Source organism: Takifugu flavidus, chromosome 18, assembly GCF_003711565.1.
Source record: "Takifugu flavidus isolate HTHZ2018 chromosome 18, ASM371156v2, whole genome shotgun sequence".
Lineage (NCBI taxonomy): Eukaryota > Metazoa > Chordata > Actinopteri > Tetraodontiformes > Tetraodontidae > Takifugu > Takifugu flavidus.
This window is the reverse complement of record NC_079537.1, coordinates 10,847,527-11,115,326: the sequence shown is the minus strand read 5'-3', so window position 1 is coordinate 11,115,326 and position 267,800 is coordinate 10,847,527. Positions and strand designations below refer to the sequence as shown.

General features: G+C 49.6%; 20 protein-coding genes, 3 long non-coding RNA genes, 10 other non-coding genes and 1 pseudogene across 60 annotated transcripts; 13 read left to right on the top strand and 21 right to left on the bottom strand.

Moving 5' to 3' along the window:
* Positions 1-8,725: 8,725 nt before the first annotated feature.
* Positions 8,726-16,268, bottom strand: znf281a (zinc finger protein 281a). 2 transcript variants are annotated; one of them, XM_057014540.1, is made up of 7 exons: positions 16,091-16,268; positions 14,274-14,726; positions 13,567-13,668; positions 13,353-13,476; positions 12,647-12,730; positions 12,436-12,554; positions 8,726-12,339 (listed from the first exon to the last, which is right to left on the bottom strand). In XM_057014540.1, the coding sequence occupies exons 2-7, from the start codon at positions 14,676-14,678 to the stop codon at positions 10,759-10,761; spliced, it is 2,415 nt and encodes an 804-aa protein (XP_056870520.1). In that variant the 5' UTR covers positions 14,679-14,726; positions 16,091-16,268; the 3' UTR covers positions 8,726-10,758. The 2 variants fall into 2 exon arrangements, with proteins under 2 accessions (XP_056870520.1, XP_056870521.1); XM_057014541.1 differs by lacking the exon at positions 16,091-16,268 and adding an exon at positions 15,823-16,084.
* A 1,576-nt stretch (positions 16,269-17,844) lies between these two features.
* On the top strand, positions 17,845-26,070 carry kcnj19a (potassium inwardly rectifying channel subfamily J member 19a). Its single transcript, XM_057014543.1, has 3 exons — positions 17,845-18,883; positions 22,848-23,064; positions 25,086-26,070. The coding sequence occupies exons 1-3, from the start codon at positions 18,218-18,220 to the stop codon at positions 25,748-25,750; spliced, it is 1,548 nt and encodes a 515-aa protein (XP_056870523.1). The 5' UTR covers positions 17,845-18,217; the 3' UTR covers positions 25,751-26,070.
* A 19,725-nt stretch (positions 26,071-45,795) lies between these two features.
* LOC130515037 (uncharacterized) lies at positions 45,796-49,457 on the bottom strand. Its single transcript, XR_008947122.1, has 3 exons — positions 49,319-49,457; positions 49,169-49,251; positions 45,796-46,075 (listed from the first exon to the last, which is right to left on the bottom strand). It is a non-coding gene; the product is annotated as an uncharacterized LOC130515037 (long non-coding RNA).
* Positions 49,458-51,823: 2,366 nt separating this feature from the next.
* LOC130515201 (uncharacterized) lies at positions 51,824-54,407 on the bottom strand. Its single transcript, XR_008947168.1, has 3 exons — positions 53,698-54,407; positions 53,421-53,613; positions 51,824-52,325 (listed from the first exon to the last, which is right to left on the bottom strand). It is a non-coding gene; the product is annotated as an uncharacterized LOC130515201 (long non-coding RNA).
* tmem98 (transmembrane protein 98) lies at positions 54,392-58,092 on the top strand. Of its 2 annotated transcripts, XM_057015338.1 has the most exons (7): positions 54,396-54,499; positions 55,191-55,418; positions 55,499-55,630; positions 55,717-55,750; positions 56,007-56,122; positions 56,200-56,259; positions 56,470-58,092. In XM_057015338.1, the coding sequence occupies exons 2-7, from the start codon at positions 55,288-55,290 to the stop codon at positions 56,669-56,671; spliced, it is 675 nt and encodes a 224-aa protein (XP_056871318.1). In that variant the 5' UTR covers positions 54,396-54,499; positions 55,191-55,287; the 3' UTR covers positions 56,672-58,092. The 2 variants fall into 2 exon arrangements, with proteins under 2 accessions (XP_056871319.1, XP_056871318.1); XM_057015339.1 differs by lacking the exon at positions 56,200-56,259 and having other exon boundaries at positions 54,392-54,499.
* Positions 57,580-68,666, bottom strand: svilc (supervillin c). Of its 12 annotated transcripts, none has more exons than XM_057015317.1 (31): positions 68,510-68,666; positions 66,594-66,969; positions 65,993-66,169; positions 65,737-65,904; positions 65,633-65,664; positions 65,475-65,536; positions 64,620-64,765; positions 64,306-64,534; positions 63,727-64,235; positions 63,473-63,572; positions 63,086-63,124; positions 62,934-62,996; positions 62,524-62,589; positions 62,405-62,462; positions 62,167-62,335; positions 61,940-62,094; positions 61,759-61,857; positions 61,547-61,683; positions 61,295-61,442; positions 61,073-61,218; positions 60,789-60,964; positions 60,442-60,586; positions 60,056-60,374; positions 59,869-59,981; positions 59,573-59,672; positions 59,163-59,504; positions 58,929-59,087; positions 58,699-58,824; positions 58,517-58,629; positions 58,115-58,270; positions 57,580-58,011 (listed from the first exon to the last, which is right to left on the bottom strand). In XM_057015317.1, exons 2-31 carry the CDS (start codon positions 66,839-66,841, stop codon positions 57,922-57,924), a joined length of 4,590 nt encoding a protein of 1,529 aa, XP_056871297.1. In that variant the 5' UTR covers positions 66,842-66,969; positions 68,510-68,666; the 3' UTR covers positions 57,580-57,921. The 12 variants fall into 12 exon arrangements, with proteins under 12 accessions (XP_056871297.1, XP_056871305.1, XP_056871306.1 ...); XM_057015325.1 differs by having other exon boundaries at positions 59,163-59,501; XM_057015326.1 differs by having other exon boundaries at positions 62,533-62,589.
* A 448-nt stretch (positions 68,667-69,114) lies between these two features.
* cdk21 (cyclin-dependent kinase 21) lies at positions 69,115-71,802 on the bottom strand. 2 transcript variants are annotated; one of them, XM_057015336.1, is made up of 8 exons: positions 71,668-71,802; positions 71,173-71,440; positions 70,958-71,090; positions 70,681-70,848; positions 70,499-70,608; positions 70,387-70,437; positions 70,151-70,283; positions 69,115-69,697 (listed from the first exon to the last, which is right to left on the bottom strand). In XM_057015336.1, the coding sequence occupies exons 2-8, from the start codon at positions 71,400-71,402 to the stop codon at positions 69,620-69,622; spliced, it is 903 nt and encodes a 300-aa protein (XP_056871316.1). In that variant the 5' UTR covers positions 71,403-71,440; positions 71,668-71,802; the 3' UTR covers positions 69,115-69,619. The 2 variants fall into 2 exon arrangements, with proteins under 2 accessions (XP_056871316.1, XP_056871315.1); XM_057015335.1 differs by having other exon boundaries at positions 70,499-70,848.
* A 275-nt stretch (positions 71,803-72,077) lies between these two features.
* retsat.2 (retinol saturase, tandem duplicate 2) lies at positions 72,078-75,379 on the bottom strand. Its single transcript, XM_057015332.1, is given in 12 exon segments — positions 72,078-72,352; positions 72,355-72,384; positions 72,476-72,635; positions 72,714-72,883; positions 72,948-73,057; positions 73,142-73,280; positions 73,349-73,468; positions 73,539-73,736; positions 73,818-74,019; positions 74,403-74,644; positions 74,733-74,915; positions 75,156-75,379. Coding segments are annotated over 12 exon segments (1,830 nt in total). The 5' UTR covers positions 75,316-75,379; the 3' UTR covers positions 72,078-72,236.
* Positions 75,380-75,783: 404 nt separating this feature from the next.
* Positions 75,784-80,992, bottom strand: nmt1a (N-myristoyltransferase 1a). The gene is made up of 12 exons (XM_057015333.1): positions 80,833-80,992; positions 79,192-79,291; positions 78,929-79,073; positions 78,721-78,839; positions 78,478-78,569; positions 78,283-78,399; positions 77,982-78,152; positions 77,808-77,916; positions 77,563-77,733; positions 77,317-77,481; positions 77,053-77,190; positions 75,784-76,979 (listed from the first exon to the last, which is right to left on the bottom strand). The coding sequence occupies exons 1-12, from the start codon at positions 80,934-80,936 to the stop codon at positions 76,959-76,961; spliced, it is 1,452 nt and encodes a 483-aa protein (XP_056871313.1). The 5' UTR covers positions 80,937-80,992; the 3' UTR covers positions 75,784-76,958.
* Positions 80,993-81,548: 556 nt separating this feature from the next.
* Positions 81,549-93,081, bottom strand: plcd3a (phospholipase C, delta 3a). The gene is given in 16 exon segments (XM_057015331.1): positions 81,549-82,298; positions 82,381-82,530; positions 82,755-82,890; positions 83,271-83,449; positions 83,609-83,725; positions 83,875-84,025; positions 84,101-84,253; positions 84,325-84,477; positions 84,671-84,815; positions 84,892-85,093; positions 85,210-85,435; positions 85,687-85,816; positions 86,356-86,410; positions 86,413-86,583; positions 89,175-89,339; positions 92,752-93,081. Coding segments are annotated over 16 exon segments (2,352 nt in total). The 5' UTR covers positions 92,828-93,081; the 3' UTR covers positions 81,549-82,155.
* Positions 93,082-96,220: 3,139 nt separating this feature from the next.
* hexim1 (HEXIM P-TEFb complex subunit 1) lies at positions 96,221-98,081 on the top strand. The gene has a single exon (XM_057015334.1). The coding sequence runs from the start codon at positions 96,568-96,570 to the stop codon at positions 97,666-97,668; it is 1,101 nt and encodes a 366-aa protein (XP_056871314.1). The 5' UTR covers positions 96,221-96,567; the 3' UTR covers positions 97,669-98,081.
* Positions 98,082-98,443: 362 nt separating this feature from the next.
* Positions 98,444-119,964, bottom strand: arhgap23a (Rho GTPase activating protein 23a). Its single transcript, XM_057015316.1, is given in 27 exon segments — positions 98,444-100,324; positions 100,327-101,079; positions 101,082-101,351; positions 101,354-101,453; positions 101,612-101,643; positions 102,864-102,957; positions 103,264-103,305; positions 103,379-103,504; positions 103,595-103,684; positions 103,764-103,837; positions 103,938-104,016; positions 104,097-104,249; positions 104,334-104,452; positions 104,844-104,962; positions 105,042-105,103; positions 105,182-105,490; positions 105,571-105,708; positions 105,796-105,835; positions 105,910-106,021; positions 106,628-106,783; positions 109,562-111,173; positions 112,458-112,512; positions 112,901-112,979; positions 113,247-113,339; positions 113,611-113,635; positions 115,184-115,387; positions 118,632-119,964. Coding segments are annotated over 27 exon segments (5,463 nt in total). The 5' UTR covers positions 118,875-119,964; the 3' UTR covers positions 98,444-100,040.
* Positions 119,965-141,234: 21,270 nt separating this feature from the next.
* Positions 141,235-158,509, bottom strand: LOC130515376 (LIM and SH3 domain protein 1-like). The gene is made up of 8 exons (XM_057015564.1): positions 158,202-158,509; positions 153,699-153,793; positions 150,155-150,239; positions 147,308-147,412; positions 146,094-146,163; positions 145,516-145,646; positions 142,050-145,408; positions 141,235-141,896 (listed from the first exon to the last, which is right to left on the bottom strand). The coding sequence occupies exons 1-7, from the start codon at positions 158,268-158,270 to the stop codon at positions 145,235-145,237; spliced, it is 729 nt and encodes a 242-aa protein (XP_056871544.1). The 5' UTR covers positions 158,271-158,509; the 3' UTR covers positions 141,235-141,896; positions 142,050-145,234.
* On the top strand, positions 155,925-156,953 carry LOC130515385 (uncharacterized). The gene is made up of 3 exons (XR_008947184.1): positions 155,925-156,019; positions 156,192-156,298; positions 156,613-156,953. It is a non-coding gene; the product is annotated as an uncharacterized LOC130515385 (long non-coding RNA).
* Positions 158,510-159,067: 558 nt separating the features above from the next.
* On the bottom strand, positions 159,068-166,139 carry LOC130515367 (plexin domain-containing protein 1-like). Of its 2 annotated transcripts, none has more exons than XM_057015553.1 (13): positions 165,878-166,139; positions 161,784-161,950; positions 161,518-161,661; positions 161,179-161,248; positions 160,968-161,090; positions 160,773-160,891; positions 160,597-160,690; positions 160,423-160,518; positions 160,267-160,348; positions 160,126-160,186; positions 159,960-160,044; positions 159,586-159,743; positions 159,068-159,482 (listed from the first exon to the last, which is right to left on the bottom strand). In XM_057015553.1, the coding sequence occupies exons 1-13, from the start codon at positions 165,948-165,950 to the stop codon at positions 159,372-159,374; spliced, it is 1,383 nt and encodes a 460-aa protein (XP_056871533.1). In that variant the 5' UTR covers positions 165,951-166,139; the 3' UTR covers positions 159,068-159,371. The 2 variants fall into 2 exon arrangements, with proteins under 2 accessions (XP_056871533.1, XP_056871534.1); XM_057015554.1 differs by lacking the exon at positions 165,878-166,139 and adding an exon at positions 163,620-164,474.
* trnac-gca (transfer RNA cysteine (anticodon GCA)) lies at positions 161,415-161,486 on the bottom strand. Its single transcript has one exon. It is a non-coding gene; the product is annotated as a tRNA-Cys (tRNA).
* A 1,748-nt stretch (positions 166,140-167,887) lies between the features above and the next one.
* Positions 167,888-167,959, top strand: trnac-gca (transfer RNA cysteine (anticodon GCA)). The gene has a single exon. It is a non-coding gene; the product is annotated as a tRNA-Cys (tRNA).
* A 214-nt stretch (positions 167,960-168,173) lies between these two features.
* Positions 168,174-171,271, bottom strand: arl5c (ADP-ribosylation factor-like 5C). The gene is made up of 6 exons (XM_057015575.1): positions 170,503-171,271; positions 170,124-170,184; positions 169,899-170,046; positions 169,696-169,779; positions 168,987-169,138; positions 168,174-168,894 (listed from the first exon to the last, which is right to left on the bottom strand). Exons 1-6 carry the CDS (start codon positions 170,546-170,548, stop codon positions 168,846-168,848), a joined length of 540 nt encoding a protein of 179 aa, XP_056871555.1. The 5' UTR covers positions 170,549-171,271; the 3' UTR covers positions 168,174-168,845.
* An 801-nt stretch (positions 171,272-172,072) lies between these two features.
* On the bottom strand, positions 172,073-190,897 carry cacnb1 (calcium channel, voltage-dependent, beta 1 subunit). 3 transcript variants are annotated; one of them, XM_057015530.1, is made up of 14 exons: positions 190,632-190,897; positions 187,976-188,062; positions 181,540-181,659; positions 181,343-181,465; positions 181,131-181,267; positions 180,819-180,886; positions 179,704-179,864; positions 177,988-178,068; positions 177,859-177,917; positions 177,669-177,778; positions 175,891-176,042; positions 175,654-175,749; positions 174,988-175,173; positions 172,073-173,904 (listed from the first exon to the last, which is right to left on the bottom strand). In XM_057015530.1, exons 1-14 carry the CDS (start codon positions 190,719-190,721, stop codon positions 173,374-173,376), a joined length of 2,001 nt encoding a protein of 666 aa, XP_056871510.1. In that variant the 5' UTR covers positions 190,722-190,897; the 3' UTR covers positions 172,073-173,373. The 3 variants fall into 3 exon arrangements, with proteins under 3 accessions (XP_056871510.1, XP_056871511.1, XP_056871512.1); XM_057015531.1 differs by lacking the exon at positions 179,704-179,864 and adding an exon at positions 179,181-179,209; XM_057015532.1 differs by lacking the exons at positions 172,073-173,904; positions 179,704-179,864 and adding an exon at positions 179,181-179,209 and having other exon boundaries at positions 174,743-175,173.
* On the top strand, positions 188,375-188,446 carry trnac-gca (transfer RNA cysteine (anticodon GCA)). Its single transcript has one exon. It is a non-coding gene; the product is annotated as a tRNA-Cys (tRNA).
* A 2,266-nt stretch (positions 190,898-193,163) lies between the features above and the next one.
* Positions 193,164-194,882, top strand: rpl19 (ribosomal protein L19). The gene is made up of 6 exons (XM_057015566.1): positions 193,164-193,212; positions 193,585-193,691; positions 193,995-194,117; positions 194,200-194,320; positions 194,479-194,589; positions 194,704-194,882. Exons 1-6 carry the CDS (start codon positions 193,208-193,210, stop codon positions 194,828-194,830), a joined length of 594 nt encoding a protein of 197 aa, XP_056871546.1. The 5' UTR covers positions 193,164-193,207; the 3' UTR covers positions 194,831-194,882.
* A 2,484-nt stretch (positions 194,883-197,366) lies between these two features.
* On the top strand, positions 197,367-200,799 carry LOC130515373 (alpha-2,8-sialyltransferase 8F-like). Its single transcript, XM_057015560.1, is given in 8 exon segments — positions 197,367-197,938; positions 198,520-198,588; positions 198,653-198,727; positions 198,880-199,024; positions 199,184-199,296; positions 199,381-199,473; positions 199,570-199,714; positions 199,717-200,799. Coding segments are annotated over 8 exon segments (1,110 nt in total). The 5' UTR covers positions 197,367-197,837; the 3' UTR covers positions 200,086-200,799.
* On the bottom strand, positions 199,076-199,147 carry trnac-gca (transfer RNA cysteine (anticodon GCA)). Its single transcript has one exon. It is a non-coding gene; the product is annotated as a tRNA-Cys (tRNA).
* A 141-nt stretch (positions 200,800-200,940) lies between the features above and the next one.
* LOC130515368 (alpha-2,8-sialyltransferase 8F-like) lies at positions 200,941-207,087 on the top strand (annotated as a pseudogene).
* trnac-gca (transfer RNA cysteine (anticodon GCA)) lies at positions 205,506-205,578 on the bottom strand. Its single transcript has one exon. It is a non-coding gene; the product is annotated as a tRNA-Cys (tRNA).
* Positions 207,088-207,409: 322 nt separating the features above from the next.
* LOC130515370 (alpha-2,8-sialyltransferase 8F-like) lies at positions 207,410-216,207 on the top strand. Its single transcript, XM_057015557.1, has 9 exons — positions 207,410-207,553; positions 208,995-209,063; positions 209,128-209,198; positions 214,692-214,764; positions 214,829-214,903; positions 215,056-215,200; positions 215,381-215,493; positions 215,577-215,669; positions 215,784-216,207. Exons 1-9 carry the CDS (start codon positions 207,453-207,455, stop codon positions 216,190-216,192), a joined length of 1,149 nt encoding a protein of 382 aa, XP_056871537.1. The 5' UTR covers positions 207,410-207,452; the 3' UTR covers positions 216,193-216,207.
* Positions 215,284-215,356, bottom strand: trnac-gca (transfer RNA cysteine (anticodon GCA)). The gene has a single exon. It is a non-coding gene; the product is annotated as a tRNA-Cys (tRNA).
* A 117-nt stretch (positions 216,208-216,324) lies between the features above and the next one.
* Positions 216,325-228,462, top strand: LOC130515362 (alpha-2,8-sialyltransferase 8E-like). Of its 9 annotated transcripts, XM_057015533.1 has the most exons (13): positions 216,327-217,312; positions 218,754-218,822; positions 218,887-218,957; positions 221,095-221,167; positions 221,232-221,306; positions 225,141-225,209; positions 225,274-225,348; positions 226,393-226,461; positions 226,526-226,600; positions 226,753-226,897; positions 227,052-227,164; positions 227,249-227,341; positions 227,436-228,462. In XM_057015533.1, the coding sequence occupies exons 1-13, from the start codon at positions 217,212-217,214 to the stop codon at positions 227,947-227,949; spliced, it is 1,542 nt and encodes a 513-aa protein (XP_056871513.1). In that variant the 5' UTR covers positions 216,327-217,211; the 3' UTR covers positions 227,950-228,462. The 9 variants fall into 9 exon arrangements, with proteins under 9 accessions (XP_056871517.1, XP_056871516.1, XP_056871515.1 ...); XM_057015537.1 differs by lacking the exons at positions 225,274-225,348; positions 226,393-226,461 and having other exon boundaries at positions 216,325-217,312; XM_057015536.1 differs by lacking the exons at positions 218,754-218,822; positions 218,887-218,957 and having other exon boundaries at positions 216,326-217,312; positions 221,099-221,167.
* On the bottom strand, positions 221,687-221,759 carry trnac-gca (transfer RNA cysteine (anticodon GCA)). Its single transcript has one exon. It is a non-coding gene; the product is annotated as a tRNA-Cys (tRNA).
* trnac-gca (transfer RNA cysteine (anticodon GCA)) lies at positions 226,965-227,036 on the bottom strand. The gene has a single exon. It is a non-coding gene; the product is annotated as a tRNA-Cys (tRNA).
* Positions 228,463-229,753: 1,291 nt separating the features above from the next.
* Positions 229,754-255,471, bottom strand: gjc1 (gap junction protein gamma 1). Of its 3 annotated transcripts, none has more exons than XM_057015543.1 (2): positions 254,664-255,471; positions 229,754-234,273 (listed from the first exon to the last, which is right to left on the bottom strand). In XM_057015543.1, exon 2 carries the CDS (start codon positions 234,217-234,219, stop codon positions 232,762-232,764), a length of 1,458 nt encoding a protein of 485 aa, XP_056871523.1. In that variant the 5' UTR covers positions 234,220-234,273; positions 254,664-255,471; the 3' UTR covers positions 229,754-232,761. The 3 variants fall into 3 exon arrangements, with proteins under 3 accessions (XP_056871523.1, XP_056871524.1, XP_056871525.1); XM_057015544.1 differs by lacking the exon at positions 254,664-255,471 and adding an exon at positions 238,894-239,178; XM_057015545.1 differs by lacking the exon at positions 254,664-255,471 and adding an exon at positions 238,412-238,669.
* Positions 240,528-240,599, top strand: trnac-gca (transfer RNA cysteine (anticodon GCA)). Its single transcript has one exon. It is a non-coding gene; the product is annotated as a tRNA-Cys (tRNA).
* trnac-gca (transfer RNA cysteine (anticodon GCA)) lies at positions 245,470-245,541 on the top strand. Its single transcript has one exon. It is a non-coding gene; the product is annotated as a tRNA-Cys (tRNA).
* Positions 255,472-257,710: 2,239 nt separating the features above from the next.
* eftud2 (elongation factor Tu GTP binding domain containing 2) lies at positions 257,711-267,204 on the bottom strand. Its single transcript, XM_057015522.1, has 28 exons — positions 267,047-267,204; positions 266,295-266,418; positions 266,055-266,217; positions 265,890-265,968; positions 265,688-265,763; positions 265,427-265,492; positions 265,299-265,334; positions 265,045-265,135; positions 264,884-264,966; positions 264,498-264,664; positions 264,288-264,412; positions 264,063-264,126; positions 263,880-263,970; positions 263,664-263,799; positions 263,332-263,459; positions 262,877-263,070; positions 262,670-262,781; positions 262,455-262,595; positions 262,263-262,364; positions 261,953-262,035; positions 261,709-261,795; positions 260,724-260,850; positions 260,249-260,336; positions 260,038-260,156; positions 259,712-259,806; positions 259,480-259,633; positions 258,143-258,250; positions 257,711-258,058 (listed from the first exon to the last, which is right to left on the bottom strand). Exons 2-28 carry the CDS (start codon positions 266,397-266,399, stop codon positions 257,963-257,965), a joined length of 2,916 nt encoding a protein of 971 aa, XP_056871502.1. The 5' UTR covers positions 266,400-266,418; positions 267,047-267,204; the 3' UTR covers positions 257,711-257,962.
* Between the last annotated feature and the right edge of the window lie 596 nt (positions 267,205-267,800).

Sequence of the window (267,800 nt, the reverse complement as noted above, 5' to 3'; positions counted from 1 at the left end):
TGTTGTTACTGGAGCCTCTGTTGTTACTGGACCTTCGGTTGTTACTGGAGCCTCTGTTGTTACTGGACCTTCGGTTGTTATTGGAGCCTCGGTTGTTACCGGAGCCTCTGTTGTTACTGGAGCCTCTGTTGTTACTGGAGCCTCTGTTGTTACTGGAGCTTCGGTTGTTACTGGAGCCTCGGTTGTTACTGGAGCCTCTGTTGTTACTGGAGCCTCGGTTGTTACTGGACCCTCTGTTGTTACTGGACCTTCGGTTGTTACTGGAGCCTCTGTTGTTACTGGAGCTTCAGTCGTTACCGGAGCCTCTGTTGTTACCGGAGCCTCGGTTGTTACTGGAGCCTCTGTTGTTACTGGACCTTCGGTTGTTACTGGAGCCTCGGTTGTTACTGGACTTCCGGTTGTTACTGGAGCCTCGGTTGTTACTGGAGCCTCTGTTGTTACTGGGGCTTCGGTTGTTACTGGAGCCTCGGTTGTTACTGGAGCCTCTGTTGTTACTGGACCTTCGGTTGTTACTGGAGCCCTGTTGTTACTGGAGCCTCGGTTGTTACCGGAGCCTCGGTTGTTACTGGAGCTTCGGTTGTTACTGGAGCCTCTGTTGTTACTGGAGCCTCTGTTGTTACTGGACCTTCGGTTGTTACTGGAGCCTCGGTTGTCACTGGAGCCTCTGTTGTTACTGGACCTTCGGTCGTTACTGGAGCCTCGGTCGTTACTGGAGCCTCGGTCGTTACTGGAGCCTCGGTTGTTACTGGAGCCTCTGTTGTTACTGGAGCTTCGGTAGTTACTGGAGCATCGGTTGTTACTGGAGCCTCGGTTGTTACTGGAGCCTCTGTTGTTACTGGAGCCTCGGTTGTTACTGGACCCTCTGTTGTTACTGGACCTTCGGTTGTTACTGGAGCCTCTGTTGTTACTGGAGCTTCAGTCGTTACCGGAGCCTCTGTTGTTACCGGAGCCTCGGTTGTTACTGGAGCCTCTGTTGTTACTGGACCTTCGGTTGTTACTGGAGCCTCGGTTGTTACTGGACTTCCGGTTGTTACTGGAGCCTCGGTTGTTACTGGAGCCTCTGTTGTTACTGGGGCTTCGGTTGTTACTGGAGCCTCGGTTGTTACTGGAGCCTCTGTTGTTACTGGACCTTCGGTTGTTACTGGAGCCTCTGTTGTTACTGGACCTTCGGTTGTTACTGGAGCCTCTGTTGTTACTGGAGCTTCGGTTGTTACCGGAGCCTCTGTTGTTACTGGAGCCTCGGTTGTTACTGGAGCCTCGGTTGTTACTGGAGCCTCTGTTGTTACTGGGGCTTCGGTTGTTACTGGAGCCTCGGTTGTTACTGGAGCCTCTGTTGTTACTGGACCTTCGGTTGTTACTGGAGCCTCTGTTGTTACTGGACCTTCGGTTGTTACTGGAGCCTCTGTTGTTACTGGAGCTTCGGTTGTTACCGGAGCCTCTGTTGTTACTGGAGCCTCTGTTGTTACTGGAGCCTCCGTTGTGATTGGAGCCTCTGTTGTTACCGGAGCCTCAGTTGTTACTGGAGCCTCGGTTGTTACTGGAGCCTCTGTTGTTACTGGACCTTCGGTTGTTACTGGAGCCTCTGTTGTTACTGGACCTTCGGTTGTTACTGGAGCCTCGGTTGTTACCGGAGCCTCGGTTGTTACTGGAGCTTCGGTTGTTACTGGAGCCTCTGTTGTTACTGGAGCCTCTGTTGTTACTGGACCTTCGGTTGTTACTGGAGCCTCGGTTGTCACTGGAGCCTTTGTTGTTACTGGACCTTCGGTCGTTACTGGAGCCTCGGTCGTTACTGGAGCCTCGGTCGTTACTGGAGCCTCGGTCGTTACTGGAGCCTCTGTTGTTACTGGAGCTTCGGTAGTTACTGGAGCATCGGTTGTTACTGGAGCCTCGGTCGTTACTGGAGCCTCGGTCGTTACTGGAGCCTCGGTCGTTACTGGAGCCTCTGTTGTTACTGGAGCTTCGGTTGTTACTGGAGCCTCTGTTGTTACTGGACCTTCGGTTGTTACTGGAGCCTCGGTTGTTACTGGAGCCTCTGTTGTTACTGGAGCCTCTGTTGTTACTGGAGCCTCGGTTGTTAGTGGAGCCTCGGTTGTTAGTGGAGCCTCTGTTGTTACTGGACCTTCGGTTGTTACTGGAGCCTCTGTTGTTACTGGAGCTTCGGTGTTACTGGAGCCTCTGTTGTTACTGGAGCTTCGGTTGTTACTGGAGCCTCTGTTGTTACCGGAGCCTCTGTTGTTACTGGAGCTTCGGTAGTTACTGGAGCATCGGTTGTTACTGGAGCCTCGGTCGTTACTGGAGCCTCGGTCGTTACTGGAGCCTCGGTCGTTACTGGAGCCTCTGTTGTTACTGGAGCTTCGGTTGTTACTGGACCTTCGGTTGTTACTGGAGCCTCGGTTGTTACTGGAGCCTCGGTTGTTACTGGAGCCTCTGTTGTTACTGGAGCCTCTGTTGTTACTGGACCTTCGGTTGTTACTGGAGGCCTCTGTTGTTACTGGAGCCCTGTTGTTACTGGAGCCTCTGTTGTTACTGGAGCCTCTGTTGTTACTGGAGCCTCGGTTGTTACTGGAGCCGGGTGTTACTGGAGCCTCTGTTCTTTAGTGCTTACTGGACCTTCGGTTGTTTCTGGAGCCTCTGTTGTTACTGGAGCTTCGGTGTTTATTGGAGCCTCGGTTGTTACTGGAGCCTCTGTTGTTACTGGAGCCTCTGTTGTTACTGGAGCCTCTGTTGTTACCGGAGCTCTGTTGTTACCGGAGCCTCTGTTGTTCCGGAGCCTCGGTTGTTACCGGAGCCTCGGTTGTACTGGAGCCTCTGTTGTTACTGTGACCTTCGGTTGTTACTGGAGCCTCGGTTGTTACTGGAGCCTCTGTTGTTACTGGAGCTTCGGTTGTTACTGGAGCCTCGGTTGTTACTGGAGCCTCTGTTGTTACTGGAGCCTCTGTTGTTACCGGAGCCTCTGTTGTTACCGGAGCCTCGGTTGTTACTGGAGCCTCGGTTGTTATTGAAGCCTCAGTTGTGACTGGAGCTTCGGTTGTTACTGGAGCTCGGTTGTTACTGGAGCCTCTGTTGTTACTGGAGCTTGGTTGTTACTGGAGCCTCTGTTGTTACTGGAGCCTCTGTTGTTATGTTGGACCTTCGGTTGTTACTGGAGCCTCTGTGGTTACTGGAGCCTCGGTTGTTACTGGACCTTCGGTGTTACTGGAGCCTCTGTTGTTACTGGAGCTTCGGTTGTTACCGGAGCCTCAGTTGTTACTGGAGCCTCTGTTGTTACTGGAGCCTCGGTTGTTACTGGAGCCTCGTTGTTACCGGAGCCTCTGTTGTTACTGGAGCCTCTGTTGTTACTGGACCTTCGGTTGTTACTGGAGCCTCCGTTGTTACTGGAGCCTCTGTTGTTACTGGACCTTCGGTTGTTATGGAGCCTCTGTTGTTACTGGAGCTTCGGTTGTTATTGGAGCCTCGGTTGTACTGGAGCCTCTGTTGTTACTGAGCCTCCGTTGTTACTGGAGCCTCTGTTGTTACCGGAGCCTCTGTTGTTACCAGAGCCTCTGTTGTTACCGGAGCCTCGGTTGTTACTGGAGCCTCTGTTGTTACTGGACCTTCGGTGGTTACTGGAGCCTCTGTTGTTAGTGGAGCCTCTGTTGTTACTGGACCTTCGGTTGTTACTGGAGCCTCTGTTGTTACTGGAGCTTCGGTTGTTATTGGAGCCTCGGTTGTTACTGGAGCCTCGGTTGTTACTGGAGCTCGGTTGTTACTGGAGCTTCGGTTGTTACTGGAGCCTCTGTTGTTACTTGAGCCTCGGTCGTTACTGGACCTTCTGTTGTTATTGGACCCTCTGTTGTTACTGGACCCTCTGTTGTTACCGGAGCTTCGGTTGTTACCGGAGCCTCTGTTGTTACCGGAGCCTCGGTTGTTACTGGAGCCTCTGTTGTTACCGGAGCTTCGGTTGTTACCGGAGCCTCTGTTGTTACCGGAGCTTCGGTTGTTTCCGGAGCCTCTGTTGTTACTGGAGCTTCGGTTGTTATTGGAGCCTCTGTTGTTACTGGAGCTGTAACAGTCCAAGGAAAGACTCAAAAATGTTGTTTTTTCTTTTTAAATACTAAAATTGTCCATCCATTTAACATTTATGCCTGAACAGAGTGGAATCATTTACATGATTGTTTTTCTTTTCAAGTTGCACTATAATCATTTTGAAAATGTGATCAAAAAATAAACATATTTTATTGGCATTTTTTCTTAATCTATCCAGTTTGTGCTGTTGTACGATAAGCTTAGCAGATGTACATGTTGCTGACATCGATTAAAGGTTAAAACACGACAACATTGATGTAGAACAATTATTCTTTTTAAAATTACTCTTATAACAGGATGGTTGGAACTTCATGAACCTATCAATGAAGACACACCAGAGGCCTAAACGTGGAACTGCAGCTGAAACACTGTCTGGTGTGTTTGGAGTGCACAGTCAGTAGAATGCATGGGGATGACCCTAACCCAGGCATGGGCAAACTAAGGCCCGGGGGCCACACGCGGCCCGTTAAACGTTTTAATCCGGCCCGCCAAACTTGAAAAATTAAATGAATAAACCTTGTTAATGTTATATTTTCACTGCAATTCTGGTGTTTTCCCACTAGAAAAAAGACAGTCAGGAGGAGAGTGATGGTGATATCCTGAAGGATAATAGAACTTTCAGTGCTTTAAAATAGAAATGGTTATTAATTTTTTTTTAAAAGGCACATTTTATTCATTTGATTTTAAGTGTTTTAAGACTCATTCCAAAGTCAGATATTTTGTTGTAATGCTTCTCTTCATTTTCATTTGAAATTAAAGCACATGTTTTCTCCATATCCCAAGATGTGTATTTTTTCTCCAATGAGGTGAGGTTACCAAAGCACTCCATCCATCCATCTGCTCCTGGTCCGGCCCCTTTGTCAAATGTTAGAACCCATTGTGGGCCACGCATCAAAATGTTTGCCCACCCCTGCCCTAACCCACACCCTGGCCCTAACCCAACAGGCACCCACACATGAAAAGATAAGGAAGCCAGCCAGGTTGCACACTCAAAACTCTGGCATGTTCCCAGGAAGTCTAATAGGGAGCTTTGTCCCAGAGGATTTAATCCACAACCAATAATCTCCCGCAGGCGTAAAAGGAATGGATGGATCTTCGGTGGGGAAGACTCAGGATTCTGTGGCCATGGAGGTTCGGCCCAACCTTTAGAACTACACCGTCACCATCACTGGGTCACCCTTGGTATCAGCATTTATTGGTTCCCAAGGAGACCGCTGACCTGAGCAGTCAGATCTTCACCTCAAAGCAAAGAAAAACAGCGCCAGTGTTTGGCCTGCACAATTGCACTTGTGTGAAGCGCCTGCTCGTGACCTGACTGTCAGATCCAGTTTCCCCAGCACACATCATCAACCGCTGGAGAATACAACTCCAACTGTTTGTATGTGGCACAACTGTAGGAATCCAGAAACTGACACCCAATTTCTCTGCCTTGACAATTTGTTTTGGTTTTTGGTCTTTTATTTCCTCGTATGGCAGCCGAGATGACGGACCAGATTAGGGAACAGGAAGAACTTGAGGCAGAAGAGCAGCACCTCATTAGAAGAGAGCAGAGTCGTGTGGGGCGCTGACCTTCAGAGGCATGCGCACGCACGCGCACGCATGCGTGTTTTATTCAGTGAGGTATCAGAGAGAACACAATATATCAAAGATGCCAGAGGCCAGAAATTGACAGCTTTATGACATCTTGGAATTTATTTGTCCACACACACACACACACACAACACACACACACACACCACACACACACACACACACACACACAAACCACACCTGAAGCCTCCGAGTTCAAAGTCAAAGAGCTGAGATTACATTTTCTCTGTCCTGCTGGGGTCAACGGGGCCTGACGACAGCACCTCAACAATTACTGCAATATCATTAATCAGACATGTACAAAATCAACATTTTGCAACTTTTATGGGAGCTTGGGGTGTTTGTAGATTTACTACACTGTTATTACATGGTAAAACACACTATAAATTAGTTTATTTTATATTTAAGAGCTGTCATTTACCAAAGGAGCTCAGGGACTGTGAGTAGAGTCCTGGGGGTGACAGATGGTTCCCTGGGGTAGGAGCCAAATCTCAGGGACTCTGCATTTTTCATATCCAATTAAATCTCTGCCTGCATATGGTTACCAAATATTGTCGAGATTTACGGCCCCAGATCTGCACACCTGCAACACCGGCGCCAGGTGAGAGCGCTCCCAACGAGGGCGAAGACGATCGGTAATAAATGGCCCCCACAGAAGAACAGAGGAGGAACTCGGCGGGGCTGAGAGGAACCTCTCTAAATGAACAACAGTAAACAGCTGAGATGTTTCCTCCTTTGGCTCAACAGCAGCTTTGTTTTACTGAAAATGGAGCAACGGTGACGGCCAGAGGAGGACCGCGCACCCCAGGAGGCTTTTATAAATGTAGAGTTTTAACTTTAAAAAAGACTGGATCACGCTTGTCGAGGCCCCCCCCATCCCCGACCTTCAGCAGGACGGGCGTGGGGCACCGCCAACCAACGTTATGGTCCCTGACGTGCAAGTGCACATGAGACACCCATAGAGCCCAACAACACACCACTCTCCACAGCAAGCTTACACAAAAATCATAATAAATAAATATAACATCACATTTCTATGACTGACGTCTCGATAACAGCACAGTAGTCTGGTAATAAAACACTGAACAGCAGTAATAAAGAATAATTTCTCACCTGCATGTAAGAGGCAGAGTACCAGCGCTACAAACACAGACCTCTGCATGATTCAAATATCTGCCGTCACTTCAAAAAAGAAAATACGAGGATGACCATCCAAAAAAGAATTCCCTTGTGACTGGTGCAGCATGTGGTGTCATAACGGTCCACGCTGCTCAGTACAGGTGCTGCGGGCTGAAGGTTCTGACAGGCTTAAATAGACCTCCTCTTCCTCTCACCTGATTGGTCCGCTCGGCTGTCACTCTTCCTGAGCGGGGCTCCACCCTCAGACCTGATCCCGTGAACTCAACGTGAAGGATCACAGATATCGTTCACATAACCGCTTGTCACACCCCAGATCATGTCAGAGGGCTCCTTCAAGGACACATCTGATTATCTGACTCATCATTATGGTCCCAGCCTATTTATAGCCGACATTTGGACATGTGAAATTATTCCGTGAATAGGTTTCATTTTTCTGACAAGGTTTGCAAACGCAGTTCTGACCAGTCATTCCTCAGGTGGGGTCCAGCCAAATCAGGGCTGACTAATCCAGCGTTCCAGGTGAGACATCGAGGCGTTTCTTCAGACGCAAAACAATGATATCGCAGGTGAATCACAAAGTAAGAATGCAGAAGTGGCAAGAGTGGGTCCCTGTGGTGCCCCCCCCCCGAATCAGCGGGAATAATGATTGAATGGTTCCTGCTTTTGTTTCAAACTCAAATTAAAAGCAGCCAACCGTGGTCAAGAGAGGTTTGGCTTATTTCCATGGCAGCACGTTGAACTGCCACATACGAGCAGCCAGGAGCCACAGAGGAACTGTTCAGCATCTTTGAATCATTAACTTCCCCTTTAATCACAGAATATGACATTTGAAATAATAAAATATATGTGCCTCTCCGTTCAGACACGTGTGTTATTCTGGCGCCCTTTCAACAGGTGGCTCATCACGTCCCTGCTGTCATTCACTCCGTCAGTGTTGGAAACATTCTGCTGTGTTTGCTGAGAGGCAACTTTACTCAGGTCATAACAAATATCTGCCCCGCGCAAATATCCGCCCCTTATCTCATGCAAATAGCCGGGACATTGAGACTTTCCCTGTCGGCCTGGTGACCGGCAGAACTCAGCCGGGAGACTTTTCTGTGTCAGGAATGTCTAAAATTAAAAATTAATGTCTGAATAGAAGTGCACGTTTTATTTGTTGGATCACCATGAATTATAAGTCACTGATGCAAAATATCAGTGAGATATTTACAGAGTTTTATTGCGGGTGTCACAACATTTTCCTCTTTATGGTCACTGTGATGACTTCTGCTGGGCTCTATCTGGTAGTGGATTGCTTTATGCTGTCACAAAAAAGAAGAAAAACTCTTTTGCCGCAACTAGAATTTTCATTCTCATTTTCAAAGAAATGGGAGCCACAAAAGGCGGCGTTTGACTCATAAGAGCTCATTGCCCAAGTCTCATACAGCACAGTATTACCACTGATGCCCCACCCGGGCCATCAGCTCAGGTGTTCTGGTGCAGGAGACCGAGGACGGGGAGGTTCACCGAGGGGCAGGTCCAACGGAGAGAAGAGGAGCAGGAAATGTCCCCGTTTTTCCATTAATAACCAGGGAGGCGGGGCTAACTGACTGCTGTAATCGACCTTTTTGTGTCGCGGGACGCTGATATTGTGGGAGCGACTCAATAGATAATCCCCGACTGACTATCGGGCCTGCCGACACCCTTCTCGGATAAGCACGCCAGACGTCACTTTCACCCTGGCAAACCTCTGGAACCGCCACTTTAAAGTCCAAAACGTGACGTCTACAGAAAATACGAAGGTTATGAATGCGAGTGTTACATCTCCGTGGTAACCTACCAGAACGACATCATGCCAGTTTTTGAAATGACTTACCACCTTTAACCCATCCAAAAAACTCAACATTATGAAATGTGTTGTAATCCAGTCCAATCCAGACCAGTCTCACGGTTCAATTCAATCAAGCTTTATTTGTCCCAGAGGGGCAGTTTAAGAAGTTCATGTTGACTCGTTACATTTTCCCTCATGAATTTTTTTTCTTTTTTCTTTAAATCATCGGGCTTGTGCAGCTCTCTCGGAACATATCCCAAGATCCCATAAGACCATAAAAATGGAAGATATGATTACATAATTTGGTAATGGCAATAAAATAGATGGGGTGGGGTGCAGTAAAATGAATTTGCACAATGGATCCGAATTCAGAGTTAGTGTTTTGTACATTTTTCGTAAACAACAAAAGGCAGAAATATTTAGATGCGGAAGAACCGAAGGATGTCAACACCGCTGGCATCACAAAGTTCCCGTCTGACCGAGTCTCAAACTCGATGCGGACAGCATTTTGGCTGCCGACGCTGAACCTTTGCCCCTGGTTTACTGTAATGTGAGGTATATGCACCGCTGCCTCGGTTGATGATTGCTCAAAAACAGGCGTTTAAAAAAGGAAACAAAAACAAAAAACAGGGCTTTTGGTCACCAAAAAAAAGTGACATCAGCTCCAGCACTCGCGGCAAAGTGTGGATACGGAAGACGGCACGAATATTCTCATCACAGTACAGCGTGAAAACATTTTAAAAAATCAGCAAGAAATCACGTCGCACATTTACTAGACATCGTCTCAGGATTAGGCACCCGGTCAGTAAGGGGACATCGTATGCTAGCTACCGCCAGCACACGTGAAAATAATCTAAATGCTCACTAAATTGTCTGGACAGTCACGGTTGCCTTGGTAACAGCTGAGAAATACTTGACCACTAACACATCAGTATATCAAATTCAACAGGAAGGCAAAGTTGCTACGACTCAAACTAAAACTATTGGGGGGGGGGTCTGAATTACATTTACATTATCCCAATTCAACCGATTTTTAAAAAAAAAAACACTCTCCCCGGAGGCTAACCCATTCCTAAAAATCAGGAGAAAGAAGATACAAATGATAAGAAAAAAAAAAAAAAAAAATCCAATTTCACACCTCAATCCCCCCCACCCCCAAACGAACAACGCTCCAGCCAGATTATGGTCGACCCACGTCTGCATATACTCAAACCACAGCACGGCTGCACTCGCAGGGACAAACCCGGCGGGAAACTTCACTCCACGTGAGAAAATGGCTCAAAGTGCTAATCGGAGAAAAGAGGAAAAATAAAAGACAACCGAGGAAGTCGAAGGCAGCGCGAGAGGGGCGACGCTCGTTCCGCCGCTGCCCAACAGCACCCCCTGCTGGCCGAAGCAAGCATCCTCCACGCACCCACAACCTCTACTTCAACGGGCAGTTCCCCAGGATGATTAAATCTGTCACTTTACATTAATATATATTCTTATAAATATATAAAGATATATTTATATATGGCCCTTATTGAAGAAAGCATGAGTTTCACATTGACATGAACGTACCATAATCTCTATTTCGCCAAGTAGAAAGTGTTTTCAGTGCCCAAGAGAGCTGGCAGCAGTCTGTTTATGTCACACTCATTCAACACTTAATAAAACACAAGAACATCTTTGAAAAGAGCGCCCGCGGCATCTCGCAGCCTTCTTTGTTTCCATTTTTTCCTGAGTAATACTTTCAAACTTGTAACAGACAGTTTTGTTTTTGCCATTTCGGTTCTGGGCGATTCCCTGCCACGGTGGTTACTGTTGTAAAAACGGTCAAATCTATCGCGCAGACGCCTCAGATCACTGGAAATCTGCCCGGCGCTGCTCCACACCAGAAAACCATCCTTCAGTTCACCTGATTCAACACCGGATCCAACTAGGCTATGACAATAATAAAATACATAACTTAAAAAATATCACCTTTTTTAAAAAAAAAAAGAAAAGAAAATTGCATTTGCAGCAAGCCTCGCAGGCCTTTTCGTGGGGAGAGGAGTGGGCACAGACGAAGTATCATTACAACAAAGACCATATTTTAAAAATATTAATAAAATAGAAGCATTAAGAATTGAAAAGACAAAGTCCAACGACAGAGTTCTCTCTCGCCCAGGCTCTCATCTGTAGCTTTGGCTTGTGGTAGTTTTGGGTCCTGAACTTGCTGTTTCATTGACATCGGATAACAAACTAGTAAACCCTGAGAATTCAGACACAGACGTCTGCAGTCTGTGATCCACCTCGCCGCCAGAGTCGGTGCCGTAAGACAAGCCGTGGCCGCCGTCCGACTTGAACTGGGAGCCGAAGGCTTGAGCAAAGTTTTCTATCTGGTAGGAGGACTTGGAGGAGTCCAGCGAGGCCAGGTCTGGGGTGGGCGCCAGCGGGTAGACCGCCGCGCCGGTCTTGCCCGGCGAGTGCCCCTTCTGACTGTTCAGGTCAGACGGGCTGAGCTGGTAGGAAGGAGGAGTGGAGGAGTGCTGCTTCTCCATCTGCTCGGTGAGCTCCTGAGATGGCGTGAGCTGCTGGTGGGGGGCGGCGTCCAGGCCGCCCAGGTGGAAGCTGTGCTGTGGCGAGGAGCCCGTCAGCATCACGAAGTGAGACTTTGGCACGGAGGAAGGCAGCGAAGGCGAGGGCACCGACTGGCCGTAGCCACACTCCAGCGGGGACGTGGTGTAGATGTTCTTGTCGGCGTACAGAGGGTTCCCGGAGCAGGAGCTGGTGAAAGGTTCTGAGGCAGGAGCCCCCGGGCCCACCGGGAATCCGGCACTGTGGCTGGTGCGCTCAAGAGCCTGCAGCAAGAAGCGAGAGTACTCGTGCATCATGACAGTTTTGTCTCCAGGTGGACTGGGGGTGCCCGAGGCGTGACCCATGTCGGCGCCGTTGGCCGAGGCGGCGTTCAGCTCCACGTGCTGCTCCGCCAAGTGGAAGTGGGCGTCCTGGTGCGAGCCGTCAGGTTTCTGCGCGTAGTGGTCGAGGATGCTTTGCAGCACCTCGTCGGGGATCCCTGATTTGTCGAGGCCGAGCGGCGCCTCGCTGTCCAGCACGCTGGAGATGGCGCCCTGAGCGACAGGTTGCTGGGCGGACATGTGACCCAAGCCCATGTCGTACTCGCCGCTCCCTCCCCCCATCACCACGGGCGCGGCCGCGCCGTTTGCTGCTTGGAGGTAGCGCCGCTTCTTCAGGAACTGCATGGCGTCGTCGTAGTTGCTGCTGGCGGGCGCCACTTTAGCGGCGGTGGCGTGCATGAGGCCGAGGTCGTCCATGCCGCCTCTCTGCTCCAACAGGTCTTCTTTGGCGTTGGCCAGACCTGCTTTGTGCGGATTCTTGCGGTTCGCCTTCTTGAAGGCGATCTTTGGAGCGTGGCCGTGGTGGTCCGGGTGCATGCTGGGTCCCGGCTCGGTGGAGGACGACACCTGATTCTCAACAGAGTATTCATGGACGCCGTAGCCCCCCGATGCGTTGTCATGGCCGTGCGATACCCTCACCGCTCCACCGTACCCCTTCTTCCTCCTCCGCTCGCCTCCCTCAGCAGAGTTTTTGGACCGCCCCCTCTTCCTCCCAGCGTTTCCCTGAGTGATTCCATAGCTGCCTTGTCCCATATCGATACAAGCCAGATCCATCATGCCGGGTTCCAGACCCCTTTTTATGGCTTCTCCACACGTCCGCTTGTGCTTCAGCAGTCGGTCTGTCCTCGAAAAATACTGAAGGGGGGGAAAGAAATGAAATGGCGGTTTCATTTCAGACCAGATCAACCGAAACCTCTTGATACATAAAACGTAAGGACACGCGTGACTCACCTGTTGGCAAGTCTCACATCTGTACGGCTTCTCGCCGCTGTGCGTCCTCTTGTGCCGCTCCATGTGGTACTTCTGAATGAAGCGCATGTTGCACTGATCACAGCTGAATGGCTTCTCTCCTGCCGCACGACAACTCAAGGTCAGCGTTTGTCTCGAGCGCCTCAATCGGGCCTGTTGCTAGCTCGGCGTCCGCGTTTTGAAAATCACTCACCACTGTGGATCTTCTCGTGTCGCTGAAGGAGGTATTTCTGAATAAAACTCATGTTGCACTGGCTGCATCTGAAGGGTCGTTCACCTGAGGAGAAACACAGTTGGAATGTTGCGACCTGCGGTCATGTCCTGGGATAAAATGACCTTCATTTACAAGACAAAGACAGATGGTTTTTATCTGATGTTGAACGTAACTAGCTCTAGGCATGATATGGCCTAGTTGATGCTCAACTTTGCCATCTTACCTTGTAGCAACACAAAGTCTTAAGCCCTGTCGTAATGGGAAGATGTAATCTGAGTATTCTGAATTCCAAATCAGCCACATATATATGTATAAAAGAAACGGTATCAGTAGTTTGTGGAACAAAGTGATGATTCTTTGATAAGACTGACCAACGGCGCAACGCAGCTGAGCCTTCAGCAGCAAATTCAAAGCAGAATCCCAACTGCAATCATCCCTCAACCGTGCACAACCTCACCGCTGACTCGAGGATTGCAATATTTTTAACACACCTATATTTAATTTTAGGACGCGGGAGCAGCATCTGATGTTACACTGTGCAGCGTCGTACCACTTTGGTGTAAACCTGAGGGTCTTTATGAGGGACAGAAGGTGCAAAGAGGGGTGTGGGTAAAGATTCCAGGTAAAGTTAACTGGTAAACTTTAACTAAAGACAAAGCCAAGGTGAGCAGCTTTATGACGATACCTGTGTGAATGAGAACATGTCTGCGCAGGTGATACGAGCTCCTGAACGATGCCGCGCAGTGCTCGCAGATGTGAGGTTTACTTCCTGGTGACAGGCCTCCATCTGCATCCAGCATTAATGATTGCTGCAGAACAATCAGAGAAATCCAGGAACGTTCAAAAACAATGATTCATTTCAACTCAGAACACACAAAGCTTTCATTCTGTAACGTTACCTTTGCTTCGCTTCTTCTCTTCCTGGGTTTTCCCTCCTGTCCATCACCATTCGACCTCCGACCTTTGCTCCCAGCGGGCTCCTTCCCGAACTGACTCGGCAGCTGCGAGGATGACAAAGGAAGCAGGAGCAGCCGTGAGCTGCAGCTCCGACAGTTCAAACAGCTCAGCTGCAGGTTAAAGGTCTCCGCTCCGTAACTATGCCTGCTAACCACGTCCAAGTCCAAGTCTGCCGCCGTCGCAAATCGTTGGTATTCCAAACATGGATGAAAATGATAATTTAGCTTCCACCTTGAGCACTTGTGACCTCTGATTCCAGCCTATTGTCAGTGTGTGTGTGGCCGTGTGTGTTTGTATTGGAGCGGGCACAAAGGCTGTTTGAAATGAAGTGCAAGCTCAAACAAGACAGCTGCCGTGACCATTTCATTCATGACCAGACTAGATGACATCACTCTTCTCTAAAGAAAAGAGAAGGGGGACCGGGGGGGGGGCTCTTTTATGATATGCATCTCAATCAATCGGCAGATTTAAGCCTCAGCTGGTGTCACGCGTGAGCAGTCTCCTGCAAACCTGCTCTTTTCTTTTAAAAAAAGACGTCCCAAAGCTGTTCAGTGTGCCGGCGGTGCAGGTCAACAGTCAAATAAACGGTCTAAACCCCCGAAGAGAGTCCAGACACCAAAATGCAAGACTGCGCGCCACTTCTACTTACTTGGCCCAGGTTGAGGTCGTGCATCAGCAGGTTCTGGTTGTTGCTCGCTGGCACCCCCAGCAGCCCGGCGGTCTTCCCCGTCGCTCCAGGGTAAACCAGCAGACAGCTGTCCTGCTCAGACAGATTCTCTTGCTTGATGCCCATGGTGTGAACATAGTTTCCCATAGACGCACAGCCCATGCGTCCACCCTGAGCGTCCATGCTGCAGTCCGGAGAATCTCGCTCCTTCTTCAGGATCACGTCTGCCGGCGGGAGGTCCTGCACGACGGAGTGGGCAGCCAGCCGGGTGAAGCTGGTCACTGGAGGAAGATGGCTGAACATTATCATGCCAGGGCCAAAACCGGAGTCCATGCTCCCGTTAGAGCGCAGGAATTCATTGCCTAGTTTGTCTTGAATGATGCTCATGGTGGTGCCGGCGGACAGGACGACTACAGGGTGGAGATAAATGACATCCTGCGAAAGAAGACAGCGGCAAGTTATGTCAAAACATCCCAGAATCGATCCACGACCCTCTGGAATCACCTCTCGATGAAAAACAACAAGAAGCAAAAACCTCGGCGCTTCATTTCACAAAATTCCCTTTAGCTACGTGTTGAATATGAGCCGAAAGGTCGCTGTGGCAGCGGAGGTAGACGCAACATAAGATGAGGAATGAGAGGATTAAAATAGTATGTTAATCTGTGTGATGGGGCTGCCTGACCCAGTCATCCTATTTGTGTGGGCTTATCTGCCAATGAGAGCTGGAGCAGCCGACATTAGAGGGACTGTTTGTGTGATTACGGGGCAGAAGCAGACATAAACATCAAGAGTCCTGGGAAGACTGAAAGTTTGATCCAGCGACCTGGGAGGTCGCTACAGGGAAGCTCTCGGAACCAACCGCACAGCGAAAACAGCGAGACGCGCGAATCGCTTGTTATTCCAACACAAATAACGACAGAGAACTGAGCACAACTCCAACTTTTGCAGAAGTTGAAACGTGCTGCGATGCCCAACGCCTTCATCCCTGTTAGCTGCTGCCCAGCTAACGCACCCATCAGTCAGCTTTGACAAAATAGGGAGCGCAGACGCGATCCAGCCCTGCTAACTTCACCTTCCTCCGGTGGGTTCAACCCAACAAAAACGGTGCACGGATGGATTCTGAGGTCGGCGTGCATTTATGCAAAGCGGCGGCTGGCCGTTTAGCCATTTAGCTTCCTGGCTAACCACTTGGCTAACCACCTTTACGGGGCCCTTTGTGATGCAGGATGGGGCAATAATTAATATGGCCATGCAATAACAGCAGCAGATGTGCACTGATGAACGCAAACGCCCGACGCGCCAATGTGGCCAGAAAACACCAAACTCCGGACAGAAAGGACAGGAGGGGTGTTTGGAGCTCACAAACCTTGGCACTTTTCTACTTTTTAAGTACAATTTGGGTCATTTCGTGGCCATGAAGGATGCACAATCGACGGGCAAGGCTGCCTAAATCAGCGAGGTGCAGAAAACCATTCGTACGCTGCTCTGCGACGCACAGATTAATCACAAAAATCGCAATTTACGCCCTTACTTCGATTTCCCCCCGTATTCGCTCACTTCTCGGCTTCTTTTCCCGGCTAGAAGACAGGCTGGTCGGCAGTGATGTAGCGGCAACACACGCGTAGCCCGTAAACAAACGGCCCGCACAAGTCTGCAGAACAATGATGCTCGTCCGATTAGCCCAGACGGCTAACTTAGCAGCTAACTAGCGGCGGTGCGCCGCGCTTTGTTGTCCCGACCAAGTTGCTCAACTATTCGCACAAGACTTCTACGAATAGCGCGGTGAGCGCGGTTCTTACCGGCCCGGGACCATGACCCGCTGCTTTGCCTCTTGCCCCGCTTTTGCCCCTCAGCTGCCCGTCTCGGTGTCTAGAGCCCAAACATTGTTCTCCTGCAGCTGCTGGGTTCTTCCATCTTTCTTCGGCGCAGAGGATTCTGGGACCTGGCAACGGCCACGAGCGGCCGCGAGGCAGTCAAACGCGAGCGGCGGGTGTTTCGGGTGAAACTGTTATTTAACCTTTAATGACCCCCAAAAAGGGAGGAAATAATGGCGTTGAAGAACGTTTGCACGATAAAGAGATTTTTTTAAAAAATTGTGTTCATTTAAAATGTGATGTTTTAAAGGTTTAATCCGAGATAAAGTGGCACAAATTCTGCAATATTAAACAATATCCACACACACAATATTAAAAAAATGAGGTAAAACAGAATAACAGATTCAGATGTTCACCCTAATAAAAAAAGATGTTTTTTTAAAAAAAAATGTCCATATTAAGTGTACACTTGTGAGCACACAAAAAATAACAAAAAAAATCTGACTAACGTTTTAATTTTAATAGTAACAGTCAAATGTTGTTGTTGACGTGAGGGATCTTTCAAAGATTTTAATGCAAACATGTAAAAGATGTATGTTCTCTTCTGGAATCTGTGTTGATTTATGGTTCTATGACAAAGGGGGTTATCTCAGCTCATAAATAATTAATTCTGTGCAGCAGTCTTTGCGCCCCCCCCCCCCACACACACACACACACACACATACACAGGGTAATTAGTCTGTGACTGCTAAATGAACTGAAAGCCTTTATAGATTTTCAGAGTTGATTTGGGTTCTTCTCACTGGGATGGAGATGTGACAGATGGTGATCTTGGCTCTTAACACTAGCTAACACTAGCTAACTAACACTAGCAGGATCCCAGTGCTGCTTCTTTTCAGGTATTCACATATTTTTGATAGAAACATGCCAACATTGGACACAATAACATCAGGAGATGCTGTGTATGAAGACATGTTATCATTTAACCCTTTGGTTTGTGGCATCATCCAGTATGAACCAACCAAATAAAAAAAGGATAAATAGCAGGTTTTCTCATAATTATGGGTAACATCTAACACAAACTTCTGGGTCAAAGACAAATGTGAGGTCTAAGTGGTCTGTGTGACTGGTACCGCGACAATCACGTTAATGGAACTGCACATTATGTGACTGAAACAAGGCCAGACATAAAGGAGAGGATGGAAGGTTCCGTTTTAGACTGACCTTCAGGAAAAAGAATCCAGGAAAACCTCCACTGAGATCATCATCCAAGGTCCAAATCAATACAAAGCCATCGACGGAAAGGGGAGAAGCTCAGACATCGAGTTATCATAGTGGATGAATTTTGGGGAAAAGAAGCTGTTGACAGAAGATCGATGCAAACACCTAAAACCACAATGACGGTAGCATTGTTACTATAATGATCAATGAGGGGTTTTGTTAGATCAACAGAAGCAATCACAGCAACATATCAGCCATTCACCTCATCTAATAATGTGCAGCTACCACCTTCTACCAATAGAGGGCAGGATTCCACAGGATGCGTAAAAATTCTCCATCAGCAACACTTATGAATTGATTACGGGATCAGCTGTAAAATGGAAATATACTGGGAAATATTTAGCGAATTTAAATCAATTTCAACATAAATCTAAAACTAGAATGCAGTCAGCTGATCGACCTCTCTCCCTCACTCCCCTTACACAAGCGCTGTCCGTCCAAGTCCATTGCTTCCCCATCTCTACCTCCCTCTCTCTCACACACACACGCACGCACACACGCACCTCAGTAGAAGCAGTGAATGGTACACAGCCCCTCGTATTTCGCTCCGCTGGTGAGCAACGCAGCAGTCACCCTGGAGCCAGTGGCCTCACGCCAAGCAACTGGACATTTGTCTTTACTTTCCAATACACGGATCGCATCAGTGAACCAACATTATTGTTTGTTATTTTATTTTATTTTATTTTTTTGCAAACTCGGGATTGAGAGCGCGCGTAAATGTGACCATGGCACAATTTACGCACTGCAGGACGGGGTTGTTTTGGAGACTCAGATAAACTAAAACATGGAGTGAAGAGCAGGCGATTTAGCGGTTACTTCAGGAGAGCTCAAATGGCTGCACTTCGTAGAAAATTTGGCGAAGACTACCAGGTGGTGAACACCAACCGTCCAACCTCTTTCTCCGCACCAGTCAAGAAGAAACGGCAGCGTTTCGTGGACAAGAACGGTCGATGCAACGTGCAACATGGGAACCTCGGCGGGGAGACCAGCAGGTATCTGTCCGACCTCTTCACCACTCTGGTGGACCTAAAGTGGCGGTGGAATCTTCTCATCTTCATCCTGACTTACACCATCGCCTGGCTGGTGATGGCTTCCATGTGGTGGATCATCGCTTATATCAGAGGAGACCTAAATCACGGCCACGAGCAGTCCTACACTCCCTGCGTGGCAAATGTTTATAACTTTCCCTCGGCGTTTCTGTTTTTTATCGAGACCGAAGCCACGATCGGCTACGGGCACCGGTACATCACGGAGAAGTGCCCGGAGGGTATCATCCTCTTCCTGTTCCAGTCGCTGCTGGGCTCCATCGTTGACGCTTTCCTCATCGGATGCATGTTCATTAAAATGTCCCAACCTAAGAAGCGCGCAGAGACGCTCATGTTCAGTCAGGATGCGGTGATTTCTCAGCGAGACGGCAAACTGTGCCTCATGTTCCGGGTGGGCAACCTGCGGAACAGCCACATGGTGTCCGCTCAGATCAGGTGTAAACTCATAAAGGTAAGACCGCGCATCAGATATGGAGAACAAAAGCAGAATATAAGATAGCAAAAGCACAATGGCAGCTGGCCAGCTGGAAATCTGCGCAGAAAATGGGAAAATGGGAATAAAAAAATCAATTTAATGTAAGCAGGTTCAATTAGACATGTTAAACAAACCCAAGTTAGTATTTATATAATCCCCAGCAGGCTGCTGAGGCACCCAGGTGCACCAAAGCCCTGAGATAAAGAGTGAGAGGACATTGTGCTGCTGTGCTGCAGTCCGGATGGGCCTGGCAGTGGTTTCCTCCCCGACAGGACACCTGATAGAACCAAGAGTTATTAACGGATGGACGGGAACCTGAGGAGATCTCAGTGAAGGAGCTCCTGGGAGAGTGTTTAAGGCTCGTTAAAGAAACCCCGCTGCTGTTTCTCTCTGCTACAGTATAAAAGGCAAAGCTCCACCGGGGTCATGTTGGTCAACTCAAAGGGAAATGAGAACCTTTAAAAACAAAACGGTGCTAATTACTACAAGCTAGTCAAGCCACGGGTTATTCCCCCCAATAGGGCTCCCCTCATCCACATCTATATCCAATGTGCAAAATGGGCCATAAAGGAGACAAACAGCCTCAGAGAGGTGCTTGGAGCTTGTTTATGTGTGTTCCCCCCTGCATGGTCACGATCAAGCACAGCAACAGCCAGCTTAATGATGCGTGCACGCACTCAGGCAGGCAGGCGGGCAGAGAGGAGGCAGGGATGACCGAGCTGTTTCCAGACGGGAGGAAGCAAACGGCCTCCTTCTAAATGCTCCGTGTGTTCCGCAGAACCCTTTATTTTAGCTCAGGCTTATTCCTGCACATCCAAGGTTCTCTGACTGACACCCTCTTACCAGCTCTGCTCCGGTCCCAAAACCATAAATAGTTGTATAACGCGTCGCTGTTGATGTTCTGACAGTTACACGGTGGTCTGAATGTGCAGTCCCCCTGCAGAGATGTTGGTGGTGCTGTTGAACTGCAGCCCCCTCAAAGTCACGCTTTGTTAAAAATGCCGAAGAGCGGCGATAAATGAGTGCGTGTGCGTGCAACGCTTCATCTGTCAGGCGTGGAAACGAGCTGATGCTCCTGATCAGCGGCTGAGTTCAGCTGCAGCCAAGGCTCTGCTCTTAACTGCAGAGCAGGTTTTGCCAACAGTGTGCAAGAGAATCCTCGCATGAAAGTCTAAATTTGCAGTTAAATGGACCAACACTCGCAGCTCGATTTGGTCTCTCTCCCAGAACTGTGGTTTTTGATCACAGGCGGTGGATGACATCATTTTACACAACGTTCTCACCCTTTTCCACCTTGTACGTGGCTGCGTCTCAGCTCGGATGCTGCTGGTTTTACCTGGTTTGGAGCTGGAGTGGCTGCTGAGGTCACAGTGTTGGCGGCAGGGTGACGAAGCTGCTGGAAGCTTCTGGTGAAACCACGACTGAGAAGAGAGAAGGGATTTGTCCCGCGGGGGCACTTGCTACGAAAGGTTAAAATTACACGCCACAGATGTCGGTATCTCCATTGTACCAGCGGTGACTTTTATTCCTGATATGTACAATCGGGTCTCAGATCTCCACACGCAGGAATCAGGAGGGCGAGGATTGATTTCCGTTTGTTTCCTAATAAGAATAGAGATGTAATTATGTTATCAGGCTGCTGGAGAAGCCCTGCAGTCACGGAGACAGAAACACTCTTAATCTCTGCACACGTCTGCTCCGCTTCATCTTCTGCTTTTGAATAATTCTGCCTGTTATAAATACAAAACAGATCTGTGCGGACCAGGAATCAGGGAAAGCCGTCCAAGGCCTCGTTACAGTATTGTCCCTTCGGAAGTGCGGACCACGGAGGCGGCACAGTCACAACAACGCGCGTTTTGGCTGAGAACATCGTTGCGCCGTCTCTGCCAGCAAAGCTGCCGTCGCACCGAGGAGTGAAGCACTTTCCAAAGAGGAGCGATGCAGCGGGAACAGGGGCCCAGAGAATATTCCCAGATTGTCCTGGAAGGGTCAGAAGACCTTCTAGAACTCTAACACAGATCTAGAAGGTCTGGTGTCGAAGGTTTGGTGGCATCCAGCATCTAGTGCAGATTAAAAGAGGGTCGACGGCCGATTCATCCCTGGGCAGGAAACGTCAGCCTGGTTTAAATTTCCCAGTGGGCAGAACGCGGTAGCCCGGTCGAACGGTCGGTTCTGCCGGTCGATCCGACCGCCTGCAGACCACTTTCTGGCTGCTGATTGATGAAGGTGCAGCACAGAGTGGAGTTGAGTGGCAAGACCTGGCCACTCCGGTTCTAATCAATTTTATTTATCACCTGTCTTCATCCATGAGCATCATTCACACTGAAACCTTCTTTTGTTAGCCTGAAACAAAACCACACAGCCTTTCTCATGCTAAGCAGCAGCTGACGGGTTCACCGGCCCGGCTCACAGCTCCTGTGGTTTTCAGTGCAGACCTGCTTTATTTTTTTGGTTCGCTCAACATCCCCAGAAGTGAAATTAATAAACAGCTACCAGGAGAAGAAGCTGTGTGGTAAATGTGGGAGAGCTCCAGGGCACCGAGTTATCTAAACGGACCAAGACAGAAGAGCAGAATCTCCAGTAACCCACCAGGAGGAAGGAGGCCAAATCACATCCAGCAGCACAAGAGACAGAAGAGTTCCAGGCATGAAAGTCCTCCAACACGACTCCACAATCCGCCTCATTGATATTCATAGACGGTAAAAATAGAAGGCGGTGTTTTCTGGCAATGCAAAGCCTGTTTACTCTCACTCCATTCACAGTTTGCGTCTCAGAAGGATAAACTATAAGCAGGAGTCTCTGCGAGGGCAGGATGAACTGGGAATGCTATTGGGAACGCTGACAGTCCCAAGGACAGAGACACCCAACTGACATTTGTCCCGGCGCCAGGCTGGCTGTCGTCGTTCTCCGTCCACCCCGAGGTGAAGCGTGAGGTCGCACACGCCCGTCAGCTGCGATTTAAGTTAACGTTTACCCAAAGCGTCAGCGACCTGCGGTGTTCTTCCTGCTGAGGAGGAAAACGTGCCTGTGAGGGAATACTGCGCTGATTATTTTAAGATCTACAGAAAGAACAAAAGACCTAGAAATGGGAAAAAAGGTTGTAGAAAGGGGGTGGCAGTGTGTGTGGGAGACAGTTACAAAGCTGTTTGTGTTTGAGGACTGTGGATGTGTGTGTGTGTGTGCGCGTGCGTGTGTGTGTGTGTGTGTGTGTGTCTGTGTGTGTGTGTGAGCGTGTGGGTGAGTGGCTGTTGCCTGACGCATTCCAATTATTGTTGGAGGTAAATCGGTATTTTTAAAAAAAGAGAAAGTAGTGGGGAAAACACGATGAAAAATCAATGTGGCAAGTTTTCTTGTTGATATATTATGGGATGCTTTAGAAGTGACGGTTCCAAAGTGTGTACTCTGGTGGTGATACCATATGAAGAAGCATTAACCTCCTTATGGGGTCAGATTCTTTCTCTTAAGTAAAAGAAATGTTTATCAAACATGAAACTGACCTCCACTGTTAATAATGTTGAAGTGATGAACTTCAGTTCTAAAACTGATGGAAAATCCAAAGAATAATCAAGCAAACAGGAGGAGAAAAGGTGAAGGGACGGGATGGAAGCGCTCTCACAATTAAAACGCTTCCACGCCAGTAAACACGGCGGGCAGGTCCAAAGACAGCTGTCGCCCGTCCGCCTGAAGGCTCCTGTAGAAAGAACCAGATGTGTCCAGGCTGTGGAAGCACACCTGGACATCCTTCTAAACCCTTTAAAGCAGAATTTAGTCCTGTCCAGCGTTTCACCAGCTCTTTTGGGAGGTTTTGAGCCAGAAATGTCCGACCCTGCTGCTTCCTGCTGTTTGTTGAAGTTGTATTTTATTTTATTTTGTTTGTCACTTTGCTTGCCTGGAGTTTGAACTCTGACTCAACTCCTTTCTCCTTCCGACTGTCTTTCAGTCCCGTCAGACACCCGAGGGGGAGTTCCTGCCTCTGGACCAGTGTGAACTGGATGTGGGTTTTGGGACGGGTGCCGATCAGCTCTTCCTGGTGTCCCCTCTGACCATCTGCCACGAGATCAATCCCAAGAGCCCCTTTTTCGACCTCTCCAAGCGCTCCCTTATGAACGAGCAGTTTGAGATCGTCGTTATCCTCGAGGGTATCGTGGAAACCACCGGTAAGCTCCGGAACTCCCTTTCACATTTTGTGCCGTTTCCTTCGGTTCAGGAGCTCTTAATCTAAATGAAAATTCCAAGTCATTTGAACCCACGCAGCACTTCTAACAAACACCATCTGACACAGGAGATCAGCAGCCTGGCTGATGTTTTATTACTGCAGCATCACTTTATGTTGACCTGTGTGTAATAAAAGCCCGTCATACATGTGCGTGTCATTCTGATGACAGAGCTGAGAGTTTCGCACAATTTTTTACACGACAGTCAAGAACTGGGGACATTTTCACACTGGAAGATGTTGTTTTACAGCATGGTCCCACTGGAGACCCAACCAGAAGCACAGAACTAAAAAAACACCCATTAAAATTTGGCTTTTAAGGGACTTTTTCCGCTCCTCTGCTGAAGATGAGAGGGAACGGCGAAGAGGCGAAGGAATCCCCATCGTGTCACCCTCCATCCATCTCACCCCGTTGACCCCGACACATTAAAAGCGCCCGCTGATGCTGACTCTGCTCTTCAGTGTCCGTCCAAATTGGTCGAGCCTCCACCGGAATTGGCAGATCACCGATACCAGTCAGCTTCGCTCCGTGTTCCAGAGGCGGCATCGATCCAGGAGAGAAGCAGAAAGATTTATGTTTTTTTTCTCTGGAAAACTGAAGGTTTTTCCGTCAGAACTTTAACGATTCATGAAACGGACAAAGAAACTGGGAACTATCCCTGGTATCATCTAAGCAGCGGTCTGGGCTTTAGAAAATCTGTTTTCACATGCTTGAAAAGTTTGGCTTAGAAATCCAGGCAGGACAGAGGAGCAGCGGCTGTGTCAGCGTGATTCCTCCAGTAACGAGCGACGCAAAACCCAAAAAGAAAAAGAGATGTTTTTGTCTCCAAAAGCATTATGAGACAGGTCGACCTGAACACGACACTGAGGAACAAGCTGAGGAAAGACAGGAGCAGAAGTAAAACAACCGTGGGGCCCCAGTGTGATGCCAGATCTTGAGTCTGGGTCCGGTCCAGGGATGGCGCCCAAGTCCGGAGTCACGGTTGCATTTAGGACCCAACCAATGAAACTATAGCTCCATTATTCTTGGAACAAAAGAGCAACTGATGAGCAGCATTTCTGGAGGCGGGACGACGTCTCGAGAAGTGTTTCTGTTTAAGTTTTTGCAGTTATCGGAACCTTTGATGCGCCGGTAGTTCCTCCTGAAATGGACCACGACGACAGGCAGGGGTGCAATAAATCACTCTGTAAACTGCCGGCGAAGGCTGCTGCCAGGACTTCTGCCGGGGGGTCGGCATATTCGTGCCGAGAGCGGTAAACGATAACCGGCTGGTTCTGAACCCCAAGGATGCCCGAACAATGAAACAAATCCGGCTCCCGTCCACGGCAGAGAAACGCTCCCGTCGGCGTCCCTCCAGTCGCGCACATGGACGGACTAATCCGGGCCAGGCGAGCGGTTGATTACGGATGACAATGACCTTCGTTTAATGTGGAACGACTGAAAACATTCAGAGGATGGAGAACACTGAGACATATCGGTCTCCCCGTGGCCAGAATCTGACTCTAACTTTAGGGCAACTGGATCACAACCAATCAAAGGTCTTTACTTTGATCTACTGATGCGGGAATGTCGACGGCTGATGACCGATTAGGACCATCGTTAGCTTTCTCGCTCAGATACCGCTGCCATTACGATCAGCACAAATCGCTATTCAGACTCGAATGTGTGGAAGAAAACCCAAAACAAAGGGAGAGGAGAACACGGAAAGCTTCTCTGCTAACAGAGACGATCTCTAATTCCAGAACAAAGAATGTGAAGGGACAGAAATGTTAAAAATAGTCTATGGTAATGGACCGTTAGGGAAAGGTTGGGCTCTTTCTGGAGGGAATTTAGCATTAAAACAGCATTTAAATCTTCATAATAATAAGTCCCTCCGCTAATAAAGCTTTACTAAGTTAACATTTTCTCTTCCTTTAGGGACGAAGCTTCCATTCATTGTGGTTTCTATGTTGTTTATGTCGTAGGTATGACCTGCCAGGCGCGGACATCATACACCGAGGACGAGGTTTTATGGGGCCATCGTTTCCTGCCGGTCATGTCCCTGGAGGAGGGCTTCTTCAGGGTGGACTACTCTCAGTTCCACAGCACCTTCGAGGTGCCAACACCGCCATACAGCGTCAAGGAACACGCAGAGAAGAACTCGCTGCCCTCGCCTCTGTCCACCCCCACCCCGGCATTAACCGAGGGCCATGGCAGCCGTCGGGACAGGGTGTTTTCCGTGGACTGTATCAGCACAGAGGAAGAAAGGGGCCACCAGGGAGTTGCGGGGGGTCGCCTGCCAAGCAAGCTGCAGAGGATGAGCTCATCTGGGAAGGAGGACCTGCAGAGGAAGGTGCTCCTGCTCAGCTCGCAGCACTCGGAGAAGGCCTGCAGCACGGGAGACCTGCCGCTGAAGCTCCAGCGCCTCAGCTCCTCGTCCGGGCCGGAGGCCGAGAACCGGCTGCAGCTGAAGTCCCTCAAGGTGGGCTTCGAACCCATGACTCAGTCTACCGGAGACCTGTACCAGCACAGTCTAGCGCCCACGCTGGCCCCTGCACCGGCCCCCATGCACAGCCCACTGCTCTCCGGTGCAGGGAGGCTGGAGGACAAGCTGCCCGCCAAACTACGGAAGATGAACGCCGACCGCTGAATCCCGCCGACCTCCGACCACCAGAGGAGGCGCCGAGCTGTCCTCAGCTGTGGCGGGTCCGGTTGAGAAATCACGATTCATCCACGATTGCTTTTGTTTTCTCGAGACAGGAACTCCTGGGATTCTGCGCTTGCAATAGCAGCGACGTTCACACAGGCTTTGCTGGACCGCTGAGGTCGTCACGGCGAATGCGAACGTGATCCTCACGCAAGAAGATGTGCATGTGTACACTCGATTCATTGTTTAATGTATGCCACACTAGTCACGCTTATCTAGCTAGAAATCACACTATGACAAAAATAAACGCAGTTTCAATCTTCCGGATGTGTTTTTATTGTCAAAGGTCCGATTGTGGCTAACTCCGGAGCGGGGGAAAGGTGCTGGGAAGTCAGATCTCCTTAGATCTGCAGCCACTGATCCCAGTTCTGTCTGATTCACGACTCTGAAAACGTTTAATTAATTGATAAAAATCATTCGCTTCATCAGTGGCGGCCAATAAAGCAGGTCAGGTGTTTGTCTTGCTAGCGGCGGCTACACAACAGGGCGCGGAGGGAGGGGACGCACCGCCACCGTGGGGCAGAACAGCGTCCCGGCCGCCACAACTCGGAAAATCACATCTTTAATGATCCAGTTAATCTACATCTTCATGTCAAGTGGCACCAGTGGAGAAAACAGTCGGGGAGAGTGTCTGATTGGTCGTCGGGGTAGTTTCACGACCTCATCCCACTTACATCAAAAGAAATTGGCCTCATATATAAGGTGTCAGCGCTCCTCGCCGCGGGATTAACGTCAGCCTTCTCGCCGTTACGGAGTTGCAGCTGCCGGCGTGTGACAGCAGGAATTATTCCTAGCTGTCCGGGTGCAGACGGCCGTTTTTCCGCCGGGGTGGGCTGAGCGGGCCGAGGCGGGAAGGAGACGGAACAAAAGCAATTTAGGTCCTAAGAAATCTCCCCCCTGAAAACCCAATTACGTTTCGGTGGTGGGGGGGGCAGGGCGATGAGGGTCGTTTCAGTCCTTCTAATGGAGCGACAGAACATCCGTCTGTAATGACGGGGTCCTTTTTATTCTCTCGCTCTCCCCCGAAACACACACAAGATGAAAAGTCCTTTCACAGAGTGTGATTAAAAAGTAAAAGAGAGTCTTTGGATGGATTTCAAATAACTTATCGGGAAAAGTTTCCTTTCTTTGCCGAAGCTTTGAAGTGAGGGGTGAAGAACAAAAGAGGAGGCTCTTGTGTGGACGGAGGTGTGTGTGTGTGTGTGTGTGTGTGTGTGCGCGCTCCGCTAGCATTTCATCTGAACGCACACGTGTGCGACAAGGCGCCGCGGTGATGTCAGGGATGAAAAACGACTCTTTTTTTTACCGATATCACCGTGGGAACGCACTCACACTCGGGTTCGAGACTGTTTAAAGTACCGACAGATTATCTGAGGTAGCGAGTTGAGGGTCAGAGTTTAGCGACAGCAGCGAGCCGCCTATTGATCAGTCCTGGGATCTTTAGCCTGGTCCCATTAGGCAGAGCAGGAAGAAGGGACGTCCCTGGAGGAGGAGCTGCTGGTACCAGGCCCCTGGGCCAACCGCAGACTCTGGCATTAAGAAGAACACACACAAACACACACAAACACAGACACACACAACCCCCTGGGGCAGGAATGATGATAATTTATGGCTGGACGAGAAGAGAATTCGATGCAGCCGTCGCCTCGGCTGTAAAACACACACATTGGGAATGTTCAAATGCTACGCAGGGACACAACCGCGGCCGGGATTTGCATGTTCGAGTCCCGCGGGATTACTTCACCACGGGTGAGGAGGAATAAATCACAAGCCTGCAGCTAACGCTCAGCTTGGATCAGCGGGGGAACTCAGGGCTGCCGCACAGACACACACTTAGAACTGAAGAGGGAGGAGAAAGGAACACACACACCAACCACGACTGCCAGTTTAAACGGCTAATGACGCCCCACGTTAGGAGGCGCTGACAGACGTCCCGACTGGCGGCGGCAGCGGTGGCGTCTGTGTCTCCAGACGTGTGTTCTTGTTCCTGCTGCACAGAGAACCAGAGGACCAGCATTTAGAGTTCGTGGGTCCGCGTATGTGCACGAAGGCGGTTCAGTCCCTTTTTGAGTTATTAGCCATTAGCTTGATTAGCCATTCGTTCACAGCTGGTGCGCCACAGCACAGACAGGCAGCTGTATCCAGACAATTGACCCATGTTCACCTGCAACTATTTTACACTCCTTTTAAAGCTGAATATAGACGTCACATTGAACTGGAGGACGGGACGAGAGGTGGAGGCTCCTCACCTGTGATTCATTATTGACGCTCCAGGGATTGTTACACTGCAGTGATGTCGTCATGAGCACAGGCGAGGTCTGAGGAGGTGATGGGGGGAGTAACACTGCTAAGATAGGAGATGGATCCATCCCTCCATGTGGCCCACCACAGCAGCTCCTGACTCAGAATGGTCCCACTGGACATCTGCCAGTCTGCCACCTCCCCAGTTCGCCCAGTAAAAGGAGCCCAGCAGCTTTTTAAACATTTCTCACCTGTTAATTAATTAAAGTGTCCCAGGGCTCCTGAGGACAAAGATCATCCTTTTCATGATCCTGAATTTGTCACCTCAGTAGACATATTTTTATCTCATTTACGTAATCTTTGACACGTCGTGCTGTTGTTGTTTATTTTGGTATTATCTCCATCGCCGACGGATTTAATTCCCTCTAATTACGCACTGATTACTTGCATGAACCGTTTCCAGGGGAAGACTTTCCAGCTGTGTGAGACAGGAACAAGAGACAAAACACGGTGCTGTTGGGACGCGTGCCAGACGCCGCTCTTCAAAGCGCTCCGGACTAACAAAGGAACGCCGCATCGACTTCCCAGTTTCAAATCAATCCACTGATCCAACCAATGTCCTTTGTATGCTAATCTTTCACGTCTTTGAATACTTTTCTGTCCAAAACGTCTCGTTCTAAACCTCCGATGGACACAAACGTCACGCTCGCCATCAGCGTGTCGGTCGGCCATGTTGGAATCTTTCTCATTATCCTCTTCTGCTCACTTCCTGTCCTGCTCATAGCAGAGTCAACCATGAAACACGGCTCCTTTTGTTCTCTCCACACTGTGCAGCATTTTTATTTTACCTCTTAACTCCGCTTTCATCTGGGTTGCCTGGCGCTGTTTGTGGGCGGAAAACAATAGTCTCTGTACACACAGTGCAGATTCCCTCAGGGGGGATTTTGCCCTCGTACGTTCCTCCTTATTATTAGCAGCGTTATGTATGAGATGTGATTATATAAATGAAACAGGCGGAGAAAGATGTGGCAAATACATTTCTACAGATGATCTTTCAGGACTCAAGGGACCTTTTTTTATAAGTTTTTAGCACAAATCAAACGAAAAAGACGGCAGCGTTTAATCACAGCAGCAAATTTGTTCATATTTCACCATTTGCTAACTGCGCTAATGTCCTCGTTAAGATTCAGCGCTAAAACCACTTAATTCAGAAAAGTATTTCAAGTTTACGATGAGCTCCGGTGGACGAATATCTGTTCCTTCTCGCAGCGTCTGCCCGGGACGGCTGCCAGATATTTGAATCTCAAAAGAATCAAGAAAAAAACAACCCGTGCACGGCGGCGTTGGGAATTAGCTCTTTCAAAATAAAAGAAAGGAGAGAAACTGGGTTCAGTTCCAAATGCAGATGGAACAGTGTCGAAATATCTGCTTTTGTTTCCACAAAGATGACCAGAAGATCTTTCCTGAAATAAACGCGAGCGCCCCCCCTTCTCTTTTTACTCCTGACTGAATGTTCTCCTCCTCGGCTCCTCATCCGTGTGGAATTCCTCCTATTTTCTGAGTGTTTGGAGGAGAAAGGAAGGTGGCGGTGAGGTGTGACCTCGCTCAGTAAAGCGCTTCTTTGTTTTTTCCTGGCGTCTTTAAACATAGAAGCAAACATTTGGCGCCTGACAGACGGACAGATGGCTCATCAGAGGATCCGCTCCTCCGCCAGACGTGGCCGACATTCACAGAGAGACGCAAACACACGCTCCTGATATATAATGAGCTCCTGGAAGACTTAATAAAGTGTGAAACAGGAAGAAGGACTGATCGTGAGCCATCTTTATTCAGCAAAAAAAAAACTGCTTTGCGCTCTTTCCCGCGGCGAGGTCCCTATTTTCCTGCTTATTCGCGCTCCGTCGCCTAAAAACTGAGTGTTCTTGTCAAAAGGATGGAGGCGCCGTGGCGAGGAATGTGGCTAAAGTGTGACGGAGGTCTGCTGCCCCTCTGAGAACCCCCCCCCCCTCTTGGATCACACAAAACTGGGTAATTAAAGGGCGCCGGTTTATTTAAGACCACGACGTCCTCTACGAACGTGACGGATGTCCCCCGTGTCTTTGATCGTTCCGCCTCTGTCGCTTCAATCTTGATCGCCAACACTGGAGAAAGTCCCATCTGGACGTCACCGCGGGACGCCGGAGGCCGTCAGAACGGATCACCGCACGTTAGCCGTAATCTGCGCGGCCGACGTGTTGACAGACTCTAATTCCCGATAAGTAGTTAATAATGAAGGAGTGCGACTGTGTCAGCTTATATTTGCTGAGGTTAATTGTTGCAGTTGGATTTCCGTCGGCTCCCGTAGCGACGCTAATGCGCCACGCGTCGCCCCGGCAACGATCAAGTGCCAAACTGACATGAGCTCAGCCATTTGGTGACAGCGACCATCAACCTTTCGAGGTCATGTGACGCCGGGAGGTTCTTCTATTCCGGCCACAGGAAGCTCTGTTGGGAATGTGTCCGGCTCATTAGAATTATTTCCTTCTTCTGCTACCTTGAAAAAGAGAAAGCAGCCACATTGTTTCCTCACTCTTGCTCACCTTTAATCGCACCTGTCGGCTCTGGAACCAGGTCTGGTTTGACGGAGTGCCAAACGGCCTAATTAAGGCAAACTGCTTGTTTATTTCCTCCTTTTCGGTTTAGCAGAACACCAGGGAACCCCTCGCTGACGGGCCGGGGCGGCTGTCAGGGCCTGTGCCGTTGCCCCGGCGAGCAGGCAACTTTCTCCAGAACCAACTCAGCCGTGATTTGTTTACGGCCTCCGAAGTGGCAGCCGTGAAGGAGCCGCCGCACGAAAACCAATTAAGCCGACGTACGAGCGAGCGCTTACATATTTCTCCTTTTAAATCTCATCCCGGAACGCTCCGTTCCCCCGCCGAAGACGCGGCGCTCCGTGTTCTACAGCAGAGAACAAAAGGATCCTCCGCTCTGACATGTAATAATGAAGAATTATTCACGTGGCTCCGGCTCTTGACACAGTTCAGCGTGCGAGTCTAAGCTCTGCAAGTCCGCCGTTCATTAACGTCTGACGGCTACAAACGAGGGGGGCGGAAGGCTCCGCGCACGTTTCGGACCACGGTAAAAGACCGCCGATATTAGGAATAAAGTGTGGGCATTGGTTTGTGTGGAGTGGGTGTGAGAGGGAGGGAAAAGCTCCTTTTTATAGCTTTTAGAGAAACATAGCCCCACAGAGACGCTCCTAAATCCCACTCTAGCACACTAAATCTGCCGTCTTCGTTTGTCCCACAAAAGGCTTTTCCTCCATTTTTAAAGGTCCAGCGAAACAGAAATGTGCTCACTAAAGTATGTTTAATAAAGAGTTGTTGCTTTTGATTCACGCGAGCCCAGAGGCAGAACTCTCGGAGGTCGGGTGAGGTCGGATCTGCTCAGCTGAAGCTCCAGTTCTCTTCCCCTTTCATTTGGGGATGTTTCCATGCTTAAGCTGTTTTCTTAATGAGGTTTTCTGACCATGTTTGCATGGCCAGATGATTACGTTGATTATATCAGACACGGTGGTGACTAACGAGTCCATTTCTAATGCAACAGTAGCAGGAGACTCGTGATTTCATCGTATCCCATGTTTGGCTGTGTGGGACCTTAGAGCCCATCCTGGGTGTCAATAAAGGTCCAACCCTGGCGCAAGTCCACATGTGCATATTTTCACGGCGTTCTGTCACAGACTCACGGACCCGTCCGCACCACTGAGAGTTCTAATCTGGTCAGTGATGACGGGGTGAGGACTGGAGGAGCGGCTCCAAGTGTTGATACAAGCAGATGCTCTGTCTAATTATGGCTCACACAGGTATCATAATCTGACCCGTGAGCTTCAGGGACTCTGGCCTATCTCCTGAATGCAGCTAGACACGAGCTGAAGATGCGTTAGTGTTAAACATCCTGCCTCACACACACACACACACTCACTCACACACACACACACGGTGCTAATTCCCGGCCTGTCGTTGGATCCCCCGGACATCATTTAAAACAATGCCTGACTGGCTGCGCACAAAGGAGCCTGGTTATAAATAAATCTTGCACATCTGTTTCAATCACTCACTTCCTGTCTGTGAGGGACAGTCACACAGGGACAAAGCTAACGTAGCCGCTTATGCTTGATGTGTCTCTGTGGAGGAGTCGGCCCTGTTTGGCTCCTCGCCTCAGACTCTCCAGAAAACCTGGAATGCAGTCGGCTTCAGACTGACACAACATGACCTGGCAGCTAATAATAGTGTCAGATGTTCCACTTGGAGAGAGAAGTGCCACTCGAGCGGTGCAGAAACCATTTGGTTGCTCAACCTCTCAGGTCCTTGAAGCTACTGTCACCACATGACGTCGCCCAGGTGGATCAGGCAGATCTTCCTTATGGACCATTTGATGTTGAATTGGATGGAGTGGGAGGTGAACGCACACCTTTCTCTAACCACCCGTGGTCGTGATGGATAATGGCACCTTCAGGCACTCCGTGTCCAGGCTGGGGATGCGGCACGTGATTGGCGATCGTAATCCAATCATCCGGGAGCGACGTCAACGGCAGGTGAAGTCACGGAACATCGTTTATCTGCAACGCTGCTGGAGGAGGACAGCCAGGATAATCGTCTGCCCGGAACGTCCGTCCAGCCTCCCTGACAGATGCAATCAGAGCACGCGGAGCTTCTCTGAGCGCCGCGCTCCCACGCAGGCGTCGGCTGTCATCACTCCTGCCCGCGACAGCTTTATAATACATGTGAGGAGCCTTAAAAGCAATCTCGCTCAGCGACACCTTCGAGAGGCAACAGATAGCGCCTCCGGTGTGGGGAGCGCGGGATAGTTTCCCTATCGGGACACCGAACAGAAGCGCTCGACTCCGTCCTGCAGCCAGGCTGATGTTGTAGCCGAACTAGGTCACATAGACGAGCTTGCACGCAACGCTACGCTATCGTGTTAGCTTCGATGGCGCTACGCCAGCTGCAGATGAACTCACAGCTGACTCCCAGGTAATCTCCAACAGGCCCAGTTGAGCTGGTCTCGGGAGAGACTGCAGAACACTTTCCCAGTGTTGGTTGTTGTTTTTTGTCTGACGATCACAACTTTAATTATGGCTTTGAGGCATGTTCGGAGCCGGTCGGACACCCTGGATGCATACTTTGTATATCTTCAGTCTGCTGCTCTCTGAAATTGCTTCTTTGTTTTTCCAAAACTTATATAATGTTCCTCCGGGCTGCTCCATTATAACGGCAGTTGGGCCACTCATTCGGTGGCGAGGTGGAATAACAGCAGCTAACAACACGAGTTTATATAAGCAGAGTCAAATGCTCTTCGCTTCAGAAACTTTTGATTGGAACAACAAACACAAAAAGGGTCTTAAACGAGGCGTAGCTCCCATTTTCTGTGCCCTTTCTCTCGCTAACATTGGCTTTAATAGAAAAAGCAAATTCACTTCTGCACTCGATGACCACGCCGGTGTTTTTTCTAATGTTGGGGGGCGCCAGGTGTTATTTTTCTTACTTTGGTGATGCCCTCGGACGGCACGGCGCTGTCAGGGAAAGAGAACCGTCGAGTGACAAATGGTTTTTCCGTATTTGTAGCTTCCACTGATGTGATGAAAGGCAAATGGAAAGAGGAGTGCGGCACCTCTTCACAGATTCACCTCCGCGTTCGAGGGCGCCCTGGATGTGTGTTGGCGCCGCAGCTCGCGGAACACTCGCCGTGGTGTCGGGACTCACACGTTCGTGAAGTGGTGCGTGCCATGTGGAGGAGGTGGCACATGAGCTCCCGGACATCCACCCTCCTCTGTACATCTGGACACACAAAAGCGCACTTTAATGAACAGCTAAAGGTCAGATTAGCACATTTTCGCCCGTCGGTGACCCCCACGGCGACAGCTGGCCGGGATGTTCCCAGCATGCCAAGCTGGCCGGTCTGCTCAGGCTCGGCGTCCCAATGGACTTTTTACGTCCCAGATGCGTCGTAGCATCCAGGTCTGTTCCTGATATTTTTGCAGAGGACCACAGGAAACTGGTCCGTCCGACCACGCTCCACTTTGGCGTCCCAGGACTAAACCCAGAGCTGCAGGGGAGGATGTGGGGCACGAAATCAATTTCCTGCGTGGCCTCGGCCCGACCGGCTGCTCCCGTGAAATCTAATCGTGCCGTGACTTCCCGGTTAGAGACAACTCCACAGTGCATCATCCCCCGCGTGTCTTCCATCCTCTCAAAGATTAGGCGTGAAAATGACTTCACCGTGACGGGAACAACATTTGTTTGAAAGGTGGAAGACGTCTCCCGGTAATTCAGTGCACGTTGTTACAAACCTGTTGTGCTTTTATGGTGGTTGAAAGAGTGTCCGCCGCACTAATAGAATGGAATCGCTGCAGGAACCGTCTTTAATTAAGGAAATATCGGAGCGGGAATTAGCGTAAAATAACTTTTTCTGCCTCCTTCTGAGCCAAACGGAACATTTTGGGGGGGGCGTTAGGGGGCCCCCCCAGGAGCGGTGGTGCTGATGAAAAGCGAAGCTGTGCGAGGAGAGAAGAGGAGGTGTAAATGAAATCCTGCCAGTAGCGTGAGCCCCCCCCCCCCCCCCGATCCTTCCCACGCGATTTATCACCCCTGACCCCTGCTCAGACACAGCAGACGATCGGAGGCTCGGTCACACGATACCTGTGGCGAGAATGAGACGGCAGTGAGAGCGAGGAGAAGAGGCCGATGACCCGGGAAATGGAAACAAAGGTGTGAAGACGGTGGGGAAAATAGTCTTTTGCCACCATTTCCAGTAATGTTCCCTGACCGGATGTCTAATCAGAGGACTCTTCATCTCCACGACATTTGTGCCGACCCCTTTTGGAAGGCGCGCAGCTCCGCGGCGCTCGGAGAATGAGTAATCCTCTTCCTGACCTTCTACACCTCCCTCTGTTTGAGCAGCCCCACCTCCCAGCCCCCGGTAAATGTTGCTATTAGCATTTTGGCATTTCCACCGTCCTGGTTGAGCTTTAGCTCAAACGTGTTCAAGCTCCGCCTGACTTTTTAATCAGCTGCTCCACAAATAAATGTATGAACAGGCAAAGGCTGGTTTCATTTTCGGGTCCTGTTCTTACACGGGGCAACTGGAGAAGATACCGAAGGTGACGTGGTGAAGACGGCGCTGTGAAGCCACAGTGAACAGCTACCCCGACGTAAACAAGCATTTTGGGGAGCTTCTTCCACAGGTGAGGAGCAGTGGAAATTCAGCGACGTCAGAGAGTAGCGAGTGGGAGTAGATATTCTCAACATGTCGGCTGCCCTTTCCAGGAGGTCAGGAGCTCACTTTTCACTGATCTCATTACAGACAATGGCATTTCATTAGCTGGGATCTATCATAAAGCACATTATCTCTCCATCTGATGGAGTCTGGTCTTCACAGCCTCCCAGGCCGGCTATAAATGATAGCTAATCTAATCCTGGAGCTCCGAGTGACGACAGGAAAGAAAAGGGAGGGATGGAAGGAGGGATGGAAGGAGAGCGATGACCAAGAAGGCAAAGTTTTTCTGTTGTTACGGAGGGTTTGAATGATTTTTGTCTCTAGAAGAACTGGACTATTCGAGCTAAACGAGGGGGGTAAATAAGTGTAATTAAAAGAAAAAGTTTTTTGTTTTAAATTAAACAGAAAAAGAAATCTTCAGCATCGAAGAGAAGAAATCTTTGTAGTCCAAGTTCTGCTTTAATTATGTGACTCACTCATGTGATACAGATTAGTGTATTTTCTCTCTCTCTCTCTCTCTCTCTCACACACACACACACACACACACACACGTGGAACCTCTTAGATTACCATGTATTCAATACATTCCGTTGAAGTGATGCTCTCCAGAGAGCTCCTTGACAGCAGAGCCGCCGTGCCCGACCTCTCAACCCTTTAGCCGTGTAGGAGGTGGGCGAACAGTCGATGTAGCGTCCCTAATTAACTCAATTAGAGCTCTCCCTCCCAATTACTCTCAGGGCCCTAGCGAACAATGGAAAACGTGATGCTGCCCTGATAATTTATTGCTCCTATCAGTCTCGTGTGCAGCATCGATGTCGTTTGCTGGTATCGAAGATCACACAGACGTGAGGAACATGGATCCCTCCTGTGGTCCCGTTTCAGGCCAGGATTCCTGTCAATGGACCGGAGCTTATTTAAACCTTTTGTATCACACAAGGGTGATGAATGATCCCCCTTCAGATCACCAGCAGCTGCTGGGATTTTCCCATAATCCCACTGCCCAGCTAGAGAAATAAGGTTAATAGCTTCAGGAGCTCCACCCACTCCTTCTTTAATAGTCCTGGATCTGACTTATGATATGATATCAGGAGGAGAACAATGCAATTAACATCTCATCTCATCTTTATTGAAGTGGAGTTTGCACACTTTGCTACATGCCAGGTGATACCGCAGCTCACATCCACCTGATAGTACTAAAATAAAACATGAGATGTGCACATTTAACTCATGTAAATCGGCCTTCCTGGAGTTATTTAACAGGGGGAAACTGCAAATGATGTCATTAAATCTGATGGATTATTAGTTGCCTGATGACCTAAAACAGCTAATAAAGCTGTCATTAAGATTTTGTATTAGCTTGCTGGGGGTTATCAGCTCTGGGGGGGTTCTGGGGTCAGGGAGGAGGCTGAGGAACCTCACTTGTATCTGTCCCCAGGTAGCACCCCCGACTTGTGTATTCTTCTTCCTCACTCTCTCCTCCCGCTTGCTCGGCAGGAAACAGAGAAGAGATTAAGATTTTCATTTTGAGGAGCGTCGACTGTGACTGAATTCAACACCCAGACAGGAGAGGAAGGAAACACCGCCGCCGCCGTTTCAGGCCGATTACATCACACGCCGTCTGGAGAATACACCAGCCGTAGCTGAAGATGTTCAAAGGGCTTTAAAGGGTAGAACCCAGAGGACAAATACACCTTTCTGAGACGTCCTCGTTGAAGTCTGGAGTCCATTTGTCTGTATCAGTCGGCTTTGTAGTCATTTAGAACGCCCTTAGCTCAGCGCTACCTCTGATTGCCAATTAGGGTTTCATGATGCTTCAGGGCTTCCAGCAGGAGCAGAAAAAAAAAAAGCCTGAGTCAAGGATACAAAAGAGGCTGGAGAGCGGAGAAAAAGGTAGAGCTGTTCCAGCGTCCGCAGCATCGGTACTGATGCTAATGATGGGAGCCATTCTCTCTGCCCGGACTGATTACTCGAGGGTCTGGGCGGCGCTGAAGCTGCTGCCGCGATGAATAAGGCAAGAGCCGTCGAGAGAGAGAGAGGAGAGAGAGAGAGAGCGAGAGAGAGAGAGAGAGAGAGAGAGAGAGAGAGAGAGAGACCCCCACGAGGATGGTAAACACTTTACAACCACCAAATCAGTAATCGTGCGTGACGCTGATCTACCGGTGCGTCGCTTGAAGGCCTTTTAAATGCCAAAGCGAACCCTGGAGTTTATCTTCTCCCTCAGAACATCGGAACACAGCGGTGATTCAGGTTTGTCCTCTACAGCGGCGATAAAACGTCTCATTCAACATTCACGAGGCCTCACCAGCTCCGGCGCCGCCTGTTCGGAGCCACGCCGGAGCCCAGAAGCAGTGATTCATGCAGAACGATCCACCGTGGGCAGCGTAATACATCAGCAGGTGAGCGCAGCAGCCCGCTGACCAATGGAAGCACAATCAAGATCAGCGGCCTGAAGGGAGGAAGGAGGCGCTCCGCGTCCCCGACCCCGAGGAGACACAACACCTACTCGACCTTCTGAGTCGTCGTGGAAACGCCACAATGTATAACCTGTTAACCCAACGGCAATCTCGCGTTTCACCTCATTCAGACGGCAGACTGCAGAGCCAAGTCACGTTCCGCTGAAGCTCGGCGCTTCAATATTGGAAATATCGATATTTCCAGATCACGCTGTTTAAGGCTGCGCTGGTCTCTTCAGCTCCAGCTCAAACACGCCGGCAGCCAGATGTCGCGGCTTCTGTTTCGATCGACGCGAAAAGAAAAATAACCCGTGAGGAGGGCGTGAATGACGGCCACGGCTGATGAGGGAGGGCGAGAAAAGACCGACCACGATGGCCAGATGTGCGAACGGGGCCTGAATGTTTCGGTGCAGACGCCGTGGCGCATTAGCCTAGCTAGCCTAGCTAGCCTACTTTTGCAGCACGTCCTGCACCGCGAGTGTTAAATGACACCTTGTCCACGCGCACATACTGAACACGCAGCACTCAGGACATCGTGCTGCTTATCGGCGATCCATTTTTTTGCACTAATAAATAATTAATGCTAATAAAGGTCACAGGCAGTGACGGCGCTGCTGATTTGGATGCTGATTTTAACTGCTGTCGCTCTGCGCCGCAGCCTCATTCCACTGATATTCAAATCAGGCTTCTTTTATTATTGTGTCGTCTCGGTTCTGCCAATAGCTCAGAACACATTTAGTGAGGAACAGCTTTCCCCCACAGTAACGAGGGAGGTGGCAGATCCCACTGGGATCTGGAAGAGAAAGAGCCAATTGGGTTCACCGGGAGGCCAGGACGTAAACACACACAGAAACGCTGCCAGTGGCGGCAGAAGCGTTTGGAAACAGAGGCAGAGTATTAGCATAAAGTCAATTAGGCTTTTTCTTAATTTCACACAAGGTTGCCGTCTTTAATAAACCCGTTCGCCGCTGACAGCTCTTACTCACGTATGTGACACGTTAAGTAATCGCTGTATTACAGCGAGCTGGCGAGGGGAGGGAAGCTGGAATGTTACCCGATTGGTATTTACATTCCACCTGGGAGGACCAGGAACACACGTCTGTGCCAGTGTTCCCTCCACGTTCATCCATCTTCTGCGCAAGAAAAGGGAGCAAAATAGGACACGGACCAGTTCTCCTCCGGGGTTTACTGGTTAAAATGGTAACAAAGCCCGGCTAATTGAGTCGTGTTGCGTGTGGACAGTTGAGCAGGAGTGCTCGGACCGTGCGGTACCGGACCGTGCGGTACCGGACTGGAGAGTTGGTGGGAAACGTAGCTGATGACGGCTGGAGCGGCGCAGGACAGAAAACCCGGCTGGACTTCAGCTCTCCAGGACTGGATTTGTTATAAATACCTTTCAATTTCCTTTCATAAGAATTTATTTTGGGATCCAGTCTGGAGTCGCTCAGACAAGGTGGGGACGCCGTCGCTCTGCTCTTATCTCCATCCATCGCGTAGGGAGGTGGTCACATGATTCTCCGGGCGACTTGGGCGAGACCGCCACTCGCCTCAGCTGCGCGCCGCGACAGGAACGAGACCGTTCGGCTGCGTCTGTTTGCTTTTTTCCAGCTGGGGGGGGGGCTGCTGAAAGCAAACATCTCCCGTCCTGTGAAACTTGAGCCGTGTTTGTTGGGGACGTGGTGTCCCTGGTGATGGAGAGCTCCATATGTTCCATGTTGACGTGGTCATTAAAGGCCTCTCCAGCCGCTTTGACCCCCCCCACCCCCCACACCAGCAGCTACAAGGTAAAGCTGGCGCGCAGGAAATTAGAAGTGTGACGAGATAAAGGCCCGCCGTTAATCTGATACCGTTACCTGGCAACCAGACACGGCAGCAGATGATGGGCAAAAACACAACATACACGAGGAAAAAGGTACGAGAGCGGCGACGTTCCGGCCCCATGAGAGGTGGTCAGAGTCACCTGCTCGTACAGGCACGGGCTCTTATTATTAAGAAAGACGATGTATTATTTATCGGTGAGACGCCCGCGGGGCAGCGGGATAATTCGCCATCACTCTCTGGAACCCTGACAGGTGGACGTGAGACTGCGGGCCTATCTCACCTGCAGCTTTATGGGGTTTTCATCAGCGCGTGCTGATAAAGTCTTATTGCCGCCGCCCGTTTGGACGAGCGAGACGAAAACTCATAAAACTAAAAAACTCCTGCAGTTACACACAATCTCAGATAACACAAAGTTCCAAGATAAAACAAGTTTGGCTGCAGGCGGGCGGATTCATATTAACGGATGACATCGCTCGCTGTGGGCGGAGCCTCCATTCACATCTGTCGCCCGGATCTGTTGAATTACACAAGAACTGCGGCTCCTGTGAGGCGTACACACACACACACACACACACACACACACACGTGGCCGAGCCATCAATCTCCTCTAAAATACAGCTCAGGGATCAGCGGTGCTTTGATCCTGGGGGGTCACCTGCTCCATTAGAGTGGAGGTCAGATCGGGTGTGTGCAGCTTTAGTGGCATCATTCCAGGTGTAATTCACTGGTTTCCAGCCTCTCCTGCCCAGAATTACCTGGGGAACCTTGTTAAGAGACCATTTCAGTTTGGAGAGCAGCTTCAGGAACGTGAGTAGCTGCACTTACGCACGGCTGCACGATTAAAACAAAAGGTCACAGCTAGTTTTCTGGGACTGGAAGTACGAAGGGTTGAAGCAGAATCGTTAGCACCTGATGTCAGACCCTGTCTGGTTATTTGAGGTTCCAAACACAGGCCAAATGTTTGGACAGCGGATGTGGTCACTTCCTGCAACCGACCATCGGATCCGGAGCGAGCTGTTGTCTCCACGGCGTGTTCAGCCCAGTTAGCTGACAGGCTACCAGAACCGCATCTGCAGCGCGTGTGGAAAATCTATGCTAGGTGTCACTTTTAATTACAGAACAGCGGGAGCGCTCTGTCTCACAGGCAGCTGAGGATTCTCCTCCTGGAGAAGAGCGTCGGCTCACGTGCACGCCGCCACAAATTAGCCTGTCTGCTGAGGAAAATGGGACAGGAAGGCCTCAACGCGGGGCGTCCGCGCGACAAATACCACATTAATAACAGAGGACAAGCGTCCACCTGCTCTCCTGAATGCGGCCTGAAACTTCTCTTCTTCTTCTAACCTTTCCTCCGAAGACATGAAAAACGATCCTGACAAACGGCGGCGCAGCCGCGGAAAAAAAGGAGGCGATTTCCGAAAAAGGACAACAGTTACTGAAAATAGACGACAGCGCTTCTTCAAAGTGAAACAGACGACTGTGACCTTCGGCGCTCCGCCCCGGAGGAAACTACATTTTCTCCCGGCGTTCCGACGACAGCGGGAACGTTGTACGACGACCACATTCCGCCGTCCGTCACAGTGGGGGTTCAAACTGCCGCCTGCTGGACGGATTAACTGGAGGGTCTCCTCATTACAGTCAGACACGAAGAGATGAAGCAGATTTTAAAAAGTCTAATTCTTCCACATTTCCCACCCAAACAATATCCGAGCGTTTCATGTTTCTTCCCTTTAATCCTGATGCCCAGCAGGGGGTCCGGGTCCACTTCCTGTTTCTCTCACCTCTACGCAAAAATGCGGCCTAATTTGGAGCGCCCACATTAATCAGTCGCGTGGTGCGTGTTTCCATGTGACCTCTGACCTCTACGTTGCGTGAAAGTCAGTCTCTTTAGCCGCGTGTCCGCAGGGACAGACGGGCTGTCAGCTCCCATCAGCCGCTGTTCAGCTGTGAGTCAGCAGCTGGATGTGGATCCGGGGGGTAAGAAGCCGGTGCAAGCGGGGGACGCTCCGTTGTCACTCACCCAGAGCTCTTCGCGGGCCTCCCACCAGGCCCACCAGGCTCTGCTGGTGCACAGGGCGTCGGGGCGGCGGTGACAGGGCGACAAGGAGACACGACATGGCAGGTTAACGGGAGCTCCTGATTTAGACGAGTCACCTCCCCGTCGGACCCTGCTGACTTTAGCAAAACTCATCACCTCCTCATTATGTCTTTTGAGGCCATGGGGGGGGATTTTTATCCATTTGGTTCTTTGTTTTAATGCTGACTAATGACTTCTTCCTGCACTGCATTTGTCTTAGCCAAAGGACAAATAATCATAAAAAAAAGAATAATGGCCCAGATCACAAAGTCAGACTGAATCATAAACTAATTCGATCCAATTATCAGACTACGACAGCGGAGAGGGCGAAGAGCCTGACCTTTAGGTTATTAACACACACACACACACACACACACACGCACACGCACACACGTGAGGATGCCTCGGGATTGCCTCTGATCTGATAATGGGGGGGACGTCACATCGTTATGAGACGCTGACGCTCATCTAATCGCAGCAGCGGCCGTCAGTAGTTGATCCTCGGAAGGTCGCGTTTCCGTCTCTTCTTCTATCCCTGACGCGTCTCCGCCGCGCACAAAGATCTTTTTTTTTAGCTCCTCGTGTTGAGTGGCACATGCTAACTGTGTGAATTTGGACGAGAGGGAATCCCTAATGAGGAAAAGCACTTTAATACTTGACACATCCCCCCCTCTTTTGTTGCCCCTCTAAACGAGCGGCGGGGCTGCATTAATTAATACTCTCACATCAGCAGAGGATGTAATTAGCGCTTCTGCTGTGAGGCCCAGACGCAGCCGTTCAAACCGCAGATGAGATCGCGGCGAAGCAGAGCGTGACCGAGCACTTCCACGGGCCTCACATCCCGACGCCGTTGTTGTTGCCACCTGAATATCAAGCGCGTTTCTTCAGAATCGAGAACCCACAGGGGTTCAGAGGTGACGCGCCGGGCTTTTTTTTCCAGCCCGTCTTACACAACGCGGCTCTGTAAAAGCCTCCATAAAAGAGGCCATTAAACTCCTTAACGTCTGAGGTCAGCCGGCAGTGCAAGCGCTTCTTATTCCACAAACAGTGGGGAACATTAACACCATCCCAAGCGGACACGGCTGCTTCTCGCTCTCTCTCCTCCTGCCAGTTTAATTACAGAGACCCGGCAGATTATTTGAGCCAAAAAGAAAATTTCAGCGTCAGCAGGGAGCCTGACAGAGGCTTCCATAAGTTTCCTTTTTACAAACTTTTCCGATTATTTTTCACCTTGTGACTCCCAACCCGGATGCAGGCTCAAGCATCCGGCTGAAACGGAGAAACAGAATTAACAAGGATCCTCACGTGTGACGGAGGAACACCCGTGTGTCGCACCCATTAACGCGCGTTCATCACGTCCCGCCGGGCTGCGTGACGGAGATTTGAATATTTGCTTTGAGACAGCGCTTCAACACGTCTCCAGGTGTAATCGGGAGGTGTTCCATCTGCAGGGTGACGAGAGGAGGACGAAAAGCTGACGCTTCTAACGCGCCCGACGTTCCCCCCGGACTGTCATCACGGGACATCGCTTAAACATTCGGTGACCTCACACTCAAGTCCGGCACGAGTTCACCGAGGGAGCGTGGTGAAAATAAACCCAGGCCGACAACGACCTGAGCGGGCATCGCCCAGCACGCCCTGACGGGGCGGGAAAAGGTCAGCGGCCCTGATTACTCTCACACACTCCACGCGCGCAGGTGCGCTTGTTCCTAAACACACATTTACAACTACAGGCCGAAATCTCCTCCAACGCCAAGTGGATGAATTCAAAGAGCTCTGTTATAAAAGCTTCCGCAATCCATCAACACTCGACGCTGGCGGGGGGAGGGGGGAAATGAAACGCCGCCCCGTCCCACAGCCCAGGGACGTATTTGTGCGAGCGAAGGTGTTGTTTGTTTGAGTCCCTCGGGGTCGGGAATGTGTTAGAATCCCACGTGAGACGGCCGCCTCGTTGCAGAGCCGAGGAGACGCCGTGTTCCGTCACGTCCCCAGAACACGGCGTCTCCTGTGGCTCTTCAGGCTGATGAGAGGAAGCTGAATACATCAACATGGTTTAGATGTGATTTCCTGAAGGACGGATGGGGCAACTCCGAGGGTTAAACCCTCTCCGGTCAAAAAAAGGGTGGAAGAAACCGACAAATCTGTGTTTTCGTAGTGAGGATTAAACTCAGAGATGAAGGAGATGAAGCGTGCGACACTGTTCGGGGGGATGTTGACGGATTATATCCAGATCTGCCGGTGAACAAAAGGGAATATCCGGCTTGAAACTGTGATGCTGATATTTGTCCTCCGACCTCAGGCGAGCTTTTCCCTGACGCGTGCTTGTTAGCAGGAGCAGCAACATCCCGCAGAGGTTGATTTGAGCCACAGCTGGATGGGGGGACGTCTCCTACCTCCTGGCCTGAGGCGGTTATTGTGTATCAGGCTTAGGGAAGTATCTGTGGTTCAGTCAACCAAACAGGTCCAAATTCTGAGCATCAACCTGAACAGGAAGTGACTAGCTAACGTGTTTATTCCTGTCATCTTTGAGGGACAGAAGTCATCTGTCTGTGGACGAAGCTGTGTCCCGGTCCTCACCCGGGCACAGTTGGCAGTGCTGCAAGTTGGACACTGTCCACTGGGAATCTTCATCCACGACTCGCTCCGTTATGCTCCGTCCTCAGTTACCTTCATTTCAAAAACAATTCTCTCCATTTCCCATGAGTCTTTGGGCTCAGCTTGCTTGTGTGCACTCGGTTTAGGAGCAGGAATCCCCTGAGAACGCTCCTAACCGGAACGTTCTGCAAACACAAACGCTTTCTTTCCAGGTCAGATGATCCTTAAATACCCCACAATGCAGCAGGCGGCTCTCTGAAACTCTGCACACGGCGCTTCCAACCAAAATAAAGAGGAAGACAGTAAAGTACAGCTCTGATTGGACGCTGAAACAGCTCAGTGAGGCTCCGTTCCTGCACGTACGTGCTGCTGTGCTGTAGCTTCCAGGCTTAATGCTGCTCTGGTTTTCAGTAAAAACACACGTACAGTCGGAGCAACGAGCACCTGATGAGAGATGGGCCTTCTGGGGGGGGGTTCTGTGATGTTCTGCTGATTAGCGGCGAGCACGAGCCACCAGGAGCAGCTCTGATCACGTCTGAGAGAGGAAACAGCGCGAAGGGGGGGAGGCCGCCAGTGTTTATTGATTTTGTTTTTAGCTAATCATAATCAATGAATAAAATCGGTTCCAATCTCTTCTCCACGTCAGCCGCTGCAGAAATCAGGACCAAACTCGACGGACGGGGGAAGCAAAATGATTCCGTTGTTGGCGGCTGATGGAGGTAAACATTTAGCCCAGAAAGGAGAGAGAATTAAAGAAAATGAGCACGTCACCCCAAAGATGGCTCCCAAATTGTTCCGAGGGTGGAATTTAGGGACGCTGAGTATAAACAAAACTGGAGAAAAAGAGGCTGAAATGGGCTAAATTGAATCAACTAATGTGCAAAACACATCTCAGGAGGAGAGAAGCTAAACACAAATGGAACACTAAGAGGTTTGTTTTTTCTTATTTTTTTCATGTTTTCAGCAGCAAACATGCGGCGCCGCCGTCACGGCTCTGATGACTGACGTTAAAGTGCGACGCTCAGAGGAAATGTTCCCGTCTGACATTTCCCCCTCCCCCGTCTGCGTGTCACTCACGGCTACCTGCACCAAATGCGACCGATTCAGGACCCCCAGACGGCGCCTCTTCTGTTCCAATGATGTCGGTAATTACGCCCAACCTTATTTCCGCGGCGATGCTATCGTTTCACAGGCATCAGAGGAAATCGAGGTAGCGTCGGGCCTTCTACGATAACCGCAGTCATTTAGCCAGCCAGGATTCTGTATGCTAAACATCGGCCACGACGCGCCGCCGCACAAGGTCAGATCTTCCTTTTGGGGCCTTTTCCAGGAAGGACGGGCGATGACTGCTCGATCGCAATCAAAGGCACCAAATAACCCTTAAACAAGGATTATCTTCGTCTTAATTAGGGATTAACAATAAAATCGACTGATGGGAAAAGAAGGAAGACGGTCTACGCACAACTGTCCGTTTAACGAGGAAAAGGTGAAGATGTGCGTCATTATCAACCGTCCCGGATTAAACGGGTCCGCTGGGCCTCCGGGGCTCCGCTCATGTCTCACTCAGGGAACAGTGGAAGCACTGGGAGGGCTTCTTTTTTTAATTATCCAGCTGAGCGCGCAGCACAACAGACAGCGTTACACAATCACCGCCACCAACACAAAGCAATTCGTCTTCAGCTTAGCGTCTCCTGCTGCCTGCAGGAGCGTAAATGTTGTTTTGGTCACATGGTTTTACAGCAAAAGAGTCACACGGCCGTGGAAAGGAAGCATCCGTCATCCTGTCGCCACAGGTTTGCTAGCGCTCCAGCCAGAGGCCCCCCAACACGGCTGTGGACAGGAAACGCACCTGAATTAGACAGAGGATTGAGTGACGTCTGCATTTAAACGGCTTAACGCTTAAATACACAAAAGTAAAACACAGTAAAACACGCGTGATAAACAAGGCTTTCACTTCTGGTCTCGGATAATTCAGTTTGATTCACCTTCGACTGGACGGAACCATTTTTGCTGCTCATTTCTGGTGTTTTGGACGCTGGCTGGTGCATTAACGCGCAGCAGAAGGCGGCTCACCTGTTAGCACCAGCGCTTCCCACCCTTTATTGATTAGAGATTCAACGCACGGCGCCGCCATTAGAGAGTTCAGGCACATTTAACTCTCACGGGTTTACACAAGGCTGGGGGCTCCGCCCCCCTCCTGTGACTTCCTTTATCGTGAGAAAAGATGATTATTTGTTTTTTAATCGTCTTTTGTGGTGACGAGTGTTTGCTTCACAATTAATGTGACACCACAGGCGGGTGTTTGTGGTAATTGAGGCGTTCTGGCCCAGGGAGCTCTGCAGTATGATAATTAAGTCATGGGTTTAAGACCACCAACCACAAGCAGAGGAGGAAGGACCCTTAAAGTCCCAGCAGCCTCCCCTGGGCCGCTACTGGAGATACTAGGTGACGTTTAGCGGGTGTCAGGTTGGAAGAGAGAGTGTTCCTGTTGCAAATGTGTCCAAATTTCACCACGGGCGACGATTCTATAGCAAAATGTGTGAAAACCACCTCGTGAACGTCACGTTTCCAGCAACAACAGGGAGGTGCCGGTCAGCAGCAGTTACATAAGCCTCTCTGGTGCTCCATCTGTTCACCTTCTCCGTGTAACGTGCAGGACTCACTCATGCGTGCGACTGGAAGGCAGCTACAGTCGCAGCCAAACAACACAGGAGGGGGGTTATGAGTTGGGGGGGGGGGGTCCGTTTTCTGCCTCTCCTCGGTCATTTCATCAGGTCTTTTCCTCCCCTCGCCTCGCCGCCACGCTCGGGTTCATGCGTCCAGAACAGACCTGATTTAAGGGGGCTGGTCTGTCCACCAGCCCACCAGCCCCGTCCTCCCCGTGGCAACGCCGACAACGGGAGCTCGAATCAGGCGGTGGTATCAGCGTTCCGAGCAAACTGAAACCAAACAAACGATCCCATTTTTCCCTACACTTTGGCTGCTTGCTTTGGCGTTTGGAGCCTTCTGCAATAAGATGCTCTGGGGTGGTTTGCCAAGACACTCAGGTTGGATAAACATTACAGACACGCACCAAAAGACCATTTTAGAGGTTGCAGCTGAGTGAGCTGGATGGTTTACAGCTTTACATTATGGCCTGTCACATAGGGAAAAGCTCCATTTCGCCTGTCAGGACTTGAACAGGGTTTTTTCTCACCCTGGTGTTGTGTGACAACAGATTTTAAGAGGCCAACAGTAACCTTTAGACCAGGAAACCAGACGATGCATTTAAAATAAAGGTGTGAACACAGTTCACCGGAGAGCAGTGAGGTTTTCTAATGAATGCGTGTGACTCAGAGGCAGCCGTGCACAGCAGCGCACATTCATTCTGCATGCTTTACATCACAAATATGCACAATTCTACACACACACTGAGAAACTGAAGAAAATCTGATTTCCACAAAGAGCTGACGCAGACAAAAGCAATTTAAAAATCTTTCAAATCCAGAAACAGAAGGACTGAAAGAGATATTTTATAAATAAGGAAGCATTAAAAGACAGCAGCTCTCTCGTCACATTTAAAGCGACAAAGAATCTAAATACAAGTTCCTCTGATGGTTCGGCTAGTTTCTGGAATCATCAGTTGAAGTTCAGCTCTTGTTTCAGGAGACGTGAGCCACCAGGAACAATCGCCTGTGTTTATTTGCCCATCAACACCTTCTGGACCAGCCAGAAGCTGGCGGGCAGCTGCGGACCCCTGGGACAGGGACCTAATTCATCAGAACATCCATCAGCACTCACAGGAGCAGAACGCTACGCCGCCATCATGTCATCAACCCCAGCAGCGGCGGACCGGTTCGCTGCCTGCGCGACCCCTGACAACATGACACGCCTGTTTTTATCTGCAGAGAAGGATCAGAGTGGGAAGTTGTTGCTGTTTCGTTTGCCTCCAGAACGACACTCTGAGGGTGATTGGGCTGAGTCATGGGGATGCTGTTAGCCTGCGGCGGCTACTAGCGTGTGACACAGACATAATGCACCAGTCGAACCAGCACAGTATGTCAGCAGAGTAACCGGACGGATACATCCGCTCTCCCCGAGCACGCAAACGGGAACAAAGCGTGGGTTTGAGTCTGTGCCGGCGGAGGCTGAGTGGACGTCTGAACTCTCCCCCTCTCATCGGCAGAGTGGGTGAGGAGCTCACACGAGCTCAGGCAGCGGCGCCTCACAAAGCCACCGACGGCCGAGGCGAACGCGGGCCGACCCCGGGATCCGCTGCGGGGGAGCCACGAGCGCAGACTGCGCGGGCCGGCCTTCTGTTCAGGCTCTGCTTTCGGAAGAGGAAGCAAGAGCGGCGTGGGCGTGCGTCTGCGGCGCTGGCTGAGCGCGACGTCGGCCTCCAGTGAGCCTAAAAGCAGCGGCGTCCTGAAGCCACTTGTCTTTCCCACCGCCGGCACGAGTGCACGGAGCGTGCACGTGGGCCGATCCGTTCTGCTCAGCTCACAGTCATCACAAAAACGTCATCTGTGTCGGGCTGATCTATTGTTCACCCCGCGGCCGGGGCCGGACCTGCCCAGAACCAAGACTAATTGAAGAACATGACTATAATTAACAAAACACCCTAATTGGCCCCTCCTAATGGCCCTTCATATTAAGTCGGGGGTGTTTTTCCACAGCGATGTTCTTCAGGGGATTAACTCTTCTCCTGCCTTTGCTGTCACTCCCCCGCACACTCGAGGATACATCGATCTATGGACCCCCCCCCCACAAACGGCTGGTCGCATTAACGAGCCGAGAGGATCAATACTCACGTGCTGACACAGACATACAGGATTGGACTGATATTTAGGTTCTGCGTGTCACTAATTTATTGAGGTGATGAAACATCGATGGCATCCGTGTGTGTTTTGGTTGTTTTTCTAGAAAAAAAAAGCACTTTTTTACCGTAAAGAGGAGGCGTTTCCATCTCAAACGTCGACGTGACTGAGCGAAACTCCCTCCACTCTCACATCCTCGAGCTGGTTCCCCTGCAGCAGAGCAGAGAATCAATATATGCAACTATTTACCATCTTTGATGTCACTTTAAATACCCACAAATCAGAAGAGAAGAAAACTTTAAAGGCGAGTATTGTTTATGACCGGGATTTACGACTCGGGCCTGATTGAGTCGCCGCGGCTCCTTGTTAGTGAATCTGCTAGAGAATCTGTAATAAGCTCGTAAAAAACAGAGGATAAAAACAATAACAAGAGACAGACGTGCGCCGGGGAGCCTGCAGAGTTTGGAGCTGCTGGTCTCTGCAGCGACAGCGTGAGTGGCTCGTGCTGCTGAATAAACGCTCGTGCTTGTGTAAACATAGACAAATGTGCCCTCCAGGAGGGCCTGCTGCCCCTGCAGCTCCCCCGCGCCTCAAACTAATGAATTTTTAAAGACGGCATCAATCAAACCGCAGGCCGGATCAATAGACCACAGTGGGTTTCATCAGCACCGCCGCGTGAGGGTCCCGGCTCCACGCCAGAGTCCACCACGGTGGGCCGGTCTGGGTCAAAGCTCATGTGTGTCCTCGATCGGGGTGTCTGATGGCCGCCGAGCAGCGAGGGTGTGTGTGGACACACGTGCCGAGATTTAAGAATTCAAACACACTGTCCTCAAACATCTCACTGCACGTGTGAATACGCATTGATTTAAAGGAAGCTCGTTACAATCACGCCGCAGGAGCGGAAGGATCCGAGACGTTGAAGGAGCCATTAATAATGAGCAGCGGTTTCAGCTGGAATTCTTAAATCCTTGACGGAAGGCTGGATCCTTCTGATACTGCGGAGTTGACTGGGAAACTGGGAAATCCACCCTGACAGTGGGCGGAGCCTCAGTCAGGCGAACTCTGGGTGCACAACCGGGGCTTTATTCTTAAATCCCAGCTTCACCACTGTCAGCAGTGTGTGTGTGTGTGTGTGAGAGAGAGAGAGGGGGGGGGGGGTTATCGATTCACCACATCATGGTTAATGTTGGCAGAACTTCTGCTCAGTTTTCTCAGGAGGAAGGCAACAGTCGCAGGTTAGATGTTCACCCCGCCTGTTCTGCCCATTGGTGTGAGGGGCGCCACCCCCCACCTGACCTGCCCTATGCATCATTTTAGTGCTACTCAGGAGGGGGGGGGGTCTATCAATTCACCTGCCACAAAGATAAAATTGGACCCACTTCTCACTCTTCCATCTGCTTTTGTGGAGCAAGAAATTGCTTAGAGGTTAGCCAGACAATCTAAGGAGGAAGCAATTTCTCAGCTCCACGGTGCGCCGATAAGAAACAGGGGCGGGTGTGAATCCCTGGATTCAAATTTGATTCAGTGGCATCAACTTGGAAATGTGGGTGGAAACATGGAAACTAGTTGATAAAGTTATTTCAATTTAACCTTTTTCCACCAGAGAACCAGAAGACGGTGATAATAACAGTTCCCAGGTGTATCTTTGCAGGCACCTTTTTTTAGAAGGTTTTTGTCTCGTTAGCCGTACCTACTAGCATCAATGCTAGTGTAGCGTACTGGCCTTCGCTGCTCTGTCCTCGGCAGCAAAAGCACAAGGAGAAATACATTTTTAGCGCTTCTGTTTGCCTGCCAAGAAAAGGATTTTGCCGAAGAGTCCGGGGCTCCTGGCTGAAAGCCGGCTTGGTTCTTTGAATTTCGAGGATGCTTCTCTGTCCTATCCTCCACCCAGTCCCACAACCTTTATCTGAGCCCTGGCAGCCACACTTAAAGAAAGCTTTCCACAATTCAACATTCTCAGCTGTTTATATAATAGAGGTCCTGGTAATCCCGCGGAGCCGCGGGGAGCGTCCCCGGGGTAACGCCGACAACATTCTGAGCATCGTTCCTACAGCAAAGACGCCTCTGAATCACGGCTCAGCAGAAATGAGCTGATCTCTAGAAGAAACCTTGAGAGCAAAACATCTCCCTGTTACACGAGAAGGTGTATTTAATTATGATGGGGGGGGGTGAAAGGTGATTGTTCCTCTGCGGCTGACGCGGCGTCGTGGATACAATTCATCTGTGTACAAAGGAGCCTCTCAGCTACACAGCCTTCACCTTCTGCATCCAGGAGATGTTTGCTCAAAGGTTACGGGACAAAGGCTGCCATTGTTGCCGCATTTTTCCCGCATTCGCCCATGAGAAGCGGCAGAGACCCTGGAAACGGCGAGAAGACGGTCGCCTTTCACAGACAGCCTTCTCCTCCGAGGCAAAACAGAAAGAGCCGGAGTTCTGGTGCAGAAGTCTCTGTTCCAGACTGGCTATTACACTGTCATGTTCCTATTTTTATTTTATGCAGCGTCCCACCTCCACACAGTTGGTCTCCCCATCAAAAGAGGGGACAGACAGGTATCACACACCAGGAGAACGGCGTTCCCAGCTCTCTGATGTCAGGATTCTCCTCCCAACGTTCCCATAAGAGCTCGCTGATGAATCGACCCAAACTGGGAGCCCACATCTGGTGTTTAAACCCAGACATGAGGGGATTAAATGATGCATCAGGTCTTCAGAAGAGTTTGAATCTATTTTTTTTTTTTTTTTAAGAGGTGGACAAGACAGGGGGGGGGGGGGGGGGGCTCGCGCACCTCCAGCTCCCTCCGGCAGGTTCTGATTACAGCGGCGGCCGTGTGAGAGCAAAAGCACTTAAATTCCAGCTCCACAGCATTCTGATACAGTCGGTTCGTCCGCCTGCAGCGTCAGACTGCTGACAAAATAGAGAATAAAGAAAACATTTGTATGTATCTGGGAGGCTTTTCCACCCCCACAAAGCACATAAGGGGGGCCTGGGGGGGGCTTCAAGACTGGCCAATATTTTCCAATTTGCTGTTGCAGTAGATGACGACAGCGTCTCCACCGTTAAACCAAATGTGCTCCTGACCGAACATGTGAGGGAACCAGACGGGAAAAAGCCTGAATTCCATCACAAACTCGTAGCCGCCTCATCACCGGCCGGTCGAACCTGAGCTTTGTCCCCCCCCCCACCCCCTCCCCAGCGGGGACGCCGCGAGAGACGCGTTGGATCCGATCCTCTGTCAACAACGGCGGCCAGCAGCCCTGCGGCGAGCGCTCCTTCCCGACTATTCCTGATTAAGGGAGAGAAATGATGCATAAATCATCAGAGTGCTGCTCCAGATACACAGATTGTCAGAGACCACCCTCAACCATCTGTTAAAGGAAGACCCCCCCCACACACACACACACACACACACGCGGGATGTCACGGGAGGCCACAGGGAACGTAAACAAACCCACTTCCTTTTAATGCATTGATCGGTTTAAGGGGCTTTACATGTCCCGGTAAAAACCTGGAGCTGGGAGCCACTTCGGTCGGGGTGTTTGGGACCAGAGTCCATCACTGCCACAACGGCGAGCAACACGTCAGCCACGATGACAAACGAAGTGACTCGGGGACTCAGCTGGGAAATCAGCTCGTTCGTCACGATACCATCAGCCAGATGTGATTAATGGAGGCGGGGCCAACAGCTGACCGCACGTGACCCATCATCACGCATCAGGAGGACCTCTGAGCTCCTTTAGCCTCATTCACTGCTCAAGCCGCTGACTTGAGTAACAGCGACATCTAGCGGAAGGATGAGGAAGTGACCGACATTTCTTCAATTTAATGAGGCCAAAACAACAATCAATCACGTTTAACTGTTGCGATCAGGAACTAATCACCCAGCCGATTGGCAGAAAGCATTAAGATCTAAATGAGGGGAAACTCGAGCTGATTTTATACTGGAAGAGTCGACTTGTCTGATATCAAGAGCTCAAAAGCTGTTTTTATGTGCAGGTTTGCTTTGCTGCATACCTGTTGTATACGGCGCCACTTCCTCTTTTAAAATTTAATCTATAACATAAATTGGCCCGGGGGAACGTAACTCTTGTGAAGAGCATTAAAATGGTTATATGGTTGATGGATTAGGGTAAATTGTGGGATATTCCTGTGCAGCTTCTGCACTGAGGACGGTTAGTTCAATTACAGCCTGACAGCTTTGCTCTGCGGAGGATTCAGCAGTTAGCAGCTGATTATCTGCCAAAAACACCCCTGCGTCCACATGAGGAGGATAAGGAAGGCATCCACGAGAGCGGGGCGGCTTTTCAGATGCCAAGTTAATTCCATTTACGTTGTTGTCATTAAAAAACAATGTGTAATTAATAAGCATTTTTAAATTCACCTCTCACTGGCGTTCATGCAAACGCCTAATGATGCATCGCCGTGACTGACAGGACGGCTCAGACACAAACAGCAATCGGCTGCTTTTTCGTCAACATAATGGATCCAGCGGAACAATAGATAACTGCCATTTTTACGGATCGGCTCCAGCGAAGCGGAACACGTGAATGTGCTGATTGGATGTCGGGCTGAAACTGAAAGATGGTGCAAAAATGTAAAAACAGGAAAACAATGGCTCTGACGCAGAGTTAATGGGATATAAGAAATGACGGCCTCACCTCTTATATTGGATATTGTCTTCCACGTGTGCTGGGAGGCCTCTTCAGCACTTCTGAGCACTGAACGTGCACTAACCCCACATTAATCTTACGCCACAATTTCATTAAAACTCCATCAAGCAAATGAATGATTGTGATGCAAAAACAATCAGGCCACCTTAAAATGATGACACTCGAGCCTGGGTGTAGAAGACTGGGCTCCTGCTAACTTTATTATGTCTCCAAATGATATATATATTGGTATTTTGTGCATGATTGTGAGATATTAAAAACTTTAAAAATTGCTGCCAAGATGGTTCCCAAACAATTCCATCAAGCAAATTGAGCTAGATCTCAAAATTCATGAATGCTTAACATTTAATGGCTAAAGTAGCCTCATTAAAACTTGTTTCTTTAAATATATCACAGCAGTAAGGAGTTGAAGTTAGCACTGCGCTAGTGGCGTTAGCAGGCTAAGTGTTAGCTGCGAGGCTAACGGGGTCAGACGTTTGACGTTTCAACAAACTTAAACTATTTAAACTAAATTAAACTACACAATCACGCCATCAGCGCTCCCTACATTTGCCGAAACAGCCAAATGGGGGGGAAATAATAAACAAGTGATTACCATCGGCATATTCGGCAGCTATGGTTAGCTTTAGCTCGCTAATTGGGAGCGGCAGCGAGCGTCGGAAACGCGCGCGCGCCTGGAAGTCTCGGATGCGCGTTCTCGGCGCATTTTGGAGATGTCGGCGCCGTCTCCGCGCTCCCGATGGATCCAGAAGTTTTTGTCTGCGCAGAGGAGCTCCAGGACAATGTGGAGGTGAGAAAATGCGATTTAAACGCGTTGGTTTATGATCCATCTGAAAACTGTTGATCTCTGCGCGCGTGAGAGAGCAACTGTGTCGTCATCATGAGGGAGAATAAAGCAAAACGCGCTTATGTTTGTTGGATCGCACTTTTTAACGCGCACAAGTGTAAATTCTCAATTTCATGTCACTTATTCGGACCAGGCGCGCTTGTTCGAGCAGTGAAACCTGTGTACGAATAAATACCAATAAATAAATTCCTTCCTCTACATCTTCACCTTTTTCCTGCGCATTTCTTTTAAACTTCTACTTTTCACACTTGCTGAAACATCTGAAAGGAAAATTAGCCAAAAAAAGGGGGGAAAAGTTAGAAAGAGGCGAAAGCTGTGTGTGATAAAGCAAGTGTAAGAGATTAATCAGATTAAAGAATTTCAGCATTCCACAGCAGAATCCCACATAATCGCAGAGGTGGCGGAAAATGTCGTAATGTTGGTAAACTGGTGGGAGTCCGTTTCTCTCCTGTTATTCTCCTCATTTTAACCCTGTACCCAGAAGTTTAGAGTCCTGGGGGAAATCAGATCACATCTGAGCTGTTTTCGAGGTTCCGACAGGACCGAAGTTTCCGTTTCTCAAGCAGAAATCAAGGAGATCCAACCCGGTGACGGTTCCCTTGGCTCGGCGTGATCCCGCTCTTTATCTCCACAGGTGAGCGGCCGTTGGTGGATGAGCTCAGACAATCGGACCCTGACCGGACCCTCCGCTCAAGCTGCCGCCTTCAGCCGCCGCGGGAGCCGGAGTCACCATGGAGACGGTGGTGATCGTGGCCATTGGGGTGTTGGCCACCATTTTCCTGGCGTCCTTTGTTGCCCTGGTGGTGGTGTGCAGACACCGCTACTGCCACCCCCACCACCTGCTGCACCACTTCGACTCCAAGTCGGTGACCTTTGTTCGCGCCTCCGGCAAAACCCGCAGCGGCTCATCAGACACCGGCGTGTTTCTCCTGTGTGTTTCAGACCCACGGTGGATCTGATCGGCGCCATGGAGACCCAGAGTGAGCCGTCGGAGCTGGAGCTGGACGATGTGGTCATCACCAACCCCCACATCGAGGCCATCCTGGAGAACGAGGACTGGATAGAGGACGCTTCGTAGGCCCTTTAGACCTTTGTTTCCTCTCTCGTGGCGTCATTTGGTCTGGAAAAGCTAAGCTAATGTCTGATTTTCCTCCCTCTAGTGGGCTGGTGTCGCACTGCATCTCGATCCTCAAGGTAGCTCAGCCGGTTCCGTCTCGATCATCAGCGAAATCCAGACAGATCGTATTTGTAGTAAAGTGACATGTTTGAAGGCCCTTTAGCTAATGTTGGCTCTATCAGTGTCTGTCTGAGGATAATGACATGAAGGGCATCAATACGTACGGGTATGCTAATGCTAATCAGCTATAGAATATGTTGTTTAAGCTTGAATTTCCTTTGGATTTTATTGCTCCCAGTAAATTTAAAATGACCCTTTTGCTTCCGCGCGCAGATTTGCCACACTCTCACTGAAAAACTGGTTGCCATGACGATGGGCTCGGGTGCGAAGGTCAAGGCTCCAGCCAGCCTGAGTGACATCATCACAGTGGCCAAACGCATCAGCCCCAGGTAAGAAAAAGCAGCGCGCCTGCAGCTCGGCGCCGCCCGGCCGACTAACGCCGCCGCTCGCTGTCCCCGTCTCGCAGGGTGGACGACGTGGTCAGGTCCATGTACCCTCCTCTGGATCCCATCCTCCTGGACGCCAGGTAATCGCATTTGTTGTTTCATCGTTTTTTAAAGGAGCTTTTGGACGTGCGGGGAAGCTCCAGGCTAACGGTCGGTGAGGTGATGGATGAGAGCCCGCGTTGGGCCGACCGCTCCGCTCGGTTTTATCTAATCATGTAATAACGGCGGAGACAGTGGAACAAATGCTCGAGTGCCACGGTGGGTTTGACGCCACCGCCTTTATTTCTCAGGGCTACCGCGCTCCTGCTGTCAGTCAGCCACCTGGTGCTGGTCACCCGCAACGCCTGTCACATGTCGGGCAGCCTGGACTGGATCGACCAGTCGCTCCACGCCGCCGAGGATCACATGGTGGTGCTGCGCGAGGCGGCTCTGGCCTCTGAACCAGAACGAAGCCTGCCTGGAGCCGATGCCCAGAGAGAACAGGCGATCTAGAACCAAAGAAAGACCTCTCCGTCATCAAGACGCGCAGCGTTCCGGATGATTTTAGCATCTTAAATGAGAGAATTGGTAGATTTGAGTCACCCAGAGGAAAGAGTTGGTCCGTTTGAAACCTTGTAAAAGTGAAAGACCTTTGCCAGTATCCTCCCGAGTGCAAAGAGTCTAAATCCAATGGTCGCACTGTCACATGGAGGCTTAGTCAGCTAATCCATTCAGAGGAAAACAGCACCCAGTTAACCAGTGAACCCAAAGTGGCTCCGACTCAGCAGGCCAATGGAAAGCCCTCTCACCCTCCTACAGAGTTCAGGGCTACAAATTTGTCATTCTTCCTGTTTTACTGCTGCTTTTAGCCATTGTGTTGAGAGATTTGGCCGCAGCAGCGAGGACTTACTTTAAATTCCACATTCACGTTAATCCCTGTCACAAATGTATACTATATCTACACTCTCCAAGCTAACGACAATCCCATTAGCCTGTACATAGTGATTAATGATAGTTAGAGGTAGGTAGCATGCTGATACAACAAATATAACAGAAATTAGCATTCTGTTAGCAGGAGAAGCTGTTAAAAAGCCTGTTTGTTTATTAGCACCACAATATTAGCTGATAATGCTGTTTTTCTTTAGCTTCGTAGCTCTACTAGCACAGTGGGCAGACGCTCAATGCTGTCGAGAGAACCCATTAAAGAGAAAGCTGTAAATGTAGTAATATCTGTACAAAATCTTCCACAGAATCCAACTTTGAAGCAGATGTAAAGCAGAATAAGCGTGTCATGTTCTCATACTTGCAGCAGCTAATAGTGACGATAAGCACCAGCTAGCATCCAACACTCCAAACGCTGTGAAGCTCCCTAGTCCAAAAAAAATCCTGATAATATGAATAAAAACATTACATTTAGAAAGTGGATTTCTTGTTTTCTCCCTGTTTATTAGCATTTATCTATTTTTTTTAACAAGCACTCGTTATTCCCCTCCATAATCCCACAGTTGTGTTACCGACGTCCATATTCCGCTCCCACACACTTTCTCTCTTCATCCATCCATCGATTTGTACAGACGTGACGGGAAAACGTGTTTTCTGTTTCTGCTCTACACAGCGGCAACAGAGAAATCTGCTGTCAGATAAACATTCCACAAACTCGTACTGGTTTGACATAAATAAAGGCGGACGTCTTCGCTCCGTCCGTGACGTTGGGAGCCGTCCTTGGCGCATCGATCCTCGGTGGAGGAGACTGGCTTCTCTGTCTAGCACAGCAGCCCTTTGCTCTTCTTCAGATCAATTTGCTCCCAGCTCGGGAGGGCGGCGTATTCATCCCTCTTCATCTCCAAAATAGTCTGAAATATAATTGTAGTCATTCCTTTGTGTGGGGGGAAACAATGCAAGACAATTCACCTAATAAACTTTTTTAAATCGAATCTACCGCTCTGTATTTATTACCTGGAAGTCTTGATCTGACAGGTAGACCTCCAGGTGCTGGGGGTCCACTCCTTGAGGTAGGGGGCTTCGCAGCAGCTCCTCCAGGGGGTACTGGGTCTTCATGAGCTGAGCCAGGGCGTCCTGCACCAAGGTCAGCTTCTGTCGGCCCGAATCCCCCTGAAACATCAAACATAAAAACATCTGCAACAGATCTCTTATCACTCTAATTAAAATCGGGACAAAATCCCAGTAAAGAGGATGATGAGACAGGATGAAGCTTCGTACGGCTGAAATTACAAACATCTCTGTCGCCCCCTGGTGGCGTAAACCAGGAAGTGAATAGACTCCGGTTTTTAATTGGTTAAACCCAGGTGGAAAATGTTGATTGACAGGTGAACTCTGCCTATTATTGGACTGAATTACCCGTGTCTGGGCTTCTGGGCTCCGCTCCCAACGGGGGAACACGTTGGTGAAGGTTAGGGGCTCTGACCCCTCACAGATGAGGTAGGCCCGGGGGGGGCGCCGCGGATTCATCTCTGGGAAACACAAGAATCGTCACATTATACCAACCATGGCAGCCGGCTTCGCCTTCCCCGCCGTCTCACCTGTGCAGTACTGCAGCGCGGTCTGCATGGCGCACCTCCTCTCGTCCTGCCAGGTGGGGGCGGAGCTCTCTGCCCCGCCCCTTTGCCACAGGTAGACTTCCAGACGGTTGTCCAGAAGGAAGAGCGCTGCGGGACAGATGATGTTCACCAGAAAGCAACCAGTAAAACTACAGGTAACGATGAGAAAAGGACGAATCGATCCAACTTTCATAAACCTGACTTCCTCTCACCGGGCTGCAGCGCTGTTGAGTATAAAGTCTCCTGGACAAATGGCATCGCCGTCACGATTCCCGGGAATCTGGATGGGCTCCGCAGTTCTTTGGCTCGGAAAACCCCGGAGGCAGCGCTCAGGTGGAAAAGGCGCGGTGTGAAGTTGTACTTCCCAGGATCTGACAGGAGAGGACGGACCTTTAAGTCCGGAGGGATGAGAGAAGCATTCCGGGTGCAGGCGGACATTCCGCTACCTTGCAGCATGCAGTCGTAGGCCTTCCTGTCCACCGGGCCCAGCGCGGCCCAGAACTCTGCAGGTTCGGAGCCCTCCTCCACCACCTGGACCTTCAGAGAGCTGCTCTGGTTCAGACCCAGCTCGGACGGGCGGCTCCGCGTCAGACGCTCCACCACCCTCCTCCCAACCTCCCTGGAGCTCGAAGCAGCTTTACAGCCGGTCCACAAAAACAGCGACCCCTGCAGGCCGCTGAGCAGAACCACGGCGCCTCTGGACCTCAACGATCCGCAGCAGCAGTCCACCTCCAGCAGAGACCCCTCCTCCGGGAGCTCCCCTCGCACCGCGAACAGACGCCACCCTGCTGGGACAGAGTGGTTCTCTTTGACCACGTCGCAGAAGCAGATGCAGGAGGATTCCTAAACGCTCTACCTGCTTTCGGGGCCTCGTCTCTTTTGCCTTTGTGGACGACCAGGCCGCCCCGGAAAAGCTGCAGGAAACTGGGGGGTTCTTGTCCCTGCAGGACCACCACCTCCAGGGACAACAGAAGAGACACAAAACAGCCTAATTCTGAATTCTGTAGCCAGGAACGGCTCAAAATAACAAAAGGTCTAAATATTAAAGACATCCTGTTGAAACAGACAGAAGATGCTGCTTAAATACAGTTTTATGATCATGTGTTAACATGTTTGGGGACTTTGAGGGGCTGCAGCAGTTTCCAGTCACACCTGGGACTCGTCGGGGCTGCTGGACTGGAGGACGCCACCATCCCGTCCACCTCGCCACAAGAACGCCGCGGTTCTGTTTGGTCCGCCGTCGTCTTTGGGATGCTCCGCCGTCTCTGCGGCGCACGGAAGCATCAGAGCTGAAGTTTAAGCCCTAAAGAATAAGAAATAAAAGTTCGGCCACACCCACCTTGAGTTTGAGGGCGGTACGACCAGCGGATGATGTAAGAATCTCCTTCGTGAAGCTGCCCGCCGCTCTCAGCGGGAAGCTCGCGCTCCTCAAACTCCAGGACGTGTCGTGTCTCCACGGAAACCGGCCTCATCTCCACTTGATGCCCATCCTCCAGCGTCACGGCGACGCGACCCCGTGGGACCTCGGCCCCCTCCGACATGTGCACCGAAGCCTCGCCGCCGGGCGCCCGACCCGACAGCAGAGCTTTGGCGTCACAGGCGGTCAGGAAGCGTGCTGGCGTTGACGGTTGGGACGGGGAGGACCGGACTGGGACCGACTGGGAACAGAGCAAAGAGGAAGTGCGGAGAAGTTCTGCGTCGCGCCTGGAAAAAACGGGGACGAACCTGAGCATCCTGGTTCTCTGGAGCAGCCTCGTCTCCGCCTGCAGCCCCGCGGGTCCAGTCCAGGAACTTCTCCCGGAACAGAACCGTCTCTTCATCCTCAGAAACGCAGCCCAGCAAGGCCCAGCCCGGACGACCCTCCCCCCTCCTGGAGACGCGTCAGAATCAGACCGTGTGTTCAAGAGTCGTGGCTAATCAACACTTTCAGCTGGAATAAACGCGTGTTTCGAACACAAGGTGTCCCAGAGGTGCTGCAGAGGGGTGGAATTACACCTCCGCCACGAGTGGTAAATACAGCCGCACGCCGCCACCACAACCGTAAACCGATCCCACCCGAGGAGTGGACTTACAGCGGCATGCTGGGATTGCACCGCATGGGGTCCAGGGGGCTGACTGGGCAGTTGCTGTAGTCGTAGGCTCCGGCCCAGACTTGGCGAGTCAGCTGGAGAGCGACGCTCCTCCTGCTGGGGGGGACGTCCCGCCCCTGCCACAGGTAGACCTCACTGCCGAAATCAAACAGCAGCACCTGCACACACACACACACACACACACACACACACACACACACACACACACGTATGAAGACCAAAATAAAACACGCTCGTTCAGCATCAGGCGAGAGGATCCACGAGACCTCCGAGGAGCCCAGCAGGGAGGCGCTGGGATCGGAGGCCCAGGCCTGCTCCTCAGGCACCAGCCGGTTCTCCTGCAGCCGGTACACACAGTTGGACTCCGCCAGCCCTCGCTCGTACACCTCGTCCTCCTCTCCCGCGCTGGCTCCTGCGAGACGACGCAGCACCCGACGTTACGGCTGGAAGAGCGCCACCTCAAACCTCACCTGGCGTCGACCTCTCACCCCTGTAGTGGCTCCTTCCTCCCAGGAGTCTCCAGAAGTCTTCCGCCGGGCCGCCGTCACAGTTAAGCCCCTCCTCCAGATGGACGACCTCTGGCGCCCGACAGCCGAGATCCCTCCGCCTCAGGATGGTCGCCGCCAGCTCACGTGCCTGACAGGCGACAACAGCATCCATCGTCTCTTCAGCTTTTGATGATTTAGCCACCAAACCTCCGTCTGCAGGTCCAGTGAGGACATTCTTCAGCCGTGGCTCACCTTGGCTCTCTCCTGGTCATTGGCGAACTCTCCCGTCCACAGGAAGCAGCGCTCCGGGGTGACCAGCAGGAAGCAGTCGCCACTGTTCAGCGACCGCGCCGACGGCTCCACCAGGCGCGCCTGCACACGCTGCCGGCCTGTCGCCACACACGCCAGCGGTTAGCACAGAACCGTGAGCTCAGATGGGCAGATGCAGGACGTTTTTAAACCACCTTTGACGTGGATGAGCATCAGGCTGCCAAACGGAGGGAAAGAGGAGGCCGAAGAGGAGACGGCGTCGTCCGAGGTGGCGGGATGCGAGTTTTTAGACTCTGAAAACAAGTATTGACATTGACAACGCTGGTGAACGCCAACCCCAAAGTTCACTCTTCACCCACAGAGTGTTGATCTCACTCTTCTGTGCCTGGATTCTCTCCTCGGAAGCGGCGCCCATGTAGTCTTGGGTGATGTCATCTCTGGCAGCCAGAGCCCTCAGAGGGTTCCTGGAGCCCTGAGTCCGACGAGACGGGCGCACCGACCGCCGGTGCTCCGCGACCGCCGAGGTCAGCCTGAAGAGGGGAGCACACGCCTGCGTGAACGACACGAGGGCGGGGCTTAAAACGGAGAGAATCGGGGCTCACATGGGTGTGTTGGTCCGGCAGAGGACGCCCAGGTCCTGCTGAGCGCCCAGGTCTCCGCAGGGTGGCGGCTGAGCGCAGGCAGGCGGAGGCGACTGATCGCCATAGAAACCTCCGTCATCCGCAGACGTCTCGGAGGGCAGAGTTCTGTCCAACTCTGCAGGTCTGAGGCCTGACGGAGGAGAGAGAGCAGCACGTTTATGTGCACGTGTGTGTGTGTGTGTGTCAGCCATAAACTCACCGCTCTCGTCTGCTGCCTCGACTTCATCTCTTTGAAAATCATAGACATCTGCTTTGATCTATGGAAAAAAAAGTTTAAAAAAGATGAATCCATCACCTAAAATGGCTTAATTGCGTCACCTTCATCACCTTCTGACTGTTCCTGGTGGGGGAGGAGACCTGTTGTGCTTCAAAGGTCTGCTTCATCTGCAGAGGAAACAGATTCATGTGTTTTCATAGTTCAGATCAATGGTAGAAAAAAAAAAAAACTAATTAAAAAAGGAAAGATTGACAAGAGATGAAAGCAAAAACACATTAAAATGTTAATTACAAACAGACAAAACGGATCAGGTCCATCTTTACTCGGAAGCACGTTTTCAGTTCTATTTTTAGGACGCGAGGGGGAACTGATCACCTTTAAAAAAAACATCTCTAAAGGTGTGATATGAACGCAGTGTAGAGAGAGCGAATCATGTCACACACACACACACACGTTGCCGGCAAAACGTCACCGTGACGACAGAAATCACCACAGACCGGAGGAGAGTTACCTGATTGAAACCCACGACATACTGGGGCGTACTGTTAGAATAGACGGAGGCAAAGACGGGCTCCTGGCAGGGAAGAAGCATTAGGGGACAGAAGGAAAGCGAAAGCTGATTTTAAAAAGAAGAAGAAGAAGATTTTAGCGGCGAGGACTTACCCAGCGCTGGGGGTGGGCGTCGGCCACAGGAAGCTCCTCCTACAGGACAGAGACGGGGACAGGAGACGAATGAAAACGTCTTCAGATACGCAAAATCCAAATGAGCAGAGCTGTACTGCACACAGACACACACGTCAGGGGGCATCAGAGGTCACGGGGTCACGCCGGGGTCATTTAAACACATAAATAATCCGTTTTGAGGCCAGCGCAGCAACACAATCTGCTCTGTAAACATTCCAGCCCAGCTGCTCGTTCCAGGTCATAAATCCCAGATTAGGATTAATCTGAAACAGGCGTCGTCCTTTGAGTGCGTTTACGTCCAGACGATCCAGCTCAGCCAGAGATTTTTCCTGAAACATCTGCCGGTCAACTGCGTTGCCTCCCTACCTGGCTCCGGCTGGCGCGGCTCTCCCGCGGATGAACGCCATCGTCCACCAGTGTGACCCGCACGCGTCCGTGCTCCGTCTCCTCCTGCTGCTGCTGATTTCTGGACAGAAATGAATGGAAAACTCATCAAATCCCTGATGCAGAGCAGCTGGAGACATGTCAGACGTCGCCTCCTGACTGATTAGAAGGTTCCCTACGGATGGAACCAGGTTAACTAAAGCCGGACTCGATGTCTAAAGAGGATTAAAACTCACTCAGAAGCTCTTTTGTGCTCCTCAGGGGGAACCAGCTGTTCCAGGGGTTTGTTCCTCCTGTCCTGAGGAGCCTCCTGCTCCTCTGAGCTTCTGACAGGCAGGCAAGCGATGGTTTCCCTCCTGGCCCGGCTCCTCTGCCTCCACGGGGCCACGGAGGGAGAGCCTCCCTCTCCTCCCGGTGCTGGACGTCTCTGCCTGCGTGGCGGGACAGGAAGGACCTGCCGCTCCTTCTTCTCCTCCACTGACATGTCTTCACCGCCGCCGCCGTTCTGGTCCTGACAGGCGTCCGTCCCCTCAGAGGCTCCAGAGCAGCTCTTCTTCAGGATCCCCCTCAAGGCCGGTTCAGAGTCACGGCGCTGGCTCGGGTCGCGGGGCTCAGCGCCGAGGTCGGATCTCTGCAGGGAGAGACGGACCTCGCTGGGTTTCAGGTTGACGGAGGAGTCCTGCTGTCTGTCCGCCAGCTGAGGGGACAGACAGAAGGCGGGAAGCTGCACGGGACCCTTCTGGAGCTGCGGAGAGCAAATCACAGATGAGGAACCCACCAGGATGGTGCGGGTCACATGACACGTGTCATCTCACCAGGCCGACCTCCTCCACGGTGATGGGCTGCGTGTGGTACCGGGCCCCCTTCTGCCTTCTCCTCTCCTGTGGTCCGTCGGCAGGACCGCCGCCGTGCTTCTCCGGCAGCGACAGGTTGTTGAAGAGCGCCAGCTTTTGGCTCACGCTCAGTTTGCAGCTCTCGTCGTCGACCTCCGCCGGCTCGGCCCGAGCGGGCGCGGGCCCAACTGGCGGTGCCGGCGTGGGCGAGCTGGGGGAACAACAGCCACAGCATCAGAACCAGAACCAGGCAGCGTGTTGGAAGGCCGGCTGGAGAACTTCTCGGGATGCCCCACCTGATGGCCACCATTTCCTCGCAGGTGATTGGCTGCGTCAGAAAGCGGTTGTCGTTGCCGCGGCGCCCCCTGCGCTCATGGAAGACGCCGCCCGAGCGAGGTTTCAGGTGGGCGGGGGCCTCCGGGGCGGCAGACTTCTCCAGCTCCTGAGGAGGAGGAGGGAGACGGTCACCAGGATGAAGACTCAACTCCTGGATCTTCTGAACAGGAGTCGGGAAATAACGCTGCTCGCGGATTTGAAATGGAGAAATTTGTCCAGCAGGTCACAGCGTAACCGGAGACGCGCAGCTTCGGTTACCACCTCGCCAGCCTCCGTGGTGAAAGCGGCTAATTATAACGCCTCCGCCGTGGTCGGGAGGGAGGACGCCGCGTTTTCACCTGGTGCTTTACGGCTAAATTCAGAAGTGGAGGCGGCATCTGAAGGTTCTGCACTTTCTAAATGTTCCTCCATCACACTAAAGAAAGAAAAGCTGACTGTGAGCGGCAGTGTGGACCAGGACCAGGACCAGGACCAGGACCAGGACCAGGACCAGGACCAGGACCAGGACCAGGACCAGGACCAGGACCAGGACCTGCCGGGTCAAACACGTGGAATCATCCTCAAATCATCCATTTCTGAATAGGGATCAAATACCTGGAACAAAGTCGCAGCACTCACAAGCAAGAATCATTTATCTTAAGCTAAAGCTAATATAGATAATATAATATTCAGCTGCGTTTGTTCCCCAAAACCTTAAACAGACATGTGGGAACACGCCCGGAGCTCGGGGGCGGAGCTGGGAATACGCAGCAGGTCGCGGGAGGCAATAAAAAGAAAAGGATCCCGTTCCAGAGTGGAGACAAACATAGACTCACTTTAAACAAAGACATCTTCGCCGCCACGCTCATTTTGGCTCTGGCGTCCGTTTTTACATCAGCTGTTTGGGGGAGGGGAGGAAAATGGCGGTCAGCTTCGACGTCAGAGGTCGCTGGCGAGCCTCAAATGTAACAGGAGACGTTCCCGTCAGATTTACCTTCGCCGTCGTCTTCTTCTGCCTCCATCCGTCTGGAAGAGAGAACAGAAGCGAGACCTGATCAGTCCGGTCTCGTCCCCTCACCTCTTCCCGCCTCCTCTTACCCGCTGCTCTCCTCCACCTCCTCAGCCGTGATCGGCTGCGTCCTGAAGCGCTCGCCGGTCTTGCGCCCTCCGGAGGGGAGGTACCGCCGGGCGCGGCGGCGCACGCCCTCGGGTCCCGGCTTCACGGCCAGATCCAGAGAGCACGCGGTTCGGCCCGTGTCCGGACAGCTAGCGGAGGAAATAAAGGTGAGGTTAAAGGTCATCGCACAGGTACGCAGGCCCATCAGGGGCCCCGTGCACGTGCAGGCGGGCGTACACTTTGTCGGGCAGCGCGCCGCTCGCCGTCTGCTGCAGGAGGGCACTTCTCAGCTGACCCACCGACACCCGGGTGTGGAGCTGCGGAGCGTCGAGTCCAGCAGGGACGGCGGCGGCGGCGGGGGCGGGGGCGGGGCCCTCCCCGCTCAGCATGCTGGCAGAGTCCTGGAAACCCTGCCTGGGGGGGGAGGGGGGGGGGGGGGAGGGGCAGAGGACCCGGATCTGAAACCTCCAGGCTCGGAACAAGAATTTTACACAAAGTTTCTACCGATTTCTTTGACTTGACAAGATGCCGAGAATGTTCCTACGTCGCCGTTGAGCGAGTGAAGTCGTTTACGCACGAGGCAACGCGCCGTCGCGCGTACGTGCACGTGCACGAGCTCCAGGTGCGACTACAGGAAATCCAGTTTCTCCACGGGAGAAATTACATGCAAACAAAAATCCAGCCTGCGCACATTAGCATTAGGAGAATAAAAGACAAACTGAATGAACCCTGTGTGTGTGTGTGGTGTGTGTGTGTGTGCTGATGGCGTGGACTCCACAACAGTTCAGACCACCTGCTGCAGGTCCGGCGCTGGTTCTGGGGGCTAATGTGGTCTCACCTTCCTGAGCAGGGCGCCTGTGTCGGAGGTTCCGCCTCTCCATTGGTGACTCCTCCTTTCCCGCCGTTCCCGGCCGTCCCCCTGTGGGCTCGGTTCTCCGGGTCCTCCTTCTCCCCCCTCCTCACCCACTTGGTCGGCCGCTCCTCCGCGTTGCCGTAGTGTTCAGCCTCTTCTCGCCTCCTCTCGGCTTTGTAGCGAGCGATCCGCTCCGCTCTGGGCTCCGGGACCGGGGTCTCCATGGCTTCCATACCCTTCAGACGGGCTCGGTCGATGCTGTGTTGGTGACGGTTCAGACCCAAACCTGAAGACTGACAGAATCCATTGACGGGACTTTCAAGGGAGGGAGGGAACAGGATTGTGTTGTCAAGTCAGACACCTGAAAGACAAAAGCGGGTCAGAACACGTATGCCGTCACAGGTGCCCCCAGCAGCCAGCGCACATCTCCCCAGAAAGGTCCATTTCCCCCAAAGCCGCTGCTGCCGCTCGGCGCCCCGTAAAACGAGCCGCCGGCCTGCAGGAATCTCCCGTTTCACTGAAACTCGACACCTCGGCAGCGCCGCTCCGGGTCCCCGCGGGTCCTCCGGACACAGCCGGAACAGCTGCAGAGCCGGGGTTGGCAGCTCAGTCCAGAACAGGAGGCCTCCGGGTGGGGATCAGACGAGGGTCCGACTAGCCCGGATGAGAGGGAACGACCCGAGCTGGAGGCCCAGAGAGTAAACACCCCACGACAGCCGTCCTCGGCCCACAGGTGCACGAAAACGCTGCCCGACTCACGAGCGCACGGCGCCGCGTGCTGACACAGAACGAGTGTCGGTGTGTCCGTGTACTGGGGGGGGGGGGGGGCTAAACCACAGCTGTCAGCATTCCTGATGAGGGAAGCACAATAGAGCCCAACAAAGAGGCGCAGATCTGCAGCACGGCTGAATGGTTCTGCTGGCACCGGAGCGGAGCTGCACCCCCAGAGATGTGCTGGTAAATGACATTAGCCTGAAGAGAGGGGGGGGGATTAATAAAGGTTCTGATTCTCCTCGGGCTGGCCGGTCCTGCTGCAGGATGGACCCCTCACCCCGGACCTGGTTTAGGCCCTGGGGAGGAACGGAACCCCCCCCAACCTTTATAGTGCCTCTGAGCGACCGCAAACGTCTTATTTACAGAGGTCGTGACCTGGTTAATTAAAACTGAGGCCCGAAAAACACCCGACAGAAACGCCTCCAGATGATCCCAAAATGCACACATGAAAATCACCATGACAACAAAGACTGGGTCTCCTCTAAATCTCCCAGAAAGCAGCGCCAGCAGCATCCTGAGAGGGGGGGGTCACTGGTCATTTATAGACTTCCTGGATGAGCACAAGAGTTGTTTAAAGAGCAAAAGTCACATGACCCTTGGCAGGACGCGGTCCGGCTTGAAGAGGCCCAGAAAAGACACCGAACGGGATCCACTCTGGATTCCCAGGCAGGTATAATTCCATCCCCTCCTCATAATCAGTGAATAACAACATTATTTGACCTCACACACGTGCTGAGAGTAAACAGGGTAAAGGTCAATAACAACTCGACCGTCTGACCTGCAGCACCGCAAATCCAGTCGATCTGCCCCGCAAACATGGCACCAGATGCACCACTGTTGCCCCGTCGTCCTCTCAGCCTGTTTAAATAAAGTCAACGCGCACGCCGGCGTGGACGGGTGCCGCGGGTCTGGGTCAGGTCAGCTCAGACAGGTTACTAAAGGCGACCATCGACTCTTCGTTTGCGTCACTGCTGCGCCAAACATTCGGCACCCAACACTGACCACCGCGTCGTGTTACGCGCAACGACCCCCCACGCACAAACCCAACGACCAGTGGTCCAACCACGTGGGATCAGACGGAAGAAGCAACCTCCGCGGCATTCTGAGCAAAAGTAAAACTTGTTCACCTGCAGAAGCGAAGGCGAACTCACACGCTCCGGGCCGAGTGGTGCCGCCGCCCTTCCTCCCCCTCGGTCCCCGCACCGTCGCTCCAAATGTGGACACACGCGCAGCTGTGCGGCGCTGTCCGTATTAAGAGGCAGAGTATAAATAGACGGATGGAGAAATTCTGAGCAGGAAAACGGCCCCGCAGTCGCTGCTCAGGGAGTTAAAAGCTTCCAATCTACCCTTAAAATGTTTTTTATTTTTTTTCAAAAACAACGTGCTGCCTAGTGCATGAAATTTCTATTCAATATCCGCCCAACACCCGCAATTCACATTAAAACTGAAATTGAACCAATTAACCAATATGCTTCATGCGTGTTTATAAAGGGCGACTAAAAATGAAATGAAATCCAACCTCTTTAAACTGAATTTACGATCTTTATCACTTCCTGGCGTGTTCCACACCTGCACATGCTTAAACAAACCCCGACTTTGTTTATTTTTTAACGGCGAAAGAGTTCGGAGGCCTAATAAACCGCAGGCGCGCCGCTGCTGCCGCCTGCTGGCCGCACTGCGCAACTGCCAATAAAAGATCGGAGGTCCTTCATCGACAAAACAAACACAGAGAAACGACGTAAAATTATTTATAAAAGCTTTCTGAACACTTAAACTCAAGTACAAATAGAATGAGTAAAAAAATGAGCAAAATACAAACATTAATACAGGTGTGGTCTGTTCCAGCACCATAAATGTCCGTCAATAACAAAAATAAAAGTCATTATTCTAATTTAAACAAGTAAAAATGCATTAAAGAAACAACGTAACCCAACCTACCATCACAGTACTCATGGTGGTGTCAATTTACAGCAACTCTAAAGTTTTTGTGCAAAAACTGCATGAATTTGAGAACAAAATTGTGTTGATTTTTTTCATAATGCTGATCAACCTTAACAGTGAGGACTGATCCTTCAGAAATGTCCCAGATTTTTTACAGTGGATCTGAACTTTAACACTCCAACCACACAAAAATGGGTTTCATTAAAAGGTCTTGGACATTTTAAAGATGTGATTTTGGCGTGTAGGACGGTGACGCTGAAAGAAGGCGGTTGTCTTATTCGGGTCCTTCTTCTTCGTCACTGCTTTGTGAAGAAAGGATGAGTCAGCGCTTTGGCGGCAGAGATGCGACTGCTCGGGCTGAACGCCAAACATTCCTGCAGGTGAAGAGGAGTCACACCTGAGTGCTGATGATATGCTTCACATACTGTATGTTCAAAAATAAGGGGGTGCAATGGCGCACGTCTAACAGCAGGGGGCAGTATAACCACGCTCACTGGCCACACGCCTAAAAACAAGAGTTGGATCACGTGATATTTACCTGACATCAAAATTTAATTCCATCCATAGAATTTTTGTATTATCTTTGCCACGCTACGAGACACATCTGGAATCATCACTGAGGTCGAAATCTAACGTTTCTATCCGCTATTAATAAACTGCTTTGTGCAAAAGCTGCCAGCCATTTTCCAATCACATCTCTCCCTGATGGCGTCTCACGGTCGCCGCGGCGATGCGTTGAGGTCCAATTATTTGACTTTAACGGCTACAAATGGTCACCCCTGATCCAAAGTGGTATGAAAGTGCGATGAAAGAGAAAAGTGGCTCACAGACAGGAGGTCCTGTTCATGCGGCCCCAGACTGGGCAGCACTTTGGTGCAGGCGGCTCCTGGCCTCAAGCTGTTGGAGTAGGAGATGGGGCTCTCCTTGGGCCAGTCCTCCTCCCTGGGAAAGCCAATCACCCTGCCAGAACAACCACCACGTGAGTCCAGCGCGTGTTAGCTGTGGGTTTTACCTTCGCACTCGGGCCGGGAGATTAGAAACGGTAAAGGAAAAAGAGCCTCACTCGAAGATTTTCTGCAGCTGCTGCACCTCCGTGTAGCCCTGGAAGAGCGGCCTGCGGGAGAACAGAGGTAAAGTAGCGGCAGAGAGCGTCGCCCGGAACGCACGCGTCTCACCTCAACAGGAAGAGCTCGGCGAAGATGCAGCCGACGCTCCACATGTCCACCGAGAACATGTAGACGGAGTTGAGCAGCACTTCGGGAGCTCGGTACCACAGCGTCACCACCTGAACACAGCGGGAGTAATCAGGGGACCCTCGGTGGCGCCGGGCAGGCGCGTCCGCCGCGGCCTCACTTACGCCCGGGGTCAGAGCGATGTTGAAGCTGTAGATGCGCGCCAGGCCGAAGTCCGCGATCTTCACCTCCCCGTGGCTGCTCACCAGGATGTTCTCCGGCTTCAGGTCGCGGTGCACCACCAGGTTTGTGTGCAGGAAGTCCAGCCCCCTCAGCAGCTGCTGCATTAAATCCTGCAACAACAGAGCCGCAACATCCCTGGAATTTCATTTACTAACAAAAACAATACAAACGCACGTCCAAATGTCTGTTTGAAGGTACAACAAGGTACAACAAAATCACCTTAATGGCATCACGGCTCAGTCCAGATGCCGGAACCTTGGACAGGTAGGTGGACAAGTCCTGGTCAACATACTCCAGAACCAGAGTGAGATCCAGGCTCCTGCCTGCTGGCACGACGGAAACATCCAACAACCTGGACAAAGAACAGCGTGAGGAGGTTGCTTCTGTGTTAGCGTCAAAGCTAGTTGGAGGTTCTCAAGTACTTCAAAGCTCACTTCACGATGTTGGGATGGTTGAAGTACTTCATTTTACGCATCAGCGCCGCCTCGCGGACCATGACGGCAGGTATCCCCACCTGGGACGCGTCTCCGCGGAAGTTGAACTTCTTCACCGCCAGGAGCCGCTGTTTCCCCCCTTCCTCTCGGGCTTTGTACACTTTCCCGTAAGAACCTTCTCCGATCTCGGCCAGCAGCTCGTAGCAGAGCGGAGACGAGCTCACTTCCATCGTTGATGAAAAAATTAATTGCAATAACCCAAATTAACCTGGAAGTCGCAGAGAAAGCTGGAGTCAAACATTTGCAACCATTACGCCTCTGACTCAGACCAGGCTGCAGATTAAACTAGCTAACAATGCTCATTACACTGGTAATTGCAGGTAAGCTAACAGGTATTACCACCTGTTAACAGCGTTTCGAAGCACAAATTGTTTATTTTTAAATAAAATGAAAAACACTTGGGATTTCCGGTTGTTTAAATGCTGTTTTTTTCACCTCTGGACGTTGGACGTGCTCTCCTCTTCATTCCTCCATCCGCTGCAAAACGAGGAAGAACAGGAGGCAGCAGCAGGAAAATATAGAATCTGCAAATCACACCCCTTTTGTTGGCCAACTAATCAGAACTCACACATTTTACATTTTCATGAGCCCACTTGGGCACAACGTGGCGCGTCCATGTGCGGCCCACGCATCCGCATATACACACAAAAGCACCTCAACACAAACAAATACACACATTTGTTTGGCACCTACAGCGTTGCAAGTCAACAGTTGATGTTGGAGATAAAGATACAGGTTGGACGAGTTTCCAGTTCAAAAACGTGGATTTCGCAGTGAAGCGGGTGAAAGCTGAAAGTTTCCCAACTGAAATGTTTAAAACATATTTGAATAAAGACGACAACGGAGCAGTTTGCATCCTTTAATACTAAGTACAAGCTGCAAACACACACAGGCACCAACGGCTGTTCAGTGATGATCAAACTCAAGGATCCGCCGTTAAACGTTAGAGGAAAAGGGCTCGTTAGCGTCGTGGGAGCGTTCCGATGCTCGTTTGTGCTCCCCTCTCAATCCCCCTTCAGCTTATCATTGACCCGTTTGGTTCTCTTCGCCAGGCCGATGGCGTCGAGGTGGAGGTTGCGGTTGAGAAGGACCGATCCGCAGGTGAGCGCTCCGGCCAGGCGCCGGCGAAGCCGCACAGGAACACGTCCTGACCTGCGGGACCACAGAACACAACGCGTCCCCACGGGGTCGCTTTAACCCGGCGGCCTTGGGGGCGGCGAGGAGGCATGGCGGCGCCACTGACCTGTCAGGTAGAGGTTCTTCAGCGGAGTCCGAGGTCTCACCGTGGCGTTCAGCTCGGGGCTGAACCGGGCGACGCCGTGGTCGGCGCCGTAGATCTCGCCTTTGGGCGCTCCGATGTAGTGCGTGTTGGTGACGGGGGTCCCTGCATCCACGTACTCGATCTACCAGACCAAACAGGAGAGGATGACGTCACACCTCGCCAGCCGCCTCCTTCCATACTGCGGGGGGACAAAGGTCACCTTCTCTCTGGTGATTTGGGGGAAAACGTCCATGACCACCTCCAGAATGGAGTCCAGGAAGGCCCGCTTCAGCTCTTTGTACTCGGCTCCTCTGTTGGTCACTTTGTCGTCCTTCCACTCCTCAAACCACTTGTAGTTGGCGAAGGTGACCAGACTCAGCGTGGACTTTCCTGAGGAAGACGACAGTAAAGAGGCGCTGCGGCGGACCCGGAGGTTAGGGTCCCGCCTCCTTACCTGGCGACCGTTCCTCCCAGGTCGGATCCTTGGCCGACGGAGAGGCGACGAAGAGGAGGGGCACGTTCCGGGCGGAGTCCTCCTTCTCTCCGCTCAGGTACTTCCCAACCCTGAGGAGCACAGGTGTTGGCTTAAATCCCACCCTGACCCCGATTCATCTAATCTGGAGTTTGAGCACACGGAAGAAAACTCACAGCTCATCGAAATTGTTCTCTGTGAAGATCCAGTAGTTGTCGGCCTTCAGGCCCAGCTCCTCTTTGGTTCCGCTCAGGCCCAGGAAAATGCTCAGGCCTCCTTCTCCGTTCTTCATTAAACTCAGCTGCTTCTGGATTTCTGTCGCACGGGAACATCGGTCAGCGATCAGGTGTGAATACGGACCGGCTGCGGGGCCCGGTTCTGACCTGGCAGGGCCTGGAGCTCTCTGGGCAGCAGCGTCTGGTAGGTGTTGAAGATCCCGGCATCCGAGATGACGACGGGGGCCCGGATGTGGACCTCTTCCTGTCCTTTCATGACGCTCACGCCTGGAAACAGCCACGCCGAAGCGGGTTTTTTTATCCAGCTCTCATTAAAAATAAAGAAATTCACACCCACCACAAGCTTCTCTGGCGTCGTTGAACAGGATGCGGTTAACCGGGGCTCGGACCAGAACCGCCCCTCCTGCCTTCTCAATGATGGGGATCATGTGATAGGCGATTTCAGTGGCGCCGCCTTTCGGGTACCAGGCGCCGTTGAGGTAGTGGCTGACCAGCAGGCTGTGCATGGAGAAGCTGGCGTCTTTGGGCATGTTGCCTGTGGATGGGAGAAAAACCCGAGGACGTCGGTCTGAGGAACCGACCCACAAACCGGGAGGGAGGAGGAGTTCTGTCCTACCGTAGGTGCCAAAGATGTAGGAGAAGACGGCCCTCAGGTCCTTGTTGTCCGTCAGCTCGTTCACCACCTCCGTCAGGCTGCGCGACGCCATTTTGAAGAAGAAGGACAGACGCTTGGCGAGGCCGGTGGAGACCAGCAACTTGGCCAGGGGGGCGGGGCAGATCTTCAGGACGGCGAGGAGCCAAATCCCCCGGCTGGCTTTCTGAAGACGGGAAATGCACAATGACGGCGGCGCGGAGATCGTTTCTATACATTACAATTGAAATAAATAAATAAATAATAAAAGGTCGGAGGATCAGAAATCAGGCGAACTAAATGGAATTCACACACAAAAGCAAAACACAGGTGGATGACGCAACGGCGCAATTATGTAATTTTATCTGGGCCCATCCGCCGACCTCTGCGCTGGCGAAAACTTTGATCCCTGAACATTATCCCAGACAAAGCTGCACGACAAAGCTCGTCTGTGTCAAAGTTCACTTCAGAAATCAGTTCAGCGGCCGACGAGGCGGCGCGATGTTGAATTTCTAAGCAGATGCGGAACAAAGAGAATATGGGAGGAGTTTTCCAGAAAGAAGCTCCCACCTTGACCAGTTTTAAGTACTCATCGATGGCCTTCTCCTCCCCGGGGAAGCACTTCTTCAGCTCTTCGGGGAAACGCGTCCTGCCGCTGTAGATGGGGTAGCGTCGGCGGTTCTCCGGAGGTCCGATCACCACCTGGTCAAAAGGGTTCTCCAGAGGCTCCCACTGCAGCTGACCATCCGTCATCTGGTCCAGCATGCAGCGGAACGGCTTGTGATCCAACAGATCCCCGATGTAGTGGATCCCTGAGGGTCAAGACAAACAGAGAGCAGTTTTAGAGGGGTTTAATCGGACCTGAGGCACATGAGAGTTACAGAGACGAGTCCACCGGACCGACGTCAAACTCGTAGCCCTTTTCACTGAACGTGTGGCAGCATCCCCCGGCCCGGTCGTGCTGCTCCAGAACCAGCACTTTCTTCCCCACTTTGGCCAGCAGAACCGCAAGGCCGAGCCCGCCGATCCCGCTGCCGATGACGATGGCATCCAGATCCTCAGGTACTTTACTGACCAGGAAACCTGCAGGAACAAACACCAGAATTTGTCTTTTTAAATATTCATATAAACCAGTTCAGTTGGCCACAGCTGACAGTTCCCACTATAAATAATCCAGTAAAGAATGGGAGGTGAACACAGGACATGTTTCCAATTGTACCCAATAAATATTTATTTTTCATGCATACATATTGCCTAAATGAATCCGAATCGTTAAGTTTTCTTACGTTTTTCAGGTTAAAACTAAGTGGCCTTTCAACTCACCTTGCTTCAGAACTTTATTTTTCTCTTTCCGATTGTGAACCATCGGCTTCAACGGCTCACGAGTATCCTTCTCAAACGGGTTGGGTCCGGAGCTTCCGAACACATACTTTAATACAAAAATGACCAACGCAACAGAAATAACTACAACGCTTAACAGCATTGCGACGGTGTGTGTGTGGACGTCAACTCCCACACCGTCCGCTGCAGCCACTTCCGTGTTCAGCTTCGTAAGTCCCGCCCACTGCTACGTGATCCACACTACACGTGACGGCTTTTGGCCAATAGACGACCAGATCGGAATCTGCACAACCAATCAGCGTGTGGCAAAATGAGACACTTCCTACTCTGATTTTTGCGAAAAGATCCGAAAAATATAGAAACTTCACACAAGTTTTTCGGAATTCGAAAGATTTACATATGTGACATACAAACGCGCTGATATGATTATGCTGCATTATTAGTAATTTCCCTTTTAAAATAAACAATCCTATGGCTCAATTAGCCACCAGATTCAGCAAAATATTTGAGTATCAATGCAATTATAATTTCAATTGAGCCTATTTTTTTTCCTCAGTTTAAAAGTCTATTTGGAAGTTATTGTTCTGCCTTTGACAAAAGCAAAGAAACGTCACAGCAACTCCGCTTTATTTGCTCCAAAAAAAGAAAAATCACCTGCATCTTCAGTCTTTTTCTGCTGCATCAACACCATGTGACCAATCCTTTTATGAAATACCGGTTCCAACATCCACCCCGAATGCTCAGACCTTAAATAATGCCGCCGACATGCGGATACAGTAAAATCAAAAAGGCAAAGCTCATAATTCATAACATTTGTAGTTGCGGTTGAAACCAGGCTGGACAGAAGCATATTTGAGGAGACATTTCAGGGCTGCAGCAAAGATTTAAACACAGCCTGAGCTCTGGTAGCCAGCTGCTGATGTTTGGCTGTTTGAGATGTTTCTCCGAGAACAGTCGAGTGGATGTTGAATCCGCGCCATGGCCTGCGGTCAGTCCAACCTCGACCACGATTCTGGTGTTTTCCCCCCCACCAAACTGCCATGATCCATTGTTCCGAGTGTGTTTTAGGACTACATCAGTTAGTGCAGTAAGCAGGAGGGAGGGTGGGAGTTAATACAGATGCAAACCCCAGGAAAAAAACAAAAACTGGCACCGGGAAGAAGCAGCTGAAACGCCATTTCTGATCAAAGATGTGTGATGAGAGGATTAAAAAAAAAACAACAAAGTCAGGGGAGTTAAATCTTAACAAAAGCCCTTATCTGGTGCCCACGTTGGGCATTTATTACCACACCTTTTTTTATCATTAAAATATTTCTTTTTTTTAATTTTAATGTCTAAAACTGATGTAATCTAATTTCAAAAGCACATTATTGGATAAATTGTTAGTCTGAGTGTGGTGACCCGCAGTGGTGACCGATATTATCGACACCTTTACGTTTGATCTCAGCCGCGAGCTTTTGGTTTTCAGTGATCTGTGCAAACTGGTCAGGTGCGTCTGTGGTTGGTACAATCAGAACAGCGATCAGATGAAATACAGATGGGAACTACAATGGCTTAAAGGTCCATGTGATGGAAGGAGGGGAGGGGGAGAGCCGGGGGACTCTCCCTGCCCCCCTCGCCTGGCAGCGGTAGTGCAGGTCAAAGTTTAAAGAGTCCAAAAAGTAAAAATGGGCGGTGGGATTTCCTGTCACCAAACAGGAAGTCATCGGTCTGTCTGGAGGTCGGCGTGATGGTGCTGCCCGTCCCGACTTGTAGGTGACAATGTGGGGGGGAAGGGGGGGGTCGTCACTGCAGCACCAACCCAACCTGAGATGAAGAAAGTACAGGTTTAGATGAGAGTTCTGCTGTTATAGTATATCATACAAAACAGATGATTCACCTTGTCAGCTCCCATGCTGGGACACTTCCAATTATACAGATAATACTGGAGATTCCCGTCGCCGATTCCAAACTTAAGCTTCTCCAAGAAAGTCTTGTTTTCCATTAGATCCAGTGCGTTGAAGACATCAAACCCTTTCTGCGTAGAGACAGGAGAGGGAGGAGGGGTTTGTCAGTAAGGTATTAAGAGAGAGAGAGTTTGGAGAACAAACACACACACCCACATACACACACACACACCAGGCCTGAGGAGGAAGATACACACCGATTTTGCCAGGATGAGAGCATCTTGCATCAGGTCGAGCAAAGGTGTGACTGTGTGCACGTTGTAGAAGGAATACGCTGCTTTTAGGCTGTGGTGCACAGGGTGGTTCATAATGGTGGAGGGCAGAGTGTAGAAACTCAGGAAGTCGGTCACCTTTCCATTGTTCTGGAAGACGCCAACACACAGATTTCACGGGGCTGCGTCAGAACCGTTTACTTTGCAGATGACCAATTGTGGGTTGTTTACCTCCACCAGGAAAGTGTCGATAATATTCTCCCGAGGCAGCAGCCAGTGTTCCACCTCTTCCTGGTTCATGGCGGGCACCAGGTTGAACTGGCTCAAGTATTCCCGGAGGAGGCGATGCACCACCGGCACATCTTTCTTGGTCATCGGCCGCAGACCTGAAGTCTTTGGAGCCTGAGGGAAAGAAGACGGGACTGGATGAGTCGTGTCGCGCCTTCTCCGTTAATCGTGCGTGCGCGCTCGCTGACCTCTGGGAGGCGGTACAATTTCATGGTGCGCTGCATAGTCATGTTCCTGCTCAAGTGGGAGAACTTGACCTCAATTAGCTTGCGTGGGTTCAAGGAACGGTGCCAGTACCTGTGCAAGGATGTTCCATTGGTAAAACTGAACATTCACAGGTATTTCTATTCCGTCCTACCCACCTGCAGGTGCCCACGGGCTTGGGCAGGACCACCCCAGCAGTGTACACCGCCTGGAAGATTCCCTGCAGGTTCACCCGTCTTGTGATTTCTCTTATCAGAACTGGAGCAACTCGTTTAGAGCGAAGCTTCTTGTGGACGCAGAGGAAATTGATCTCAACCATTCTCTTTTCTCTAAAAACACCAGAACAAATCAAACTACTTTCAAGGCTGTGAAATGCCACCATCTAAATACAGTCTAAAATCTGTATCGTCTTAAGTATGCATGGAGGAGTAGCAGCACTCCATGGTTGCGTTCACTTACACGTCGTAGATACGGATGGTGGCAGGAATGGCGCTGATGAAACCCACCAGCTTCTGGTTGGAGTTGACCCTCACTCCACAATGCCACTGAGGCAACCAACCAGGAGGTCGCAGGGCCCTAAAAAGGAGGTTAAAGAATTTATCATCTGGATGCTCTTTTATTTTCCTTGTAATCTGGGAGGATAGTTAAAGTTACCAGAGCAGGAATTCAGGGGAGTAGTCGAATCGGAACATGTTGTCATCGTCTTCAACGTAATTCTCGTTTAGAAGTGTGTAAAGCTCCTTCAGCTAGTTTGGAAGAGACAAACTTTGTCACACACTTTAATGTGTTTTCATACAGAATTCATTTTCAATGTTAAACAGTATATCATTTGCATAATGAGGTCAATTCCTTAATGCCATTCCTGCTGCGGGCGTGTGTATATACACACACACTCACCACAGCGGAGTTCCCCAGGTCCAGAGTGTCCCAGCTGAAGCCCTGCGGGAGGCTGTACGGCTCCTCGCGTATGCTGTCTTTGTCGGGTTCAATGCAGCCATGCGATGTCACCGTCTCTCCTGAAAGAGAAATATTATTCATGAAACACAAACACTGCTGGGGTCCCTTTGTGTTTTGGGTGTTACAGAAGCAGGACTGAACCTAGTACCTAGTTTGGGCACCGGCTGCGTGTCCCAGAACTGGTAGCTCCTCCGTGTTGCCTCCTCCATGGTTTTGGCGGGGCCTTGGCCTACAGAGAAGAGTTCGATGGCCTTTTGGATCTCCTGGAGTTTATCAGCTGGCAGTGAATTCACCTGTTTGCACACAGACGAATATACAGAACAGAATTACTTCACATTTATGCTGAATTTCTTTACATATTTGATCAAATCATCAGACAGAGCTTGATTAAATTAACACGTCCATTCGTGCCTTAGCAAGGGGGTCCTTGGCTGCATCTGTGGCACCTGTTTTCTTCTTCTTTTTCTGCTTCCTTTTCTTCTTCTTGGCACCGGTATCGTCACCCCTGTCACTGGAAGAGGATAAAAATGGCTAATTAATTACAGCTCTTTCATCGGTGAGGGTTGTTGGTTTAATGGACGATGACAGATTCTCATAAAAAAGTAGAAAAAGTAGAAACTAATCAAATAAAGAAAAACTACATTTCCACGTGACACCACATTGTTACTGTAATAAATTTAAGATCAAACACAGCAATAGAAGAACTGAGTAATACTATTTTCTGGCCTGAGAGAGGCTGCATACTTACAGAGGATAATCTCATTAGTGTCTAAGAGGAGACAGGGGCTGAGCACCGGCTCGTACTACAACTGCACAGATGGTGAATCACATGGCCTCTCAAAGATGAGTGCATGTTTCTACGCATGTGTACATGTATGTATGTGCAAGAGGTCATTGCCTGAGCGGGACAATAGACAACAAAACAATCAAAAGTTTGTTCCACTGGCTTCCATTTAAAACAGAGTAGAGAAGCGAGGCCCATTCTTTGTTTCAGCATGTGCATGCTTTACGTTTGTGTGTGTTTGTGTATGTGTGTGTGTGTGAGAGAGAGAGAGAGATTGTTGGACACAGGGATTACATCGCATGCTCAAAATGCTCATCAATTCAATTAACCAACATGGTCATCACTTTCCACTTAAAGCAGCAGTTGGTCATGTAGTAAATACACATTTACTACCTACAAATATATACATTTCAAGTTGATCTTTGAGATTTACAGGTTATAAAACCCCCAAATCACAACCAGAGTAAGATTTTCGATTATTAAAGAAAATAAAAATCAGGGCCATAAACAGTTCTGATGGATCTCAGAAAGTCTTTTAAAAACGGGGGGGTAAGCCACACAGCTTTTAAGCATGATAACGTTTAGTCCCTCTGCTTGCTGAACATTAACACATGAACCAACAATAGCCAAGCCAGCTTAAATGTTTACTACTTGTTTTGAGGCCGAGCAAACATGTCCACTGGGACACATTCTGCTGCATGTTCAACACCCTACAGGTTCAGCTCGTTTTGCTTTTGATACGGCTTCTTTCTGAACCGAGACGACAAACGGAAGAAGTTTGACAGGTATGTTAGCAAGCAAGCTAACTAGCCGAATATCAACTGGGGGGGACATAAATTGCGCAAGTGACAGGCAGCAAGAGAAGCCCTGCGAAAAATACATAGAAACTCAAATTTTATGACAGATTAGACTGGTTTTGTTGGTGCTACAGAACACGGCCGGGAGTGCAGCGCTTACTTATGACCCAGTTTTAAGCAGAATTGCCATTTATACTGCTTAAATACTACGCCTTGCTAACAGAGCTGAAGAGCAGCGGCATAAAGCCCGCCCACAAACGGAGTAGAGACCACTGTCAACCAATCAAAATCAAAAGCAGACAAGCCACAATAGGCTCAGCCAATCAGGTAAGGCTAAAGGGGCGGGCCAAATGCCCCTGATGGCCGTCTACCCAGGCTGCTCACGGTGGCTTTAGCCTGAACTTGCGACGCTCCTGTGTACAACACCATAGCATGTTTTACGCCGGTACGCTGCTGGGACTCCATTCTTACCCATCGTCAAGATGGTGCTCTTCATTTTCGCAGTCACTGCAGTGTCCATGGTCCTCTACATCTTCTTTCTCCGGCATCGGTGCTGTCTCATTCTCATCCGCCATCTTCAACCAGGAAGTGAGGAGCCACCGCGTGTCATCGATTGCTTTAAAGCAGCCGTTGTGATTGGCTCATGGTTCGACAGTTCCTCTGGGACGATGCGTTCATGAACCGGGATTAAGTGGGATATTAACCAAATTAATCTAAATTATACATTGAAGGAGGAAAATCTGCGTAAAATCTTAGCGATGAAGCAGCGACTGGTGGGCGGCCGGACCTGCTCTATGGCCTTTGAGTAGATTGTTGTTTGACAATGTTGGACTAAAGTGTGACTCACTACTAAATTTGGCACATTTAAAGGTTTTTGGATCATGCTAAATGTTAATTTCGCGGGAAGTAGTCGAGGCACGTGGCAGCGACCTCATCAATCGATTGCTAAGTGATTCAGAGATAGTTGGAATTCCTCAGCAACGATCCAACTATTCATTGACCTAACAATCCTTACTTTTACTACCCTTATCTATTATGACTGATGTTTCGAGTGAAAACACCAATGTGCATGAGTAATAAAACCATTGGGGTCTTCGGTTTTGTGCAGAATGTTAGTGAGATGCAACCCTAAACCCCTTCTCTGTTGTGACAGCACGTAGAAAAATGACACAACACTCACAGTAAAGTGTTATTAATGCTTCTCTTTAACAATATTCCAAAAATGCAACGTCATACTTCACTTATTTGATCATACTCATTGTAATTACACTAATTTAAAGGCAGGAGCTTTTATTAGTGCATTGTTCTATGTAGCTGTAGCCTACAATAATGGTGAAGTAATTGTAGTATTCAACCCTATCTTAACATCTAAATAAAATTAAATGCAACAGCTTCAAACACTTTGATACAGAACATCTGTAAACATTTATCTGCATGGTAACACTGTCAAGTCTTTTAAGAAGTGGAAACATGTAAAATCTTCCTAAGGGAAATGAAAAGTGCCTTGATTAAGTAATTAAAATGGATAAACGCTGATAGAGCTGGTGACAATCAATGAGCAATATCTCTATATTACATCATTAGTGCAAAAACAATCACTTCTAAATTAAAATTGATCAGTTTGAACATGCTTGTTTTTCTTCTTGCACACTTTCGGTTTCAGCCAAGGAAGTAAGTTTGTTCTTTAACTGCCATTATACTTCGAATTAAAATACATGGCACATCTTCAGAGTGATTAGCGCTTGGTGATTAGTGACCGTGCTTGTTCAAAAGGCCGCTGCTATCTCGCAGGTGTCAAGGCTTGGCTTTGGCCAAGGCCAAACGCTCAGACACCGTCTTGAGGGGGATTCCCTTGCGGGTCACTTTAACGTGGATGAAGAGGGTGGCGGGTGACAGACTGGAACCATCTGCCTTCAGCAAATGAACATGTCGGTAACCTGAGAAGAGAGAACAGAGGTTAGGAGGAGCGGTGTGAATTTTGAGGCGCTATGATGAGGAGAGCGAGCGTCTGTGCTGCACCTGTCCGCAAGCTCGTGAAAGGAAGCGTGAATTGGCCCACAAAGTCGTTTTTGGCTGTGTGGTCGTGGTCCTCAACCACAAACCTGACCAAGGCCAGCTCAGGGACCTGAAGCTGGAAGCCCAGGGTGCAGTCCCACCGCGGGTTAAAACCTGTAGGGGGCGCAAAAGGCTGTAAAAACACGGTGCACTTTTTCAGCCATGGACAGAAAAGAATAATTACACTTAACGCTGCCATCTGTTGGCTGAGAGATTCAAATTGTTCGTCAATCTTTAATTAAAAACAGCTCTCCTTTATTGTTAGGGGTAAAAAGCCCTCTGCTGAAACTATGCAGTTAACAAATCGGATTTGCTAATGGTGATGAAATCTGATTTACCGTTGTTGTCAATGCGGTGGGTTTTGCCCTTTGTGTTATCAATGGCCACCCCGTGAATTTCCACCCACACTTGGGGGTCAACAATGGAGCTAAACTTATCTGCGTTGATTTTGGGCAGCTGCTGTGCTGAGATTATCTGAAAGACAAAAAAAAGGGAGCATTGTTTTACACATTCTGATTTGTTGGACGTATAGCTAAAAAACATTTACACTGTCCCATGTTAAGGACCATTTTATACAATGGTTCCAACACTTATACTGATATATAACTAAAGAAGAGTTGTTATTTCACATCTGGGTTTCAGTTTGTCTAAAATAATAGCGAGAGGAAGGCGTGTTTCCACTGTCGGCCTCCAGGGGGCGTGATTGACTATCATCCATGACGTAAAATGTCAAAAAGGACAACAATGAGTTTTTATTGAAACCAAAAATGCACAATCAGCAAGCAGTAATCTGATATATAATCGGACTGGTGCAGAAATCGGAGGTGTAATCGGATTACTCTGCTGACACTCACTCGTATGGTCAGCTGGGTCGGGATGTGTCCGGGCCCTCCTCCTGTGTTCTCGGGGTTGAAGTTAGACGTGGGGCTGCACAAGAAGCTGGGTTTCAAGACGTATCCACAGCGACCGTTGGGGAGGAAGCGGCCCTGGTTCAGGTCCATCTGTTCGCCGGGTGTCTGGAAGTTCAGAGCCACTGTGGAAACAACGGAGTCAATAAGGCTGCCGGCTTGGTGACGCACGCCATAAAACATTGGAGACTCAGCGAAGCGGTAAGCAGCGGAATGAACGTGTTCTGGCATTTTTCAGCGGCACAGTCCGCGTTTGCCTCTCAGCTCCGGTTTGGAGTACTGACCCATCTGGCAGCCCCCGTTCCACATTTCCTGCGGATCATAGTTGGATGATTGGAGGCGCTGGCCAGAGGGGTAGATCCGGCTCAGCTGTCTGCTGTTGTGTCTCACAAAAAGCTTCCCTGCAAATGAAAAGATAAAGAAGCACACGCCGTGATCCACCGGAGGCTGACGGCACCAACCGCGGAATCAGCTGCTGCTGCGCTCTCCACAAAATCCTTTCGACTTTCCCCTACGCGGCGAGAACATGCAATTATTCCCACATTTGTACCAGAGTCCTTGATGAGCCTGAGGGCTTCGCTTTCAGAGAAGGAGGACATTTCATTGGGAGGGTTTTCAAACAGATTTTCGAAGCCTCGGAAGGGAACGCTCCTGCAGTACACCGCCAGCTCCGACAGCTCCGGGCTCAGTTTCAGGCTGACCTGCGAAGGACGAGAGAAATTGGTCTCTTATCTCAAACCTGCAGAGGACTCGCCGATGCCCGCGCCGCCACTGACCTTCGCAGGCTCCTTTTTCGGCGCGTTCTTGACGGCGTTCGCCACTTCTTCGTCGGAGCTGGAGGAGAAGCTGGCGCAGCTGCCGTTCTTTCCCAGCTGAGCCAGGTGAGGAGTGTGCTTCTTCCCCTTTATCAGGATGCGACCCCTCAGCTCCTGGAACCAAGGTCGTTTGGAAAATCAGAGGTGACAGGAGGCAGTTGGGGGGGGGGTTCAGTGTGTTGTACCTCAGGAGAGGGCAGATCCTTCAGCGGCTCAGAAGTGAGGGGCCTGGTGAGAAGTTTGCCTCCCAGGATGGTACGCAGGTTTTTGGCCATGACGGCCTGCTGCTCCACAGAGCAGTGATTTTCCAGAGACAGGATTAGAGGGTAAGGAGATGCCTACATGGAGAGACGCAGGGAAGTCCATTATAATGCAATTAACAGCATAAATACAACACAGGACCTAAAGCTTTAATCCCATAGAATCCCCAAAGTGGCAGGTAGTTGGATGCTGAGAAGGAAAACGTCCTGGAATGTTCTGGTTGCCGATTATGGCATCATTACAGGATTTATGGAGTCAGACAGTTCTTACCTTGAAGGCGTACTGGGCGATGGTTTCAATCACCTCCTTGAAGGGCACTTTGGAGGTGAGAGTGTGTCCGTGGTAGATGACCGGTTCTCCTCGGTCTCCATCCCAGCAGTCCAGCTCCACGCAGCGGCACCCCTGATTCAGCGCCCTGTTGGCGAGAGACATGTCATGACTCCTCCGGGGTGGAGCGGACGCGCGAGTCTGGTGGTGTTCCGGGTCATTACCTGATGTAAGGCTCAGTACTGCTGGCGCTGGTAACTTGGTCCTTGGTAAGGTAAGTGTTGTGTGACGAAGAGATGAAGTAATGGGCCAGGGGGTGGCTCATGTCCTGGTGGACCCTGCCGTGGTCAGGGTTAAACACGTCGTTCTCCTGGGACAGCATGTACATGGTGAACCCGTTCTGGGTCATGAGCTGGTTCTTCTGAGCTGCAGGGAATAACAACAAATGCCAAATCAACCGTTTAGCTTTGGTTCCGGCGGTGTTGGTTTGTAAACGTTGCTGGTTCCGGCTTTCGAGCGGTGGAGGACGGCGTGCGACCTACCCCACTCGTTGAGCTCATACGTGAGGATGAGGCTCTGGGCGTGCTTCAGCGAGGCGTCTTCTCCTTGGTCTCCCAGGAAGTCGCGCAGCTCTGCGGTGGCCAGCACGCAGCCGTTACTGGAATAGTGCCTGAATACGGCGTCGAGTTCAGGCCGCCGCAGCAGCTCCCTGCAGAACTCCTCGATCTCTATGTGGTCCAGACGATCGTCTCCGGATCGGTCGCACCTCTGGGATGCGTGGACGGGTTGGGGTGGGGAAAAAAAGACACACCTATCAAACAAAACGTGCTTTTGTCTAGAAATAATCATGCAAATCACATCCAGCTGTGATTTTTTGCATTAAAAGCCTGGTTCTCAGAGGAACCGGACCTAAAAACTGGGTCTTGGAGGAGTACCAATTTAATCTGGGGTACAGAAACGGGGGGTGGGGGGGGGGGGGGGGGGGAATGTTGTTACAGGTGCAATAACCCAACCCTGACCTTGAACAAACAGCGGGCGTACTGCTCGCTCAGGTCGATGTTGATCATCTGGAGTAACCGCTTCACCTCCTCGTAGCTCATTTTTCCGTCCTGGTTCTGGTCCGCTCTCCTCAGGTAGCCTCGGATCCAAGTTTACAGAGTTAAAGGAAAAGCAGCGGAGACTAGAAAACACACACAGACTTCAGAGCTCGGCTCCGTTCCTGGAGCAGCCAGCACTCATTGTTTAGCTTCCTTTTGTTCTCGCCTTCCCTCCTGAGCTCCTTTTCATGTCCTGTTGTGACAGCCTGATAGTCTCAACTCACCACTGCTGAGTTCACAGAGGAAGGCAAAGATGGCGGCCGTTACCAGGCTCTAAGGTAAACATCTGATGCAACGTAACTCGATAAAAGTGTTGACAGCAACGAGGATCTTGTTTTTACCAGCTGCCCGTTGCTCAGAATGCCCACGCAGATACACCGCTAAATTAAAATCACAACCTGAAAACTCATCTGGGGATCCGCTGGCTTCCTGTAAATGTGCTTCAAGTGACTGTGGGAGCAGATTTGGAGCTCTTCACTGAGCTGCCCCCAGCAGCGAGGCTCTGGGTGTAAGATGGGACGTCTGACAGCAGCGACAGTGATACTGGGAACACTGAGCTATATTTACTGGATTGTAAATTGGGCAGGATATTGGTCCAACTTTTCCTTCTGACTCATGTTGGCCACGTATTCCTTCAGCGTGCGGAGCCTCGGACCCAGCATTGGGCCTCAGCCTCGCTGGGGCACACCAGGTCCAGGCTCTTCCTGGCTCCTCTGAAGACCACGGTGAAGCACTGCTTGTCGTGCACGGACCTCGAGAGGCGCCTCAGCGCCTCAGACTGGCAGCCTTCGCGGATGCACTCCACCTCTGTGGCGGCGACTGTGAGAGGGAAGCAAAGGGTTGTGAAATAAAGAAGCATTGAGGGAAAAGGCCTTTTAGCTGTAATTCACAATAAAACCTCGTGATTCATTCAGACCAACAAAAGCAACCAGATTTCACAACAGGGCCATTTAAACCTGCGAATTTATGATGCTTTCAGGGGAAAAATGTACTTTCAACTCTGAGAAAGTGGCAACCAGCATACACTGTGGTAACGTAATGTTAAGCCTTTTAACTGAAGCTGTAATAACAGCCATAGAAAAGTACCTTCAGACTGATGCTAACATGCTAACACATGGACGTGAAGATAAAAAGAACATACAGATTTTCTTGCACAGCTCAAAATATCTGTGTTTCTGGAGTTTCTGTCTCCAATGAGCCCAAAGCAGAATCTCGGTGAGCCACAATCTTGTGATCTAAATGCTAACATCTGATATACGTGTGAGATCACCATGCCAACAACTAGTAGCACTCAGGCTAAAATAAATGTCACCAGTTGATGTGTGAGTTGGAACCAAATCTGAGCCGCTGGCTGATGATGCATTAACCACAGATTTCAGTGAATTTCTTCATTAAAAAAACCAAATCATTGCTCATTACAGTGAAGGTTATTTTTAGATTGGTTTTAAATTGTTTTAGTTTTAGTTGCAGCCATAAACAGGACGGTTCTATAGGAGTTGCTAGGATAAATTTATATATTTCACAAATAAAATGACAACCTTGAGCCCAACGGGACACTGAAAACATCAGATTTATCTTTCCGAGGCCGTGAATTTCATGGTACTTCATCCAGTATTTGTGGAGATACTTGACTCTGGGATCTGATGTGGCTAAAACATTTTTCTCGACTAGCAGCTCCGTCCTATGAGTAATGCCTGTCATGTGCACAAAGAGCTACGACCTTTCTTCTCGGCACGTGCAGCCGTGAGACTCCTCTTTCCGATGAATCCGGAGTGGTCGTATCTGAAGGGGGGAAGAGCCAAAAAAGGCTTTATTTGAGCTCTGTTTCGCTCATATTTGCCAAGTCCAAACAGAAAGTGGCTGCTGGAGCGGGGTAATAATGGCGGCCCCCCGACAAAAGCCCCATTCTCCTGCTGGAGGCTGTGAAGACACTGTTGTCCTACACTGCAATAATACCCCACATTCCTCCTTCATGGCCGTCCCAGAGATGGCAAAAGTGGCACGCATATGCGTGCATGTGACTCGGAGGTGTTGTATTTCATGCCAAGTGTTTTCCTAGCAGAAGACCGAGCACCGAGCTCCAGGCGTCAGATCGCACACCCGACCTGGAGGGGCGCCTGGAGCCTGGAAAAGAGGAGCCGGTCCAAGCCCTCATCCTGGATCCACACAAACAGCCACTTATAACAGACAAATATGGTCTTCGGCTCCGCAGCACAGCAGCGAGACGAGGCGTTATCTCTTGCAGCTCTCAGACTCACTCTGCTGCTCGGGGGTTTTTTTTTTACACGCTGGAATCTGACCGATGGGGGCTTATTTTTGGCTGAAGCACAATCAAGTCAGCCTTGACGCCCACCCCCCCTCAGGCCGCAGACAACAAGGTCGGGACGGCAAACACAGGACGTTGTTGTTAAAACACCTTCCTGCATGAAATACAGGCACAAAACACTCAGTATCCCTGCACTCTGACCTATTTCCCCATCAGATTTTCCAAGGCTGTGTCTAAAATAAAGAGAAAAAGGATTTCTCCAGAGGTTTAGAACTTCGGTGTAATTGCACGTGATTGACAGTCGCTCGTTTCGTCAGAAGTGTGACTGTAATTTAGTGACTGTAATTTAGCGGCTCTCGACTGTGATTTCCTGCCAGTTGGACTAAAACTGGTCATCTGTAAGGCTGGAGCCTGAATAATGCCGTGAATCTGACGCCGAGGGCTGAAAGGGTGGATTTCTAATCCTCTCTGGGACCACGTGTGTCTTTGGGAACATTCACACTCTGGTTTTAGCCCCGAACTTTTCGCATAATCATGCTCGCAAACGGACAAATACGCCCAAACAGGAACAAACATCAAGCTCATACTGAATTTTTCCTAAATAAAAGATTAAAAGTGTCTCCTTGGACGCAGTTTCTGTAAATTAGCACCTCCTGGATTCCTGCTGCCCCACACACACGCACACACACGCACACACACGCACACACCCCCACAATCAAAGCTAATCAGGGATATCTGCCGCGTCATCAGCGAGACGCCGTTGGCTTCACCCTTTGATCTGGACAGCTGGACAAAGCAGACATGATCCAGGCTACTGTATGCGCATCTGCCGAGCTTCAGACCCCCTAATTATTTGATCGCGTCTCCGGAGCCGCCAAACAAACAGCCTCTGTAATGAGGCAGAGCAGAGACGAGCAGCGATCCAGACTGGTCCCAGTCTGTACTGGGAAGGCCGACCGGCCGCTTTCCCCTCCCGGAAAATGCTTTTCCTCTCTTTCATCCAGTCGGCTGTCAGAGCTCCTTCTGATTTCTCCGAGTTCCCTTTTCACTTGGTCCTTTGCCTATTTTCCACCTTAAATTCTCCTGATGGTCATGAACTGCAGCCAACACACACACACACACACACACACACACGCATACTCACACGTCTGCTTAGCTTTGGCTCTGCGGGAGCTCTTGGTGGACTCGCACCAGACGGTGAGTCCGTCCTCCAGGAGCCGCACGTTCCGGCTCTTCTGCCACCGGGAGGAGCGAACCTTCACCATGTTGGAGCCCTGCATCATCACACGGATGTCTTCATTCTCCAGCCCTGGAGGACACAGAAGACACAACAGAGCTCTGCTTACTGTCAGCCAGCGTCTGTGTTTTATATACAAATCAGAGAGAGAGAAGGACTAGATGAAGGTTTTAGTCCACCAAGTCCGTCCTATGTTGTCTTAAACACTCTTGGGCGGCGAGATTATTTAGCGGCTGCATTGTCGGCAGGATCTGGGAATGTGACTGTGGACGTGTCAGGAAAAACACGTAATAAAGGTTCTTTTCATTTCGGGGCGACTTCTCCAACCCAAACAGCGTGTGACTTCCAGCAGAACTGGGAATGTGTCAACAGACGTCCTGCTGGTACCATCTGAGAGATACCGCAGCAGTAAAAACAGATCCAGGTCCATCTGGGAATGGAACCCTTTAGCTTAATGCTAATAGAAATAGAAAGTTCCAACATGACCTGCACTCCAAACAAGTTGCCTCATGTTCATCCAAACACTAGAGGAATATGAGGCAACTTATGTTTCTGCAATCTTGCACCTCGGCAACTTTCGGAACGTTTATCTGTAGGTTTCAGCTAAAACTGGACGGTCGCCAGCCAGAGTTGTGACGCGCTAGCGTTGATCATTAAAGCCTAAATGGATGTAAGGTGGAACCACTGGGGTGTCACAGAGGCAGTGCAATGAAGCACTCTTCCCTCTGAGTCTCTTTTTTAAAGCACTCTTCCACTCACGTCCTCACAGCCGGGGAATACCGCCTGCCTTTTAAATCACCCTCTTCCATTCTCTCGCTGCTAAATGGCTGAAGCTCCTCAAAGGGCCCCCCCCGGTTTACCAAACAACAGAAACTCCCTCCCCCTCCTCCACTCCAGAAACAAACTGGAGCCGCGGATTCTTCCCCATCAGGGTGGAACACAAAGACCCCACCCCACCCCACCCCCAGGCTGTCCATAACAAGCTGTTTTTCCAGGCTGTTGCCACATGTACGGCATTCCCCCAAGCGGAGCACATGGGCCCGATTAACTGCAGGTCATTGACCACGCTAAGCTGCTCAAACAGCCCAAAGCTCCCCCGTCTCAACCCTCGGCTGCACCTTTTCCTCGTTCCTACCTGCAACGCTCGGATATCTGGGAATACCGCCCTTCCGATTCACCCCCGAAAGCCTGTTCGCGGGGCCGTAAATGGAGGGAGAGGAGAGAGAGAGGAGGCTCTTCCTCCTCCCTCTCAACCTTTTCTCGCCTTTCAGGTTGACGGCCGCTCCGTCAGGTGGTAAACGGAGGCCTGCATGGCGACTGGGTAGCAACCGCGATCCTTTCCAAGGCCAAGTATTTCAACACAGCATGGAGGCTAAATTAGTAGGTATGCTAGCACCTCCGGGGACGTTTATTATGACACAAACCGAAGCAGCTCAGCACAGAAGCGTTTCTCTGCAGCCCCCTCCTTCAGAAATCTGGATTTCTTTTACAATCTCAGCGAGCCGGGGCAACAATCTCCATGGCTCTGGCCTAAGATTGTGCAGCTCGGGAGATATTTATGGCCTGTAACAGAACACTTTAGATCTCCGCGGCAGGTAAACAGACCATAACAGCCTGCGAGAAGGAAAAGGAGGGGTTTCCCCCCCCCACTCCATCAAGACTGAGGCTGTGATCCTTGTAGACAAAGCTTCTGCTCTGGTTTTAATTAGAAGGCTTGGCTCACTTGACTTTAGTGTAAAACTGATTTTCTGTGTCAGGCTACAAACTTGGGAGTGTTTCAGAACCTGTGCTGATGGCCTGTACTGCAGCCCGCCACCGGGGGCAGCGGCGAGCCCGCGAAAACTGCCGAATAAGGCGTTTACCGGCTGAACCGTGTGGAGGAGAAGCAATAAACGGTGACATCAGCCTCGGCTACGTCAACGCCGGCGAGGAGGATTAGAGAGAAAATGATCACATGAGCCAGTCGGTCACACACGAACGCCGCTCGCATACCGGCTCCTCCTGGGAGAAGGTTCGGGTTTCTCTCAACCTAACAACGGCGGGCGAGCCAAGACTGGACCCGCACAGGTTGGGCGAACTGGGCACGACCACGATGTGCCTCGTACGGGACAATCGAAGCCACGTCTCAAAGATCAAAGGAAAATGGAAACAAAAATCAAAGCGAGCGAGAGAATTGTGACCCTCGCTGAGGACCAAGGACCAACGGGCCTCTCCCGTTCGTTTATTCCAGCACATCGGGGTGAAATGTTTTTGGGATATGATGATTTCTCCGCCCCCGTCAGACGTCAGCGTTTAATTCTGTCCTTACTGGCGGGGAAACCTTTAATGGGGTCAAGCTGAAATCTAAGACTTTGGACGTCGGGACCCACGCGGCCGCGTTAATGCGCTAATTCCTGCTTGTGCCCTGCGTTCAGAATAATCACAGACACGTGAGAGCCGTTATGGGTCATAACCACATTTGGGATGCATCCATACGTGAAACTACTGACACCACCTTTATCTGCCGCCACGCAGACGTCACATGACTCCAATACCGCTGCTTTTGTCTCTGGTATCGGGTCAGATTTACTGCTGGGTTAAAGTCCACCTGACCACCTGGTTTATAAGCACACATGGCAGTAAAGGGTCACCAGGGGGGGTGGTGGGGGTGGGGGGGTTTTGTCCCAGTGGACTCATTATTTGCTCCTGGCAGCATCAAACATCAGCGATGCCTCGACAAGCGTCTGCAGAGTGTCAGCAGATTCGGTTCTGGCTCGGCACCTGTTCCACACCGGGCCCGGGGGCCAGAAGAATGCACCGAGGATGGGTCTGGTAGCCGCGGAGCCGCTAAGGAAGGGGCCAAGACTTTTCTCCTTTCTGATCCTTTTTCCAGCACCTATCTGTCAAAAAATGTGCTGCCTGCAGCTGTTTTAAATGTCAGGATTTGCTGCTTCTCCTCAGCTCTTGGACCGCCGGGCCCTGAGGAGCCCGTCCAGGTCTGTGGTCGAGCGCCGGTCCAGATTTCCAGAGTCTTTTTCACGGCTTCTGACAGGTGCTCGGTCTTGGCTCCCTCCAGGTGCGAGGAGCGCTGGCCCGGGTGGGAGTGGGCTGGAAGAACCGGTCAACTCCTCTTAAACACATGATCTCCTCCACGCAACACCAACACACGCACGCTCTCACACACTTTCACAGATACTGACGCATTAGGGTGTCATTATCTGTTGATTACCAGTAATCTGCGCCATTATAACGCAGAGGAGTAAACAGCTGTCTTATCCTGTTTAGTCTCATAAAATGAACTTCAGAAGTTTGGCAGCTGCTCCCGCCACACAAGAACTCTCATTACACCTTCAGCCAAGACACCAAGTCAGCGTTTTGCAGTTTTTAAGGTGCAACTGATGGTTCAGAGCCGTGAAATCCTTCCCGAATGTTAGGATTTGCTCAGATTTGCTGCGTAATTATGGCGCGTTTGGTGTCGGCGCTCGGGAGAAGAAGCAACTCTTACCGAGCCTCCTGCCGGGCTCCGCCGTCCTCTTCTCCTCCCTGGAGTGGCCGACCGGAGTCTTCCCGCTTCCCAACATTGTTGCGGCTCCTGCAGAAACCTCAGCCCGGCCGCCACCTTCGCACTGGAGGCTCGTTCTGACTGTTAGCTCGGGGGAATAAAGAGTCGAGGGGGGGTTCAGCTTCCTCCCCGCCAGCACAGATTTGAGGCCCCGAGCAGGGAGAGACAGTCATTCCTTTTCCACATGTAAAGAGAAGTCCCTCCCCAGCGCGGCGCTCCATGCCTGCGCGTAATATGACTCCGTCCGAGGCGCACGCCTGGCACACCTGCACCTCCTCCTCCTCCTGCCGCCTGCACCCCCAACTGCCTGAAACTGCCCCAAAGTCCCCTGAGTGAATTCTGGCGAGGTTCTGGAGGACGGCCAGGCCATAATTCTCCCATTAATGATTTTAAACGATAATGTTAAATGATAAACTGCCGACGGGCCGTTCAAGGCGTTTAAATTAAATACCGTCAATTATTTTGATTGAATTCAAAGCCACGCGTACATATTACGTGAGTAAAATCCCAAATTTAATTCGATTTTTAAATTTAGACATTATTTGGACCAACTTGTACACGGGCAATATGGGGAAAACAACTCAAACGAACTATTTTTGGAAGAATCATCTTAAATATTCTTCCACACAACGCAAAAAAAAGAGATTTGCATCTTTGTTGCTACTCCTTTTTATTAATTTATTTATTTTTACATTTGATCTCAGATTAAATGAGGCAGAATAGGTAAGGGTGAGACGCCCCCTGTTGGAAACAAGACGCAACTGTCTGAACCATAAAAGCAAATAATTTAATTTAATCCTGCGTGCACGGATGTACGTAGAGGGATGTATATGCAACTGGTCTGTAGTTCTAAAGGTTAGTATTTGGAAATAAATCCAGGGGATGCATCAGAAGCGAGGGGACCTATTTAATTCAAAATAATAAAGTTATTGCAAACAAAAATACAATAATACAATATTACTAACAAAGAGTTATAATACGAACCAGGAGTTTAACATGTTGTGCTTCTGTGGCACAGAAAGAGAGTTTTAATTGGTTCTTGAGTCAGTTATTACTCTACCGTGCGTCTAGTTCAAGATTATCAACCCCATATTAATGGCAGGCCTGATGAAACTCCATCTACTACCTCTTCATATTCTTTTAAATGCGGCAACAACGATGTCAGGCAGGATGAGAGATTAAGTTATTCCCACTAATCCTCACAAGCTGTGATCTTTTCAGGAAGCCTTGGTTCCATGGCTGGAGCAGCTCCTTCGCTTGAGAACATTGGAACCCCTCAGCTTCACTGCACCACTGAGTGGGGGCCATCGCCCTCTCCCTCGCAGCATTTCCCCAATTCGGCTTGTTTGCAAGGAGCAGAAACCCGGCTGGTTTCTAATAGTGCTGACAGGAGGCCAGTGTTGTTAGTAGCTGTTGGACTTTCATGTCTTTACATGCAGGAGTGGAGTCACCCTGTTCAGGAGGTCACAGTCGGAGCAACACGACTCTACTGTTAATACAGGCAAAACTGCAGATGCACACAAAGTTTACAATGAAGCCATTGTTGCACCAGACAAGGAACAGTGGAAAATTAGATGTTAACTCCTTGATGCATTTGAAAATTGTGTGTGTGTGTGTGTGTGTGTGTGTGTGTGAACAGCAACAACGTTCTTGGTTGCCATATTGTTGGATCCAGCCATAACCCCGTTTAACTGATGGCTGACTCGGCCACGGTGACAGAATGTTAAGATGCTCCGATGTAAAAATCCAAGAAGAGCTGGCTAAGCAGAAAAATAAAAGGCTTCAGTGCTGCTTGCAACCCGGGGTCGGTCTACTTCCTGAAAGAGAATTTATTCTCCGAGGGTTCAACGCCGCGGATAAACGTCAAGACAGACCGAGTCTAAATCAGTTTGTGCTCATCTCAAGGCGGCGACCTATAACGTTTTTAACTCGGTGTCCATATGTTAAAGTTATAACTGTTCGTGAATATTCAACGGAAATATCCTCAAGGGAATCATCATGCTCCAGTAACTACGCCAACCCATTACTGTCACACTGGCCTAGTTAGCAGCCAGCTAGCACGGGGTTTTGTGTGCCGAAAAACGTTTCCATTTATTCACATTTGAACCTGGAGTGAACATTCTTATAGAACATGCCATTGTATGGCAGAAACGCATGTTTATTATGATCGTATGATCATTACATGGTGGCTGAATGAGGAGTTAGCATATGCTAAGTTGGCTTCGCTTGCGGGACGGAGACTACGCAAATAGCAAAACTGGCAACTCATTTTTTCTGAAATGTGTTTATTGGGGTGATAATATGTATACATATGGGTTTCACTCGCCATCGATTGGTTTAATGCTTAGTTTCAAAAGAACACGAGTGATTTGCCAGCCAACGTTAACATTCGGCTAACGTTAGCTAGCTACCTTATCCTTAGCTGTTATAAACGGCACACGCTGTACAAGCAACGCTTCATATCTTAACGTGAGTGGAATAGAAATACACAGATCGGATCTAAAACACTCCGTTTGTCGGTAAGATGGGTGTTAAGCAAGTGTGATATCGCCTAACCCACCCTCACACAACGATGGGTTCGAAGGTGCGCTAGCAGCGGCAGCTTAACAATAAATGGCGTTTGTTTACGATAATTCGCGACTTCGCCTCCAGCCGCTGTATTACAATGTATCACTCCGCGCGGAACGCAGAGCATTCTTCCTGACACGATGAACTCAAAATATGGCGGCAAAACGCAAATTTTAACGCGGCTAACCGACGTGTATACTTGTACTTTAAATATGAGACGTTTAGATTTTTAAAAAATAATTTCCCTGACCGAGGACTCAAATTGGACTACTTTCCACACGAGCATATTTTCCACCTCTGTTAAAGTACGGGTGTGTTTCAAAGATACTATTTAATCTGCATCAGCCACTGAAGACAGTAAACATTTACAAACAGCACGTTTCCATTATTAAAAGTACCTTTTTTAGGCGTGCTCGTAATGTAGTGGAATTTAATGATTTCAGCCCAATTTGTTTTTGCAAACTTTTAAACGCAACCCCTCGCTTCACGATGGTACATTCCTTTAAGAAGACCCGGACTACTTTCTTGGAGTGGGCGGCGTACTCTTGATTGACTGATTGCTCGACCAATAATAAAAAAATTAAAGCTTAGCAACAGCAAAATAATCATTTTGTCCAATCAGATAAGAGAGGTGTGTGCTTTACGGCGGTCAACACTCTGACGCCTGATTGGTTAAACCGCTCGTCAGTTACGGTAGAATTGTGGCCAATGTAGTCTGGTGCCGCGGTCCTTGTTCGCGCTTTGTTGAAAGGTAAACCACATTACCCACAATCCCACGGGCATTACAAGCAGTTGCATGCGCACGGCTTGAGGCGGAGCTGCTATAAAAACAAGAGCTCCCTCTTCTCGAGCAGCACACTGGACACTGTTGTGACGGCAGGACGTCGTCTGCTGGTGAACGGTAGTTGTGACAGTATCGAAACAGTTAATGGTAGTTAGCGACAGTTGCTCTGACAAACCCTTGGAGGAGTAACAAGTGTTTACTATTCGCAAGCGTACCTGCTGCACGAGAGTCTCCTTCTAAACTGGAAAAAACTATTTTAAGTGATATTGGACTATTTTGGATTTTTTTTTTTTTTCTTATTTTCCCAAGATTAAGTTTTAAGGGGTTTTGGTGAACTTTGAAGCTCAGTTTCAGGAGCGTGAATATGATCTGAAACAGAAGCGGGGAATCGGCGACGGACCAGCGGGATGACAGAGCCAACGGAACAGACCCATCACCTGAAAACTTCGGACAGCCCATCAGGTGGGATCGGCGGGGACGCTATGGAGCATCTCCCCGCCAGCAACAGTGGAGCACCAGAGAACGGCGACAGGGGGCGCCAGAGAGAGCAGAAGAAGCACCGACGGGCGGAGAACTGTGAGGATATCAGCACAGACAAGTTATGGCAAATGAAAGGCGGACAGAGGGGGGTGTGCCCTGCGTTAGCAGCCGGAAACGAGCTCCTAAAATGCCCGATCGCAGCCCGGCCTCACGCAAAAGCCGATGCCGAGGGTAGTCACGAATCGAACGGGAAAAACGGCGGAGACGGACAACTGGATGGGACTTTGAATCAGGTGCGAGAGGAGAGCGCGCTCATCGACTCCGACACCGGCCTGGATGCGCGCCTGGGCAGGAGGAAACACAGGCGCAGGCCGTCGAAGAAGAAGCGCAACTGGAAGCCTTATTTCAAACTTTCCTGGGAGGAAAGGAGAGCTCTGGAAGAGAAGGAGACCGCCAGGGCCTCCCGGCTGAGAGAACAGATGTTCGCCAAAGGGCTCCCGGTGGCCCCCTACAACACCACCCAGTTCCTGATGGACGAGCACGACCGAGAGGAGCCGGACCTCAACACCGAGACCGGGATCAGGCGACCCTGCGGGATAGGTGTTCGCATAGAGGACACGGTTAGCGAGGAGGACCTTTTTGACCCGAACCCCAACGAGGACGAGGACGACGATGACGGCAGCGGCGGGGGCAGCGACGGCATCGGCAGGCCCGGGAACGCCGGCGGCGAGTTTCTCCAGAGAGACTTTTCCGAGACCTACGAGATGTACCACGTCGAGAGCCTGCAGAATATGACCAAGCAGGAGCTGGTGCAGGAGTACCTGGAGCTGGAGAAGTGCATGTCGCGTCTGGAGGAGGAGAACAACCGGCTCAGGCGCGCCGTGGAGCACGGAGGTCTGACCCCGGAGAGCTCCCTGGTGCGGCTGGGTGAGCTGGAGAGAGAGCTGGAGACACTGAGGGCTCAAAACTCGGAGCTGCTTCTTCTGAACCAGCCCAACAAGGACAGGGAACAGGTCGCCTCCAATTAAAGGACGCACGGCACGAAGAAAAGGTAAAACAGTGGGACTGCTGCATTTTTAAAAAAATAAATAAAACATTTGTCATCAGTTTTCTGTCATCAGTTTGTCATGAGGACGGTTAAGATGTTTCTTTTCTATGTGGGATAAAAGGGCGTCATCTTTTCCAAACTAAAAAATATATATATTTCAAGAACAACATTCTTTTTTTTTTTTTTTTAAATGAAGAGAATGTATCTGACAGCGCGATTTGTTTTGTCCCCCGTTTTAAACTTCGATGAAAGACCTGTTCCGATTTTGAATGAAGTTAATTTAGTCGTGTTTCTCGAAAATAAAGATCGAGGCGGTTTGCAGAATCAAATTCCGGAGCTGATCATTTTAACAGTTGTGTGTGAACATACGTTGAATAAAACTTCTGAATTCTGTCCAGTCTTGAGAGCCGTTTATGCCAGATCAGGTCTGGGAGAGGGTGGAGCAGCTCACGCATGATGAAGATGCCGTTTAGGAAGTTTAATCCGCACAGTTGTTTTGCAATAAGGATTTGCACAATGGTTCATTTCCGGTCTGGAATGACCTTCAATTTCATTTCATGACAACATGCTGCAGCGAGGGTTACAGTAACACTATAGTGAAAGGGAAGTTTTATTATTTTCCGTTATAGCTTGTTTATTACAGAATATTTCAGGATCTTGTTATCCCATCCGTGGCCAGCAGGGGGCGACACACCACCCACTTTAAGCAGAAAGAGCCTCTTTGTGCAAAAAAAGAGAAAAACTCACGTTGCACATTTGTTTTTTTTAAACATAATTCTGTTTATTTACATCATAAATTCTTGCTTTAAAGCACACGGCCATGAGGGGGAAATTGCTTCGGGGTGACAACCTTTACCTTTAAAAGTCCAGTCATCTTAGTTATACTTAAAAAGCAATTCCAAATGTACACATACAGTATGTTACATGTCGGGAGAGTTAAGTACAGAAAGAAACGCAACACGACGGAGGAGGAGACGCCAGCGGCTGAAGTGGTGACGGCTCTTTGTGGGTGTACCGTGGCGACTCGGAGGCAGAGGTGGGGGAGCAGCGTTTCCTCCGCCTGTGCGAGTGCGCCGCCGCATCCTTGGCATGAAGCGGGCTCTCCGTCCTCCCACCCCGATGAGAGCGCGCGTCTTTGGGTCGGCGCCTTCGTTTGACCGTCGAGGAGAGGAGGAGGGGGGGGGAGGTGGAGGAGAATGGCACCACAGAACAAAAGCACATTCCTGAAATCAGGCACTTGTAGGAACTAAAACAACCTTGAGGTAAAACGGGACGATAAGAGTTGGTTACAACTGGAACACGGCCTGGATTATTTGGAAAGATGCAAACTTTGGGTTTTTTAGCTCCCGTCTGTTACTCTGCAGCGGTAAAATCCCCCCAGATTGGAGCAGAACCCCACCGTAACACGGGTTCTGTTCCGGTCCGTCCTGATGAAGCACTTCCCCACCCGCAGGGTGCTGAGCTGCCTGTTAACGAGCCGACTGTAGTGTCACAATTAACCGGATTCGCTTCCTCTTTTGCTACGTGCATCAGCGTTGTGGTCACCGTGGAAACAGTACTGAGAAAAGGCCGTCGGCGAGGAAATTAAGAGCAGGTTTAGTCTTTGAACAGGTACGCCGGACAGGTGAAATAATAATAAAAGTACTTTTTTTAAAATTTAATACAAAATATATAATATATATTGAATATAAAACAAAAATATATTAAAAGGGAACATTTCAAGTAACATCTTGAAAGAAGCGACTGTGCCGTACGCACCTTTGTAAACAATAAAAAAAAACTAAAAAAAAAAAAAAGTAGAAACAAATAATATTAATATTTACAAGGTTAACTTAACAAGGCTTTGTACAAATGTTACACACACGCACACAAACACCTGCACACTCAGACAAGATCGCGGATATTCGTGTTAACAGACACGCTGGAGAAGCTGTGGAGAAGTTGGGAAGACTGGAAACGAGCTGCGTTTTTCTTCTGCGCCAAATTGACTGATAAAAGCACCGTTTTCCACCCCCACCTCGGCCACAGCGCCCCCCTCTGGTCGCGCGAGGGGACGCGGCACCGGGCCGAGGAGGAGGAGTGTGATGGTGATGAGGTCCGATTGTGTCTCTGTCTGGCTTCTGCATTATTTTATAAAAACACATTTTAAAAAAAGCTTTGGCAACACAAACGGGCCTCGCTGCCACGCACATGGAGCTTATTAAAAAGAAGGCGGGGGGGGGGGCGGCTCTGCACAGACCTGGACACTGGTGCGGTGTGTTGCCCCTGGCAACGACCCTGTTTAAAGGCGGGCCCCGCCCATCCAGTCAGGATCTGCAGGTTTCCTCGGGGGCGGGGCTCGGGCGACAGGCCTCACAGGTACTGGTGGAATCTGGAAGGGGGGGTGTGGCGCGCCGCCCGCCCGGGGTCCACTCCGTCTGGATCCTGTAGCGGCGCCGCCGGTTTGAACTGGTTCTGGCCGAGAGGAGACAAGGGGAACTCGTTGACGCGCAGCGGGGGTCTCTTGTCGGACACCTCGGTCGGGGAGGCCACCACGGTGTGACGGCGCCAGGCCCGTCTCTTTCTACGGGTCTCGGGGGACAGAGGCTTCCGCAGTCCCACGCTGCGAAGGTCGTCGGCGGAGCCCAACAGGCGAGGCGGACCTGATCCGCCAGCGACCTGCCCGGGCCAGCAGGGGCGAAAGAAGAGGCCTCGCTGGGCCGCGGGCCGGGCTTGGGCCGCGCCGGGCGGGGGTTCTCCTGGCTGCTGCCCGAGGAAGCCTGGGTTCTGGGAGAATCTCTCCTCGCCGTGACGCTGCTGTCCGCCCCCGAGCTGGTCCCGTCGGCAGAAGCCCCGCCCCCCGACAGCTCCAGGTCCAGCGAGCGCGCCTTGGCCTTCTCCGACTTCAGCTTCTTCCGGGCCAGCGTGTCGCACTGGATCAGCTTGTGGGAGTTGAAGGAGGGCCGCGAGTGCAGCTTGTGGGTGGTGGAGGAGGAGGAGAAGGAGGAGGACGAGGGCGTGGTGGAGCGGGCGCCGCCGTCGGCTCTGTCCGCGGAGTCCGGCGTGTGAACGAGGGGGGGGCGGGCCAGGAGGCTGGTGGCTGAAGGGGCGGGAGGTTTGACGTGCGCGTAGAGGAAGCTGCGGGGGGGCCGCGCGCTGGTGGCGGGCGGGCTCCTCGGCTGCTTATCGGGTCGCTCCTGCGTGAGGGAGCGCGAGGCGAAGCCGCTCTCGTTGTCGGTCTCGCTCACCAGCTCGCTGTGCTCGTCGTCGGCCTCGTCGCCCCGCCCCTCTGACCCCAGGCTCCGCCCCAGCGTGGACAGGGTTGAGTAACCGGAGACGATGGAGCGCGCGTCCTCCGGGGCCCTCCACAGGGGCCCTTTGGCCTCTCTCCGCGCCTCCTCCTGGATCACATGGCGGGCTGCCTTCCTCCTGCTTTCACCTCCTCGCTGCATTGCGACCGGCCTGAAACAACTTCCGCCACCTTCTCTTCCGTCTCCTCCTTCGCGCCACCTTCTACGACTTCCTCCTCCTCCTCTTCCTCCTCCTCGTCTTCCTCCCCCTCCGCCCGGGGGGCGGTGTCTCCCGCGGGACACTCCGCCTCCTCTTCCTCCTCCTCCGTCCCCAGATGTCCGGTTTTGACGGGCTCGTGCTCCGAGTCATCGTCGGTGCTGCTGCCCACCGCCAGGCGTTGTGGCGCTTCCCGCGTTTGCGGCCTGTAACGGCCGTCATGATGGACAGAGTCAGGAAGTCCTTGGGCGACAGGTCTTTCTTTGACCCCCACGACCCCTGAAAATGTAAAAAAAAGAAAAGCAAACACCGACTGTTGGAACCAGACTGTTTCGTAACCGAGACTCGTCGGCGGTGAGACTTTATAGCTGAGGCGGTTTTAAAGAATCCGCCTTTTCCGCCGCTAAACGCTAATGGAAGGCTAGCTTGAAACGTACCTTTGATTTAGCTGAATCACTGTTGGTTGAGTCTGAGGAAAAACGGAGGAAAAAAAAAAACACACGAATGCGTCAGCATCATCGAAGGTCATAAAAACCCAACAGTCTCGGCGGAGAACACAGAGGAAGTTTAACAAAAAATAAATAAAAAAAGAGTTCCGCTGAACTGGTGAAAAAAACGTTTTATATACTGGTAAAAAAAAAAAGAGTGAGGAACTCCCTCTGTGACCTCCGACCTCTGAAACAGGTAGCGACCGGACCAGAGGTGTGAAGGAAAACCACGGCACACGCCGATGTCATCACTGAAGACACTGATGACATCAGAGGGACAGAAGCACTGGGATGGGGGGGGGGATGAAGAACAGCCGCTCTCACGTGTGGGACAGGTCATCAGATTATTCCGCCACCTTTAAAGCTGTTTTTAACAGTACGCACGGCTAAAGTGAGCGTGGAGGCGGAGCCAAAAACCCTCCACAGACCCCAGATCGTTGTTAATCACAGGGTGTTAGTGTGTTTAATCCCACCTGCCCGATAAGAAACTTGTCTCACGGATCTTTGGCGCTCAACCAGACCCTTTAGATATGTGGCTGTATATTCCAGGGGCTAATCCCGGATTTTCCCGTGCAACGGGAGTGTGATCGGGAGGATCGGGAGGTCTGGGGACGGGGCGTCGGGTGTAAACTGCATTTTGAAACGAGTATTAAAAGGTCTGCGATGTCACAGAAACGTGGGAGGACGACAGTTCACACAACGACCATCATTCGTTAGACTGGGACGACACTGGAAGGGACAGAGGACTCAGGAGGCACAGAAACGTCACCACCGCTCTCGCCGTCACCCTCACACACACACACACACACACACACACAGAGGGCCAGGGGAGTTCCCATCCTACCGCAGTGGCTGCTCCACAGGCTCAGCTAAGAGAAGGAAACGCAGAGAAGGTACAGAGAGAGTGAAAGATGTGCAACGTGGAGCCAAACAGTCGTCAGCAGAGAAGAGAGACGTGCTTTCAAACACAACACTGACGTCATTCCTCATGCTGCGTTCAGGTTCGCCTCTGAAAGCGGAGCGCGTGTCGCGTTTTTCGTTTACCCTCCGACAGTGATTACGTGGGGTTTTTTCTACCTGGGAGGAAACGCTGAAGGTTTCCTGTGAAGTTAACTGCCGATGATTCAACGGGGACTTTCCCCACTTCCATTTTTGAACTGAAAGCAGCATTTACTGTCAGCGCTGATGGTGGCGCGCTCACCTGAGGCCTCCCCGGGCAGCCCCGTCCTGCCGATGTTGGGCAGCAGGTGGTCGATGTTGGGGGCGGGCTGCACGTCCTCCGTGTCCACCGGCGTCTGCGTGGACAGAGAGCGGTGTTATCAAGCACTTCCCGACGCTAAACACACACACGACCGGCGTGATCGTCCCTCACACTCTTTGGTTGGATTTATAAAACAACAGAACCACTGTTGCCTGAGCTTAGGGGCCAGACATGCGAAACACGGTTATAAATCAGCTGTTTTTCGCTAAAAATGAAAACCTTCCACTGTTTGACCAGATGTTGGGGTCAGACGTGGAGCTCTGAAGGCTTCTCGTCTCATATTAAATGATAAAACACTCATTTCTGTAGATAAACGAGTAGTAAAGGCTGCATTGCTTACCTTTTCATCCTTATCTAACTCATCAGTGAAGAACCAAATACCCTGTAAAAGAGACAGATTTAGACTCCTAATGATCGCTCATGTGTGTGTGTGTGTGTGTGTGTGTGTGTCTCACATGCTGGATGAGCGTCTCCACTATCTTGTAGCGATCAGGCATGTGAGTAACCATTTCTTTCATGTTGTCCTCAGACGTCCGCACCAGAGTCGGCCCGAACACCAGAGCCAGGTTTCGGGGTTCCATCTACACATTACAGACGCGTTCAGACCAGATGGCATCACATCACACACACACACACAACACACACACACACACACACACACACACACCGACCTTGTTCTTATCAGAGTTGTCGGCTACAGTCTTCAGGTGGCCAATCAGGAACTTGAGAGTGTGGTAATAGTGATCTGGGAGGTCTCGGATCTACGAAAACAATCATGCTAATGAGAAATGTGTCAAACACACACACACTAAATCTACTTATAGAGTCAAACCAACGCACCAGTTTCTTCAAGGTTTTCAGCCTCTCTGACGCGTCGTCCATCCTGTTAGCGTCAATGAAATCATTGTACTTGTCTGTGGAGGTTATTAAGAACACACAAAAAAAAGGAAAGTTTACACGAATCGCAGGGCGTGACCAGCGTGCAGCGGCTTGTGGAGACTCGTCCGCACTCACCATTGGTGAAAAGCGGCTCCGGAAGTTTCCTGAAGAAGGATTTCAATAGACTGCTGACAACGTTCAGGTCCTGCCACTTCTGTTAGTGACGCCACACAAAGATCAGCGTCAGCCGTTGTGTTCAAAGCTATGGAGAGTTTTACAGTCACGTTTCCTCACTTCCTCTGCTGGGTTGATGTCCACGCCCTTGTTGAGCTGCTCCTGAAGCAGCGACACCATGGCGTTGTTCCCGGGGACTCTGTAGATCCCGGTGTACTCCAGGCCCATCTCCTCCACCAGGCCGCAGCAGATCTCCACGATGAGCGGGATGAACTGGGGACGTGGGACAGGGTCGGCTCTCAAAACAAACACTTGGGGGCAAATTCAACGCAGGCAAAAAGGTGATGGGACCCCAACCTTGTTGTTCACGCCCGGCTGACAGTCCTCCAACCTCACACCAAAAGCTTTGGGAACCACCTTCTTGGTCTTCTTCATGATGTTGATCCCCCACGGAGACTTCAGGGGGCCGCTCTCATCTAAGCCCAAACACAAGAGTCTGGATGAGTGTCTCCCCCCTCAACTGGAGGCCAAATATTAAGGATTGACCTTTAAGATGTGGAACATATGGAGGCAACTGACCATCAGAAAAAGGAGCAGTAAAAATCAAGCACTGAGGTAATCAGGTGGTCTGATGTCCTTGTAAATTAACGATGGTGAGCCTTTGGTGTGGTTTGCTTGCTCAAGGGCACCTCGGCAGTGCTCTAAAGCTGCCCTGGCACTTTTCCCTACTACCAGAAGAACTTCCATTGTCTGTCCCAGCTGGGACTTGAACCACAAACCTTCCGCTTCTCAGCCCAGTCCCTGACAGACTGAGCTAGTGTCACCTCTGTATCCTCATGTTCATTTCATGTGCTGCTTCCCACTGACCTTTGCCCTCTGGTTTGGGAGAACGAGGCGCCCCGGTGCTGTTTTCTGTCTTAGCGAGCAGGAAGGGGGGCTTCATGCGCGACAACCTGGGAGAGGAGTCTGGTTTGTTTCCAGTTGGACTGCAGGGGGAGCCAGAGGGACACAATTAATCAGACCAGGAGCAGAATTCAAAGCAATGCTTGTCGGCAGGCGACCTACCTCTGCTTCCTGTAGTCGTTCAGCTTCTTACTGATGAGGGCCTGCCCTGAAAAACCGAGCTCCTGCGACAAACAACGGCGGCTGTTAAGGCTGGCAAAGGTAAAAACAGCATTATGAGCGACGCGGGCGCGTCCTCTGACCTCGCTGCCTGTCTTGCTGTTCTCCCTGATGACCTTAATCCAGTCCAACATGTCCTCCCGATCCTCCGCCTGCAGCAGATACTCGCAGAAGTCCTGGGTGGTGAGACGCAGCGCGTGCTTCCGTTTGGTCTCGCTGTACGCGATGTCCACCAGGCAGCCCCGGATGCTGATTGGCTGCTCGTCCTCGGTGCCGCCCCCGATGGTGGCCCCCCGCAGAACCGCCTCCCTCTTGTCCTTGTAGAGGAAGAGCGAGTGGGAGCGGAGAACTGAAAACACTCTCTTCCAGGGACGCATACCGCTGCCGACCTTCTGCAACGGACAGACAGGAAGTCAAACACGTGGCGCTCCTAGAGCAGGTGACACTCCTCAGTCGATCCTGGCCTCCCAACCTTGCCCTTCTCCGTGAGAATTTGTTTGTAGTGCAGCCATCCTTCTCGCCGCACGTCGCTGTAGGCGATGTTTCCCAGCTCTGAGGTGGAGTGGCGTTTGGATCGAACCTCCTCGGCCGACCTCAGGTTGTCCAGAGACTGAAGGACAACCAGCACGAGCGGGAATAACCAGGAGATCCACAACTGAGTTTTGCTTATTTTGTGTGTCAAAGTTAATGAACTCACCCCGTCCGTGAAGAAGCTCTTCACTCTCTTTGGCAGCCTCCTGTCAATCAGAACACGAGGGTCAGTTCACCTGCGTGCACGCCGCTTATCACGCGTTAGCACGAGAGTACTCACGAGAAGACCCGCCCTTCCTCCCTGAACGTGTTCAGCCCTTCATCACATGACTTGGAGCGCTCGGCGGTGATGGCTAGAAGATAGGAGGAACGGCGACTTGATTTAATACTGCCTGCTCAATGAGAGGATGAATGAGATGAGAGAGAGAGAGAGAGAGAGAGAGAGAAGAGAGAGAGAGAGAGAGAGATGATGTAATGCCAATCAACCGCGTGTGGACGGTGTTGGATCAGCAGATGTGAGGCAGCGGCAGCAGCAGGTGGAAGAGAAGGATGATGAACTGGACAATGAGGAGGTGAAGGTCAGCGTGGAGGTGAGGGTGGGGCTGTGAGCTACAGAGGTGGGTCAGACTCTACTCTCACCGCTGGCATGCAGGGTTTCGCCCCTTTTTCTACTTTTAGCCGCCTTTTCGTGCAACTAACATCTGTCTGACGTGAGAATGAAACTCAGATGCTTCATGCAGAGGCAAATAATGGAAACTTTCTTTGTTCCACACATCCGGTTATTACAGCCTGGATGTCTAACAGGTGTGTTCTGTCGTATACTGAGCCACAAACGGACCGTATCGGCCAGAACCATGTGACGTTAACAGATATAGAACTGAGAATCTGATTAATAGGAAATGTGCTCAATATCAGACAAACACTCAAAGGTCTGTACTCATGCATGCAGTAGGGAGCAGGACAAAGCCAGGAGGAGCGGGGAGGAGGGGGGCACTCACTGCAGTCGTGTGAAAAGAGCCTAGTAGGGGGGAAGTGGAAGGTAGGGGAGGAGGGGCTGGTGACCATGGCAGGCGCTGAACTCATGCCGCTGGACACCACCGAGGACGCCGGCACATGACGGGCGCGCAGGTCTGCGCTGGGACTGGTGGGCTCATCTGTGGGAGGAGGGGGAGGCCAAAAGAGGGGACAGGGTTAGGTATTAGATTATGAGGTCACAGAGGGAACGTGAAATAGGTCAGATGAGCAGTTAAAGAGGAGGAATGGAGGGGGACACCGGGAGACGACGAGACGGCACAGTTTTCTTTCGCTTCGTCTTCAAACGACAGAAATAACGCGTCCACCAAAGGGAGATGAGCAAAAACCAGAGTCAGAGGAGAAGCTGAAGCCTGCGGAACCTCTGCCACTGGCCCGGTGTCGCGGGAGACAGAATTAATGGTTAAAACGGACAAATAGGTTAGAGAGGACGGCGTACCTGAGCCTCCGGCTGCCACAGGAAGAGCTGCTGTGAACAGGGAGGCTCGTTCTCACCGAGGTCACAGGCTTTCACTTCTCTGTTCGCTCTAAAGTGCAATCGAGACTTATGGCGCATGTGGGGAGGAGACGAGCATCGCAGGGACACAGACAGGAGCCCAACGAAGGTGGGAAACCCTTTAGGTTTCCGACAAATATGCTGAAAGTCTCAGAAAAGCCACACACATTTCCTGACTCAGATATTTGCATAAAGGTGGAGGACGTGTTTTCTGGGCGAACACCAGGGGGCAGCACCCCCCCAAAGTTGTTGAGGGATGGCACACATCTTCTAAAACGATTTATTCTTTTTAATTTCAGCTAGTTTTCTTCTTGGCCTTGTAGTTTCTGTCAAACTCCTCTCATCACCATCACCTTTCCCCCTTGCCTTCTCTTTTCTCTTCAACATTCCTGAGATTATGGAGCCCCAACATGAGGCGGAAAAACATTTCCAATCTGGGACGAGGAATCTGCCTGTTTACAGCTGCCCAGAAATAGCCGGGCTGTGGGTTTAACAAAGGCCATCATTAACGGGCAGCTCGGATCCACAGAACAGAGGGACCCGCACACCACAGCACCCTCCGGCCCTGCAGTATACAGTATATGGAACTCTGCATTCAGGCATTAATGAAGACATAGAAGGAAAAAGGGGGAATTATTAATACAGAGTTGAAAATTAAGGTTTCTAAGATATCCACATGCACAAGCTGTTGCGATGGAAATTAATTTGGCAAATTAAACTAAAAGCAAACTAACATGAGGTGTAAACTCTCATCTGCACCATAAATGATGTGTTTTATACCAATATTAACCAGATGGTCATACACAAAGCTTCCTGGGACCGCTTAGTTAATTGAATTGGTCTGAAGTCCTTTGGGAACGTCTTATATGCTACGCTATGTTCACATATTTGCTTTGCCAAAACAAAGGTTTAGTGGGAGTGCTGTTGTAAACAGAGAAGGGAAAAGGAGAGGGGGGAAATGGCAGGAATGAAGGGAAAAGGGGAGACGCAGCCTGCGGAGGGGCCAGTCTGGCTCTGTTGTGTTCAGGGTCCAGCCAGGAAAGGCACCGTGGCCCGAACTGGAAAGCATCTAAAGATGCCTTCATCTTCCACAGCACAATAGCGGCATTGACGAATGTATGAGCCCCCACTGTTCCCCACAAGGACCACCACAAAAACTCCCCGATCCTTTTAAATTCCCAGAAGAGCGACATCTGAAGCCCGAGCCCGCACCGATCCAGTTGGTACTAAAAAGGAAGATTTCTATCAGTCAATGTAACGTCATAGAGGCTTAGTTGCCGACAGACGGCGTGCCTTCCTGCTCCGCACCTCTGAGCTGTACGTACGCCAAAGCCTGATAACAGAAAGGAAGGCACGCAACAAAAACCGGGCCCGGGCTGTATCGGCACCTCTGTCAGGACGCTAACGAGGACAGCCGAAGAGAAAATGGAGCTCTCGTCTACGGGGAGAAACTAGCCTAGTTTCAGTTCAACGTGTCCCGGCCTGCAGTTCTCTCCGCCTGGTTTCAGAAGGTGGAAGGCAAGAATGCGCTCTATCTGACATGTGTGCCTCATGGTTTTGCTGATCCAGTGGGTTTTCCGCCTTTAAATTGCCTGCTGGTGCAGCGCGGGCTTGGCTCAGCCGTCTGCAGACAATCTGGGTTCGAAAAGCCTCTCCGTCATCCGATTTGAATCTACTCTACATGGGGCCGGCTCCTCCCGGCAGCGGCGCGCTGCTCGTCTGACCGTCCGAGGACATTTGTTTACGATTTGACTTATTGGCTTTTGTTCACATGGAGCGGTGCAGGGATGAGCAGCACGCAGAGCCTCTGCAGGGGGACAAGCCAGAACATGATTCCAGTATGTACAGCAGCACGCCGTATGTAGGTCGTAGCTATGGATATGCTCAATCCAACAGTGGTAGGTAATGTTTTAGGGGTCTCGTCCTAATATGCTGGTGTGTGCTGAGGTAAATGGAAATGAGCTGATTGGAACCAAAGGTTCTCACCAAACTTCATATGGAAAAAAGACACAATTTGGTTAAAACTGAAACATGAGGTAAGAAGTAAATATTGAGCCGAACTCAGGGACCACAGGCAGGATTAACGAACCCTGTTGGGAATCAATGAAACAAATAATACGATAAATAAATAATAATAATAATAATAAATACATAATAAGACTGTGGGAGGTGTCTGCATGGCCCAATACACACACAAAACAATGGACTGAAGCCTAACAAGAAAAACAAGAACACACACACACACGCGCACACACACACACACATGTCAAAATCCTAATTTTTCCTGAGGTTATTTCCCTCCGTCCCCACGCGGCTCATTAAACAATTCACCTAAAACCACTTTTTGAACGAAAATAAAGAAATCTGAAGGTCGTTTGGAATTCCGGCAGGAAAGGAAGGTTACCTATGAATGGGATGGAGGCCAGGGAGTCATCCTCGATGGGGAGTGGGGCCAGATTACCGTTGGGTTTACGTGGGGCTCCCTCTTCTTTGGAGGTGGGTGCAGGAGCCGAGTCTTCAGGAGAAAACAAAGAGGGTTCGAGACCATCCGCAGGCAGCGCATAATGAGGATGCCGCATGCCAAAGGCATTTCTCCTCCCTGTGGGAGGTTTCTGCCTCAGTACCACTTCCTGGGTCTGAACCAGCGCCTCCTCCTGCCCCTCGTCCTTTGACCCTTGGTCCCTTTCATGGTTGGTTGGCCTGTATTCTCTGTTCTGGGTTTCAGGAGCAGTAGAGGTAAGCGGGGAGGCAACAGCGGCAGTCATAGGTGCTGTATCACCCTCTGGGGGGCTTTTTGGGCTTGGGTTCCAGTTCAAGTGGGGGCCAGAGTACGAAGGGTCCCTGAAAGAGTGAGCTTGCTGCATGATGCGCCCCGTTTTGCGGTAAAAAGAGGGGCTGTAGCTGCGGTAACCCACGGGCTGGTCGTCCATGCTCTGGCCGGGGGGAAGCCGCCTGCGTTGAGAAGCCGCCTGTGGGGGCTGAGGTTGGGAGGGGGTCTGGGAGTGGTGCGTAGGGTGTCGGGATATCGGAGGAGCTTGCGCCGCACCGTAATGGTTGCCCTGCCGCGGGTAGGCGTCAGTCCTGTGAGGTGGTTGGGGAATCTGTTGGATCCACGAGGGCCTCTCGAACCGCGGGGAGACCGGTCCGGCAGCCCGGTCCAGCATCTCCAACGAGCGCCCGTGGCAATCGAACTGGGCCAGCAGGTTTTCGGACCGCGTTCGCGTGTAGTTCGGAGCTGGCGGGCCTCTCCCCGCGGTGCCGTCCCAGTCTGAATAAGACCAGTAGGGCTCTCCGCGCGGTCCCGGTCCGGACTGCTGCTGCTGCAGGAACAGCAGCGTGTCCTGGGAGGCGCTGTGCGGCCAGTCGCCTGCTCGCTGCTGCTGCCGCCGCACGTCGCTGAGCCGGTCCTGAGAGTAGCTCCGATGCCGCATCTGGTTGCTGCGTCCTGAGCGCTCAGGTATCTGGTTGTGGTACCAGTCTGAGAGGGCCTGCTGACAGCGCTCATTGCGACTGTGGCTGAGCGGAGGCAGGGGTGGGCTGGTCCAAGCAGGGCTGGACTTGCGTGGCGGTGCCTGGGAGGTACTGGCAGCGTGGTGGTTGGGGTAATGAACCTGCAGCGGGCTGGACAAAAGGCCTCCGGATGATGAGGACGAAGAGTAAGAACGCCCCCTGGTCTGACCCTGGGGATGCTTCCCGGTCATACCGTACTGGATCTCCTCTGTACGATGAGCCGGGCTGCTCGGACCTACACCTCCTGGCTCTCCGGGTCGTCCTTCCTGCCAGCTGGCGGGGCTGCCCACTGTGGAGCAGTTGTCAAGAGGAGAAGAGGGACTGGAAGAGTTTGGCCAGCGACTCCAGTTATCCAGCTGGTTCTGGCCCATTGGAGCAGACACGGGGGCTCCACTTACGGGTGCGGCCTTGGAGCGTGGATAGCAGAGAGGAGGCGGTGGGGGGAGGTTCTCAGCTCCCCCTGAGTAAGGCTCGTTCCCTGTCAGGTAAGCATCCTGGGAGTACGCCTGGGAAGAGAGATGATACAGGAGAGAGATAAGAGAGACGCGACACCAAGGATTCTTGTGTGTGAGGCAACGCTCGCTGCAGACTGAATATAAACAAGTTAAAACGCAGTCCATAACTTTATCTCTTTAGGACAACCTCATGCCACTGAACATTACATAACAAGCCTTAAAGTGGAACAGTCTCCTGGCTCTGCTGCAGGGCCTCTTCTCTCCATACACTGCCAGCAAATTGCACCGAGTGCCTGAAGCTAAAGCCACAAGACTTGCTGCTCAGCCACCAGCTGAACACACACATGTCACCACCGAGGCCTTTACACACACACCGCATTTATACACACACTACAGTGACTCTACCTCACACATACGTCTGTTCTATGTCATCAGCTCGAACTACCGAGCTGACGAAAACACTTGCTGACAAACCTTTTTTTGGTACATCTCACGGGTACATCAAGAACGTCGCGGTCAGACAAGGTCTTCATGATTTACGGAGACCGTCACACTAAATCCGGAATGTTTTCCCGGCCCGGCACGCTAAGCTTGTATCTCCCACCATCAGGCAGGAGGGACAACGTGACAGAGAAGTCGTCCTCACCAACACCGGCTGCTGCTTAATCCCCGCGTTCTTCCCGAACGTGTTCACCTCTTTATTCCAATGCTTCTTGTCCCGTGTTTCCTATCTGTTGATCTCCCTGGTGTCTACTCTCAGATCTTTCCAAATTCCCTCTCTCCTCCCTCCGAGCTGCTGCCTCACTCCACCCTGTGGGAGTGTGGAAGGAGGCGCAGCGTCGGTGATGTCACGCTAGGAATGCAGCAGCTACAGACGTAGCAGCAGCAAAGGGAGGAGCCTGGTTTCAGGGGAGAGGGATCATACAATTAAAAGATGGCAGGAAGCCTCGAACGAGTTGATTTGGAGCGGCCGTGAGCGCGATCGGTGCACGCCAGAGGAAGACAAACACGATCTGCTGTTGCGTGTGGACAGGTTTCTGACGGGAGGGGCGGGGCCTGATGCGTGTCTGATCATGTGAGCGAGCGTGGAGCAACCTGCGGTGCACGGGAGTGCAAACAAGCATGAACTGTTTCCCAAACGTGAGTTGTGATGCTTTTAATGAACGCGTGTCGTAAGCCAAACACAGAGGAGCGCGGCTGAGTCACTCGGCAGCCGCTTCTCAGGCGATCTGCGCATTCTTTCACGGTGACCGCGTCGAAAAACTGCAGAGATGTTCGATTTCCTGCGGTGTTGAGGTGAAATATGTCACGTGCGGGGGTTAGCCGTGCACTCACCAGCTGAAGCACGTCTTCGTCTTTTGGCATAATGGAGAGCTCCAACACGCTCTCGCTGCGGGACACACAAACACACGCAGGAGGAAGAGGGTGAGCGGGAGATAAGACAGCTGGAAAACAGCTTACGGAGAAAAGTTGGTACATTCCTCTGACAGATCAAGAACTCATGACCGATACCTCCACGCGGTGTGGAGTGGGAGTAAATATTTACTGAAAATGAGATATTTCAGCTTCGGGTGTGGAGCACCTGTTGTTGATGACGCCGCTCAGCTACACACCTCCACGGAAAGGAGAGATAAACGGCACTACATCGAGTTCTGTTAGCGTAACCCGCCTGGGTGACGTCAGTGAAGGAACAGGGCCGACGCTGACATTTGCAAAGCGAAGGCAAACAGAAGGCTCAGGGAGAAAAGAGCGCTGACGCGCGGGACGTTCCTGCTCACCTGTTCTGAATGAGCGCTATCACCTGCGAGTACGTCTTCCCCAGAACGCTCTCTCCATTCACTTTCACCAGCCGGTCCCCTGGAGAACAGACGCCGCGTTAAAACCGCCCCGAAGCGAAGGTGTTTGAGGCGGGAAGAGGTGAAAACGCAGCGCATATGTTCTGTATTTACACTGCGCTGACAGAAGTGTGCTTAATATCAACAAGGCGATATTTTCACACCGGGACAGAAACGTGTGCAAAGCCGTTGCCAAATGGGAAGAAAGTCAACTCTTTATCTTCAGCTCTCGCCAACAGATTCACAAATGCAAATGTTCGGTGGCTCCAGTGGGATATGCTCCTTTTACCTGTGCACAAGCCCGCCTGGTGGGCCGGACCCCTTTCTCTCACGCTCTTGACAAATATGGTGTCCATGGGCTCCATTCGGCTTTTCTGATAGCCTGGATGAGGAGGAAATGCATCAGAATTAGCATGATTTTATCTGCAACGCTGATGTTTTTTCCTGAGTATTGGGGAGCGGACCACCCCTTAATACTGATTATTTTTGTGATTTGGTTGGGACTAAGTTGAAGCTGCAGTGAGGCAGATTGTGCTGCAGGGGGCACAGAAACCTCGCAGAGCCGCCGGGAGCAAAAGCAGCTCTGACATCATCTATTCTCCCCACAGGGCGACTTTTAATGAGCCTGATGTGAAACAGAGAGAGGCGCTTACCCTTTTCGTTGCCGTTCTCCTCATCCTGCCAACACCAGAAACAGACAGAATTACTCCTCACATCCTTTCTTACGGTCGCCACAGTTAAATGACCGTACACGGAAAACATCAACCATTTTGCTGTCAAACGAGGGGAAAAGTGAAGCGCGATGTGGAAGAAAATGTCCACGCAGCCGGAGCCAGGACGGGACACGCGGCGCTGTGTTGACGCAGGTGACTTCCAAGCGCCCGGAGCCAAAACCTCTTTAACCAGCCCCACGTTTTGTTTAACAGACTTTCAGGTTGGAGCACCTGGCAGATACTTGTGACGTCATGAAGCAGACACGTTCGTTACTGTGCAGTGATGGTGACAGTGGATGGTAGCGTGCACACACACACACACACACACACACACACACACACACACACACACACACACACTCTCTCTAAGCTGAGTGGACAGTTTGAGGTTAGGGGCATGGTGGCCTGACTGCTGCCTGGCTTTATGCTCCGCTGAGTGGGCTCATTCCTGGCTCTGTAGACAATGGTGGTGGGTTTAGAGAGAGTGAAAGGAGCCCTGCCGACCCCAGGACAGAGCACCGGGACCTGGGACACTCAACAACTCTCCAGTGCCTGGATGAGCACATCTAGGACTGGGCGGAACATCTGCCCCACACCTTTAATTTGTCCTACAGGTTTATAGAGGAGTAAATAAAAGAGAAATTGAATAACAGGAGAGGGGGATTGAGATTAGGGTGCCTTAAGGGTGCAGGTTAAAGCAAGGATCCTTCAGGACCTCGAGGAACGGCAGAAATGTGTGTTGACTCGGGTCAGGCACCTGGTAGGCCTCCAATAATTACAGACACTATGTGGGTAATTTGGGTTGCAAACACAGAGCGTCTTTGGTGAAGAATGAACTCTGTGTGGGTCCGATTGTCCCAAAAACAACATGTGACACTAGAGGCAGAGGAGACATGGACAGAACCGGGACCAAAGGGCAGCAGTGGGCCTATTGTCTTGAGCGGGCCTGGTACAACCCCACCGCCACAGAATGGTACCAGGCTAAGACAACAGCTCTCATTCAGCTTTAGCCTGTGTTCCTGTGTGCAGCTGCTGCGTGGTGGGGTGGCAGAACAATAATAGAGGCCTTGTTCCTGTACAATCACCCCACCCCACAACCTCCACACCCCTCAATTTCACATCTGGAGCCGTTTGCCCCCACACCTCAAAGAGCTAAATAACCGCTCACGCTCAGAAAGAGGAGAACGATCCCGACTTCGCCGAGGACCCAAAACGACCACTGATGAAGTGAAAGACAAATTTCAGTCCAGTCTGCCAGGATATGGGAGTGTGTTTTATGGGCTTTATGACGTCACTCTGACTCCAAATCAAGGTTCCTCCTGTAATAACCCTTTTGATGAATTAGTACTGCCGTCTCTCGTCAGCTCTCCTTTTGTCCGCGTTCGTTTTGCTCGGCTCAAACTCGCTGACCCCCGAACTGCAGCATGAGCGGCCCCGTCGCTGACCTCAAAGACTCGCCACTCAGCAAGTTTAAAACCAGGATTTATCACCTCCCCCGGCCCCGCGGTCTCACCTTGAGGTTGGCGTGCAAGGTGGACTCCGGAGGGTAAACGATGAAGTGGCGCAGCGTGAAGCCGAAACCCTGTGAGTTTTTGTGGAGGACCAGCGTCCGGGGACCCCTCCAGCCCACGCTGACGCCCTCCCTTCCTGGCCGCGTCGCCATCGGTGGTCGAGGGTTGTCAGGGGCCGAGGAGACACCATCCCTCCGCCCCTTAGCCTGCGAACAGAAGGGAAAAAAGGAAAAGTCAGGATTAACAGGGTTCCTGTGACTACACAATTAAATTATACAAATAGGTTTCTTCAATTCCAGGGGGAAAAAAATCCTTCCACTTCCTGTTCCCTTGGAGACACAAAATCTATACTCAAACCTATGACATCACACCTTGATGCGCTCCCACAGTTTGTAGTCCGGTCGGTCCTAAATGCCCCCACAAGGTAAAACTCCATAACACCCGAGAGTGTGGGGAGGGGGGGTTATCCCGGCTGGATCTGGACCGAGGGCAGGGAAAAGGGCTGATTTAGGCCCGTTCTGTAAACATCTCACCCAGAGCCGAGGGGGCTGAGCCCAGCTTGCTCGGTCGACACACACGCGAGAAAACTCTCACCTGCGTGTTGCCCTGACGACACACATCTGTCAGTCACACACAATCACCTGACCAAACAGGCGGGGGAGGAGGGCGTTGACGTGCGACTCCTGACCACGCAGCGTACAGTTACATACCAGGAAATAAGAGCTGGTTTTAAGCGGGGTGAAGATAAAAACAGATAAAAAAGATAAAAACTTCAGCCTGGATATCTACATGTTGTGGTGTATTGTTATTTTATGGCCTTTTCTTTGGTCACACAGGAACAGGAAGTGGCCGACTGGAGGCAGGAAGTGTTGAGGCAACCAGCCAGACCTATTCATAAAAACCCGAACTCTCTCCATCATGGAGGGCCTTCCTCCTTCACTCCTCTTCCTCCATCCGTCCACTTTTTTCCAGCCTCCCTTCCTCCTCTCCCTTTGCATGCGAGTCCGGTCCAGACGTCGATGCATAATTTTCCTCCACTGACTTTCAGTTTTCATCTGAGGAGATTGTATATTTAGATTTCCTTTGGAAAAATGCACACATCTTACAAGCTTTTTCCGAAGTCCCGGTCAAATATTTATTTTCCAGACTGAGATCCAGTCTTTAGTGACCGTAAGGAAAACTAGAAGGGGAAAAGGAAAGGAAAGAAGGAAGAACAAAAGTGAATTCCTCAGAAGGAGCGGTTCGGTGCGGACATGTTGTAACTGATGGAGGCGAGAGGGAGGAGGAAGATGAAGGAGGCGGAGTATCGGGCCCCGGCACAGAGGCAGGTTCCAGCATGTTGGTTCCAACCGCATGGCCCCTCCCGGTGCTGGGAACACCAAACCCTGTGATTACCCAAAACACACAGGGTCTGACTGGGTTTCTGAGCCAGCACCGTTTCCCAGTCTCCAGCTCAGGACCGTGTGGGATACGTGTGCTGCCGTTCTGCCCAGTCTAGAGTCGGCCCGCTTCCCTCCCAACGCCAAAAATAGATGGCCTCTCATCACCTTGACGTGGCCAGTTCGCATCTATATTTTAGTTTTGCGACCCAAAGAGAAGAAGAACTGCCTCCCCAGGCAGTTGGACACGGAACAACAGGCGGCTTGGAAAAAAAAAAAAAAAAATCTGCGGTTTCCAGTTTAAACGCGACTTCCTCAGCAGGGCACAGATCAGGGCTCATTCAAGGGAAGCCTCAGCTGCTAATTCCAGAAAGAAAATCGGGAAATTCCTCATCCTGCCGACTGGGAAGTGATCGTCTTAACACACTTTTACCACGGAATCCTGCTATCGTCTCCATTCATGTCAATTATAATAAATCAAACATTCATTCATGGTTTCACACGTTGCCCCCCCCCCCTTGGAACAGAACAGAACAAGGTTCAGAGCCTAATCATCTGATTCCAAGAGGCTTTTCTAGGACACGAGGATGCTGCGATGTTGCAGCCGTGATCAGCATCGGTCTACGTGCTGGTCTACACCCGGGAAGGGGGGGGGGGGGTACATCGGCTGTCAGGGGGCGAGCTTCCACTAAAACCCCTGCAGGGCGGAACAATGGCGTTCTTTTCAAACAGCTGAGAGCTGCAACCCAGATGAAAAGTGGAGCTTTACAGGAGCTCCAAATGCTGACCAGCCTCTAATCCCGACGGCCGGCCCGTGCACGGGAGCCTGGCCGTGCACGCGCGTCAGCCCGCGTCTTGCGTCTCGTTCCAGCGGGCGCAGAACGCAACCTGTCGGACAGGCGGGGACTCAAACCCCGCGTCATTTACACGACAGAGTTTCATTCGCATGCACGTACGTGCTCGAAAACCAGTCCGACCCCCCCCGTCAGTTTGAACAGGTAACGATGGTCCAACAGGGTTTTCTACTCGCGCAGTAAAACATCTCGTTCTTTTTGTCCAACTGACAACCGCCGGCAGACAGTTTTAATCAGAATAACGTTTGCACGATGACTAAGAGGAGGACAGATGACGTGGTTAAATTGTGGTCTGGGACTTTTTCCTTCTTGCACACATTTAAAAAAAGGAAAGTACCGCCGACAGATGTCACCGAGTTAAACTCTGAAGGCAACGTCGAATGTCTGTGAAGTCTAAATCCCTCAGCAGGAGGAAAGACAAAGGAGGTCAGAGAATTTGGTTCGATCATTTGTATAAAATAAAGAAACTCTTCGTCTGAAAAGGCACCAAAAAGGCGACGTGGCGTCAAACGTTGGAGGTCTGAGATGAGATTATGTGAAATTGTCGCCTGCTCATTGAACAACTGTGTACAGTGTGTGTTTGTCTCAGCTGTGTACGCACAACCCCCCCCCCCACACACACACACACATATCTACACACACGCTCACATTCCTGATTCCTTTTCTAACCATGTCAACGGGTTTTTGGCTGCAGGTGCTGGTGACAAACTGGAAAAAGCGTCCCCGTGCTAAAATGCCACCATGTGTGTGTGTGTGTGTGTTTATTTTCATAAAGAAATGATCCCAAACTGACAATCTGACCTGACTTTGAGGCTCTCGGGGTGTAACAGATGTAGCCTGAAGGCAACACGGCGACCTGCTTGGAGACACTGGAATCTGTCAGCAGATAACTAGTTAGCATACTTCAAACAATGGCTTGGCAGTCGATCCCGGACGCCGGTGCCGACACGCATGCATGCGACATGCCTAAGGAGCAGCGGTTCCTGGGAAGGATTCAGCTCGCACCACAGCCCCTTGGCTCATTTTCAGAGCGCCCCAAGAAATGAAGAACACGTGCAGTTTCAGGGATCGACGACGGTTTTAAGAAAAGCACCACAATATTCACGGAGCTATTTTGTCATTATTTGATGAAAAACACTGCTAAAGATTTCCATCTGTTTTGTGGGCTCGAATAACTCGAGACAGCCCGCTGGTGAAGACCGGTGTTCTGTCCTTACCCTCTGCTGGTGAGAGGTCTGGCTTTGCCGGATGGATCTGGCGGGCGCCGTGGAAGGCGTCGCGGAGCCCACGGCACCGCGAAGCACCGCCAGCCAGATGCAGCGAGGTTCAGGGGAGCTGCAGTCCACCCCCACCGGGTTCTGGAAGCTCCAGTCAGCCCCGGCCGGTGCAGGACATGGGAGCATAGCAGCGGGCATCGGGGCGTGGGGTTTACTCAGATCCACATCCCTGACAGCCCACATAGGCTGCTCGCACACTCGCGCACAAGGCCGTGGTCCAGACAGAAACGCCGTGTTCACTCAAGCCAAAGGGAAGATGTGTGGTTCCGGAGCCAAAGCCTGCGAATCCTCCGAGATCCTTCAGTCATTCAACAAGCAGAAATTCCGCTCTCTCGCTTCCAATCCATCGTTGCGGACGTCGACCTTTTCGGAGAGTTCAATCCCGCGCGGTGCACGTCGCAGCGTCCCGGAGCCCTCGCACGCATCCATCCGCAGGGGGAGCAGAAGGCAGCAGATGGAGGAGTGTGTGCGGCACGGGAATCAGAGGTAGGTCTGGTTTCACTACACACACACGCACGCACACACACACACGGAGTAGAACTCGCAGCGTCCCTCCCGTTGGTGTCCGGCGAGGTTCTGCATACAGAGCCAGTCTGTCCACCCCCAAAACACACACTGCTGTCCCAGAGGGCTGGATTCTCTCTCTCTCCTCCCTCCCACTGTCCTCTCTTTCCCTTGTCTTCCTTTTTTTTTTTTTTATCTCTAGTGGCAAACAAATCCCTTCAACCTGCCCTCATCTCACAGCATCTTCTTCTTTTCACTTTCTCTGGTTTTTGTCCCTCCCCACGAACCGGTCCGACAGTCAAACGACAACAACGGCTTTAATTGAGCCGGAAACTGGATCAACAGCTCAATGAAGACACACTTGATACTGCATCCACACGTCGGAGGCAAACGGGGGTCCAGCTCTGTCCAGATGGGGCCGCAGCTAATGAGCCGTCTCCGCCGATCTTCCCCCGCACGTGCGCTGCATGTGCGCAGCGCAAACGCAGCGACAAAGCTGAAATCCCACATCCACGCACCACAAAAGCTGGTCCTGCCTCCGCCGCTTCACCTCCTCCCACAAAAGGCGAAAAAAGAGAAAGAGCAGGGGGCCCTTTCCCAACCTAAAAAGAACAGATTTTCCTCCGCAGCTGTGCTGGCCGCTCTTTAAACAGAGGATGTGAGCAAAGAAACAGCAAATCTGAGGAAGAGAGAGGAGGCTGCCTCTCAAAATAAAGCTCCTCTGTGTCAACATGACCCGCTAGTCAACCAGTACTCCCTGACAGGATCCGCCTACACGGCGCAGCGACACCCCAACGCCATGCCGCTGAGTCGCCCAGAGAGCTACCCGCCCGCCCCCGCGTCACACTTACGGAGCGGGAGCGGCGGACGGGCGACCGTGGTTTTATGCGGGCCGGCGACGCTCCCGTCCATTGAGCTGGGCTCCCGGTGAGGTTAGACAGGTTTCGCTCGCCGCGCGGCCAGGCGTGTGTCGACTCGATCGGCCGTCCCGTAAGGCGTGGAGCCGCGCTGATCCGCCAGGACTCACCTGAGAATCAGCGGGCGGTAACCTCAAAGGAATGTACGCGGGGAGATCAACTGGAGCAACGTGAGAGGAGTTTACATCCCCATATGCGAGACATGCATCATCGTAGCGGTCTGATTCGACCTTTGACCCTTTTGCATATACACCAGGCTGAACATAAGGCCCAAACGGTGGTACCGTCAACATCCTGTTATCTGTTAACAGTCGCCAAACTGTCTGCGATGAAACCTGTCGGGAGGATTATAGACACAAGGAGACAGAAACGACACGTGCACGTACAGTAAATAGTTCATTACGATAAGGCCTTAGGGGCTGTACAACCTATTTGTGCTCTCTTTAAATAGTTTACACACCCAACACTCACTTTCACGACAGGAACTCGTATGCGATCACAAAGGCCGCCCTCCTCGTACACAAAGCCCACATTTCTCAGTGAGTCAAGAATAAGTATAAATACATCAGTCTGCAGCGTGTAATTAGGGTTCCTCGTAAAGTCTGGAAGGCGCGCATGTGTCGCTGGACGTGGCGAGGGAACTTTGGTTCTCTTGTAAATCAGCCGAGACCGACGCGCCGGCTGACTTTACCTGGTTTCACTTCATAAAAAAGAGACAAAAGCTTGCAGAGAAGCTACATGCTAGCATGTTAGCTCAATCAATTTTCCCCATTGCTGCTGTACAGAGCGGCCATTCCCAAAACTGAGCTCCTCCCTCTGATGAAAGGACTCGGAAAAGCCCATCTTTAATTGGAATGCCGATACTTCTATGGGAAGACCAGGTAGAGATCCCTCTATCACTGACCATATACAGCTGTATCACTGAGGAATTCATATCACACTTTCACAATAACCCCTAGTTTGGCCAGCAGGGAACGCTGCCTAATTTGGACACAAGACGTCTCTCTGTCCACGTTTCTCTCCCCCCTTTCTCTATCCTTTTCTTGAACTGTTGGGGGAAAAGAGGACAAACAGGAAGACTGGCAGATAATGGGGTGAAATGGGAGAAACGACCATAAAGGTGCTGAGCTACAGCTTACGCGCAGGTCATGCTCATCCCGTGCACGTGTGTGCAGTGCACGGACCACCCTCGCACGTCTGTGACAGCCTTCCAAACACCGTCAGAAGCTGCCACAATTAACACAACTCTCTCGCTGAAGCCTGACAGGACAAAAGAGAAAAGAAATACACCCAAAGCAGACATGTGCTGCTAATCTCTCTGGAGTGCTGCCTCGTTGGCTCCTGCCCCCCCCCCGAGCCCCCTGATAACAAGCACGGCAGCAGAAAGGCGGCGGGCAGCCGGGAGGCGGTGCAGGGTAGAGCGGAGCATGGCTGCCAGTGTAACGGACAGATTAGCTCGGTGATATCTCCTAATCCCCTTAACACTCATAACATGACCGTGGGCCAAAAGATTAAAACACAGAACCCTGCCCACCCCCACTTTTTTTCCGCTGTGGCCGACTACAAAGTCAAAACACGGTCTTTGCCCTCTCTGTAGAAATTCATGTGTGAAGAGAAATAAGATGGAGTCTGAGCAAAGGGTCAATTTTCCCTGGCGTGCCATAAACAAACCGGGCTACAGACGCCGCGTGGTGTTTTTGCAGAGCACAATCTGACGTAATTCAACACACACACACACACACACACACAAAAAAACCCAAAAACAATCGACGTGAATCACGATACGCAATATCGTGTGAAAATGCGCACCATTAAGCAAAGACAGCCTTGTTTGGGTCTCTACGGCAGAAACTGAGTCAGCCCGAGAGCTTGAAAGCACTCTTGCTCAACCATACCTCAGAGTTGTACAAATTAGACTACACAAAGGGAGCCAAACTGTTATAAAGGGCTGTTGCTTGTTGCTATGACGCTGCTGTGTCTAGACATATATTATCAGTAATCTGTTAAAGTGGATTCTGGACGAAAAAGAGGGGAAAATGCACAGTTGGTTTAAGCAGGTTAATTTTAACTTTAATCTGCCGTAAATCCCCCCCCACACACACACACACCCACCCAGTCTTCTTGGCCGCGCACAGCATGGAGTACCGATCACCCGCCACTAGAGGGAGACTAAAATCAACAAAGCGTAAACAGGAGGCTGGAGGGTGACAATGGCTCCAGCGTTGAATGGCGCTGTTGTTGCACTGGGCGCTTGAATTTCCCGGGTGTTTCCGGTTCACTGAGTCGCCATTTATCTGTGCAACTAATTAATAAATGCAGTGGGGCCGGAGGTCGGGAAGGTCACACCTGTTGTTCACTATCATGTGAAGACTGTCCCGGGAAGCCCGAGGACGACGGCAGGTGGAGGAAACGTGCGAAGGTCAGTTAAATCCACAGCTGAGGGGGGACCTGGGTGGTCCCCCACTCCAACAACTAAATGACCAGACAAACACAAGAACAACAATGCGAAGATTACTCCAGCAGACTGCAGGATTAGAGCCCGACCCCGAGAAAGCCAGCATATTATAAATGCATTCTTGTTGTGTGTGCGTGTGGGTGTGTGGGTCAGACCATGTGACTCCTGCCCAAAACACTGGAACAAGTGTCTCTAAAGCCGCTGTTCACTTTTACGCTTGAAAGGAAATAATCGACTAATCTCGTGGCTAATTTCCTTATTAATCACTTAACTAAAGTTCACCGCAGCTCCACAATCAACACTAACAATAATCCAGAGGGTTTCGCTTCATTAGCACGGAAAACTGCCATTATACACATGTAAATAAAGTCACAAAAACGTCCTTTTGGGATTTAGAGCGTAAACATCCGACGGGCTGGCAGGAGAATGTGAGAAACATGAGTCAGAAAAAGTGCTGTGGGGGGTTGGACAGATGTTGAGTGGGACTTACGAAGAATAAAAAATGAGGTCAGAGAATGATGCAAAGCAGTTCGCTGGACTGGGAAGAGAGGAGCCGAGTCCTCTCCCCCCCTTTCATCGCTCCCTCGTGTAGGGCGGCAAACGCCGCTGATGAAATATTAACGGCACTTTAGCAGACGAGGATGCGTTTGACCTTGTTTTATAACGCGTGGCGATATCCTGGTGCGAACAGCGAGAGAGAGAGAGAGGCCGTGGCTGAAACTGCTGGTGTGTGTGTGGCGCCGAGGGACACGACCACACGCCCGTAATGCCTCAGTAAGTGGAGAGATGCTGCTCCACTTTAAGCTAATTATCAGGGAGTGTCTCCTCCGGCGGAGACGCGCGGAGCCTTAAAAGTAAAAGAAACCCATCCGCCGGCTCGGGTTTCATCTTTCAAGCGCGGGGACGTACGTGAGAACGTGGAAAACGACACCCTGAAAAAGGATCGGATCACTTTGCCAATAAGCATTAGTGAAAACGTTGGAACATTTCACAGGTGGAGCGGATGGAAGGAAGCGGACAGATGTGCTAATGTCCTCCGAGGTGTCGCAATAAGGGCACAGCTGGAACCCCGCGCGGCACAAACGCGCCGCGCTTCCTCTCGACCGGACGCATCTGCGTCCCGCCGCGTGCGCATCGCCTCCACCGTGGCTTATATAACAACATCGGGGGCCCGTGATGACATCTGGAAGAGCTAACCCTGCTCCTCTCCCGGGCACCGACCACAACCGCTGGGAGCAATCAGAGCGTCACGTCTGAGCGCCGCTGCAGCGAGAGCCCGCCCCCTTTCTTCCATTTTTCCCAGCTTGTTTTCAGCAGCAGGCCTTTTGCAGCCGAAAAAAACCCCCCCAAAAAACCCCCACAGTGCGCCAGCGGGGCCCCCTCCACCCTCTGGCCGCCCTCCTTCCTCTGCTGCAAACCCAGATTTTGGATATATTTAGCTCAGATCTTGCCCGTGTGTAATTAACGGAGGGAAATTATAACTCTGGTAATGGGAGCAGACGACGCCGTTTTCCAGAGGGCATCTCGGAGCGCCGCGGGCCTTAAACCAGGCGGCCGTCCAGCTTTTGGGGCGTGATGGAAGGGATGCTGAGCCAGGATGGCGAGGGTGGGGGGATGAGGAAAAGAAAGCTGGAACGGTCTGTTTATTAGAGCGAGCGAGATGGCCTCTAACGTGCCTGGAGTTTCCATCTGAGGTCATCTGGTTTTTAGATTCCTGCCAGGACCTACCATCCACACTAGCAGAGTATCGAATGCCTGACGGGATCACGCGTCCAGGGCCCCCGAATCAGTATTAACGTAGATCTACGACGCATAAATGCAGTCGCGGATTGTTGGTCCTGGTCCTGGGGTGGACGCAGATGTGAGGGATGAAGCAGCGTTGCCTTCCTGTCGGAGGATCCTAAACGTCCACCCTTTACCGAAGCTCGTCAGTGAGGGCGCAAACACGGGACGAGCGATGTCATGGGACTTTAAATGAGCCGCACATGATCGAACACATCAAACCCTCCCCTGACAGTCAACATCAGGGGCTTCTCGGCCCCGCCCACATCTACCACCGTCAGGTGACCCCTCGTCTTCATTATCCAGGAGCACAAAGACGCTATTCAGAGGCAGCGTCTCCTGTTTGGAATGCAGGATCAAACAAAACTATCTTTTCATCTCACCTCCTTCCTGTTGACACAGTTTAGACTGGAAAACATCATCTCCAGAGGCACAGATGCCGCCGGTGTCTCCGCCATTTTCATTTTTAGCCTCCGTCACTCTGCATTAGCGGCTTTTTCGTTGACCCTGCAGATGCAAACTGTCCTCTGGTCAGCATGAATAAAGCCGGACCTCCATCCTCTACGGGGGTCACTCGTCTCGGCGTCATGGCTGCGCAATTAGGAAGATAGTAAAGCATGGTGACACACGCGTTGTTGGTCAGAGGAATGCTAACAGCGACATACTGTCCGGGGCGCCTTCAGTCTGTGATCCCGGCAGGCTGAGAGAATCCATATGGTTCCGGTCGACGCGGTAAAGATCGTTCCCTAATGCTGTTAAATGACAGCTGACTGCCTGTTCAGACAGTTGGACAACAACAACAACAGAGCCTGAAAATATCCCAAAAGGACATGACCAAAGAAGGTAACGAAGAGCCGACGGGCTGCGTTCAAAGGAGCCTGGAATTTGGGAAAGTTGTGGTTTTCAAAGGAGGAGGAGAATGTAAATCAAAATGCCGTGTGATGAGTGCACAAGCATGAGTGTGTGCCTGTGCGGTATTTAAAAAATCGGGGGAAATAATGGGGCGAAAGAAAGAACAAAGCTTAAATGACGTTCATGGTTCAATAAAGATGTTATAGTGTTGGAATAGTATGCCAAGATAAGATCTGGTGTCTGTATCCCAACGTTTAAGATGATGTCTCCTCCAGCATGCACGGACCCTCATCAGCTTCCTGGTTATCTCTGCCCCCCCCCCCCCACGACGGCGTGCAGACGGGCGGAAGATGAGCCATGCAAGAATCCAAGGTAACTGTGGCACTGAGCATCGATGAAAGGACGAGAATGAGCGTAGACACGATGCCACATCGATTCTTCTTCTGCTCTTTTCTTTATTTACCTGGCAGCAATTTCAGGCCCCCATTGTTTAGTAACATGACCGTTGGTTCTAATCTGCATTTGGATTATTTACAGGATTACACGTACATAATTATTTAAATCGGCGATGTGGACTCCACTCTTGCTTAAGCTTGTACTGGATTGGAATGATAGTGGGGCCAATCCAGGGGGGGGGGGTAATCCATTCCAACCAATTCAGTTAATCCAGTGAGTTAAAGTACTTAAAAAAGACAATCTACCAGAGGTATAAACGTGGTGGATTCATGCCTCAGATACACATTCCACGTGGATTTTTCCTAGAGAATCTCGTCGTCTCCATCGGGGGCAGTGTTGGACACTTCGGTCAGCACTTCTGCAGCCTGATTTTGTGTGAAAACTCCAGACGATTTGCCGTGCACGTCAGCGGCGTACCCGAGTGGACGTGTGGCGTTTGGCTCGTGCGTCCCCGTCCTCGGGGTTTTCACCAGGAACAGATGTCGGAACGTGGCGTTTCCGAACACAGCGTGAACTCCGGTTACGCACCAACACACGCGCGGCGTTCGGCCTCCACTCTCCTCGTGCTTCGTTGTGCGTTGGCCGCCCCCCCCCCCCCATGACTCACTGGGATTCTATCCTCTGTCCTGTCTTTCTTTCCTTGCCCCCTCATTCTCTGCCCTCTCCAGCATTCCAGCACAATCCGAGGTGTTTGTGAAAACTCCTTCGCAGGACGGGCGCATCGACACACACAGAGCGGCATTCAGCTTTCTGCAAACACAATCGCTCTTATCACGCGCACACACACACAAAAAAAAAACGCAAACAGATGAGGAGCCCGTGCAAAAATGTTCCCGTGTCAGATGTGAGCGAGACAAAACAAGATGTGGGATCTGATCGGCTGAAGGGAGATGAGCCGTGGTGGTTCCTGCTTAACCCCGTGGCCTGTGCGTGCAGTGACGGGGGGTGGGGGGGACAAGTGTCTGACAAGGGGGAGCCTTAACCTCTGAACCCTGACCCAAACCTGGCCTCGTTGCCATCGATTTGGCCGACAGACACAAAGCGAAGTCAGAACAAGACCCGACCTGTTCTTCATTCCTGGCGTCAACACGGAGCTCCTCGTGGACGCGGACGCATATTTTTTCCCCGCACGGGAACAGCGTCCGCACAGAGAGGCGCTCTGATGCAGAGCAGAACATCAAATCTGATTAGCTCTCATCTGTTTCTCACAGGGCCTTTTGTTTCACGCCAGACCGCAGAGAATGTGCACGTCTGACGCTGCAGGAAACAGGTCCAACAGAGGTGGGACGTGCTGGGAAGGTAAAGCAGGGACCTCAAACAAGAGAGGAGCTAATTCTCCATGTGAGGAAAAGGTGGCAAACTAGAGCTGGAGGCTCAAGTGAAGATAATCTGATCTATGGTAAATCATACTTTGGACAGGCGTATATTGAACAAGGTAGGAAGTTTAGTGCAGAACAATCAACGTTAGTTCTGACTGCTTATTGTATCACAGCGGGTCAATAATTGTGCATTAGCAGCAGCCCGTTAGCACGGGTGCAGCTGCTGCCCTCTCAGCGCAGTAAACAAGGTCAGCGGTGACTGATGTCCTTGGTCCACCTCAAGACGAGCCGCGCTCTATTTGTTTAGCATCAAGGACTTCCCAGGGCCAACAAAAGCAGGAGCCTCTCATTAGCCTCGGCCGTTCCAAACACGCGCACGTGGACAGGAAAGAGCGAAAGGCCCCGTTTTTCATACACCTGCACCGGGATTATGAGCTGCGTGGAGGTGGAAGCCTGCGTTTGTGCACACCTGCGCTCAGCTGTGTGTGTGTGTGTGTGTGTGTGTGTGTGAACGCGCAGCTGTTGTCGCCAGGCCCGGTGTAGTGGAATGCAGCGGGGGGGGGGGGGGGGGCGTGGAGGTGGGAGGGCAGAGGTGTGAAGTGGTGAGAGACGTTCTAATGTCTCTATAACATGCTCTTTACAGTGCCGCTCTCTGTGGAACGCCACCCACTGGAATGACACAAGGCGCCCGTCATGTTTCAGGCACGACGCCGGACAATGGCCGCGCTATCGTGACCGACACCGCTACGCAAACAGAAGCAGGAGCATTGTCAGGAACGCTGGAATACTTTCCCGCAGGTCTATTTTCTGACGAGGAAAACTGATGAGAATAAGAGGCGGCTTTGGGCCAATGTTTCAGCAAAGCTTTGCTCCGCGTCGTAATGCTGCTGTTTGCCGTTAACCGGGACCTGGACCTGGACCTGGACCTGGACCTGGACCTGGACCCGCCGGCTGCTGCGTGAGGATTGCAGCCGATGCTAAAGGTGTCTAGCTCGTGATCGGCTGGATCAGCGGGCGTCCACCGAGGGATAAAAGGCAGCTCGAGGATCAGGCCGGAACGCCCGTCTGAAGTCTGCATCTCAGCTGTAGGAAGTCATTCAGAGGGGGGGTGTTGGGGGGGGGGGATTTCGGTGAAATCAGCAGGAAAGATTCCACTGGAAAAGTCAAAAATCAGCAAAAAAACAACCCCAAATAACGTAGTCGCTCACAATGTTGCAGTATAGAGTTGTGAGCCAAGTCAGGCAGGGGCTTTAAACAGGGTTTAATGTTTCCCCTCATCAATACAGCAGCATCATATGGAAGCGTACAGCATGTGAGCAGGTCCGGTGTTGCTGCCCCCCCCCCCCCCCCCCCCCCCCGCCCCGCCCCGCCCCGCCACCACCGCCTGTATCGATCCACAAACCCTGCACTGCTGCATTAGAGCAGCCCCCCTAACTTCATTAGACCGGTCCCACCGGCCGTCACCACAGCCGCCCCCATCAAACCGACACTTCCATCCTTCCCCGAAGGAAACGAGCCTCGTGCTTTGTCACATATTAAACATTTAATTGCGTTACGCCCGGACGCCGCACCTCATCCCCTATCGGCTGCATCTAAATGGATCACAGCGCCGACCGTGCGGGCGGCGATGAAAATCCACCAAGGGAAGGAATTCCTCTCAACATCCAAGCGAGGAGCCTCACGGGGATGAAAGAGGCTCGGCTGAATAAGAGGTGGGCGTTGTCCGAGACGCGCGGGGTCAAAGGTCAAGCGCGACGCGGGTCGGAGTTCGAGACGGCGCGGGGGCACATGTAAAACGCGACACTCGTGTGACCGTCACATCGGCGTTGTTTTCACGAGGTCGCGGCAGCGGTCACCCGTTTACTGCACGTGTTGTCATGACAACACAGGAGTGGAAATGATGAAGAAACACAAACGTAGGGAAACACAGAGGAAAAAATAAAGCAGATTCACGTGAGCAAATATCTCTGCTCTCTCACAACCACATCGGACGGGCCGGAGAGGTTAAATCGAAGCAGATACACACACACACACACACACACACACACACACACACACACACACACACACACACACACGCGCGCGCAGTCCCAGGATCCATATAGCTCCCTGGACGAGCACCTCCGCCCATATCTTGTGTATGTTACTACATATCATCGCTTCTATGAACACAGGGATGCATCGCTGCCTAGTTGACAGTGATTTGGGTTGTGAATAGTGAGATTTGAATTCTGCTTTGTTACTTAAAACAGCCATGAATGGGAGCAAACTTTCGTCCCTGTCCAGCAAATCCACATTTTCAGCTTCCATCCCACCCAATTCAACTCGAGACACTATGAATGAACGGTTAGACGACTCGTGGGTCGCTCGTGCAATTTCTCTGCCTAATAACAGAAAAACGGGCGAGGGACGAAGACCCCCCTCCCGGTTCGGGACGTCCCGTCTCCGCTGACAGCCTCCCGGGGCGGACAAAAGACCGCGGCGAGCCGGGCGGTAAACGCGACGTGGATCAGATCTGCGGAGCAGCGGCTAAATTCATCGGATTCGCACCATTAGTCCCCCACAATAGTGAACAAAAGCAGCAGTACAACACCCATCCAGCGCTAGGTTTCTGTACGGTACGTCGGCGCGCGTGTGTGTGTGTGTGTGTGTGTGTGCGTACGCGGCGACTGTGTAAACTGGCGTTAATCCTCTTAGGAAATCACGCTCTCTGGACTGTCCCCGCTACTCACAACACAAGAGTTGTCCAGGATATCGATACCGGTCTCAATAAGCAGCTCTGGCACTTACGTGGTTCTCAGAGTAGGGTGGTATTCCAACAAGGCAGAAAGCAACTCCATTCATCGGGCAGAAGAGTGTTCGGCGGCGGCGGAGCGGAGCGGAGCGGCAGAGTTGTGGCTGCAGGCGCGGCAGCGGAGGCGAACGGCGCGGTCGGAGAGAACCCGAACTCCCGACAAACTTATAGGTTTAGCGCTTGTTTCCTTCCTTCCTTCCTTCCTTCCCCCCGCGGAGAAAAAAAATTAAATTCCCACTTTAGTTTGTTCCCGTTCTTCCAGGGACGTTCGACGCGCTCCCCCTCCTCCCGTTCTTCTTCTCCTTCTTCCGCCAGACCGCATCAGTTGTACATAACTAAATCCCTCTGTGCGCGAGACTCTGCCTGGAAACTGAAGCGGCGTCACATCACCGGAAGTCCAGCGGCCGTCCCTCAAAAGTAAAAGTCAGACACCGGAAACGGGCGAACAAAAGGCTCGTATTTTTGGCGATTGCTCACGATTTCCCTGAATGCGTTTATTCCTATTCACAACTATTTCGAGGTTGGGATGGGTCAGGTCACAACATTTCCTTTATTGATTTATTAAAGCGTTTTAGTTAAAGGAGCTCTCATTAAAGAAGCATACAGGTTAGATTTGACAATAAAAAGCCATTCCTTTCGTTTTTCTTACTTCATTGTGTGATTTGATTATGGAGGAGGGTGAAAATGTTCTCAGATGGCCCATTTAAAAAATACTTATTGTACTTTTATCGCCAATTTAATTTGCTTTGTCTGTGTCTCGCTCCATTTTAAAACTTGCTCTAAGCCAACACAGTATCTAATTTAAGAATGCCTCAACCATAACCAAACATTTATTATGGTATTCATGGCGGAAAAAAGTAACAAAAATGTTCAGAGGAAAAATAAGGAACAGTTGGACTTTTCCTACTGTTTCATTAAAAGGAACTATTTTCCTCTGCTGGTTTCGAAGGGCTTTTATCTTCATCTTATAGGAAAAGTTATATTTTGGCTAACTTGACACTATCTGACTCAAAATGGGATGAAGCGGAGGAGGGTGCCTGTTGGGTAAATCCGAGCTCCGCCCTGTAAACCCACAGTGTGCGGGCTCCCTCTGGCTGTGCCAAAACAGGCGCGTGCACGGGAGGAGCGAATAATGCCAACCAGACAGCGAACCCACCACGGATCATTTAAAACAAAGCAGTTCTTTTAAGAATCCCGTCAATAAATACACAGTTGTTTTAATTTAGGTAAAAGCAAATAGGAAAACTACCCCTCAACCGAACCAGCGCTAGCATGTGTGGCGACCCAGCCCGAGGAATATACAGTAATTATTGTGTGTGTTCTCTTTCAGCTACTTTAGTTAGTGAACAGAAGCCGTTTTCACCCGATGCAGATAAAAGGCAGAAGAACTGTCGAGGGTCCGTTCACACCCACACAGAATAAATTACTTTTCACTCATTCTGGGAAACGTGTCGAGGGTTATATTTTTAACCGCTTTGGCCGAACATGAATACATAGACATACAGTCAGAGGAAGCTTATTCATCCATAGAGCAGGAACCTCAGGCCGCTGCCAAGAAGTTACCCCCTGTCAGGGCTCACCGGTTGCTATGGAATGATACACACAAGGTGTAAACAGGCCAGATAATGAAGGAGAGCAGCGATAACCAATGTAAAAGAGGGGGAAGAAGGGGACCTGGGTCTGGCTCGGAGCTGGGGAGCATGTGGCTACTATTACTGTGAGGGGTGCGAGTGTCAGAGAGCCACTTCAAAAGGCCTGGCTGCCTATAGAGAGGCAGACGTGGGGGGGAAAGGCAGCTTAGGAGAGGTTTCCCACGCCAAGAGCAGCAGCTGCCAACTCAGCCCTCTGCTCCACGTCTCCTCTGTCAGCCCCCTCGCCAACCTCTGTCTCTGGATCACGCCGGGACACACAATCCCGCGGCCAGAGGCTTACAGTGGACACCGTCCTCAAGTCCCAGCCGCGACCTTCACCCGTCTCCCGTTTAAGATAGATGATTCCCATATGGGGCCCAAATCCTCCTCCAGGTTATTCATCTAGTGTGGCTGAAGCAGCTTCGGGCCGATGATCCGCCACGGAAAAGCGGAAGATCGGGTGGACTTATGAGGGCTATGCTGGTCTCAAGGTGGGAGAGCAGTGGGAGACCGGATCAGCTGGCCCACAAAGCCCACCTGCGGCCATTTCTGCTGACCCGTGATCAGATCTGCCCCTGCCTCTTCCTTCAGTCCACGTGTTTTTGATTTAGTCCAGCCTGCGTTTGGTCCGCATGTTTTCCCAGCTGGACACCAGTCCGCTTGTCACGCGAGCGAGAGCAGCTGCTCCAGTATCGATGGGAGAGAACGGAGGCGCGTTGTTTTCAGGTGTGGGCAGGTGCCTGAAAAGGCAGGAAAGAGCTGCAACTGCTGGGGGGGGGGATCATTATTTTCCCATCTCTAATGCTGCAGGATGCAGCTGCAGGACAGCGCCAGGCCCTGACACACAACCCCCGGGGGGTTCAGCACGCTCCAGCGGTTCTGACGGCCACGCGAGGAGACACTCCGTCCCCCCGGGGCCAGACAGGGACCAACAGAGAGCACGTTGAGACCATTGCGTAATCAAAATCACACGCACACGATGACTAACCCATTAACCGCCATCATCCTACTTCCCCGCCTGACCGACCCAGCGTCCGGGCGGCTTGGGCCGGTTCCCCCCTGGGCGCCGACCGGAGGATCCCCTGGCCCTTCATACCATTCTAGGCCACTTCACAGAGAGCGTGCAGGGGTATTGTAGAATTAATCACTCCATTTACTCCAAGGCTTCTGTCCCCTCATTCTTTCATATCTTCTCTCTTTCACTCCCTCGCTCCGGCTGATCTCCTGCACTCCAAACTTTCCGACTTAGATCGGTTGCCAGATCCCTTCAGCGTCAGCAGAGGTTCTCCAGAACACGCATGGGTGCGGAGACGCTCTACTGGAGGCCGATAAGCATCAGGACGGGTGGACGCAGACCTCCCCTCTCTCCGCTAATGCAATAAAGAGCATCTTATTTACGTCTCAAATGTAATACGAAGCAGATTAGAGCCTCTGTGGACGTCGGTGATGATGTATTTTTGTCCTGGTGAAAGTTGGTGGCTTAGAGCGGTTCTGTCCAACGCCGCGCCGTTGCCGGCTGTCTGCTCCCTCCTTTGAAGGGGGTTTGTGCGGAGGAATGGAGGCAGGAGGGTGTGGTGACCCCCAGCCTGCGTGGAGCCATAACCCCCCCCCACCCCCCACCCCATCTTTGTGACAGGAGGAGTCCACTTTGTCTGGCCGGACAACTGGCAGGAGAGGAGGAAACAGCTGAGTGTCAGGTCACCGCTCATCACCAGCGCAATGAACATGACGGCATAATGGGAAACATCTCAGAGATTCTGCTCTGTTTTCCAGTGCTGTCTGATGACGGCTGCCTCTGCCTGACCCCCCCCCCCCCCCCCTACAAAATCCAATTAGTCCAGATGAAACGCAGACGTCTGCAGCCGCGGCTTGTGCTGCGTCTCATCATGTAGCGATGGGGTCAACGTTAGCGCGGTGGGTCAGATATGAGTGAAGATGTGTGACACCGGAATATACCGACGCAGCAGATGTGTGTTTTTGTTGGCGTTTATTCAGGCTGATCCCTCTCTTCTGGAGCAGATGCCTTGCTCATTATAGCACAGTGGCCCAGGCATAAGACAGCAACAGATCCATAAATATGTTTGTGGGATTCGGGAGATGATAAATAACTAAACACGGGATTTATCTTTCAGCCGTTTCCACTACAATACTGGTAATTACTGTCTGCTAATGACGGACACGGCTATCCTGCTAATGCCCTGTGTAAAAGCCCCCCCAGAGCAGTTCTCTATCTATCAGCACGTGCCGATACAATATCCCTGTCCGACTTCTGCTTCGTGAAGTTTCTCTTTTCAGGGGAAAGTGGTGCGAGCAGATTGGATGCCGAGGCTCCAGAACTGGCCGCTGGTTCAACTCCAGCCCGTCTCCAGTAAGCTGTTCCTCAAAACTTCAGACAAACAGCTGCTGAATCACTTCCAGGAGATTCCACACTTACTATAATTGTTACTCCAAATGAGAAAGACTTCCCCTCTGTATTTTCTTTTCTCCAACACTACTTGAGAAAGGGGGAACCAGACTAGTTCCAGTAGCCGCCCGGTGGGTTTCCTTCCCGCTGCTTGTCACTTCGTTTAGCGAGAATGTGTTCGCAGCGCCTTTACCTTTCGCAGCTCCACTTCCTGCCACTGGCATCACTTCCTGGAGCGCCGTGGGGAGACAATGGAAACTGGCTGCGGGGACAGAGCGCGTCTTCAAGTCATATTCAGGGAAAACTTTATCAGTTCTCAAGAAAACACTCTCCATCGGAGTCATCTGCTGAGTCACGGCCGAAAATACACTCCACAAGAAGAGCTGACTCCATACAACCGCCCCTGTTTATAATGCTGGAAAATGTTTGTTGACTATTCACATTAAAGACTTAATTGAATTTAAAGATCACTTTAATCGTTTCCTTGTCAAAAAACACAATCTGAGCTCGAAGGCCGAGGCCAAAGCTCTAAGAAAGGGGTCCTGGAGTGTATACAGTAAAGTGAATAATCCTGTACGTGTGAGCGGATCATATCCTAATCCCGCCGCTTCCCTGCCCTTAAAACTCTGAGATAAGTTTGTCTAGACATGGCCTTAAAGCAGGGTGTTCTCTTCTCAGAAGCCACACGAGAGGAATGCTTTCACGGAGTTTAAACCTCCTTTTAGCCTCACAAGTGCACGCGAGATAAACGCTGTCCGTTTAAATTTACACCCAACATGTGAATCAATGTGTGAGCAGAGAAACATTAATAATTCCTGTGATCACAGAGGCTAAAAGCCTAACCGGAGCCTGAAGAGCCCACATGTGGAATTACAGCAAATGTGCAGCGTCATCGCCTCTAAATTATCTTCTTATTCGGAGCTATACGATGTAAAAAAGACGCCATCTGTTCCTGTGCACAGATTTCCCAATCCCGCCGAGGACGAACTGCCGCACTTGCGTGTGGAGGCCAGCAGAGGGCAGAGTTCCCCCCAGATTATCCCAAGTCTGCAGGACTTTTGGGAATAACTGGAAGCGATACGGATGTAAAAAATGAGGCCTGTTGCATATTAAAACAGGGTCGGTGAAGCGGCCGACAGCGATGACGGGGAGCGGTTCAAGACCGGTCACCTCGAATATGCACAAAACGCACAACATTGTCTCGCGTGATTGTTTTCTTCCCAGTAGTCTGGAAAGAGGGCCGGGGGGGGGGGGGGGGGGTCAGCGGCTCGCTCGTGCTGCGTGTCATTGTCGATATGCAGCCGCGGCGCCTGCGGTCGGTCAGCTGGGCTCTCCGGCCTCTTTCCTGATCAAAGCCTGCTGTTCAAAGGACAGCTGTTCATTCCAGACGGCTCTCTGCACGGAAGAGACGGCCACCAAGGCCGGCGCTCCGGGATGAGCCAAACGAGCCCATTAAATCAAACGAGGAGCAAACGGGAACGACGTCCTCCTGCCGCTGAGCAGCCATCCATTTGGCTAAATCCGCCTCTGCCCCTCATCAAGTGCTGTCGACAGGAAGGGCTTTAACCACGCGACCCTGGAACCCCTGCGGAGAACGCCACCGCCGCCGGCCCACCCCGCCATCCGCACCCATTCGTTCATTCACCGCTCGCCACTCGAGTGCACTTAGGTCCGGGGGCCCACGTAGTTGCCGAGCAGGAGTTGTTTACTTCTTAAGAGATGCGTGTCCCAGTTTTTCCTTCACGGGACAATCCGCCCTTTGTGTGGCCGCAGGCATCGACCAGGAGGTTGTCGCCCGTCTGACGAACCCAGTCGGGACCAAATTGAGAGCGTGAGCCCTGCACCCACGCATTTCAAGCCGCTGACATCAGCTTCTGGGCAAAGCTGTCGTTACTTGCCAGCTGTGTTTGGATGCGGTGAGCTTTTAATATCTCCCCCTTGGTTTTCCCCTGTTTCCCTTGTTCCTGAATGTTGGATGCATTTCATGAACCCTGGATGGGACGTGAGCCAAAGAGGAAGCCATGAAATTTTGGTGCAGGTCTGGGAAAAGGGCCAGATTTTTTGTCTTTTTTTTAATGCCACATGAAGGTTATTATTATTGTTATTATGCGTCGCCGTCATCTGCTGGACACATTAGGGTCAAATCGTGACCCTCCTCCTGCAGCGTGCTTAATTTTCATTAACTTTCTTCAAGAAAAAGCAACAAAAGCTTGGCATGGGGAGGGGGGGGGGGTCAATACGTGCTTACACGCGTGTGTTTAATTTCAATTTAAATGCAAATACAGGAGCAAAGTTCATCCCTTCGGAAGATCTCGGCTTCTTCTGCTCTGGACAATAGAAGAAGAAATTCCAAACACTGGAGCTGTGGGGGGGGGGCATCAGATTAAACCACCTGTTCCCCTATGAAGCAGTTTCATCCTCTTATATCCTCCCTTCTCCGCCGCTCGTGCCGCCGCACGTGAAACCCGATCGGTCCCCGTCTCTTTTTCTCGAACGCAAACTTTCCCTCTCATAAAACATCTCCCGTCAACGCCGCTTTGCTCCGGGCTAATTCTGTCTGCATTCCATTTCAGTCACATCTATGGGAAACAAGACAAAACTATTTGCCAGATACCTCCGGCTGAGGGCTGCGGCGGCTCGCGCTGGACCTACGGGGGCCCTCGGCCGGCCTCCGGGATTTACGACCAGACGACGGCGCCGAGGCTTCCTCGCCACCTCTCCGCCGACGCCGCCGAGGACCCTTCAGAGCATCCTTCGGTGGTGCGAGCAGACTCCGGTGAAGCTACGAGACGCACGCCGGTCCAGAAACACGCGGCGCCCCTGCGACAGACGTGTTCGGGACCGAAGAACCAACGCAGGGAGTAAGACAGGCGCAGGCGTCCTGCAAACTCTGCAGGATTTACACAAATATAGCAAACACGCCGCACGTGCTTGGACCTGCGCGGCGCCCGTTTACTTTGCTAAATGACGGCAGTCCCTCGCTGTTTACCCAGAATCCTCCTGGGGCAGCTGGGACGCTGAAGGCCGCTTTGAGGCCGAAAGCAGGAAATGTGAGCGGAGATAAGGCCTCGCGTCCACGGAGCTCTGCGGCGAGGAGACGCAGGAAGCGCCGGAATCGCGCGTCCTCTGCATCACAGTGCGCCACAATGCAGCGCGTCTATTTATTATTAAAGAGAAAAAAAAGTCAAAGTGCGCCATAAATAGTGTGTGTTTCCTGTGTGTGACATTGCACTGCGAGCTACACCCTTTTCTTTGGTGCAGTGTGTGAACCGATACTGAAAACGTGCGCGCTGAAAACGTGCGCGCATACCAGCGAGGGCACGACCCACAGTGACGTGCGGCCTTCGCTTGCTCACAACACTCGTCCACTGTTCAGCTGCCTGAGGCTCCACATTTGGGGGGGGGGGGGGGGGAACAGGTTAGGAGACAAACAAAAACAAGTAAAACAACAGCATGAACCTACACTCACACACACACTCACACACACACTCACACACGCCCTCTGACCAGCAGCAGCGATGACATCATCTCTGCTAAAACTGGGGGCTAACATCACCCTGACCTGAGCAGGCAGACAAAAGACAATGGCCTTCATATGTATTATTTAGCCTCATCCCCCCCATCATAAACCTTATTTGGGGCCAGGAGACCTAGAGGACAGACGGTGTTGGGGGGGGGGTGAGGATGGTGTTATTTGGAAGGCGTCTAAGCTCGCTCATGGCCAGAGTAACACTCTTCCTCCCATCAAAACCAGCGCGCCAAATGTTTAAAAAGTGCGAGGAAAAACCAGCCGCTCTGGATAAAAGCTAAGGTGAGTGCACGGTGATGCTGGTGCACGCTCATCGGAACCATCACCCGGGGCATGAGCGTGCACGGTGATGCTGGTGCACGCTCATCGGAACCATCACCCGGGGCGACCCTGTTGCATCCTCCCTCTTCTCCTGCCTCCCTGCCCCGTGTTGACCCTGTGACCCCCCCCTATTAGAGGGGTGCAGGTTGGCGTTCATCTCTACCCCCTAACCGCCCCCTCCCTGCCAGGCTCCACCCTTCCCCAGAGGGATGCCCGTCCCTCTCTGGGGGGCCAGGAGCAGGACACACATCAGCAGACAAACGTTGGGCCTCAGCGTGGAGGTTCAGGTGATGGCGAAGCTCGGTGTGAATGCATTTTGCGGTCAGGTGTGGAACCCCCCCCCATCCCTTCTCTCCATCCTCACCTGGTCCATAGTTTCAGCTCGCCTCCAGCCGCCTCCTGTCCCCGGTCATGGCACTACCTCTCCTGGTTCTTGTTCGGGATCTCCAGGCAGCGATTCAGTCCTGACCCTCCACGCACAGGCGAGGCAGCTCGGCAGGCGACCGCCGCCGCTCCGGCATGATTCTGGCTCCGGGTGGAAAATCTGACAGCGTGACACATCCAGGCGGGAGTCCGCCTCCCGTGCTCCCGTCCTCCCCTCGCTCCTCTCCCTCTCCTGCCGCGGGTGAAGGCCGGAGGAGGTCGAACAAAAAGGGCGTGTACGCGCGGTCCTCACCTCGAGACTCCCGCTCTGTGTTGTCGCTCTCGTGCTCGTCCACTCGCTCCCTCTGTGAACAGCACTCCCCTCCCTCCCCCTCCCCGCTTTCCTCCTCCCCTCCCCCTCTCGCGAGCAACCGTACGGGATTCAGCCAATCAGTGTGCAGGAGCGAGGCAGAGAGGAGGGTGGAGCGTTGTGATTGGCTGATAGGGGACACGTGACACCGGACAGCGTATCGACGGCTACTACAGATGAGTAACCGTGAACGAGCCGTCTATATGAATCACCGCCGTAAAATGCACATGGCGGCTCCTGCCGCTAGGGGGCTCGTGATCGCAACAATAGCAAAAGACACTATGGTCATTTGATGTAAGTTATTAGGGGTTATTAGATTAATTAAAGCAGTGGCACGCCTTTACATTTATTTAAAAAGCTTAAAATGTGAATATTGAACATTTGTGATACTTACAGAAAACACGTGATGGCAAATAACATGCTGTTTTTGCCATCTTGGGATGTGATATCACAGTAGAGCTGCAGCTGTCAATCACTGTTCTTTCACCTTGGTTTTATTACAAATAACCATTTATCCCAATTACATACACAAACTTGCCTGCATGACTGCAAAAGAAAAGGGAAAATTTGAAAAAACAAATTGCTGAATAACATTTTTTTTAACAAAAATTATTGAGCAATGTCAAATTAGTTCGCTCAGTTAACTCATCTAAACCCCCCCTTCCCCACTACCTCCACCAGCTGTCCAGTTCATGCTTCCCTGAAAACCTCTGTTGCCATTGACAACAGCTGCTGTCCAACACACCAACCACAGATCCCCAGACACAAAACTATTGGTCGCCGGGATTTATGGTCCCCTCCTCCTATTGTTTGGAAGGGGGTGGGGGGGGGGCGTGTTGGGACGTGTAGTCCGATCAGGGGGTGTTTTGGTGCAGACACCAGTGTGCCCCTGGGAGGAATGTTAACCCCTGTTCTCGCCTCTCTGCTGAGATGTTTACGTGTCAGTGAGAACAGGGGAGTGTATCACAGCCAGACCAGCAGGTCCGGGCATTCTTGGCAAGCCCGGAAAAAGATATCCTCTGTCGCTTTCCTCCAGGCCTGCACGGAGGGAAACTCCCACCCCTCAACAACAGGAACTCCACAGCTGAAGGCCGTGGTTAAGCACACTGGCAACACCCCCGTTCTTTCATCCCTCCCTCCTTCCCTCTCTCTCTTTCCTTCCCTATTTCTTCATCTGATCTGACCATCCTCTCGGCCCCTGCGGGTCTTGAATTAGCACCCTCCTCACCCTCCCTACCAACATTCTGAGTGGGATTCCAGAGCAGACAGGTCACAGGTGCCACACATGGAGTTATTATTATAAAGTAGAAGCATCGGTCAACGCTGACAAAAATCCGCAGCGGGACGTCGTTACGTCATCGACCTGTGAGGGATGGTGCATTCCAGGAGGTACCGGGGGGATGAAACGTAATTGATGATATTTGGGGGGCCCCGTTTCTGCGCCGCCAGCGTCCACATCTGTTCCGATGATGGATGAAGATTCCCCTCCTGACGTTTGTCTAATTGGTGCAAAGACAAATGGATGCAGATGCAGGCTCCGTGGAAATGAGACCAAATCATAATCGTCTTATATATAAGGGAAAGAGCTTCCAGTGGCACCTACAGACATTCTTCCCTTCTTTAAACACAATAAAAGACTCCGTATCCATGCGTCTGCACAAAACTACTGTTCCTGGGGGACGCCGAGGCCCCCGCAGCTGGAAAACAATGGAGCACCTGTTCTGGCTTATTTTGACTCAATGGACGCATAACGTGGCCGATACGGTAGCCGTGGAGCAGAGTGACGGAGCTAAGCAACGTGCTGGAGGTAGCGGGGCAGTGGTGGGGCAGTGGTGGGGCAGTGGTGGGGCAGTGGTGGGGCGGGGGATCTGGAATGTGGGGCCTGAGTGTCACAACGAGGTCACGCAACTCCACTAACTCTGTTTTTTCTGTGCGGTACGGCTCATTGGCCCTTCTGAGCTCTTTAACTGTACGGGAGAGTCATTTGATCTGGGCTGAGCAAAAAGTGCTGTTTGAAGTGAGATGAGTGCTTGTGTGTGTGTGTGCGTGTGTGTGTGTGTGTGTGTGTGTGTGTGTGTGTGTGTACAGATAGAACATTGGGTGCATTGTCATGCCGCCTGAGTGCCAGATTATACTATCACCAGAGGAATTCCGATTATTTCCCTGAGTGGGTCTATCAGCGGTGGAGGGTAATTAGACCAGAGCCAATATTTTAACATTTTGAGCCCCCTCCACCCCCTCCTTTAAAATCGCTCAAGCGATAAAAAGGTCAAGAGTTAAAGAACAACAAGATTTTTTTTTCTTTTTAATAAAAAAAGCAAAAGCTGAATACGCAAATATAGAAAATCTCTCAGGAAAGGTTTGAATTGTCCTTCTTTGTGAAAGATTATTGAAACTTAGAGAACTAAAGAACAAAAAAAAAGATCCAAATAGAGCCAGAAGGGGGGTCAAATGAAGATAGCTTGTTTTGTAACTTTAGCGCGCGGATTCAGACCAAACACTGCTGCCACTCAGTGCGTGTGATTAGATTGGAGCTGTTTTCAAAAAGCTACATAGTTGACCCACAAAAAGAGAGAAGATCAGATGTTTTTCATCAACTGTGACAACTGTTCCGCCCGGTGACAGCCTGCACGTCGGTCACCAGTGACACGAGGCTCCAACGTTGGGTAAACAGCGCCACCTGTAGGGCGACACCTTCCATCGTCCATCTTCTGCCACTTCCATTTAACTCAATTCCACACAAAAGGCGGTTGTTGTTCCAAACAGACTGAAAACGCTGCACTTCCTGCTGCTTTGAAGTGGTGAAGGGTCAGCCTGCTTAATATGAAAATAATTCGACACATAAATTATTTGAATCCTCTTTATTATGAGAGAAGATGTGATGCATGAACTACTGATGCGGAGCTGCAGGTAATCAGCAAGGAAAACAGGAAAATTAACAAGAAGGACGGAAACACACCGATATGAACATTAAACGGAACGCCGCATGTCTCCATCCAATAATAAACGCATGAAGATCCGATTGTGGGCTGCTGTTGTGCATTGATACAAATTACTCAAAGAACACGCCGATTCAAAAACTCACAAGAAATAAATTTAAAACAAACTGTCCCCTTTGAATGATGATTTAAAAAGTGTATAAATTTATAAAGGCATGGGGGGAAAATCCTCCTTACTGTGCATCCAGACACGACTTACAAGCCTAAAAACAACAACATACACGGGAGTTGTGCGGAGGGAACATTTCTCCCCATTAAACACACATGCACGATCCGAGGAGCATCGAAAATCCACTCAGTTCCAACATGGGAGGCCTTCATCCACAAACAATTAGCACTTAAAGGGTCGGTGGGATGGGGAGTGATGATAGTGCAAGTGAGCAGGGGAGGGGTTTGGCTTGCCCCCCCTCCATTTGGTTCTCCTAGATCGCTCTTTACGCGTAGAGCGAAAGCTCCAGTCGGAACCCATCACGGCCAGATCTCGACTCCTTCAACAGGCCACAACCGGTCTGAAACATTTAGAAATGATCATTGCAGCACACCGATATTTTCAAGTCGTGACCACAAGAGCCGTGCAAATACAAATACTGGCAGTTGATCCAATAAATCCGCGTCTCAGTTTTAAAGCGTTGGCACATGGGTTGAAAGAAACGCTCCCCTACCACTGTCCACGATGAAGACCAGGGATGCCGGAGGGAAGAAGGAGCATCGTCCGGGTTGCGCATCGGCCGCCTCCGCGGCTGGCAGCATGATCACAGCATGTAAATGATGTAGGAGAGGAAGACGAGGCCCATGATGGCAAAGAACATCAGCATCAAAATGTCCACCATGGTGAGAACACGGTCAGAAATGGACGACGAAGACGCGAAGATACACAGAGAAAACAGACACGGCAGCCGGTGCAGAGGATCGGTAATGATCGGAACCATTCGGGCGTTCTCGGAGCTCAGTTCGCCCCTCCCCCTGCTGGTCCAAAACAGGAAGTGATTGATTGGGACGTTTTCTTACCATTTTCCCCTCAAGAAACATCACAAGTTTCAGTCATAAGTTGAACCTTTATGTTTTCTTAGGTTCAATATAGAATCAGGAATCATCGAGAATCAAGATGAGGTTACAACCTCGTTAAAATGGTTTTAAATGGCGCTCTTTCCATTCGCAAATCAAGCTTGCTAACGCTAACAATATCGCTGCTGAGTCCAGGCCCAGATACATTATATTTTAAAAAACATTTTAATTCTACTAAAGTTTTATACCCCCGAACACATTAATGGGTTTAATTTCTCCTCTTTAAAAATACTAATTTTAACGTTGGGAAAATTTATTTTAACTACAATACAGTATACATTATTTTATGAGATAATTACGAACCTGCAGTTCAACACAGCACAAACACCAATCTGAGAAAAAAAAAGACATTTTATTGAATCTGCGGAATCATAAGTACAATTTGAAGTGCTGTAACAGAGCAACAGGAGATGATATCAGGTCCTTAATTCTGAGTATGCATCCAGAATGAGCTGTAAATACACGCGTATGTCAATATGCATATGGTATCTTTATTTTTTTTCTCCATTTAAAAAATAATTTTATCAAAAATGCACAAAACTGGTCTGAATGCTGAACCCAAAAGTGGAATACATGATTTCACTCTGCAAAGTCTACAGTATATAATCAGTATCATAGAAGCAGGGAATGATTGATCAGAAGCGCAGGAGCCTACAATAAAGGGTGGAGGAAAGAGGGACGTCAGCAGACGGGTAGAGAGGACACTATAAAGAACCAAGGCTGATATGAGTTAACACTTCAGTAGATGAGCGATGCCAGAGCACAAGGGTGGAATTTGCTGCAAATATCAAGGCCAGACCCACAACTTGCCCCCGCTGAACATCCCGGAAGGCCCAGAGCGACGCCGTCCTCTGCTTCGCACATTCCAATCATCGCAGGCACAAATTTGGCTTTGTCCTCGGCAAATTCATCCTGAGCCGCACTTAAGGAAACGCCAGCTGTCTCTGTCAACGCCGCCCTTTCATCAGAAACACCAGCGGGTCCAAACAAAAGTCAGATCGGCTGCAATCTGCAGTAACGGGAGTCAATTAAAACAAAAGAAGAAGCCAGGAACAACACTCTACACTTCAAATAAAACCCTCGATAGTTTCCAATCGCCCAAGAGAGAAAGACAGCAGCAAGCTCTGCCTGCGTCCCACACCTGCCCCCTCGCTGAGGGATTATAGAAGAACGACGGGCAGATTTCGCTCAGACGACCTCTAAACCGGTTCACCCTTCTGGCGTTGGCTCTGTAACCACCTTTCCCATGACAACGTTGGACATGACATCGCCAACTTGCACCAGACTTTTCCCACATCGTCCCCCTGCCTCCACAAAAAGATACACGAACCACTTTAATCCCGGAGCACCATGAGCTCTTATCTTTGTCATACAAACACAATCCTACAGTCACCTACAGCTACATAATCAGGGCTGTTTTAATAAAGCAATACCCCCCCCCCCCCCCCCAACCATTTGTGTCTGTGATGGATGATTGTGGAGTAAAATAGTGTAGACGAGGACAAGAGCCTGATGAGAATATTTACACCAAAATGAGCTAGAATCTCAGGTTCAAACTTAAATCATTCTGACCAAAATCAGTGGTGTGGGGGTCGTAACCAGCAACTGAGCTCTTCTGACCTCATGTCGATTTGCTGGTTTACTTGTTTGTTTGTTTTTTTTAAAGTTACCTTTAGGAGAGAGATGAAGGAATGATAACGTAGTTAAAACAAATGTCGAGGAATCAACGTCTCACAACGAATGGAAAAGAAATGGAATGTTCTCTCACAAAAACAGGAGGAAGGATTCAAAATGGAGGAAAACCAGATAAACTTGTTGTGCTTGATTTCCCCTTTCTATGTTTTTTTTTTTTTTTCCCTACTTTCACGATCCCGACAGTTTAACAATAAACACTGGATTTTTAATCTAAGGACTGAAGTTGCGTAACGTGATTGAGGGTCTGCCTAATGTCTGAGCTGACGTCTCGCCGTTGCCGTGAGCGACGGACAAATGTCCCCCAACTTGTCCCTCAATCCCTCCGGAATCTGGCAGCGGCAGGAGTTGCAACTCGGTTAGGCTGGGACGCCAGTTTCACATTACCCACAATGCATTGCCAAGGGTGCCAACTGGAGCACGATGACATCGAAACCCTCCCAGTTGAGTCTGATGATAGGCTAAATGGTGCATCAGCAAAAGGGTTAGAGGTAAATGGAACGTATACCAGTGGATAAAATTCAAGCTTAGTTCTGATAAGACTGAGATTCTACACTGTGTTTCCAGTCCAGTTATGATCACATTGAAAATTTAAGAGAAAAAAAACATATGAAAACGACACACCCACTCACACGCAAGTACATGATTTTTCAAACCTTTTTTTTTGTTTTTTCTTCACATTTTGCGCGATGTTATATCACCATGGTTACGTGCCTCGGCCGGGACGGAGGCTTGTGTCATGATGGGGGAGTCTGGACATGCTGAGCTGAAATTTGCTTTCCAATTCGATTAAAACCGAGCCAGGGTGGGGAGAAACAAAAAGGACGACGGGCGTCGGCACGGACAGATGGCAGGAAGGGAGGCGGGCAGACAGACAGACAGACAGACAGACGGACAGACAGACGAGTGGAGGGTGTCTGAGGTGGAGCTTCACAGCAATCGCGAAAGTGAACAGGTGGTGGTGTCAGGATATCACAGGACAAATTAGGGAACAGGAGTAAAATCGATAAAGCGGCATTAAGATGAGATGGCACTGGGCTTTTCTTTCTTTCCCTCCTCCTCCCTTCCCCCTTTTCTTTCTCTCTCTCACTCAGATGTTATTCACGTAATTAGCAGGCAGCATGCCCTGCTGGCCCGTACGCTCCACGCGGCCAAACATCCAGCCCTCGTCAATCAGGTGCACATCCACGATCACGTCCCCGTCCAAGAAGGACACCTCGTCGTCGTCGGCGGCGGTGTAGTCGTACATGGCCCGGCAGCGTTTCTGCGGACGGCGAGAGCTCGGGTGAGACAGCTGATCAAATGTTGGCCGACACATCCTGACCTGTTGACAGCTTTCTGCTATTGTGTGGGAGGGTGAGGAGGATTTACCCCGGTGGAGGAAGGAGGGGGGGCGCCGGCCTGGGGCACTGGTGCAGGAGCAGGCTCATATGGCTGGTGCACTGGTGCAGGAGCAGGATCATATTGGTAGGTCTGGGAACTGGCAGGTGGCTGATAATCAGCTGGAAAGAGAGCGCATGTCGATCAGAGGCGTCAGTCTCAATTAGAGAGGCACTTTATTATTATACGAGGATCTTTACTCTGATCACCAACCGTCTCTAAAGTCTATAATCTAATCTGGAAGCGGCACCATTTTCCAACTGAGACATTACCTGAACACGATCTGATCATCTTAGTAGGTATTTTACTTTGTGTTCAGATTTATTTTTTTTTTTTTAAAGGCACAAACAGTGGTTATTTTTCATTAGAACATATTCATTTTGTTAACTATTTTGATATTTGAGTGAATTAAAAAAACCCGAAAAGTAACTTTCTGTAAAGCAATAATCTGGAGACTATCGATCCCATTTTGGTAACATCCACCGAATAAAGATAACTTGATTATGTGGCGAAACAATGAAACAATGTTGAAAGAGGCGGCCTAAAATGAGGCCTCTTAAGAGAGATACCTTGGTTGTGGATGCCTGGTGGTGGAGCATCGTCCACCATCCTCTTGCTCATATCCTCATGGTACTTAATCTGTGAGCAACAATTAGAAGCAATTGAGAGTTAAATATCTGCAAGAAACTACTTCAAACAAGAACTTGGCCACCCTGCAGTTTCGTTTCTATCCACCAGAGGTCTCCCTCTCTGTTCTTTAGGACCCGCATGTTTCGAGGTAATAGGTGGGGCATGCTGTGTGCAGCAGAACCTCTCAGGAAGTGACTCTACCGGCAGGAAATGACATGCGTGTAGCGGAGAGCAACCCTAACCTACAGTTGCATAGCAACCCTGGCTGGCATCAGGAAATACAGGAGAATATACAGGAAGAACTGGTAAAATGAGTTATAGTAAGAGAGAGGATGATTTCAAACTGAATTTCCAGTTAAATATTCAAAGTAGTACGTTCAGGCAGGATCAACCTCTCACCCAACGCAACAAAGCCTATCAGTGTTGTGCCATCGGAAGAGGGCCGTACTGATGAAACAGGAAGTGACTCCTCCACGACCGCGCCGACCAAATTGTCCTCCTCATTAACAGGCCGATAACACAGTGACTCAGTGTGCCGGTCAAGATTTACAACCCCGTTGTGTCCACGCTTACGCTGGCGCTGAAAGAGCCCAGTGTTGGCAGCGCTGGCGAGGCGTAAACTAACGGAGTGTAGAGGATGACGGGGGATTGTAGAGGAAGTCACTGAGTGAACACCCAGTGTTCTCAAGTGCAATATGCTCAGTCCGAGTGTGTAAAATAGATTATTTTTGTTGTGTTGTGAGGGTGCGCAGCAAGCAGATGGCGTGGGCGTGTTGGGGTGGGGCTGCCGTGGAATTAAAGATGTGGAATTAAGGCTTGACAGGAGGAATGCTGAGGGAGAGTGGAGAGAGTGAAAGTTGATGACAAAGGCAGAAACACTAATAAAATCTGGGTGGAAATAAGCAAAAAGGCTTCACGTGGATGATAATCTGAGGGGTTAACGTGGGTCTGAGATCATCAACCACCAACAGTAACCCAGATTACACATGTTGTTCATTAATCTGGAAGTAATTAACTCAAATCCATCCTGCTATAATCCACCTGTCACCTTGTTGTGGGGGGGTTTGTCAGCATACAAATACCCAAGTGGGTTAATGTGCTGCTGCTTCTATTTCTTCAGGGAGCCAGTGAAGGCTGGTTTTCCTGGACTCACATCGCTGATTTGTTGCTGCGACTTCTTCAATCTCAGGAACTCCGGTGTGTCCACGACCTGGGTGGCTTTCCCTTTATTCTTCTCAAAGTCCTCCTTGTAGTAAATCTGCAATTAGAAACAATGCAAATATTATATAGCACGGTGCTCAAATGAGAATTCATTAGAAGCCCGAACAAGCAGAGGCTACAGGAACGCATATTAATAGATGCTTTGACCTACATTCCTTCTGTGTGCACAGTTTAAGGAAGTAAACACACAAAAAGGAAATATTATCTTATTATTAGATATTGTGAATACACGCTCTGACGGCATTTTTACTTAAATAGCGTTTCATGATGTAACGGAGCGGCGCTGGCGGGCGTCCGTGTCACCAGCTCCATTTGCGACTCTTTCACAGTGATGCTGACTTCCTGTCAGTTGAAGAGGGAAGGTCTGAACGTACAGGTTGTGGTTGCAACCATACATGGTCATAACGAGAGGCGGTGGAAAATAAAGTCAGCGCCTTCTTCGCCTCTTCCCACCCTCCTGCTAACCCCCGGGGCAGGGGGGGCGGAAATGTCCGGCCCATCCCTCGTCAGATTGGTATCAGAAATCACAATGCCCGGTGCCTTCTCCTCCGTCTTACCACCGCGCTGCAGGTTCCACGCCAGCAAACAGGAAGCAAGGCACATTATTCCCCTCTAGGATGAGAATGGAAAACCCCCCACGCTTGACCTTTATCTGTTAAAACTAATTTCACCTTTGCAAATCCAGCACGGCCCTCAATTTGGCCGCCTTCTGACATCCGACGCCACCGAGCAGACAGCTGACCGCGCAGTTACGTGTGCACAAGGCGCACGTGCGATGCAGCGCAACGGGGGCCTTATCTGCCATGGCGCCTGGAAGCTGGGTGGAGGCTGATCCTCCTCAGGAAGTCACGCACAGCCGTGAACAGACTCCTGAGCAGGATTAATGCGGCCTTGACCCATCTTTGTCCTCTATCCTCGCTCTGTAAGTACCATCTTACACCCGCTTTTGATTTTTCAGCCCTTTTGTCTCCGAGGGGTCTCTGGAAGCAGCTTAGTCTCCACCAATCACAGCTCTGCTTTCAGACCCCGCCCACCCTTCGGCCCCTTTATTCATTCATATTTTACTGCCTCAGTGGCAACACATAGGACCCCAGCTTTCCCTCATTATGAGCTCTCTGCTTCGATTTGCATTCCTTCCAGCTCGCCTCCAGGGATTTTAGTTTTATCTCCTCCTTTTCCTCCTCCCTCTCTCTTCATATTTTCTCTCTCCTTTCTTTCATGCCAGTCTTTTTGCTCTCCATATCTTCCACTTCTTTATATCCCTCTTTTCTCTCTTTGTTTCTGTAAAGTCTTGTAATGAGGTGTGACAGGTCCGGCTACCATGGCGATGGGTTCCCGTAGCAACACACCAGCAATGGTGGCGTGTAGTTGACTGACCACAGTTCTCTGTAAACACCTGAAACTTCTTTCATCTGGTTCTCCTAAAGGCCTTTACTCTAAAGCATGACAGGGACATAGCAAGTATAAAAATGACCTTTTGCTTGAGGAAGTCTGGCTCATGCGCCGTATTTCCCTTGGTTATTTTGATTTGTTAGTACACCCGGAGCCATATTTACCTCCAATTTAAACCACATTCTCATTAAAAAGGGAGCTACCCGACGATGTGAACCCCTCTCGATGGCACGCGGACATGAACACACACCCTTTGTGTAAAGCTCACATGTTGTAGCCATAATAATGTGATAAGTGCAAAGATTATTTTAGTATATGTGATGTATGTTTCTGAAGGGGGTTTAGTTGAAGGAAAACACCATCTGTCCCTCAATCTCTTAATATCCCCCTTCCTCTCCCCTCCCCATCGTTCCATAAAACCCTTCCACGATCATTTATGCTAACACATGTTAGTTGTTGTGTTGTTGTGTGTTGTTTTAAATAAACAAGCTGGACTCATGAATGATCCACACAGCTACATCTACTCGTGGAGCAACGAAAGCCCGCACGGCTGCATCCAAGGTCAGCTCCCACTCATCTGCTGCTGCAAATAAGAACGTTTTCAGCGCCGTTTTAACAGCGATTTAGAATTTCTAGCATCCAAAGACAGCCGGTGCTTAAAAAACCTGCAATTCTGACTCTGGCGGAGTCATTTCTATTAAAACATGACCCAGTTCAGGCAGATATTTTGGTCCCATTAGTTTTTTGTAATTATAATAGACTCGGGTCTTTCCCATTTTAGTGCATGTGGGAGGGATCTGTAGTGGTGTCTTTTATCCTTACAAAATAAAAGTGCAGCAGGTCCTGTGTCATAATATTTAGCAGTATAACATTTATTGGGCCATATCAGTTTGTAACCCTCATAAAAAGCCTTAAAGACAAGGAAACAAGGGTTGTTCCATATAATAAAAGTGCTAATGTCTGTATTACATCACATTTGCACGCTTCTGAGAAGAATGTCGTTGTTTCCGCCTTCTGAGACTCACACAAAGGTCAAGATTTGCTAATAAAGGAACCGCTTACTGGGTTTTTTCTGTTTTTGATTAGACAGGAGCAACAGGAATTTTAGAAAATTCCCCTTAGAAACCTCACCACCAACAGAACAACATCTTTCTGTAAAACGTACATCCAAATTTCTTATTTGACCACCATAACCCTGCATTCATAAAGCTGCTGCGTGAGCACAGACCTCCCAGCTCTCTCTTTGTCTCAATTTCACGGTTCACAGCGCAGAAGCTGTGCTGAACGTTTAAAGAATGTCTGAATTAGAGATTATGTTGCAGGTATCAGATTGCTGAATACTTGAGAGCTTGGCTTATTATTACTATTATTTGAATAAAATAGTTACTTGGCTCTGGATCTGGCTCTGCTTTTTGAGTCGGAGGTTCTCTGGAGTGTCAGCCACAGCAGTGAAATGTGTCTTGGGGTAGTGTCTGTAAAATAAACACACAACAGCACAAAAAGTGTCAGCACACATTCAACACAAGTACACTGTGTCCAACTTTTAGTTCAGCTCAAGGCATCATTCAAGCAGTGTGCCGCCTGTGGCCCCACAGTGGAGGTATTTGTTATTCAAGGTGGTCTCGAGGGTGAGTTAAGAGCCCCTGTAAACAAAAAGCACGTCAGTGTCGCACACAATGCTCTGTCAGTGGGAGCTGAGGTGGTCTGAAAGGAGGAAGTGCAGGCAATCTCTGTGTTGGGGGATTAGAGCCTCAAGGTTGCAAAGTTTGGGAGGAGCAGGTGCAAAAAAAGATCTCCAGTTTTACAACACACACACACACATATGCATAATCACACACAGTAGCTCAAGGAGGGAGCGGCACACAACAGAGTCAAACAGTGGGTGAGTGTAACTGGTGTCACGGGCAGCACCCTCCGGCGGAGCAAAAACTGAGCCTTTTCTCTGAATGGGATTTTCTCCATGGTCGCGGGTCCACGTCCAGCCGGCCTTGAGCTGCTCGGGAGAGAAAGTTACGCCTGGAACACAGTAAAAAGATAAATGTACACAAGCAAGGATGAACACGGGGAAAGGCGGGGCTTCCACACACATATGCGTCATTCCAAAGCCATTCGTCTTATGGCAAACCCACATGCACGATCCGTCGCAGGCGTGTGCATGCAATGCATACTCTACGATGCTACTTTATGCTGGGGGCTCCTGTCCTTTCTGTTCAGAAGGACTCGAAAGGAGCAAAAGTGTGGGGCTGAACTCTAACAGGAAAGAACGAGCTCTTGCAGCTTATATAACCCTTCATATGGACTGCATTTCCCAGAATGCCCCAGGGCAACGAGTGACCTCAATCGCGATCTCTGCCTCCGGGTATCCCATTTAGGCAATATGCTAACCACTTCCATCACAACATGGTAAACAAACTCAAATTAGCAGTTCGCCTAACATGTTTATAGAAATGTATATAAAATGGCTGCGGCGGGGAAGAGTGCGGTTGGACTTTTTCCACATGAACGGCTTCAAACAGCAAAGACTGATTATAGCTGCCATTTCAGGCACAGGGATATAAAACTTGCAGCCACTCCTGCTTTGAATAAGGACACACGCAGGTCGGAGCATGTTCACCACGGGTTCTGAAGTCGGCAACAACTTGTTCCCGCCGAGTATCCTCACAAATATCTCATCGGAGAGATTGCGCGTCGGTATGAGCACACACAATTCCCCCTGAGCGGGTGACGTCACGTGGAAGTCCACGGCAAATCTGGCGGGACCGAAACGTCGCCCGCTGGATTAAAGGAAGACGCAAAAGTCTCTTCATCAAAGCAGAACCAGAAAGCAGATACGTGTGCAACAACTCTCTGGGGCCGGGCGTGTCTGCCTCGTGGTGGAGCAGACTTCCACTCTCGCGGCTCGTCGCTGGTCGAGGCAACGCTTTCGTACCGCCCGCCCACACAAATGGCGTCTGTGTTGGCGCCGCTCCACTGTCTGCGGAGACCTTTAAAAACCGTCCTCGCGCTTCAGCTTCAAGAAACTGCTACGCAAACACACGCCAGGGTCGCAGATGCAGTATAAACGAACTGACTGGGTCCTTGTAATGCTCGTCTGTGCGCAGCCAGGCTCGCATATTTAGTCTACTCGGAGCTGCGAGTGAGTCACAAGAACACTCGGTTTTCCGTCAGGGTGGATAACAGAAGCTTCATAGCAAAATATCAAGGCAGCGTGGGTGCGACATGCAGAAGCTCTGTAGACCCTGTGGATGCAAAGGGGGGAGGGAGGTAAATGGGGTGAGGTATTACTGATGCCACACGTGTATAACACACACACACGTACACACACGGCCTACTGTTGAAGAAGGAGAGGCCTGTTTTCTAACAGGAACCAGGAGACGCGGGGACCAGCTTGACCTTGGGAGACCTGGAAAGTTTGTAATTGATCACTGAGCGGGGGGAATTCACAGCATGTACAATCCATGTCACAGGGAGGCAGAGAGGTCTTTCCCAGCACATGTTTTTAACCACTTTCAATGACAAAGCAGTGATATTGGAGCTAATTTCAGAGCGGGAGCTCTGAGGACAGTAATGACCACGCTGACCTGACGATGACTACAGCTGGCTCCCAGGAAAATCACTATTTTTCGCTCTCCAATTATCTGCCCTCTTCAATCTCCCACAATTGTCCGTGATTGTAGCGTCTTTCCCAAGGAGGAAGTGGGAGGGAATTAAAGCGAAAACAAACAAGGCCTGCAGTAGATCTCAATTACTCGGGTCAAATATAAAGGAGGACAATTAAAGTAGTTATCCCACAGACTAATAAGAGAGAACACGGCTAGCATGGCTCTTAAAGGGGGAGGCTCTCCCGCTTTCAAAGGTCTAATGATGTTTACGTGAAACGGGATCGTTCAAAACACACAGAGAGGGATAATAAACAGGATCTGAAGGGCCTCGGCTCCTGTGTGGAGAGAGGGAACAAGGCTCCAAGAGGGAACCAGACGGTTAACGGAAGCATGAAAGCCAGGGTGGTCTTGTTAAAAACACTGAATTTAGAGTTCTTGCTGATTCCACTGGCGAGTCATTTGACTCACGATCAGATAAGAGTTGTGGGGGTTGAATCCAGTGTCACGGGGGTGGGGTGAATGCAGAATAGGGACGGTTTCAAAAGCAGTCAGAAGGCTTTAACGTCAGTAGCGGTTAGCTGTGTCTCGGCGATTTGCTGTCGAGTGTTTTTGGAAGCGGCCGGGTTTTTGAATTTTATTTTAAGCGCGCGTGTGAGAAAATCAAAAGGAAATTCTGCTACGACCACAGTATCAAGGTGACATCATTGATATCTGTGAAGACGGGAATAAAAGAAGCCAAATTGCACCAGAGAACTAAGAACACGTCTCTGTATTTTCCACTAGGGCTGTGAATTCAGTGCAAGCATGACATTTCCATTCATCTCTCCCAAACTAAGAAGCCAACCCAAGGAAAAAATACAAGAAAGAGCTTGTAAGAACATGAAATAATCCCTTCTCTCCAAATTCCATGTTTGAGGCTCCAACTCACAAAGGGGGAGAAAATCATTATTGTAATGGAGGAGGGGGGAATTCCAGGAATTCCTGATGATCTTTTGGTGGACATGCTAGTTTTCAGAGTGTCCATCCGTGTCACTGTAGAGGAACTTTAGGAATTTCCTTTGTTGCCACCCCCCCACCCCCTTTCCTAATGGGAAGGAGGGAGGGAGGCGCTCACTTTCCCACACAGGCCCGTTCTCTGGGGGGTGAGGGGCTGGACTACACATAAACAAGAGTGGAGGGGGAGAGAGAGGCCTGAGATGGGTTCCAGCATAGCTGCACACATTTAGAGTCCAACGTCTGCCTGTCTGACAGCTTCAACACCGCTGGGATCCAGGGCGAGGGGAGAAACACCAGAGACACCCGAGCGGTGGACACATAACGAGAACTTACGCATTGCAGTATGGTCTCTTTTCGAATCCTTTGTAATTCTTCATGTTTAGAGTCATCTTGCAGACCTCGCAGCTGAAGCATCCTCTATGCCAGCACTGTAAGAAGCAGAGAGAAAATAATGAAGAACTCGAAAGGCGTGAAACCCCCACATCTTCGGGTTTGTGTCATCTCACTTTCGTGAAAACTGCGCCGCCAACAAACGGTTAACGACGCGTCAACATCCTCTTTTGAAAGCAAACTCGGGCAAATGAGGCAAAAGTTTGATCGCTTGATGATTTCAGGCGTTTCGGAGGGCGTTCTCGGCTGCTGGGGAGGCCTTTTGCTTTCTCTCCTGTCTGTCACCTCATCTTCATGAGGAAGATGTGCCTCCATCTCCCACAACACCCCCCCTCCTCCTCCCCCCCCCGGCCACTGACCTGTGGCCTGAGGGCTGACAGAGGGATGTGAGCACACTGGAAAGGAGGAGGGAAGAGGAAGTGAAGAAGCAGGAGGGTGGGAGCGAAGACTGAGGGAACGCCAGCAAGGACGGGAGGGGATTGAGAAAGGGAGTCCTTAGCTAACGTGGCCTCGGGGCGTCTCACTCTTTCTCCCACTCTTCATGGTTTTCCACACCAAACAAACCTTCCACAGCCAAATGATGGATGAAAGTGCGGCTCCAAGTCCGAAGCACGGCAGGATTTCCGAACAATCTACCTCTACGATGCTGAAACCCCCCCCCCACTTCAGTCCACGTGCGCGGAGCAATCCCACGTGTCCCCGTGGACGAATTGTCGGCGATGAATGAATCCACTGCACATTGGCGTTTCGGCCTCGGGTGGACGGGAGACGCGACCCCGGTGGCTCTTTCAGTCTTGGATCCATATTATACCACCCGGTCTGGTGTGTGTAGACAGTGTGGGTGTGTCTGTAGCCAAGGTTATATTAAAGAATAGAAACAACAATGGTGCGATCTACGACCAAACAGGCTGCCAACACCCAACAGCTAACCGGGGGGGGGGGGGGTAATGTTACTCTTTAGACCCTCGTCATTGTTCAGCTGAGCGATATCCTTCACCGACATCGGCACAGCGCTGCTCCTTCCTCTGAGTTGCAGCTGTTAACCTTCAGCCTCTTTTCCATTCAGCGTCGGTGTATTATTAAACTCATGTCCTCATAACTGAGGGACAAACCGACCAACTAGCACGTGATCCAAACACAGAAACCCAAACACAAACGTTGCAGGATGAACAGCCAACTGGGACTTTGACACGCCGAGTCAATATTGACCTTAAATCTGTGCTCGGGCCTCTCCGAACCTGCAAACCCCCATTTAAAATGGTCCCTCCTTGTCACCTTTCTAGTGTACCTTCACAGCGGCGCCATTGTCCTTGGAGTGTTTGGTAAAGATCATCAATAGACCAACAACAAACAGCGCACACTGGAATGTGGTTAAATCAGGAGGGGCCACAGCTAGCAAGGCTAACGCGGCTAGCATGGCTTTTCTTAATTTAAGATGTGGGAAGTCAGAAAGGCCTCCCCTTGTCCAGCTGCAGTAAAGCCTGGATCACTGATGTAGGATCAGTCAGCTATAAAATGAGGACAGTTCAGAAGTTAAACATCCACTGAAGGGGGAAATAAAACACAAAAAAAAACACCAGCGTGTCATAGCGTGGGTACGGCTGAGGGGCCTGTTGGGTATGTAGGTTATACGTGTCAGCGCACGAGTATGTCAGAGGGGATCTAAAGCAGAAACAGTCAGTCAGGATCACAGTGACAATAAAACCCCGGAACAACCCAGGAAGCCATCAGACCTTCAAAAAGGTCTGTGTAACATGACATAATGAATAACTATTGTGAGACTGGCACCTGCAGCTGCTAAATACAGGAAGTGATGGCCCAACAGCGCACGCCGACTTCAGATGACCCGTTGACTGACTGACAAATCCATTTATACATAACGGAGCACAGCAGAGTTACCGGGCCTTTGTCGCATTATCACAGCTCTAAGAGGCTGTAAATACCTTTAAGTCAAATATTTATTTAAAGAGCTTCATCAAATCTGACCCGGTGACTATCCGAGACTATCGGAGCAGCGCGTCGTCAAAGAATATTCGAAATGTCACGGGACACTGGCTTCAGGAAACTACCTCATTAAACATGCAGGTTAATTATTAGCCTACCTGATGCTATTCATTTAGCTGGTGGGAGGACCTAGCTAGCTCCTGCCACATCCACCAGTTAGTCTGACACAAAAGGACCTTTCACCCCGATAAAAGCCGCGAACTCCCCCACCGCTCAGGTGATTGTGACTGTAATGTGCGACTGTGAGTCACCAAAGGGAGGTGAGTAATGTTGGCTGGACAGATTCCTCACCTTTCATCATTTGGGCAACGTGAATCAGCTCAGAATGATGCGTCTAAATATAGGCCAGGCGGCCGCCGAGTTCCTCCTGCACCGGCAGACCGCAAACCCAGAAACTAGCCGCGCTAACACGCCCTCCCGTCATTCCCCCAGTGATCGCAAGTAGCACGAGAAGCTACGTCTACGATAAGACAGACGGGGGCGTTCAAAGATGGAGTTCACCAGCAGCTGAGAGCAGGGCGGCTCGATACGACAGGGAGGTGGGATGAGACTGCGTTTCAGACCGCTGTGCTTCACACACTCTCCACGGCTCACTCCACAACACACACTTCCTGTCTGCTGAAATACCAGATTACTATTGCACAATGCCGAGTTAAGACAAAATGGAATTCTGCATCTGAACTGGAACCACTGAAGCATGAGGACATTCCGATGTATAAAGTGGGACTGCACCTAAAAGCCTCAACATGTTTAACGTGTTCTCTTTAACATGTTTAACGTTTTCTGTTTAACATGTTCTCTTTAACATGTTTAATGTTTTCTCTTTAACACGTTTAACGTGTTCTCATTTTAGAAATGGAGCAGAACAACGAGAAGAGCCTTAAGGAAGAATGCGCGGGTTTAAACAAGCATTCGAAGCAACGAGGGAGCTCGAACGGCCGCGTCTGAACCCGTCAACCCCGATCAAATTCACTTCCTGTCTCTCCTCGGCCGCCTGTTCCCTCTGCTGGGCCCAGCCCTGCTTCACCCGGCATGAAGAAAAACAACACAAGCCTTTGTGTTTGAGTTTCCCCCGCGGCAGACGGTCAGGTAAAGGTGTGGACGCGGCGGAGGCCGGACCTGCACCTGAGACAAACCGAGACGTGGCCCCAGCTGATCCACAGAGGCTGAGAAGATGGCGTGCGTGTGGCTGCAGACAGGGGAGGCGGTTTTGGTGTCTGAAGGCATGAGTGCTGATGTAGAATGGCCCCAAAGGCAGACGTCTAACCGCTTCCCTGTGCAGGGGGGGGGACAGACCTCTGGCAGAGCATGTTTTATCTGAGCCTCTGATGGAATGCATACAGCTTCAGGCCAGATCACAAATCACAACCAGAGTGCACATGTGGCAATTTGGTTATCACCAACCTGGCATGTTTTATTGAATGATACAGACCCCCCCGGTCAGAGGCAGTCTGGGCGAGCCCCGTTATCCCACCAGGAAGTGAGGCGACTACAACCGACCTGCTGCGTCTTCATCCTCTGATAATAAGCGCGTCCCCGCAGGGATCGGTTTTCAGGGGCCTTGCGGGGATCGAGTAGCAGGATCACCTGCACGGCCCGAGCCGCCTTTGTAGCCACGCGTAAACACCGCCATCCATATGGCAAACACGGACCCCACCCAGCAGGTCGGTGGGTTGGATCCCATCTAAAACTGGGAGAGGACCGTTGTTAATGGTGGACTCACGGGGGCCAAACGGTGGCTCCAACTGTTGCTCCCCTGGGAATAATAACCCCCAACCGGGGTCTCCGCGGGTCAGAGCCGCTGGGATTAGAGTCCCCGCTCAGGTTGGCCGAGCTCTTTCGCCTGACGACCGAACCAAGGTGGTTTCACTAATCATTCCTGACTCGGATTAGCCGGAGCCTCGGACGCGGGCGTCTTCTATCGGGTCCCCGCTGTCATCCAAAGAAAAAAAAATCCTCAAATGTGGCACCGAGTTGCCCTGAAATACTATATTTTAATAACATGTTGATAAAAGTTGAGGGGGGAGGGGGGAGGACTCGCAGGACAATCTCACATTTCCGTGCGTTTTTCCTCCAAAGCGGCGGTGCCAGGCCCGAGCCAGGCTAACGCTTTGTGAGGGGCCGGTTTGAGGTGGGCGCCGGCCTAAGGCAGCACCCCCACCCCGAAAACACCTCAGCTTCTGGGTCCCCGTGGGTTTAAAAGACGCAATCGCCATTCCGTGGGCCGAAGCGTCGTTTCTCGGAGCCGTCGCCTCCGAGACGTCGAGCTAGCTCGCGCTGCTAGCGAAATACCTGTCGATTCATTCGGAGGGGGCGAAACGGGCAAAAGGTGCGTTTTTAACGGGACAAACCGGCTCGGTTCGCGTCGGGAACGGGCGGGCGACGTTGAAACGACCCGAGAGGGGATAGAGCGGCGGTGGAGCCGGCCCACGGCGTCCTTACCTTGTCCAGACAATTCAGTCTTTCCGTGGGGTAAACGATTCGATCACATCTGCTACACTTCGGATTCATGTCGGAGGAATGCTCTTCGGGCTAGCTCGCGGGGAAACCGTTGGACGTTCTGGTCGCAGTTTTGCCCACTTCGGAAATAAAAACACGCGCACACGCACTAGCTACGGTCGCCGATCGTGCCCAGTGGCATGTGTGGAGCAAATCCAGGAGAGGGTTATTGTTGTAGCCGCCGCACAGCTGGCTGTCAGTTCGCTACCCAGACACGGAAAGCGCGCCGCCGCGTCCCCCGCTCGCACCCCTCCTCCCTCTCGCTCTCGCCGCTGCGCGCTCCCGCGCAGAAAAGGAACCGACCGCTCTGATTCATTATTTTTGTACGTTAAAGTGGCTTTTCATGAGCAGATTTACAACACCTTCACCGTCACTATGATCATGACTACAATTAGGGCTCGGTGACCTGCGAATTGCTCAAAAACGGAGCGACACCATCTGCGAAGGGACCACGAGGTCCAACTCTGCAGCTCGTGCTCGTCCGGCCAGACGCTGCTGCAAAACTGGCGTGGTCAGCCCCCATCCCCAAATCTTTAATGGTGTTTGATCAAACCAGTCATCTGATAACATTTATACACATCTGCCACGTCCTAGTTGGCGCATTTATTTTATATGTCTGACGAGGGCGACGCCTGCTGGCAGAACACGGGCACTGCCTGAAAGTTCGACCCCACCGACTTCAGATTTATGTTTTTGGTTTTTGTTTAACTCCCCTATCAGGGTCGGAGATAATGTTTTAAAGGTATATAGACTCGTGGAGGTTTCACATGTACATCGACATTGAAAGGAAACATGTCAGGAGGCAAATGTCAACACATTTTCACTTATTTAGTTTTAGGATGTTTTGATTTGTAATAAAAACAAAGATGAGAGCAACCCCTAGTGCATGTCAGAGTGATCACTTTTTAATCATTCTGACATGCACTAGGCATTTAATGCAGTCAGAATGGATTAAAAAGTCTAAGAAACCACTTTAAATCCTTCCTCTGCAGTGTGATTTGCAACATTTAAAAAATGAAGCTGCTGTTTCAGGGCAGTGCGAGTTTCTCTTCAGAAATGCTTGTAGAAATCTTCCAAATGAAAAATTATCCATCTAAATTTCCATCTTCGTCTTCAGCGAGTCCCAGTTTCAACAATACTGTCTTTTTGGTGACCTTCCTCCACTTCTGAGTAACCGGGCTGTTGTTTCTGAAACCTCCACGAAGGCCAATGATTCTTGCGTCGCTATGGGAAACCAGGGATGTAAAAACACAAATAAACGCTTGGTGTTTAACTTAAATGGTACTTTGCTGATGTCTAGGTGGATGTAGGACAGTTCATTGCTCACCTGAATCAGATAAAATGGGGATGCAGATGTGGAATGATGGTTGAGGTAAAGAGCTACGAGAACCAGAGCTAAGAGTAAAACCGACGCGGCTGCTACGCCGGCGATCACTCCCGTGCCGCCAAACCTGTCGCCCTCAGACGAAGAATCTGTCATCACCTCTGCGTCAAAGACAGTTAGACGTCATGTTTCATCGTGTTAAACACACTCTCCAATAGTTGAATTACAAAGCCTTAACCCACCATCACTAGTCTTAAATATTTGATTTTTGGTGTCATCTTAAAGGCCAAATGGATTTTTTTTTTTTTGTCATGAAACATGAAAAATTTGACAGATGTTCAATACTCTGTGTAAAAAAAAGTAGCGCTCAGCCTCACCGTTTAACAGAGGCGTCGTACTCTCCATCCCCTGCGTTACGGTGGAGCTGATGTCGACATAGTCCTCACAGGTCTCGTTTTGGCTCTGCCCGTGTACAATAGAGAAGAATCGTGAACGTTTAGTGCAACCTGGGGCCACGTGGTCATCCTGGACATCCGGTCATACCTGGTCAGAGCAGTCAAAGTCCAGCCATTCTTGCCTGTGTCGGTCCATGCCGTCCGAACACCTTAAAGACACGGGATGTACATTTGTAGGAGCTACGGGTGTTCTGCGTCAGTGTTTGGATGGGCCTAATGACCCACGCACCTCTGGAGAACATGGCACCAGCTGCAGCCAGAGGTTTGGTTGGAGGAGAGGCAGCGGTCGCAGCTGTGGTGCTGAAGACAGGCTGAGCAGACAGACAGGGAGGCGCGTGACCGACGGTGGGGATCGTCAAAGGTGATGTTTTCCTGTTAAAGCTACCTGGCAGCGTGCGGAACTCAACCGCGGAGTAGCTGGTGATCTTCGTAGTGTCCAGCTCAACCCTGTGGTACTCATAAATGGTCATTTGCTGGGTCTCTGACACAAAATCCACAAGGTGAAGTTAAGTTTTCACTCAGCAAAGACTTATATTTGGGCACTGGCTTGAGTGCTGACCTGGGATTTCAGATGTCATGAGCACGAAGGCGTCGGATAGACCCACCTTCACTGAGTGCTCAGCAGAACTGATCACATCTAATGATAAAGGCATCTGAACAACGGGCAGAAAGAGGAATCACCGCCCTGTGCAGCGTCGCGGAGGAAGCGAACGGAGGCGCAGGACAGAATCTCACCTCTCTGTAGCCGAATGTGATGGTCCCTGTTTTGTAGAGGGCGGCCTGGAAGGTGAACGCACCCTCGGACTCCTTTCCTGAGAGTCTGACTTGCTCCCACTGGACCACAAATACCTCACCTGAGGGCAGAGGGCGTTCGTTTAGACTGTTCAGACCACAGGGAGGGGGAGTGGAGGGGGTGTGCCGGCGTCATACCGTCGTCCAAGTACTTCACAGTGGAATCTTTGGCGTAGCCGGGGTCAAAATTGGCCATTAGCGGCGCAATGTACTGCGTCGTCGTCAGCATGTGGTGAGTGATGTCACCTGTGAAAATGAACCCTGGGAGGGAAAAAACCCCACATTAGACAGATTACGAAATGGCTCAAAACAGTGTGGAAAAGTCACTTCAGCATCAAAACATACACACCTCCCGTTGCTATGGTAACCTGCCTCAGGTAATGTCCATAGAAAGGAAAGTCAAAAGACAGGGGGACACTCTATGACAGCGAGAGAGAGAGAATTAGGCATTTTGAAATAGGAAATAGGAAATTTCCAATACATAAACAAAGTGAACTCCTAATCCGGTATAAGTGCTTTGCAAATATTTATCTTAGAAAATAGCAAACACAAGGTCCCGCGCACAGACGTGAACCACGAAGCTACAGGGGGCACCCAGATTTGAACTGGGGACCTCTTGATCTGCAGTCAAATGCTCTGCCACTGAGCTATACCCCCCACACAAATGCACATGTTTGGCTTGACTTACCACAGCCTGCTTGTATGAATTTGACAGAATGCCGTGGACCCTCACATGAGCGCGCCGCAAATCAGTCATGTCCACCCATAGCTCCTTGGCGCGTGGGTCTTCTGGGCCAAAGCTACGCCATGTGTAATATTTGCCAGAGTCCTCCTAGCGAGATATAAACACGGGGCTCATAATGTCTCGTCTGCTGACATCGGCGGGGCCAAATGACAGGTTGTAAGTCCAGCTAAAACAAGCAGAAGATGTCAAAGCGTCCTGACAACGCTTACCACTATGCGCGTCATGTTGTCTGGCAGGGTCTTGATTGTTAATCCTCGACCTGGGACTGCCCTGCTTATCCTGGCACGGTCTGAAGACATCTGTGATCTGGCAGAATGACTGTCACCTTCACTTTGCTTCTCATTCTGCTGCTGCGAGATCACACCGTACCAGGTGCCTGGCCAATTTAAGCAACATCCGGTTAGTATCGACCCATTGTTTTCGCTGAGAGAAGAAAAACCAGCCAACATTTCATATCGTATAGACGTAAAAAGGCTGCAGTTTGAGAATCGAGCACATCAGTTTCTCTTTGAGTGAAATTCCTGCTGACAAGAAGTCCTGAAAACCAAAATAAAACACCAGGACATTCAGTGATGCGCAAGATAAAGGGTTTCAAAACAAACTGCTGTAGGTAAAGTATGCTTTGTTTGGGTATTTTCAATGTTTGTCCTTCTTGTAAGCCTCACAGTCCTTGTTGATGTTGAAGGTTTATTTTATTTCACTGCATGAGTGTTGGGATTGTATGTTGAGCACGGAAACGGAATTGTTGTTACATGTGGATGTTTAAATGGAAAGGAAAAACAACTCCATCCATCCATCTTTGTCACGAAAACAAAATAAAAATAAATATTAAAGAAAAAACATTACGGTGTTGTTTGGTAAAATCGCTCTTTGTAGGGCCATTACGGTAAAGGCACTGACGTCACCGCCCGTGTCTATATAAATACCCCCGCGTTGCCCCACATTCCTACGGAGTGTCTCTTCTAACCCTAAATTATCTCGGCTCCCTGTACTCGGCGTTTGCTGTTTTTGTCTGGCTTTCAGGAAACTACAGGGAGTCTTGGACGTCTCGGTTCACGGATCAAAAAAGCCAAGAAAATCACTCCGTCGCGTTCAGGTCCCCCCCAGGAACACCGAGAGCCCTGTTGTGGTCAGTCCGGCTGCCGCAAAGAGTTGGTCTCTGCTGCTCCGGTGTCTTGGCGGGATCACCAAGGACTGAACAGAGAAACAGTGAGCGTGGTGACTCTACCGGTTCTTCCAATGTCCCGGTTAGGATACCCAAGCTCAAACACTCGTTTTTCGGCTCTTGCCTTCCCCGTTGATTTGTCTGCTAACTGGGTTAGCACTAGCTAGCCTAGCTTAGCCGCCTTGGCCCCGCCCCCTCCGCGCTTGTAGCACCAACTCCGCTTAAAGATCCTTAAAATGTTTTTATCCAGTCGTACCAAGGCAAAAATAGTCTTCTCCCCACTTAAGTTGGTGAAAATAAAAGCTCTTTAGGTGTAGAAAGGCCCACTGTTACGCTATGAAGCCAAATCCATCAAGAATACTGAGACTAGGACCCGACTTTCCCCACTTTTCGTTTCCGTTTATAGAGGCGCTAATTTCGTGAGACACTCGAGGCCAACAAAGATTGCTAACACCTCCGAATCCCTTATTTCTGGTTAAAAAAATTGCTGCAAAAGAGCTGTTGGCCATTAAAACACCTGGTTTTCCCTTTACACCCAGCTCCCCCATATATAAATTGTAATACCGGTACATAGAACTTTGCGTGCAGTTTAATGCTGGATTCAATTTTAGAACAGTCTCCTTCTGGAGTGACTAAAGGGGAATTCATAGGTTGTTACTGGGGGATTGGGTGTAGCTCACTTGGGAATAAAAGTGCTCCAGAACCACATTACAATACTCCTCCCTGATCCTAAAATGGACACATGCTGCAAAGACAAAACATCCATATGTTTCAGTTTTTGGCAGAACAAGCTCCCTGAAACACGGGTTTTTGTCAACAAATTTCTACATTCTTCCTACACTCTCCTTTATGCTTGTACGCCCCCCCCCGCTCCACAGACCTTTTAGGTCAGGATTCCTAGCTTAAGTCCATCATTTGTCATCCTCCGCCCATGCAGCTCCTCCTGGGTGTGGAAGGAGAACACTGGCCTGGTGGAACTTGTGCTGCATTAGTGCCAAATCCATAGTTCAGGCTGCGCTGGAATGCCACTCAGATATATCGACCTCCCCTGCAGCCGTCAAATCAGTGTGTTCCATTTTATCTCCACCCAGTGAAACGCTGCTTCGGTGTCTTTGTGCGTCACACGCTGGAGCTACATGCGTGATTGTCGATTGCAGAGATCCACCCTGCTGTGGTATCTGAGCAGTGGGCGAAAAAATGAAGCTCAGCAGAATCGGGAGCTGCTGGGGAAACTGACAACGATCACTGCTGTCGTTCCCTTTTAAAGTTACATTTATGATTTATTTTTTGATAAAATGTTACTGTTAGTGAAGGCACCCGTGTATAAATGATTCATATGAAATGGATTTCTCTAGTTTGTATTTTATAATAGAATAAAGAATAATAGAAAGGGCAGAAAACCTGAGAAGAGCCCCGCTCTTCCAAAGGTGAGGGAAATTTCTTTTTTGGTTTGTCTCAAACTTCTTCCACACGAGAAGTCAGTTTTTTTTGCCCAGAGAGCGAAAAGACAGATGTTTTGGACAGTAAAGTGACCTCTGCCCCAGCTTCCAAACCATGAAATTTAGCTGCCTTTTTTTGTGTGAGCGGTCAGCTGGAATCAACACGCCCTTCCTGCAAAAGGCTGGAGACGCTGGCCCGACCTGCCCAACATCACCCATGCACGTGAATAGTTCATTTGGAGGCACGTTGCAATGATTCAACTTCTAATGAAGCCACCCAGGGCTGAGAATGATTTATTCCCGAACAGAAATGCATATTTAACTGAGCAGCTCACGGTTGTGAAATACTTGGAAAGCTGAAATGGTGGTAAATCTCTCCATATTTTGGCTCCTCATCGGCCTGCTGACGTACAATCTCCAAATGGATACGCTGATATGAGAGTGGCTCCTCGTGAAGGCATAAGCGTTAAGATCTCTGGCTAAGTTAATCTCTAGAAATCCCCAAAACCAGGTGCAACAAAGTCTCACCCCGCAGCGATATATGATATTTTAGTCTTCTTCTCCTAAAATGGGTTTGTTATCTCAAGTCGTGTTTCACGTCAATTCTGTGAAATAGGATCCATCTGGGGATTCTGGGGAGCCGGCAATGACTGATCTGCTCTGACAAAACAAGGTTTTTGGCTCTCTGGTCTTTGCTAATCTCCAGCGTGTGAGGAAATACCTCGGGGCTGTTTATTAAGCGCAACCATCTCAGCTGTATGGGAAAAAAGAGGCTGGGATGGTGATATTGCCGGCTGGTGAGCGACTCCTCTGTGATCTGTTTGGACCGGAAATAAGGTTAGAGGCCGAAGCGTTGTTCGAGAGGACATCTGGAAGTCCTGCAGTGACACATCTGAAGTCAAGACGGGAAAACATGCGCTTCTGTGTGTGTGTGTGTGTGTGTGTGTGTAATTAATTGCAAACAGCTGATTTGGATGATGGATTACTGACGGGGCGAGTGCAGAGGCAGGAGAGGACTTGCAGAGGCGATGCACGTGATAAATATGCTCCCCTCACATTGTGGCCAGAGAGCCAGTTCACGTTCTGCACTGTACTGGTAGAAAAAAAAAATCTTATTTTTAAAGCTGTGTGGGTTTAGTCAGTTTGTAACAGGACCCTCCCCCCTCCTTCTTGAATTTGTCTAGACTGAATTTAATCCAGAATAGCCTCTAAGAGATTGCGCCATGTCTGAAAGTGCGTGCTGGAGTCCGCTGACCTGCCAAAGGGGCCAAACAACCCTAATCAGATAAAGTGCAGATGTAAAATAAGGACAGTCCCCCTCAAACTTGGAGGAAAGAGCACAAACAAAGAACACCAGCGTTTAATTTTAAACTTGAGACAGGCAGTTTGTGGTTGTTTCAAAGGCATGCTTGTGGAACGGGGCATTTATTTTTTGAGTGTAAAGTGGGTCACTCACTTAAACACAAAAGCCCCAAAAGGCCACAGCGCGGCTGCGTGCAGCTCTCACCAAAAGCTTGTTTTGTTTTGCAGCAGGTTGAAATATAGAAGCGCCCGACTTGCCCACAGTTTCTTTAGGTTAAAGCAAAACAACAGACGCTTGCAGAAAGTCCGAGACAGGCGGAAAAAAACCGAGCAGAAGATGAACAACCGTGCACGGCCGCAGACACATATGATGGCAGGGAGAACAAACATGGCTCACCTGTTTGCTGCTCGGCCCAAACTCCTGTCAGCGCCACGTGTGCGAGCAAAGTTACCACTAAACTGAAACACATGGTGGCCCCTCAAACACACGCACCAGTACAACAGATTGGTTTCTGCTCCTCTTTAGCGAGTGAAGCTGCACTCTCTGGATCCCACTTGCAGACTGTCTGTGCACACACACCTCCCGGCCTCTAACTACACCCTCTCCTCTCTCCTCCTCGTTACTGATCCCGCGTTGCCATGGCAATCACAATGATACAAGGATCCGCCGTTGAGGCTGTGGAGCAAGAAAGGGAGGGAGGGAGGGGACTGCTTGCATGTTTTAAAGAGTAAAACCTTTTTTTTTTGTTACTGTTTCCCAAAAATGACGAGGTCATTCCTCCTCCATCGTTCTGAACGTATAAGAAAGCCGTTGTGACAGTGTTGACACTCCATTCTTGACCCAAACAGTTTGCAATCCATTATAATCACTGCCGGTTGTGTCACACGTGTCGAAACCTTCTGTCTCCGCTCCAACTGGAAACTTTTGGGCTCCGGTGCTTATGTTTGCAAAACAGACAAAAGGAAGATCCGTCTAAATCTGTGTTAGTGAGCACGTCTCCATCCGGTGCGCACATGTGGCGTATCAAGATGCTGATCAGAGAGGACGATCATTGCAGGAACGGGAACACGCTGTCCTAGACGCCAATCCAGAGCTCAATGGCTGACATGTCCGGGGAGTCTGCTGGCCATGCTAGAACTTTTGTGCTCCTGGCAATAAAGGGGTTGTGCATGATCGTGCATGAAGCATGAGTTGGTGGCCGTGGAGGAAGGGCACAGCAGTGGGCCTCCTCACGCTGCCCTCTGAAAACCAGGATTCATATGTGAAGACAACCCCTCTTCAAAGGGCCAGACGCCATTGACCTTTTGCCCACTCTGGGCCGGTTACAACAACGAGCTGCAGTCAAGAGGGACGAGCTTCTCCGGGACGGTTTCTGTGGAGGTGCTGGGCGGGTGCGGTTACACATGGTCTGCAGTTGTGAGGCTGGTTGCATGTACTGCCAAATTCTGCAAGACACCATTAGAAGCAGCTCATGGTGGAGAAATGAGTGTTCAATCCACCAAAGAGTTGTCCAACTAGAGAGTCACAGAAGAGTAATGTGGGGCTTTTGTCGTACTTCACCTTACCATGATGCGGGATGTTTGTTATTACACTGCCCACTGCAGCCTTGATGCAATGTGGGAGATAAGGAGAATGTCAGGTAATGGAATGTGGAAATGCATACAAGGATGACAAAAACCAGAACATCACATGAGCACATAAACACGAAGGCAGGTCATGAACACAGCTGGAACATTTAACCTTCACTGACTCAAGAGCGGGAGGAGTCATCCATCACATTATACCTCTTTAGACGAGTATTTTGCTCTTAAATCCGCAGATTCTATAAACACTCGTGTCGGCCGTTAAATCAAAGAAACAAATGAAAAAGTCCCATTTTTACATTTGTACATCTCAACCAAGACTTCATGACTCAGCATTTACTGTGTTATGCAAATGGTAAATTTAATGTCATATCGCTGAAAATGAATTGTGAAATCCTTGTTGCCTATATTTTGCTAGTTGTTGCATGTGAAATAAGTCTGACACACTGAAAACTAGACCTCGTTGTTCATAACTTGTCTCGGTGAATTTCTCTTTGCTTGATATCTTTTATTTATCTGTAAGTTAATAGGGTTTAGTAGCGTTTGGTTGTTACACATACGGAAATGAAAAAATGAAAAAATGAAAAAATAAAATCAACCTGAACGGACTGGCTAATGAAACACCTAATTCTGCCAATAGGGGGCGCCATCGTGCCGTCAAAACCTGCGGACGTCACTGTTTCGAGATTAACATACTGCGAGTAATAACTTAAGTGTAATTATTGATGTTGTCGTATTTCTCTACAATGTCTGTATACATCTACATTTAAGAAGCTAATGCATATACATCCAAAACATAAACAAAAGAGCACGACGGCAGCATGGGGGTATAGCTCAGTGGTAGAGCATTTGACTGCAGATCAAGAGGTCTCCGGTTCAAATCCGGATGCCCCCTTGGTGTCCTTTTCCTCCCAAAAGCATCAAAATAATCAATAAGGTGCACAGGGTGCTTATTGGTGATTTTGTCAAGGGTAACTGGGTTACTGTTAATTATCAGTCCCGCAGCAAAACTATAATCTTTATGATGCATCCCGGTTTGAACCCAGCAGCATTGGACACTTCACAGAAAGAACACTACTTGTTGCTGAGCAACAGGACAAGCAGCACAGTTCATATGTGAAATAAGAATATTTATTCAAAAAAATAAACAGTACATTATTTACATTAAATACTAATTGCACCATTCAGAGCGTTGCTCCCTTTATACTGTGGTAAATTATTTACAAGCTTTAGGTTTTGGACAAAAATATAAATTAATAGAGCAAATGTGCTCCGTCTTGAGCAGCAGATTGGATTTCCAACACTCACGGGGCTACAATCTTTTCGATTGTAAACGTCAGTGACATTAGACATTAAACATCTCATGAACTCAGTGTCGCAAACACTGAAGCCAAAGGTCAAAATGGGATTCTGATTTGAATCAAAGCCAGAAAAGAAACAACCTTCTGTGATCGAAGCAGTGTGACATGATTTCCACAGCGAGAGGTGGTTTGCTCATCGCGGCTGAGTATCGAGACATGTTCAAAGGAAGGAATGCTATATAACTGCCGAGGTGACTAACCACAGCGCTATCTCAGCACAATACAATGAAAGAATAAAGCTTTTGTCCTTAAGATAGTAATACTTTTGTGTGTCCAAACTTTGAGATCATCAAAATGTTCCATGCGGTTCAGCATCTGAGTGAGTTCACAGGATTAGACCCCAAACCCTGTCGGTATCCCAACAGCAAGACTTGAGGCGGTTTTAGTTCGGAGGAAAGTCTGTGTTGCTGCAGCTGAGCCCTAATTTGCGACAACCCGGGACTTCATCCAGTCCAGACTGGCAGGCAAACTGGTGGGAGACAGAAGAAAAAGGCTATGTCAGCGGTGTACGTACTGGTGATTTCAGGCAGAGAGAGTGTGTGAGGTATGTGTTCAACGCACCCTTCGCCCGTGAGTGCGCAGCATGCCTGGACGTGCCACGAGTGTGACGTGATGGTGTCGAGTGTGAGAGACTGGGAGATCTCCGCCGCCGTCATGGAACCTTTCATATCCTGTTTGTTGGCCAGAACAAGAATGGCCGCCTTCTGAAGGTCCTAAAATAGAATCAGAGAAGACATCCGTGAGGCTTTCTGCACAGTTCATGCACAACACACACCAAGAAATCTCCCAAACAGAAGTTTATTTAAATATGTGCTGACTGAATCTGAAGTGGAACTTCCTGGTTCCATCACGGGTGCGCATCATATGATCGTCCCGCGTCATTGTGGAAAAAGTCCCCCAGATTTATGTGTAAACTTGACGATATTTGGACACATGAAATACAAATAAAGTCATAATTATATAGGAAATTGTCACCTTTTTCCATTCCAGAATGGAACTGGTGAACTTTAACTTTCGCATGACAACTAACTAAAAGTTGTTTAAGGCCAGTTTTCTGCTGCGTCCTCACTTCTCCATGTATCCTTGCATGTCGACTTTGTATTTTTTCTGCGCATGCGACATAAAAAATCTTTGTCCTCGAGAGTAGATGTGGCAAGTTCAATCATTCAAACGGAGCCATTTGACGTCTTGTCTGAGATAAAGATGTGATTGGCAGCGAAGGGGCGAAGTCTGGATCGTAAACCAGAGCGACCAGATGATTTGTTCCTACCTCGTGTGAGAGCATCCGATGGAGCTCCTCTTTGGTCAGACTGAGGCGTTCGCGGTCGGTGCTGTCCACCACCAGGATGACAATCTGAAAGATGGAGATCGGTCAGCGCCTCGGCGACAGCTTCGATCATTATCAACATCGAGTGGGTTCATTTGTGGACACGAAGCACGCGAGTGGCATTAAAAAAAAGCGTCTTTCCGCACCTCTGTGTTGCAGTAGTATGAGTACCAGCTGGCTCGAAGGCTCTCCTGCCCGCCGATATCCCAAACTAAAAAGTGCGTCTTGCGCACGGTGATCTGCTCGACGTTGCTTCCGATGGTGGGCGACGTGTGGACGGCTTCTTTCGTCAGGCTGTCAGCGCGGGAACAAAACATTAGGGCATCGAGCGGCACTAAACCGGACTCTCACAACTTCAGAGGTCAACTTACAACTGATACAGGATGGTTGTCTTTCCAGCATTGTCCAAACCCACAATGACGACTTTGTGTTCTGAAGGAAAGTGAAAACCACAAAGGCTTCAGATTAGCAGGTGTAATCATTCCAGCAATCAGGAATTACATTATAGGTCAAAAGAATGCAGAGATAAGACAGACGGAGAGTTACATCACAGCACATAATGTTGGGTTTATGGTTGTTACATTAAGCTTTTAAGTTTATCTGTGTGGGCTTATTCTTATTCCTATACTTGTTCTTTATATCATTGTTGTTATTGTTGTTGTGTTTATTTTTTGTAACATGTGAATTGTATTCACTCAAAACTTTACACTAACATGAATAACTAAAAATTGTAGAATTAATCAGTCTTACCTCTGTCTCCGAACACAGCCAACATCTTGGTCAGAAGAAATCCCATATTTTGCGTGAGTGTGTGAGGGAGTGTGTATATGAGTCTCCCGCTGGAGGTGAACTTCAGTTTCTGTCAGTTCAAATGTTTCTGCTGCTCATATCACTTTCTGCCTGCGCGTCACGTCAGTGGGCGGGGCTTCCGGGGTTTTTTCCGTCAAGCGTGTATTGAAAGTACAGTTATGGTGCGTTTAAAGCTGTAGGAAGACTAAAAGCATTCCATTGTTATTGTTATTGGCTCAGAGATAACTAAGAGTCTACTACCGTAAAACAAAATGAGCATATAGAAACTGAAAATGACTTTAAGATGTATGTGTGTAGTATATTTTCAATTGTTTTTTTCACGATGCTGTGGTGTTTTCCACCTGTTTACCTCGATCACTTTCACTTTGTTGATATTGTATAGGGAGAAAGTAAGGTTGATTAAGTCATTTGTATACATCTAGTGTCACCGCGAAGCACATCGATGCATTGTACCATAATAAAGCCTGAAATAAACCGAGATGGGAATCATTTTAAAAGCTCCCAGTGAGTTCAACAATATCGGAGTAGACCTCTAAAGAGGAAACCAACAAGACACAGATCAAACAATAATAAACAATAAATTAATGACAATGCCCTCACTTAGAGGAAAAAAATTGCTTTGAAGCCTTATCCTTTTTTTGACGAGAAAACGTGGCTCAAAGCATGACTCGTCTGATGTCTGATTTTATGGAGAAGTCCGTAAAGGCCACACGTTCCGTACCTTCGCATGTTCCGTACCGTCACATCCTCTACGCTTTTCCGATGACTCAACAAACGTCGCAGACGTCCTCATATACGGAAACAGGAAGTAAAAAGCGTTTTCTTTCTCGGTCACGTGATATTCAATAACGAAAGCAGAAAGCAAGTGTCAAGAATTCCCCTGTAATTCCCGTCAACAGCACAACTTCCAGATATTTCCAATTCTTACCAGTTCCCCTCGCACAACCGGTTTCAGTCTAGATACACGCGTTATGAACTATTCTGTCGCTACCTGTAACATTAGTTTGAGTTCAAGCCACAAATAAAAGTATTTCAATTCGGAATAATGTAAGACTGCAAGAATAACAATGATGTGTTAGACTGAGTTATTGCTGTCACTTCATTAACAATACTTTTAAGACAAAAGAAAAAAATCCTGATTAAAAGCAATCAGGTTTTAAAACCAACCAATGGTTTTAACCTAAAACCAAGTGGATTTGCCTTCAGCCAGAACAGTTTGCTGGTGCAAAAACTTGCGCTAAGAGCTTTCTGTAAACATACAGAAGTACACAAAATAATTAACCATATTAAGCTGCTTTTACAGACAGTAATTTGATGTTACATTACAATGGAGGACTATTAAAACTTTTTAAAAAAATTTGGACTTAATTGTTCTTTAAATAAACTAACGTCACAACATGAAAACACAACATTTTCATCTTTTTGCCACACCCTATTAAGAATAAGAGAATTGAACGGAAAGAAAGGTGAAAAACACCACATTTTAAAAGCTGTGATACAAATGACCAGCTGCATTTTTCAGATTTTTAATTAAAATACGAATTTATCCACAGATTAAAAATGAAAGGCAGAAAAAGCAAAATGTAGCTACAATCAGGCACCAATGATACATGTTATTTTGTATTCTTAATAATTGCGATAACGCAACAATAACATCATTTACTGTTCATTATTCAATACTTATTTATCCGGGTCAAAGCAGCCCACCGAAGACATTCATGATTTCTCTAGTTTAAATAAATGAGCGAAGACCAAAGCTGATCGTACCCAACCCCCACGCAGAACCCCTTCTGGGACTGTTCTTACTACTTTGCTAAAAATTTAAATTAAAAAAAAAGTTTTGTAGGAGAAGTAAAAGCAACACTAATTCAGTCACAAATCAAGAGTTAAAGAGTGGGTTTAATACCAGATAAGATAGCTGTGGGGTGGAAGTTATCTGTCACGCACAGAAAGATTTTACAGGACCCTGAAGAACGGGTGACGAAGCTCGTGCAAAGAGGAGGAGATGAGCCACATGCCTGAGCAACAGCGAGGAAGAGCCACTGAGACATGAAGACATGAAGGTGGTGTTGGAGTTAAGACATCCCACCAGGGAAGTGGCGGGAATGGCTTGGTGAGACATTCCGGCACTTGTGATTGGAGTTTTGTTGAAGTAAGGGCGTTTTTAAGGTGGCTAAGGCAGGACGCGTCCTTGGTAGTTCCAAAGAGGAGAAAACAATGAATGAAAACAGCCCCCCACCCAGCACCCACGAGGAAATGGGCCTCTATCATATGTGGCTGAACCAAGTCAGAAAAAACATTCTTTGGAGTGTTTATACAGCTGATGGGACTGTAGCAACATTGATAAAAGTATGGCAACTTCTCCGCCTTTGTTTTTAAGGTCTGGGTGAAAGGAAAGCGGAGGCAAGACCCTGACAATGCACACGGAGACTCTGGTGACAATAGACCCTGTTTAAGACTCCGGAGGACACACGACAGGAAACGCTTCTAGCAGCCGTCACATTCTACATTGGGCTGAGTCGCACAGGTCACAATCACAGTCACAATTATTGTCCTCATGAAGTTAGTCCCATGATTCTCATGCAGTATCAACGTAGGAAACAAAAAAGAAAGACAAATATTACTTTTTCCTAAACAGAAGTAAATTCAGTTGGAAGTTGATGAGAATGGCAACTGGCAGTTGGTGTGTTACTTTACATTGTACTCTGGTGTAAACATAGTTGTTAGCCTGACTGTCACACGCACCTCTCCCCTCCCTCCCTTCCTCCCCCCATTTCCTCGGGACTGTCCAATCGCCTCTTCGCCTCATGTTCAGCGGATGTAGACGTCCCTCCCCCAGTCGTCCTGGTTCTTGTTGCGGCTCTTGTTGGCCCCCGTGTCCACGGGGTCCTGGCAGTAACGCTCCCTCAGCTTGGCGCGTCCGTGCGGCTGCGGCTGACTCGGCATCGGGGGGTGGTTCAGGTTCTCCTGGTCTGGCTCTGCGCCTTCATCTTCCCAGGAAGCCTGTCTGCCATGATGCTGCGCCAGGTGGAGGCGGCTGCCGCCCCCTCGGTACGGCTCCGGCTCTTCGTAAGGGTCGGTCTCAATGTCCATGCAAGAGTCGCCGGCCTCAGTGTAGGCCGAGTCCCTGCTGCCCTGGGTCTCTGAGTCAAAGGTGTCTTGCCTTGAAAGCCCCCGCCCACTCCCGCCTCGTAGCTGGCCGCGAGAGGAGCGCATGTGCGCCTGCTGCTGCTGCTGAGGTTTTGCTCCCAGGTCTGTCTGATAATCATGCAGGGAGCCACTCCCCCCGCACTCTGTCAGAGACCCTTCCTCTTTCTGCTCGCCGTGCGCCAGGTACGGCCCCTGCAGCCACATCCATGCCGCACAGCAACCATGCAGAGACACAAAGAGCAGAGCATAACCACGGGTTTAGTGAGTCAGCAGGGTTAGCACAAGACAACACAGAAAAACGAATGCAGATTATTACAGGCGGACATGTGGCAGCTGAATTACCTGTGGTTTCAAATGTTTATGACAAACATGCACACAGAAACCCAGAAATGCAAAATCGGTGTGTGAGTTAAGCCGACCGAACAGCGCCGCCCCCTGGCAGGTAGGCCTCATTACAGAAAATGCCGAATTATCTCGTCCTAATTAACTTAAGTCTGCAGCACCTGATGGTTCCACCGGCTTGACAAATCAACAAACTGCAACAAGTTGCTCTCGGATCAGTTTTGCTGCACATGGGAGGACACCCGGGGCTATAAAGCATGCCTGCAGCCACTGGGTGCAAGCGTGTCCAGGACGTCGACACCTCCGACAGCCTGTGACCGACCATAATCGACGTGCATGGCGCAGCCGATTAGTACTTTCCCCACAAAAATGATTATTTTACTGGACAGAGCATTAGTAACAGCCTTCAGCAAACTATACGTTTCAGTCTGAGGAGGCGGACGTGACTTGCTGTTTTTAGGGGCGGTACCATGGCAACACGGAGGAGGATGGCAGACTGGATTCAGCCTCCCTGAGAATAAAATGCGGTGGAGAAAAGAGGCCGAATCGCTGCGGAAGGAAGGTTGGAGGCAGCAGATATCACTTTACCCTCCATTACGGTGAAATGATCAAAGGGCGGGAGAGTCTCACAGGGTTAATCCTTGCGTCCGGTGCGGTTGGAGTTCACAAAGTGCAGAAAGGTAAACACTGAAGTCCTACATTTTATTTGTGGGCGTTGATTTATGCCTGAATTTCTATATGGGCACGTTTGAATACAGACACGGATTTACTGCACTTTTCATCAGGGTACAGACTGCACACAGAGCCCCCCCTTATGGCCCCGTCTGCTGGACTTCAGAGGGTGTGTTCCTCCTCTTTCCCTTCATTGGCTACAGCACCGTCCATGTCAGGCCACAGATCCAGGTTCCTGCGCAGGGAGGTGAGGACCTGTACCTGCAGGTTGGAGACGGGCTCGGGGGAGGCTGCCAGGGCCGCCGTGGCCATGGTGCGGTTCAGCAGGGGGTTGGGAGGGTTGCTGCTCGGGGGGTGCGTTGCCTTCCAGTACGCTTCCAGGTAGTCGGCCAGATGCTCGCAGGCATCCTCCAGCTGGTTCTCATCCAAGATGATGTCGAATAACTCCTGCAGGCGGGTAAAAACGACCACTTGTTGTCTTTTACAGAAGCAAAAATGATGGATTTAATTTACATTTGTGTGTTCTTTTAAAGGTAACCATGGCATGCTTTTATATAGGGCGGTGTCAGCAGTTTAAATACTAATGAGGAGGGGAGAGGCGGGGTAAGGTGGAGGCTGGGGGTGTGGCCTTGACTAGCTTTCATCTATGGAAGGGCGGTCTTACTTCAGCTGCTTTTCTCATAGGCTGGTCAAAGAGCTGTGGGCGGGCAAAGCAGAAAAGGGGGCGGTAACCTTTTTTAGATGGGCCTGTCTGAGCTTTCATATTCCCAAAGGTAGAGAATAGTCTCTGGGGCATGGTTTAGGTCTATCGCCATGTCAAGCTACTGGGAGACCATAGGCAGGCTAGGGGAACCCATATTAATGTTAAAAAAATCTTTATAATGTGAAATTCTCATGACTCGGGACCTTTAAAGCTCTGTAACTCACTGGTGGACATTGAGCCAGTTTGTCTGCCGCCACCATCTGCACGTTTAAGTGTTTAGCCTGGGACTTCCCTCTCGATTTGATGAGCCTTTGAAGAACCTGCACAGAGACAAAAGAGGAGTTTGAAAAAGGTCAGACAACTCAAGTCGTGTCGTAAAAGCCTTGTGCGTGTTGTTGAATGCAGATAAGACAAAGTCAGAGTTTATGAGGAATTTATGACCTCGTAAATGATGTTTTCACCTTGGGGGAGGCTATTTTGATATAGACGATGATGGGAGCCAGGGAGGTCTTGGCCAGCTGGGACGGGTGGTTGATGGTGTCAGCGTCCAGAGCCACCAGCTGGAGGGTGCGGGCCAACTCAAAGATGCGTTCAATCTCGCTCTGCACCTCCGCTGACAACAGAAGTGAGAAGGGTAAGCATCGGGCAGCGGCGAGGCGACCCACGGAGGAGACAAAGCCACAGTTTTTGTCTTTGTGGTTGCGTAACTGTTAGCTTGCAGCTGGTCATGCATGTAATTGTTTTTAAATAAAACAACTCAAGCATATGGACAAGACTGGTTTCCATTTATGCGCAGTAAATGGAGCAGTGCAGCATCCTCATTCTGTTGCAAACCTCCCATCATGTAGAACAACCAGATGGCGACCTTTGGTTTTTCAGGTTAAATACGGAGGATCTTGAGAATGAGATGCACGTCGCTCTTGATAGTCAGAATAAAAGCACGTAGTTTTACTGTTTGCATAAAACAAAATACTTTAAAAAAATACAGCAAAAAAATAATAAATTGTTAATCTGTTAATCCGTCAGGTGAACCGCTGTGGACTGCTTGAGTGTTATGTTCTCTTTGTTCCTCAACAGCAGCTGTAAAATCTTTTCAGAACGGCTGTCGGGCCGCCGACCTGCGATGTTTAAAGCAAAAAAAGGGACGTTTTTAATCCGTCTGTTTAGAGTCGCAGCACCTCTGAGGTGTCTGAGCTGCAGAGATGACAACTGCACCCCGTCAGGCAGCTTTGGCACAGGAGAAAGAACTGATCTGAATCTGACCTTAAATTTGCGCGAACGCATTTTGTTTTTTCCTCGAAAAAGACTCGTGTGAATTTGGATGGGACGTCTGAGTCTGTTGACCGTTACGCAGAAGTATGAGGAACAGAGAAACTGGCAGGCAAGCAGACGGGCAGACGAACGATGGGTGAGCGCACGATGAAAACGGTGAGGAGGAACGTTAAGGGACGAAGCAGAGAGCATACGTACCCAGTACGTCTGAATCAAAGAGAGGGGTGGAGGTGGGAGGGAGGGAGGGATGGGGGAGGATGGGTGGGCGGAGGGCAGAAAAGACAGGATGGAGAAAGAGAGGGGAAGCCAGATCAGACTCGAGTCAGAGCAGGATTTAAAATCTCTCAGAAACCCGAAGCACAATTCAAACTGACGCCGCGCGTCCACCTTTATTAAAGGATTTTGGCGTCTTCATGAAAACGCCTTTAACCCCCGCACAGTTCTTCACACTCTCCTCAGTTTCTGAGCTTCGAATGCGTCAACCTGTCCAGCTCCCTGCGTACAGATGTGCTCTCAGGAGCTGGTTCGACAGAATCAGAACTGAAGACACATGTGAATGGGTACTTTCTGTTTTGGAGGACTCTCCTCCTCCGAGAGACCTGGGTCAAAAGTAAACATGTTATGAAAATGACGTGTTCTCTTCCTCACTGAACATTGAGCCTATAAACGTGCTGCCTGGGGTCTGTTCTCAGGTCCACGAGTGGCCTTCAAGAAAACACGCTTGAGTAGGTTTTAGCTTTGACGGAGCGGGCGAATAAACCACGAACTCATCAACAAATGTGCAGCCGAAAAGGGTCCAAAATGAAATAAACCAAATAGATCCAAGTCAACAGCTGCCCTGTTCTGGCACCTGTCTCCATCTAAGTAAGAAGAGGGCACCTTCACAGCTGTGGAGCAGAACTTGGACGTTCAGAAGCAAGAAAAGGATTATTCGCAGAGCTCCCAGCATGCTTTGCAGCTGCCTTACCCAGGCTGGAGCGGGTGCTGGAGCGCTCGATGATGGTGTGTTTGCTGGGGTTATTGAGGACTGAACGCTTGGCCAAGGAAATGTCCGCTGTCACCCGGGTGATGGATATCCTGAAACAGACCGGTCGTTAGCGGCGTCGGAAACCTCTCAGACGCCGCGTGATGGATGCGGCAGTGGCCGCCGCTCTTACCTGCCCTCAAACTTGTGCTTTAGAAAGTCAAACAGCGCCTTCTGCATCATGTCTGTGACCTAAAGAGAAGACGGGCAGACGTGAGATCGGGCGCACAGGTGCCATCCGGTGATTCTCTTCCCTCCTTACTTCGTATCCTTTGAGCGACGGCCCCACGAGGATGATGGGCCTCATGGAGGGGACCACGTCGTAGGGAGGGACGTGCTCCATCTGCAGTGGGGAAAGTTCCAATCAGCCCCATGAAGCTCGCACAGATGCGGCGTCACGCATAAATCCACATGAAACCAACATAACCCACCCCCTCTCCGCCGGGGCCGCCATTTTATCGACTGTCTACCGATGTTTCCGAGGCAGAGATCAATTTCTCACCCCAAAGTGTTTGCTTCTATTTCTTACTCTGCTGTCTCACATAATTAAAGTGTCCATAATTAAAGCAGGCGCCGCTGATCGCTACTCGCGCCTTCACACCTCTTTTCTCGGCGCTTGTTAACGCCTGTTTAAAGTGAAAGCGCCAAAAACTTTCCACTTAACATAAAATCAACGCAGACACATCCGTCTGTGGTCTATAAGGCTCGGATGACACGCCCACGCACGTGCGCGATCGGGAATCACGACGGATTCATCATAAGGACGCCATAAGCTTTTAGAAAACTTCCTGTTTTTCTGCTGAGCACGCGGAGAAAACGGTCGCACGTTCATCAACAACGGTAAAATTGGATTTTTTTTTCCCTGCTCTTGTTTGGATCGGTTTTCCGAGCACGCCTCCACCTCTGTGAGCCGGGCAGCTCTTCAGGCAGGAGTGGACCGGTCCACTACAGCACGTTATGTAAGGCCCAGCTACAGAAGCTCGTTTCACTTCGTTTGGCTTGGCTAAAAATACGCATTTTAAAAGTTTTCCAAGTGGTTCTAGCTTTTGAACGGGCAGCGCTGAAGCAGGACAGATTCTGAGTAAGGATAAAAGACAATGTCGATTACATAGATGAAAAAAAAACGTGTAAGAAAGAGGAATCCTTAAACACTACAGTGCACACGTCGAAGGAACATTATTGGCTGTGCTAACTCATCTCCACGCCTCTCACTTCTCATTCCTGTAACGTGGGATTGAAGCTGCGCTGAAAAGCGTTAAAAATCCACTGGATCTGAAAGCGAGGAAGCTGCGCCTGAATCTGCCCCCTGAATCATCGCATTCGGCGTCCTTTAAAGCGTGGAAATATGCCGTAAATCACAGCGAGGCCTCACGTGTTACCACAACGAGGGGACAGCGAGATGGGGGGTGGAAAGGGGGAGCTGTTAGAGGTTAGGCTGATAAAGGCAACACTCACCGACTTCTGTTTCTGTTTAGCAGGAACACCTGCAGAGTCATTCCACGCAAAAGCAAGAAGGGACAAAAAAAGAAAAGCACAAAACACAAAAGCATATTTGGTTAGTGACAGGTTAGGACGAGTGAGGACTAACCGGCCCCATTTGGTCTGTCTGTGTCCCTAATCCTGCCAAATTCGGTAGAGATCAGGGAGCAGCGGGTAAAGTCAACACGTCTCCCAGCTGATAGCAACAGAAGCTAACATCTACACCAGGAATGGGAAAATCCAGTCCCCGAGGGCTGGATTCAAACCGGGTTTTCTATCCTACAGGTAGACACCTGGGGTTCCTGCCTGGTAGGACACAAAACCTGGCCTATATCGGGCCCTCGAGGACTGGATTTAACCATCCCTGATTCATGCTCCTCCGTGTGAGCTTGGTGGCCGGTGCCGGGGGGGGCACAAGGGGTTAGAATCAGCAGTGGGGACGACTCAGTTAGTGAAGGTCTCAGAGGGGTGGGTGGGCGATGGGAGACCCTCATGTTACCTTCTTAAAGAAGGGCAGTCGGTGGACGTTGGCCTGAGGGGACGTTACGCTGCCTGACATGGCCTTGGGGGAGCGAGGGTCACCCTGGAACTCAGGGGGCTCCTCAGCGTCCAGATCGAGGGGGTCAGCGTCAAAGGTCACGGTGGACATGTCCACGTGAGCTGATGAGGAAGGGCGGGCGGAGCAGAGAAAGGAGGACAGAGGAAAAGAAAGCAGGGGGAGGAGGGTAAAGAGGAGAACAGGTGAGAATGGAGGAAACTGCAAAGAGATGGCAGAGCTGAAAAACTTGAGATTTGAAAATAAACAACAGAGACGAAGAGAAGAAGAGCATCAAATCATCATGGCGGACAGAGGAGGGGGTGAGGAAGAGAGATGCCAGCGAAAGTAGCAAAACCTGGAGGGGTGAAGAAAGGAGGTATGAAAGAAGCGCAGAGATGGAGCTGGGGCCTGGAATTAGTTGATCTGACCCACTGATACGGTCCGACTGTTCGAGCGCTGCTGGAAACATCAGACAGCAGCGACGCTGCCTTCAGGGGCCGCCAGAGAGTCGTAATTAAGGCGCACACTGTGCTGCCAGGGGATGACCTTACATTAATATCATTCTTTTATTTAAACCTGGATTTACACAAGCTCCTTTAAGCGTCAAAGGCTAGATATGCTGTCGAGATTTAATAGAAAAAAAATCAAATCCAAGTTTAATCTTACCAAAAGCTTGTACTCGTAATATATTTGCAAATTTAATTTGAGTATTTTTACTTAAGACTTAAAAAAAAACAACCTTAAGCTTATTCTGGTCCTGTTTTTATATGGTGCTGCACACACACACACACACACACACACACACACACCACACACACACACACACACACTCTCGCTCATCTCAAGTTTAATGAGGCCTATCTGTGGCTCTATTTCAGTTTGGCAAAGCACATACATAACAGACCTTCAAGGCCTTTTTCACTTGGCGCCGTAACCCAGGGAGACCTGGCGGGATTCTTCATCATCATCATCATCATCACCATCATACCTGCCTAACCAGCCAATTAAAATCCCTAAATATGTGTCGTGTCGCTCTTCCTGCTCGTCATTTGACGGCGAGAGCCTCGCGCCCTCACCTGTGCCCGGTGGGGTGGGCCTGCGCGTCCCCGTGGTGACGTCCAGACTGGAGCTCCCCCCAGATTTACTGCGGAGGGGAACAGAGCAGCAAAGATTACTCAGAAACAACCCACAATTCATAGCGTGACACGGACCGAGTCATAAAAAGAGACTCGTTTGTCTTTACGGGGACGAGGCAGACCGAATGTATACGCTACACACACGTAGCTGCACCGGTGACTCACATGCCTATTTTTATAAACCTGCTTTACGCTGCCCGCCATGATTCACGGAGTGTATTTGTCCTCTAAAGTGGGCAGATGTGTACTCACCTGGAGCTGAGGCGGTTCTGTCTCATCCTCTGCTCCTGCAGCTGACGGGTGTTCTCCAGTTTGACCGGACTGGGGATGAAGCCCACCTCGCAGCCCTCCTTCACCAGACGCCCGATCCACCAGTCGTTGTTGTACTTCTGCGGGTCAGAGGCAGAGCCGGCTCAAGAACCGCACACCCCCGCGCACTTTCTCCACTTTTTACCCCTTCGTACCTCTTTGATGTGCAGGAAGTCTTTGGCTTCAAAGGAAATGGCCATGCCCTGCACGGGGACGTCGTCGCTGGGGCCGGGGTTGTAGCCGACATTCGTCCGCACGGCGAATGCCACTGGTTTGGTCTGCGGCAGCGACAAGCACGGTCAGAAAAACCAGCGGGATGAAGCTGCGCTCGGGGCGGCAGCTGATCTCTGACCTTTGCCTTCTCGAGCGTGGCGAGGGCCTGCCGGTCGGCCTCCTTCCTCAGGGCCTCTGGGTCCTCCTCCAGAGACACGTCTGAGTCCGACGGCCGGCTGGTGTAGGAGTCTGCCGAGCCCTGAAGGAGAGGAGGGGAATGAGGATGAGGAACCGAAGGGACGGAGAGTCCGTGGCGGCACGGCTGTCCAACGAGGAAGAGTTTTAATGCTGAGTTACTGGATTTTGCTGCCCGATATCTCGCTTTTTTTTTTTTTTTTACAAACGAAACTCAAATGCTTCTGCCACCAACCGCTCGTCTTCTTCAACTGATCCTGGTCCGCAGCCTCGAGAGGCTCCACACTGACGGCTTTGGCGCTGCTGACTGCTGTGTAATTTGAGGTGGATGGATGTGGGAAAACAGGCGGCGGCGGCGAGGCCGAGCCGTTTGATCATTTCGGACAGGTACGGCACAAGAGAGGACAAAATGGCCCCCGGGGGACGCTTTGTTTTATTGCGGATGCTGTGAATGTCTCACAAAGCGGCTGCGGCGTCCGACGCCGCTCGTGCACTGTAGATGACCCTCATCCGGACCTGAACCTCGGCCCACAGCACCGCTGTGAGGGAGGCGGCCTGAACTTCTGTTCCAGTTTCCAACTTATGTAACAATCCCACTTGTTCTTTCTCTCTGCTTTTTCATCGTCCTTTTTTTTTCCCTCTCGAGCTGACAGGACGCCCGGCGCTTTGTAGGAGGCGTTGATAAGAATGCGGACAGCTGAACGTGTCAGGCAGAAGAAGTGAGTCATTAGGGGTAGGCTATCAAAATAGAGGTGAGAACGCGCAAAGCTGACGCGCGCCATATGCAGAGATGAGGAAGAAAAAACATGTGAAGTCAGACAGCACAAAGGGCGAGCCGAGCTGAGTAAAGCGCATAAACGGCGCGGCGCGGCAGCCAGACCCTGCGATAAATGCTTAATCACCTCTCCTCCCACCTGAGATGTAGCATGTGTTGCTAACCCTGCTAGCATAAGCGCCTGGAATCACAGAGCCAACCATGCTCTGACGGCATTTTGGTTTATGTTACGACTGAATTAAAAATGAAAAAGCAAAGAACCTTTAATTTATGCCATGAAAAGCTTTTCATTTAATCGCTTCTTCTCTGATGATGGCACGAACGCCAAACACTAACAGACAGGAGTACAATCATCTACCCAGAGAGTATATGAATGACGCACCTGAGTGGCCTGTTAGCGTGTTTGCGCGGGCATTTATGTGCCATTAATGCACCTTTGATTACTATTCGTGCATCTCTTTATGATTCCAAATGAAAAGACAAACACAAATGTTGATTCTAGCTCAGCCACCTGTCCAGGCGTTCTGTGGCTAGGCAACTGACGACCAAAGGTGCACTCCCTGTTGCCACGGCGACGGCTATAGACGGTCCTCAAATCCTCAAAACATGCCCACTTCCTGTTTCCTTTACTCAAACTCTCACAGCGGCGTGCACGCCAGCTCGAGTGGGAGGAATGATCCTGACATGGCGTCCGGGATCTACGGAGTGTCGCCGGCTGTGAGTCATCCAAACGTCTAAGCGAAGGGTAACGAACTCTGATGGGGAAACGACGGGACCTTCTTAGTGGTGTGTGTCAGAATCCGAAAGGCTCATTACAGAAGGCTGCTGGTGATGCAGCAAAAGTGTGATGGGAGTGTGTGGGCAGGGCCACCATTCCTGTGTGTGTGTGTGTTTGTGTGTGTGTAGTAGTAGTACTTCCGCCTGAGTCACACAGAAATGAGCAAAAAACGCTAAAGCAAGAAAATAGCTATACAATTGTTAATAAAGTTTCTCTTCACCGACCGGTTTAAGAAGCTACAAACTGTTATTTGGCTCCATCATCTAATTAAATCTAATTAAAGTTTAGCTCAGGCTTCACCTCCCTGTCCATCCTGAAATAAGGTGTAAAAATGCTAATGGAGGGTCAATCAGAAGGATAATTAAGAATTAATCCCTTTTGGCGTGGCCCGGCCTCAGCAGACCAGGCTAAACCAGAGTTTGGGTCGATTCAAGGATATTTATTTCACACGACGCAGCTGTTTCTCGCACCGATAAATGTTCTCCCCTCGTTCTGGCTGAAAGAACCAAACGCGAGCGGAGCGAGTGCCTGTTTTCCCCTCTTTCCTTCAGCACTGGTGTCAACGAGGCTCCAATTTAGCTGCTTGCTTCACTTCACATGCAGCTCCTGTTCAAAATAGCTCCAGGCCACCTGATGCTGGAGCTGCTCCTCCATTGGCGGTGTCGGACTACAAACCCCCGGCAGTGTCATAGTAACCGTCCCTGCAGCTCTTTACAGGCGGAGACGGAGATGCAGGAATCAATCGTGGATAAAATACCTTGGGGGTGGGGGGGGGGGGGGTGATGGAACAGTATTCCAATAAGTGATTGATGAAGTATTTGCTCTCAGGCCGGAGTCTGCCCAACAGGCGGCAGGAAAATCCCACGGCCTTCGTGTTTTTACACTCCTGAGAGCGAGCCGGGGATGGGATGAATGGGATGAATGGGATGGATTCACCTCTCCTCGGCGCCGATACTGCCCAGTTGCCCGGCAGCAGTGGTTTGTCAGTCACGGGTCTGAGCTCGTATTGTGTCGCCATAAAATAATCACGTCTTTCAAAGCCCGTCAATATTTAAACGGGAGCGGTGGCGGCGGTGGGAGTGCAGAGGTCAAAGGTCTTCCACCAGAAACAACAGCGGAGTCCGAGCAGGTGCCGGGTCAGGTTTCACAATTGGAAGACACGGTTTCCCTCTGCAACCTGACCTGGATTCTTAAACAGATTACAGAAGATCTTCGCTCTCTGATGGAGAACGGAGGAGACCGAACGCCTCGCTTTCCCCGATCGGCGTCAAGCGGCCGAGTGAAGACGGGAGGACAGACAGAGCTTCCACTTATTGAATCAGGCTGCTCTGTTTTCCTGTCTGAAGCTCATGGCCGGTCGCTGACCCAGTGTCATCATGGCAACCGGCCGGCGGGCGCGGTGATCACCAGCGTGACTCATGTCCGGAACCGCCTGAAATTCCCATTTCCACCAAGGCTCCAATAAACCAAACCACAGACCAGGTTTTGAACTCTGTCGGCGCGGGATTACCGTTTGAAAAGACCGACCGTCACATTGGTACACCAAGAAAATGTCTCCTCAGTTATGAGCACGTTCTTAAATAAAAGGAGGACGTGCTAATGTTCAGGCCTGGTTCTGACAGAGCTCGCTGTCAACAAACAACCTGCGGCTGTCACCAAACACCCCTCACGGGCTCAACGGTTCTGCAGGACAAAGCCAAACCATGCGGAGAAACCTAGATCGAGGTTCCGTCCCGGCTCAAACGGCGTGATCAGCGCTCACCGGCACGGCCACCGTGCTGGGACAGCTAACCGGACCGAGGCTGCATGTCTAATTAAAAACACAGAGTCCCTCCAGCAGCTGTGGCCCGGCCCAAAATGGAATCACAGAGCGAAGAGGGGGAGCGAAGAAAGCCACCGACCGGGAGGCTCTCAGGACACATTATCCCGCCGGCGTCCGACGGCAAACGTGTCCACAAGTTTCAAACTTCCAGCAGCGGTTCCACTCGGTCAGGCTCTTACCATGACGGGCCTTTGAATCCTCTCGATCCGCTCCATACCTCGTCAGCCACACTTGCCACACCAAAGAGTCAGTGCTGGACTTCTGTGTGTGTGTGTGTGTGTGTGTGTGTGTGAGAATTAGTGTGTGCCTAGTTTGACGAGTGTAGAGGTGAACATGTGTGTTGTGTGAATGTGTGTGTGATAGAGGAGAAAGCCAGAAAACAGCGCTGTATGCCTGAAACCAGGAGAGCGGCTCTCTTAACCTCCAACCCCTTCACACACACACACACACACACACACACACACACTCTCACACCCACCCCCTCAGACCTCAACTACTCAGAGGAACGTGAACCTGGTGAAGAGGAAGAGAGCTGGAGCTGGCTGGAGGCTCGGGTTGCAGGACTTGTGCTACATTTGCAAAGTGGGGAAATATATTTAGCCCCGGCCGGCCAGAAACAGGGACATGAACGCACTGAGACCCAGAAGGAGGCTTGGTATGCAGCCGTCAGCCATATAATGCCCCGGCTGACGTGAGAGAGGGCTGGGGCAGGGCCCAGGGAAACCCCCCCTACCCTCCACTCACTTTGAATCCCTCCTCTCAGCCTCTTTTCTGATCTCATTCTTCCCTCTTTTTGTCTCCCGGGATCAAACAGCAGAGGATTGATGTAATGGCAGGAAGGAAACGGCGCAATTATCCATTTTAGACAGCGTGTAAAACCCCCGCCGACTGATATTTCATTACAAATGTCCTTTACAAATACAAGGAATCCTCATGAAATAAATGACAGGATCAAATAAAGGCGTCACAGAGGTGTCGTTAGACAGGTAGTGGTGGTCTTGAGTGGAGCGTTTCCCCACTGTGTCCGCCAGGGGGCGACCGCGAACCCACTCAACATCAACCTCTCCGGGTTACAGATCAGCCTGGTGGCGGCTGATGCCCCCCCCCCCCGGCAGCTAAGGATGGGCAGAGAGATGAAAAACAGAGCCACCAGTTGGCCCCTCGTGCTGCTACACGCAGCAGCAACTGGGACTCTGCTGGGATTCACATGTCAGGAACGACAGGAGGAGCCGCTCGTCTCTGCCCAGCGTGGTGGGGGATTAGACAGCAAGAGTCAGATTTGATGAGCAGCACGTTGGGCTCCTGTGGGCAGCAGATCGTGACAGGTTGTTTGCCTGAGGCAGGTATTTAAGCTAATATTAACGTCTCGTACGGCGTCTGTAAATCACACCGCCCGACACATCACCCGCTTAAGATTTCCCCTTAAAGACGCAGGAGAAAGTGGGGACACGCCCAGCATGAAGCGAGCAGACCCGAGTCCCCGCAGGCCGCGGCTCCAACGAGCGCGAGGGAGGTTGCAGATGGCCGACGCTTTGTGAGAATAACATCTTCAAACTGAGCAAATGTTTGCTCGCGTCCAATTATAGAGGCTCTTTTCACAGCCGTCCAAAAGCCTCCTCAAACCGCCGCAGCATTTTTAAAACGAGGTTCATCTTGTTGTATAATGTGAACTAAAGAACAACTAAGAAGGAGTTTCCATAAGTCGACTCCCGTTTTAACCATCTACGTGCCTGAACGCCACACGCCGACATATAGGCAAACATAAACACGTCTTCTCCCAGGCCCCTCCATCTGACTACGTCGCGCACGCAGGGAGATTCAGTCGCCCGGTTGCCAAGGAAACCAGGCCGAGTGTACCAACTGGCTCCACTGTTGGCTGGTTGTGTCTCTCATGTACGAGCGAGCATGCGTCTGCGTGGGTGTGTGCGAGTCTGTAAAGCCTATAAGGGGCTCTGCATTGAGTGAGTCGCTCAGGGGGGGGGACGGAAATAATCTATATGTTCAAAAACCTTTAAGGCGCCTCGACGCGTTCCCAGCAACATCAGTAAAATTAGCATTTAACCAGTGACTCCAGGAAGCGATGGGGTCTGGACTCCCGGTTTTGGACAGCTTGTCCCTGCTGCTTCCGCCGCCTGTTCATAGTGCCGCGTAATAACGCGAGACGGCGGGGACATTTAGGAAGCGGTAAATCGCCCTTGCTAAGGGTGATGAGTTTCTGAGGTTGTTGGACCTGTGGTGCCCGACCTGCGTCCCACCCAGGCGCACGCGGTCCCCCAGCAGGACGAGTTAATGACGGGGACAGCGAGGACGCGGCTGACCTTTTGAAGCGGCAGCTTCCCGTGTTCCACAACGTTTGATTTTGTGTCCTGCAGCAGCGCTGAACAGGTAAATATCATTCCGCTCGGGGCAAATCATGTCCCCCCCCAGGGGCGGAGAGGTCAGGCAGAAGAGCGGGGTCCTCGCGGCTCCAGGAAATGTCAGGGAACTGCCGCGCATTAACCCCGCCCCCGGGAATATGCGTCCCTGCGCCATGCTTCACGACACAATACGAAAACGCACCCTTTTATCATTGTGATTAGCCAATGGGCGGAGTCAGGCCCAGGTGAGAGTAACACCTGGGAGGTTAATATGCACAACACAGCTAAAAAATACTGTTTACCTAAAAGATCAAATAAAATGTCCTACCAAACTATTCACCCTAGCCAAAGTTAACGATCTTTCACATAGTGAGAGGACATAAATTTAGCTATCTCTCCCCCCATGAAACAAAGCAAACTGCTCAAATACGTTTGCTTCATTAAAAATCGCATTAGAGAGGAAATTAAAAGGAGCAGGAAGCTCAGCAGAACCGCTGAATTCCCAGCACTGAGAGCTCCAGCTTAAACCCCATTAAACTTTAATTAAACTCCTCATTAAATGAAAGTAAAGGAAAGTGGAGCCTGGGCCCCGGGCCCCTGGCAGCGGCCTCGGCGGCGTGTAGGTCGGCGTGGCGTGTGAAATGTTACCTGTCGGACAAAACTGTTGGAGGTGGTGTCGGAGGAGGTGCTTCCATCGGAGCGCTTGAATCGGCTCTTCCTCTTGGCGTACTTTCCCTGAGTGTGGAAGAAAGACCAGAGTTAAAGACTGACTGTGTCCCTCCGTGGCATCAAAGCCACGCCAGCAGCACGACCGCGGCGAAGCTCCCAACGGCGGGAGGAAACGGGGACGAGAGCGGAGTCGGCTGGTTGGGAACGGGCATCATTTTTCATCTCCTGGCACAAACGGGGGAGTTTAATCTCATTGGTAAACCGCTGGAAAACGGCCTGTTTGAGGCATTATCAGCCCGCCCCTGCCTGCATCGCCATGGTTACGCAGTGCAGACTAATCACATTTGTTGGATAATCTAAAGCTGTCTGCTCACAGGTGGGGGTATAGCTCAGTGGTAGAGCATTTGACTGCAGATCAAGAGGTCTCCGGTTCAAATCCGGATGCCCCCTGACACCTTTTCCCAACGTGGATCTCCACGTTGATCCAGGTCCGGATCGTTACTGGGATCCACAGCAGCGATCCAGTTACCTGCCAAGCCGCCTCCGCTCACTGTTTTATCATCACATTGTGTCATCAAGGCCCCCGGATGACGGATGCTGTCCCACCAGCCTTTAAACAAACACGACCTGCTACGCCGGCGCCAACTGGCGCGAACAGAAAAACACACGGCGGCGGCGAGCGTTCCAGTGTTAACAGTGGGAATAAAAAAGGCGAACGCATCTGTCACACTCTCAAAGCAAACGGCTCATCTAATCATTCAAACTCCCAGAAATCCACTGGCGACAGACCGATGATGACACAGGCACTATTTTCTTTCTTTTCTCTCTCTCACAAACACGAGAGTGATGTCACGAAAACATGAAAACATCAAAGGCATGACTACTGGATCAAACGCATGGAATCACAGGGCGTGGGATCACCTCCACCTCATCGCCGTGGTTACGTGTGAAAGAAGCCGCATGGGTGAACACGGGAACCAAATAATCTAAGCGGTTGTTACGGCGACCATGTGTCAAAGACATCAAATATGAATGAAGACGCCATGTGTCCATACAGCTTCTGCTAAGCACCACAGGAAAACCATCACACACTCAGGACAGTGTGTGTGTGTGTGTGTGTGTGGTGTGTGTGTGTGTGTGTGTGCGTGTGGGTGGGTGAGGTCAAAGGTCCAGCCTTGATCGAAGTGATTGGGCGAGTTCCTGGCAGGAAAGGGCAGAGACCTGCAACAGGAATTTGCCGGAACTTCCTGTTGGTAAACATCCCAGAGGTGTGATATTGAAAGGGGGGGGGCCTTACCGAGGTGACATCGGGACCCCCTTCCCCCGCCCGCGTCGCCACAGACGGCCACGATGTTTAATCAAAGATGCCCTCTGGCGCAGAATCTGGATCAGGATTAACGCGGCTCATTTCTTCTTCTGTGGTAGATGTGCTGGCGAACGCCTCTCCTTCAGGATATTAGAAATGTGGCTCGCCACTGGCGCCTCGTTTATAAATACAGACGCCAGCACGACCTGATGCAGGTCTGCATGAACTTTATATCCAATTTACACACTCGTACACGACGGCGGGGCCGACATTTTTCACGCCGGATAAAGATCTGGCTGCCAAAAAACAGACGGGAGAGGTGAGATGGCGAGAAACAGGGTCTGGAGGTGGAGGAAGAGGTGAGGGTGCTGGGGGAGGGAGGTGAGGGTGCTGGGGGGGAGGGGAGGGTGCTGGGGGAGGGGGGGGGGAGGGAGGGGAGGGTGCTGGGGGAGGAGGGGAGGGTGCTGGGAGGAGTGGGAGTACAGAGGGAGCTTGGTTGGAAGCGTTGTTGAGCTGGGTTGTTTTTTCTCCCCCTCAAGAGAGACAATGACCAAACTCTGCGTGGGCGTGTTTGTTCTAGATATTCTCATCCGTGTTTTTTTTAAAAAAAAAAAAGTATTTAAACTGTTATGACTAAACGTGCCCACGACACCGCGACGCCGCTGAAAGTGGGGGATAGATTTGTTAATTAAAAGAGGAAGATGAAACCAAAACAAGGCGAAGATGCATGATGGGAGAAGGAGGAGGAGGAGGAGGAGAGTCAGAGTGTTATCATCAGTTCCAGAACCTCCAAAGGATTCAGGCACTTCCTGTTGATATCAGGTCCGGGTCGGGGTTAGACGGGACCCCAGCTTGATCCAGCTCCATCTGTTCCAGCTGGGTATGATTAGTATTTAGTGCTGGACTCACTTGGGTAATTACTGGCTAATTAAACAACGGCGTGGTTTGTTTTTCCTTTTCTCAGGAGCCAATCGGGAGACAGTACAAAAACCAGGGTTACGTCACATCCTCATTAATGGTCACACATGACAGACGGATTAAGATAACACAATTATCAGCTGGTCACCGGCAAAAGCTGGAATATGGCGTTAGATGCGATTCCAAAGGTAAAAAACTGAATGTCTATTAAAAACAAACATAAAACCAAACATGAATCCAATCAGAGCTGTAGCGTTTAACCCTCCCGAGCACAGACCGACTTAATTGCAGAACAACCTGTTAATCTTTAGAGGAGCGGAGATGGGGGGAAATGCCTCTTTGGGCTGAATTTCTACACAGTTTGAGCAGTTTTCCAGCGTGTGTCACGTCGTATTTCAGCCCTTTTCCTACCTGTGTGTGCGGATGGTGGTCGAACATGTCCATCTGGATCTCCTGGGTTGAGGTCGATGGCGTCCTGGACATACTACTTTTCTGTACCATTGATTTAACTTTTGGAAATCTATTTTCAGTGTCGTCGGCTTTAGGATGGTGTCGACAGGCTCATCTTTTTTTTTTTCTCAGGAAGGTGCCGGTGGTGTGTCGGGGCTGGATGGTCGTACAATGGCAACTGCTGCCTCCCTCCAGCCTATAGCGTTACAAACTGGCGCACCAGGCTTTTTACACCACTGTCAAGTCCGCAGAGTGGTGGAACGACACATCCGGTTGTTGCTTTCAAAATAAAATTCTTTCAGCGCGAACGCGTGGGAGAAAACGTTTACGTATATGAGCATTAAAGTAATTCGTCTTGGTCTCGAATGTAAACAGAAAGTTTGACTTTGCTCCTAGAAATAGACGACTTTATTAATCCCAGAGGGAAATCATTGGCTTGTCAACAGGAAATGGAAGATGCTAGAGAGAATATACTCCAATAAATATGCAAGTGGGTGTAATGTTTGCTCTGAAAACATGCCAGCACAATCTGACACATGGAGAGGGATCGTTAAGTGAATGAAAACACTGTGATTATGTCTTTATAATTTGAACATTGTCATGTTCAAATTTCAATGTGTCCGTGCAGGCATATACAATTGGAACTTTGATATGCATTAAATTACCACCACCACCACCATAACAACAACAACAACAAGAACGTTTGTGGAAATAATAGTTGGTTACGTCTCGACTGCCGGTAACTCTACATACTTTTACTATGAATTTAATTTCCGGTCCTTGATTGCCTTCCTCTCTCTGCCTTGACGTCTCTTTCCAGAGTGCGCTCGGCAGACTCCAGCTGGGAGCCGAGATCCACGCCCGGCTGAGCAGACCCCACCTTCACTTATCGATTGATGGGGGAGCAACAGGGGTTGGGCCGCGACCATTGAGGCCGTCAGCGCCGCCTCCCGGCGCTCCTACTGGAGCTGCTGGAAACGAGCAGTGGTCCTGGGGAGCGCACACGGAGGCGAGAAGAGTTCATTTTCACAATTGGGTTGTTGCAGCAGGGAGTTAAGGAGTCGAATATTTGAGGAAGAGGAGGGTCAGACTGGCGTGGCCTTCATCACAGACGCCATTAGCCGCGCCATCAGCGCGTTACAGAGTAGACTCCGGGGATGGCGGTGCTGGAGGGGAATGAGCAGCTGTACTCCTTGACATTGGAGGGGAAAACATCCCAGGAATTCATTTCTAAGCCCCCGCGCGATGTGTTGTGAATGGCCCCCAGATAAAGTCGGGAAGGGAAACATAACTTTACGCGCATCGAACAGGTTCTGGTAAAAACTGTCCAAAGGGGGAAACGATGACTAATGAGTGACGCTCAGAAAGAGTTTGTATTTATAATATTTATTCGCTCACACATGCCTAGTTATGCAAAAACAAAATTAGCTTTCAGGGAGACATGAAGCGTGGAACGGCGCCTTTAGTTATCTCCACAGTTTCCATTTTCCTTTTCAAGGTGCGCTTCCGTTTTGGCCCTCGGCGAGCCGGGATCAGCGTCTGTTGATGGTGTGGTGGGCGGTGATCCAATATTTTGGGTACACTTGGTCCGCAGATGATGATTCCAGTTGGTATTTTGGGTTATCCGGGGTGAAGAAGTCACGCAAGTGCCCCTCACGCACCCACACATCGAGCGTAAAGAGTTGCCATAGAGACAGCCTGCTGCTGGAGGATGCAGCAGCGAGCAACATCAGTCCGTATCACCGTCTCAACAAGCCTCTCACTTGTTAATAAAAGCCTCTTTAAAGCGCATTTTAAACATTGTCCCCTCGGTTGAAGTGTTATGATTTAGTTTTGAATTATGATTTGATTATATGCTTAATAGTTGGGCACTTGCATAAATTGGCATTTATATTTGGTAGGTCGGTGATTTAAGAAGGAGACCTTAAAGAAAGGTCTGTTCTTGAGTGCTGACAACATTTTTAAATGATTCTGAACTACACCAGACTGTTTTAACAAAGTGAAATCTTAATGACAACCTTCTCGCCTTTATGGAAACTGCACAGCAGGTGAGGATGAATTGAACGTTTTTGAAGGCATAGACGTAAATATTTTACACGGGGCTTAAATTGAGCAGCATTATCATGATATTTTAAAGCCGATCGAATTTTATATTTTGTAAAAAAAATAAAAAATAAAATAAAGATTACGAGATAAGGCATATTTCTGGGTTCAACGTTGCCCCCTTGTGTTCAAGTTGCAGAATACATTTCTTTACCCATAATTCACAGCGCAACTAAGTGGACAGTACCATTATGTAACTAGAGGTGTAAACCTTTATACGCTTTTTAAAAATGCAGCATTTTAATAACCTCCATGATACACATCTACCATTTCATCCTTGTTAAATGTCACTTTGTGTGTAATTTAGTAAACATATCTTGTGCAACTAGAGTAAAGAGTGAAAAATTTCTTTCGTCTTCATAATGGACTTTCCTCTATAATGGTAGCTTCCAGTTCGTCTCTGAAACCTTCCTTTTCCTATTGAAGTAGCAGCCATGAGGTAGGATTGCTTTTGACGGCAGAAAAAAAGTCACCCATTTACCGGTTTAAATGCACTCCTGTGGAATAATTGTGACTTGATTGAGAACACTGAATGTTCTTTTGAGAGAAACGTGCCAAATAAGGTCCACCATAAACAGATAACCATATATTCTTACGCGGGTCCGTAAAGCACGATGTGGCCGGGGGAGAGGCCATGTTGTTACCCGGCTGTTAGCCCAGTAGCTAGCAACCACGTAACGGCTCAGCCGGACCAAACCTGACCCCAATCATGAATTCTTCCTATTATGTGGCATTTTAATCGGACACTATATAGAAGCGTGTACTGTTGACGTGCTTTGGCCTGTCTAACGTTGCTACATGTGCTGTGAAGCATGCTCAGGCTCCAGAAGAGGCTGGCCTCCAGCGTCCTCCGCTGTGGCAAGAAGAAGGTCTGGTTGGATCCCAACGAGACCAACGAGATCGCCAATGCCAACTCTCGTAAGTAAAGCCACTACCGATCTGCCAGATGTGTCCGTAATACCTGCCTGCTGTGTTTAGGTGAAAGCCTGTGGTGAGAGTCCAAATGTAGTTTCTAAGATTGTGAATTCGACGGAACCTGTTCGGATGAGTGATGCAACCCCAGAGAGGATAGTTGACTAAACAATAATATGGTCGCAGAACTAATGCTGATCAGTTTAATTTGAGGGTTCTTAATAATCTCTACAGATAGTTGTGTCTAACGTGCAGTTTCTCAAAGTCTTCGCATTTGCACGTTTTAATCCGGTGGAACTGGCGTTTCAGGCCAGCAGATCCGTAAACTGGTGAAGGATGGTCTCATCATCCGCAAACCTGTTACTGTCCACTCTCGGGCACGTTGCCGCAAGAACACGCTGGCACGTCGTAAAGGAAGACACATGGGAATCGGTGAGTTGAGACTCTGAATGGTGATTCAGAGGAACCCTTGGAGGGTCAGGACCTCTGGTTTAGGCCTATATGTTCTCCACAGGTAAGAGAAAGGGTACAGCCAATGCTCGTATGCCTGAGAAGCTGTGCTGGATGCGTCGCATGAGGATCCTGCGTCGTCTGCTGCGCCGCTACAGGGAGTCCAAGAAGATTGACAGGCACATGTAAGCTGACGAGGCTTTGCAACGGAACGTTCGCTGTGGATTGTTCTGGATCTCCAGTCCCAGCCCTGCACTCAAAACCATGTTTTTAAATTCTTTCTTGATTGTACTTGCAGCTTTTTAAACTGATTTTTTTCGTCTCGCCCCCCCCCCCCACCCAGGTACCACAGCCTTTACCTGAAGGCCAAGGGTAACGTGTTTAAGAACAAGCGCATCCTCATGGAGCACATTCACAAGCTGAAGGCAGACAAGGCCCGCAAGAAGCTCCTGGCGTAAGTTCCAATGCAGGAATTTTCCAAAGTGTCAACTCAACCCAGTTGTGTATCATTGGGGTTCTGCGGCCGAAAAGGTCGGGTTATTTACGCTTCCGATGCTCTGTCTCACAGCGACCAGGCCGAAGCTCGTCGTTCAAAGACAAAGGAGGCCCGTAAGCGCAGAGAGGAGCGTCTCCAGGCCAAGAAGGAGGAGATCATCAAGAACCTGTCCAAGGAGGAGGAGACAACCAAGAAGTAACCTGAATCTGATGTTCCTCTGCCGGCTGACAATAAAGCTGTACATAAAAACATTGATGACTTCCAGTGCTTCATTTCATGGGAGCGTACGTGCTGTGTGTACGTGCATGAAAATTCTTACTTTGTTCCCTGCACAAAATTAATAGAACTAAGCTCAAAGTAGACTAAGTAATGAACACGTGGTGAGTTTAACGAGTAAATATCAAAAGAAAAATATAAGCCTGTTTTTTTTCCTTTGAGGCTTTTTGATTAAATATGGCAGATTTCTCTGCTGGTTGATGGGTCTAAATGGGGAAACAAGACAATCAGATTACTGCCATTAAGCTGACAAAGAAAATTTAAATTCCATTTAAAATCAGATGGATTTATTAGTATCTAATTCATAATATTAATGAATTTATAGTTTGCAAATAGAAAACAGGTGTAGGCCTTTAGTGATGCTTTGTTGCCACCCAGTGGTCATCGTTGGTATGAATTTTTTTTAATAAGTATTTGATACGACCAGAAATGGCTTCACTTTTTCTTTACTTTATGTTTTAATCGTTGTCAGCAAAGTGAGGATATTTTGGCAAGTCCTCGCAACCCTGTGTGTGAGTGAGTGTATGTGTGTGAGAGTGAGATAGAGAGTGAAAAGGACATTCTGAGACGGAGCTGAAAGATTACACACAGTCATCAATGATCCACTGAGGGTCTCCCATGTCCATTACAGCTATGAAAGGATGTGTAAATTATGCATGCGTCCGCCTGTGACCGTAGACCCACCAGCCCATTATTTGCGTTCTAATTTGTGTTTGGGTTGTGTGACATATGCGGGTCATAGATAGGTCAAACAACCACAAGTGCACCAGCAGCCAGGAATCGGCATTGTTTTCAACTCCATTATTGATCCCCTACCCCGCCCCAAAAAAGACTGAGTTTTGAGATAAAGAAAATGTTACGGCCAAAATAGGAGAAATAACGGGAAAAAACGCAGCGCTCCTGAACGCATCTCTGTGTGACGTCAAAGCCTTGTCTTTAAAAGTAAAGACACGATCTAATACGAGATTTTAGAAAGATCTACATATTCCCCCCCACTTTTTAATGTATTTATTTTTATAGAAATATTCAGCCTCACCAAAATCACTTCGTAGCCTCGGCTCAAAATCTCTTTTTATTTTTCATTTACAGTCAACAAAGTCTGAGTCAGAGCGGAAAATGCTTTTATCAAACTACTGCTGATGACAGGAAGTGCCACTTCTGGGTTTTTCGGTGTTTATTTGCAGCACATCCCTGCTCAAACTCTAGATTCGAAGGTGATGAGGCATAACAGGAAGAAGAACTTTGTTTTTTATATTGTGTTATGACAGCAGCAGGGCGGCGTGAGCCTCAGAGAACACCTCCCTCCTCGCCTTCCTCACTGTCTGAATCACGCAGACTTCCTGTCAAGGTCAACTGGGGAGGGTTAGCTGGGAAACACGGGGCAAGGATGCTGATGCCATCGGGCCTCGTAGTAAAGAAATAAACCTGGTCCAACTAAAGCGCGTCATCCATCCCTCCTGCAGGCACACACGCTGCACATCATGTTGGAAAATCACTAGTTTGGCTGTAATGTGGTTAGACCGCTCGTGGAGTCTGAACGGAACCGGCGCTGGGACCAGACAGAATGAGCAGTTACTTAAAAGATGAAGAAGGTGTTTGCTTGTCATTACGCTTGTGGGTGCAGAAAAAAACATTTCCTGGCTCTCACGATGCTGAAGAGCACGTGGAAGTGTCTAAATGCCAGACACGAACTTCCTGCTTCTGCTTGTATGGAAGCACGAAGCTGATGGTTGGACGCTCGGCCTGCTTGGCTGTTTGATTAATGTTCTGGCGGTAGAGCTCAGGAGGACCCTTGTCTCCTTGGTGACCCCCTTGTCTCCTAGGTAACCCCCTTGTCTCCTTGGTAACCCCCTGCGTCTCTGATATTCTGACAGTGCAGCCTCGATATGAACACAGACAAGTAGGAAACTTGCCCAGATCACTTTTGGTTTCAAGTTTCTCTGCACAAGGTGGTTGGGTTGCCATGGCAGCGTGAGCTTAGTCTGCATGTTTTTTTGGTTTTTTTTTTAGGCAAATCAGGTTACAGTTGCCTCAGCATGGGGTTGGTGGGGAAACTGATGTTTGGATGTGCAGGCGATAACAATGAGCCTCTCTGTGCTGTGATTAAAAGTCCTCTTTACTGGCGTATTTAGCACCTCTGTCTCTTCCTGAAACTGTTATTTGGACCCAACGGCATCTCTAAACGCTGCATGCATCATTCATATGATCTGAAAATTATCTCTGAAATATAGAAGAGTGTGTGTGTGTAACTCAGATGTGAAGGGGGGGGGCTCCCTTTGACTGGGTGGGAGGTGCCGCCCCCAACAGACTATCTGACTGCACACACACTGTGGTCAGGAGATGCACTGTGGGCTAATTCAGGAGTGTGCACTCGTGTTACTGCCTCTTTTTTGTGAAGGGGAGAGGGGCTAGAGGGGGTGTGGGCGGAGGATAGCTAGGGGAGGGAGGGGACAGCAGAAGAGGAAGGACTTAGGGTGGAAGTGGAGAGCAGAGTGAGTCGGAGCTTTGGAACCAGAGACTTTAATGTGAGGGGGAAGAGAATGAAAAGGAGGAGAAATGTGGGTGAGCTAAAGAGACATGACAAGGATTAGAGCAAGATGTGGAGCGACGGAGGAGTCTCTCAGCTGACCTGGACCAGGGAAAGACAAAGTGGAGGTGCAGAGGGGACGTGTCCGAGGGAGAAGGAAGGCTGATTTGTAACTTGGAGAGGCATGCTCAGTCCCCCAGAGAGAGAAAGGAACGCTAAATCAAACCAGAGAGACAGGAAGAGGGTGAAGAGAAGGAGGAGAAGAAGGTGGAAAACACAAAGAGAGAGAGAGAAGAACAGAGAAGCAGAGGGAGGGCTGAAGAAAGCTGACAAGTTAGTGTGAGTAGCAAGAGAAATCAAAAGGTGAGGCAGGGCTAGCAGACGTTAGCCAGCAAGGTGAGGCATGAGGGGACAGTTCTTAAAGAACCTCTTCTCTCTGGGGATTGTTGTTGTCTGTCTGGGGGGCCTGCTGACCACCCTCAGTTGGTACTTATCTGATAACAAGTAAGTGTGTAACACACACACACACACACACACACAAACACACAAAGATTGGAACAACAGTGTTGCGCTTCAGTGACTTTGGACACACTTGAGCACATTTTTTCCGTGTAAATGTCCAGAACATCAAGCCGGCGTGAGAATATCTTGGTGTTCATGTCTGTGTGTGTGTGAGTTTGTGTGTGTGTGTGGGTGTGGGGGTTTAAATGTAGCTGCAGTCCAGTCGGGAGAGCGTTTGTAGGTGAAATATGAGTGGCTGCCCGGGCTCAGCAGGCGCACGCCGCTCCACCCACCACCACCTGAAATTAAAGGTTTAGCGTCTGACAAGTTATGACACACTCTGAAGCGCCGGAGACGCAACCGTGCACAACAGGTTTATTTTAAGGAACTTGAAAACAGGAAGAAACCTGGCAAAACTTTTAAATGTAGGGTTTTCATTCTGGTGCCAGAGAAGATTACAGCTCATATTACACAGACGTGATGCCACACATGGCCAAATTAAAAATGTTACTTTACACCTTCGGTTTCATAACGCTGGCTGTGCAACAATAGTAGAATTCACAGTTTATCTGTTGTGTTCTCAGCAAGAATCACACAGCTCCTGTAAGACAGGAGGTCCCCCAGCAGGCGGACGACCTGTCCTCAGGTTACAGGTGAGACAGAAACGTTTATGTGGGCGCGTCATCAGATGGAGTCACGTCTACCTTTGTGTCACAGGGAGATCATTGACAAGGTCAACAGGTTGTACGCTCAAACCTGGGAGAAGAAGGAGGACAAGTCCAAAAAATTCAGGTAAAGTGTTTTACTGAAGAGAAGAGATGAAAATCAGGACATCCTGCTCTTTCTTTAAAGACACATTTAACACTTTGCAGATCAAATGCTGGTACAATAATCATCAAATGATTGACCTTCAGCATTCATAGTTTAATAATGTGATTCTTTAGGTCTGAGCTGAGCAGCAAGTGTCAGGGGTTTGAGAAGGCCGTCATCACGCAGGCCAACACCGTGGTGGGATCTAAAATTGTGTATGATGGGGAAAGGAAAAGGTCGGTCAAGGTGTCCACGGAGATGTTCAACACCTTTGCAAAGGTAAATAATTTGTGTGGTCACGAGACTGAAAAAACGCAAAAATTGATCCTGAGGGGGCATCCGGATTTGAACCGGAGACCTCTTGATCTGCAGTCAAATGCTCTACCACTGAGCTATACCCCCGTGACGTGAATGAATAATAATAATACTCGACTATAGGAACATCCTTTCCCTAATAAAACATATAAAACGTGCGCTGTTGTCGGCAACGGTGGGATCCTGAGTGACAGCGGCTGTGGAAAGATGATCGACTCGGCTCAGTTTGTCATCAGGTGAGATGATGAGTTCAGGTTCACGGCGGCAAAATCCGATTTTTCTCGGCTTCCAGAGGTCATTCTCTGCAACGATGTGTTCAGGTGTAACCTGCCCCCCCTGAACAACGGTTACCAGGACCACGTGGGCGTTAAAACCGACCTGGTGACGGCGAACCCCAGCATCCTCTTTGAGAAGTGAGCTCAAACGACCCACTGTGACCCCACAACATTGTCTGTGTGTGTGTATGTGCATGTGTGTGTGCGTGTTTTGACGTCAGCTGTTCTGTTCAGGTACGGTGCACTCATGGGGAGACGGCGTCCATTCATAGAGAGTCTGCGTAGCTATGGCAACTCCCTACTGCTGATTCCCGCCTTCTCCTATGGCCACAACACTCCTGTGTCCCTGCGGGCTTTTTACTCCATTGAGGACTTTGGAAGGCCCCCCCGAACTTTTTTTTTAATCCCCAGTACCTCCAGAAACTCGCCGTTTTCTGGCGCTCCAAAGGTTTACGAGCAGTCCGGCTCAGCACCGGCCTAATGGTGGCCAGTCTGGCACTGGAACTCTGCAGCAACGTGCACTTGTTTGGCTTCTGGCCGTTCGGCAACCATCCGCATGGACTCCGTACCCTGAAGAACCACTACTACGACGACATACAGACTAAAAAGAAGTTCCACGCCATGCCGGTGGAGTTTGAACTCCTGCTGCAGCTGCACACAGAGGGCGTGCTCAGGCTTCACCTGGACGACTGTGTGCCAGGTGAAGTGAACCTAATGGGCAGCACCGGAGGAGACGGACCTCCTCTGTAGCCACTCAGTAAATGTACTAGTTTTTTGGTGACACTGATTAATTGATCGGGGTAAAACTGACCACTAGTTTTAGTCGTGTCTAGAGATATTTGCACTGAAATCAAAACGCAGCAACTCTAAACACAAACCTATTTATCAGCAGAAGCTTCCCAGGTGGAATCTGGACCACAGTGTTGTTGACCCAACACTCCATGAGGCCTTGAATGCACCACAGTGCCTTACAATAACTGTAATTACTTTATATCTAAAATGAATGTATTTTTTACAGAATCAAACATCTCTGGTCAAAACACCTAGAATGTTCTGGTTGTGGTTGAATGCTTCTATTTCCCCATGAGGAACTGACACTGGGTGTGCCACAGGTGTGAAATGGACCTTTGTGGGCTGGGCCCTTCAACAGATAAGACCACTACCGACAGGTGTTTGTTTCCCGGTTGCTACTTCAAAGCTGTGACAGCCAGCCCCCAACGACCAAATACTGTTGTAAAATGGTCGTGATGGTTCAAAGTCTGGAGAAAACTAGGTTTCTATTTGACTTTGATGAAAGAGAAATAAATACATCCAATTAACCATGTGCTAATGTTTGACCACTTTGATTAAACATTTAAATCCAGACATTATTTGGGAGGAAGTTCCATATTTCCAAATTTGTTTAAAGTTTAAACTGTTAAGCGGATTTGAAAATGGCCTCCAATAAAAGAGAGAAACCAAGAACATGTGATTGTGCATTAACTCACCTTTTCTAACCTTCCTGATTTGTGTCTGAGAGGCAGGGTTACCGGTACAAGACCAGGAAGAGAGTGAAGATATGAAGGTGGGGGGAGAGAGAGAGAGAGAGAGAAGCAGAGGGAGGGCAAAAGAGTCCTGAGAAGTTAGTGGAAACAGGTAAAGTAAAAGGTGACGCAGGGTTAGCAGACGTTAGCCAGCGAGGTGAGCCATGAGGAGAAGGTTCTTAAAGTCCTGCTTCTCTCTGGGGATTGTTATTGTCTGTCTCATGGGGTTGCTGTCCAGCCTCAGTTGGTACTTATCTGGTAACAAGTAAGTGTGTCACACACACACACACACACACACACACACACACACACACACACACACACACACACACACACAACACACACAAACACTGTTGTGCTACAGTGAAGTCAGACAATTGTATGTGGTTCCTTGTGTATAAAATTGTTTGTTTCCATTAGTTAATGTGCCTTTGAACAGTGCTTTGGGTGGGACCACCCTACTTCCACAACTGGGATATCTACGTATATAGATTGCTGATCTGACAAAACATTATGCTGTGGCCGGACAATTCACCTTTGCTCCCTATATCTGTAGTATACTCCTTTCTAATGCACTTCACCTGTGTTAATAAGAATACCGTCTTGTTGTGTCATTATTACATGTTATCTTGTGTCGTTATGACACGTCATCTGACAGAACCTTCAGGGTCTTCTAGGTCTTCAGAGAAGGCCTAAAAATTCTGAACCAAGAAAATAGGAGTATTACATTAAAAAAAAAAACATTTCTTTGCTACAATACATATTATCTTTTCTGTGTTCTAAAGTTAAGTTTACTGTTGAGTTGACATCAGCAATGAAAGGGTTACTGTCCTGGAGACATGTTATTCGGACAGAATCATCGTCTACCTGACCTTGTGGCCACTGTGTGTGAGAGCACAGAACTGGGAGGCCGACATGCTTCTATTCAGTGCCGGGCACCGTTCTGGCTCCATTCCTGTTCACCCTCTACACCTCAGACTTCACCTACAGCCCCTCAACCTGCCACCCCCAGAACCTCTGTGATGACTCTGTGATCCTCAGCCTCATCACTGACAGAGTTGATAAGGAGTGGTGGACTGGTGTCTGCAGAACCAAGGAGATGTTGAAATACTTCAGGAGGCAAAAACATGCTCCACCTGTTCTGATGAGCATCCAGGGTATGAACATTGAGAGGGTGTCCACCTACAAGTACATGGATGTACATCTGAACAATAAACTGGACTAGTCCCATCACACGAACACTCTGTATAGGAAGGCTCAGAACCGACTCTTCCGAATGAGGAGACTGAGGTCTTTTGGAGAGCAGGGGAAACTCTTCAGAACTTTCTTTGTCTGTGTGGTGCCCTCACCAATCTTTAATATGTTATCTCAGCTCAGGACAGGGAGAGATTGGACATGCTAATCAGGAGGGTTAGCTCTATCCTGGGCTTCTCTCTGGACTCTGTGGAGGAGGATGGTGGCTAAGCTAAGAGCCATGCTCCCACCCCCACCCCCTCCAGTGCAGTCTGACTGCATTGGGCAGCTCTTAGAGCCAGAGACTGTTACACCGGCCCGACAAGATGGACAGGTACCACCGCCTGTTCCTGCCTACCGCTGTCATTAAATCAACATGTTAATGTAGCAGCTGTCCTGTGAGGAGAGGTTCAGTTTCATAACGCTGGCTGTGCAACAATAGTAAAAGTCACAGTTTATCTGTTGTGTTCGCAGGAAGAATCACACAGCTCCTGGAAGACAGGAGGTCCCCCCCCCAGCAGTCGGCCGAACTGTGCTCAGGTTGCAGGTGAGACAGAAACTTTTATCTGGGCGCATCATCAGATGGAGTCACGTCTACCTTTGTGTCACAGGGAGATAACTGACAAGGTCAACAGGTCGTACGCTCAAACCTTGGAGAAGAAGGAGGACAAGTCCAAAATACTGAGGTAAAATGTTTCACAAGTTTCAACTGGATTATTGAAACATTATGAATTGCCTTGAGGCACATTACAGAATCCTGGGGCCTGACCCCCAACAAGCAACAGTGGCAAGGAACAACTCCCCTTTACCCGGAAGAAACCTTGAGCAGGACCAGGCTCATGTAGGGTGACCCTCCTGCTAATGGCCGACTGGGTACAGAGGGAGGAGAAGGGGGAGGACAGGTAGAGGAGAGAATAGGCAGAGATCAGGGAAATAATATCTGTAGATGGATACAGAGAGAGGGGGAGAGAAGCAGAAAAACTACCCAATAAATAACATTGAATAATGTTTCCTAAGGGGAACATGCACAAGGTGAAAAAGATTGGTCCAAGTTCAGAACCTTGTGGAACTCCATGGCTAACCCTACAGTTTGAGGGGGGGATGCCATGGACATGAGCAAACTGGTATATATCTGGTAAATATGATCTTGTCACAGTCTGTCTTCTGGGAATCGTTTCACTCACCTGCTCAGAATCAGCAATCAGCCCGGTATTTAAGGTCCTGCCTCTGTTCCCTCTCTACCAAATTGTCCTCTGCATTCATATGAGTCATTCCAGCATTTTCCTATGGACTGATCATCCGGTACCAACCCTGCCTTTTCTTGACAATCCTGCCTCGCCTCTGTCCCGGTAAAGACCTCCGCCTTCTGTCTCTGACCCCGAGTTCATGCGAATCACCCCTGGGTTCTGTTTGCTTGTGGCTGGCCAGTCTTCTGCTGCTCAGTTCACTGTGCCAGCTCACTGGGATCTTCCTTCCGAGCGTGCTGCGTTTGGGTCCAATTGCTCTGCCCGTTTCAGATCTAAACAAGTCTCGTGCTGTCCCTTTAATCCCAATCACATAGTCTCTAGTCTCTGTAACTGTATCAAAAGCAGCACTGAGGTCCAGCAGAACCAGCATAGAAACCAGTCCAGTAAGATCATTAGAAACTTTAATAAGTGCTGTTTTTGTGCTGTGGTGAGCTCTAAAGCCTGACTGAAACATCTCAAACAGGCCGTTCCTCTGCAGGTGTTTTTCTTCTCTTGAAGGCATTTTGCCTTCTATCCAGTAGACTTCTTCAGTTCTGAACTTGTTGGGGACAGAGCTTGAAACTATAGCCCTTGTGGACCATTAGCATTCTAATGGTCTGGGTGGTCACCTGAGAGTCGTTGGCAGGGTCGTTCACCTAGTTGGTGTGTCTCCCCTTTATCTGCTGGCTCACATGGTAATGAGTCACCAGGTCCCCTGAAATAGTGTGTTTGGTTTGTGTTGGAAGGAGTGGAGGACTGCGTTGTATGTGGGTGATAGGAAGTGCCTTAGCCCAAAACCTTTGTTTAAGGATGGTTTTTCCAATTTGACATGGATGGCTTCCTTGACACCCCTTTTAAACCAGTGGTCTTCTCTGGCCAGTATCCGTACTTGGCTGTACTCAATGGAGTGCCCGCTCTCCTTTAGGTGTAAGTGGACTGCTGAGTTCTGACCCGAAGAGTTAGTACGTTTGTGTTGTGCCATTCTTCCATGGAGAGGTTGTTTGGTTTCACCAATGTACAATTCCTTACATTCCTCCGGACACTGTACAGGATAAACAACATTACATTGTTTATGTCTTGGTGTCTTGTCCTTCGGGGGTACCAGTTTCTGTCTGAGTGTCTTGCTGGGTTTAAACTGCACCGGTATGTCATGTTTTAAGAGGATCCTTCTAAATTTTTTAGAGACCCCGGACAGATAGGGGATTGAAACGCTGTGGTGTTTGTTTCTCTCCTCAGGAGGGATAATAATAATGATAATAACAAGTGTCATTAATAGTATTAATTGTTAGTATCATAGATAGGTGCATCTTTCACATAATCTTACTGAGAAATAATCATTTTAGCGTCATATATTCAAAATAGAAAACATTAAACAAAATATTGAATAAAGCTCAGAAAACAATACAAACACTCATCAAAGGGATGTCAATCTTTTATTGTTATTTGGTTAAGGACTTGTTTTTTGGTTACGTGAACAGTATCATCTAACATAACAGCAAAGATGGGTATCACAATGGCTTTTAACATCATATGTTCAATTTCAACACACTGTGGTTGTGCAACAATCGTAAAATTCACAGTTTATCTGTTGTGTTCTCAGCAAGAATCACACAGCTCCTGTAAGACAGGAGGTCCCCCAGCAGGTGGCCGACCTGTGCTCAGGTTGCAGGTGAGACAGAAACGTTTATGTGGGCGCGTCATCAGATGGAGTCACGTCTACCTTTGTGTCACAGGGAGATCATTGACAAGGTCAACAGGTTGTACGCTCAAACCTGGGAGAAGAAGGAAGACAAGTACAAAAAATTCAGGTAAAGTGTTTTACTTAAGAGAAGAGATGAAAATCAGGACATCCTGCTCTTTCTTTGAAGACACATTTAACACTTTGCAGATCAAATGCTGGTACAATAATCATCAAATGATTGACCTTCAGAATTCATAGTTTAATAATGTGATTCTTTAGGTCTGAGCTGAGCAGCAAGTGTCAGGGGTTTGAGAAGGCCATCATCACGCAGGCCAACACCGTGGTGGGATCTAAAATTGTGTATGATGGGGAAAGAAAAAGCTTGGTCCAGGTGACCCCGGAGATGTTCAACACCTTTCCAAAGGTAGTACGTTTGTGTGGTGACATAACTTCTGACAGTAAAGAAGATTGACACTGAGAACACGTAAAACTAGAAGGTGGAACCCCAGGGGGTATCTGGACTTGGAACCAGAGATCTCTTTATTTGCAGTCAAATGCTCTACCACTGAGCTATACCCCCAATTCTCCCAATTCTTGACTGTAGGAACATCCTTTCCCAAATAAAACATGGGAAACGTGCGCTGTTGTCGGCAACGGTGGGATCCTGAGTGACAGCGGCTGTGGAAAGATGATCGACTCGGCTCAGTTTGTCATCAGGTGAGATGATGAGTTCAGGTTCACGGCGACAGATTCCCTTTTTCTCCGCTTCCAGAGGTCATTCTCTGCAACGATGTGTTCAGGTGTAACCTGCCCCCCCTGAACAACGGTTACCAGGACCACGTGGGCGTTAAAACCGACCTGGTGACAGCGAACCCCAGCATCCTCTTTGAGAAGTGAGCTCAAACGATCCACTGTGACCCCACAACATTGTCTGTGTGTGTGTGTATGTGCATGTGTGTGTGTGTATGTGCGTGTTTTGACGTCAGCTGTTCTGTTCAGGTATGGTGCACTCATGGGGAGACGGCGTCCATTCATAGAGAGTCTGCGTAGCTATGGCAACTCCCTACTGCTGCTTCCTACGTTCTCCTATAGGCGCAACACTCCTGTGTCCCTGCGGGCTTTTTACTCCATTGAGGACTTTGGAAGCCCCACCCGAGCTATTTCCTTCAATCCTCAGTACCTACAGAAACTCGACGTCTTCTGGCGCTCCAAAGGTTTACGAGCAGTCCGACTCAGCACCGGCCTAATGGTGGCCAGTCTGGCACTGGAACTCTGCAGCAACGTGCACTTGTTTGGCTTCTGGCCGTTCGCAACCATCCGCATGGACTCCGTACCCTGAAGAACCACTACTACGACGACATACAGACTAAAAAGAAGTTCCACGCCATGCCGGTGGAGTTTGAACTCCTGCTGCAGCTGCACACAGAGGGCGTGCTCAGGCTTCACCTGGACGACTGTGTGCCAGGTGAAGTGAACCTTATGGGCAGCACCGGAGGAGACGGACCTCCTCTGTAGCCACTCAGTAAATGTACTAGTTTTTTGGTGACACTGATTAATTGATCGGGGTAAAACTGACCACTAGTTTTAGTCGTGTCTAGAGATATTTGCACTGAAATCAAAACGCAGCAACTCTAAACACAAACCTATTTATCAGCAGAAGCTTCCCAGGTGGAATCTGGACCACAGTGTTGTTGACCCAACACTCCATGAGGCCTTGAATGCACCACAGTGCCTTACAATAACTGTAATTACTTTATATCTAAAATGAATGTATTTTTTACAGAATCAAACATCTCTGGTCAAAACACCTAGAATGTTCTGGTTGTGGTTGAATGCTTCTATTTCCCCATGAGGAACTGACACTGGGTGTGCCACAGGTGTGAAATGGACCTTTGTGGGCTGGGCCCTTCAACAAATAAGACCACTACCGACAGGTGTTTGTTTCCCGGTTGCTACTTCAAAGCTGTGACAGCCAGCCCCCAACGACCAAATACTGTTGTAAAATGGTCGTGATGGTTCAAAGTCTGGAGAAAACTAGGTTTCTATTTGACTTTGATGAAAGAGAAATAAATACATCCAATTAACCATGTGCTAATGTTGGACCACTTTGATTAAACATTTAAATCCAGACATTATTTGTGAGGAAGTTCCATATTTCCAAATTTGTTTAAAGTTTAAACTGTTAAGCGGATTTGAAAATGGCCTCCAATAAAAGAGAGAAACCAAGAACATGTGATTGTGCATTAACTCACCTTTTCTAACCTTCCTGATTTGTGTCTGAGAGGGGGTTACCGGTACAAGACCAGGAAGAGAGTGAAGATATGAAGGTGGGGGAGAGAGAGAGAGAGAGAGAGAAGAGAGCAGAGGGAGGGCAAAAGAGTCCTGAGAAGTTAGTGGAAACAGGTAAGTAAAAGGTGACGCAGGGTTAGCAGACGTTAGCCAGCGAGGTGAGCCATGAGGAGAAGGTTCTTAAAGTCCTGCTTCTCTCTGGGGATTGTTATTGTCTGTCTCATGGGGTTGCTGTCCAGCCTCAGTTGGTACTTATCTGGTAACAAGTAAGTGTGTCACACACACACACACACACACACACACACACACACAACACACACACACACACACCACACACACACACACAACACTGTGTGCTACAGTGAAGTCAGACAATTGTATGTGGTTCCTTGTGTATAAAATTGTTTGTTCCATTAGTTAATGTGCCTTTGAACAGTGCTTTGGGTGGGACCACCCTACTTCCACAACTGGGATATCTACGTATATAGATTGCTGATCTGACAAAACATTATGCTGTGGCCGGACAATTCACCTTTGCTCCCTATATCTGTAGTATACTCCTTTCTAATGCCCTTCACCTGTGTTAATAAGAATACCGTCTTGTTGTGTCATTATTACATGTTATCTTGTGTCGTTATGACACGTCATCTGACAGAACCTTCAGGGTCTTCTAGGTCTTCAGAGAAGGCCTAAAAATTCTGAACCAAGAAAATAGGAGTATTACATTAAGAAAAAAAACATTTCTTTGCTACAATACATATGATCTTTTCTGTGTTCTAAAGTTAAGTTTACTGTTGAGTTGACATCAGCAATGAAAGGGTTACTGTCCTGGAGACATGTTATTCGGACAGAATCATCGTCTACCTGACCTTGTGGCCACTGTGTGTGAGAGCACAGAACTGGGAGGCCGACATGCTTCTATTCAGTGCCGGGCACCGTTCTGGCTCCATTCCTGTTCACCCTCTACACCTCAGACTTCACCTACAGCCCCTCAACCTGCCACCCCCACCCCAGAACCTCTGTGATGACTCTGTGATCCTCAGCCTCATCACTGACAGAGTTGATAAGGAGTGGTGGACTGGTGTCTGCAGAACCAAGGATGTTGAAATACTTCAGGAGGCAAAAACATGCTCCACCTGTTCTGATGAGCATCCAGGGTATGAACATTGAGAGGGTGTCCACCTACAAGTACATGGATGTACATCTGAACAATAAACTGGACTAGTCCATCACACGAACACTCTGTATAGGAAGGCTCAGAACCGACTCTTCCGAATGAGGAGACTGAGGTCTTTTGGAGAGCAGGGGAAACTCTTCAGAACTTTCTTTGTCTGTGTGGTGCCCTCACCAATCTTTAATATGTTATCTCAGCTCAGGACAGGGAGAGATTGGACATGCTAATCAGGAGGGTTAGCTCTATCCTGGGCTTCTCTCTGGACTCTGTGGAGGAGGATGGTGGCTAAGCTAAGAGCCATGCTCCCACCCCCACCCCCTCCAGTGCAGTCTGACTGCATTGGGCAGCTCTTAGAGCCAGAGACTGTTACACACCGCCCGACAAGAAGGACAGGTACCACCGCCTGTTCCTGCCTACCGCTGTCATTAAATCAACATGTTAATGTAGCAGCTGTCCTGTGAGGAGAGGTTCAGTTTCATAACGCTGGCTGTGCAACAATAGTAAAAGTCACAGTTTATCTGTTGTGTTCGCAGGAAGAATCACACAGCTCCTGGAAGACAGGAGGTCCCCCAGCAGTCGGCCGAACTGTGCTCAGGTTGCAGGTGAGACAGAAACTTTTATCTGGGCGCATCATCAGATGGAGTCACGTCTACCTTTGTGTCACAGGGAGATCACTGACAAGGTCAACAGGTCGTACGCTCAAACCTTGGAGAAGAAGGAGGACAAGTCCAAAATATGAGGTAAAATGTTTCACAAGTTTCAACTGGATTATTGAAACATTATGAATTGCCTTGAGGCACATTACAGATCTCCTGGGCCTGACCCCCAACAAGCAACAGTGGCAAGGAACAACTCCCCTTTACCCGGAAGAAACCTTGAGCAGGACCAGGCTCATGTAGGGTGACCCTCCTGCTAATGGCCGACTGGGTACAGAGGGAGGAGAAGGGGGAGGACAGGTAGAGGAGAGAATAGGCAGAGATCAGGGAAATAATATCTGTAGATGGATACAGAGAGAGGGGGAGAGAAGCAGAAAAACTACCCAATAAATAACATTGAATAATGTTTCCTAAGGGGAACATGCACAAGGTGAAAAAGATTGGTCCAAGTTCAGAACCTTGTGGAACTCCATGGCTAACCCTACAGTTTGAGGGGGGAATGCCATGGACATGAGCAAACTGGTATATATCTGGTAAATATGATCTTGTCACAGTCTGTCTTCTGGGAATCGTTTCACTCACCTGCTCAGAATCAGCAATCAGCCCGGTATTTAAGGTCCTGCCTCTGTTCCCTCTCTACCAAATTGTCCTCTGCATTCATATGAGTCATTCCAGCATTTTCCTATGGACTGATCATCCGGTACCAACCCTGCCTTTTCTTGACAATCCTGCCTCGCCTCTGTCCCGGTAAAGACCTCCGCCTTCTGTCTCTGACCCCGAGTTCATGCGAATCACCCCTGGGTTCTGTTTGCTTGTGGCTGGCCATTCTTCTGCTGCTCAGTTCACTGTGCCAGCTCACTGGGATCTTCCTTCCGAGCGTGCTGCGTTTGGGTCCAATTGCTCTGCCCGTTTCAGATCTAAACAAGTCTCGTGCTGTCCCTTTAATCCCAATCACATAGTCTCTAGTCTCTGTAACTGTATCAAAAGCATCCAAGGTAGTTTTCTCTGTCACTGGACTGGGTTTCTTCTCTTGAAGACGTTTCGCCTTCTATCCAGAAGGCTTCTTCAGTTCTGAAATCGCTTGGGAGAGAGCTTGAAAATATAGCCCCTGTGGACCATTTGCATGCTAATGATCCGGGTGGTCACCTGAGAGTCGTTAGCAGGGTCGTTGGTCGGGTCGTTCACCTAGTTTCTGTTGAGGTGTCTCCCTTTGTCTGCTGGGTCACATGGTGATGAGTCACTGGGTCTCCTGGAATGGTGTGAATGTTTGTTTTGCTGTTGGAAGGAGTGGAGGACTGCATTGTATGTGGGTGATAGGAAGTGCCTCAGGCCACCACCTCTGTTCAAGGATGGTTTCTCCAATTTAACATGGATAGCTTCCTTAACCCCCCTTTCAAACCAGCGGTCTTCTCTGGCCAGTATCCTTACTTGGCTGTCCTCGAAGGAGTGCCCACTCTCCTTTAAGTGTAAGTGGACTGCTGAATCCTGACCCGAAGAGGTGGCACGTCTGTGTTGTGCCATTCTTCTGTGGAGAGGTTGTTTGGTTTCCCCAATGTACAGTTCCTTGCATTCCTCCTGGCACTGTACAGCATAGACAACATTACTTTGTTTGGGTCTTGGTGTCTTGTCCTTTGGGTGTACTAACCTCTGTCTGAGAGTGTTGCTGGGTTTGAAATGAACCGGTATGTCGTGTTTCTGGAGGATCCTCCTAAACTTCTCCGAGACTCCAGACAGGTAGGGGATGGAAACGCTGCGACGTTTGTTTCTCTCCTCCTCTCCTTTGCTGAGGTCTCGCTTTCTTGAGGTCCTGGTGAAGGCCCAGTCTGGGTAGCCACATGTTTTGAGAGCTGTCTTAATGTGGTCCTGTTCCTTCTTTCTGCCTTGGGATGTGGTGGGTATTTCTCTGGCCCGTGTTGGAGGGTTCTGATCACTCCCAACTTGTGTTCCAGTGGATGGTGAGAGTCAAACTGGAGGTACTGGTCAGTATGTGTAGGTTTTCTGTAGACTTCGATGGTGAGATTTCTGTCCTCAGTGATCTTGACCGCGCAGTCCAGAAAGGCCAGACTGTTTCCTTTTACATCTTCCCGGGTGAATTTTACATGTTCGTCTGTTTTGTTGAGGTGATCGGAGAAAGCTTCCAATTCTTGTGTTTGGATTTTGACCCAGGTGTCATCAACATACCTGAACCAGTGGCTTGGCGCAGTTCCTGTGAAGGATGTCAGGGCCTGGGATTCCACCTTCTCCATGTATAGGTTGGCAACTATAGGGGATACTGGTGAGCCCATGGCACAGCCATGTTTCTGCCTGTAGAAGCCTTCTCTGTACTGGAAATAAGTGGTGTTCAAACACAGGTCCAGCATGGTGCAGATTTGGGCCGGTGTTAAGGTGGTTCTTTCTGTAAGGTTCTTGTCCAATAGAAGGTGCTTGTGGATGGTGTCTATGGCGCTGGCGGTGGGGATGCACGTGAAGAGTGACGTGACATCATAAGATACCATAGTCTCTTCTGGAAGTAGTGTGAGTCCAACGACTTTTTGAGCAAAGTCTTGGGAGTTTTTGATGTGGTGTGGGGTCTTGCCAACCATGGGAGACAAGATGGAGGCCAAGTATTTGGAAATGTTGTAGGTTACAGAATTGATACTGCTTACTATGGGTCTGAGAGGGGTCCCTGGTTTGTGGATCTTGGGCAATCCATAAATGCAAGGGATGGTTTCTCCTGGATATAGACGGTAGTATTGTGGTCTGTCAATGGCTTTATCCTTTTCCAGCTTCTGTAGTAAGTATAAGGTATCTTATGATGTCACGTCACTCTTCACGTGCATCCCCACCGCCAGCGCCATAGACACCATCCACAAGCACCTTCTATTGGACAAGAACCTTACAGAAAGAACCACCTTAACACCGGCCCAAATCTGCACCATGCTGGACCTGTGTTTGAACACCACTTATTTCCAGTACAGAGAAGGCTTCTACAGGCAGAAACATGGCTGTGCCATGGGCTCACCAGTATCCCCTATAGTTGCCAACCTATACATGGAGAAGGTGGAATCCCAGGCCCTGACATCCTTCACAGGAACTGCGCCAAGCCACTGGTTCAGGTATGTTGATGACACCTGGGTCAAAATCCAAACACAAGAATTGGAAGCTTTCTCCGATCACCTCAACAAAACAGACGAACATGTAAAATTCACCCGGGAAGATGTAAAAGGAAACAGTCTGGCCTTTCTGGACTGCGCGGTCAAGATCACTGAGGACAGAAATCTCACCATCGAAGTCTACAGAAAACCTACACATACTGACCAGTACCTCCAGTTTGACTCTCACCATCCACTGGAACACAAGTTGGGAGTGATCAGAACCCTCCAACACCGGGCCAGAGAAATACCCACCACATCCCAAGGCAGAAAGAAGGAACAGGACCACATTAAGACAGCTCTCAAAACATGTGGCTACCCAGACTGGGCCTTCACCAGGACCTCAAGAAAGCGAGACCTCAGCAAAGGAGAGGAGGAGAGAAACAAACGTCGCAGCGTTTCCATCCCCTACCTGTCTGGAGTCTCGGAGAAGTTTAGGAGGATCCTCCAGAAACACGACATACCGGTTCATTTCAAACCCAGCAACACTCTCAGACAGAGGTTAGTACACCCAAAGGACAAGACACCAAGACCCAAACAAAGTAATGTTGTCTATGCTGTACAGTGCCAGGAGGAATGCAAGGAACTGTACATTGGGGAAACCAAACAACCTCTCCACAGAAGAATGGCACAACACAGACGTGCCACCTCTTCGGGTCAGGATTCAGCAGTCCACTTACACTTAAAGGAGAGTGGGCACTCCTTCGAGGACAGCCAAGTAAGGATACTGGCCAGAGAAGACCGCTGGTTTGAAAGGGGGGTTAAGGAAGCTATCCATGTTAAATTGGAGAAACCATCCTTGAACAGAGGTGGTGGCCTGAGGCACTTCCTATCACCCACATACAATGCAGTCCTCCACTCCTTCCAACAGCAAAACAAACATTCACACCATTCCAGGAGACCCAGTGACTCATCACCATGTGACCCAGCAGACAAAGGGGAGACACCTCAACAGAAACTAGGTGAACGACCCGACCAACGACCCTGCTAACGACTCTCAGGTGACCACCCGGATCATTAGCATGCAAATGGTCCACAGGGGCTATATATTTTCAAGCTCTCTCCCAAGCGATTTCAGAACTGAAGAAGCCTTCTGGATAGAAGGCGAAACGTCTTCAAGAGAAGAAACCCAGTCCAGTTGACAGAGAAAACTACCTTGGATACAATGACCTGGATGACTGAGAATTTACACAGACATCTTGTATCAAAAGCAGCACTGAGGTCCAGCAGAACCAGCATAGAAACCAGTCCAGTAAGATCATTAGAAACTTTAATAAGTGCTGTTTTTGTGCTGTGGTGAGCTCTAAAGCCTGACTGAAACATCTCAAACAGGCCGTTCCTCTGCAGGTGTTTTTCTTCTCTTGAAGGCATTTTGCCTTCTATCCAGTAGACTTCTTCAGTTCTGAACTTGTTGGGGACAGAGCTTGAAACTATAGCCCTTGTGGACCATTAGCATTCTAATGGTCTGGGTGGTCACCTGAGAGTCGTTGGCAGGGTCGTTCACCTAGTTGGTGGTGTCTCCCCTTTATCTGCTGGCTCACATGGTAATGAGTCACCAGGTCCCCTGAAATAGTGTGTTTGGTTTGTTGTTGGAAGGAGTGGAGGACTGCGTTGTATGGGTGATATAGGAAGTGCCTTAGCCCAAAACCTTTGTTTAAGGATGGTTTTTCCAATTTGACATGGATGGCTTCCTTGACACCCCTTTTAAACCAGTGGTCTTCTCTGGCCAGTATCCGTACTTGGCTGTACTCAATGGAGTGCCCGCTCTCCTTTAGGTGTAAGTGGACTGCTGAGTTCTGACCCGAAGAGTTAGTACGTTTGTGTTGTGCCATTCTTCCATGGAGAGGTTGTTTGGTTTCAACAATGTACAATTCCTTACATTCCTCCGGACACTGTACAGGATAAACAACATTACATTGTTTATGTCTTGGTGTCTTGTCCTTCGGGGGTACCAGTTTCTGTCTGAGTGTCTTGCTGGGTTAAACTGCACCGGTATGTCATGTTTTAAGAGGATCCTTCTAAATTTTTTAGAGACCCCAGACAGATAGGGGATTGAAACGCTGTGGTTTTTGTTTTCTCTCCTCAGGAGAGATAATAATAATGATAATAACAAGTGTCATTAATAGTATTAATTGTTAGTATCATAGATAGGTGCATCTTTCACATAATCTTACTGAGAAATAATCATTTTAGCGTCATATATTCAAAATAGAAAACATTAAACAAAATATTGAATAAAGCTCAGAAAACAATACAAACACTCATCAAAGGGATGTCAATCTTTTATTGTTATTTGGTTAAGGACTTGTTTTTTTGTTACGTGAACAGTATCATCTAACATAACAGCAAAGATGGGTATCACAATGGCTTTTAACATCATATGTTCAATTCAAACACTGTGTTGTGCAACAATCGTAAAATTCACAGTTTATCTGTTGTGTTCTCAGCAAGAATCACACAGCTCCTGTAAGACAGGAGGTCCCCCAGCAGGTGGCCGACCTGTGCTCAGGTTGCAGGTGAGACAGAAACGTTTATGTGGGCGCGTCATCAGATGGAGTCACGTCTACCTTTGTGTCACAGGGAGATCATTGACAAGGTCAACAGGTTGTACGCTCAAACCTGGGAGAAGAAGGAAGACAAGTACAAAAAATTCAGGTAAAGTGTTTTACTTAAGAGAAGAGATGAAAATCAGGACATCCTGCTCTTTCTTTGAAGACACATTTAACACTTTGCAGATCAAATGCTGGTACAATAATCATCAAATGATTGACCTTCAGAATTCATAGTTTAATAATGTGATTCTTTAGGTCTGAGCTGAGCAGCAAGTGTCAGGGGTTTGAGAAGGCCATCATCACGCAGGCCAACACCGTGGTGGGATCTAAAATTGTGTATGATGGGGAAAGAAAAAGCTTGGTCCAGGTGACCCCGGAGATGTTCAACACCTTTCCAAAGGTAGTACGTTTGTGTGGTGACATAACTTCTGACAGTAAAGAAGATTGACACTGAGAACACGTAAAACTAGAAGGTGGAACCCCAGGGGGTATCTGGACTTGGAACCAGAGATCTCTTTATTTGCAGTCAAATGCTCTACCACTGAGCTATACCCCCAATTCTCCCAATTCTTGACTGTAGGAACATCCTTTCCCAAATAAAACATGGGAAACGTGCGCTGTTGTCGGCAACGGTGGGATCCTGAGTGACAGCGGCTGTGGAAAGATGATCGACTCGGCTCAGTTTGTCATCAGGTGAGATGATGAGTTCAGGTTCACGGCGACAGATTCCCTTTTTCTCCGCTTCCAGAGGTCATTCTCTGCAACGATGTGTTCAGGTGTAACCTGCCCCCCCTGAACAACGGTTACCAGGACCACGTGGGCGTTAAAACCGACCTGGTGACGGCGAACCCCAGCATCCTCGTTGAGAAGTGAGCTCAAACGATCCACTGTGACCCCACAACATTGTCTGTGTGTGTGTGTATGTGCATGTGTGTGTGTGTGTATGTGTGTGTGCGTGTTTTGACGTCAGCTGTTCTGTTCAGGTATGGTGCACTCATGGGGAGACGGCGTCCATTCATAGAGAGTCTGCGTAGCTATGGCAACTCCCTACTGCTGCTTCCTACGTTCTCCTATAGGAGCAACACTCCTGTGTCCCTGCGGGCTTTTTACTCCATTGAGGACTTTGGAAGCCCCACCCGAGCTATTTCCTTCAATCCTCAGTACCTACAGAAACTCGACGTCTTCTGGCGCTCCAAAGGTTTACGAGCAGTCCGACTCAGCACCGGCCTAATGGTGGCCAGTCTGGCACTGGAACTCTGCAGCAACGTGCACTTGTTTGGCTTCTGGCCGTTCGGCAACCATCCGCATGGACTCCGTACCCTGAAGAACCACTACTACGACGACATACAGACTAAAAAGAAGTTCGTTCCACGCCATGCCGGTGGAGTTTGAACTCCTGCTGCAGCTGCACACAGAGGGCGTGCTCAGGCTTCACCTGGACGACTGTGTGCCAGGTGAAGTGAACCTTATGGGCAGCACCGGAGGAGACGGACCTCCTCTGTAGCCACTCAGTAAATGTACTAGTTTTTTGGTGACACTGATTAATTGATCGGGGTAAAACTGACCACTAGTTTTAGTTGTGTCTAGAGATATTTGCACTGAAATCAAAACGCAGCAACTCTAAACACAAACCTATTTATCAGCAGAAGCTTCCCAGGTGGAATCTGGACCACAGTGTTGTTGACCCAACACTCCATGAGGCCTTGAATGCACCACAGTGCCTTACAATAACTGTAATTACTTTATATCTAAAATGAAGTATTTTTTACAGAATCAAACATCTCTGGTCAAAACACCTAGAATGTTCTGGTTGTGGTTGAATGCTTCTATTTCCCCATGAGGAACTGACACTGGGTGTGCGACAGGTGTGAAATGGACCTTTGTGGGCTGGGCCCTTCAACAAATAAGCTACTTCAAAGCTGTGACAGCCAGCCCCCAACGACCAAATACTGTTGTAAAATGGTCGTGATGGTTCAAAGTCTGGAGAAAACTAGGTTTCTATTTGACTTTGACGAAAGAGAAATAAATACATCCAATTAACCATGTGCTAATGTTGGACCACTTTGATTAAACATTTAAATCCAGACATTATTTGGGAGGAAGTTCCATATTTCCAAATTTGTTTAAAGTTTAAACTGTTAAGCGGATTTGAAAATGGCCTCCAATAAAAGAGAGAAACCAAGAACATGTGATTGTGCATTAACTCACCTTTTCTAACCTTCCTGATTTGTGTCTGAGAGGCAGGGTTACCGGTACAAGACCAGGAAGAGAGTGAAGATATGAAGGTGGGGGAGAGAGAGAGAGAGAGAGAGAGAAGCAGAGGGAGGGCAAAAGAGTCCTGAGAAGTTAGTGGAAACAGGTAAAGTAAAAGGTGACGCAGGGTTAGCAGACGTTAGCCAGCGAGGTGAGCCATGAGGAGAAGGTTCTTAAAGTCCTGCTTCTCTCTGGGGATTGTTATTGTCTGTCTCATGGGGTTGCTGTCCAGCCTCAGTTGGTACTTATCTGGTAACAAGTAAGTGTGTCACACACACACACACACCACACACACACACACCACCACACACACACCACACACACACTCACACACACACACAAACTGTTGTGCTACAGTGAAGTCAGACAATTGTATGTGGTTCCTTGTGTATAAAATTGTTTGCTTCCATTAGTTAATGTGCCTTTGAACAGTGCTTTGGGTGGGACCACCCTACTTCCACAACTGGGATATCTACGTATATAGATTGCTGATCTGACAAAACATTATGCTGTGGCCGGACAATTCACCTTTGCTCCCTATATCTGTAGTATACTCCTTTCTAATGCACTTCACCTGTGTTAATAAGAATACCGTCTTGTTGTGTCATTATTACATGTTATCTTGTGTCGTTATGACACGTCATCTGACAGAACCTTCAGGGTCTTCTAGGTCTTCAGAGAAGGCCTAAAAATTCTGAACCAAGAAAATAGGAGTATTACATTAAGAAAAAAAAACATTTCTTTGCTACAATACATATTATCTTTTCTGTGTTCTAAAGTTAAGTTTACTGTTGAGTTGACATCAGCAATGAAAGGGTTACTGTCCTGGAGACATGTTATTCGGACAGAATCATCGTCTACCTGACCTTGTGGCCACTGTGTGTGAGAGCACAGAACTGGGAGGCCGACATGCTTCTATTCAGTGCCGGGCACCGTTCTGGCTCCATTCCTGTTCACCCTCCACACCTCAGACTTCACCTACAGCCCCTCAACCTGCCACCCCCAGAACCTCTGTGATGACTCTGTGATCCTCAGCCTCATCACTGACAGAGTTGATAAGGAGTGGTGGACTGGTGTCTGCAGAACCAAGGAGATGTTGAAATACTTCAGGAGGCAAAAACATGCTCCACCTGTTCTGATGAGCATCCAGGGTATGAACATTGAGAGGGTGTCCACCTACAAGTACATGGCTGTACATCTGAACAATAAACTGGACTAGTCCCATCACACGAACACTCTGTATAGGAAGGCTCAGAACCGACTCTTCCGAATGAGGAGACTGAGGTCTTCTGGAGAGCAGGGGAAACTCTTCAGAACTTTCTTTGTCTGTGTGGTGCCCTCAGCCATCTTTAATATGTTATCTCAGCTCAGGACAGGGAGAGATTGGACATGCTAATCAGGAGGGTTAGCTCTATCCTGGGCTTCTCTCTGGACTCTGTGGAGGAGGATGGTGGCTAAGCTAAGAGCCATGCTCCCACCCCCACCCCCTCCAGTGCAGTCTGACTGCATTGGCAGCTCTTAGAGCCAGAGACTGTTACACCGGCCCGACAAGATGGACAGGTACCACCGCCTGTTCCTGCCTACCGCTGTCATTAAATCAACATGTTAATGTAGCAGCTGTCCTGTGAGGAGAGGTTCAGTTTCATAACGCTGGCTGTGCAACAATAGTAAAAGTCACAGTTTATCTGTTGTGTTCGCAGGAAGAATCACACAGCTCCTGGAAGACAGGAAGTCCCCCAGCAGTCGGCCGAACTGTGCTCAGGTTGCAGGTGAGACAGAAACTTTTATCTGGGCGCATCATCAGATGGAGTCACGTCTACCTTTGTGTCACAGGGAGATCACTGACAAGGTCAACAGGTCGTACGCTCAAACCTTGGAGAAGAAGGAGGACAAGTCCAAAATATAGGTAAAATGTTTCACAAGTTTAAACTGGATCATTGAAACATTATGAATTGCCTTGAGGCACATTACAGAATCCTGGGGCCTGACCCCCAACAAGCAACAGTGGCAAGGAACAACTCCCCTTTACCCGGAAGAAACCTTGAGCAGGACCAGGCTCATGTAGGGTGACCCTCCTGCTAATGGCCGACTGGGTAGAGAGGGAGGAGAAGGGGGAGGACAGGTAGAGGAGAGAATAGGCAGAGATCAGGGAAATAATATCTGTAGATGGATACAGAGAGAGGGGGAGAGAAGCAGAAAAACTACCCAATAAATAACATTGAATAATGTTTCCTAAGGGGAACATGCACAAGGTGAAAAAGATTGGTCCAAGTTCAGAACCTTGTAGAACTCCATGACTAACCCTACAGTTTGAGGGGGGAATGCCATGGACATGAGCAAACTGGTATATATCTGGTAAATATGATCTTGTCACAGTCTGTCTTCTGGGAATTGTTTCACTCACCTGCTCAGAATCAGCAATCAGCCCGGTATTTAAGGTCCTGCCTCTGTTCCCTCTCTACCAAATTGTCCTCTGCATTCATACGAGTCATTCCAGCTTTTTCCTATGGACTGATCATCCGGTACCAACCCTGCCTTTTCTTGACAATCCTGCCTCGCCTCGGTCCCGGTAAAGACCTCCGCCTTCTGTCTCTGATCCCGAGTTCATGCGAATCACCCCTGGGTTCTGTTTGCTTGTGGCTGGCCTTCTTCTGCTGCTCAGTTCACTGTGCCAGCTCACTGGGATCTTCCTTCCGAGCGTGCCGCGTTTGGGTCCAATTGCTCTGCCCGTTTCAGATCTAAACAAGTCTCGTGCTGTCCCTTTAATCCCAATAACATAGTCTGTAGTCTCTGTAACTGTATCAAAAGCAGCACTGAGGTCCAGCAGAACCAGCATAGAAACCAGTCCAGTAAGATCATTAGAAACTTTAATAAGTGCTGTTTTTGTGCTGTGGTGAGCTCTAAAGCCTGACTGAAACATCTCAAACAGGCCGTTCCTCTGCAGGTGTTTTTCTTCTCTTGAAGGCATTTTGCCTTCTATCCAGTAGACTTCTTCAGTTCTGAACTTGTTGGGGACAGAGCTTGAAACTATAGCCCTTGTGGACCATTAGCATTCTAATGGTCTGGGTGGTCACCTGAGAGTCGTTGGCAGGGTCGTTCACCTAGTTGGGTGTCTCCCCTTTATCTGCTGGCTCACATGGTAATGAGTCACCAGGTCCCCTGAAATAGTGTGTTTGGTTTGTTGTTGGAAGGAGTGGAGGACTGCGTTGTATGTGGGTGATAGGAAGTGCCTTAGCCCAAAACCTTTGTTTAAGGATGGTTTTTCCAATTTGACATGGATGGCTTCCTTGACACCCCTTTTAAACCAGTGGTCTTCTCTGGCCAGTATCCGTACTTGGCTGTACTCAATGGAGTGCCCGCTCTCCTTTAGGTGTAAGTGGACTGCTGAGTTCTGACCCGAAGAGTTAGTACGTTTGTGTTGTGCCATTCTTCCATGGAGAGGTTGTTTGGTTTCACCAATGTACAATTCCTTACATTCCTCCGGACACTGTACAGGATAAACAACATCACATTGTTTATGTCTTGGTGTCTTGTCCTTCGAGTGTACCAGTTTCTGTCTGAGTGTCTTGCTGGGTTTAAACTGCACCGGTATGTCATGTTTTAAGAGGATCCTTCTAAATTTTTTAGAGACCCCGGACAGATAGGGGATTGAAACGCTGTGGTGTTTGTTTCTCTCCTCAGGAGAGATAATAATAATGATAATAACAAGTGTCATTAATAGTATTAATTGTTAGTATCATAGATAGGTGCATCTTTCACATAATCTTACTGAGAAATAATCATTTTAGCGTCATATATTCAAAATAGAAAACATTAAACAAAATATTGAATAAAGCTCAGAAAACAATACAAACACTCATCAAAGGAATGTCAATCTTTTATTGTTATTTGGTTAAGGACTTGTTTTTTGGTTGCGTGAACAGTATCATCTAACATAACAGCAAAGATGGGTATCACAATGGCTTTTAACATCATATGTTCAATTTCAACACACTGTGGTTGTGCAACAATCGTAAAATTCACAGTTTATCTGTTGTGTTCTCAGCAAGAATCACACAGCTCCTGTAAGACAGGAGGTCCCCCAGCAGGTGGCCGACCTGTGCTCAGGTTGCAGGTGAGACAGAAACGTTTATGTGGGCGCGTCATCAGATGGAGTCACGTCTACCTTTGTGTCACAGGGAGATCATTGACAAGGTCAACAGGTTGTACGCTCAAACCTGGGAGAAGAAGGAAGACAAGTACAAAAAATTCAGGTAAAGTGTTTTACTGAAGAGAAGAGATGAAAATCAGGACATCCTGCTCTTTCTTTAAAGACACATTTAACATGTTGGAGATCAAATGCTGGTACAATAATCATCAAATGATTGACCTTCAGCATTCATAGTTTAATAATGTGATTCTTTAGGTCTGAGCTGAGCAGCAAGTGTCAGGGGTTTGAGAAGGCCGTCATCACGCAGGCCAACACCGTGGTGGGATCTAAAATTGTGTATGATGGGGAAAGAAAAAGCTTGGTCCAGGTGACCCCGGAGATGTTCAACACCTTTCCAAAGGTAGTACGTTTGTGTGGTGACATAACTTCTGACAGTAAAGAAGATTGACACTGAGAACACGTAAAACTAGAAGGTGGAACCCCAGGGGGTATCTGGACTTGGAACCAGAGATCTCTTTATTTGCAGTCAAATGCTCTACCACTGAGCTATACCCCCAATTCTCCCAATTCTTGACTGTAGGAACATCCTTTCCCAAATAAAACATGGGAAACGTGCGCTGTTGTCGGCAACGGTGGGATCCTGAGTGACAGCGGCTGTGGAAAGATGATCGACTCGGCTCAGTTTGTCATCAGGTGAGATGATGAGTTCAGGTTCACGGCGACAGATTCCCTTTTTCTCCGCTTCCAGAGGTCATTCTCTGCAACGATGTGTTCAGGTGTAACCTGCCCCCCCTGAACAACGGTTACCAGGACCACGTGGGCGTTAAAACCGACCTGGTGACGGCGAACCCCAGCATCCTCTTTGAGAAGTGAGCTCAAACGATCCACTGTGACCCCACAACATTGTCTGTGTGTGTGTGTATGTGCATGTGTGTGTGTGTATGTGTGTGTGTGTGTATTGACGTCAGCTGTTCTGTTCAGGTATGGTGCACTCATGGGGAGACGGCGTCCATTCATAGAGAGTCTGCGTAGCTATGGCAACTCCCTACTGCTGCTTCCTACGTTCTCCTATAGGCGCAACACTCCTGTGTCCCTGCGGGCTTTTTACTCCATTGAGGACTTTGGAAGCCCCACCCGAGCTATTTCCTTCAATCCTCAGTACCTACAGAAACTCGACGTCTTCTGGCGCTCCAAAGGTTTACGAGCAGTCCGGCTCAGCACCGGCCTAATGGTGGCCAGTCTGGCACTGGAACTCTGCAGCAACGTGCACTTGTTTGGCTTCTGGCCGTTCAGCAACCATCCGCATGGACTCCGTACCCTGAAGAACCACTACTACGACGACATACAGACTAAAAAGAAGTTCCACGCCATGCCGGTGGAGTTTGAACTCCTGCTGCAGCTGCACACAGAGGGCGTGCTCAGGCTTCACCTGGACGACTGTGTGCCAGGTGAAGTGAACCTTATGGGCAGCACCGGAGGAGACGGACCTCCGTAGCCACTCAGTAAATGTACCATTTTTTTGGTGACACTGATTAATTGATCGGGGTAAAACTGACCACTAGTTTTAGTCGTGTCTGGAGATATTTGCACTGAAATCAAAACGCAGCAACTCTAAACACAAACCTATTTATCAGCAGAAGCTTCCCAGGTGGAATGGCCCACAGTGTTGTTGACCCAACACTCCATGAGGCCTTGAATGCACCACAGTGCCTTACAATAACTGTAATTACTTTATATCTAAAATGAAAGTATTTTTTACAGAATCAAACATCTCTGGTCAAAACACCTAGAATGTTCTGGTTGTGGTTGAATGCTTCTATTTCCCCATGAGGAACTGACACTGGGTCTGCCACAGGTGTGAAATGGACCTTTGTGGGCTGGGCCCTTCAACAAATAAGACCACTACCGACAGGTGTTTGTTTCCTGGTTGCTACTTCAAAGCTGTGACAGCCAGCCCCCAACGACCAAATACTGTTGTAAAATGGTCGTGATGGTTCAAAGTCTGGAGAAAACTAGGTTTGTATTTGACTTTGATGAAAGAGAATAAATACATCCAATTAACCATGTGCTAATGTTTGACCACTTTGATTAAACATTTAAATCCAGACATGATTTGGGAGGAAGTTCCATATTTCCAAATTTGTTTAGTTTAAACTGTTAAGCGGATTTGAAAATGGCCTCCAATAAAAGAGAGAAACCAAGAACATGTGATTGTGCATTAACTCACCTTTTCTAACCTTCCTGATTTGTGTCTGAGAGGGAGGGTTACCGGTACAAGACCAGGAAGAGAGTGAAGATATGAAGGTGGGGGAGAGAGAGACAGAGAGAGAGAGAGAGAGAGAGAGAGAGAGAGAGAGGAGCAGAGGGAGGGCAAAAGAGTCCTGAGAAGTTAGTGGAAACAGGTAAATCAAAAGGTGACCAGGGCTAGCAGACGTTAGCCAGTGAGGTGAGCCATGAGGGGAAAGTTCTTAAAGACTCGCTTCTGTCTGGGGATTGTTATCATGGGTCTGCTGTCCATCCTCAGTTGGTACTTATCTGATAACAAGTAAGTGTGTAACACACACACACACACAAAGATACTAAGAACACTTTTGTGCTACAGTGAAGTCAGACAATTTTATGTGGTTCCTTGTGTATAAAATTGTTTGTTTCCATTAGTTAATGTGCCTTTGAACAGTGCTTTGGGTGGGACCACCCTACTTCCACAACTGGGATATCTATCTAGATTGCTGATCTGACAAAACATTATGCTGTGGCAATTCACCTTTGCTCCCTATATCTATAGTATACTCCTTTCTAATGCACTTCACCTGTGTGTCGTTATGACACGTCATCTTACAGAACCTTCAGGGTCTTCTCGGTCTTCAGAGAAGGCCTAAAAATTCTGAACCAAGAAAATAGGAGTATTAAATTAAGAAAAAAAAACATTTCTTTGCTACAATCTTTTCTGTGTTCTAAAGTTAAGTTTACTGTTGAGTTGACATCAGCAATGAAAGGGTTACTGTCCTGGAGACATGTTATTCGGACAGAATCATCGTCTACCTGACCTTGTGGCCACTGTGTGTGAGAGCACAGAACTGGGAGGCCGACATGCTTCTATTCAGCGCCGGGCACCGTTCTGGCTCCATTCCTGTTCACCCTCTACACCTCAGACTTCACCTACAGCCCCTCAACCTGCCACCCCCAGAACCTCTGTGATGACTCTGTGATCCTCAGCCTCATCACTGACAGAGTTGATAAGGAGTGGTGGACTGGTGTCTGCAGAACCAAGGAGCTGTTGATATACTTCAGGAGGCAAAAACATGCTCCACCTGCTCTGATGAGCATCCAGGGTATGAACATTGAGAGGGTGTCCACCTACAAGTACATGGATGTACATCTGAACAATAAACTGGACTGGTCCATCACACGAACACTCTGTATAGGAAGGCTCAGAACCGACTCTTCCGAATGAGGAGACTGAGGTCTTTTGGAGAGCAGGGGAAACTCTTCAGAACTTTCTTTGTCTGTGTGGTGCCCTCACCAATCTTTAATGTGTTATCTCAGCTCAGGACAGGGAGAGATTGGACAGGCTAGTCAGGAGGGTTAGCTCTATCCTGGGCTTCTCTCTGGACTCTGTGGAGGAGGGTGGTGGCTAAGCTAAGAGCCATGCTCCCACCCCCACCCCCTCCAGTGCAGTCTGACTGCATTGGGCAGCTCTTAGAGCCAGAGACTGTTACACCGGCCCGACAAGATGGACAGGTACCACCACCTGTTCCTGCCTACCGCTGTCATTAAATCAACATGTTAATGTAACAGCTGTCCTGTGAGGAAAGGGTTTGTAGGTCAATGAGGAATCTTGATGAAATATAGTCAAAAGTGTAGTTTCCACCTTCAGTTTCATAACGCTGGCTGTGCAACAATAGTAAAAGTCACAATTTATTTGTTGTGTTCTCAGCAAGAATCACACAGCTACTGGAAGACAGGAAGTCCCCCAGCAGGCGGCCGAACGGTACTTCGGTTGCAGGTGAGACAGAAACATTTATGTGGGCGCATCATCAGATGGAGTCACGTCTACCTTTGTGTCACAGGGAGATCACTGACAAGGTCAACAGGTCGTACGCTCAAACCTTGGAGAAGAAGGAGGACAAGTCCAAAATATTCAGGTAAAATGTTTCACAAGTTGAAACATTATGAATTTATTTTCAATCAATCAATCAATCAATCAATCAATCATCAATCATCGATCAATCAAGCTTTATTTATATAGCCTCTTTTACAATCAAAATTGCCTTGAGGCACATTACAGTATCCCAGTGCCTGACCCCCAACACGCAACAGTCCTGAAGAGACACCATTACAGGAGTTATGTGATCTCTTTTGTCAATACCTGTCAGAACTCTAGCTGCTGCATTTTGGATCACCTGAAGGCTTCTTAAAGAGTTGTTTGGACACCCTGATAATAAAGAATTACAATAGTCCAGCCTGGAAGTAACAAATGCAGGGACTAACTTTTCAGCATCATACTGCGTCAGTAGTTTCCTGATCCTTGTGATGTTCTTCAGGTCTGAAGCTTCACTAACTGCTCTGTCTCCTCTGGTTTCATGGATAAATAAAGCTGAGTGTCATCAGCATAACAATGAAAATATATTCCATGCTGCCGAATAATGTTTCCTAAGGGAAGCATGTACAAGGTGAAAAGGATTGGTCCAAGTACAGAACCTTGTGGAACTCCATGGCTAACCCTACTGTATGAAGAAATTTTGGCATGTTTGCATTTACATATTTACCATCCTTGTATTTAGTATTATGCACGTATTCATTTTACTTATTCATTTTACTACTACTACTACTACTACTACTACTACTAATAATAATAATCCTATAATTATTATTAGGCAGGCAGGCAGGCAGGCAGGTGCATCTTTCATATAATCTCACTGAGAAATAATAATTTTAACATCATATATTCACAATAGGAAACATTTAACAAAACATTGTATAAAGCACAGAAAACAATCCAAACTCCCATCAAAGGGATGTCAATCATTGTTATTTGGGTAAGGACTTTTTTTGTTGCGTGAACAGTATCGTCTAACATAACAGCAAAGATGGGTCGCACAATGGCTTTTAACACCATATGTTCAATTTCAACACACTGTAGTGGTGCAACCTTAGTAAAAGTCACAATTTATCTGTTGTGTTCTCAGCAAGAATCAGACAGCTCCTGGAAGACAGGAGGTCCCCCAGCAGGCGGCGGAACTGTGCTCAGGTTGCAGGTGAGACAGAAACGTTTATGTGGGCGCGTCATCAGATGGAGTCACGTCTACCTTTTTGTCACAGGGAGATCATTGACAAGGTCAACAGGTTGTACGCTCAAACCTGGGAGAAGAAAGAGGGCAAGTCCAAAAAATTCAGGTAAAGTGTTTTACTTAAGAGAAGAGATGAAAATCAGGACATCCTGCTCTGTCCTTAAAGACACATTTAACACTTTGCAGATCAAATGCTGGTACAATAATCATCAAATGATTGACCTTCAGAATTCATAGTTTAATAATGTGATTCTTTAGGTCTGAGCTGAGAAGCAAGTGTCAGGGGTTTGAGAAGGCCATCATCACGCAGGCCAACACCGTGGTGGGATCTAAAATTGTGTATGATGGGGAAAGAAAAAGTTCGGTCCAGGTGACCCCAGAGATGTTCAACACCTTTCCAAAGGTAGTACGTTTGTGTGGTGACATAACTTCAGATGGTAAAGAAGACTGAGAAGTAGAAGGTGGAACCCAGGGGGCACCTGGATTTGAACCAGAGACCTCTTGATCTGCAGTCAAATGCTCTACCACTGAGATATACCCCCAATTCTTGACTGTAGGAACATCCTTTCCCTAATAAAACATATAAAACGTGCGCTGTTGTCGGCAACGGTGGGATCCTGAGCGACAGCGGCTGTGGAAAGATGATCGACTCGGCTCAGTTTGTCATCAGGTGAGATGATGAGTTCAGGTTCACGGCGGCAAAATCTGATTTTTCTCCGCTTCCAGAGGTCATTCTCTGCAACGATGTGTTCAGGTGTAACCTGCCCCCCCTGAACAACGGTTACCAGGACCACGTGGGCGTTAAAACCGACCTGGTGACGGCGAACCCCAGCATCCTCGTTGCGAAGTGAGCTCAAACGATCCACTGTGACCCCACAACATTGTCTGTGTGTGTGTGTGTGTATGTGTGTGTGTGTTTTGACGTCAGCTGTTCTGTTCAGGTACGGTGCACTCATGGAGAAACGGTGTCCATTCATAGAGAGTCTGCGTAGCTATGGCAACTCCCTACTGCTGCTTCCTACGTTCTCCTATAGGCGCAACACTCCTGTGTCCCTGCGGGCTTTTTACTCCATTGAGGACTTTGGAAGCCCCACCCGAACTATTTCCTTCAATCCTCAGTACCTACAGAAACTCGACGTCTTCTGGCGCTCCAAAGGTTTACGAGCAGTCCGACTCAGCACCGGCCTAATGGTGGCCAGTCTGGCACTGGAACTCTGCAGCAACGTGCACTTGTTTGGCTTCTGGCCGTTCGGCAACCATCCGCATGGACTCCGTACCCTGAAGAACCACTACTACGACGACATACCACCTAAAAAGAAGTTCCACGCCATGCCGGTGGAGTTTGAACTCCTGCTGCAGCTGCACACAGAGGGCGTGCTCAGGCTTCACCTGGATGACTGTGTGCCAGGTGATGTGAACCTTATGGGCAGCACCAGAGGAGACGGACGTCCGTAGCCACTCAGTGAATGTACCAGTGTTTTGGTGACACTGATTAATTGATCGGGGTAAAACTGACCACTAGTTTTATTTACGTCAAGAGATGTTTGCACAACATTAAACATAAATCTATTCATCAGTAGAAGCTTCAAAGATGTAATCTGGAACAAAATTCTGTTGACCCAAATGCTCTATGAGAGCCTTTAACAAGAATTTAGTGATAAGACTTAAATACAAGAGTTGTTTTGTTTGTGGTTCCTACATTAAAGCTGTGACAGCCAGCCTCCAATGACCAAATACAATGGTCGTGGTTCAATCTGTTACAACTACATTTTACATCGATTAACTTCATAAATGCATCCAATGAACCATTTGATGTTTGACCACTTTGATTAAACATTTACAGCCAGACCTGATTTGGGATGAAATCCCAATTTTCCAGATGTATTTAAGGTTTAAACTGTTGAGTAGATTTGCAACTCATTTGACAGGGAAAATGGTCGGCTCTAATAAAAAAAGAAAAACCAAGAATGTGCATGGATTGACTTTTTCTAACCTTCTAACCCCCTCACTGCCTAGGCCAAGGGTCATTAATTTAAATTTAAATAAACATAAATTTGCTGTGGGACATTTTAAAAGTAGATTTCAGATGTATTTCTAAAACTGATTAATGGGTGAAATAAGAAAGCTATTTTATAGCGCTTTCACGCAACCGGAAGAATACTTTGTCCGTTGCCTCGGCAACCACTAAAGTGACGCCAGGGGAAAATCTTGGATGTTCGCAGCCAAATTTTCCTCCACAGATTCATTCTTTGTAAAATTCTTCTGTATTTTCTGGAGTGGTTCCCCTTTCAATGGTATCAACTTGAAAGTTTTTAATTCCGGGCGTTGGTGCGGCAGAAACTTTGTCAAACCAATTGTGGTTGTGTTGGTTTGTCACAAATCTTTAAAATCATGGCCCCAAACTTCATCCGATTCTTTACGTTTTGATTTTGATATTACCGCACCTGCAGCTGTAACATTTTCACTGCAAATCCAAACATCTGGAAGAAGCTTTGCTCCAGTTAGGAGGCACCCAACTGCTCCCTCTGCCTCCTGGAATCATGTGCTCAGTGCCCCTAAAACCAGATCTTTGTAGTGTTTGAGTTTTATCCAGACAATTAGGCCATTAATGGGCTGGAATGTTTGTTTCTTTTTAGAGAGATTAGCCTGTTGCCACAAGTTGCCTTCCCGGAGATTGCTCGTGGGATTGGCTCACATCAGCAGTGACCTCATTGTACTCACAGCTGCAGCTTCCCTCTCATTCCCACCGGCGAGCCTCTCCGGGGATAGCTTTTTTTTTTTCAAATTTGTCAAATTCGTGAAAAGAAAACATTCTTCCTCCTCACTGTTTCATGTTTGTTCTCCAGGCAAATGAGTGGAAACATGACTGAGGACATTCGGACCATTCCACTGGATTTCTCACGAGTATGGAATGACTGCAGGAATGTTTGTAACGTCACACCAGTTCTTGTTGTTTTTTTAAACTGTGTGAGATGGAGCAAACCTAAATCTCGCGAGGCGTTAATGTAATTTTAAGTCTGACAGACGGGGATGTTCCTCCTGTCAGAAGCGGAAGTTCAGCCGTCATCAAACGAGCTGCCAGAGTGACAAACAGAACGACACAGCTGACACGAGCCGGACTGACATATCTCCTCGGCCTTCTGCGTCGTTCCTGTATGTGACTAAACATCAACCCTTGTGACTCTACCTCTCGTGATGGCACTGGGCAGGACACCCCCGATCCCCCCCGCTGTGAAAAAAAGGACTCTTTTTAATCCAGTGTGCATCAATCTGATTTATTATCGTTTTATAGGAAAATATGTCTTTTCACATGCAAATCAAAGATTTTCATCAAAGAATATGAAAAAGGGGGTCTGCAGGGATACCAGAATGGAAAGAAATGTACATGTTACAAAAGCCCTAAAAAAACCACAGTCACGTGAATGCATAAATGAGTCGGTACTGATAATACAACTAGTGTTCTTGTCACGCCCGACAGTCGTGAATGTGACAGACACGTAGGGGGATGACGTCAGCTCGCACTTCCTCCTGAATGCAGACGCGGAACATAGAGAAGCCGAGTGCAGCTGGCGCGACTTTTAATCATGCAGAGTTCAACCTGTGATCCTCCCACAGTGGTGAAGCTGCCTGCAATATGGGGAAATTCATCCCAAATCAGCTTTTCCCCCCACACAGAAAGAAATATGCGCAGCAACACAGCGTTCCTCAGCAATAGAGTTTGACTGAAAGCTGCAAATGGGACCAAAATTCCCAGTATGTGCATGTGGAGGAGAGCTGAGGGTAAAAATGCCAACAAGAGAACCAACAAAAACACACTTGTTGTAGAAAAATCATCCTATACTGTTTTTCACTATCTGGTAAAACACAAACGGACACATTTAGGAGTGCGAATTTTCTTGAATTTTCTTTCTTTTCTTTTTTTTGCTTTTACAGTTGTCAGCTGATAAAAAGAGTATGTTGCATGAAGAATGAGCATCATTTTCCTCCTTTTATTCTTTCTTTTCGCAGCCTCTGAGCAGACAAACTCAGACACACACACACACATACACACATACACACACATGCGCGCAGTAACAGCGCCACAAGGGGGATCATCAATAAATAGCTGCCTGAATTCTTTAAAAACAGCCAAGTTGGAGCCTTGTGACCTGGAATATTTTGGGGGGGATGTTCGGCCGAGCTGCTGGTCATGCAGCGCCTGAGCAGATGGGCTGTTGAAGTATCATTACAAAGCTTTCCCTGACATCTCTGGGGTCAGGGCGCCATTATCTGCTCCCTGAACTGACATGTGGAGGCTTGTGGAGAAGGAACCAATCAGATTGTTGTGGTGGAACTTGAGCACACTGTTGTATTGTTGCTGTAGTCAGTGATCATGTGGAGGAAGTCACGTCTCCAGCATCAAGCGGCACCACTTCACAGGGGTAATGGCATGTTCCCTATTCTCTGGGTAAGACTGACCCGTCAGAGGAAATTAATTAAATCCTGCAATTTGCACGCTTTTCAGCCCCTCCACCCCCCAGAATGAGCAAATACTTATTTGGAAAACTACTCTGGGGTAAAGCCCACAGCTTTGTTTTTTTTAATTAATCTGGAACCCCAACTGGCTCCATCAGCCATGTTTTTCTCCACTTGGAGCTGGAGATGGAAAACGGCTTATTTACGTATTTAAATATTAAGAAGAAAAAAAAACACCCCAGAGGGTTGCTATTTACATAGAATATTATTATTGAAACATACAAGGAAAAATTTTGGCTTTTTTCTTCTTCATTAAGTCACTTTCGCCAAACTTAGAAAAATATATTATGGCATATTTCACTTTTTTCTTTTTTACAACTAGAAGGCAATTTACACGTAACCCTAAATATCAATACAACCAGGTCATTTTAAAAAATCCTTTTCTTTTTACTCACTGAAAAAGAAACCTAATGGAAAAATGTGGTTTCTCTAAATATAGAAAACACGGTTCCAACATAAAACTCGACCCACTTTGCTGTTTTAAATACCATTTTAAAAATCATCACACCAAAAGAACAAGTCACTTTTACAAAAGGGTTGGTCTCATAGGCTTTTTTTTTTTCCCCTTGTTTTTGTTATCATGGCACAGTATTCCAAAGCTACAAACAACCAGGCCTGGATGGCAGATTGGCATAAAACCTTGGCACGGACACTTGCATCACACAAACAGTGTTTGGTCTCGCCTGACCGTAATGGCTTTGAAAAGGTTTCCATTACAGCGGGCTGATGCTGCAGCCTTCTGCACCCGACGCTGGGAAGACTCAACACAAGGCTTGTTCGTACAAAAGGAACACTATTAACGTGTTGGATGCAGGTAGCATTGGCAACGTGTAGCTGCAAAATACTCTCCAATACAGGCAGCTTAGTAGAAGGTACCACCAGGGGGCAGTCGTCTACAAGGCAAAATGAGACCTGGCTGGGCGTCATGAAAAGCTGGAGAAAGAGAAGCTGCGAGGTGGAGAAAGGTTTAAAAACTGGTTTGCTTATGCACCGTGTTAAAGAGAAAGTTTAGCATTTTAAAAAATCTGCAGTGCTCGTCAGCTGTTGCTGTGGAACGCACACAAACCGTCAAACGCAAAGCCCCGTCGACATAACTCTGTAAGTGACGCTGGAGAGAAAGGAGACAGAACTGGACTGACAGGACACAGCCTACAGGAAGGTGATGCATCTTACCATCACCGCATGATGAAAACATGCTGTCGGCGCCACTGCGGAAATATGTTTCATTTTATTGCTTTTCCGTTGTCACGGTGAACCTCTGTAACGTCGTCACAGTACGACACTGAGCTTATTGATGACACGCCAGAACACTTCATGTGGTGGTACTTTAGTTTCTATCGATGTCGAATTAGCGCGCGCAAATAGAGAGGCGGAGACGCGGCCTGGAAAAGGGCTAAGCCAAATCTGGTATCTGATTCGCTACAAAGCAAATTATCGTCTGTCCCTAAGTTCAAATCTCTACACAAAGGTGACCTGGACGACATTAGAGGTCACTAGCAAGATGCACCAGTCATGTAAACAGCAGACTGTAGGTTACTACAGCTTGTAGTGGTGTGATGTTTCAAGTTAGACATTGAAAGCTCCGAAACAAGCCAAATTTGTACACACTTCAGTGCACCACAACACACATCCTCTCCAGCTTGCAGGATTCTTCAAGGCACAGCGGTGTGAATATCCAAGGACGATGCAGCTCGTCATCCATTCTCTAAATTATATACAGTAAAAGGTCCCGGTGCAGCTGAGTTTCTGGCGTTAAATCCACACGGAGGGCTTCCCCTCTCCCGATTTGCTGCTGCTGCTGTTGCTGCTGCTGCCTCCTGCACTGCTGCCTCCTTTGCCGTGCTTGAATCTGTGTTTGCGCTCCTTATGGGGCTGAGGCTGCAGCTGCGGTTGAGCCTGAATGATGTTACTCTGGGGTTTGTCGTCCTGGTTCTCCCCGAGCTGCACCTCAGCCTGGTGCTGCTGGCTGTAGGCCTGGATGGCCGCCTCCAGCTGCTCGTGAGCCTGCTGGATCATGTCTTTGTTCAAAGCCACGCGGGCTTCTCCTCCGGTGGGGAAGTTGTCTTCGTTACTACCAAACTGCTGTTGCTCTTCTTGGGCAATGTTTGCCCGGTTTTGCTTGCACGCCATCTTGGTGTTGCTGAGGTCTGTGTAGGGCATCTGCTCGGGCTTTACCACAATGTTGTAGCCAGGCGGAGCCGACGGCGTGTTCCACGAGAAAGGGTAGCCGACATAATCGGCAGCCCCGTCACCGCCGACCCCTCCTTCAGAGCCCGCCTCAGGGGCTGTACCCCCTACGGGCCCCTCTACAGCTCCACTGGTACCCAACAAGCCCAGCTGGTACTCATCATCCTGGGGTGGGCTGCGCCGCCGGCGGAGGATGTCGTATATGGAGCCGATCCCTAAATGAAGCATCTCCCAAATGTTGAGAATGAGGCAAAGGACTGTGACCCCGTACATGATGCGCAGGAAGATGGTCTTCTCTGTGGGTCGTGAGACGAAGCAGTCAACGCTGTGGGGGCACGGCTTCCCCGAGCACACGAACACGGGCATCACACGGAACCCGTACAGTAAATACTGGCCGGCGAGGAAGCAGGCTTCCAGCACCGTACGGGTCACCAGCTGCAGAACGTAAACCCGCATCAGCCCCTCGTCTCTGATGCGCTTGCGTCCATCGTGCCGGACTTTGGGTCTGGGAGCGGGCTGCAGCGGATCCCTCGGCCTCTTGGGGGGCTCGATCTCCGGTACCTCGTAGATCATGGGATCGTCCTCCTGGTCCTCCTCGGTCTCCTCGATACCCCGGTGCTGCCGCGCTCCAAAGCAGATTTTCCTGGGCTTCCTGTGCGTGTAGCCGCCCCCTCCCGTTCTAACAGCAGTGGAGGTTCCACCTCCTTTGGCTTCATCTAATCTAGCGATCTTGTTGATGGCGTAGCCCATGTACATGAGAGAGGGCATCGCCACCAGGATAATCTGGAATACCCAGAAGCGGACGTGAGACAGAGGGGCAAAGGCGTCGTAGCAAACGTTCTCGCAGCCCGGCTGTCCCGAGTTGCACACGAACTTGCTCTGCTCATCGTAGTAGATGGACTCTCCCCCAACGGCAGTGAGAACGATGCGGAAGACGATGAGCACGGTGAGCCACAGCTTCCCCACGAAGGTGGAGTGGTTGTGGATCTCCTCCAGCAGCCGCGTGAGGAAGCTCCAGCTCATGGTGTCGCTGGACAGTGGGGCAGACAGTGTCCCTCTCTCACCTGTTCACAGACTCTGGAGAAAGAAAAGGAGGAGAAAACAGAGAAGAGAGAGGAAGAAAAACACAATTTCACATTTAATTCACCTTACAGAAAGAAAAAGGATCAAAGAAAGTAGCGGGCTTTCATGCCGGTGTTCGCGGCATTAGTTCTGCGGTTCACAGGCGATAGTTGAGCAGGGGTGACGCAATAATTGCTTTAATTAAAATAAGTGCTCCTCTCTGAGCCCAGGCCATCAATGTCTCCTTAATTTGATCGGTTACAAAATAAACGCACACACTGGGCGAGGTGTCTGTCGAGTCGGCACGTTTTAGGGAATTAGAAAAGGAAACAGGGGAGAAAGAGGATATCTGTATTAAAAAAAATACCATCAAGCAGCTCTGAGGAGTCAAAATAATCCAAATAGGGAACGCGCTATCATCACATACACACACTTTATTTAAGGGCCTATCTTTTTGAAGAAGTAAATCCTCTTAGTGAAGCTTCTTCTGTGAGAGGTGCAGTTTTCAGGATATTGTATGAACTTGACTGGTTGGTTTTAGCCGAGGAGCTAAGTTTTGTGTGCGTGCGCGCAGTTTAGGAAGAAGGACATGCTGTCTATATAGGTTAGATCTGGGCTCCAGGCAGTGTAACCAAGCCCGCAGAATCAGCAGGTGGCCCGGGCACAAACTGTTGGAGCGGGGAACCGGAGAGCAGACCCACATTAGCTCAGGCAGTGGAGCTGAACCCAAACACTGCCGTCCCTCAGGGCAGCTTTTGGGGGATGAGAGGACACCTCTACACAACCTCCTGCCTATGAAGCTGCAACAGAGCGTGGCTTATTGTCAGCTCAAATGAGAGGAAAATCCAGCCGTGAATGCTGGCTTAGTTCGGGGTTTTAAGGGCTTCCGGGGACGAGTTCCTAGCCGCGCAGGTCCAGAGCTTATTGGGTTTGAGTTCTGCCGCGGCAAGGGGGGAAAATATTTCCCTGGAGGAGACGAGTGGGGGGCCACCCGGACCCTCTGCTTCGTGTCTCCAGTAAAAGCAGAGAGGGCGGGAATGTTTTGAAAAAGGCTCCCAGTCGGACGTGTCGTATTGATCACTATGACCGTATAAGGACACGCCGGGGACGCAGGAGGCAGATGTCAGGAATCCTGCATAGCACACACACACACACACACACACACACACACACACACACGCTTGCTGGGATGCAGCAGGAAGCTGCTTTCCGTGCTGGACCAAGCGGCGAGGTCAACAATAAAGCGCTACGTTGGGGCGTCTAATGAGTCGGAGATTTGCCCCGAGCAGAGCGAGTCACGGCCGCGTCCTTCTGTGGTCGAGCTGCGTCTGACTTTTCCCAGATTACATCGTTGCGTTTCTTTATGTGATTCTCACTCGATGTGCTGCTGCCCTTTAGACAATCATTCCCAAACTGTCGGACTGAAAAAAAAAGAACTAAAAATGGATATATATTTTTTTAATTAAATTTAAATGCATGATTAAATGCACTGATTTTTTTTTTCATTGGTTATTTTCCTTTAAAATTACTTTAAGGTTTATGATCACTGAGGGTCTTTGATCAAGGTGTTTTTAATTTCAGGACAAGGAACAATTTCATTTCCAAGCGCTCATTTTCCCGTCTAATGTATCAGGTCTCTAGTTTATCTCCTTATATAACGGGAAATTTACCAGGCGCACTGAAACATCGGCGCGTTTAGTTTGAAGATTTCCTTGATTTTTTTTTTCCCAGGAGGAACTGTCCCAGTCCCAGCTTACCAGAGGCTTCAACCCACAGTTGCCGCGACTTAATACTCCTCCGCTACCTCAACCGCATCTAACCTGGCATCCTGCTTTCTCATCCGATTTGTGTCTGCGGCAGCTAGTGGGGCAGTTAGGGGTAAGAAGATGACTCTGTGCATTAAGGTAGGGGGGTGAGTCAGTCTGTGGAGCAGCAGCGCAGAGACGGCCTTCCAGTCTGTTTCTCTGATGTGAACAGTCAACACCAAATTGGTGGAAATCATGTCACACATGAAAACAAAACAAGGCAACACAACACAAAAGGTTGTATAGCGTGAACAAAGAGACGTTATGGGTCATAGGCCAGGCTGTACGGAGGACCACAAGGTCAAAGGTCATTGTTCAAACGCTGGCATTCCAGATTTGAATCCCTGAGCATCGACAAAACTTCCCTGTAGGCCAACACAACACGACGAGTTTCCTAACTGAATCGTTTCGTAGCGCGGCGGCTGGAGGGGGGTTCTCTTCCTCCCTGGACAAGAGCGAAGCGACATGATGCATCCCAGACTGGTGCACGGGGGCCGCTGCGGGTGGATGAGGGGTGAACTGCGTTAATAGATGCATTACTCAGGAGGGCTCACAGATATTCCAGGTAGGGACTTCTCACCGATGGTGCTGAAAGCAAGAATACGCGTGTAAAGCGTGTGTTTAGCGTGTGTTTAGCGTGTGTTTAGCGTGTGTTTAGCATGTGTTTAGCATGTAGGATTAATTCGTATTTTCTGTGGTATGAAGGTTTTGAATATTTTTACTCGGGCAAGTGAAAATTCCGAGGGGAGAAACAGCTCATAAGGAATAAAACATTAGGTTAAAAGGACGGGAGAAAGATCATTTATATATTTTAACATTTGAATTATGTATTTGTGCACATTATGCTGAGCGAGCTGAGGAATGTTTCACTCTATGAAAAATGACTCGGTTGGGAGTGCAGGGAAATGTAAATGACTCACATCGGTCAGTGCCGGACGGGGGCGCGGAAATCTGCTGCACTGTCAATAAACCCGAACCCTGCACCACTCCTGGAGAGGGTCTCGGTTCCTACGCTGCTTTTCATACACGCAGATCCGTGCAGAAACATGCACACAAGCGTGCACAGCCACGTGCACTAATGGATACAGGCTCCGGACCAAATGAGCGTAATGCAAATGATGGTTAAAAGTCTCTAACGGGTGTACGCGAGTCGGTTAATTGTCCTCTGGATGAACTCGAGGATCCACCCGAACGTCTACACACACCAATTCACTGTGCTAACATGTGATCAAAGGTTTATGCACTGGACCTGCTCACATCCGTGCCGATGTGGCAGCCTTCCATCATCAGCTCACAGCCCAGATGTGGATTTCCCCCTGCAGACTGTGAATGTGGAGACATGCTGCGGGTTAAAGCCCATCTGCTACATCAAATTCTTTATTGTCTTTACAAAACAGTCACAACTCTTTGAAAACAGAGCCGGTTAAAAGTCGTAAGTCTGGCTTTGACATCACAACATCAAACACCGGAACCATCCGACAGACCTGTGAAGACGCTTCTAAATTTGATCAAATGTTGAAGTTAAAAACTTTAAATCCTCTTTTATTCTCCTGCCAAGCCGAATGTTCCGCTTGCCTCCGAGACCTCTTATCAGGCCCAATTAATAATAACACAGAAAATGTGTTTCAACTGTCAAAGATCCACAACAAAGCAGAAAGTGGTTCTGAAGTGGTTGGAACAGGGAAAAAAAGGGTCCATTTCTGGTGGAGTCGCTACAATTAATTGGGCTGAGGTGAATATATTGAGGCGAAAGGAATTCTGTAATTTTTGAAATAAAACAAATAAATGTATTAATCAATAAAGAGAAATATGGCTGATCGGTGAGGATTTATTGAAACAAATTGTACCGTGGAGTCACCAGCCTGCACGTCTGCCCTTTGGGTTGCTCTCTGTGGCTCAGGCCACATATTAACCCCCACCCCCCCACAAACAAACCCAATCTGTCATAAAAAGGTCACGATGCGAGCAAAGATAGGCGCCACAGCAGCCCTGCAAATGACCGAAAGCAGAGCGGGTTTCTCATATTGTGGCTCCTTTTTTGTTCCCTCTTTTGAAGGCAGCAGATTAACTCTTTTGTCAGCCATTCAGGGATATTCACCAAAAATATTCAGAAGGGCTGAGAATGGATTTCCTATCCGCAGACTTCCCGGCTGTCTGGATTCCGCTTTAAGTCGCAACTTTGTCTCAAAGACTTCTCGATGTGATTAAACACACACATGCCAAGAGTGACGACGGCCGACTGACAATATGTGCTTATCGGAGGCGCTAATCGCCTCGTTTAAGTAGCCTAACCTCTGGCAGATTGCTCAGCAGAAGCATTTGCACAGACACACACACAGAAAACTTACTTGCAGAACGATCGATAAAAGGCAAAGACGGTGTAAAATCCATCCGGTTGGGAGGACAACAAGACTCACAGGACAGAAATGAATTAAAACCAGAAACACCGGCTTCATCCTGGAAGAAGAGCTTGGGATGTGAAGTCTCTGCTCAGACCAGTTTTTTGTTTTTTTGTGTGAAAGGAAGTGCATCCTGATGGAGCGACCCTGCTCCTGCGTTCGTGGGAAACTAAGAACTTCCTCATTAGCGCTGTCCGAAAGGGAAGAAACACAACTGTGGACGGAGGTCCATATGTTACGGGATGAGTCTCTGAGGCGAGAGCAGCCTCCCTGGGCACGACGTGGCTTTAATTCAGCTCCTCACACACACAAATCACACACGCGAGGGCTGAAAACATGTTTCCGATGAGGAGATCTGGATCAAAATCAAGGATTACTCTCTTCCTCATCACTTCGGTGAAGACAGGTGAAAACTAAACGAGCGTACTCACCCTACGTCTCCTGTCCCAGGTGCCAGGTAACGCGTCCTCCGAGTCTCAACTCCTGGCCCCTCATCTCTGGCCCCCCGTCGGACTTAAACCCCCTTTACATAGCTCCTAACCTGGGCTGACATGGAACGACCCTGACCTGAAATCATCAACGGCCGACAACAAAGAGCTCAAAACAACCCCCCCCCGCCTCCACGCCGCTCTCTCAGTGTGTGTGCTTAACCGAGTGTGAGCTCCTCCTGAAAGCGAGAGGAGCGAGGGAGGAAGAGCATCTTGCCTCTCTCCCCCCCCGTGGTACAATGGTCCTCACTTACCCCATCATCCCCACCAAACTGGGTCACGGTTGGGGGTGGGGGTGGGGGTGTTTGTATTTGATGATGATGAGGGGACTGACGGGGAGGTGGGGGGGGCTTAATACCCCTGGGAGGACAGAGGGTAGAGGATGTCTGACAGTGTGTGATACGGGTGGGAGGTGGTTTTGGTGAACGATACTCAGCTCTTCAACTTTTTGAGACCTCTGGCCTTGGGGGGGGGGGGGAGAAGGAGAGGTCTGGCTTTTGTGTTCCAGGAACACCGTTTGGGGGCATATTAGAAGCTGGACCTTCACAAACAACACTAAACTTTTTGTTAAAATGGGTGAATCTGTGTCAGCTTTTTATTTATTTTTATTTTTTTGAAAAAATGAATAAAAAGTTACAAACTGACCCAGAAACTAAACTTAAAGAGAACCAAAAGGTCACGCTAGCATCGGCGCTGTGTTCAGGTGCTGAAGAATATTGAGGTATACGGGTTATTTAGGTTCTTTTTGAGGACCGGAAGGCAGAAATATGTGTTTTTACGGGTCTTCCCATGAAATATAACAACACAATGTGCGTTTTTATGGACAGAAATGACCTAATCACTGACTTTTGTTTGTGCTTCAACGTTGCAAAGATGCAAGACATGAACGCTTTGTCTAAGAAGCCAGGATGGTTTTGGGAGCCTGGCAATGAATTGAATTCCAACTATCAAAATCTGCCGAATAATTGATGCCCAACATGTCGCGTGTTGGTGGTGCCAGTGGATTTGGGTCTGCAGAATCAGGGCAATGAGTTGGCAACTGAAGGGACGACTCTTCGTCCTCAGGAAAGTTGTGTGGGAAGTCGCCAAGGGGACACGGCGATCTCTGCAGGACCCGTCCCCGACCCAGCTGCTGCGAAAGACGTCTGTCTTCACACCAACGGTAGACGCTTGCGGAAATCTCGATAATCCTCGCCATCAGCCTCTGTGCGTCCTCCTCACTCAGCCGACACCCTCGCATCCAGTCATTATCACGCCGCCGCCGATAAGAGATGTTCGTTTGATATTGTCCAAATCCAGCCACCAGCTCAAATTAGTCCTGCGTCACATCTCGGCCTCTCTTCTTATCGTTCTTATGAGCAATTTCTATCTCCAAATTTCACAGATCAAGTGTGGAGCAATCAGAGGGCGCCAACGTGTGTGTGTGTGTGTGTGGGGGTGTAAATCAGGCTCCTGCTCAATGTGTTTTTCTTTGCGGCTTTGAGCAGGCTGAATAATAAGCGACACGTCTTTCTTTAGCGATCGCGCGTGGTGACGGCCTTGGATCATCGTTTCCTCCTCTGACAGGCAGTGACAGAGGGGGTATAGCTCAGCGGCAGAGCATTTGACTGCAGATCAAGAGGTCCCCAGTTCAAATCTGGGTGCCCCCTACAGGAGTCAGCACTCAACATCATTTTAACTCATGAGCAGATTGGTTTTTTTTCCCACTCAGCTCAGCAGCAGATGGCAGGAGAATCAAAATCAATACAAGACCGTCGCTTTGTGGCTCTGCAGCGTCTCCTTGGATACCGACATCCCTCCTGCACCACAATGAAAGAGCCTCCGTCTTCAGTTTAAAACATTTCAGAGGATTCAGAAGGTCTGAAAGACGGTAAATCGGTCAGTTCTAATTATTAATTTCTTTTCTGCTGAGGCCTGATCGGGGTGGGTCACAAATACTGCAGACAGGTCTCTCTGTTACACACACACACACACACACACACACACACACACACACACACACACACACACACACACACACACACACTTCAGCTAGAGGCAGTTTAGGGTCTCCAGTCCACCTAATGAGCGTTTGTGACTGTGGGAGGAAACCAGAATGCCTGAAGAAGAACCACACAGACACGAAGGAGTCCTGAACCCGGAACGTTCTCGCTATGATGGATGGCAGTTAACGCAACGCGGTTGTTCCTCATACACCATCAGGACATGCGAATGAAAGCCGATGTCAAAAACCCCCAGATGTGACGCGAAGGGATGAAAGGCTGGCGGTTCCTTAACTCCCATAATCCTTCAGCCTGTCAGCGGAAACCCAACTAATTTGACTCATTTGACTGTCATCTGTGCAGAACATCAAGATGCTTCAAAGCGAGAGGCTGCAATGATGGATTCCTTCAGCCAGGCTTTTCCCTGACTGCTGCTCATGTTCACGCTGCTGTGCCCCAGGGTCCCCATCCAATGGTCCTCCTCAACTATCTTTGTAGCTTCTTAAATAAAACCGCTTTGTACAAGAATCTACTGAATCGGACAAAATAACCCGAATCAACCTCCAGTTTCGGCACAAAGAACACCTGCAGGATAAAAAAAGAAATAAAAAAGAAATGAAAGCTTAATGGCTGTAACACACGATTGCAGCAGTAGCCAAACCTCTTGACCCTGTCTGCATATTTCATCCGGTCTCTGGGGCAGCTGTCTTACAGAGAGGTTGAGATGAACGGTGACGAGATAAAGTGTGAGGACACTTTAGCACCAGAAGCATGCGACAGCTCTTTAAATCATTTATGAGGACTCGTTAAAACGGCTGTTTTGAGGCACTATAAAACTCCGGGATCATGTCGTGTAACTGCTCTTAGTCCAGGCGGAAGCTGACTTTAATACAGCAAGGTTTCCCCTCCTCTGATGCACAACTAGACGGTGCTAAAAGTAACATTACTGGAACCATCACCTGCGACCTGGTGCCTGGTGTGTGTCTGCGTCGGAAACCTGTGGACCATCACAAGTCAGTAGTACACAGTTTGACACCTGACTTCTTATGTAACCTCTGCTGTGCGCCAGCGGTTCTCAATCTATCAACTGAGATCCCTCTCATTACATATGAACCAGTGCATTGAGGAGGGGGGGGGCAGATTTAAACTGGGGGCCTGTTCAGGTACAGTCTGATGGATCTATGGTCTAAATCCTGCTGAGGTTTATGGGCTCAGTCACAGGAAGGCTAACGGGTCCCCAGTAAATTGAGGTTTATGAAAATTCATCATGTTGTAGATCACCAAGCAGGAGCTGTGGAGTCATTACAAGCTTCTGTTTGATCTCTTTATCCTTTTGTCGACACGTCTTCACAGGATTAGGAATACAGGAGTCCTGCATCTCCCCCGTGAGCAGGGAACGCCGCCACTGTGGGCCGTCATGTCCACGCTTCTTGAGGAAATTCTAATTCCCAGGGAATAAAATCATAGCTGTGACTGCCCAGATTATGTGTGAATTACGTTACAAAGCTTCATGTATCCTTGAGAGGGGCTGGAGAAACTAGTTCTGAGGTTCTTGGCGGATTTAAATATCAACAGCAGGTTCATTGCATCGAGACAAGAACGTCATGGAGCGTGAACGTTGGCCAGGCCTCCTCTTCTGTTCAGTCCTGCAGCACTTCTGACCACAATCCACCAGGTTTTTCAGCTTCAAACATCCGCACACGGCGCTCAAGGTCATGTGACTGGGGTGTGGGGCTGTCATTGCCTGCTTGGCTAGCAAAGCAGCAGAACCCTACTGCCCCCAACCAAGGCGGATGTTCGTGCCTTTTGTTTAAGCAGCACCAACATCTGCTCGCTTGTGTTCACCACACATGCAGGTTGACTGAAACACGCTTGTCCTCATACTTCCGTTGTCAGATGCTCCTCTCTAATTAGCAGGGTGCAGATGAGTTAACCTGAGGTGCAAGGCTGCTCCACAGTTTCTGAGTGCATGTGACCTTTTTCATACATAATCGTGCAACGCCGACACATCCATGCACGTGGATGTCACGTGGTTCCCTCATCCTCAGGCTCACCTGCAGAGACTTGTCAGAGAGGACAGATGCATGAAGGAGGAAGGAGGGGAGGTCTGGACCAGGGAGGGGAGGACGGGCAAGAGCTTGTGCATAAATGGAGCTGGATGCTGGTGTGCATCATGTATTTATATGGAGGGTGTCAAATATATGATGAATTAAATGAACAACATGTCCCAGGAAGCTAGTTAAAGGGCATTGAGGGCAGGGAGGAAACTGTGTGTGTGTGTGTGTGTGTGTGTGTGTGTGTGTGGTGTGTGTGTGTGTGCGTGTGTGTGCGTGCGAGTGTGTTTTTCAGGCTGAGAGTGAGTCAGAATTAGATGTTTCTTGTGTCTTCAGGCAAACCCAGAACATATTTGACGCGTGTGCTCTTGCACATGCTACATATTCACAACCTATATATGACAATAGGACATTTTTGGGACGTCCCTACAGTACGAGAACACGCGTGCCTTTCTGGTTAAACCTCCAGATGTGTGTACGTTTTTAACCAATATTGCTCACACTCTCCGGGGAAGTGTGTGCATGTGTGTATGACAGCTCCGTTCCTGAGGTGACTGCTGCTAAATATCACACACCTGGACGCACAGTGTATACCACTGCTGCTCATTCCATGTCTTCTAAGACCTTATTACCATACTAATAATGTACCATCAATCAGGCAGCTCTTTTAGCCTGATGACTTTCATTAGAGGGGGCATATTGCACATATGGGATTAGGTATGACTTCATTTAGCCGAGCATATCTTTAGGACAGCAGGCGCCGAAAAACTGGCAGGGCTGCAAGGATGGAATCCAATTGGAACCCAATATTTACTGGATGCGCCCCTGACGTGGAACTAGCAAGGCTCCTTGTTGCAGCTCCAGCGGCAGCGTCGGGTCTAAGCTGTTACGGCAGGAAGTGCCAGGAGGGGAACAAGGGTTTCTGGACTGGAGTAAATAAACAGAGTCTGTTTGGTGCTCCATTTAACAGACCGCATCAGGCCCCCTGTGCAAATGTGCATCGGAGTATTTGACTTGGTGGTTTACTGTTTCAAATGGAGACAAGGGGACAGTAGGATAAATACTGTTGAGGCGGCGGTATCGGCGCCGCTGCCTTCGCCGTCCTCAGCCATGTGTCAGTAAAGGACTCCGCTAACCCACTTATTCAGCTGGATTTGCATCGAGCGCATCGAAGCGAACAATTTAAATGGCATCAGTCTTGCTATTAAAGCAAAGCATCAGACAAACAGGGGACACACACACGCACACACTGTCTCTGCATGTGTGCGCGTGTGCGGGGGGGGGGGGGGGGGGGGGGGGGGGGGGCTGGGGGAGGGCTGTCCCCTGCCTTGTGTTCAGCGTGTGCAGCTGCTGCGGTTTCCAGCCTCAGTCCACACTGTAGGGGCCTTTCTGCCGTCTGAAAGACAGATTCGTACAAAGAGCGGAGCGGCCATGATGCGTTTCGGACTAATGCAATCTCTCCCTGTTTGCACGTCGCAGCCCAACATGTGTGAGAAATGAAAACAAAAGAGGATGCACTCACGGGTCATGAATTTGAAATAGGCTCTACGTTAAAGGCGGCGGCGCCGAGGCTCGTGCGGATCACACGGAACGACCCCAGGAGGGGCTGAATCCCTCCTCCCTCAGCAAGAGGCCGTTCCATTAGTCCGAGCATAGAAAAACCTGATAAATGAAGAAAAAACCGACATGGAGGCAGATGTAGAAGGAGCATATGTTGCAGAGGCAAACGCAGCGAGCGGAGCAATCGATTCTCACACTCTATAGGAGTAAACAGGCACGCACGTATGCATAAAGCCAGCTCCACGCGCTCGCCGCCCACAGCCTAATGAGAGAGAACCCGTGAGAGTGCATGAATGGCGCGCCCTGTTCCACGCCATGGCGCCGAGCGCTTAGCGGAGACAAAGCCTTCCTACAACATCCCCATTCATGGGCCTGAGCTGAGGGAAGAACAAGCCGCTCACCTCCTCGCAGGCGGGAGGTATTATAGCATCCGGAAGGGGGGGGCGGTCGCCTCGCAGCAGCCTCCCCTCCACCCCATCCCCCACCGTCCTTGTCTGTAGGCCCTCGCCATCCGCCCCCGCGAATCCCAACACGCCGTCACCCCTCCGCTAACCTCCCCCCGTCCTCCGCTCGCCGTCCCTCCCCCAATCCGAAGCCTCCTCTTCCTCCTGCTCATCACTCTCCGCGAGGACGGCCGCTCGCTTCGCACATCGCACACTCTGCATGCCGCTGGAGGTGAATTATGGTTCTTCCCGTGCGGAGCTGGAGGTCACAGCTCTATGGAGATCGGCGCCTGTAGGCCAGCGATGACATAAACACGTCTTGTCCATTTTTTACCGTGAGCTGTTTGCGTTGGAAGGCATCTTCCACTCTGATTTTCCGTGAATGTATCTCCACACATTCTACGCACGGCGAGAGAAAAAGGACCGACTTATTTAAACAAAACAAGCCTGTATCCCTGTGGAATGCTAGCAGCAGCGGGCGGGGGTATAGCTCAGCGGCAGAGCATTTGACTGCAGATCAAGAGGTCCCCAGTTCAACTCTGGGTGCCCCCTGCTAGCATAAATACAACACAGCGTCTGTGAATTGGGACGCTCTTTTCTTCCACTGTATACATTCCACTAAACCGCAAACGTGCGGGTCGAGCAACCGAGCCTCGCGTGGAAACTGTTGATGCGCCGCGGTTGTGTTTTTCGGTGTCCATGGCAGCAAACGGAGAGGTCAAAGTGAGGAAATTCCTCCGCGACGCTCTTTAAATTACACTGTGAAATGTGATTTTGTTCCATAACCGCCCACAAACGCCGCATCAGTAAGGCCAGATTTAAGTGATTGTGTGCTTCTATTAAACAGCACCTGGAGGAGAAGAGCAGTGCTTCATTATACCCCTGATTTCCACACTTTAAAAATGCTTTAACATTCTATTTTTATGACTGACTCTAGATTTTATGGGCGACTGCCCTTACACAATGTCAATAACGTGCTGTTGCGCTAATGTAAGGGCCATGTAACACTCTAAAAATACCCTGAAAGCATTTCCGTTTCTCGGTGTGCACGAAATGCGCACGCATCTTATCTGGTAGTGGATTTGCTGCGTTCAGGGAGACGCGGCCGCGGTGGCACCGCTAACAAGCCCTGGAGGTCAGCAACGGCCCTCAGCGGAGCCGGCGAGGTATTTACAGACTTCAACACGGGGGTCAGTTACTGCAGGCGTGCGCACACACAAACACACACAATCCCTTCACTTATTGATGAGATTGATTTCTGGTGCTGGGGGACACGTCCCTGCCAGCTGATGTGTACAGGAGCTGATTAGAGCAGTGATTTATGACTGGTGATGAGTAATGGCTGCCGGACGGACCTGGAGAGGAGAAGCTGAGGGTGGTGGTGGTGGTGGTGGTGGAGATGGGGGGTGCGCGCAAGACAAATGGTTTAAACGAGGGAAAGCAGAGGGAACGAGATGAAGGCGGGGATGCGAGCTCCCCCACACACAGGCTGGGATTCACTTTGAAGCTCATTGTCTCAGACCTGAAACCTGCCAAATCCCCCAAAACAGATGATGCCTTCAAAGCTCCGAAGCCTGCAGGATTTTTCATACGCTGGTTATTTCCTCCTTCCTTCTCTCTTCATTCCTAAGCACCAGGATAAAGACACGATACGGCTGCATTTATTTAGAACCCACATGGCTCAGGGTCCAGCTGGGGGGGGGGGGCGATGAGCCAGATGTTTTGTCCATGTTTAAAATATCATATGAATCGACAGCATTAATGTGGCGTTAATCAGGAAGATCTCCCGAGGACGTAGAACGACCCTGACGAGCGACTGACACACAGGCTTTACGCAGCACCTGACATTTGGCTTCAAACATCACAACCGCTTAACGTCCAACCCTCCAGCGGGCGTGAAATTGGTACTTAGAGCGTCGCGAGTCACGGACATCTATTTAGGGTGTGACAATGAGTCAATCAGTTACAACCGTGCACGAGTCTCTTCCAAAATTAATTAACATTGTGGAATGAAAAAGCGAGTTTGCCCCGCAGTGTCGGGCTGCTTAAATCAGACATCTTAGCAGAGGGAAACAAGACCCCCCTCCACACACACACACACACACGCAGACGTGCACACGCATGCAGACACGCACGGTGCCATGAAGAGAGAGCACACAGAGGCCAAACGCCACTGCCAGCTGCAGATGAATCCATTTACTCCAGATACAGAGAGACAACTTGGCCATCACAGCGACTGATGGTTTTGAGGAACCCCTCGCTGGCTTGTGCACGTGGCGTGGCCGACACGCGCGCACGCCGCGCGCAATTAAAGTTTTACAGGAGCTAAGATGGTGACACGGAATCCTCTGCTGTTGATGTGCGCGATTAAAAAATGCAAATCTGCTCATATGGCTGCGCGCTGAACGCCCTGGAGAGGATCTACATCCCATCACAAGTTTCTTTTCTGCTTCAGTGGAAATGAGCCCAGTCGAGATAACACACTTCTCTGGGGAAAAAAGATCTCAAAGACGTACAGAATCCCTCATTTCTGCATTTTTTTTTAAAATTTCTACGACAGCCATGAGGCCGTTAATGAAATGAAGGGTTGCTGCGGGCGACGCACCCATGCACATCTCCTCTGGGTGTCCCAGGGGGGGGTGGGGGGGGGACCCTGAGTGTGATCTATTCTGATAAATCCACCTTTTATCGCTCATACTTGGCGCTGGGCTGTGACGGGGCCACGAATGAGGAAGGACACGGATCTCCCAGCCTATTATAGTTCCATATCTGGGTCGTAATTCAGAGAGGGTGCACAAGCTCCATCAACCGTCACCCGGCCAGGCTACGGAGGAGGGGGGGGGCAAGGTTTATTATTCATCCGCCGCTAAAGAATGACAGGTGAGGGTCAAAGGGCAAGCGGCCACGTGACAGTGAACTGGACTTTAATGAAGCGAGGTGGCTTCAGGTTGGGTGGACGGTACTTTGTGTAGCCGCCCACTGTGATGGGGTTTTGGGGGGGTTCTTGTGGTTACCCTGATGTCATTACGCTGTAATGGAAAGAGGACTACTTTTCACTTCTCACAGAGTGGACGGTTTCATCAGCGAGCTCGATATAAAGCAGATAAATTCCTCTAATTGACTTCCCGCGCGCTGCGGTTATCGAGCCGTGATTGTTGTTTACTGGGAGACGTGGATCAGGCCGACCGGCTGTGGCGAGACCAAACACATCAGGGACCAACACATGGGTTAAAAAAGGAACTCAGACCAAGTGACACCTGCAAACAGCAGAAGAGGCGAGTCGGTGCGAAGGCGTCGACGTCGGCGCCGGTGCCAGACTCAGCAGATGGCGAGTGAATGCAAACGGAACTGTGCGAGCTAATTTCCTACAAAACACTTAAAGGATCCGGGAGGCGTTGGGAGTGGGGGGGGGGGGGGGGGGGGGGGGGGGGGGGGGGGGGGGGTATTGGAGACTGAAAATGCGTAACCAAAACGCTGGAGGAGCCGAGACAGAAGAGCAGCGAGTTGGCGGCGAGGAAGAGGCTTCAGCAGCAAATATGTTTCTGCCTCACGGTTACGGTCGTCCAGCCCAAGTTTTAATCGTGAATCATGTTCGCGGTCAGCTGACAAGCCGGGACATCAGATCTGGGGAGGGGGGGGGGGGGGCAGACTCACGTTGTCGCCAATAACGCTGATTTCTGAGCAGAATCAATGGATAATGCACAATAATGCACAATAATGCACAATAATGCACAATAATGCACAATAATGCGCTAATTCCCAAAGCATCTGGTCGTCGGCAGCTATAAATCCTGAACCAGGAGGATGAAGAAGGTTTGTTTCTAAGTGCGACCTGCCTGAAGCAAACAGAACCACCGCATCGATCGTTGCCTGAGGAAAATTGCTCGGCCTTCCGCATCGCCGCGGCAACCACGCGTTCGCAAAAAAAAAAGATGAATTCTCCTGCGTCACATTTAAAGACCACCCAGAGAGCATGTTTCCACCGGCCAATCCAGGCCGTTAAGATCAATAAAACATGTTTCACCTCTGAAATGGTTTATTTTCACTACATACCTGCCCGGCTCTCAAAAGTTTAGTCTTTTATAACCAACTCAGGCTGCAGCAACTATACAAAAAAAAAGAAAGATCAAAGATTTAATCTCACATGATTAAAAAAAACCTGAGAGCAGCTCAGCTTGATCAGATTTAGTGAAGAAATGCATCACAAAATCACATCATTTTATACCTATCATATATATCCGTTTCCATGTGAACAGCCCAGATGTGACAAATGCCCCCCCCACTTCCTAAAATACTCTACAGAGCACCGGCGGCTATTTTCTCTGCTCTGATATCATATTTACACGACTCGAATAAGCGAAGCTGTTTTTTAAACAATCTTTTCTCTTAACAGAGAAACAGTGAATGATGGGAAATGATGACAAAGCTGCAAGAACATCTGTGAAAGGAATAATGAGCGTGCAGGAGGGGTTTGCAGGCCTGGGGGCGGGGGGGGGGGGGGTGATCTGCCGGGGTTGGTGGAGGCTGGAGCAGATGAACCGCCGCCAAACCAGAGGCGCAGTGACGAGACCCAGAGACAGCGGCGAGGAAGCTGCGGCGGCGGCGCCGCACTCGCGACGTCTTTTTCATTTCCAGAACAAACATGTTTTTTTGTTTTTGTGTACTCTCGATGCAAACGGGCCGCCTTAAGGGTTCGTTAGCAGTGATGCCGAGTTCCCTCAACTCAGCCAAGGCCCGACCCAAAAATAAACAGAAACAAAAAAAACCAGAAAGAGCACAGAGCTATTTAAAGGGAGGCCTCCGGCATTCCTGTCAAGTGAATCTTTCCTCTGTTTTGTTTTGGGATTTTTTGGGGGTTTTTTTTGCTTTAGATGTAGATTCTCCAAGTGTTAGCCTGCGAGGCTAACGCGGGGGCTACACTCGTAGCACGAGAGCATCTGTGCGCGCCTCTGGCCTTTTCCTACGCAGCTCACCGTGGAAACCCATTCATGTATGAATGTTACCCTCTGTTTAAACATGACTGCGGGAGGAGACACGGCGAGGGCCGATCACGATAGGCCCCGTCCGGGGAGACACGTCACGTGTCGGTGATGTAACAGGAAGGACAGATAAGCTAATAGCATCACAGCTCCCTTCTGAAGCGCGTTCTGATTGTCTCCTGCCTTCATTAATCTACATTCTCTTTGTTTCCTCTTCTTCAGCTCTTCATCCAGACCCAAATCTTCTGTTTCACCGCCTTTTTGGCAAAATTGAACCATTAACTGGCTGCAAGGATATACCCAAAGGTCGACAGATGGAGCAACACATGCTCCTGGAGTTGAAAGAGGCGTCGTGGTTACGGATTTCATCAACCTTTAGTCCAGATTTCTTCTGCAGGGTTTTCCAGAGGAGACACTGGATAAACACTCATTGTGACCCTGAAGCATCCCAGTGTCTGAAGGAGCATGTTGTTTATGGAACAGCGGCTAAAAATAACCCCCGTCCTTGTCTTGCTTTTTATTAGTGTCACCACTATTTGCTCAATTGAGTGAAATTGTTCTTAAAGGAGCCTGAGGATTCACGTCTGAGTTGTGAGAGTCGATTCTGGTAAAATCGAATAACTAAGGAGGGCGAGTGTCTTAGTGTTTCCTCATTCTCTGGCACTTGGACGCCGGGGTCACAGGGGTGTGAGGAAATGGCAGAAATCTAATGTTTTCAGACGGCACGTGGGCTGTGTGTCAGCTGATGGTGCTCTGAGGGGTGTGTGTGTGTGTGTGTGTGTGTGTGTGTGTGTGGTGTGTGTGTGTGTGTGTGGGGTGGGGGCTTTATTGCTGCTTCAGCGTGTGTACCAGGCACGGCGGTGACAGGGTGTCGGCCGCAGACCGTGAACCTGGCCTCTCGGCTCAGCTTCAGTGGTGGCTGATGGCGAGGAGGACATGAACTGACCACAGCCGCCCCAGCTGGGCCAATCAGGCGCCGGCGCCCGTGGACAGCAGAGCGCACGCCATCAGCCGTGTGCAGCGCCGCGGCACAGACCACCTTGTGGATTCTAATATGTTCTCCACGGTGCGTCTGGCACGTGTTTGCCGCCGCAACGAAGGCGACGGCGTGTGTTTAACGGAATGCCGCCATCCTCCTCCGTGCGTGTGCGCTCGGAAATACACACGTGGAAGCTTTGAACTCCTCAAACTTTGTGTGTTTGCTCTCAGGAAGCTGGGAGGTTGCGTCATCGGGGGCTGGCGGCTGAATGAGAGGCACTTCTCCGTCTCCTTCCCCCGTCACGTGGTGGCTCCGCCCCTCCGGTGACCCGGGGGAAGCGGCATGAGACCTGTCACCCTGCATCACGGCCTGGGCCGCGACAGCCGGGCTCATATGTAAATGTGTCAGCGGGCGCGGGGTCTGACATATCAGCTTGAATATGCACGTTCCGCGCTGACTGGCCTGGAAACAGCCCTGCGTGCCGGCCTGTTTCCAGGCCCGTGGTGCGTACGTCCGTGCCGATCCCGGTGCCGTACAGTGACATTCCCGGTGGGAAGGAGCCTCATGACTGTTTTCATTTGCCAGACTGCCCATATCTCCTCACGAGTCCAGGCTGGATGGAGGCGACGTCTGGATTCATGCACGCTCGGTGGGGATCTCTCTCTTCCTCTCCGCTCATTCCCGCTCCAACGCCTCCTTCTCTCCGAGTGGGAATCTCTGCCGCCATCTCTCAGCTTTGGAGCTCGAACCTCATCAGGTCGCACGTGAAGTGATAGGACGCCTCGCGTTTAGAGGCGTTGAAGCGCCGCCGCCGCTCAGCTCTGTGCTGTTTGATGTCCAGAACCAGAGGAAAATGAGCCCGACGTCTTTTTGCTCTGCAGCGGCGACAGGAACGAGCGCTCCGCGTCAGCAGGTTTCCCCCCTCGTCCCCACAGAGGCGGACATTTCCCCCCGTTTTCAGGAGCTCAGCTGCGGCGTTGCGCACGTGCGTCTACAGAACAGGAAGCTGTTCGTGAGGGGGGTCAGGCGGGACCGCGGGGGCTCGTTTTCCTGTGAAGTCATCCTGAGTCACGGGGAGCGTGACACGACCGCTGCGCACGGAATGTTTGTCTCCCACTAAAACAGGAGCCATTTTTGGCTGAGTTTTCTCGGGGATCTGGCTGCATCACGCCAGGTTTGCCGGTCTCATAACTCCTTAATTACAGTCGGGGGTTTTAATCAGTGTAATTACGTGAAGATGCGGCTCACCAGCTCATTCCATCTGCTAGAGAACAAACGCCATCAATCCTATTCACCGGGAAAATCCGCGGAACTACTTTAATCACATCACCTGGATCCAGAGATCACGTCAATATTCTCCTCATCCGATCCCTGTTAGCCCTCATTAAAGAGGACCAATTATGCAAAAATCTGTTAATTGTGGCTCCATATTTCTGTTAAAGGTGGGAAAATTCCTGCTTTCCGAAGCACTTTTCCTCCCCCGAACTGTCGCGAACCGCCAAGGTGTGGGGAAAAGGCCCCGAATCTACAACCAACCGTGGAGGGGCTGCTGACTCTGAACAGCCTCCCAACGCGATGACAGCGCGATATCCAGCAGAGTGAGTGTGGCGGGCAGGAAGACAGCGTTCCCCTTCGCATCAGGACCCGGAGGATTAGAGCTGGCAGCGCGCTCATATCTGCTAAACAAGATACAGACATAACACCTTGATGTTTGCACCACAGCCAGCTTGGCTGGAGCCCCCGACACACACACACACACACAGATACACACACACATCCAAACAGCACCAGCAGAACATGTTTATGTGCTACAAAACACACCTGCTCCTGACAAACGCTCCCAACGTAGCCGCCGAAAGCGTAAAAACGGGCCTCTGGCTGTATCCTGGCTCGCCGCGGCGCTCCGAGGGGCAAAACAGGAAGTGATTTACTCCACTTAGTCAAAGCAGTTGGCGACCAATTGACATAATTGACTTAAGCGCGGCGCGTACGACTCAGTGGGCGATTGTGATGATGAAAAAGAGCAAACGACTATCTGAGATAAACAGAAAACACATTTAATTTACAGATCAAAGGATTCCACTGGGGGAATGAGGCGGGACTGGTTTCAAGGACCGCTGCTGGTGAAAGCCGCGTGCACGCGCACGTGCGAGATACCCTGTTTGTGTGGACTGAACCGTGACGCCGTTCAATTTTAATCCAATATGGGGTTATTGATCAGAATTACTGGAGCTTTTAAATGTTAACTGGAAGAGGAAGAGAATCATAAATTCTCTCATAAAAGGGGATATTGATTTCTGGGGGGGTCATAAGTCCTTAATAGAGGGCGATAATGTCAAAATAAGCTCTCCTCTGGAGTGGAGCCTTTCTAAATACAAAACTTTTTCATTTCTTCTGGTTCAAAGTGTCAGAATAAGAGAGGAGCATCTTTAATTGTGCACTGTGCTGTTAAACTTGCTGTCTGCCGCTGGTCTACGGCCAATTAGCCCTGGGCTGGCGGGAGAATGTTTTCCAAAACATCCTGGAATATTCTGTTCTGACATTTTTCCGCTTCGACGCCATTTGAGACGTAAATACACACACACAGAACACACACACACACACACACACACACACGCGTCAGTTATCTAAAACCGATGCTAATTTTCTCCTAGCGTAGCTCAGCCCTGATAACTATCTGCTTGGAAACTATCCCAGCAGCCACTGGGTGACAGGAACCCCACGCAGGTCGCCAGTCCCCGTGCTGGAAACAGGAGGTGACTGGAACCACCTCCCCCCCCCCCCCCCCGGCTGCATGGTCCAGCAGCGGTGAGCCAGGTCACCTGGCACCTGCCACGGCAGGAGCTCATTAGAGTGGCGGTGGCGTTTGACAGAAACCAACGTGGCGTGTTTCAAAAGCATCTGCCACAAAAGAGGGGCGGAATATCGCCAGGCTAACGGCTGCGGAGGTGGGGGGGCTTCCCTCGATTCATTGGCCAGCAGAGGCGCTCAGATTATCAGGGACGATGTGGACGGGCTGTCAGAGGAATACTGAGCGTGTTGTACTGTAGGAGAGGAGCATCATGGGTAAATACAGCGCCACTATCAAAAATAAATCAAAAAACCTCAGCGTGGGGGCTTTGACGCACAACAGATGCATATGTCTAAAAACGCCTTTAGGTTTTCAGCACAAATGCACAATTATTGGGGATTTTTAATTCGATAATGCGCATTAATCAAGCTAATGTCTCGTTTTCTGGCGTTTTTCTATAAAAGTATTGATTCTCACTCGATCATGTTTGTGTTTTCAGAAATGTCGAGCCTCGAAATGATGAGTATTTGATCCCCATGGCGTAAAGTTGGCACAAACTCTGAGGAGAGCCTGCAGGGTTGAACCTGGGGGGATGGGGGGGCACCTGCACCGCCCAGTCAGTCCACAGTCCTCAAACGGATGCACGAAAACGCGACAGCGAGCCGCCGCATGGTTCTGTAATCTGCAAAATCTGTAAATTAGCCCCTTTCTACCAATTAAGGTCGTAGACGTCCCTCTAAAGATGCGCGTGTTCCTCTCTTAATGATCACAGCTTTAAACCGAAATAAGGAACAAAGAGGAAAGCGTCTCCCGTGCGTTAAGGTGCCAAATGGTGCGTCCCTGAGCGTCCAGAGAGTCCAGATCAATTAGACATAAAGAACGAGGCTGGAGACAAACGTGGGAATGAAAATGAGCAAACTCTTACCGCTGTGCGAGTCTGTGAAGAAGCTTTAGGGTGTAAGACGGTCCTTTGTTGGGAGGGACAGCTGGTTTTGGACTCGGCGAGGTCCAAACTTGAACCACACGGATGAGGAACCTTCTGAAGCGACGCCAGCAGGCTCGTTCTCTCTTCTCCCTTTTGTTTGATGTATTTCTTTATCTCATAGCATCACGACGAGATGCTCGCCACTCTTTGTCCATGCCCGCCACGCTAGTCTGGCTCCGGTTGAGGGACGTCGATGGAACTATGTGGTCTGCTGCGTAAAACCGGTGCCAAAATTCCTGCGGGCCCATTCCGTTACGGCGACGCGACACAATAGTCTGGTCATGTTGGCGCGGACCGGAGCTGCAGCCCACTCCCAAGAATCCTCGCATCGGCTGATTAGAAGCAAAGCTGGGGAGCGAATTGGCTCATATCTGAGGTTCTGGCCGGGAATGGTGGCGACAGCCGAAATACGGCTCACGTGTGCCGGCTGACTCCGGTTTGGTTTCCCTGCTGCTTCATCCTCTTCGCCTTCGCAGGAGGAGTGAGCGGATCGTGCAGATCAGCGAGGGTCCACCTCCATCCAGCGGCGCGTCTTTGTCTCCTATTTATCCGGACGGGACCGCGGACAGTCCGACACCGGCGGAACGCGGCTCTGGTTGAGTGACAGCTGAAATCTCGGCGACCTCTCCTGCAGGGAAGCTGTTCGGCAGGATGCTGCGCGTACCCGTCACTGACAGTGCGCGCACCCGATGGGTCAAACATCTCGGGTCCACAAACATCTGTTTGAAAAAAAGGAGACCTGGCTACACAAAGAAATGGCTCCATTATCAGAAGAGCTGCGTGTGGCGGCGGTTATGATTAAAACGACGTTTGTACGTAAATGTAGGTGATATTTTCACTACATCAGCTTTATCTAACGTAGCAACACAGAAATCCGTGTAAACATAATGATGAAGTCACCTACATGCATAAATATACTCCTTATATAGCAAAAAACGAAGTACTAGCGTTATTATAGCACTATTATTTGGTGCATCATTGTAATTAGTTCCGTTTTGATCAGGTTTTACTGGAACTAGTCGGTGTGAAATAACTGAATTATTGTGCATTTGGGGTCAGATGTGGTTTTTGTTATTTGTTAATCGCGTTTGTTATCAGTGGTGCACGTTCTGATCCGAGACCAGAGTGGGTCGCGGTGCATTACTCTGCACGCACGCTTCATTGGTTCGGTTTCTACTCTGATATTAATCTGCGTTTGTGGTTCGGGTGAAAACCTCGGTTGTTCTAAAGCTGCACTGACATTAGAAGAGGGTTTTTCCTCTCCCCCAGTGGACAATTTATTCAGTTAAATTACCTGTATTGATTTTATTTCTCGCCCTGCGGTGAGCTGGAGACGCGTCCTGGGTGTGAGCCCCCTTCCACCTGTAGCTGGGACAGGCTTCACCCCCCTCCCCCGTGACCCCAGGGAGGGAACAGGGGAAGCAACAGAAGGGGGAGGATTTCATCACTTACATACCTGAGTTTTAAGGAGAACCGTAGCTGGACCACAGGTCTGGACATCCTGGTGGGTCCGTCAGACTGGACCGACTGCCGGACCCTGGGATCTCTGACGGAATGATTCAGTATCATCGCCCCCCCGGGGTGCAGGAGTCACGCAGTCATGTGGGTTTTTCTCCCCGGTTTTGACCTTGCCAGACCTCAGATTGTCAGCACCCCCCCTGGGCACCTGACGGCGCCCTTCTGCGGTTCTGTCGGACTCTTGACATGTGACTGTTGAAGAGGCAGATGCCAGAACAAATATGCTGCCCTGGTGAAAACGGGTTCAGGCTCGGCCCGCAGACTCCCGCATGAGGCGGTCGCACAAGAGCCACATATTAAAAAGAAGAAATCAATGTTATTAACCTGCTGACAAATCTACAGTTTATGTTATAGTAACCCTATGGATCATTTTTGCACGTTTTGAAGATGGAAGAGTTTATTTATTAATCATTAATCAGAATTTGCTTAAAACTATCCATGGAGAACCAAAGAACCTTACAATGAGCTCATTACACCAAGTAACCACTAACTATTAAGTATTCTAGTTAACTTGGAGTTTTCTACCTCATTACACGGCTCGCTGGCTGCTCACACCCAGCTCCAGACTGTTCCATTAAGTGGGGGGGTCCCTCATGACACTAACAGGAAGAGACACGTGTGGCTGAGGCACCTGGCAGGAAGGTGTGCAGGTGCCGACAGAGGGGACACGGAGGCGGAGGTGAGGGCAAGGTCGGTTCAGGGAAAGGCGAGGTTAAGGAGGAAAAGGGAACGGGCTCCAGGTTGAGGACCCCCCTCCCCCCAGCCCCCGCGCTGTTCCGACGCTCTATATTTAGCAGGGGCTGCAGATTGCAAAGAGGCCTCCGGGGGCTTGGGTTCCGACCATCCGTCTGGGACCCCCGAGCATCTCACGTTTACTCAACACGCTCGGAGTTGAACGCGTCCTGCTAAGGTGAGAACGGAGCCGCTGCCGGTGGCAGGGCGCCGATCCGCCCCCCCTCCCCCGCAGCTTCAGAAAAGGCCACAGTTTCCCCTCATCATCCTCCTCTTCCTCCATCTCCGAACAGGATTGACATTCAGTCCAAATGTCAGAGCGGCTTGTTTTCACTTTCCGCCTCCTCGCCACCGGAGGCAGCGTTCAGGGGATTGTCACTGGTGACTGATGAAGGTCTGAGCCTTTCAGACACTCCTGCCTTCAGAACGCGCGACAACACCCGCACGCCGAACCACCTCGAAGTTAAACACTCGGCACTTTGGAGTGACGGTCCGACCCGTCTTCAGAACCCGACAGGCCGTCGTGGTCGTTGCTCGGTCAGCTTTTATCCTGCTGTCTGGACAAAAAGCCGTCCTCCCGCTGCAGAGTGATTAAATAGACGAGAGCATTTAAGTCCTATAACAATTCAATTGATTGTGTTTACAGTTGCGCTCTGGTCGTTTCCTCTTTTGGAGGCTAATCCTGTCACGAACCCTCACCTGTGCAACAACCGCACTCAGACCAGCCGGGACGAGAGTCAATTTCATCTCTTTCTTTTTTTATTTCAATTTGATCAAACCAATCAGGTCTTTTTCTACAAAAAAAACACACTTATTTTGTACACATAACAAAACAGCTGCGGTGAAAAATAGAGTCTCACGCGTTGAGGATGTATCCGTTTAACACCAGTTGGACCTCAATCTATTAAAGGCCTGAATGGAACCTGCATCATTTGTAGCCACTTTACACTTTTAAAAGCTTCGAGCTGGTTTTGGTCTCAGCTGTGGGTTCACATGGGGTAGTTGAGCACCACGTCCTGTTTGGCCAACTCCAACAACATAGGATCGTCGAAGAACTTGCTGATGCTGACGTCCTCGCTCAGACCCTGCAGAACAAAGAGCGAAGGTGTCACAGCAGCTCAAACACAGGATTTCTCCGACACAACAGAGGGGAGGGAGGGGGGGCTGACCTTGCGCCTCCGGGTCTTGATCATGAACTCTCTGGCCAGGTGGGGGGCGGGTTGTGGCTCCAGCGGCCTGATCACGATGCTTTTATCCAGAGGGTCACCGGGAACGATCTGAAAGAAGATGCAAAAAGAATGGTTTGTTGTTCAGGTCCGGACGATTTAATTTAGCCTGGATGTTGGTTCTCCCCGTCCAGATGTGAATGCACGACCCAAGAAGGGTCCGTAAGAGCTTCAAAGCCACCTCCTGATTGACGCAGCCCTCAGAAGGAGCCCGACAGCGTGAAATCTCGCCCCGCTGTCACCGAGTCAGGAGCTGCTCGCACCGCTGCCACGCGCTTCGCTCTGTCACCAACGCTGACGCGGCGCCAGCACGTCGGAGGTGTTTCCATCTCCTTAAGAAGCTTAGCGTTTGACCTTGGCCGTGTCGTTGCAGCGCGCGTGACGCTCTCATCATAGATGCAACGAATAAAACAACCCCGAAAACATGCCGAGTAAGCAGAAACGCTCGGAGCCTCGGGAGGAGATTAAAAGGGGACGAGGAGGGGAAGAAACAATCTAGAGATGGATGAAGGCTGCTGCTGACACAGACACAACACTGTGCTGTTAACATGACAACACAGGAGGGAGAAAACGGCCTCACGTGTAAAAGGTGTAAAGAGAATCCAGAGCAGAGGTTCAGCTCAGAAGGAACGCTACTCGTACCCCCCCTTGTACAATCTAACGTGATGATGTCGTCTGCCAGGAATGCCTGAAGAGAAAGGTGGACTTTTCTCTCTTTTCAGTTAAATAAATACAGACGCTGCAATTAAATAGAAATAGAGACGTGGCGATAAATCCTCACGCTAGAGCAAATATCATGATTCGGCGATCAAAACAGCATCAGCCTCAGGGGGAATCTGATTTAGTGACTGCTCACAATTTAGCTTACAAGCTTGACAAATTCGTAACATTTCCCACAAGATCTCACACACACACACACACACACACACACACACACGCGTGCGCTGGTGTCTCAGTGTTTAGACAAGAATGTAAATGATTCATGTCCAAGTCTGTCGTGCTGGCCTCGCAGGGATCGTGCACACTGTAAGTCGGGAGAATATTTCCAGCCAGACGCACCTTCTAAACCTCCCGGATGATGGACGGCGCCGTTGAGTTAAAGTGAATCTGCTGTGACGCAGCTCTCCAGAGGGACACGCGTCAAACACGACCGGCAGAGACGGACACGGCAGAGACGGACACGGCAGAAGCCGAATGTAATGACTCGGCGCTCCACATTAGTGGCGGTTTAGACAAACAGGAAGAGGGGGCCACGGGGGGGGGGGGGGAGGCCTGCCTACCTGCCAGTGGTGGAACACAGAGAGAGCGAAGGCCTGTCCCTGTGTGTGTGTGCGGAGGTCGGTCTCAAAGCCAAACGAGTCGATGGCGGGGATGAAGGCCTTGATGGTGTAGAGAGGAGAGCCTGGAATGGGCGCGTCCTGGGTGACGTGACCCCTGCGAGATGAAAAAACACATTAGCGATCAAATGACTGGATTTCAAATGGATTTTCAAACGTTATGGTTTACACCGACCTTCTCCGAGCCAGCACGGTGTACACGGCAGAAACACAATCAGCCGGAGCCTGAACTTCCACAAAGTAATACGGCTCCATCAACCTTGGAGTGGCCTGCGACATAAACAATGCTGCACATTAGCATGAGGGCAAAGAGCCTGGAAAATTAATGCAGAGCCGATCCATGAATTTATCGTTGGATGAGGAAAGAGGCCAGAACTGGGAAAGAGGCGGATGTATCCCACCACAATAATAATAAAGAAAAATACACGTCAGCAAATTCCCAAAGAGTAATCAGGGTAATGGAAGAGTGAGGAGGTGGAGGAACGGATGGATAAAGCTCACCATGAGGAAGGCGGAGTACACCACTCTTCTGGCTGTAGGTATGACCTGGCCCCCGCCTCTGTGGAGAGGCTCCTGAGCAATGACGGCGTCCAGGATCTTAAACTTGACGTTCCTGATCGCTGCAGAGACGCGACAGCAGCGTGAATCCCACATGGAAAAATACAACATCTGAAAGCGAAATAGCCCAAAAAACCTTGATTCCAACACTTACGCTCGTCGCACAGAGGCCCCTCCCTGGTGCCCCACTGGAAGCCCTGAACGATGCTGTCTTTGACCGAGCCCAGCAGCGCCTTGTCCACCTGCAGGGTTGAAGCAACATAGAGGGGTTTAGGGAACCAGGACGAGCCCTCTACAGGAGCGCTAGGACCATAAGATGTCCCGGCTCAGGCCGTGTTGCAGAACATGATATCACAGCAACTGTCATCACAAATTCATCAACCCGCGCTGGGCTGTCGAGTGTTATTAGTACTGTAAGAATGACGGAGCTCTGGCTAAAACAGGAGTTCATCACAACCTTTGAACCAAAGTTAATCACTCATCATTTAGGCCACTACAATAAATGAGAATCGTTGATGTTACTTATGTAGAAATGTTTTTTTACTGTACACAATAAACAATCTACAGGAAAAGTGTTTAAACCACATCAGGAATGCACCCACAGACAGGATGGTAACGACCCGACTCACCTCAGAGGGCAGCGTGTCGTCCACGAGGATGTTTGGACCCGTGGTGTCTGGTCCAAAGGCCCAGATGGACCTGGCAGCCAGCAGATCCCAGTCATACTTTGTCTGGAAAAACTCGCCCAGCTTCTTCCTGCCGTGAGGAAGCAGAACCAGGCAGGTTAAAAGCAGAGCCGCACATTATCCTTCCAGGAACATGAAGGAGATTGTCTGATTGCAGGGGCGGAGGGGTTAATGGAGGAGGAGGAGTAGAACGACACTTTAGTCTAATGGCCCGTGAAGCATGTCACTTTTCTGGCATTTGTGGAGCGTGCGGGCCCTGCCGGGTCCAGATGGACGAGCAGACGAGGGGAGGACTGACAGGAAGTCACGGTGGAGCACAGCTTAGAGAGCGGAGGGAAAATTCATGCGTGCTTTTAGCGCGTGATTCAATTAGCTGAAGTGAGCTGATCAATATGCTGAGAACACCCTTGTGTCGTACCAGAGGTCCTCCTTTACATTAAAGCTCTGCTCTGACCTACTTACATAGAAATATACCACATTTCTATAAGAAATATAGGTTTGTTATATTTATTCCCCCCCGAACTGACTGTATGAAGCAGATAAACGGCTGCTGCTTTACGTGAGACGTGCTTTCACCAACCCAACTGCGTCCACACCTTTAAAGTGGACGCTTATCCACAAATCCTGCGAATGCGCATCTTAAATTGCTTTTCCGGCCGTGCGCATTTGGATACCTTTTTCAAAGGGAGCATTTAATTAAAGAGTCAATCATCTTTCCTGCACGCCCGCCCATTCATCGCTGCAAACGGAGGAAATAATGAGGATAAACGATGGCTCAGATTGGCTCCGAAATCAGGAGGATTAATACGGTGGCGACGACATCGGACAGAAAGATGGAGGATCTGCAGCTAAAGCGTGAAAGGCCCGTGGTATCAGTTCCATTAATCCAGGGATCCGACATCGAGGGTGACGATCTGTTACATCATACCTGTTCCATGTGATCTGCACAACTTCGTTCTCAATGTCCTCAGCCAGTCCCTTCTCCAGGGGCTCTGCAATCATGGTGATCTTATTCCTGTCAATCACATCACACAGCTGTCAGTCACTCATTCTCAGAGCGGGAGGAGAGACTCAGCTGGGGGGAGGAAACAACTTTGACAGTGACTCTGAAGAGTGCAGCAATAAAAAGAAAGCCTGGAAGAGTCTTAATTATGTATGTTTGTGGCACCAACTTTTTGTTGGGCGTTTCAGCAAAGCACTTGAGTGACGACGTCTCCACAACCGTCTCACAAAAGGTCACAACGGGGTCGGCGACCTGCAGATGAAGAAGAGCGAAATTATCAGGGATGACAGCAACGGTTTCACCTTCGAAATGACCCCATTGTTGGTTCTGGAAGCGAACAATTTCCCTGTTTTAATGAACTAAAACACCGTCCCTATTCCAGCGATAACGGAATGCCAATCATGTAGCAAATGAACCATTCAGCAGGTGCGTTGAGTTTCAAAGACTGAATGACAGTCAACATGTCAGAAATGACTCACTTTAATGTCAATTTCAGAGTACATCTTGCGCAGGTCGTGCATGACACAGTCCAAGTAAAGCTCCCCTGTTCCCAAGATAACGTGCTCTCCTGACTCTTCCACCTGGAGCAGATGCAGAAATTATATTATTACATTAAGGGATCCAGTACCCCAATCAGGATACTGGGAGTTAGAGACTCCGCGGGGGCGTACCTTTGTGGTGAGCGATGGATAACTCTTGTTGACCTTCCTCAGACCATCCAACATCTTTGGGAGCTCTGATGGGTTGACAGGCTCCACGGCAATTTTGATAACTGATGCCGTGTTGAACTTCAATGGCCTGAAAATCTGAGCCTGTCAGAGAAAATGACAGATGTTAGCGGTTCCACATTTATAACGTCTGTGTGCGTTACTCCTTCAGGCCTCACCTCCTCGTTCCCTCTGGGCTCAGTGATCGTGGCGGTCTTGACAATGGGCTGGTCGCAACCTTCGATGAGGACCCAGTTTCCAGCAGGAACTCTGTTTACCTCAATTTGGTACCTAGATAGAAGATGCCGCTCCATGAGATCTAATGTCATTTTTGATGGCTTTAATAGTTCCTAAAATATGGGAGACACCAAACCAACGCAGCGTACCTGGCAACTGAAATCCAAAGACGGCCAACAGTGCAGATCTGTGAGTCCTCCTCATCTTCCAGAGTGTAGTTCTCTCCTAAAACCTTGACAGGTTGCCCTGCCTGGATGGTCCCACTGAGCACCCTGCCAAATGCATGGAACTGAACCCCGTCCTCTGTGCTGTACATCTTAGTGGTGTGGCACATCAAAGGACCCTGGCGAGAGCGGGAGAGGAGGATAAGAGCCCGGAAATGGGGCAAAGAAAATTCTAACTCTGGAATACATTCCTTCCTGAAGGCACAGGCCCCTCAAAAAAGCCAGTAAATGGAATCAGTGTTCCACATTATCTTAAACTGGCTTTAAAATGGTGTTACACCCGGGTTGGTTAATTTTTTTTTAGAATTATTTCTTTGATTCAGCTTGAGCCCGGTTGACATAACTTGTAGAAGGTTCTGCCTTATTTCCATTAACCTTACTTCAGGATCACACTCTGTCATCGCCTCTGCCAGGTCCGAGTCCAGCCCTCCTGTATAGGTATGCTCTATCTTGGTTCTAGCACCCCCCTGTGGTGAGGGGATGTGTTGCACACACATGTCCACAAAGCCTGCAAGGAAAGTTCATTTTACCAATTTATTAAAACCAATCATTGGAATTCATGACTCTCATCCATGCCTGGATACACCAAATTAAGAAGTGAACTATACATCAGGACTATGAGGGTCTCATTGCCTTATATCACATTTAATGTGTCAGCCGTAACAACTAAAAAGATATAAACTTATAATTCAACGATGGGAAAAAATCTTACCGGTGAATTCTCCAAAGAAGCGGTTACACACCAACCTAAGCAAAGGTTTGATGTTCAGCTTGAGCTCCTCTTTAGAGAGATGGATCCCCAGCTCATCTAGAACTCGTGGGAGAGACGTGTCCACGTCCCCCACCACCTGGACACAAACAGAGAATTCAAACGTGAGGTTCGGACCAAAAGCCTTCACATCCGTCCACGCCCAGAGAAATGACTGACCTGAGAGAGAATCTTATACAAAGGTTCCAGGACAAATTCCACAAAACTGCGCTGGGAATTACTGGTGGGAGCTTTCTTGGTAAACTTGCGGCTTTTAAGGAGACAAAAAAGGCATTAAAATGGGCTTTGGGATTATATGAATGATGAGCATTCTGGACAAAATCAACAATATGAAATACTCACGTTTTAGGGTTAAAGTAAATGTCACCCCAGAGCCTCTTGGAAAACTCGGTATAGTTGATGTCTCCTGCAGACGCAGGTCAGTTGATGAGGACATTAACAGATAGGAGATATAAGGACTGAGATATTGGTAAAAGCTTGTTTTATAGCTATTGTACAAGAGCACATTTGTTTTTTTCTTTCTTCTGACCAACTCTGCCCATGCAGAATTTATAGATGTCATCTTACCGTATGTGTCTGCGTAGATTTTAGCAAAAGAGCCCAGGGTGAAGCAGATGCTGTACTGAGGGCTGGCGAAACACACATTTCCAAGCAGAGGAGAGACCACCATGGTCTCATCTGTGGAGTACGTGCTGAAAAAAGGAAATTTAGAATCATATAATAATCCTTTTCGGGTGAAACAACGATCAAAAATTGGCAGCAGAGTTGTTTTCCTACTTCAGCAAACCGTTGACCTCGTCTACAATGTGGCGAAGTTTATAATAAGCATCTGTGGGAGGTAATTTGAGCTCCAGAATCAGCCTGTCCACCTTGTTGATGCAGATGGTGATGGCCATTCGCTCCTGGACAGCATGTTTAATCAGGCGCTCTGTGTTCAACATCACCTGGGTGGAGACGCAAACAAATCTCTTTAATCAGTTAAAAGACAGAAAATGTACAGACTGAGATATTTCAGGCTGAGAAGAAAACAGCGGCATCGAAAAAGCTCACGGGAAGAGGAGACAGAAGCAGCAAGAGCTAAAGGACTTGAGTCAAGACTGCGGAAATCTGTGCAAACAAAATATAAGTACAAATATGAAATGATGAGAAAATAAGTGACTGACCCCTTCTGCTGCATCTATGAAGAGGACAATTCCGTCCGAGATCCGGATACTTGATGTGACCTCATCAGAGAAGTTTATGTGGCCTTAAAGAGACAGGATTTTACGTTACTATGTGCCAGGACACATCCCAGGATCATGTGATGGGCAGAAACTCGCAGTACCTGGAGTATCCATAACGTTGAAAAGATAAGATTTGCCTCTGGAGTCAGGCAACACCATTGTGACGGGGGTACTCTTGATGCCAACGCCCCTCTGCAGATGGTCAGAGTCACAGACACCAGGATTAATAAGTGGGAATACTAATATTAATACATCTTTCTTAGTTTTATATCTGGTGGTAAAGTTCTGTCACGTCCCGTTTCAGAGCTTAAATTAAGATGCAATGATATAATGAAATGAGTGTTCGACCTCCTACCTCTTGTTCTGTGAACAGCGTGTCTGTGTATCGGAGCTAAAAAAGGTTGGAAAAAAAGATACATGTTTTCCTGTGACTCCATGCAGAAGAAGAATGAATGAAAATGTAATTTAATCACCACAACTTACATCAACATCATATCTCTTCCTGATTTCTGGATGTGTTTGTTCAATCAGGCAGTCCACAAAGCAGGTCTGAAGAGAATAAACACACTCATGAGATCTAGTAGTCAGGCATGTTCAAAGTGTCCTAAATGTCCAACATATTCCTCTCCTCAAGCTTTCTCTTTCTGGACAGGTCTTCTGTAGCCAAATGTCACATTTCTCATTGACTAGAACATGCAGATAGACAGATTTTGCCAAAAGCAGCAGAGAAACATCGACTCTAACCTTGCCATGATGGAGGTGTCCGCACAGAGTGACATTTCGGATCAGCTCAGAACTGTCCATCAGGTCTGCGAGGAATCTGTAGAAAAAGCCCAGCAGAATATCAAAGCACAACATAAATAATGGACTACAGAATAGGATGGCTTAAGAGGAGCATCTAAAGAAGTAACAAAAATATTAAACTCTATCTACGTAGATGACTTACTCCATATCATACACGGTGGCAGGTAACTCCTGCTCCATCAGGGTAAACTGCCGGTGCCTTACTGGCTTAATAATGGGCTCTAAAGTTGAGAAAATTAGTTCATAAGTAAAAGAAGAATGCGTAAGCTTGCGAATCAAATATTTTTACAGTGTGTCTGTATCTAACCTGTAAGAGGTTGTGTGTCTTCCTCTTGGACAATGGTTTCCACCTCTGGTCCATACACCTCTTCTGCAGTAGGATAGTATTTCTTGTCCTCGTGAAGTACGACCTCCATACCTGGGACATCGTCATCAGCATCGGCGGGTTCATCTTCATCATCCTCATCACCCTGCACAGTTTTAAGAGTTACATGTGTTCTAGGTTGATGGCCGACACAGTCAGTGTTGATAACAACAGTAATTATACCTCATCAACATCTCTGTCCTCTGCATCCAGTTCATCTTCATCATCGTCAGAATCCAGCTCTGGACCGATGTAGTTACCAAACTCATCATACAGATCGGCTTCCATCTTGTAGAGAACTAGAAGACTGTAAAGTGCACAAAACGTTCCAAAGCATGTTCATATATGAAGCCAAAAAGTCACAATGTTAGAGAGAAGCTCCTGCAGACATTTAGAAAAGGCTTTATTATACCGTGTAAGGCGTATACGGCCTTTATACACCATTTGATATTCTGATGCCAGTTTTATTTTTGTAATGTATTAAAATAATTTCGCTATTAACAATTTCAGAAGCAAATCTATTACCATCTATATAAACGTTGCATCATGCTAGTACTTCACTTTACATACTTTATTACATCCACATTTCAATTCTGAAAATGTGGGCGATCGTAAACGGCATTATAGTGTCCGCGAAACGTCATGCTAAGTTAATGTAATAGCATCAGATTAAACATTATTTCCAATCCCTGGTTGCTTGTACGAAGCACAGGTAAGTAGTAGGGACAAACATGACCAAAATACAGCTTAACGGAATGTTGATGCTATTACTGACGTTTTTCTTGAAATTAGAAAGCAATCTCTTAGCATGCTAACCGGCTAACAAGTGGAGCGATGAATGAGTTCAGGGGACGTTTGAGTTACGTTGTTTGTGATTTATCCGGTTATATTTTACAAGACAGACATGCGACAAACAGTCCTCAATATAAACTTACCTGCAGTCCGACCGAATGTAGCTGAGAAAATATGTTTTAGAAACTGAATAAAGACAAGTATATTTAGAAGATAAATAATTCCTCAAATAGCGCCATGCGCAGAAAAGACTTCTTCCGGTTTTCTTCTTCTGTGGTGTGATGGAACATGAATTGGACGTTCAGCTCTCTATCGCCTCCTAGGGTCAACGGGACGAAATCACCTTATAGAACTGAAGACGAAACGCCTATAATATGAGACAGAAAACGTAACAAACATTTAAAAAAATCGATTTAATTAATTAAATTAATGACTAAACAGCTTACGTTAAACTGGATGACTTGTGAGCGTTCACCAACAATATTTCCTTATCGAATCGCGGTCTCCTTGCTTTTACATGCTAAATGTATGCAAGGGCTCAGTAGATTATTACCAAGAATAAACCTGAAAATATCGGTAAAATTAGACTGCGTTGACTGAATACACTTGCGCCAAGTAAAATATTGCCAAACACCCATAACGTTGAAGTTCCAAAATGTGACCACAGGGGCACTCTAATTCAAGAAACACCGGTTTATAACCCGTCTTAGTTTAAATATGGTCAACTTGTGGTTTGAATTTCTTTCATGACAAATGAATGACAACAAGTGTCACAATGTATTAAATGAAAATCACCTATCAGGCGTTAGGCTAAATGTAGATTTTCTTATCCACTACAAATATTGGGACAATGAGAAAGATTTCGAATCCCATTCTATGAAAATATCGAGGACAACC

What these genes read in the sequence shown, in the direction of transcription:
- tmem98 (XM_057015338.1), top strand. Translation starts at nt 55,288, where the DNA reads ATGGAGACGGTGGTGATCGTGGCCATTGGGGTGTTGGCCACCATTTTC. An exon ending in CTGCACCACTTCGACTCCAA is followed by an intron (nt 55,419 to 55,498) that starts GTCGGTGACCTT and finishes TGTGTGTTTCAG; the next exon opens with ACCCACGGTGGATCTGATCG. An exon ending in ACTGCATCTCGATCCTCAAG is followed by an intron (nt 55,751 to 56,006) that starts GTAGCTCAGCCG and finishes TTCCGCGCGCAG; the next exon opens with ATTTGCCACACTCTCACTGA.
- rpl19 (XM_057015566.1), top strand. An exon ending in GATCGCCAATGCCAACTCTC is followed by an intron (nt 193,692 to 193,994) that starts GTAAGTAAAGCC and finishes CTGGCGTTTCAG; the next exon opens with GCCAGCAGATCCGTAAACTG. An exon ending in AAGAAGATTGACAGGCACAT is followed by an intron (nt 194,321 to 194,478) that starts GTAAGCTGACGA and finishes CCCCCCACCCAG; the next exon opens with GTACCACAGCCTTTACCTGA.
- svilc (XM_057015317.1), bottom strand. Translation starts at nt 66,841, where the DNA reads ATGGAAGCCATGGAGACCCCGGTCCCGGAGCCCAGAGCGGAGCGGATC. An exon ending in GAGGAAATGGTGGCCATCAG is followed by an intron (nt 64,535 to 64,619) that starts GTGGGGCATCCC and finishes TTGTTCCCCCAG; the next exon opens with CTCGCCCACGCCGGCACCGC. An exon ending in AGACGAGGCCCCGAAAGCAG is followed by an intron (nt 59,505 to 59,572) that starts GTAGAGCGTTTA and finishes ACTCTGTCCCAG; the next exon opens with CAGGGTGGCGTCTGTTCGCG.
- znf281a (XM_057014540.1), bottom strand. Translation starts at nt 14,678, where the DNA reads ATGAGCATCATTCAAGACAAACTAGGCAATGAATTCCTGCGCTCTAAC. An exon ending in AGAGAAGAAGCGAAGCAAAG is followed by an intron (nt 13,477 to 13,566) that starts GTAACGTTACAG and finishes ATTGTTCTGCAG; the next exon opens with CAATCATTAATGCTGGATGC. An exon ending in ACACGAGAAGATCCACAGTG is followed by an intron (nt 12,555 to 12,646) that starts GTGAGTGATTTT and finishes GTCGTGCGGCAG; the next exon opens with GAGAGAAGCCATTCAGCTGT.
- LOC130515370 (XM_057015557.1), top strand. Translation starts at nt 207,453, where the DNA reads ATGAGGAGAAGGTTCTTAAAGTCCTGCTTCTCTCTGGGGATTGTTATT. An exon ending in GGAGGACAAGTCCAAAATAT is followed by an intron (nt 209,199 to 214,691) that starts GAGGTAAAATGT and finishes TCTGTTGTGTTC; the next exon opens with TCAGCAAGAATCACACAGCT. An exon ending in CCCAGCATCCTCGTTGAGAA is followed by an intron (nt 215,670 to 215,783) that starts GTGAGCTCAAAC and finishes TGTTCTGTTCAG; the next exon opens with GTATGGTGCACTCATGGGGA.
- hexim1 (XM_057015334.1), top strand. Translation starts at nt 96,568, where the DNA reads ATGACAGAGCCAACGGAACAGACCCATCACCTGAAAACTTCGGACAGC.
- LOC130515362 (XM_057015533.1), top strand. Translation starts at nt 217,212, where the DNA reads ATGAGGAGAAGGTTCTTAAAGTCCTGCTTCTCTCTGGGGATTGTTATT. An exon ending in GACAAGTACAAAAAATTCAG is followed by an intron (nt 221,307 to 225,140) that starts GTAAAGTGTTTT and finishes TTGTGTTCTCAG; the next exon opens with CAAGAATCACACAGCTACTG. An exon ending in GAACTGTGCTCAGGTTGCAG is followed by an intron (nt 226,462 to 226,525) that starts GTGAGACAGAAA and finishes TTTTTGTCACAG; the next exon opens with GGAGATCATTGACAAGGTCA.
- cacnb1 (XM_057015530.1), bottom strand. Translation starts at nt 190,721, where the DNA reads ATGGTACAGAAAAGTAGTATGTCCAGGACGCCATCGACCTCAACCCAG. An exon ending in ACTTCCTGCACATCAAAGAG is followed by an intron (nt 181,268 to 181,342) that starts GTACGAAGGGGT and finishes TCTGACCCGCAG; the next exon opens with AAGTACAACAACGACTGGTG. An exon ending in AGCCCGTCTCCAACCTGCAG is followed by an intron (nt 173,905 to 174,987) that starts GTACAGGTCCTC and finishes ATGTGGCTGCAG; the next exon opens with GGGCCGTACCTGGCGCACGG.
- eftud2 (XM_057015522.1), bottom strand. Translation starts at nt 266,399, where the DNA reads ATGGAAGCCGATCTGTATGATGAGTTTGGTAACTACATCGGTCCAGAG. An exon ending in ATTTACTTTAACCCTAAAAC is followed by an intron (nt 263,971 to 264,062) that starts GTGAGTATTTCA and finishes TCTCCTTAAAAG; the next exon opens with CCGCAAGTTTACCAAGAAAG. An exon ending in CTTCTTTGGAGAATTCACCG is followed by an intron (nt 263,460 to 263,663) that starts GTAAGATTTTTT and finishes CTTTCCTTGCAG; the next exon opens with GCTTTGTGGACATGTGTGTG.
- nmt1a (XM_057015333.1), bottom strand. Translation starts at nt 80,936, where the DNA reads ATGGCGGATGAGAATGAGACAGCACCGATGCCGGAGAAAGAAGATGTA. An exon ending in ACCATCCGTATCTACGACGT is followed by an intron (nt 78,153 to 78,282) that starts GTAAGTGAACGC and finishes TGGTGTTTTTAG; the next exon opens with AGAAAAGAGAATGGTTGAGA. An exon ending in TCGACACTTTCCTGGTGGAG is followed by an intron (nt 77,482 to 77,562) that starts GTAAACAACCCA and finishes GGCGTCTTCCAG; the next exon opens with AACAATGGAAAGGTGACCGA.
- arl5c (XM_057015575.1), bottom strand. Translation starts at nt 170,548, where the DNA reads ATGGGATTTCTTCTGACCAAGATGTTGGCTGTGTTCGGAGACAGAG. An exon ending in GGCTGTGTTCGGAGACAGAG is followed by an intron (nt 170,185 to 170,502) that starts GTAAGACTGATT and finishes ACTTTCCTTCAG; the next exon opens with AACACAAAGTCGTCATTGTG. An exon ending in CATACTACTGCAACACAGAG is followed by an intron (nt 169,780 to 169,898) that starts GTGCGGAAAGAC and finishes TCCATCTTTCAG; the next exon opens with ATTGTCATCCTGGTGGTGGA.
- cdk21 (XM_057015335.1), bottom strand. Translation starts at nt 71,402, where the DNA reads ATGGAAGTGAGCTCGTCTCCGCTCTGCTACGAGCTGCTGGCCGAGATC. An exon ending in AACCATCCCAACATCGTGAA is followed by an intron (nt 71,091 to 71,172) that starts GTGAGCTTTGAA and finishes TTCTTTGTCCAG; the next exon opens with GTTGTTGGATGTTTCCGTCG. An exon ending in TGAGCCGTGATGCCATTAAG is followed by an intron (nt 70,849 to 70,957) that starts GTGATTTTGTTG and finishes CTGTTGTTGCAG; the next exon opens with GATTTAATGCAGCAGCTGCT.
- LOC130515376 (XM_057015564.1), bottom strand. Translation starts at nt 158,270, where the DNA reads ATGAATCCGAAGTGTAGCAGATGTGATCGAATCGTTTACCCCACGGAA. An exon ending in GACTGAATTGTCTGGACAAG is followed by an intron (nt 153,794 to 158,201) that starts GTAAGGACGCCG and finishes TGCTTCTTACAG; the next exon opens with TGCTGGCATAGAGGATGCTT. An exon ending in AAGAGACCATACTGCAATGC is followed by an intron (nt 150,240 to 153,698) that starts GTAAGTTCTCGT and finishes TTTATTTTACAG; the next exon opens with ACACTACCCCAAGACACATT.
- kcnj19a (XM_057014543.1), top strand. Translation starts at nt 18,218, where the DNA reads ATGGCTGCACTTCGTAGAAAATTTGGCGAAGACTACCAGGTGGTGAAC. An exon ending in TCAGGTGTAAACTCATAAAG is followed by an intron (nt 18,884 to 22,847) that starts GTAAGACCGCGC and finishes ACTGTCTTTCAG; the next exon opens with TCCCGTCAGACACCCGAGGG. An exon ending in GGGTATCGTGGAAACCACCG is followed by an intron (nt 23,065 to 25,085) that starts GTAAGCTCCGGA and finishes TTTATGTCGTAG; the next exon opens with GTATGACCTGCCAGGCGCGG.
- gjc1 (XM_057015543.1), bottom strand. Translation starts at nt 234,219, where the DNA reads ATGAGCTGGAGCTTCCTCACGCGGCTGCTGGAGGAGATCCACAACCAC.
- LOC130515367 (XM_057015553.1), bottom strand. Translation starts at nt 165,950, where the DNA reads ATGTGTTTCAGTTTAGTGGTAACTTTGCTCGCACACGTGGCGCTGACA. An exon ending in TTGGGCCGAGCAGCAAACAG is followed by an intron (nt 161,951 to 165,877) that starts GTGAGCCATGTT and finishes TAAATTGGCCAG; the next exon opens with GCACCTGGTACGGTGTGATC. An exon ending in CCCCATTTTATCTGATTCAG is followed by an intron (nt 159,483 to 159,585) that starts GTGAGCAATGAA and finishes GGTTTCCCATAG; the next exon opens with CGACGCAAGAATCATTGGCC.